This window comes from Vidua macroura, chromosome 1, assembly GCF_024509145.1.
Source record: "Vidua macroura isolate BioBank_ID:100142 chromosome 1, ASM2450914v1, whole genome shotgun sequence".
Lineage (NCBI taxonomy): Eukaryota > Metazoa > Chordata > Aves > Passeriformes > Viduidae > Vidua > Vidua macroura.
Window position 1 is genome coordinate 115,030,934 of NC_071571.1, and position 229,861 is coordinate 115,260,794.

General features: G+C 37.0%; 3 protein-coding genes across 3 annotated transcripts; all 3 read left to right on the top strand.

Moving 5' to 3' along the window:
- The first annotated feature begins 2,344 nt into the window (after window positions 1-2,344).
- LOC128810377 (transcription factor SOX-17-like) lies at window positions 2,345-4,180 on the top strand. The gene is made up of 2 exons (XM_053983195.1): window positions 2,345-2,636; window positions 2,914-4,180. Exons 1-2 carry the CDS (start codon window positions 2,345-2,347, stop codon window positions 3,834-3,836), a joined length of 1,215 nt encoding a protein of 404 aa, XP_053839170.1. The 3' UTR covers window positions 3,837-4,180.
- A 56,654-nt stretch (window positions 4,181-60,834) lies between these two features.
- Window positions 60,835-71,380, top strand: LOC128808517 (oxygen-regulated protein 1-like). The gene is made up of 4 exons (XM_053979753.1): window positions 60,835-61,243; window positions 61,280-61,473; window positions 62,834-63,005; window positions 65,847-71,380. Exons 1-4 carry the CDS (start codon window positions 60,835-60,837, stop codon window positions 71,378-71,380), a joined length of 6,309 nt encoding a protein of 2,102 aa, XP_053835728.1.
- Window positions 71,381-93,255: 21,875 nt separating this feature from the next.
- Window positions 93,256-225,298, top strand: LOC128814067 (lipoxygenase homology domain-containing protein 1-like). Its single transcript, XM_053989636.1, has 44 exons — window positions 93,256-93,321; window positions 94,416-94,593; window positions 96,238-96,369; window positions 101,043-101,245; window positions 104,758-104,847; window positions 106,808-106,940; window positions 107,182-107,333; window positions 109,625-109,779; window positions 112,101-112,159; window positions 116,546-116,709; window positions 125,831-126,056; window positions 135,887-136,041; window positions 136,717-136,795; window positions 139,934-140,015; window positions 142,106-142,161; window positions 142,314-142,346; window positions 148,234-148,403; window positions 154,582-154,801; window positions 156,096-156,250; window positions 158,685-158,898; window positions 160,182-160,372; window positions 161,772-161,982; window positions 167,126-167,277; window positions 169,991-170,069; window positions 171,614-171,745; window positions 172,222-172,403; window positions 172,935-173,021; window positions 176,639-176,771; window positions 179,357-179,496; window positions 183,906-184,158; window positions 189,691-189,932; window positions 192,478-192,604; window positions 194,256-194,404; window positions 207,700-207,907; window positions 209,433-209,492; window positions 209,795-209,973; window positions 210,527-210,749; window positions 213,930-214,084; window positions 214,222-214,297; window positions 216,427-216,505; window positions 216,723-217,008; window positions 218,601-218,679; window positions 221,811-221,886; window positions 225,183-225,298. The coding sequence occupies exons 1-44, from the start codon at window positions 93,256-93,258 to the stop codon at window positions 225,250-225,252; spliced, it is 6,291 nt and encodes a 2,096-aa protein (XP_053845611.1). The 3' UTR covers window positions 225,253-225,298.
- Window positions 225,299-229,861: the final 4,563 nt, after the last annotated feature.

Genomic DNA, 229,861 nt, shown 5'->3' on the forward strand with positions numbered 1-229,861 from the left:
CTACTCCAAGTTAACTAGCTGCCTAATTTTTATCCTAGGGAAATTTAAAGTACGTGTCCAGGGAATACAAGTGATCATCTTTCATAATGTGTGTATGTATGCGTGTTAAAAAACAGGGCAGGGAAGCTATTCAGTGTTGGGATAGGACACAGGAAAATAGTTTTAAACTGAAAGAGGCTCCTTTTAAATATGCTAGAAGGAAGCAGGGTTACAACGAGGGTGGTAAAACACTGGAACAGGTTGCCCAGAGAGGATGTGGATGCCCCGTCCTTGGAAGTGTTCAAGGCCAGGTTGGCTGGGGCTTTGAGCAACCTGGTCTAGTGGAAGGTGTTCCCGCCCATGGGAGGGGGCTGGAATTAGATGATTTTTAAAGTCCCTTCCAACCCAAACTAGTCTATGATTACTTCCTGCAGTTTAAAGGGTTTAAATATAAATATATTCAGCTATCTTCTGTCCAAAAGAAATTATTTCAAACTTGGTCTGACATCATTACCATTACCAATCGATTGTTTCCCAAGTAGGTATTCTGCCCCCGAACCTTTCCCAGCCTGCAGGCACTTAAATTCTCTTTTCCGGGTTCCAGACCTATGTGGAAGATGAAGGACTCTAAGTAACTCGTGTTAGTGTGGCTCTTTGTAAAGAACTAACACAGAATTTTATACTCTCAACTTCAAGCAAAACATGAACACAGACGTACCAGGAAAGAAATTGTACGATGATTTAAATAATTCCTATGTCCATCGCTGGAGAGAAGACTGGGCAGGAATCTGTCGAGGGTTCTCCTGCTCCCGCTCCCCATCCAGGATTTACCGCAGCGGCTGGAGGGAGCCCGACCCGGCCGCCTCACTTATCTGGTGGAGATAGGCTGTCATGGAAAAGGGCACCTTATTGGAGGGGGGGAAAAAAGGGCGTTAAGGACCGGCAAACTTAATTAATGAGGGCAGGATTTATTCAGGTGGTGTGTTTTTTTTTTTTTTTTTTTTTTTTTTTTTTTTTTTTTTTTTGGTGTTTTTTTTTTTTTTTTCCTCTATATCGCCTGTAACTTCGCGCCTTTTCTATTCAGATAAGAAGTGATCTCATGTATCAAGGAATAGATGTGCCTTGTGCCTTTCAGCTTGTCCAGTTATACTGGAGCACAAGAAAAAGCGACAGGAAACATATCCCAGGTCGTGCCAAGGTTTGCAAGTCTCGCGACTGCTCATTTATGGTAAACTTTATCTGCATTCATCCTGTATGAAATATGGCACTGCTAACACATCTTCCGAGGTACGCGTAGAAAAATAGGGTTGTTGGTACTATCGAAAATACAATCGAATATTAGAAAACCGAAATGGGAAGAATTATTAGAGTTTATGAGAACGTCCCATTTATCAAGACTGCTCTCAATACGATGGCAGTAGGATGGTTGTAAAAATAATTAAAACCGCCTAGAATCCATTACCTATTCTTAGGAAAAACAAACAGTAGTTGCCTTTACAACTTTTCTATATATTCCGATAAAACGAGAGTCGGCTTAATTTTGAAGACGTGATTCAATGAAACCAACTTGCCAAGGAGTCAAAGCACAGAGAGAGGACGGGCAAGGGGATCCTGCGAGGCAGCGACAGTGACAGCCAGATGGGAGAAAATCTATCTCTCTTCAGCTATACCTGGCTATAGCTGAAAACGGAGATGCACTGAAGCATTCCCGCGTCGCTCCCTCGGAGCAGTTCGATACTGGGGGAAGGGGCAGAGCAGGAGCACCCGGGGCGGCTCGGACCTTCTCAGGTAGCGCTAGAGGCTAAGAAGCTGCAGTGTGAGGCAGAGATGATGACTTGTCTTATTGTTCCCAAGCTACATCCCAAATATACCTGCAGGAGAAGCCGCTTGTGCCTCTCAGAGTGTTAAAGGGTATCTCGGCACAGCTGTAAACACTCTGTCCCTCTCCCCCGCTTTGGATCTGCTCCGCTCAGGGATGTCCATTAGCGCACGGCCTCGTGGGCCGGTCTGTGCTGCCCTTGCGGAGGGCAGGGCTGAAGCCGGTGGCGCTCACGAGTGCGCTGCCGGTGCCCCGAGCCACCCCCGGCACGGGTCCCGCGGGGGCGGAGCCCGCGATGCGCTCAGGTGCCGGGCCCCGCCGCACCGGGAGGAGCCGCGGGAGCCGCCCCGCGGGGCAGCGCCGCGGGAGCCACGGCCGCCGTCCGGCTGCGCGCCCGCCCCCGCCGCCCCATTGGCCGCGCCGCGGCTCAAATAGGCCGGCCCGGGCGCCGGCTCCGGCAGCAGCGAGCGGGGTCCGAGCGCCGAGCGTGTCCCGTGGGCTGGCCGCAGCTGCCGGCTTTGGCGGCGGTCGGCAGCGCAGCGCGAGATGAGCAGCCCCGATGCGGGCTACGCCAGCAGTGACGACCAGGTGCAGGGGCGGTGCTCGCTGCCCATCATGATGCCGGCCATGTGCCCGTGGGCAGAGTCGCTGAGCCCGCTGGGCGAGGCGAAGGCGAAGGGCGGCGCGGCGGCGTCGGGGCCGTCGGGCGGCCGGAGCAAGGGCGAGGCGCGGATCCGGCGTCCCATGAACGCCTTCATGGTGTGGGCGAAGGACGAGCGCAAGCGGCTGGCGCAGCAAAACCCGGACCTGCACAACGCCGAGCTCAGCAAGATGCTGGGTGAGCACGGGAGGGCGCGGGGTCCCGTGGGGCGGATGCAGAGGGCGAGGAGCCCGGGGGAAGCTCAGGGTCGGGGGCGTGGGCGGCGGGCGGGGGGCTCCGTGTGCTGCCGGGCCGGGGTCCCGGGGTGGCGGTGGCGTCCGAGGGCGCGCGAGGATGGCGCACAGCCGGGCGGGGCCGGGGCTGGGGCTGCGGGCGGTGTGTGTGTCGGTGTCGTCGGGAGCGGGCGTGGGTGCCGGTGGGTGAGCGGGCGGTCTGACGGTGTCGGTGGGTGCAGGTAAATCGTGGAAGGCGCTGTCGCTGGCGGAGAAGCGTCCCTTCGTGGAGGAGGCGGAGCGGCTGCGGGTGCAGCACATGCAGGACCACCCGAACTACAAGTACCGGCCGCGGCGGCGGAAGCAGGTGAAGCGCCTGAAGCGGGTGGAGAGCGGCTTCCTGCAGCACGGCCTGGCGGAGGCGGCGGCGGCAGCGGCGGGGCCCGGGCTGGGCAGCGAGGTGGCCGGCGGCGGTGGCAGGATGTGCGTGGAGGGCCTGGGACTGGCGTACGGCGAGCAGGGCTACGCGGCGGCGGGCGCGGGCCACTACCGGGACTGTCCGCCGCTGGGCGCCGCGTTCGACGGCTACAGCCTGCCGACGCCGGACCCGTCGCCGCTGGACGCGGCGGAGAGCGAGGCGCCCTTCTTCGCAGCGGGGCTGCAGGAGGAGTGCGCGCTGGGGCCCTACGGCTACGGCCCGCACCCGGCGGCCGCCGAGTACCCGGCGGCGTCCGAGAGCCCGTCGGGCGCGTCGCTGCGGCGGCACCTGCCGCCCGGGGAGGCGCTGGGCGCGGGCGGGTCGCTGCAGGGGCTGCTGGGCTGCCCGGCGCCGCTGCACGCGTACTACGGGCAGTGCCAGCCGCCGGGCCCGGGGCGCGGCCCGCCGCTGCCGCCGCCGGGGGCCTTGGGGCAGCCGTCGCCGCCGCCCGAGACGGCGCCGTGCCGGGAGCAGCTGGAGCAGCTGCGGCCGGAGGAGCTGCTGGGCGAGGTGGACCGCACGGAGTTCGAGCAGTACCTGCGCTTCGCCTGCAAGCCCGAGCTGGGGCTGCCCTACGGCGGCCACGACGCGGCCGCGCTGTCGTCGCCCGAGGGCGCGGGTCCCATCTCGTCGGCCGTGTCGGACGCCAGCAGCGCCGTCTACTACTGCGGCTACCCCGACTTGTGAGGGGCTCGCTGGGGCACGGCACGGACACTGGCAGGGAAGCGCCCAGCCCTGCTCCTATTTATGTAATTTATTTGGTTTTCCTTGGGACTGTTTTACAGACTTTTTCTGGGCGGACATAAGCTGCTATCCTGATTGTCCTGCTGGCTACAGGTCTCGTTCGAACTGCTTTTCGGCTGGTGTTAACGGAATGTTTACATCTTTTTTTTTTTTTTTTCTTTCATTCATGCGCGAGATTATCGATTTTTTTGCAGAATCAGCAGTCTTACTTGTTTGTCCAGAACGTGTTTCTAGTTGTGTTTTTAACTATATCTGTGTTTTAGCATTTCCGGAAAATAAATGCATGTGCACCCGTTTCTGTCATTCTTCTTGGTCCCGTGGCTCTTGAGTGAGAGTAATTTTAAGTTAAATCTGTAATGCCCTAAGGCCGTGCTTTCCTAAGGCAGATACGAATTGATTCTTTCACCATGACAATGGCTCTAAAACAGCCTCCAGGTCCTAAGGTGTTTTTTCCCAGGCGTGGCTGTATTCTTATCACATAGCTTAATGGTCAGATCTCTACTGCTGGCCTATGTCTTGGAGTACAGAACATGTGATTCTACATGTGTGCATTTTATTTTATAGTTTTTTTTTTTTCTGAGTGCCAACTGAATTTGCATTAATACCTTGGGGAAAAAACTTCCAGTCTGCAGCAAAGGAAGCTAGGTAAGTTTGAGATACTAATTTTAAAGTGTGCCTGGAAATACATTGGTTTTGGAAAGTTGTAGATGAGCGGGCGACTGCTGTATGTAGTGATTTTTGTTTGAACCAGAGAATTCACAGACAGGATTGAAGCTGCATGTAGAAATGATGTTACTTTCTGCCACCAACCTTCAAATCTGTTCATGCCATTTAGTGCCATGGGGTTCATGACCAGTTTATACCAGTGAGGAGAAAAACCAGTGCAGCTCAAGTGGTCATCTCGGCTACTATCAAGTATCAGCTGATTATTAAAATGTTTTTATTTTAGCATGTTCACCTGTGCTCTGTTGTGACACTTCTGCCACTGCAAGGGTACAACTGCATCATCACTCTTCTGATGTTTGGAAGATGCTGGCTGGGGTCTACTTACAATAATTGTGGTGGAGATTTTCAGATATTTTAATTTGCCAATGACAGTTCAAAAGTGATCAACAATAACAAATATTTTTGGGTAAGTGTACTTTATCCTACTTAGTCTACTATCCTACATATTTTTTAGACTACTAAGTTGTGGGAGGAGAAATCCTGCAAAAATCAATTTGTGCAGTTTATGCTTATAAATTGCACAAATTTTTATAAAAATTATATTACAGTGACCATTTTTAAACCCATTATGGGCACAGAGCTAGCTATATTTTTGAACAAATCTAGTCAAAACGTGGGATCAAATAATGTTTTATTTATTAATTCAGAAAATGTAATTTTATTTTGGTCTCAAGAAATCCCGATTGTGTCCACTGCCTCCAGTCTCAGTTTTTTAACAGCATGTCAATGAAATGCTGAAAAAAATCACTTGACACAGCACTGCCTTCAGTGTCACAGCATCATCTTCCCCCCTCAACTAGACAATGAGACAAGTGTGAAAGCCAGTGTCTGATATTAAGGGGGTTGGATGCAGGGTGGGAAATAAGGCTGCATACATGTCACTGTTTTAAAAGCATAGTCACTTCCATATAATATTTTTTGTCTAGATAGAAATGTTTGACATTTTGGAATTGTAGGCTAGGAGAAGTCTAACAACAGTGAAAACTCCAGTTGAACAATTGAATTGTTCCAGTTGTCTCCTAGATGACCAGCCCTGCTGGTCATCATCATGGTAATCATATTCCTACAGTTATAGGCTGCTAAAACTGTAGCAGGGATTATTTCTCATACTCTTGCAGAAATGTTCTAAAAAAAGCCCCTCAGAATAATAGCAAAGACAAATTAGGTACTTTGAGTAGATGTTTAGCTTTATTGAAATAATATTTTGTTTTATTGCTATTTTTGTATATTTAGTCACTACATACATCCTAAGACACTTTTTTTTTAAATAGTACTGTAGTATAGCCTCAGTAGCTAGCTGAATTTTGTTATTAAAAAAAAAAATCCTCCAGTAAAAGAAAATTAAGGAAGGGAAGTAAGCTTAAGTTAAGAAGTTCCAAAGTAAGGTTAAACAAATTCCAGGATTAAGGTTACCAGTGCAGCTCTAATTAACCTCTAGTGAATACCATTATAATATCAGTATTAATTCTAAATGATACACACATTTTCTATGGCACTTCAGTGCAGTTAATCCCTATCTTAAACAGAAGCCATACATGAAGTTTGAAACCAAAATGCTCCCTAATTACAGCACTTACAACACTTTTTTCTTCCCAACATCTAATTCCCAAGTCAAATTCCCTTTGCCTTGCAGTTGACCATCTAATACTGATTTCTACCTAGAACTTAGTCCATTATCTGCATGAAATGAAGCAGCAAATGAGGAATCCCTCACCAAATAACAGCATCTAATCCACTGTGTGAGCCTGTACTTGAGTCTGCTGCAAGGTGAAGGAACAAGTATTGTCAGTGTGCTTTTGAGATAATAGTGTAGAACGACAAAATGATGCTGGGGCTGTGAAATAATTGGTTTGATTCTCATTCTGGGAATGACATCTGTTACTTTGTCTCTGTATTTTCTGTACCTTCCCTTTTGCTGTAGTCTCCTCTTGCACTCTGCCTGGTTTGCTCCTTTTATTACACACACTAGCCTTTTTCCTTTTCTGTAATAGGCTAACCACTCCCACCTGGTTTGTCTATTCTTTCTATTCCCAAAATACTGAGCTTTTCCCCTTTGTCTGAAATCTACCTGTATCTTCTCCCTTTCCTTGGTGGCTTGCCTTTTTTTTTTTTAACCCCTATTTTTTCTCTTCCTAGTTGCCCACTCTCTTTGTCCTTACCTCTGCTCCTCAGTGTCTCTTGATTGTTTCAGTCCCAACTGTGCCCTTTTTTCTACCTCCCTGCAAACTCCTATGAGGTACCTTCATCTCTATAAGCTCTTTCTTCTGCCTTCCTGCTTCACATTTCATGGTTTAATTCTGCTCATGATTTTTAGAGTTTCTAGGTTCTTAAAATTTCAACTATGGATCTTAGGCAGCTTTCCATGGAGGAAATGTAATCACACCTCTGATACTGATGGACTGCTAAAGATCAAAATTACTGCAAAAAGGTCCCAAAATTGATTTAATATGATTGAAAAAACAGATTTTCTCTTCCCTTATTTTCAGGAATATCTGACCAGCTTTAGCTGGAACTCTTGTACTCTGCTGGATTCAGCTGACTAGGATGAAAAATTTGTGGTCCAAATGTGTTGCTAAAGCTGTAAAAAGCTGACTTCGTGTTCTTTAAATGCAAACTCTTAGATGACTTTAGTTGCAGGCACCTGTATATCACTTTCAAAATCTTCCGAGTATAATTTTCAAATGCATTTGAGCACTAATTTAGGATGGGAAAGTCATTTAACTGATGTATTGGTCCACGCATAAAACAAGTATTTTCAGAAAATCCGACACAGAAATGTTCAAATTTGTCCTGTATTCTAAGGCCACACTGAGCACTTTCTCAATTGTGTGGAACGTGGTTGGCAGCTTCCCTTGTGTGCAGTGGGCACCAGGCTGGTTTGTGCGGCTGCCTGGCTCCTGGGAGTGGCTGGGACTCTGTGCAGCGCCCGTGCGACGCTGATGTGGAAGTGTGGGCGGTGCAGGCTGAAGTGTCCCTGCTCTGAGTCACAGCTGTTCTCCTGGAGCTGCTGCAGGAGGAGTTTATGGGCTGATAAGTGGTGTACATCTTATCACTGGTGGATCTTGGCTATCCCAGTCCTCTCAGGTTATCAGAGCAGTTTCTGGAACTCTTAAAGGAACTGTTTTCTTCTGTCATGATAAATCAAGAGTCATCATATATCCAAGGCCACCAGTCTGGTAAGCTGGAAAGCAGAGTGTGGAGACTTTTAGGTATTTTAAACATATATATATATATATATATAAAGTATTTTTATTCAGTTCCTTAGAGCTGTTCTGGAGACACCACATTGCTTTGACTAGTTTTCCAAATTAATATTGTGAAAGCAATAATGTTCCTTTTGCAGCTATTATTAAATCTATTGATTGGTTTATTAAAATTCTTAGTTTTTCTTAAATGGATATGGACTTAGAAGAGGAATATATTAAGTATTTTAGCAATCACTATATTTATGGCTGCATACGCAATGATTACTCCATTAATAAAAATTGGTATATAGATTTTAAATTTTGTGTTATAGATTTCAGTATAAAATGGAGAAGACTAGGATAGTCAGTGGAGCATAAGAAGTTTAACCATGGCAGCATAGTTTTAATGTCCAATTTACACTTCTTGTCAGGTAAATTAAAAAACATTTTGTCTTATCCCAGTGATTTAAAAATGCATTTAATTAAATGGGCACATGGTCATATGGAGGCAAGGGACTTCTTATGAGGTGTTTTAATGTCCAGGTCGCATGTTGTATTTTGTATAGTTTGAGATTAATTATAGTTCAAAGGTGTCTTTCTTAGATTTAATTCAAGCATGAATATACCTTATGTATCACTACACATTGAAATTGCCACGGCTCTTAAAATATATTGATACAGGTTTTGAATTTTGAGGTAAAGAAACTGAAACACCCAAATGTCATGGTATATGTCATCCGACAGAGATAAAAGTGAAACGCTACTCATGATGTCATGAGTCCTTCAGTAAAAGGAATCTCAAAACAAAGAGCATAATGAGAAAAATATAGAACAACAAATCTAGAAATGCCCTTTGAGATATCAGTATCTGAGACTTGATGCAGTCTCCAGAAATTTAATAAATAAATTGCAAATAAATTGCTGCTTTCAGACTCTTTCAGGACACTTGTTTTAGGAATATTTTTCACCTACAGTGGAGCAGTAACAAGCCAAGTAAAAATGTTTTGAGCTACTGAGGCTCTTTTATTATGGCTCTGTTCTATCCTTTTAAAATAATTCATCTTTATATTATAGCTGTATTGTGATACAAATTAATTCCAGATACCTGACATTGAAAAATGTTGAAGTAAGATTTTAGAAACAAAGTTCTTCAGCAAAACAATTTTTTGCCTTGTTTAAAGAAGAATACCAGCATCTTCTGCATTTTAATAAGCAATAGTTCAGAGAAAGTAAATTTCCATCCCTTTCCTTATCAGAGAGAACTCACTTCATGGAGTATTCCATAGAGTTATCAGGAGAATATAGTTATTGTTCACATTGAGGGTGGCCTCTACACTTATTCACAGAGAATATATTTAGGTACCAGCAAGTCTTGGGTTCTTTCCAAGGCATTGTGGAATTACTTTATGGTGTCTGATTTACTTTAAAGCTTCTTGTTATTGCCACATGGAAACAAAATTTATCCTGCACACATCCTGTTTAAAACAAAATTTTGTCTCCTGTTGAACAAAGATAAAGAATATTAGAATGTTTTTCTGGGTAAAGGTTATGTTCAAATTAACTGGAATGGTGAACCAATATTTGTGAATTCATGGAGCTGAATGGTTTGATACCATACAAATTCTGGTTTCAAATGCACAAATTAGTATTACTGGGGAATAGCTAAGGTAGAGTCTTACGTAGTCTTGATTATTTTTTTTTTTTTAGCTCATGCTTTCATTGTATTAATGAAAGGTATCACTCCTACAAGTTTCTGTGAGCTAGGCTACATGTGTTTCCTTGATTTACACGCAGTCTTTCTGTAAGTCAACCTATGACAATTTTGCCTGTGCAAAATCAACAGTGAAAACTAGTTTCTCTGAGCAAGGGGAAGCAGATTTGCCCTCAGAAGAGTGCAATTTGTATAAATTTCTCATACCTTTGAATTGGTTATGATGACTGAAAGTGTAATGCTGCAAAAACACTCATTAGTACTGATGCAAAAACCTTGAATCACAGTGTCCTGGGTTTGCTTTAAAAAGAATGGATTCAATTCACCACTGATTTGGAGTTAGAGGTTAAACCTATAAAGAACTATTTAATGCATGGAAAACTTGCTAGAATTTGTCAAGATACAAATACTGTTCCTTCTGTTCTCAGACAGAATTACATAAGTTATTTCCCTACAAATACTACTGCAGAGCAGAATACTAGAGAAGGCCAAACCTTAGGCAAAACAAACAAAAAAAAAACAAAACAAAAAAATCAAATGAGAAAAGAGAATATAAATTTTGCTATTCCTGAATAGGTCTGAGTAATATCTCAGGGACTAACCCACTGGTTTGTACCTACTCATATATGGTCTGGAAATCCCCACAGGAGATGAAAAATAACAAGGGCTGTTATTTTGTTGCTGCATATTGAAGTGACCACAAGAGATCATCATCTCCTTTGATCAGTTCTTGGTGTCCTGCAAGGAGTCTTAGACAGGTGTGTTTCATTTGAGTCTGATTTCCAATTACAGCCCTTAAAGCCTGCTTTACTAACTTCCCAGCAAGTGCAGCATCACTTAGACTTTGTATCATTAATGAGAGGCATAGCTACCTTTACCCAGATGGGTTTATTGTACTCAGGGTTCAGTGTATTTATATAAGCTTTGGTAATCACTTGTCTTTTCAGATAAGTCTGTTCTGTAGTCATTTACAGGCTGTTCTAGTTGGGAGAGGCAGAAAACTAGGCTTTGTCTTTCAAAATCTGCAAAAAATCTTATCCAGATGAATTTAGTCTTAGGACAGACAATTTCCCAGAACAGCCTGTCAGTCAGTAAAACAATTTCTTTAGAAATTTGACAGCCTTGACAAGATGTCAAGAAAAGATCTAAATAAAAATTTTCTTCAATGCAATCAAACTCAGGGCACCACTTCTAAAAGAAGAAAACAGTTGATTGGAAAACCTTGTGTGAGGGCTTTACCCTGACTTACAAACCTGAGGTTTTTATTCCACTGTGTTCCAAGGTGACAAAAGAAGCAACACTGATCAAGTTAAGCTACTATTTTTTTGGCTTTAGTCCAGTTTTGCTCTTACAGTAGTGTTCATGGAACCCTCTGCTTAAAGTACCAGAACAGCAACAGGGCAGCACCTCACAACTTTTCTAGACTGAAAATTGCTGCTACTAATTTGGTTCATACTTTTCACATTTTAAACATGTGGAGTAGAATCCACATTATCTTTTCTATTCTATTTACCTATTCTATTTCTTCATAAAAAGCAAAAAAATCAAAGATGCACAATGAAGCCTGAATAGCTGCTTTCCCTTAGGAAGCTTCTTGATGAGAATGTAGTTAGGTTGATGCAAAGAACCAGCCATGCTGCCTCCCTTCAGGGGAAGCCTCACTGGGGAACATGACCACTAGATGGCTGAGAAAATATAAATAACACTTCACAACAATTTGTAGTAGCACAATCTTAATTTCTATAAAAGAAAGTTATGATTTAGATTAGATTTCTTTATGAAAAAGTTGCAATGCGTTGTATGTAGTCTATGTTTAGAAGCAGAGAGGCAATTGCTTGCTTGTATTTATAGATAATTATTTAGTTTTACCAGAATTAAAAAAAAAAATGGCATGGTGGTTACCTGAAACTTTTTAGGGGTAAGGGGTTTTAATGCATGAATACTTCTGCATTTCTAGCAACCTTAATGCTGCCAGTCAGGATGAGGTATCTAGACTGACCTGGAATGCATGAAGTATTTCAGAGTGACTACTTATTGCTATCAAAATATATGATCTGTGAATAATTTAGTCAATAAGAACTGACTGCTGTAGAGAAACCACCTAGAGCAGTAATGCAACAAGACATGTTCCGACTTGTTCTGCTGCCTGACAACCTCGACATAATTGTGCTATTTCCTCTATTTGTCTAACATTCCCTGGCTACAACACACATCCTTGGGCAAGATTTTTCGTTTCACCGTTCCCAAATGGCCTTCATGTAATTTGCTGTGCACACACGAGTGCAGTATTGCAGAAATAACTACGCAAATCCTCAGCGTCAGCAGGATAGTTAGCTGCCCTTCACCATCCACAATCCTTTGTTTGCTGCACTTTAGTTTGTATCAGTGTAATACCACAGCTTTTCACTTTACACTACTAAGAATTTATTTCACATAGGAGAAACATTGGCTGCCAGTATTCTCCTTTAGTTGTGGTTTGCTAATGGCAAGTGTGACTGGAAGTGCACACAAGATTAGAATTTTCCCTGAAGTGAAATACTAGAAATACACGTGATTCCTTCTGCAGTGTAACCTACACTGTTCCGCAGCTCTGCAAGCTGGAAACTAAGCAGTCCCCTCTTCCTCAGGGAAAGATGGGTTTTCTTTGCTGCTGTGTTTCCTGTATTAGTCACTTTTCCATTCAGAATCTCCAGCACACTTTTGTACTTGGTAGTGACAAGTAACTCCCCTTTCATTTTGGTTTGCAGCCGTGACAACAAGGTTACCACTCGTAACAGTGGTGCTGCCATTATTGACACTCCTCTGTGGGCTAGAGTCTGGAGCACTCTGTGGATGACCTGTAACAGTAATATATATATTTCACAAGGTTATTAGGGAACCTTTTTAATATTCCAGATCTTTTTCTCTCAATATGCATGTTTTCTGTATTTTATTGGGGTTAGAGAGCTGAAAGAAAACCCCACAGACTTTTCCTATGATCTCCTATGTCAGGTGAAATTGCATTCCTATAGAGAAAATCTTATCAAATGGTCTTCATAGGCAAATATGTATTGTGGTATATACTAATCTTTTCAGATACCTTTTCAGACTCTCTGTTAGTTTTTATTCATGGTTTAGAGAATCCTTACCTTTGCTAGGGATAAAATAACTGTAAATCTCAAAATAAGGAGCAGAATTTTTAAACATTGTATGTTTACAATGGGTGACATTAAGATTGTCTTTAACTTTGTTAACTTTGTTGAATTTACTTCAGCGCTAAGACCACAGCACATTCCTGAGTTTTGGAAAAGTTTGTAATCATTCTGGTGTTCTATATTCTCATCTGCATCCTGAGAAATACTCTCTCAATGTTTGCAATATATTTTTAATCACTGAGTTTTGGGACTCAAATACCTTCTGGATAATGCTATACTTATCTAAACCTGAGGGCCTGACACAATCTGAGATGCCCTAGGGGTGGGTATTCAAGACAATAACACAACGCTGGCAGACATGACATAGGACATGTTGAAGACCTGCATCCTTGCAGGGGAGCATCCTGACTCGAGTATGCAATTGCTCCTGCAGCATAAGTAGCTTCTTTTGGATCTGAGGCCTCCCTAAGTTAAAACCTGTGAGTGAATCCTGGTGTCTGAGCAGATAAAACTCCATTTCTGAAATTCCCTCTTCAGCTGTCTCAAGTGTTTTGTGAAATTACTCTAGTTTGTAGATTGCCTGGAAATGCTCCAAGTTCCCCTTTGTGCCAAGTGATGAATAACAATAACAGTGTTGTGACGTCCCATATAAACAAACCACATTAACTCGACTCTTCATACTTCCTAAATTAGAACTGCAGTAATATCCAGGAATTACAGATATTTTCCAGTATCTGTAACCTCCACGAGTTCTCATGGCTTACTTTAAAGCAAGAGAAACTAACTGATTTCCAAAGTTTATCTCTGTTATCCTTGATGACAGGAAGGCAAACAGTGTCACTTTTAACTATGACTGTCTCAGCTTGGAAGGCTCATTTGTCAAACAAGTTTTTCTTCCTCTTACAGCAGGAGCAAGGAGACCATCCTCTGAAGCATTGCACTGTATTTATAGCATCTTAAATACAAAGCATTGAGGAAGGAAAACTAATGGAAAATATAACAGTAGTCAAGAAAGGACAAGAAAAATGATCTAACTAGGTAATTAGATTTGTCTATATTTGGCCTTTAAATCACTAGTTCTATACTTCTGGCTGTTAAAATTTTCAAAAATGATAATTTTGCTGTGTCCAATTTTCTAAAAATAATGATGTTGACACTGGTGGAAACTGATTGTGGAAAATCTAAAAATATGAGGTAACTTAGTGAGAATAGTCATGACATTCTGTTTCAGAACCTCGAAGAAGATTCCCTGAAATAAAAAAGGGACATAATATTTTTCTTAAGGAAAGCCTGACATTTGCAAATCCTTTGGTCTAATGCTGATAATCAGAATGATATTAAGCCAAACAATTAACCTTACAAGTAATGAGAGGATAAAGAAATGAAACAAAAACAAACAGATTTTTCAAGAATAAATTTTATCAATTCAGCATGATTTCCTGTGATAGCAGAGTAAGTGCTTGAGGGTTTAAGGGAGAAGTAGTATATGCAACTTGATCATAGTAGAAGTTTTAAGGTTGTTATATGTTACTTCCCCCAAACTGGAAAGACATGTACCAGATTAAATCACAGATAATCACAGTTATCGGAGCCTTTACCTATAAAAGTTCTTTCAGATGGAATCATTATACAGGCCCATTTCTTTACTTTTTTTGTATTTAATAATGAGTCAGGAAATTTTAACAAAATGTCTGGATTTTGCCAGCTTGGGTAGGGCTGAAAACATTATAAATGATAAAATTAGAAGCTAAAATTATCCTGGTAATTTGGAGAAATAGCCTGATATCAGCAAGAAGAACTTCAATTAAGGAAAGCACAAATATAAATAAAATAATAACTGACTTTGTGAATGCTCTTACAACAGAGAAGGGGGAGAATCTTAAGGCAACAGTTGAATGTGAATTAAGCCATTTATTCAGCAGAATACTGTGAGTTATGAACAGTTCAGTTAGAACAGTTTGAGTAGTTGCTGTTTCTTGGTGGAGAATTACTGCACCTCATCTGAGACATAATAACTGACTGCAGTTACATTCCTAGTCCCTTGCAGTGCAAAATAAAATACATTACCTTAATCTCTTTCTTTTTTCATCACATTCCTAATGATCTGAGTCAACAAAGCTGCTGTGAAAAAAAAGCAGAGGTCACCTCGGCAAGCATGAAGAAGAACATGTGTGACACCCAGGAGTTAATTATTTCATTATAAGAGAGCTCAGGTGAGCACTGCATCTATGTTTGCACAGCACACTTGAAGAAAGAGATAACCTAAGGGTGGGGGCAGAGCTTTGAAAACATCATTTGTGAGTAGAGGCTGAAGGCTCGATTTCTGCTTACAAATGATGGTGACCATTAGTTCTCTTTGGTCACGAGGCAAAATTATTTGTCTAAACTTATTTCCCCCCTAACATAAATGAAGTAGCATTAGTGTTTTCAATGCAAATGGAATTGTTCTGCATTGAAGAAATTGCTTTCACAATACAAAAATATGATGTTATCAATTAGTATTTCAGAGATTGTCATGACATGTATTTGGTGTTTTGCTTTATCAACAAAACAGCATGAAGTTCTTCAAATGTGTAAACAGGGTGCTACAGTAGGGCTGCTCTCTTGTTTCTTGAATTGGACCCCAGCAGTGAGGGGATGGTGTGCAACAGACTGTAGGAAAAATAACTGAGCTAGGTACAATGAAATACCATGGGGAATTCCTATCTGGTGGCTCCTCAGGGCATCCCCCTCGCCCAGCTGTACAGTAAAGGACTCCACCAGCTCCCTTTTCACTTGCTTCTCTAAATTAATCCCAGGTACTCAGCTCCCTCAGACTCTTCCCCATTTCACCATCAGTAACCTCACACTTCCCCATCTTAGAGCACCTGCACAGGAGCAGACAGCTCCTCTTGGCACTGGTGGGTAATATACTGTGCTGTTCATGAGATTATATGTAATTTTACAGAAATTAGTTTATCAAATATTTTATATAGTATTTCACAGGGAGCACCACATGCTGCTGAATATCTATAATCAGTTCCTGCAATATATGCTCTGTGTGACTCCATTTTATAATTTGCATGAATATTTTTATATTAATATTTTCATTAACATAAGGAGTCATGCATGCAGGGGCACATTTTATTCTTAGAGGGTGCCTGACCTCACTAATCTCTGTAATGTCTGGTCAGAAAGTTAAAGTCATTCAATGAATGGCTGTTTCTGCAAATTTAAAGTGAAAATTTTTCTAAAGCAAAGATCAGACTTTGAATTTATATTTGATCTCATAGAACAAGTGGGAAATTGTCAGTACAAAATTGGCTTGAATCTTATATTTTTACTCATATAACTTATTGTTTTAAGATTATCATCTGCATCGTGGAAGAGGACAACCAGAAAAGAACCCCACAGTAGATACCGTATAATTAAGTAAAATATAAAAGCCCCCCAACTTAGAAAGAGATTGCAATTAAGACACCAGCCATGATGAAAGTCAGAGATTTGAGTAAAGGAAGAACAATACTCAGTTTGTTCCTATTTAAGAGAAGTTATGATTTTTGGAAGCATATAGGGAGCAAAACTAAGTATCATAGGATAATGTTATGTAAAGTTTAGATAATATTAGATAATATTACATAAAGCTTTGCTTAATGCAGATTTCTTTAGTTGTAAATTTGACTTTATAATACTTGACTGCTTCTTTCATTTACAAAACAAAGCTATATTCAGTTTTCTGCATGCATTACAGTGGAAAGAAATGTATATACATGTGCATAAAAATATAAAAAATTATCACCTTTCATTTTTTCCCCCACTGCAGCTTACCTGGAAAAATGAATGGGTAAGTAATTTTTACAATTTAGTGCCTGTTAAATAAAGTATTTGGTACCTCTGTTTGCTGACAGTCTCCTGTAGAGAGTTCCTTAATAGCAAGGTGCTAGCTGTTGAACAGAGAAGGGCATGTCATTACAATCATAGAAACATTTAGGTTGGAAAAGACACTTTTTATCGAGGCCAACTGCTAACCCAGCACTGCCAAACCCACAGTAAACCATGTCCCTGAGTGCCACATCTGCAGGTCTTTTAAATGCCTCCAGCGTGGTGAACCCACCATGCTCTGGGTAGCCTGTTCCAATGCCTGGCAGTGCCTTCTATTAAGAAATTTTTCTTAATATCCAATTTAAACATCCCCTGGCATAACTTGAGACCATTTTCTCTCATTCTATCACTTGTTACCTGCAAGAAGAGAATGAACCCCACCTCTCTACAATCTCCTTTCAGGTAGCTGTAGAGTGATAAAGACCCACCTGAGCCTCCTTTTCTCCAGACAGAACAACCCCAGCTCCCTCAGGTGCTCCTTATAAGACTCGTGCTCCAGGCTCTCCACCAGCTCTGTTGCCCTTCTCTGGACACATTTAGCACCTCAATGTCTTTGTAGTAGCGCGGGGCCCAAAACTGAACACAGGATTCAAGATGCTGCCACAGCAGTGCTGAGTACAAGATCACTGCTGCAGCAGTTCTTTTTAGAGAAAAATAGTAAGTGAATTTCAGGGAAAAATATCATAGCCCTAGAGCTGTTTTCCACTGCTGATAAGCCTGCTCATTGTTGATGTTTTCAATCCCCATGTATCTGTGAATTTTTCTACAGTCATGCCTTCAGAAGAGAGTCAGAAACAGAGATGACTTATGGTAAGTAATTTTATTTAGTATCTATTAGAGCCAAAGACAATGACCTTGTCTGATACACTCTACACTTGATTCATAATTATTCCTGTAGAGAATGTCCAGGCAGCAATCAGTGGAAAAGAAATGACTGTGTAGTGTTCTGTGACATGAGAGATGGAGCATGGAAAAGCTGGACTTGGACTGTGTAAACTCTTCCCAGTTCCTCATGCTAATTTTATTGCCATGAACATGACTAATCCTAAAGGCACACACACACACCTGATAACCTACATGCACCTCAGACTAGGAAACAGGATCTCACTTAATTGGTGAGAAGATAGAAGAAAATGTTATTGGCTTACCTCAAGATTTACTGGTTGTTTTCACAACTAAAAGCTTTGTAATTGTTGACTTTAACCTTTTACAGGGCCAGGTTATCATGTTATGCTCCTAGTTGCCAAATTTATTTAAGTACATTGCAGTAGGGAGCAAATCTCTAAATCAAACATGGTAGTTGAATCATATTAGAAAAAAATCCGCAACAATATAAAAAAGTATCTAACATAGCCAGTCATGATGAAGTATTTAAGTCTTCAGGCAATGTAAATTAGGAGTATATTTTCTTTAGATTAATCCAAACATTTTAAACTGGATTTAATTAGTTGTTTTCATCATAAATGTATTTGCAGAAAAAGTGATAATATTATGTAAAGTTTTACTTAATGCAGATTTCTTTAGTTGTAGAAACTAAAGAAATGGGTGATGTAGATTTCTGTAGTTTCTTTAGTAAACTTGACTTTATAATACTTGACTGCTTCTTTATTTTACAAAACAAAGCTATATTCTGATTTTTTGGGATTGTTTTATTCTTTCTTTAGAAGCACCATTAAAGTATTTCTGGAAATACATTTTATATATTTTTTCATATTTAATTAATAACAGTTCTTGATTCTTCCTATTAAAAAGATTTACTGAAAGCCAACCTCTGGGGTAAAGATTATTAATAACAAACTTGAAAATAAAGTTCCTATTAATTTTAAAATACTCTAACATGCAATTATGCCATATATATGTGGAAATGATTTTGTTTGTTTTGTGTTTCTCAAAAACTGAACAATTGGGCTCTTGAAAATAAGATATTAAATTGGTACAAATAGGCTAACAGCTGCTAGTCAGTTTTGAAAGCTTTGGTCTGTGTGTAACTGTTCTCTGCAGTACCCTGTCTTTAAAGACCTCTATAATGCTTGTGGCTGTGCAATGCTGAGTTTAACAAATCCAGTGTTGCATTGTTTGAAATACAGTAAATGCAAATGCTTGTCTTATAGTTCACCTTAATTTATTTTCTTTTATCTGTACACCCAACTGTCTGTAATGTTTTTCACTCGCAGAGTGGCCACCTATGGTGGCTGTTTATCCCAATGTGTATGCCCATGGGTAGGCAGCCTCCCTCTGTAATCCAAACAGAAATTTTCATTTAAACAAACCCAAGTCTGCTGATCCTATCTCAGCAGGTGTAAATTAAGAAACTTGTGAAATTGATGATAGCTTAGGGGCTTGCAAACTCCAGAGCTAAAATACTTGGCAAGATTGCATTAGGAACTGCTCTAATTAACAAAGGACATGCTAAACCAAAATAAGGGTAATTGCTGACAAATCATATTTAACTGGTGTAAAAACATGTTTCAAGATAACACAAAATGGCATTCAACAAATTCAATTCAACAAATAGAAAAATTTATAATCACTGTAGAACCTTTTAATTACTAGAACCTTTTAATTAGTAGAACTGTTACTTCTACCTTAAAAAAGAGATGGGGAATTTTGTGCAGAAAATGAGTATAGGGCCACTGGGAGAAGAGAGAATCAAGAAGCCGATTAGTTTGGCATTTATGGGTCAAGTATCATGGTTCTCAAGTTTATAAAATTTGCCTTCCATTTGTCTGACATCCTGTTCTTGTATTCAAAGACCTCCCAAGTTAAAATCAGAAGTGTTGAAAAACTGTTAAGGAGATACACTTCCGAAAGCTACAGCTTTTGTTGATAGATGCATAAGTTATTTCATTTGGTGTTACTTGCAGAAGTCCAAATTAGAAAGAATACTTCTACAAACAAAATGTACTTCTGTGAGAAACTGTTAACAGTTGGGATAGAGTAGAAAAATGCAGAGGGGAAAACAATTTTTTTTTCTCTAATTTTTGATATCTTATCTCTGTGCATGCAGGTTTTGGCAGATTTTGGGGCTGAGGGCTATAACCCATAAAATGCTGAAGTCAGTCTAGCTATGTTTATCTTATGTGTCTGGGAAGACAGAAAAATTGTAAGGAACAGAAAGTCAGGAATTTTCTCAAAATGTACATCCTATCTTGAATTTCTGTGCTTTGTCTGCAGTGTGTATCCTTTTTGGCGAAATAGTTTATATGTGGTAGATAATAAATGGAAACAATGTAATACAGATGAACAGTTATTTTGTGTCATGGCAATTATTTTTACTAAAACAGTTACTTCCATCCCATTTGCAGACATACACATAAACACAGACATTTATATTTTCTTTCTATGTTTTGCAAGCCCCTTCTCCAAATACTAGATTGGTGTCTGCCCTCAATGTGATAACGGTATAAAAGCGTTACTTGTGTTCAAAATGAGAAACTTTTTTTCAGTAAGTTACCTAATCTGGGTTGTATCTTTAGCAGGATGTCTGCATTTGAGTTCAGCGCAGTGGTTAAACAGCTGATTTTCTGTGAAGCTTGGCCTTCAGGAGGAACTTTTCTGAAGACTTGCTAACTGAGGCCTTCAAAGTCAGATTGTGTGCCCAAACAAAAACCCTCAACACCATGGAAGGCTGATGTGAAAGTGAAAGTGCTGTTGGAGCATATTTGAGTGTTCCATACTGGTTTGATGGGTTGAAGCTGGTGTTTGATGCCATGGGTGATGTCGATTTGCAAGTGCTGAGCTGAATAGCTCATGTAGCATTTTAAGTCCAAAGTAGGACTTGCTACTGCTCCACATCTTTTTTTTTTGGGGGAGCAAGAGGATATTTTTACTGCATCATTTGGATGATAGCTACATTGCACATGTGGGGCACAGTGGAAATCCTGTTTGCTGATTACTGCCTAAATGCTCCAGCTCATGGAGTTAAGTGCAATCTTGGCACAGTAGCTCCATGTGATCCAATGTAACCCATTTCTCTCTGCTGCCGTCCTTGATGCAATTCTACAGATTTGTAGAATTTGTAGACTCTAAGATCAATTGTACAGAATTTTCTACAGAATCCTGTTTCTCCAACCTGTCTTTTCTGCACAAGGACAAACTATGCTTTGTCTGCAGAATCACTTGGTCTTACCAGGATGTAAGAACTGTGGAAAAACACATGTGGGCCTCCTGGAGATGGCTGATGTACTACGGAAAGGGAGGAGTCTAAGACCCTCAGTTTGTGGCTGCTTTGGTGACAATGTGGCCCTGCCATGTGTTTACACTGGCTTAGATGGCAAGTACAAAACTAGTAATTTTTAGTGATTGAAAAGTGGTATTGAATAGAACAATAATTTCATTCTGTTACGCTATTAATAATAATAAAATGAGGGGGGGATTGGCATCACATGCTGATGAGGTAAATATGTTTTCTAAAAGCAAGTTGTAAACATAGAAACACAAGTGTGTGTTTGCAGGGCTGAGGGGAAGCCTGAACAAATGTGGATTCTTCATTTCCTGGCATAACTTCATGGGAAAAGATCTGAGGGAAATGGGGGATTTGCTGTCCATCTTTACCCGGGTAGAAGAACTGTTCTGCAAGAAAGTTGCTCAGTGTTTGCCCATTCTGTTACAGAGTTGAGGTGTCTTTTCTTTAGTGTTAATAAACCATGGAAAAGTGGGGAAAAACTCAGATTCCTTGCAATATAATTAAGCACACAATGCCAAAAAAGTTTGGATTTCAGGCTGCTGTTGGGCCACCTGTCTTGGTTTCCTAACCTTCTGGCCTCTGTCTGCCCTTTAGATGACAGATTAGCTGTGAACATCCTCTATAAAAGGAAATAGTGTTCTATAAAATTCACACCAGGGTTTCCAATTTAGTATCAGTCAGGACATCCTAAAATAAAATTTGTTTCAAAAATAGGTTGGAGGGGGGATGTCAGGGTTAAAAGCAAACAATCTACTGATGTCAGTTAATTCTGTGAGAAAACGTGCATGGAAAAGGGGTTTAGAGTCTTGTTCAGGTGCAGTAGTTTTTTTGCTGATGGGGAGTAAAGCAAAGCAAAACAATAATAGCATGTTCCGTGAATCAAGTGTGATAAAGAAGAGTTCCTATAGAGCAAAACAGGAAGTTTAAAAAAGGCCAAACAATTGATCTTTGAGAACAGGAATGATATTTTAATTTTAACCTTTTTTTGTTTTGGCTTTAATTTAGAATTTACAAAGTGATGCAAATCATTGCCAGTAAATAACATTTTAGTGTATTCAATGCACACATGTTCATACATGAAGAGATATGAAAATATTTTAAATACTTAATTTTTTTCTGCAAATGAAATACTGGGAGTTTTAGATACCTGAGGTATGTAAATCAGGATATTTATTTGCTTACACTACTCGTTATCTTCCCAGTATATTTTCTTTCCCTGAGTTGTACTGCAAAACCTTTGTCTAAGCTTTTCCAAGAATTTTATTCTAAGGACTTTTTTTCCCTCCCATTGTTAAGATTTATCGCTTGGAAATATTATTTTCCAGACCTCATCTATAGTTGAGGATGATTTTTTTAGAAGTCTATGCAAAAAAAGCATCTTACATTGTTAGCAGTCTTTGGTCAAAAATTGAACTGTACCTTGACATACAGCTTATCTAGGCATTTGTATCTTGAACACATTTATTTTAAAAATATTATTACCATTTGTCTATTTTAATAAAATAAGACATCTTTATGTAATTCATAATTAGATCTGATACAATCTAATGCTATCTATCTGTGTCCTGTACTGTAAAAACTGTCCTGTAGTGAAAATTATAGTAATATATAATTGAATAATACATGATACAATATAGAATGTAAGTGCATCAATTAAAAAAAAAAAAAATATTACTTCAATATTTGTAATAATCTTAGAGTCTTAGCTATTTCTCTTCAATATTGGGGAAAAATGGTTTAACCAACAGGTAAGTACTGTCATTGCTAATATTTATCTTCTGAATATTTGGCTTCAACTTTCAGCCTTTGGTCTTACTACATCTTTTTTTACTAGCTGTTTGCCATGCAGGCTCTTAAAGAAAATGATCAATTGCTTCAGCTCTTTTGTGTTAAGCTGAAAAGATTGAATCTCTAAATCCTGCACCATCAAACCTCTAAATCATCCCTGTACACATTTTTTGATGTAATTACTCTTGATCAATGTTCTTTCTAACATATTAGCTTGAAAACAGGTTAGGCTTGAAAAAAAAAAAAAAAAAAAAAAAAAAAAAAAAGAAGGATGCAACACTGCCAAACAAGGAGTTGAAGGAACTACTGTGCTCCTGCTTTCTGCTTCGTAGTCTTCATTTTAAACATCTCAGAATCACAGTGGCCCCTCTGGGCACAGAATTCACTAAGACTCCATGTTAATTTGGCGACTCTTTTCAGTGTTTGTCATCACCAGAGCAGAAGTCATTGTCTTTGTTCCTATGCATGACTTTCATTTGCTTATCTTAAAACGAGTTGGAGTTGCTTGTGTCCATGTTACCATGTGATCTTGATTGCTCTGTGTCAGTGAACTCTCTCTACCCTTCTTGTTACTTGCCTTTTTTCAGGCTTCACATCTTCCCTAGTGACTTTTTTTTCCTTCCAGAAGTGTTAAGTTGGAGGTGATGAGAACTGATCCTAGAGACTCTTGTTAAAAAAATGATTTATGCCCTGATACCTTGTGGTTTTGTTAGTCCAGTGCTGAGCATACCCTACTTGTAAGCATGTACCAGTGCTTTTGTGTGGGAGATACACAGCCAGCCTGGCTTTGGCTGCCATCTCAGTAAGTGATGAGAGCATTGGGTGGAGCAAGCATGAAATTGCTTTAATTTGGGGATCTGAACATGCTGCACTGACACAATTTGTTACTATCAGCTGGACTTGTAACATCATCAAAAAAAAAATCTATCAAACCAATTCCCATGATGTAATGTAAACACACATAAATCAGCATGTAATTACTGTTCTTAGCTTTCTTATTCACTTAGTACTGCTGCTGGCACTGTTTTGTTTTATTCAGGATTTTTTAAAGGTTGGCAGGTCTTATGGCATTGAAAATCTCAGTTATATTTGCTGTTAATGATACAGACTGACTTTCCTTATGTCTGAGTATTTTGTGGCATCCTGACCTGAAAATTGTGAAGCATTCCTCTGCCACTTGCTAACACATGGTCCCAACCTGACTGAACAAATAATATCCAAATTTAAAGCTTTATATAGAAAAAAGCTTCCTTAAAATTTAAGCTTCCTTAAATATTTCTGAAAAAAAAATAGAATTTCATCAGCCTTAGGGTATGACTGCATCTGATTTATCATGCATAAAACAGGCTAGTGAGCTATTCATTGTACATTTCTTCTGTGCCCAAATTATCACAGAAAATTTATGGTAACACCATTACATTTTCTTTATTCTTGGTTTACTTAAAAATAAATGTCAATCTTTTTACATTGCGTTTATTTTATGATTCTTTTATGGTTTCTATGATTTTTTATGATTGTAATTTGTTTTATTACATGTAAGTTTATTTACTTTTGGAATGATTTTTCTCTCAGATTGTGGCTTCTTGAGGAACTGCCTCATTTACAAATTATTATGCTTTAAAAATATTTTCTTGCAGCTATTATCACTAAACTATGTTTAACTTTGTGACGCTGATACAGATATGAATCTCTATGTGCTTTTGTGTGCATGGTGTGTACAGATATATGGGGAGGACTCTTTTGTGGTGTCTTTGGCTACATCAATTATGAAGTCTCTGACATGCTTCTTCTGCACCTTTTGTTTGGTCCTTAATTTCTGAAGATAACTTTTGAAGCACTGAAGCCTGTTTATGCCTGGGACTATTAAGGGCATCGTAATGAGCATAATTTTCTATGCAACAACAATTAAAAAAAGGGTAATACTCTTGATATCAAGATCTAGAAATGTTAAATCTCATCTTATTGACTCAGCTTGCATTATTAGTAATGTCTGCTAATCCCATTTAAGATTTCTGAATGGTCCCACAAGGCACTGTAACCCATCTTTTCCTGACTTTGGTTACAATTTCACAACTGTCCTTCCTCTTGATAATGTGTACCTTTTAGAGGAGAGTGGATAACACCAAAGGAGACCTGCAGACTCTCCTTTCACACCCTTGATTGACTCAAGATTTAGGCAATACCTCAGGGAAAAATGCTGCTGGGAGTCTCAAAGCAAGCTACATAATAAAAAAGCTTTGAGCTTTGAAAGATCTGAGTGAACTTTAGTTAAGACCATGTTCCAGTTTTTTTGAATGAGTAGATAACACCTGTAGTTTGATACAGAGCTGCACGCAGCTGAAAGCCTATTCCATGCCTGACTGAGATGCAGGTTGTGCAGGAAGCAGCATCTCCCCCTTCCTCACCCTCGAGCACAGCACCATGGCTCTTCTCCCCAGGAGCGCAGGGAGCGGTCGTCCCTCTGCCTGGATCCGGGAGTGAAAAACATCACCGCTTAGCCTGGCATCCCGTCTGAATCTGCTCGAGGGCGTGGGAATCTGGCAATTGCCCAGCTGCTTTAGGATCACAGAATACATGATCTGATTCAGCCATCCACCTGAGGTAGGCAGAGAACACAAAGAAGGAAATTTTTCTACTTGCTTGATTCAGTTACCAACCCAAAACAGCCCAAAAGGCAGAAAGTTTGTAGTATTTCCACTTCAAGTAATGCAGCTCCTTTGTAAAAGCACAAATGAAGAGACCTTGTAGAAACAGTTTGTAAAATGAGGAATACTGGGAAAGTAGAACAGCTCCTCCTTGGCCACAGATGCTTGACCTCTGTATCCCTTTATTTGGATGGCTGCATTTTCACCTTTGTTTACTTACTGCACTGAGACAAGAGCACGGGAACCCTGATGCTGCGTTTTTGTGTTTGGTTTCGTTGTTCTTTGGTTTTTTTTTTTCTTTTTTTCTTTTTTTTTTTTTTTTTTTTTCTTTTTCGTCTGTCATTGTGTTGTTCTCAGATATCTGTTGCATCTGTTTCCTGTTAAGGAAGCTTAGTGCTGCCTTTTGTCCAGCAGGTGGAAGACTTGCTGCAGTATGTACAGCTCAGCAGCCAGGCTATATATAAACATTTGAAAGAGGATACAGAAGGTTTAAGCCACTGGGGCAAGGAGATGCTATTGAATAGACAGTTTTCAATTTTTTTTTTTTCAATCACTGTATTAGTCAAGGAGATAGAATGGTAAGAAAGGCAATCTCTGCACCAAAATTTGAAAGCCTGAATTCAGTAACTGAATCCAGGAGATGCCACTAGGGTAAATCCCAGGACTATAATTAGTTGTGTAAGGGCTGCTGGGTTTTGTTCTATATTCATTGTGTCATCACAGCTGTAAATGGAACTCTTCTTGAGTTCATGGAATACACTTCCCATAAGCACTTGCAGCTGGCAGGTTTAGAAAGACTTTCTTGAAGCTCAGTGGAACATTATCTTTAACATTTATCATATTTTCTGATCAGGAAAATTACATTTGAAAACATTGGCGATATCTCTGTCTAGGGAATGTAGGGAAGGCCACAGGACTTACTGTGACTTATGTGCAACTGAGCAGACAAGATATTGCTTCTGGACTTGTGAATATTACCCAGCCTGTTGTGTTGTGTTGATCTTCTTAGAGATGCTCTAGAATGTGCCTAGAGATATCTGATACAGACAGAAAGAGATGTTTAAAGTTGCTTTTAAGAAGTAATTACATGCAGGAAGAAATTTATTTGTATAAAGTAGCTAAGGGTTACTTTAAATAATATGTGATATACATTGTCTATATTAAAGTGAAGGGATTTATGAAGAGGTGAAGTAAGATCTTTTGATTTTTTTGGCTATGAAGCTATTAAAAATCGTTATGTGATTGGTATGAACTAAAGGAAAAATTGAAAACTTGTGTTTTATGGATAAGGTAAGGCATTGGTGTTGTGCAGAGAGCTGGAATGAGAACCAAGAATGAACGGATTTAACAGACCTAATAATACACATATACTTTTGAGAACCTGGAATATGCCTGATCCTGTGATCTTGGGTTTCAGATCTCAATGAATTCCAGTATTTCAATGACTTGGTGGCTTAGAATTAATAATTAGACACAACATTGTTTTCATCTGACGGAGTGCAGTTATTTGGGAGATGAGGATGGTCGTGCTGATTTCAAGTGGATGAACAAATGCTACAGAAGAACAGGATTTGAGGTGGCAATGACATGTTGAGTGTTTTGAGAGGCCCTTTTTGAGAAAGGGGGAGACAAAGATGATGTGTTTAGGTTAGACTGATAAGATTGGCTGAAATTGTAGGAATCTGGCAAAGGGTAGGGTGTGAAATTTGGTCATGACTCAAGGAAATAAATATACTTGTTTGTAAAGCCTGACTGTTTTTATCAAAGGTATTCAGTTCTTACTCCTAAGAAAATTCAAATGGAAGATGAATGAGTTACCCTACTGAATGTCATAGCTGCAAGGCAGGGTTTTTTCATATATTTTTTTCTAGTTGTACAAAGGGTGATCTAGCTCTTCAGTGGTTTTGTATATAAAACTATTACCACTTTTATTCTACTGTTGCTCACCAAAAATTTAATAGTTTGGTCATTTAGAATTCAGTGTCCTGGGGTTGCAAAAATCCTACAGCTATGTGTTTAATAGGAAAAGAAGCGTGTTAGGAGTAGACTACTAGAGAGATACTCCTAACACGTATTACAATTCATGATGTAAATGCTGTGATAGATACATAATGTTCTTTCTTCAGGTCAATTATTGCATATTTTAAACTCTGTTTGACTTGAAGAAGAAGCTCTTTGTTAATCTCTGTTTACAATATGATGATACTCTCTATAATCTTGCTGAGCAAGATGCTGTGCCTGGGCAGCCCCTCTGCTACTTGGGTCTCACATCTGTGAGACTGAGCTCACAAGAAGGCTGAATGGCTCACAAGGGATTAGAGTAGTGCCTCTGCTAGTTTTGTTGCTAAGAACGAGAATTTAAGGCCTTAAGAAAGACATTATTGGATGAAACTTTCTGCTTGCTACGTCTTATTGAAGCAATTCAAGTGTGCGTTGCATGATTTATAATGTTTGCATACAGAGAGAAGTGTGCAACCATTGCAGATAATTCAAGTGATAGGTATGCTTTTCTTTTAATAACAAAATATTATGAAACTCTTAGTCATTTTATTTAACTTATCACAGATGAACTTATCTGTGAGGTGAGAAACACTGTTCAGGCAAACCTCAAAGACTTTCTGGTATTTGTTTGTGGAAGTTCCGTGGACTTACCTACAGCCATGAAAGATGATCTGTGTTTTAGAGAAAATGTTTCTGTTCAGTGACAGTGAGCTGGGATCCCATCTCTGCCCTTTCTTAGGTGAATAATCCTAGTCGTGTGCCAGACTCATGGAAATCACTTGGTAAGATTCTAGAGCCAGAACATATTTTTTTCCTTTGCTTGCCTTGGCACAAAGCTTTAAGGATGTGTCATTGATAGTTGTAATACAGATTTTAGCAAAGGAGGAAGAATAAAGCATTCAGATCAGCATTTCTGTCCAGCTATATATTTTCTCTGAAGCAAAGAATATGAAGTAGAAGCACTTATTCTGACAACAGGGATGTCCTCCCTTAAGACACTGGTAATACAGTAGCTGCTTGTTCCCCCAGTAATTAAGTCAGATGCTTTCTCTGTGCCTGTTCTATGCTCCTGCCACTGGTTAGATTGAAGAGTGGCATCAACAGAGGAATTCTGTGTTGTTTTAAGCCCTGTGGCGCCAAGTCAAGTACCCTGATGGAGTTTAGTGTCTTCCAGACTATTTGACCTGTTTTAAAAATTGGTGTGAGAGGATGCAAAAGCCCTAATTTAGGGAGCAGCAGAGTGTTTGACAGCAGATTCATGTGAGTTCGATATTCTGCCTTCTCTCTTAGTTGTTCTTCAAATAGTCCAGTACATTCTGCTGCTTATATCATCAATATATCATTAATAAGGAGAAAAAAGAGGAGCATTTTGGATTCATTGTTTCAATGTGTGTGGCTTATGCTTGTTTTGCTGCTGGACATATGCCTGTAACTGGAAGTTTGTACGGCATCTTATTGATCCCACTACTTAAAAAAGAAGGTGATATGTAGGCTCTTTACAACTTAGTGCACAGAAACACAGCATATCATAGAGGCAATGCTAATATTAGTTTTAAAGCCTTTATAAATCTGAATGTAACTTTTTAGTGCCACAGGCTTTGTTCTAAAGATGTATAAAACATGCCTGGTTTTATACAAATTGAAATCATGAATCGAAGTATTTTTGGTTTGGTTGTAATTCTCTTTTAGAAACAGATCTTCTTCCCTGTTCTAGAAGCTTGTATTGTATGGACCTGTCTTAATTTTTGTCTTCATACTTTCATTGTGGTGTAGTAGAACCTTTGGAGCATAATCAACACATTTATTTTTGGTAGAGTACTTTTACAGGACTGTAGAAACAGTCTGTCCTGTATAGCTGCCTACGCTGGTGAGTGAGCCAGAAAACCTTTTAAATAAACAAACAAACAAAAAAAACCAACTGCACTGTTTAACAGGGTATATGTTAAGATTAACCATAATTGTAATCAAATAGCCTTTCTACTCATGTTCATCTGCCTTCATCTTTCTCACACTTGAAGTACTTGAAGTGACAAAGATGTGTCTGACAGGCAACAGCATCACCGTGCTTGTGTACTTCTGTGTTGGCTTTTCCAGGAATTTTACATAACAACTGAGGCTGTTATGCCATTAATTGATTTTATGTAGCAAGACAGTACTGTAGCTATCTCAGTAGGTCGAACAGATTATCTGTTTAGTTACTTAGGAATGTCAGAGTGTGACACAAGCAGGTGGTTTTCTGAGGCCCTGACCTCTGGAGCTGCACAGTGTCCCCAGGCAGTCCCTGGCCAGGAGTGGGGCAGCTGGAGGCAGCAGGGCAGCCCTGGGGATCAGGCACCTGCCCCGGGATGGAGACCAGCCCTGCTGCAGCCCGGCTGGGGCAGGGTCTGACAGCCCTGGGATCTGATGTGGATGCTGAGACCTGGGCAGAGTGTGAGTCCTGGGTGAAATTGGCCAGGGCCAGGGAGCCCCTCTTAGTGCCATCAAAGCTCCAGCACTGAATGGCTTGGCAGTACTTGATATTTTTTGAGTTTCATGCTGTTGCTGTTTTCAGGAGAGACCCTGTTAAAAAGTCATGGGAAGAACTCAAAACCATCTGTCAGTTTTGAAATGTGGAAAAACACAGAGCAGTTCACTATATTTTTGGTAAAAAGTACAGGTTTCTTCTGGAGGAAAACAGCTGCTGTATGAGACTTGAATCCTGATTGCAAGAGATAATTTGAAAGGTGTTAAAAGTGCCACTGAATTTTTTATCTTCTGCCATTTTATAGTTCACTCCTGCAAACAGGTATGACTTAATACACTATTTACTAGAATGCAGGGTATAAACAGGATGTTTTCTACATCAATTGCTAAGTAGGAAGTGCTTGGGGGCTGAAGTCTAGCAGGGGGATGAGAAAATTTATTTATATACATCAAATTTTTAACAGTTAAACTGGTGCAACTGTGCTTGAAAATCTTCTCTTCAGTTGAAATGAATGAGTACAAATCCAGGGTATTTTTTTCTAATATCAGCTGACTCTAATTTGAGGTAGCAGGCATTAATACTTTAAGAGTACCTTTTACAAGGTGTAAGAAATTCACAGAAAGATAGCTGAAAGAATATAAAAATATTGATTTGGTTTGGTTTATTGAAATAGAAACATTCTCTACAATAATGGAATTTCAGTGGAAGTCTGGCAAAAAAAGTATTTGTGTCATTTGTCCATATATACATTTATTCTTGGCAAAATCTGTTTACAGATTTTGAACTCAGTTCTTCACGCCAGCAGAGTACTTGGGGTTGGAACACACTATGCCCTCTCTAATTAAGGTGAAATTTGCACTGAACAGTTCTTGTTTCTTCTGTGGCTAAGTAGGAGTTGTCTCTTGGCAGAGAATATTGATTTGGTGCATCAGTAGACTGTCAAATAACTCCTCTTTTACCTTAGTACCAGATTTTATATTTCCATTCTATCTTTATTTTGCTTTCATTCCTGTTTTTTCTTCACATTCTGTTGACATTTACCTCTTTACATCAACAGTGAAGATAATGGCAAGGAGTAATTTGTTTTCTGACAGAACAGAATATTTCTTTCTCTTTTTCCTTTCAGTTATTTATGTTCTATTTCTATTATGTTTTTTTTATGACTTTTCATATGGATTACTTTAAGATGTGCTTGCTACATGGTAAGTCTGTATAGGGAGGCTACAAGGGCTATTTCTGGAAGCAAATTATGCCACCACACTGTGCTATTTGGCACAGGTGGCATTACAAAGATTGCTGCTTCTTTGAGATCTTACTAAAAACAGACTTTGACGGGGTGGTGAGTGATAGGACCTTGTTCTAGGTTCTGGACACAGACTTTTCTTTGGTAATACACAAAGAGAGGTACAATTTCCAGACTTCCCTTTCCTTAGGGCATGGATATTACATTGTACATCAGCCTGTGTCAACAGAGGAGCAGGACCTTAAGGGGTTCTGCAGTTTCCTCACTGCAGATGGAGGATCACTCCTGGCAGAGTTTGTCTAGCTTGCAGCTTGAATACTATGTCATTTTTAGGACCCCAGTTCAAAAAATGACAATAAACTGGGGTGTGTTCATGAAGGGCCACTGAGGCAGCTGGGGAGCCTGTTTCATGTGACTTCATCAGGACAGTGTGTTTAGGGAGGAAAGGTCTCAATATTGATTTTCCTACAGCACAGGAGAAACACAAAGCCCTCTGACAGAGCAAAGAGACTTATTTCCCTGGGCAACAAAATGAACCGTGAGATTCTACCCTCAGTGTAGCTGTGGGACTCAAGTATGTGAAACCACACTTTAAATTTAGGGTAGAATCTCAGTGCAGATTGCACTCCTCCCCTCACCCACTGGTGACCTCTCTGCAGGACCATTTCTATTATAGGACTTTCAGACCATTAAGAGATTTTTGCATTTATGATATCTTTATAGCTGTTGTAAAAAATGAGCCCTGAAGCTCTCTTTCACCTCTGGGTGGCACTGCTTAAAAACACTTCTGTTTGCTTTAAAGATCTCTGTAGAAACTATCCATGGCACGTTTCACAACTAGAGTAGCTGGCATCATCATGCATAACAGATAAACTGGGAAGTGAGGCAAGCTTCTGATCACAAACCACAGACATAGAGGGAGCTCAAGGGTTTTGTCACTTTGCATCCATTTTCTATATACCACAAATTTAGATGGCTGTTTTTCTGAACACATATTATTAGTATTCTGATTGTTTTTCTGTATGTTACTTGATAAAGGTTTTAGTACAGTTTTTACATGCACTGTTTATATGAAGTTATGCTCACCTGCTGAGAAATGACCGAGGGGGTAATTTCCAAAACAGGAAATACCATGCTGATCATCTCATCTACCTGTTCCAGACAAATACTGTGATATATGTTCTTACACATATCAAATATTATACCCTTCCACTGTCAGGGAAAGTCAGGAGTTCCATCTCCAAGCTTCTTAGAAGTCATAATTCATCATCTGAAAGAAAAATAATTGTTGCATCCTGGGTTTAGGTTCAGATTAGGGGTTCTGATCTTTGTTAGTTTGCCGGTTCTGTGTACCCTTGTGCATCCCCCGTGTTTTCCCCAGCCCATGGCGGCTAGCTCCAGGCTGCCTACCATTGGAGTTTCCCCCTGACACTCCTGTAACCACTCCCTGCCAACTCCTGAGGATTCCGTGCCTGTCACCCCATTCCCGTGTCCGCCCCTGCCGTGTTCCCGTTGGTCGCTGTGGCACACGTCACCGCCACGGTGTCTGTATTCATTGGGTGGGAGGGCTTTGCCCTCCCCTATCCCTCCCCCTATATCCTTCCACAGCTCCCCAGCCTCACTGCCAGATTCTTCCACGTGAGGTTGGGAGTGGGCTGCGGCTTCTCCATCGCAGCTCTCGTAGCCAATAAAGCATCCAGCTGCCACGCGGATGGATTTGGACGAATTCCTGCCTCTTTGTTTCTTCCCTGGCACCGACGGCAACGCGTGGCCAGCCCACCCCGGGGTGCAGCAGCAGAAGCGCCCAGAAGTAGCGGCAAGCACCAACCCCGACGAGAAGCCGAGGTGCCCAAGCTGGGCGCTTGGGAGCTGACTGGGGCCGAGAAAAGTAACGCGCTGCCGCTAATAATGGTATTAAAAAGAATTTGGGGCTTTCATTTTATTTGTATCTGGCTTGCAAGTTGTCAGGGCACTGCTGGGTTAGTCTCTTCAGAACTGCCCATGTGACTACAATAAGTGGAGATGCAGTTATTCTCAATGAAATCTGAGAATCTCACCTTTTCTGGTATTTTAAGGAAGATGACACAGGCTATGAAAACCACAAGAGAACTGAGACCACTGGTTGTGTTTCCTAAACACAAGCTGTACAAATATTGTCACCTTTTACACCTTGGCTTCCATAATCCCATCTCAATAGCAGGTCCTCTCTTTAAGTGAGAGAAAAGTTTAGGGCAGATGCAGAGCTATGGTGTTCCCTAAATTCTGCAGTCATTTACTTAGGCTGGGGAGAGGCTACTTTGTTCCTGCATTTGAAACACTCACGGATCTGTTGATGAAATGCGGAGGTAGGATGTAGGAGGGGGTCTGAAGAAGATCAGATACTCAGTGGGGGAAGGAGGAATTATTGCTCCGCTTAAAAATAAAATCTTATGAGCTGAATGTTTATTTATTTTAATGGCAGATCACTGTAAATTTTGTAACTCTTAAAAGAATTAATGTAGATTTAACTTACTTTATGCTTCTCTGAATTTTTCCTCTTCTTCTGGTGCTGGAAAGAAAATCTGTGAAGAATATTGAAAAGAGAAGAAAAAATACCTCAGGACTTGGCCAGGGTATATGCTTTGGTATCTTGCTCTTTAAAACCTGTTTCTATTTCAAACAAGAAGTTCATCTACACACTGAAATATGAATATGTTGTGTGGTGTATTTTAGACATTATATCCTGATCCAGCAGTGTGTTCCTCTGTTTTCATGTAACTGCAACAATTTAAATGAAACAGTATTCTAAACTACAGTGCTTTTCTGTAATATTCTCAGCAATACATTAGCATACCTGTTATGTAATTCCAAATGAGTAATATAGCCTTTTGTTACATAATTTCATAATTTGCATAGGTTGTTAGGGCTGAGTGTAGGATTTAGAACTGCTCTTAAGCTCTCCTAAATATGATCTCAGTTCCTGAGACTTCAGCAAGTCATGTATTCTTGAAACAGCAAAGCCCTTTACCTGATATTTAAATTTAGCAAACAAATTTGTACCATCATGGTCAGAAGAATATGCCATTTCTCTCAGTTACTGTACCCTCAAATAATTTGTCTCTCTGGTGCCTCAATCTTTGCCTTTTCCCACATTTAATGCATCTAATACAGTTTTGCATGAAAATCTTATAAAGGTTCATTAACTAAGGTTTGTGCAATGTTTTGCACAATACCCACAAGCTATTATATGACTATTGGAGATGTAGAATAAGATCTTAAATAAACAATGTTTTCAAAAGCTTAAATAAAATTTTTCTCTGTAGTGTTGAACCATATTGCGAAAGAAAACATTTGTTTGGCAAAGTGTACAGTACAGAAGACACAGGTTATAGGATATCATTTGCACAGGACTCAAAGATTACCAACTGAAACTCTGACAATGGAATAATCAGGCTGTTGCTTAAGTATTCAGTATGTGTTTGCTGTTGCCATAGGTGGTATACAAAATTATACTGAGCTAACATCAACATTTATTTTCAGGTAGGGCAATAGCATTTGGAACATACTGTGGCTGGAATATGTGGGAGCAGAAAAAAGCAGTATCCATCACTTAAACACTGTCTATCTGACTTTGGTTTTTCTCTCACCTATTATAACACTTCAAGGATCGTGGTTGCTAGCAACTTGCTTTCCAGAGCACCAGGTAATACCTCTTTCACTTCTTTCCCAATTATTATTCTATAGCATGAAAATATATCAATAATATGAATTTATATTCTGATTACACTGCAGCATATTGTATTTGAGGTTGTTTGGCTTTTTTTTTTTAAGAGATTGTGTCAAAATATTTGTTTATCATTTTGATAAATGTTAATTTTTTTAATGCATACGTTATTCTATCTGATATTTTCTCTGTCAGCCTAGGAAAGATGCATACCAATACTTTTAAATTTGACTGGGAAAGTTAATCACATCACTTCATGTATATTTTTCTTACTCTTAATTCCATATCCACAGGATCAGTGGCCTGGTAACTTTCTTTGACTTCAGTCACAACCTCCTTTTTCTTCAGAAAGAGACTATTTTTATTTAAATGCTTAATCTTAGTTGCCTATATTTGAAAAATTTTGCGTTAGTGATTATGAATACACTTTCAAAATAGATCAGACTAAGAGATGCCAATTAAAAAATTATTGGTTAGCACATGCTGCTAGAGCATGAGAAAGAGCAGTGCATATTATGCTTTGTAACTGTCAACTGCATTTTTACCTATTCTAACTTTGCATTTTTAGTCAATGCAATACTTTGCTTTGTTAAAAACTATTTTTTCAGAGTTGTTAGCAATTTCACCACTTGAACATCTCAAATGAAATTAAAAGAGTTTAATTTGCAGAAACTTTGATTTAAAATTTTTGAAGACTCCTATAAATTATATTGGGATATAGACAAACTAAAACCACAGCCTTACTAGCTTAGGTGGTAAATTTTCTCCCACATTTTATTTAACTCATGAAAAAGTAGTGTCTTGTACTCAGGGATTCCAGCAGTGATCCTGAGCACAGTAATTGTCTATTTTGTCCTTTTTTTTTTTCCCTGTCACATAGTGTTATTGCCTCTTGGCTGAATATGGGATTTACATTACCAAGTAATGGTAGCTATTTGTCAGTGCTGTTATAAATTCAAGTTCATGGATTTTTCTAGCCTGGCAAAATATATTAAGAGTATTCCATCCAAAATCCATGAGAATGACATTGCTGAGTGACCAGATACATCTTAAAAATATTGCTTTCAGCATTGGATAAAAACAGACAATAAAGCCTCTTCTTTCTCTCTAGACCTGTCTGAACGATTTGCAGCAAAGTGATCCATCTTTGTGTGTCCCAAGCTCTTATTTTGGGAGATTGCATCTATGGCTGTGTACCTCCTTTAGGAATAGGACGACAAAACATACAAGATGTGGCTCTGTGTGATTATTGGAGAAAAACTTTGAAAAACCTCCTGAGAGGCCAGATACTTGCTTTAGAAGTTTCTTTATTCAGACATGATGATGTGCTTACTGTGTTAGTTGGGCTTTACTATGAATTTCCAACAATCTGTTTGAAGTGTTCTGTTTTGAAAAGAGAACGAAGTCATATTCCTTCCACTGGAATTTATTACTATTTTTTTTAATTATACAATTCTTGTTTTATCAACCTTTCACAGTTTTCACACAGCACATGCTGATGTAGACCACTCTTGTCTACACAGGAAAACCATACAGCTATGAACAGTATAAACAGTAACATCAACTGCAGCTGTAGAGCAAAGCCTACCTACCAGTGTGAAAGCAGAGTCTCACTGTGCTGGGCATTGTATGAACAACTTGTTGAACATGATTTGTGTCTCAGTACTCACAGGCTAAATATGGAGAGGGAAAGTGTGATGAAGGGATAGAAGCTTACCTGCCATACCCTCTAGATCCTATTTTTTAGTCTAAGTGACATGGTTTAGAAACACTGAACCATGAAGAACTGCAAGTATTAAGGTTGCAAAGCAGACTTTAAAGGTCTAGAAAGATCATCTAGAGGTTAGGTGGAACCTCTTCAGTCAAGTACTTTATTTCTGTTTTGTAGTGCAGGAAGCCAGTTTACTCAAAAGCAATAAGGTATCAATTTATGGCTAACACATACAGTGGTTTCAGAAGATAAAAGATGTGTTTGATTGAAGGATTTACTCTGTGTGAAGAAATAAATGTGTTAATTTTAATAGTATTAAATTGTTGCAAAAAATTCTTGGATACAGGCCTTCAAAGTGACAGGCAGGGAAAATGGTGTCTTTCCTTACACTTGGACTTGCATCTTGATGTAGAGAAATGTATTTTGTTATCCCCATTGCCAAAGAGCAAAGATGAAAAAGCATGTTTGGATGATACTATCACTGATCTCACTTTTGGACTCAGTAAATTAAAATGGAAACCAGTGCATGTATGATCTTATATTGCTTTAGAACAATAGAGACTTGACTTGAGTTTTTTAAAAGTCACACTCAAATTTTGTGTTTAGAAAATATGAGAATATTTGTGCTAAGTAAGAGAAGAAACAGCAAGAAAAGCCATTAATCACTCACAAATAAGCAGCAGTAAACACATTTTACTGGGATTGAGATGGTATGGACCTGCCTTATTGTAGAATTGAATTTGGCAGTATGATTTTATTTTGATGTTGCTCCATCTTTGCTATGCAGAGATAGATTTGGAGTTGACATACATCTCAAAGCTGCGTATATAAACACAGCAAGTTTGCCTTTCTAGACAAACAATTCAGGAGACTCAGAATTCTCCTTTGAGGTTCCTAGATCCCTGTCTTGGGACTGCAGACACAGTAGCTGGGTGGATTTAAGTGTTATTGATATGGTTAAAATGAAAATATATTCTACTTCTTTTGATTGTGCTTAGGGGTGATTGCTAACAGTAAGTGGAATGACATAGCCATATTAATGTTTATAGCGAAATTATCTTAACCTAATGGTAGCAAAATACACACTCTCAGATGTTATTATCTTCTTTCCTATGATAGAAACAATTTTATTTACACATCAAAAAAGGAAGTGGCTTTCTTGTCCAGTTATAACCCTTTAAAATGCCTTAAGGAGCCCCTTCCTTGCTGAAGTGAATGTTCAATGCATTTACTCTTCATGCCATGGCAACACATGCTTTCAGTTTCTTGGAATGTGCTCTGCCTTGGTATCAGTTGTGTCAGCACCACCTGGAAAATAAACAGCATCCTTGGAGACTGTAAACAAAACATGGGCTCACCATAGAGCTTGTGTGATTGCATTTTGTGTTCTGGTATGCGATAGAGATCACCAGGGAATGGCTTGTCAAGTCAGAGTTGTGCAGTATTCAGTGATACAAGTTGCAACCCATGAGATTTGACCCAAATGATAGCACAGAAAAAGTGTTTGCTGCTGTGGAAGAAACAGATTGTTTTAACAAAAGAAATATGACTGAAAGTAGATGATAGAAGAACTGTAAGATCGAGCTCTGTTTTTCTTGTTTTCCTTATGCTTTCCTTATGAAATGCTTCAAATGAATAAATAATTGTAAAATTTCCTTTTCTATCTAACATGCACATGTTGTGTGGACAGTTCAAACAGATAATGCAAAACATGGTGAAACTTGAGATCACATAGAAAAAATACCTGCTGATGGTTTAAAAACAGTTAGTAAAAGAGAATTTATTTCCTAAGGAAGTGTGCACTGCATTTTTATTGTAGACACATTAGAACATAATTTTTAAAACCTTTTTAATCCTCATAATTCCTTTTCTGTGTCTGTCCTGCTCTGCAGTTATGCTGGCCATAATCCTCCATATTTCATGAAAGCCTCTCCATTCAGTGGCATATTTCAGGAATTCTTTTCTGGTCCATTTAATCCCTCCCTGATCTTACAGGTGGGAGAGTGAGTAAGTGGCTTGGTTGGTGGCTGAGGTTAAACCATGACAGTGATACATTCTTCATGGTATTGGAAACTGGTCTGTTCAGATCTTAATTATGACTTAATCTGTGCTGGTTTAGTTGACTAAAAGGAATAGCCGAAAGCAATGAGCAAGACAAGTAAACTACAATAAATTAAAACAGGAATGATACTGAGAACTAATTACTGTTTCTCACAACTAGGCCAATGTAGCTTTCAGGCAATGAATTTGAAAGAAAAATGTGGAGAGGTTGGATTTTTCCCCACAAAACTTGAAATTGTGAAAATCTTTATCATACCTGTCATGGATGCTCAAAAGTATAAATAGATAAATGAAGGAATAAGGAAAATATAATGGAGAATATATTAATCAACAACTTTTGAACACTATGATCTGTAAGCAACCTCTTAGGATGCCTCTCATAATTTGGAATTTGGCAAGTTGGAAGGGCCAGAGAAAGTATTTGTGATAGATGCTATATTTATGAGCTTTCTTCCTAAGATTCTGCTGATCAGAGATTCTTGCTAAGCTGCTTTTTGGTCTGGCTTAGCCCCAAAGGCTTAAGTTCAAAGACTTTTTTTCTTCACAAAGATGAAAACCATCCTGGCACAGGAGGATCGTAGCCAGTAAACTGGGTATTGTTGCTATGAAGGTCCAAATAAGTCATGGTATTTTATCACAGTGACTTAAAGCTAACACTCTTTCCTCCACCCTCAGGTTTTGTTATTGACACATGACCCAACAGGACTGTTTCATTCTACCATATACCCAATGTGTCTGCTACTGAAGGATTTCTGAAGACTACATGTCAGGGTGGAGCTGTCTAAGAGAAACCTTCAAACACAAATTGTTAGGGTGAACTCTCTAGAACGTGACACATTAGCAGCAACGTTCAGAGCAACATTCCTTTGAAGTAACATGTTCCACATCATTTCTGTTCTGTACATGCCTTCTCTGCCCCTTAGCCACAGCAGTCTCTGCTGTGTTTCGTGCCAGCATTGCTCCTTCTGATATACTCCTTTAGTAGATTGTAGGTAATTCAGTGCTAGGCCTTAGCTTTTTAAATGTCACAAAGATGTCATTAATTTCTTCTGTGCCTAAATAAGAACACAGTTATCAGGAATAAAAAATTAATAGGAAACAATTGAACTGAGACGACCAGGGACAATGCAAGAACACAAGAAAATATGTCCCAAAACTCCTGTATCTAGTACTGCAGTTTCCAACTGCATGCCTGTGATACAGATCTTTATCCCAGTGATTTACATTTGCCAAGCAGTAAAAATGTTGTACTTTTTCCAACCAGTTGAATATGCAGGCCCACTCATCTTAAAAATAATTCAGCTTTGAGTTTGTCTTTTTGTTCCTTTGACAGCTCTGTTACAAAGCAGTGCTCTTCTCAATGTGAGGGTGCTTTGGTCCCCTTCTAAGTGAGTATCTACTGTGCATCTTTTGTTAGTCTCTTCCGTCAGCAAAGGTCCTATTGTTATGTAGTGATCTAGGTCCCCAGAGTCAGATGGTATATTCTGAGAAATTCAGGCTATAATTGTGTTTTGTTTGAGTAGGACAGATGGTGTAATATGTTCAACATTATATTTGCACTTAGTTCCAAATATATTTTGACCTTGGTTCTCTTCAGGAAGATGCTGAGGCCTTTATTCTAACAACATACTTCACTGTTAGAATCAGATACCTAAATTTCTTTTAAAACTCAAAATTTACAGGAAGAAAAGATCAAAGCAAGAGCTGAGAACCCAAACCTCATAATATAAAAAGTTTTAAAAGTTTATTGAATTTTCTCATTGTCATCAGACTAATTACAATTATTTTCTAAAGAACAGTTTTTATCAGCATCTCAGAATCACCCAAAGAGAGGATTCTCTACTGCATTGTAAAATTTTAGATAAAAGCATTTTATATTTTTTTCATTAAGATACTGTACTTTTATAGCACACTTCATGTGCTATTTTAGTAAATAGAAAATACTGTCTACCAACTGTGTATTTTTTCTCCTATTTAACTTGTCCAGTTTAAGAAACTTGCTTAATTAGTTTGTTTTGTATAATTAGTCAGATCAGGAATGTATCCATTTCTCATCAGTTTTGTGTTTCTGCATAATATTAACTCCGGTTAGTTATCATTCACATAATCTTGAATTTAAATTTTGAGAATGTTTATGAATTTCCATTTTGGCATTTTTATAAAAATACTTAGGACAGAAGTGGTGTAGAGATTAATTTATTGAAAAAAAGTACCTTTGAAAATTTTCTGCAATTAGAAAACATTCAAACCCTGCTATGGATAAACAGATAAAGGCATGTTTTGTTGGAAACCTGAATGGAGCAACATCTAGAAAAGTTTGAGCAGGAGACAAAGAATGTTGTTGAAAGCTGCTACACTAGACAGCTCATGCTAAGTTTGGTAGTAGTTGAAGGTGTTAAACATTGCACATGATCTGCCTGATTTTACCTTAGGCTTTGATCTTGTTAATCACTTAGGAGTTTTCCTCACTTTAATTTTGACTTTTGATAGGCCAGGCTATAAACATAAATTCACTCACGTACTTTAATCCACTGTCATATCAATTTGTAAGGTATTATAATAGAAGCGGAACCATTCTGATAGTAGGAGCTCTTAGATCAACACTGGGCACAATTCTCTGTGTTTGGATCATTTATAGCTCTACATTTATTATCATGTTGCTCCAGAACACTGAGTAGTATTAGTTGGTAAATAAAATCCCAGGTAACTGAAGCAAGGCAAAAAGGACACTGGTGAACAGGAAGTACTGAAAAGCTCTTGCCCATTATGCAGTTTTCTTCATGTGAAAGATGCACATTCATAAACTTCCCTTTAATTTTCTGGCTGAGAATTCCTTCAGTATTCCCAGCTGATTCTAAATTTCCAGTTAAACTTATTAGACAGTGGCCTGAGTGTTCTGTCTGTAGGTAAGTGATAAACCTAGACATCACTGCTTGGGAAAGTGGCCTCAGCAGCACCACTTTTTGCAAACATGCCAGCTTGCCTTCTGCTGCCTTCCCACAGAATTTTCACTCAGTTTACCCAAAAGACATTTGATGGCCTGGTCACAGATAGCCTTAAATACAGATTAAAGTAGTAACATCTTTCATGTGGAAAAATGAGCTCTCTTAAAAAAAGGCTTGGATTGTGGTGGAAACTTAGCTCAAATATGCTAATAGAACAACTTTGACTTTCTGACTTTTAATCTTCTGAGGACAAATTTCAGTAGAAAGGACAGTTTGTTGTTTCAGTTGAAAATTTATTAGCAATTTGTAGTGTTGAGTGTAAAACAAAAAGCTGATTTAAAACCTGTCATTAAACCAAGAGCCCGTATCACGCACACTTCTGCTTTTGGGAAGAAGAAAACACATGTGGCACAGAAAAATCAAAGTATTCATTACAATATTGGGGAATATATAGACACTGTCCTGACAAGTACAGTTTCATGCCTTTGATATGATGGACAAATATGCACATAAAATTTACATTTTGGCTACTGGAAACTTAAGGAATTTGGATCAGTCTTGACTATCTTATTCAGACAGAGCAAATTCCAGATTTTGTAGTAACCAAGTAGAAACTTAATGGAAATGTTTTTCTGTGTAATTCTTTTGCACCTAAAATGATTGTAAGTTGCATTTTTGTTGAAATTAGAACATTAGATTTACTTTATTACACCCTTCTCTTAATGAATGAGAAATTCAAAGCATATTGCCATCTACACTCTTAGGCAGACATTTTGTTTGAAGTACATTTTATCAACTTATAGGTGAACTTAAGCCCAATCAAAATATATTTTGTGGTTTAGCTTGTGACATTAAACTATTGACCTTTCTACCATGGCAAAATGAAAAGAAATAAGGCTGTGACCATATCATGGTCACATGAAGGGAGGGTGCCCACTAGGACAGATGGCTTACTTGTGTTCAGATAAATGATTTTTGTTGAAGCAGCACAACACATAGCAGCTTAGATGATGCATATTCTCTGCTTTCCAATTAGTCTTTCCAAAACTACCTTCAGGACTTGAAAATTCCTTAACCTTGTTGTGAGAGATGCTCAGACATCAGTCTTTAAAGGCTGGAACTGCAGTTATTTCAGTGAAAAATGAGAATCTAAGTATTGTGAGAGTTGCCTGCAGATTGTTTAATGATGGCTTCAAAATAACAGCAAGGGTAGAGAAAAACAAATTAGCTAATTTATTCAGATTCTGACACAGCTTTTGCGCTGTTTTCAGACTGAGCTCTGTGGTCCTTAAATTCCAACAGCTGCTATACAAATTTATATCCCATGACAAAGCCTATCCTCATCTTTCTTTTGCAGGATTAAAAACTGTGAGTGAGCATGCATTAGATATCAAATGTCCTTAATTCATGATTTTGTGTGTTAAAACCCCCAGGCAATAACACAAAATAAATCCTGCTGCCATTTGCACCTTAGTTTACTTGCTGTGTGATTAGAGATTACAGTAAATTTTAGAGAGGATTATTTGGATTTCTGGAAACAGGGTAGCCAACAGACAAGTTGCTTTCTCTTATATGCCAATGTCTGTTTAAAAGTCTTTGCATTCCAATCCTCTGTTCATTGTTACCCTGTGGAAAGATGACAATAGGTGGCCCAGCAGCAATGGAGAGGAAGAATCTCTCCTTCTCCCTTTCCTGGAGACAGCTCTTGCTTTTTGGCTGTTTCTGTGACCCTGACACCTTGACCCTCACCTGACACATTTGCAACAGAAAATGACACATGGAAATATTGTTTTGCCTCTAGACTGTTGCCTGGATGTGGATGAACAAGTAATGCCTCAATGCAGAAGGTTGTGCTGGTGAAATTACTTAATTTTTTTCTGTTCCCAGGTAGGAGTAATTTCATTACTTTTTTTGCACTGAAATTGTACTCATTGGCTTTCTCAGCTAAAAGGGATAAAAATCCTGGGAACAAAGTTTACTTGGCATTAGTACATATTTAGTATGTGAAAGACACATCTCCAGGTCGACAGATAGAAGGAAAAAATTAAGAAAAAACAATTCCCAGTACAAGAAAGACATGGACCTTCTGGCATGAGTCCAGCAAAGGGTCACTAAGATGATTAAGGGATTGGTGGAGCATCTAATATTTAAAGAGAGGCTGAGAGACCTGGGTTTGTTTAGCCTTGAGTAAAGTCAGGGGGAGGTTGTTAATGTGTATAAATACCTGATGGTCAGGGAGTGAAGAAGATGAAGCCAAACTCTTCTTCAGTGGTATCTAGAAAAAAAAAAAACAGCACAAATTGAAATACAGGAAAATTCACTGAAACATAAGAAAATACTATTTTAATGTGAGGATGATGAAACACTGGCACAGGTTGCTCAGAGACAGGTGTATCATCCTTGAAAATATTCAAAAGCCATTTAGACATGGTTCCAGGCAACCTGCTGTGGCTGACCCTGCTCTGGGCTGTGGGTTGGATTAGGTGACCTCCAGAGGCACTTTCCAACATCAGCTGCTCTATGATTCCAAGTCAAAACCTTACAAACTGTCTTAATGGTCTGTTTATATTGATCTGAATGGACATCAATATCTGCTTGTTTATGTGTCTTAAGAGGCACTTGTAAGAAATAAATGGATTTTTGATGTACAGCCGATTTAGTCTGGATATTAAAGAACTAACTGGTACGTCCTTTCTTGTAAAAGAGAACAATACTCCTTGTTCTGTTTGTGTAAGTCAAAGCATTTGACTGTATGCTCTAGTCTAATTTTGCATCTATTTTAGACTAATTATAGGTTATAACTGCTTTTATGAAGCAAGAATTTGCGCAACATTCATAACATTTGAGAAATTAGTCTGCGCTAGGATCTTGGGAGCTAAAAAAGCTTGAATATTTCCAGAAGATTATAAAATCTGGGTTCGTGTTATGATGTTCTCATGTAGAATCATAAATTTATTTGTTATTGTGCAACATGGGTGCGGCGTGGGTTTTTGCTCTCCCCGGCTGCACGCGGCTCTTGGGAGCCCGGCTGTGGCGTAGCTTCCACGTGCTACCGGGGTTTGCTGCCGCGGGTTCCCGGACACGGCTCCGTGTCTCGGGTGCGTGGGCTGGCCAACCGCTGTTACCGTGCGCTAGGGACCCGGCAAAGAGGAAGGAATTTGTCCATTTACTCCGTGCTTGGCAGGAACGGTTTATTGGTCACGTGGCGCGGTTCGATGGAAAGACGCGACCGCTCCCGGCACTCGCATGGGAGAAAATGGCGTCTGACTGCCGGCGGGATAGGGCTTTATAGAGGGGCGGGGCGAGAGGATCCACGGCCTGCCGCCCAATAGGGGCGGCTGCCGTGGCGATGATGTCAGCAACCGCGACCAACCAGAGAACCCCGCAGGGGCGGGCACCGAGCCGCGGGCTGAGCGGGATCGTGTGGCCAGCACGGGGTTTCCCGGGGCCGGACGGCAGGGTGCTTACAGGAGCGGCACAGGGGTAAGAGCCGGCAGCAGGCAACATGGGGGCAGAAACCGCGGGGGGGGAACAACGCGGGGGAAACGCGGAATTACAGAACTTGACTTATTTTAACATAAATTAAAAACCCTAATCTAAACCCAAACTCCGGGATGCAACAATGGGTTTCTAAAGTCATGCCCTGAAGTTTAACTATCAACTTAATCTGAGCAGATGCAAAAAGAATATTTCTCTTTCTTTCTTGCCTGGCTCGAAACCCAGTATGATCATTCAAGTGAAACAAATAAATAACTGTTTGCATTATAGATAGTTAAAGAATAATACTATCAATCAATTCTGAAAATTAAGCCTGCAGCTCTATGTTTGTGTCGCAGAAGTATTAATTCTCTTGAAGTTAACATTCCTTCACAGGCCAAGTCAGAGTGAAAACCATATGAAAAATGTTGAAGTTTGCAAGTGAGTACACTGGGAAGTGATTTATCTCAGCAGGGAGGGAGCTAATCTCTTTCCAGTTTTTGTCTGGAAATTGATGGGTTTGTTTCATAGATAAGGCTCTGGCATCAAAGACTAACTGAAAAGAGGCACTGCAAAAGGCTTATGGGTGTGGACAGTATTTGTCAGTTCTAGCACAGGAGCAAATTTTGTCATCAGTTATAAATATCTTGATGAAGTTAAGTGATATGAATATTTTTTTATGAATACTTTTTTTCCAAAAGTACCCCTTTTTTAGCTGTTCTCTCAGTCTGATATTAAAATGTGAGCAAATACAGAAGACCCATGACTGAAATTGCAATTTTCAGATTTATAGGTTTTGCGGTTGTCTTTGCCAGAGGTTGGGGTTGAAACAGAAAATTTCCTGAGCATTGTACAACCTAGAGCATTTTGCAATAGGATGTATTCCAGAAATATTGCAAACTTAATGCTTTAAAAAGTCAGTCTCATTCTTAGATGTTAACTGAGAGCTCTTGAAAGCACTAGCTCAAATTCACTGTTCGTATAATTTGTTTTACTCAAATATCTGCTTTTTAGAAAGAAACAGGAGGGTTCTGCAGGAGAAGTCAAATGGGCTTGTTTCCCAGCATTTCTGTTTGTTGAAATTAACTCAACTTTTCCTGCCTAGAATGGACAGAGCTGCTCCCTCCTGTCACTCTCATGAGTGATCTCTCAGGGTTTTTATTTTTCTGTCTCTGTGAGGCACCTTGTTTTGATATAACCCTTTCTTTTGAGTTTATAGGAGTCTCTACTTTAGGACAGTAATAACAGAACAAAAGCCTAGGTAGTACAATTCTACTACTTCTTCATAAACGTCGGGAAAAAGATTTTTTTTCTCTGTATTTGTCCATTGACTTCACATTAGGATTCTGAACTAAGCAGGATGTGGTGGCTAAATTTGATTCTTAGATGGGTACAAATTTGCTATGCAGTGACTTCATGTGACCTTAAACTCAATTTTCTTCAAATAGAAGAAGTTGCCTTTTAAAATTTAAATATATTGGCTAATTACTGACATTGTTGTGAGGAGGAAAAGATTCAAGCAGTGATTTGACACATACTTTATATAAAAGGGACATAACTCTTTATCAGCATAGATATTAATCCTTCTTTCGACAACGCACACTAATAATTTCAAAGAAGTACTTTTAATACTGAATAATGTTTGTTGGCTTTCTTTTGAGCATCTCTGTTACTACACCTATGCTCTCCCAAAGTAATGTTTTACTTTTTCATGCTTTAGTAGTACCGAGTTGCTTGTAGACATTTGTGGAACAGCATGCTTGTAATAGCACAGAAAGATCCACTCGATCTTCTGTTGTTGTAATTTGTTGCAAGTCCCTGGGCTTTTAGGAGAGTAAGGCCAGCTTACATGAGCTGCCATGTGGCAGGCTCCCAGTTATGCAGTTTTTATATTCTTGTTTTAAATGTTAGAAAAACCAGCATTTACTTTTTAAGATGTGATCATAATTCTGATTGTCCTGTTAAATTCTAATCATGACCTTTTCCCATCATGCAAGCATTTTTGGGATTTCAGTTGGGTTTTTTCTTCTCATTTTCTGTGAATCCAGAGTTAAAGTCTCAAAAGAGGAAAAAAAAATATTTGGCACCAACCAAGAAAAAAAGCTCTGATCAGTTCAAAATATTTCATTTAAATGGTTTGATATGTTATTTTGATTGTGATCTTTTCTTATTTCACCATTTTAAACATACGATAAGTTTCTAAAATAAGTGTCTTCAAACCAAAGAACAGAAATTTCATTTGCATTGAACCAAATTTCCTCTGAACAGTTTCAATTTAGACAACTTTCAGTTCAAAACCCTTGGTCTCAGTATAAGTTGCATTTACTTGAATGGGATTACTTGGGCAAAGGACACAGTTTGTGTCCATTTGTGGACAGGTTGTCTGAAATCGACTATACCAGGGCAAATATTGCTCTGACTAAAGACTTCCATTTATAAGAGTTTAGCTCTGAATCCTTTGAAGATAACTAAAGCAAAAAGTATTTTCAGCCTCATTTGTCCCTTATCTACATCTGCTGCTAGCAGGCATTGTGTTTAGAAAAGGAATATTTATGAGGCAGTAATTCTCATGAAACACCTTGATTTTCATCTAGATGAGCTGCACAAGCCAGGAGATGCAGTTCCTGAATTCAGGGATCTGTGTTTCTCCTGGGGAGCTGCAGTGTGTTAGCCACTGCTGAGAGCCAAACACCCACCCAGCTGCTCACCCACTCCTCCTCAGGGGGCAGAGGAAGAAAATAGGATGAGGAAACTGGTGGGTTGAGATAAAGTTAGAGAAACTGCATACCAATTACTGTTCTGAGTAAAACAGCCCTGACTTGGGGAAAATGAATTTAATGTATTGCCAATGAAAATGGATTCAGGTAGTGGGAAACAAAGGCGAGCAATAAAACAAAACAGCATCTTTTCTCTCCCTCTTCCAGGCTCAGCTTCCCTTCTCCCAAATCCTGCCACTCACCCCACAAGCAGTACAGTGAGGTGTAAGGATGGGCACAGTCAGTCCGTAGCAGATCCTCTCAGTCTCTCCTTTCATCTGGTACCTTTCCTCTGCTCTAGTTGGGTCCTTCTACGAGCTACAATCCTATAGAGAAAAAAAACTGCTCTGGTATGATGTCTTGCCAGCCCTCATTCAGATCTCTGCTTCACTGTGGGCTGTTTAAGGGGCTGCAGGGGAGTTTCTGCTCCAGCATCTGTAGCACCTTCTCTCATTCTCTTGCATTGGTGCTTACGCTGTTGTTTCTCACTCCCTTTTTGTTTCCTCCCCTGCCTGTCCAGCATTTTTTTCTTTTCATAAATATGTTGTCACAGATGTGTGAACATGATGGGTTTGTCTGTGTCCTGTGTTAGGTCTGTTGTAGCTGTCAGGAATCAGCTGTGTCCAGCACAGGCCAGCCTCAGCTTCCTCCCATTCCTCCCTTTATCCCCCCTGCTATCAAAACCTTCACATGGACAACCAATGCATGAGCTTGTCTGTCTGCAACCCTGACAATAGTGCTTTTAAAAATAAAACAGGGAATATATCTTTGCTATATGACATAAAAAGTAACATGGTCTAAGACAGCTGCGGAAGTAACAAAACTTTGAACTTGACAGAATAAAAAAGCCCTTGCACTATCTGATAACAGTTTGTCTGTCTTATTCTGAGTGCACATATACAAACAATTTGGTCCTTTTAAAAGGACCAATACCTAGTTATTACTAGGTATTGGTCCTTTTAAAAGGACCAAATTGTTTATATATGTTATTACTATACCTAGTTATTACTAGGTATTAAATATGCTTTTTGAAAGCAGATCAATTATGAGTCATTATTCCTGCCATGATTCTGTTCTCCAACTTTGAGATTTACACTTCTGTTCCCACTTGAATTGATAACAGAAACAAATATGTCTTGAATATTTTGTAGCGGATATAATATGATGGGGAGCATATGTAATATGGAATGAAACTGAATTATTGATGATAGATGAAAGATAAAGCAAAATGTATCAGTACAACAAAGCTGTGATGCATTTAAAATTAAGAAAATGCACAACTACATTAGGGAAGGACAAAAAACAATGGTAAATTTCAAGCGAAATAATGGGAATTAAGGGCCTGATGGTCTGTGCCTGTGTGGAGGGGACTTGGGTATGGCTCTTGTTTAGCACATTTGTTAGCCAAGCTGGTAGAAATGGTTTTCACAAATAAAAATGAGCCTAGTTTGAATTAGCTCCTTTTGTAGCATACAGACATGTTGCTGTTATGTAGTACTCTCTCATCTGGCCTTCTTGCTTCTGGAGCTATTTTAGGTTACATCTTGACAGAGAGCTTTTTTTTTGAGTTGCAAACAAGTTTGTTATTTATTGCAGTATAAACAACACAGTGTATGTTAGGAATTATCTCTCTCAATTTATATTTTTAGTCTGAGAAAATCCTAGGAAGATCTGCAATTTAAGGGATATCAGTGGTAATAAAAAGGAAGAAATATCTAACTGAAAATTTGTTTTTTAGCCCTGTAGTGGGGTCTGACAAAAATTATTTTTCACCTCTATTCTCCTCAGTTTCTGAAAGGAGATAAAAATTAAGGACTAGTATCCAGAAAACACTCTGAGCAAAGCATATTACATTTTCTTTTTCTCTGTAGTTCAAAAAGGCAAAGGAGTAACTCAGTTCAACTTGAGGTTATACATCTTATAAAAATGATGCAATGACTTTAATAGCCTCTGATATCATCATAAGTGCATGGATGATGTGGCGTAACATGTACTGTGTTTTTCAAGCAGCAAGTCTTCTTTCCCAAAGCAAAAATTAAGCCTAAAATAACATTAAACCACTAAGACAGTCTAATTGCTAAGAGACAGTTCGCGTGACCAGATTATAGTATGTCACTTCTTTTTAGATCAGTCTCTTCTAAGTAAACAGACATCCTTCAGCAGCTGAGTATTTCCCTGTGGCAGTCTGCTAAGAAAAACACGAGAAGAGACCTACCCGACATGACTCTTTCCCCTCGCTGTGATTTATTTGAAGTCACAGGGGCTGCTTATCTGCCCAGATAGAGCCGCAGAGCCTGCGCCTGCCTGCTTGCTCCGAGTGGAGGGTCCATTGTTCTGTCACAGCACTGGAGAGATTGCCGAGGGTTGACCTTGGCTGGTGACCTTATCAGAGGTGATTCTGCAAAAATTTACTGGTTTGTTGCAGTAACATTCAAATAATTTTCTGTAAGTAGATTTATTTTCTTGACGTGTTCCAAGTGGTAGCCACGATGATTGTGATTCTAAGCAGAGGTTTCTCCAGAGAGGGTTTTGAGTTTCTGAGGAGTTTTCTATTTTTTCCATTCTCTAAGGGCTTGTGCTGTCTTCTGATTCTCTGAAGACAGCGATGGCTGTGCCTGCAAAAAGCAAGTGTCAGCTGCTGCTCTTCTGAAGAAAAGTATAACTGCATAAATGTGCCTTTAGGATCCTATATAAGCATGGCCAATATTTTACTATAAAATAGTCTTTCTTTGTCACTGTGATAAGTTATCATTACCAAAACGTTTCAAGAATTGATCTGAATATATTTCTCCAATTTGGCATCCCTTTAGACAGTGTTAGATCTATATACGAATACTGTTTTCCTTCAGTATAGTCTGAAAATCTGAGCATTTTTTCTTAATTAGTGTTTGAAATTGTAAAGAAATTAATGGACAATAACATAAATTAAATCATTAAAATTGGTCTTTTTAAAATTGGAAAATTATTTGAAAATAGGTACTGCTTAATATTCAGTAGGGTGAAGATAACAGCATGAGTACATTTCACAATATAGTGCAGCTGTATCCTGAAGGGGAGTGGAGCATCTGAACATACCTCCTTTTCAGCTGCAGTCACATTCACAGAATCAGAGAATGGGTCAGGTTGGAAGGTACCACATTGGGTCATCAGGTCCAGCCTCCCTGCTCCTAGAGCACATGGCACAGGAGTAGACATCCAGATGGTTCTTGAACACCCTGGTGAGGGAGAGCCCACAACCTCTCTGGACAATCTGTTCCAGTTCATGGTCACCTGCACAGAACAGAAGTTCTTTCTTAAATACAGGTGGAATTTCCTGTGCCTCAGTTTCTGCCTGTTGCCTCTTGTTTTATTGGTTGACACCACTGAGAAGAGCCTGACTCAAACTAACAGTTGATGGGAGAAAGAAGGATTGTTTTTTTGCCTTAAGTGAAGGATAATAATAGTAAGAGGAAGGAAGCTTAAAAACATGTCAACTTTCTGCCGCAATGGAGCAGTGGAAACAGGAACCTTATAAACCTGTATTGACAGCCAGGCCTTTCCATCACTCACCTTGCCTTAGTTTTTAATGATAGGTGATGATACATTGTCTTCTAGGTGAACTCATCTGCTTTTTCTTGGCTTTGTGGTATTCTATCACTGAAGAAACACCACAAGGAACAGTCTGGGGCCCACTCTGATGAACAAATCCTTTCAATTAAATGGAAAATGGACAGATCCTTTCCATTAAAAGTTAGATGTACTGGATTTCATCTGTGTCAGGCACTGAGTAGATGATTTGACTAAATTTGCTTAAGAAATAGAAAAAAAGATAGTGGGTCATCTATTCTTTAACTTGGCCAGTGCATGCTTTTCCTTTTTTTTTAAAAAATAAAATTCTTAATATTTTATCTAGTCTAATGTCAGTGTCTCACATGATGAAACTTTTAGTAGTCTTTCTTGTACTTTACTGAAAGAACGTGGAAACAGCAATGATACTTCTTACTCTGTGGTCATGTATTCATCTCAAAGGCTTCCTACTAGCAAATATTTTTATGGCTTTTGGTAATTTAATTATAACTTGATTAAAAATTAAAAACTTCAATACAAAAAATATTTTATTAAATAAAAATGCATAATTTTGCTAGTGAACATTTAATTAAAATGAAGTAGTAAATTTTGTTTATGTATAATTTTTAGGCAATATCACTGTGTGTAGAAAAATTTTATTGAAAACATATGGGACTTGATTTACACAAGGGAAAAACATTGATATATAGAGAATTGGTGGTGATAACAGGCAATATGATTTGATTATTTTTGAAGGAGATGGACATTGCCTTTCTATTTTTTATTGAGTATATATAAAAAAATCTTTATCAACCTAATGTAATTTTTTAGCATTATTTGAGATTAGAAACAAGCATTATGACAAAATTACAATGCAGAAATAGAGGCTGGAAATCTTCATAAAACAACAAGCATGGATCTAATTGGCTCAAAATTATATGTATGTATAAGATCCTTTGGTAAAACACCAGTTCAGCATATGAGGGAGTTTAGAGGAATGTAGTTCCAAACCAAAATAAAATGAAAGAGAAACAACATGTCTGAGGATTTACAAGAAAGACACCAGAAAATGACTGTTTAATCTAAAAGATATAAAAATAATTGAAGATATTTGAGTAGAGCTTCTCTTTGGGTGTAGGCGTCTGTTTGTGCATCTGCACATACCTAGCTGGACATAAACGCACATATGCGAAATACCTACTTAAAATGTTTGTATGTAAGTGAGACTAAGCGCAGAAATGGCAAAACCAGGTCTCTTGGAGAGCTACAGTAACAGAAGTGATGACTGACTTCAACTTTAAAACTCAGCGTGGGAATCCTGGGCTGATACTAGGAACATATATTTGGTTCCATTTTTTACATCTAATGCTGCAAGTATGACAGGCAAAGAAAAGAAAGTGGCATTTGTATTTTCTCAGATCTTCTTGCTTGTGCCTACAGTTAACAAAACTGAGCTAGACTTATATTAGGGATTCAGGCACAGTGATAAAGTGGCTGGAGGTGTTGGGTTGTTTCTTCCAGGCATGCTCAAATTTGAGTTGGGTATTTTGGCTTCTGAATTCTGGGCAGATACAGAGCCTTTAGATGAGGGGTCTATACTTGACGCTATTTTTATGTCTGTGACTGTCAAAGAAATGGGTACCGAAACCAAGGCTTAAATTTAGGTGTGTCTTGCCACAGGGCATTTGTACGTGTGAAGTCTGCTGTGGAATTAGATGGGGTGCACCCATCAGGCTGTTCTTATACACAGCCTAGACAGGAGGAGGAGCACTGAGCTGGTTCACTGACTTGAAGGCTTAGATATATGGACTTAAATCCTTGCTCTAAATCAGGCACTGAACTGGATCTCTGGAGTGGAAAGATTCCTTTAACTACTAGCCAGAGGAATAGAGGGCAGCACAGCTGACTGCCTGGGCTGTGAGAGGAGATGGTCAGATTTCTTCAGGCAAGATTGGCAAAGCAGTGATGAGCTGTGCATTGCACCAAAGATAAGACATTAAGCAGCTTAGAGTAGTCAGAGCTGGAATAGTTGTACACGTGCCCAGCAAAGTTGTACTGTTAGCAATTTGGGAACCTCAGGAGCATGGGCACTGACAGTAGTAGGCAGCAGATGTTTGAAGATGTAACTTTTTACTTTAAAAAATTTTATTTTAGTTTTGTAGGAGGCAGAACTGTAAAATATATAAAGCCATCAAGGAAATAAGACCAGATCCTAGCAAAAGGTTTTATGATCTCTTCCAGAAGGAACCAAAAGGTTCCCTCATAGTCACTCCTTTAGTTTATGCTTCACAATGGCTCCACAAAATAGGGAAGCTGGCAAGGCCATTGCATGGAATTTCAGGCAGACAAACTGAGGCAAATGGCAAGGTAAAGTGATAACAACTTGGTCAAGGAATTAATGTGCTTCCTGCTTAATTCTTTTCTTTGGCCATGCTCTTTGGGAGATGCAAAGAATAATAGTTATAAATCAACAGATTGTTAAGAAATACAAAGAAGGTAAAAAATAATAAAAAAGAGATTGTGGGACAACCCTAGCTGTCTTAATAAGTGAAAATTTCAGTAAAACATTAAGATTTTATGAACAATACAGTAAGAAATCAATCTTTAATGAGTTGACAGCACTGATTACATTTGCAGTTAGTTGTAACATGATTTTTTTACAAATCATGGTGTGTTAAGGATGGTACACGGACAACTGCCTTATTAGTTTGGTGAAAGGGCTGTGGGGGTCATAAAAGCAAATATTCAAGGAAGAAAAGAAATTTTTAAAATGTTGTAAAATACAAAAACTAGGGATATGGAAAAATTTCTAGTCCCTTTTTGTCCTATTTAAAGAATTTTAGAAGCTCTATAGGCATTCACATATCAGTGCAGTGACTTGTGTAAATGTAATGTAAATAAATAAAATGTAGTCTAGGATGATTCTTTTTTCAGATGTTCACACAGAAAAAAATGAGAACATGATTGATCCTTCCCTTCAGTTAGTATATACTACAGAGCAGAAGGTAAGTGTAGATGGTTCTGTACATCTGAGGCAAGAAAATAAGGGAAACTATCTGAGAATTGATATGCATTTAAATCTGAGATAGGCTATACATTCCAGAATTAAATTCTAGCTCACTTAAAGCTGATAGGTTAATTTGTACTCCTGGAAGGCCAGACATTTCCCAGAGGAATCTGTCTACTGAACACACACGGGTATTCAGATTTGAGTTAAATGTAGTGGTGGTCAAAAACTAGAACAACTCAAACAGGAGTTTTTCAGTTCAGCTAACCATTCAGGCAGCATCCTCCTAAAAGCAGAGCTCTGGTTTTATTTTGTTTTTTTTCGTCCCCAGAGGCATACTTTTTTTCCTCATTCTGCATCCTCAGCTGTTGGTTATCAAATCTCTGTTGGAGAATTTAATGAATAAAAGTCTGTGAGGATTAACTTGATAAGAAGTTCATGTATATCAAACAGTAAAATGCTGTTGTAATGTGATGGTTCAAAATCTTATCAGTAGTAACATATTAATAGTGCCACATTTTTTGGAAAGCTTTGCTGGAAAGGATGTAAACAGGCTGGGCACACTGAAGGGAACTTAACCCAGGCCCCTGCTTCTAATGTGATAATTTCCTTTTTAGCTTGATAGCAGTTTCCTAGTTCCATACCTTACTGAGTAGTAACCAGAAACAGAAGAGGTTGCAGGGACTTGGAAATATAAAGCACGTTATCAGCATTTTCTTGGGGCATGAGATCAACAGTAATAGTTTAACTGGTGTAGTAATTGCCCTTTCTAAAGAAGTGACTCACTCTTGAATGATAAAAATACTCAAGTGTTCACTGCTGCTCCATATGGCTCTGACTTAAACAAAGGCTGTCCTTCAAGGGCCGTAGGATTGCCAGGCAGGGAAGTCCTCATTGCGCACACGGCCCTGACCCTGCTCCCACTCAGGATAATGCTGCAGAAAAGGCTGCTTATGTTTCTCAACCTGGGGTGCTGATTATCTGTAATGAAAAAAATAATGTATCAGCAAGCATGTAAATGTAATTGCTAACATACTTTTTCTTTCTTAAGCATCACATTCCTAGGTATGATAATGGTCCTGAGAAACACTGAAGACTTGTAGAAGGAGGTAGAAAGTGTAGGTTGTATTTAGGTACTTGTAACATTTGATCAGTTCAGATACTCAAGCAAAGTCTGTAGAAAAAGAGGAGTAATTGGTCAAAAATCAGGAAGCGTAGTGGTAAAAATATTTTTTACAATTATTTTGATGCTGTATTTTTCTGGTCTCATACAAAGAATTTTGGAGTCAGTTAGAAACTTTTGACTTTGAAAACTTCCACTAGAGCTTTGGTTCAGCCCAGGCTGGGCTGAACTCAGCAGGTCATGTGTTTTCTTAGAGTGCTGGACTTGGGTCTTTTGCCTCATAGAATGCTGTTGCAGGCTAACTGCAGGCACTGGACCTTGAACTGGCTGTGTCTCTTCCACTGCCTTCCTAGAGGACAACCTTTGGGAAAAAATGGGAAAACTCCCGCTGATGCCTGCGGTCATGAGAGTAGATCCTTTGTGCTTATCTGGCACTATGTTCACAAAGAGCCAAACACGAGCTTTCTTCTTTTTGCTTCTTTTCAGTGAGAGACAAGACCTCTCACTGAAACTTAGTGACAATCTCACAGTGATATGGTCATAATTCCAGTTATCGCCCAGTCAATAATACTTAAAAAAATAGGACCAAGAGGGATATGGAGTACAGGTTAAGTGCAATATTTAGTATTAGAACCTAGAACTAAAGATGTTTTGGGGATAAACAGGCTTGTCATTTAAAAGTGAGACTGACAGCAACTCAGAAAAATTGTAAACGTGCTTGCCATTACAATTTTAATCAGTGATGTTTTCTCATGTGGCTTAATTTTGCTTGCTTCTATTTTCTGGACTAATTTTGTATTCCCCAATTTTTCTTTCCAAAAGGTTTATATACAAAGAGCAACAGTTCTCCAGATATTAAGGCTAAATTCTTATTGCAAAATTTTAATAATTCCATGGACGTCAACCAAGCTGCCCACATGAGTGGATGAAAGGTGTTTCTGTGTCAGAAACTGATTGCTTTAGGACAGTGATAATTTTTTTGGTGCCTTGCTGGCTTTAAGCCTGGATAAAGCATAATTCTATTGATGGTATTTTTACTATAAAGTTGATGATTTCTTATATCTTTTCAGACTATATGAAGTGTTTGTAGTACAAGAATGAATGCAGCGGGCCTTTAAGCTACATATGTCTGGACAGAAGCTTTGCAAGCCTTTTGAAGTCTTAGAGAAATAAGAGGCATTTATATTGTCAAATGGTGACACTTAATTGTCATCTTCACCAGGTCCCAGCAGTATGATCTCTTGAGTCCCCAGTCCTAGTGGTACGCGGAAGCCACTGATGGATTAGCTGTTTATTGAAAGTGACTTTGCATGCACTGGAAAGTTAACGAGGGTAGCAACGATGTTTTAAATCCTACACTGCAGGGATATCCAACCCAGTATAAATTCCTGCTATAAGCAGTTTAGTTTTAAGATGGCAGAATAGAATTTGCACTTGTTCATCTTCTGAACAAGCGTAAACAACAGAATACTGACTAGAATACAAGTACATTAGCTAAAATAGATTAAGGACCTAAATTATTATATTAATATATTATGTTAAAAAGCAATGCTTATAGCAAAATATCTGTGCAATGTTATAATTTCATCTTTGTTTGTACCTATGTATCTCATGAAAGTGGAACTGAAGTGGTATTTTGCAACTACTATAAATGTTGAATTCTCTACTAAGGAGACTAGTTAAAAACTCATTACAGCATGCAGTGGTAGTGTTTACTGAGCAGTGTTTTTGTTACTGTTCTACACAGCTAGTTTTGAGAGCTTGGTGTAATCCTGATTAAGCAAAGAAGCTCCAAATCAGATTATATATCTGGTGGCAATTAGATGGAACAGTCCCCACCTGGGAACATAGTATTTCCACTGGAAAAAGAAAAAAAAAGTCCACATTCCGTGGCATAACTAAAATACAGTTAAACATAATTCTCCTATCTCTTCCTGAAAAAGTCATGGCCTTTTTTCCAACATGTAGAAATAAAGAATGCCTCATGTTCGACAAAACTCCTTCAGACTGTCATGTTTTACTAACTATTGATAGAGAAACTGTGGAACTATTTTCACTGAGTTATCTGAATAGAGAAAAATATGGGAGAATCTTTAGCACAAAGAGAATCAGCTTGAGGAAGTGAATAAACAAAAGCAAGAATTAGTGGTAGCTAATAATTAGATAGTTAATAAATAGTCTCAGAAGGTGAGTGGTAGAAGCTCAATTTTTAACATATTAAAAATTTTTATCACTAAAGAATTTAGTTTGGATGATAAGCCTACTCTGACAAGAAGGTAGATTAGATAACTCACATTCCCCACGCACATTTTTATTTTATGTGGTTATGTGACTCTCTTGAGCAGTCTAAGTAAATAGAAAATTATACAAATGAAATATTTAATAAGTAAATAGTGTTTTAATATGAGAGGACTTGATGGATAAGATGTTAGACATTCTGCTCTGAACAGTGGCTGTCTGTTGTCAACCTGGTCTGGTGATTCACATTAGCTGAGATTAAGCAAGTGGATTATGATGTTTTTCCTGGCTGAGCATACTTGGAATAAGACTAAGAATGTTGTTTCATGCGACATAGGCAACCACATGTACAATTTATAAATCTCTGAAAACAAGTTATATTCTCTTTTATTTACATAGGACTGTGGGTGAGTATGATAAAATTATTATGCAATGCTTACCAGCTCTATGGCATTGAAGGTATTCTTATGTATTTAGAACAAAGTGTTCCACTTAGTGTCTATAGAATTTAGATTTGTGCATAAATGTTGTGGTGGTTTTCTTTATAGAACTCAGGGAAATTATTAAATTCTGACATCTGTTTGATTTTATTGGAGAATAAATTTCTCAGCATTTTAGTTGCCAAAGTATTTTAATAGACATCCTATTTCATGTAATATCAGCTATTTCTCAATTTTAGAATAATATCATTTAAGTATGAAAACTGATAGTATGTTTATGATGAAATTAAGGTATTTTGTGGTGGCCTGTAATATGAAAAAATAACTTCCATAATAAATTGATTGTTCATTGTTGAAATATTTTCTGTTTGTAAAAGGTAATTATAAGGTGTCTAAAAGATGCAGAAGCATTTTTGCTATTAAAATTAATGCTAGAATCATTGTATGCCAAATAAAGGCTTATCATCTATTTTGCTATGGAAAATGGATGATATTATTTTTCTTAGTTTTGTACATTCAAATTATTTTGTGTTTACGCTGAAAATTGTCTTTTTTCTTTATTGATATGTATATTCCCTCTTTGTCTTGGATTTCAGTACTTCCACAGTGTCAAGACTAAGTATAATAATTAGCTTTATGTAAAGTCTGTTGCATTTCTCTTTCAAATGCTGATGCTTATGTAACTGAATGTTTTCCACAAGCACAAATATCTAGAACAGCCTCTGAGACTCTAATTCTAAAGTGATTAATGTCAGTCGTCTCATGAGAAAATCCACCTATTTTATCTCTTGTAAGAGTGAATAATCGAATCACACAGATGAAATTCCACTCCATTTTCACAAAGTATAAGAAGTACAGTAGAGAGCAGCTGAGGAGCTGTATCTGCTCGTTTCTCTCTCTGGCCATTGTTGACAAAAGCGTTTTTCCCCCAGAGATCCTGGACTGGGCTCTCAAACTCCACTGTTGGCCAGCTGAAATGAAGTAACATGACATTCAGTTCACTCAAGAACTTCTGTCATTGCTGCTTTCACTTGAGTAGAACATTTGCTCTGCAAAGAGAGTAGGAAAGTTTGTGTTGCAGCTAGCAACAAAAATGCCCTTATAGATTTCCTCTAGGCAGATCCAGCTAAGCAGAATGACACATGCAGCATGAAATGTCTGGTTCAAATTGTGTCCCATGTCTAAACTCACCAATCAACCTCTCAATGTAGAATTATAGAGAAAATTTACTCAGCTAATGAGTAGACCTGCCAAAAAAAGATGAACAACTGTAGCTCTCAGTGGTTTCAGTTGAAATGGAGCTCCTCCCTCCTACAGAAAGTAGGCCATTTCAGTAGCTGGGTTGTATAAGTTGCTGCAGCCAACCTTGAAAATTTCTTTTTACTTATTCCTTAATTAAATGCTTTTTTTCTTTTTCATTTTTTAAGCTTTTGAAATTGATTTCTTTATTTTAAATTGAATTGTGATTATGCAAATCAGTCTTCGAGTACATCATTCTAGTGCAGACCTGTTGGGCTATTTTTTAGTTTTAGCACTTAGAGGAGTATATTTTACAAGTATTGCATAAATTGTGTCTTATAAGGAGACATTTCTTCCTGTGTTCTGATCAGTGTTCAAAATAATTAACTCCTAGTGAAGGCAAAACACCTGAGCTGAAGCAGTGCATTATTGCACTTCAGCTGAAGCATTATTGGAAAAAGCTGTAAGAACACAGTAAGATAAAATCTTATCAAATCTGACTTTATTTGAACCTTCACTGTCTTGAAACATAACATCTTCTTATCAATTTCAGAACTGATATATGCAGTATTAAAATAATCAGAATACTGTTTTCCATAGCTTCATTAAAAAATACATGGTAGTCAGAGATTGTTCCATTACTCAATATGGCAGCTATATTAAGATTACATCATCAAAGAATTTAATTTCTTTTGATGACAAGTGTTCCCTGAGGTTGCTACGTAGCTTTTCAGTAAAAGTCTACTAAAACTGTTTCCTTGAGGCTAATTAGTTGAAAGTTTTTATCCTGTGTTCCAGTGAAAGCAAACCAATCATTAAGATAGTTATTTTAGTCACTTAAAGGGTTGTCATTACAGAATCTATATTTAGATTGGATTAAAATGGAAAGATTGGTGCTCTATTTACAAGCATGAAGGCTATCAATATGGTTGTCAAAAATAATTTGTTGTTTATAAGACCAGTATTTAATGTTTTCATTTCAAGGCTACTTCTTCTGAAGAATACCTGATTTTTTTGTGTCTTTTTGAGGGACTTAAAGGCTTTTCTTTTACTAAAAATGCCTTATTTTGTCAGTAGTTTTTTCTTCTCAGTATAAATACGACTGTTGTACTAGATATGTATTGTGAGACAGAAAACTTGTAACAGAAAAGGAAATAATATGTCAATTTATGATAAAACTTCCCTCTAACATATGTTTTGGGCCTAATTATGGTATAGATTACAGTTCTGTAAATCAGGAGACTTTTCTCTGACTTCCATGGTTTTGCCTTGATATGAAACTAGTATATAAGATCAGACTGAATTGCATTGTCTTTCAGTTTAGCTATTTTGGACTAAAAAAAGCTTGTACCAAAGCACAGATTTCTCCCTCCTAGTAAGGACTTTTCTTAAATATCTTAAATGTGAAATGTCATTAGCTTCATGCTCAAGAAAGGATGGACTGAAAAACCACCTCCTTCTAAGAAAAGGTCTCTTGTACAAAAATGATAAGAGATTTGAAATTACATTGGAGAGTTTTGGGAATACTTGCAAGTAGAGCTATGCTAACTTAATCTGACAGTATTGGAGTCTTTGTGGAATTTAGTGATAACAGCTTGAATCCATTTAAATCCAATGATTTTTGGCACAACACGCTGCTGTTGGTTTCTCATAAATTCTCTTCCTGTACCTTTCAAAATGTAGATCATATTTTTACTAGTCACAGAGAAAGTTTTACATCCATCTTCTCTTTCTTCCAGATTGCTGTCAAAATGAGTGAAACACCTTCAAGCAGTTACTCGGCCAATCATCCAAACTCCTCCGAGAGTGAGCAGAGTTTATCCACGCGCCATTTCAATGTTACTGAACCTGTTGTGGCAAAACGGATTTGTTTCTATAAAAGTGGAGATCCCCAGTTTAATGGAATCAAAATGGTAGTTAATAGCAGGTCTTACAAGACATTTGATGCCTTGCTGGATAGTTTGTCCAAACGGGTCCCATTACCTTTTGGAGTAAGGAATATTAGTACACCAAGAGGGAGACACAACATCACCAGTTTGGAGGATCTGGAAGATGGAAAATCCTATATTTGCTCCCATCAGAGGAAAATGAAGCCCATCAACCTGGAACAGGCCAGCAGAAAGCCACTGCCCTGGCAGATCAGCAGGCCTGTCAGCGCTCGTCGTCGAGCTGTGCAATTAGCAAGGCAGAATGAAGATGGGTTTGGCCATCGAGAAAGCAGAATAACAACTCCCAAAAAGATGCTTGTTTTCAAAAATGGGGATGTAAGACTTAGGCGCACCATAGTTTTGGGAAAAAAAAATACACAAACATTTGAGGCCTTTCTGGATTATATGAGTGAATTAATGCAATATCCAGTTGCAAAGCTCTATACCACTGATGGCAGAAAGGTGAGAAAAAGGATGAGTACTGACATTTGTTTTGTGATTTATTCTAGATTATTTTAAATATAAAAGAAGTTGTATCCATGATTGAAACATGGTCCTGATGTATGATCTGATGTGCTAAATTTCATCTGTTTACTTTCCATGCTTTTTACCCCTTCAGAAGGACTACCAATTTGGAGGAAATATACTGGAATCTTGGGAACAGAGAGAAGTTAGTGAGGGCACATTTCATTTTAAGCAAAAAAAAACCAACACTTTATTTTCTCATACTCAGGCCTCTTTAAAGCATGCTCCCAATTGTATACTTTTATCCATTTACACAAAACCTTTTAGTCTTAATGCTGTTTATCTGGGATTTTTAATGTTTTAGAACATGATAAATAGCATCTAATGTCCACAGGTACTTTTATCATTGCACAAATGCAAAGTGGTTTGCCAATGACTTGGGACTCTGACACCCGATTGCCTATTATAGTTTCAAACCATGGACCAGGTTCTGTACCTCTAAACTCAGATGGTGCAGCGCTAATAATTCAGATTTTAGTCTCGCGTGCTGTTTGTATAATTTTATCTCAGTACTTTTTCTGTCTGCTGTTTAACCACAAAAAAACACTTATGGTTACACTTAGCAGGTATCTAGAAAGACAAATCTGTGCAGAACTCAAAGAGTTCATAAGAAATCTCCTGTTTACCCTTCACTTGTTGAAGTTGTGTATTAGGTTGGGAAACTGTTCGTATTACCTACAAGTTAGTGAAGTACAGTTTGTAAGCATTAATTTGCAATGCATTTTGGAACATACATTCAAAATTGTCAGACAAAGCTCTGAGCATCTTGATCCAGTCAGATCTGCTTTGAGTGGAGCGTTAGAATGTATGACCTCCAGAGGTCTTTTCCAAAGTATAATGCTCTGTGATGGTGTGCTACGTCCTTTGTGGAAGTATGAGTCAACTGCTTGTGCTGTATTCTGAATTTTTCCTCCATGTCTTCATATGTATACCTACCTCCAAATGCATATTCATATTTCATGACTATGAACAGTCACTGTGCAACAATGAAACAAAATTACATGTGTAAACACTAAAATTGTAAGAAAATTTTGATCTGGATCCAAGTTGCTTCTTGAAGTAATTATCCAATATATTAATATAACAAGATATATCCTCACAGAAATAGGAATTGCCTTATAGGAATTGAAAAATTAATTCCCTGCTGTGATACATATTTAATAGATATTTAATAGTCTGCTGCAAATGAATGTAGAGACTAAGGAGTGAAGATATTAAAGCTTGAAAGGGATGAATCTCTTACACTATTTTTTGGTGGTTACTAAGGCAGAGAATTTAATGTTACTTTTTTTTCCAGGTTCCTAATCTTCAGGCCTTGATATTGTGCTCTGGAGCTGTAGTCGCAGCAGGGAGAGAGCCTTTTAAACCAAGCAATTATGAATCTCTTGGGTATTTGCGACCTGCTAAACCCCTTGGAATTAGAAATCGTGTGTACCCAAAAGCCAATGCCAAGTCAGAAAGTGAAAAGAGTAAGTTCTTTGAATTAATTTGTATTTTATTAATTTGTTTATCTCTCTCGGCATAAGACATAAACAGTGACAATCTTACTAGGATCAAGGATATTCAGAAAGGCCAGTTGAAACTGTTTATATCTGGTGTGACTCCTCTATAAGGTTATGAAAGATCAAAGTGCTAATTTTCTTTTTAAAATGCAGGTTTCTGCTAAGTACTCAGCTAGTATGCATATTTTATTTCTGATAGACTTACTTAGAACATGGATGAAAATTTATGAGTATATTTCACTTTAATTCACTTGATTGGCATTGTTATTAATTTTTTAGTGCCAGAATTAATAACAACAGTGGTAAAAGTAAAATCTCAGGCTACTTCAGGCTCTCATTGAATTGCTTGGGCAAAACTTTTGTTCGGTTTTCAGAACTTAACAAGTGGAGATTTGGCTTATCATGACTTACTCTTCTTTTCTTGTCACATGCTCCACATAAATAGGAAAACTAGTATAGCACCCATCCACTCACAGATTGATCAAGTTTTTGAAGCTGCTTTTGCCTAAACAGAGTGTTATTCATTCCTATATCCTCATGGCTGTTATATATTTTTTTTTTAATAAGGTTGGGAAAAGATACACAAATATGTACTTTCTCTTTGATTACTCAAGGAGTTGCTCCCCTGATAAGATCAGGAAGAGTGTGAAGTGGCCAGTGGATGATCAAGAACATGAGGAGTTCTTGCACAGAAGCCAGGCTAGATGAATAGCCTGAGGGAAACGAAATGCTGCAGTACCAGAGCTTTAAGTCCTGTGGGAATTCCTGACATTAGAGCATCCTGTAGGGCTGAGGTACTGTGTACAGGAACCTCCTGAATCCAGATGTACTCTCTACTCTTGCTACAGCTTCATGCTGTACTGGAGAACCCAGGGAACACTCTAATTGTTACTGTACTGTGACTTTCCGCAGTAACCCTGACAGAGTCATGGAGCACTTTAATATATGACATTTGATTTCCATTTGCTTGAGGGAGTTCCATTCACATTCCTTGCACTTTATTATCTCCCAACCAAGCTATTAATTTTAGTTTTTTTCAGCCTTCATGTACTTTGACTGCACAGCTTGAGACCTGTTTGCAGAGCATAACTAATGAGTCAAGAGAGAATGAATAAGAACATTTTGAGAATGAAAGCTCTGCAGAAACAAAAATCCTACCTAGATTCTGCTTTGAGACAGAGACTGAGCCTTGCAATTGTAGAAAAACTGAGTTGTTGAATCTGATTATCTCCTGCTTCTAATTCTTAGTCAACAGCAATCACAGAAGGAGGGAGAAAAAACCCCCCTCTTTTTGTCTTTAACTTGAGAATTAAAAAAAATATCAGGTGTAGGAGATATCATTGATGATATGAAAACATGGAAAATGAAATTTCAGCATCTTTGTTCCAATTCCATTTTCTGAGACAGAGAAGGTGAAATTTTTATTTTGTGAAGCAGAAGTTCTGGTCTGTGTTAGAAGAACTAGTACAAACTTCTGTTTCTTATTTAGTTCATTGTGAAGCATATGCTCGAGAAGCTTGCAAGGCCATTTGCCTGAAGTTATAGACATGTTTCTATAACAGTAATATATTACTGGAAAAGTCTTGACATGAGACCACTTGAAAAAACAAACAAACTTAAATTCAAGAAATGTAGATAAGTTAATATTACATGTGTTAAAATGCTTTTTGCAAGTGAAACCTGTCTATTAAGTGGTGGATTATATATTTATTTAGATATCAGTAGCAATTGTTCATACCTTTGTGTGGGTGTACCTGCACTGTTTCCCTTGCACACGCAGAAGACCTTGGAAGACAGCAAAACTTTATTCTTATCTTATGTTCTTTTAGCTCTCAACTCTTCAGCGACAGCTATGAGGGAGAGATGAGATAAAATTTTTAAAAGACCCAAGTTATTGCAGAGTAATCAAAACATATAGTGGGAATATATATTGTGTATGCTAACACATTTTGTGCCATATTCAAAAATCACTGAAGTCTAGAAGTATTCTCATATGCTTTGCTGAGTTTTTCACCATTGTCTACAGTACAGATACATAAAGGTGTTCCAGAATGTCATGATTTAAGTTCAGATTTTACAAGGAGTTCAAGAACTTCAATGTTTACTTCTTTATAGAAGGTCAGAGGATTGGATATGAACCCTTTCCTCATGCGTCCGTGACATTACAAAGAATAGTTACTCATGTACTGTAGATTGTTAGATTAAGCCTGAGGACATACATATTGACCTTGACTGGCATGTTTTAGTACTAACTGTAAGAACTAAATGGAAGTGATATATTAATGATTACTAAAGCGTGAAAGGGAAGTAAAGCTGGTAGCTTGAAGCCCAAACAAGTGGGCACCTATGAATCCTTTGAAAGGCTCAAGGCAGCCTCAGCTCTCAACTAAGTATAAAATGAGTAAAGTAAAAGATTACACTTTTTAAAATAAAAAAATCTTTTTTAGGCTTTGGAGCTTCAAATAAGACTGTAGTTCTGGCATTAGAAAGAACTTACTGTAAAATAATAATAAGTGGACAAGCTTAATTCTTTATTAAGACTTTCTTATATTTCTTCCTCTGAAAACTTCACAGATGAATAGCAAGATTACCCATTTTTTCTGTACTTTCTAATGCAAAATAAATAAAAAACCAAAATATGTAAAATAACACACTTCATTAACATCTTTAATACTAATTTTTCTCCTTTCTTCTTTTCCTTTGTTGCCTGTCGCTGTCTCATCATCTGGATCCTTATCCGTGATATTTGTCTGCTCTACTTTCTGTCTACTGAATGAATCTGTGTTCTTTCAATGTAATTATTGGTAGTGAGAGCTCAAATGGACTCTAGTTCAAGATCTCAGATATTCTCAGTTTCTTCTGATAAAGGATCCAGCAATGATAACATCTCAAATGATAACAACTCAGAGTCTTCCTATGTTCTTGACAGCCATAATGGGATAGGAGTAAATCGGTCAGTTATTGGTGAAGACTTATCTGTGGCACAGTATCAAGATGACGTTGAGAAATCCGTTCATATTAATCAAGATGGCAGTATCACAGTGGAAATGAAAGTTCGATTCAAAATTAAAGAGGAAGAAACCATTAAGTGGACAACCACCGTAAGTCGTGCTGGACTTTCTGATGACAAAAATATCTCCATTTGCAATTCTTCTGCAATGAATGTGGAAGACTGCTCATCCAATGTAAATACATCAGACTGTATAAATCCAAAAGATGCTCCATTTTTGAAGAGCTGCAATAAAGAAGGGGAAGACTCATTACAGCAATCCAATGAGGAAGTGTCAGAAAAAGAATCAGAATCTGATTTGAAAAATGCTGATTGTAATGTCTCTGAGAAGAACAATTCTGCAGAGTTAGATGTAAGTAATGTACCTGAGGAAAATATTAAGCCTCGCTTTTATAGGCCTCCCACCCCTGGGCCAAGGCGCGTTCGACAAAAGAAAGCGTTAGTTGAAAGTGTCACCTTGGTATCTGAGAAAGAGGTTCAAGAGAAGACAATAGGACAGTTTTCCTATAGTGAGGAAATAGAGAATGGAGAAAAAACATCTGAGTATTGCATGGTAGCTCATTCAAGCAGAAAAAAATCAAGTGTCAGTAATCCAAAGTTTAATGAGATGAGTGACAATGATTTATTAAAGCCGTCTTCAGAAAATATAAAGGAAGAAATGCTTTTTAAAGTAAGCCACAAAAGTAGTGAGATAATAGAAACCACAAATAGGAAGATATTGGAATTGCCTCATGAGGATGAATTGGTACAGAACATATTGGAGAAATCAGCTGTGGGACAAGGTGCATATAGTAGTTTAGTATCAGCCTCCAAAGCTAACATCAGTGGTTTCATGCCATCGTCAAAAACTTACCAGACAGCTAGACCAGGTACAGCAGATCACATCCACAAGTCATGTGATATTAAACAAATAAAAAGGTCAGTGAGCTCTTTCATTACATATTCAGAATTATGTCAGTCAAAAGAAGAAATAAAATGCCAAGCTGCTGATTTAGTAGATGTTTCTCAAGATTCAGTGCATTCAGCCTGTGCTGGACATAGCCAGATGAAAATGATGGCACCTCCACATAGTAAGAGTCCTGCTGAGCAAGTAAATCAAACAACTGGATTCTTTCCTACTGTTACTGAAAGTGAGACTCAAATCAGTGCCACAACTGAATCTGTGATGACAACACCCATTGAGAATAACCAGCCTGCATCGTCCCTCACCAAAAAGAAGAAGAAGAAAAGAAAATCATCCAGCTTTCTAGAGCAAAGTACATATGAAAGTCAAAAGCTTCAAGAAATTTCAGGGATAATTAGAAGTGAGGGACTGCATATCACACAGGATTCCACAACAGAGGCTATGGATAAATATTCTGAAATGCCTCAGAAAAAAGGATCTGAATATTTTGTAAAAAACAATGATGGGTCTGCCAATTCAGACAAAACCATACATCCTGAAGGTGAGTTCAATTGCCAGGAGTCGGTGGAACAAAATGGATCATCATCATCTAATAAAAAAAAAAGAAGTAATAACAAGAAGGTAGCCAAGGTGAAATTGAAGTCAGGCAAAAAAAGCAGTATCATTTCATCTGCAAAGAGTGAAGATGGTCTAATGACAGCTGATTCAAACAATGAATCTGAACACAGTCAGGATACGCTTAATACTGAGAAAGAAGGTACACATCTTATGACCAGTTCTTTCAAACAGACGCCTAACTCATCAAAGCCATTGTCAGAAGTGCCAAAAAATCTTAACTTTGAAAAAGAAAAGAATAATTTGGAACATTTGCTATCAAAGAAAGAGAAAAAGCAAAAGATGAAGAAAAATCTAAGTAAAGGTGTAAATAAGAAAAATATGTTAGAGAGTGCCATTACACTAGAGGCTCTAAACCGGGAGGGTTTTCAAGAGAAGGTTGTTGAGCATTCACGTGAAAACTACGTCCAAACTTGGCTGAAAAATTCATTCTCAAACTCTGTCTTACCTCCTATAAAGAAAAGAGAAGGGACTGTAGAGAATAGCAATGCCTGTTCTTCTCCTAAAGAAAATACTGATGCCTCTATAGAAAAAGAAGCTAGATTTAACACAAATAATGTGAATGTAACTGGAAAAACGCATCTACTTGAAGATAATCTAACAAAAAAACCATTCAAGCCTATTGGTAAAGTAAGAATTTCAGAAGACTCAGCCAAAGATTCAGATGAAAGACAAACTGACTCTTTGATTCATTCTAAGACATCTGTACTAGAAGAAGCCAAGTATTTACTAAAGTCAGAATTTCATCAGGATACTAAGCTGCATTTGTTTCATAAAGCACATGATAAAAAGATGGCAGAAGCTGACATTCAAGTTACCAACCTATGTCAAATAAAAAGATCTGAAGTTGCTGTTCAAGCTGATTGCACAATTGTTAGTGAGAAAATTGGAATTGAAGTTCAGAATAATTGCATGTCTAGCATTTTGCTTAATGAACTTCAATCAGCTTTGCTTGGTCTGCAGAAAGGACATAGTGGATGCATTGGGAAATCTTGCAGGTTTTCAGATCTTTCTCCTGCAGCTTTTGGTTCTTCCTCCAATGCCCTCCTAGCTTGGCTACTTTTACTGAATCTGAGAGAGAGTTTGATTGGGACAATCACAGATGATATGCAAAAAAATGCCTGTAGCTGTTCTGAAATATTTACACAGTTAAAATGTCTGAAACAAACTGCAGCTATAGACCAAGCTGATGAGCTGAAGGCTGTCTTCTCACATCTCCAACAATCAACAGAAAATAACTTATTACACTTTAGGAAGGAACTTGAAAAGCAGGGCTCCATGCATGAGAATGTGCCCACATCTGAAATTCCTAATGATACACATTTGCATGAACATGAAGAATCAGTTGAGCCTTGTATTGCAATGGACAGTGTAAATTCTGAAGAAGCTCTAAAATTAACTGGGGAATCAGAAAGCTGTTTTGATATAGAGAGGGATCTTCGTAAAGAAACAGAGATGTTAGACATGACTGCTCCCAAAACACAATTAGATGGTCAATATGGCAATACTGATTCAAATACCTGTAGCGTTCCATCAGCTGTAGAGACACCAGAAAGAAATGAAGAATTGCCTGGTAACCTATATGAAAAAACTCAAGATACATCATTCATTAATGAAGAGTCAGAATCTTCAGTAGAACCTAACTCCACAATTCATAGTATAACTTCTAATGATAACAATTGTATTTTAGATCAGGATACTTCTGAGTTAGAAGGTGAAAAAGGCATTGTACCTGTTAGTACTGATAAAAGTGATGATGAGGATGTTGATCCAAAATCAGCAGATATTGACAAAACACCAAAACACCAACTTACACTAGATGCTGAAACCTCTGTAGAATATAATAATGAGGATTATTCTGTACAGGGTGACAAAGAAGATGCAGAAATATCTGAGGAAACCTCTGAGAGGTTATCTACAGTCTCTCCATTATCATTTCGTTATGAATCAAAGCAAATTACAGAATGTGACATGACTGAAGGAGAACAGAAATTGCAAGTAGAAGAACTGGAGAATAAAACGTGTTCTGAGACCTCTCAATTAAAAAAATGCTTAAAAAGTCCTGCTACTTCAGACTGGTCAGATTACAGACCAGATACTGAAGAGAGTGATAATAACTTTAGGGCATCCAGTGATTTGACCAATGAAAGTGGGGAGGAAGCACTTGAAAAACATTATAATACTGGCTATGTAAAGAGAACTATTGAAAGACTCTATGGCAAGACAGAAGCTTCATTTAAGCCTGACTTTCACAAAGGATTTCCTTATACGTCAAAAGTATTTCAAGCAGATACTGAAGGATTCCACTCTGCAGTGGGAGAAAAAATAATTTATTTTTCTCAAGAATCTATGTCTTGTTCTGCAGAGAAATTGTCGCACTCCTCAGTACCATCACAAGAATATCCAGTCAAAGTAAACAAAGATGGCAGTATATCAAGAAGAGAAAATACTCCTTTACCAACACCACAATCTACTCTTAACAGAGAAGAGACAAGTTATACTAATGACCATTTAGGGGAATCTCCAAATCAACATTGTCAACCTATCATTCAGGCTAGTGAAGATGAAGGAATATTGATAGATAAAGGCAAATGGCTTCTGAAAGAAAATCATTTGATAAGAAGATCACCACCTGAACGGAGTGGAATGTATGGTAATTTGGATACAACATCAATTGAAAGTGATGAAGTCCCATATTCTCACTTTGGCAACCTGGATCAGTACCCCACCCTTGATGAGATCCCTTCTTCAGAACTTGAAGACATGGTAAAACCCCCTGAAAATTTTTGCAGCTACTTCAATATGCCTCATAATAGTGATTCAGACCCCTTGCAGGACGAATCAAATACAAAAGGCAAACTTAGTCGCAATGGTAAGATCCTTCCTGCACCAAACAAAGACAAGACCAATCCATCAACCATGGTAGGTTCTACTTCCACACAGGCCGACACCAATTTTCCAGCATTTTCATCTGTAGAATTTAGATTGCCTGATAACAAGGTGCATCCATTGGAAAAGCCTTCAAATACTGTACCCATACAGTCTCAGCCAACAAATGTTAGTAATGTTGATAGAAGTGCTCTTCGTGAAGAAGATTCTCTGGATAGACTGCATGCGATATGTGGCCAACATTGTCCAATACTGATGGTAACAGTAACACCAATTAATGAGGAACAGAGAGGATATGCCTACCAAAAGGCATCTGATATTGAGAACCAGCTGGGTTCATATTTGTTGGCCAAAAAGAGCAAACATTTAGAATTGTCAGATCAAGACCTGACAGACAAAAATAATCATGTGACTTTGAAGAATAACTCTATCAATAAGATTGTCAGTAATATCTTTAATAGGTTTTATGCTGATAACACCTTAGATTTTATTAGTAATTTTGGGATTCTTGCATCCTCAACTTGGAAAGACACAGATATTTTATGGGAGTCAAATATTACAGAGGATATGAATGCAAACCCCATGGAAGCCAGAAATTGTCAAAATAGTGTATCCAAACTCATACCCAGTGATCTTATCACAGGCACAAATACTGAGCCACCCAATGGAAAGACATGTCAGACCTTAAGAATAAATTTAATTTATATTGTTGGAGAAAAATGTTCTCCCATGTTGGCAGATCCAGAAGAAACCTGTCATTATGAAACATTTCTGAGGTGTGACACTTCCTTAAATAACATTGAACATAAAGCCTCTGAAAATCTGAAAAACAAAAATGCCTTTCCTACAGAAGAAGACAAAGAAGAAGTAGTTTGCTCTTCTACAATGAAACATGGAAACAGTAAAGATGAGAAAGACTTGTAATAAAGATCTTGGAATTTCCATTACATTATATTAAATATCTTTAGGAAAAAAAAAAATCACATAATAAACTGCTGAACGGTGAGACCAATAAAACTCCCAGTGTGAATAACTAGATAAAAATAAGTCACAGTTGTGTACCAGTGATGAAATACAAATATTAATTAAATTTTTATGGGACCCACCATACGAAGAAAAGTTGTTCTTCTAAGGCAATGATTTCTTGGCTAGGAAACAGTTTTTCCATGAAATATGAACTGTTAAGAGGTAGTTGCATACCAATCATCTAATTTTAGAGAAATGATGGCTGCTTCTTTCAACTGAGAACTGAAATTTGTAATATGTGCCCAAGTTTTAAGATAAGATTTTTATATTCCAGGACATTTGAGAAGGAGATTGAAAACTGCCTTTCAGTAGAAATGCTTTTCCCAGAAGAAAATCAACTGATACATTTAATTTAAAATGAAAAGTAGGAAACACTATTCAAATGCTGTAATACAATAACAAGTAGGAAACAGAAGTAATGATAATTTTATCTAGATGTACATTATAAAATTGCTGTTTGAGGTTTTAAAGGCCAGCTGTAGAACATGTACATGAGTAAATAGATTTTTCCATGTAGGATCATCCAAACACCAAATAAGGAGGCCTCTTTTACTCAGAGGACACTAGAAAAGGAGCATATTTAGGAACTGAGAACAGAGACTGTTTGTCAATGGACTTCCTGACAGCTCTTGCCATATTTCCTTCTGAGACAGCACCACTTACTCTTTAAATTGTTCTACGTACACTGAAAGATTTAGTTGTGTGTTCTAACTTAATCTCTGTCTGTACTTTAGAGATTTGTGGTTTTGTTTTGTTTTGGGTTTTTTTGTTTGTTTGATTTTTTTTTGGTAAATATGTTGTATTTTGAGAATCCAAGGCATATGCAATATGTTCTAGGAACTTTCAATCTGTTGTTAGAGTTATTTTGGATACTTGTTTACAGCATTTTTTAATACTGCATGTATGTAGTAAGCACCTATATATGGTTTACAATTTTCAGTAAATAATGTAACACATGAAATTGGAAAATATTTAAGGTATATTGTGTTTAGGGAGAGTGTTTCAGTTTTTTGGTTAGATTTTAATTCCTAATACTGCACAGTACCCCTCTTAATTGTTAATGAAGTCAGAGATATACCTGAAAAAAAAAGGTGCTGCTTTTCAGGCAGAGAATGGCCATTCTGTACTCTTGAAGACTCTGTCTGGAATAACTAGCATGTACATGCTGTGATAAGCCCTGGGTCATGATCCTTTGGTTATCCAGATTGGGGACCTAATAAAGGGCTGACGCAAATTCCTCTTGGCCCAGAGGCCGAGATTGTGTCTGTGTGGGACAGAAGGCACGTGGAAGGGAAGTAGAAGTTGGATGTGAAGCAAAAAAGGTTTGTAGCACAAGTAGGAAACCTAGAAGTACTCCTCAATTTTTTTAGAAGTCCAGTGGCTGATATATTTCCCCCTAAATAAAAGATATATTTCTGTTGTTTGAAGCGGTGTATACTATGTAATAAAATAATGTTATAACACTAAAGCAAGATGTATTGTCTAATATATTTTACACCAGATAGCTGTGTGTTATTTCCTATGCTGCCCTTGTTTCTGACATTTTTCTGTCCTTCTCCACTTCTTTTGGTGTCCTCCTCCACATGTTTAGAGCTGCTCCAAGTGAAGAGTCTCAATGGTATTTTTTCATCCCTTTACATGTTGATACAGAAATAAAACCTTTGTTTGAAAAATGCAACTCAAAATTGCTAGAATCCATCTGAATGTCACACAGCATTCTGTGCTGTAAATAATGTCTAAATTATAGGTAAATTTACAGTTATATATGTCTCCATCACTCACAGTCTTTCTGCTGGATTCACAGCACTCTGTGCTGCATTCACAACACCTCAGTGTTTCCAGATCAAGGTTCAGGAACCTTTAATCAGATCCTTATTACTGAGTTACTGAGGGTTACTGAGCAAACTAATCACTGGAAACATGAGATGTGAGGTACTCCCTCAGGATACAATTAGCAGAGATCACAGCAAGTGGTAAAATGAATATTAACTGAAAGACTTGGTTTTGATTTCTGTTAACTGAAAGAAAAGGAATAAAATGGTCACCTCAGAGCAGGACAAAAGTTTGACAGTGAGATGTACCATACTGTCATAGGGTTTATATATTCATTAGTGGTACAGGGTAGATCAGAGAATTGTGGAATCATTTAGGTTAGAAAAGATCTCTGAGTCCAACCATTAACCCAGAATTGCAAAGTCCACCATTTCCCCAGGTGCCATGTCCCCAGGTGCCATATCTACATATCTTCTAAATACCTTCAGGGCTGGTGACTCAACTGCTGGACAGCCTCCAATGCTTGACAACCCTTTCAGTGAAGTAATTTTTCCTATCCAATCTGAAATCCAATCTAAACCCTCCCTGGTGCAACTTGAAGCAAGAATAGAGAATATCGGGTGTCTGTATGCACAGATAAAATAAAATTGTTTTCATAGTTAAGATTGGAAAAGGCTGAAGAAAGAACCTCACAATGCTAGAGGAACATACTGATTGACAGAGGCAAAAGCACCATGAGGAGTACTATGAGCTACTTTAATAGAATAGAAAAGCATTCAGCAAGTATTCTGGGATTTATAGAGAGCATGTCATATATCTGGAAGGAATTCAGTTTTTATCTTGCCATAATTTAAAAAGAAACAGCCAACATAGCAAACAGATCACAGTCCCAGGAACTCTCAGTTTATCTATTTTATCTGCTTGCTCAAAGGAAGCAACACAATTAGGTAAGTAATTCCACTTAATTACTAAATCTCATTTTGAATCTTTTTCTCTGTAGTCATTACAGCTTCCACCAGAGAGATAGATGTTCTAGAGCTTGAGTCCTGCTTCTGATGTCTGTCTTGAATGTTTTCTAGTTTCCATTCTCAGCCTGCTCATAGTTAGTTTATATACATGTGTCCCAAAGTCATCACTGTAATTTACTTAGAAAAGTCTTTTCCCTCCTTGGTATCCATCAACAAAATCAGATATTTTCTCAAGTTTTTCTCCTATATAAATTTTTTTTCTATTTCCTCTAATCTGAAATGCATAAGGCATATTTCTCTTAATTATAAGGATGTCAGAGGAAAAGAAGACCATTTAATTGTTCAATGTATCACTATTAAACAAATACCTTGACTTTTATAGTACTAATAATATAAAATGTCATTAATCTAATTGCAATGTTGATGCACTGTAAGAGTTATGGGGAATAGTTAATACAATTTTCTCACCTTGTGTCACAGATTAGCCCCAGTCAGAACTAAGCCCCACTCAACTGCTTGCTTACTTCCCTACCAGAGGGACTGGAGAGAGTAAAAGAGAGAAGATTCATGGGTTGAGATAAAGTTTAATAGGTAATGAAAGAAGGTGCACACACAAGCAAAGCAAAACAAGGTATTCAATCATCAGCTAATTTGAGCTGAATGAATCATTTGGGTTGCAAGGGGCCTTAAGACCCACCTAGTTCCAACACCCCTGCAGTGGTCAGGAATACCTTCCACTTAGACTCCATCCAACCTGCTCTTGAGCACTACCAGAGATGAGACATCCACAGCTTCTCTGGTCAACATATTCCAGTGCCACACCACCCTCACAGTGAAGAATTTTCCCCTAATCTTTAATCTAAAACAGTTCTCTTTCCATTTGAAGCCATTGCCCCTCTTCCTGTACTACATGCTCTTGTAAATAGTCTCTCTCCATCTTTCATGTAGGCTCCTTTCAGTTACTGGAAGGCCATCCTGAAGTTTTCTCTTTTCCAGGATGAATAAACGTAATTCTCTCAGACTTTCCTCCTAGCAGAGGTTCTTCATCCCTCTGATCAGCTTGCTGCCCCCCTCTGGATTTTCTCCAACAGAACAAAGTCCTTCCCGTGCTGGTAAAGCTTCAGTGTGTTCCAAACAAGCTGCTACATCTGTGTAGCTGATCACACCTTTGCAGAGATACAGATCCTTTCTTAAACAGCTCTTTTTCAGTAGAGCTAATTTGCTTTCAGGATCCCTAATGTTTAAAGTGATGAGTGTCAAGGCTGTCATTACATAGCACTGCATGGAGTAGGGCTAATATATTCTAAGTAAAGAGAACCCCATATTTAATACAATATTTCAAAACTGTCATTGAAAGGTGATCTATGTTCATTCAAATTTGACTTGGTCATATAGGACGTTTAGAATAAAAGATATGAATGCAACCTGACATTTCTTGACATGCCAAACATAGCAAACTCAATATTTGCCTGCTGTAATTTTGTGAAACACACATTTCTGTATTCATTGACATGCTATTACTTAGAATTTTCATTACTGAAATGCATTTTATTTAAGAATCTTGAGTTTAAGCAATTCAGTGAGTCTTTTTATCTTTTGATAGCTAGGAAATGGAACGTGTCAGTCCTCACCAGTGATGTGCCATCTGCAGGAACAAGCTCAAAGGTTTATATTACATTGTATGGGGATCGTGGCAGTTCAGGTCCTATTTTTCTTGATGGAGAGAAGGGAAAATTATTTCAGAGAGGCAATGAAGACATCTTTACAGTAAGTAATATATATTCATTGTGTTGCCCTCTTGCTTCCTGCCAGATCGCATGACATTTCAAATTCTATGTGATAAAAGGCACCTTTTTATGTGTTGCGCATATCTGGAAATGAGAAACAAGACTTAAATGTAGAGCTAAATTTAGTATCCTTTCCCACTCACTTATCCAAAGCTTATTTGATTCAACATGTTTATTGTCTGTTGAAGAATAACTACTGTTTTATTTGCATTGTGCCCAAGAAAATTCCAATAAACATACAACAACAGATACTTGTTTAGCTTGCAAATTTGAAACAGGGCTACAATATTAAAAATTAAATGAGGAAGCAAAAAATTAGGATACGGAATAAAATCTTAAACTTGTTAAACACCTGCTGCTTTATTGAAATAGAGGCACATTTTATACCTGCAATAAATCTATCTGAAACTGCTTCTGCTTGCAGTTACACAAACAAATTCTTCCTCAGTCAGTCTTATAATGTGTTGATTTAGGTGAGCCAGACTAGGTCCTTTATCACAATCTGCATTGCTTGAGTGTGTATATAGGATTGTCAGGGGCTGTCTACAGGTGTCTGCTATAGGGCCATATGACAAACAGGTGCTTCCCTCATTAGTATCCAGCGTAGCAACTCCCCTTCTGAGAAAAGGTGTTTGATGCCAGCATTGATGAAGAGCTCACCTTTTCCACAGTCGCCTGTAGATGTTTGGGATGCAGGAAGTGCAGTTCTTATCCCTTTTCTCAGAAGTATCCAGCACCCCTGATACAGAATGTCATTCTCCATCCATGATATCAAAACCAGCCAGAATGAAAGGAGTGGATAAAACAAGTAAGCAGGTCCTGACAGATTAAAAGACCCTCTTCACAACAAATGTTGTTGGCTGTTTCCTGTTGCCATTACTGAAATTAATTTCACCATTTAAAAGTCACAATGACTTTTAAGTGCAAAATATGGAGCACAGTCCCATTGTTTGAGATCTAGGATTCCTCTGTTAGGCAAGGGCCCATAGCATTGAATACAATTAAGGAGAACCTACTCTGAAATGTGTAGAAAGAGAAAAGGCTCTCTGAGTGCACTATATTTGCACATAACTGTGGTCTGTCCTCTCTGCTCTGCCTCTTTATCATTTATAACACTGTGTTCAGGATACAAGTAACTCAGTTCACACCCATCTATACAATGTCAATGAAAACATGCAAATTAATTCTATGGAAAACAACAGGAGAGAAAATCAAGCCTGCATTATAACAAAATAAATTATACAGTGAGGAAGGAAGACTGATGGTGTACTTCCAGTTCCTTGAAGATAAGCTTTCTATTTCTACACTTAAGTTCATAGTAAGGTTGTTTGAATAACCTTCACACAAAGTTATCCCCTCAGTGCCCTGTTATCTGTACTGGACATATTCATCCAGTCTGCCCAAGAGCTAATCTTTCAAATACAGCTTTTTAACTTGATTTAATTGAAAATTTTTGTAAAAAGAAGCATCAAAGCTGATTGTTTCCAAAACATTGTAAGGCATACACTCCTGGAGGGGTAGGGAGAAACTCAGAGGTATATGGGAGCAAAAATAATTTTGGAGTAGGCCACTAGTAGAGATGCTAAACTGAGACAGGTTTTATCATCAAGACACTTTTGTTTTTTAGTTGTACATATGGTGTCTATTCATCTCCCACTGAGGCAAATATTCAGCCAGAAATTACTACAGCAACTTCCTGGATATTTAAATTGGATTGGCAGGCCAATGGGATTTTTGAGGGCTGTCTTTTAGAAGACCCAAATATCTAAGGATTATCTGAAGTAAAATATGTTGGAAAGGCTAGTTTAAATGTCATATTTAATTCCTCGAATTAAAAGTCTCACCTTACAGTTACTAAATGAATTTCTGTCGCATGTCTTTTCTTTTTAATAAATGTTCTGTTTCATTAGTTGTGTTTCTTTTACAGGTCAATATTAGGAACATAGGACATCTCTACAAAATACGTATAGGACATACAAATGCAGGGAACTCCCCTGCCTGGCACTGCAAAGAGGTAAAAGCAGTAAGGAAGAATTTTATCTGTCTGACAACAGTCACTATGACAGTGGATTCAAAATATGAGTAGAGAAAAAAAATCCCTGGGATTATATTAGCCTCATCAAATGCTTTCACCTTCATTTAAGGGATTACTTATGAAGGAATGGTTTTGTGTGGAATTAAAGCAGCTTATGATGTCTGGGTTTCTTTAAAAACGTGTGGCTGGGCAGCAAGGAAGACTGCTTAACTTAGCTGCTATAGTCTGAGTCTTCTACAGTCTTTGTATGCTACAAAGAGCAGTGCCTGGAGTTTGTTTAAACCCACGAAGTCATGGAACCCAGCCTAGCCAAGTCCTCCCCAAATCTGTGGCTGATGCCTATGGATCCCTATGCACAGCACTAGAGTTACATTGAAAATGTTTCTAGTTCTGTGTCTCTGACAAGAAAAAGACAAGAAGAGGTCCCTTTCCCTCCTTATGTAAAAAAAAAATCTTGATACAAGTTAAGCAAATATAAAGCAAAGAGAATGAGCTGGGTGCATTTCAAGGTTTGGTTGGGAAGCATAGTATAGAGGTTTCTGGACTGGAAATTAAAGGATCTGACTTTTATCCTAATATCCAGTGTGATACTATGTGTGCCAATTATATCCTATGCATGCCTGAAACCCTTCCATCTTTGTGGCAGAGCTTCTTATCTTTCAGTTAAGAGACTGCAGTTTATGAAGAGCTTCAGAAGCTGCTGGTAAACTCAATGTTTTAATTATATTTCATGGTATATCTAGATCTATCAAATGCAAAGTGCCCACTGAAGTCAAATATTCATTGATCAGTGCTCAAAATCTGTGGCTATTTGATGCCCTCTCTGGGCCTGTGACTCAGAAGGAAGAGATCTGGGAAGTGTTAATTGAAGTTTAGGCAAGATCCTGTGAGTTCATACCTCTAACCAGTTCATGTCTACACTGAAATATTACCTATCTAAGACTAAAATGTTATCACTCTAAGAGATTTCCTAATAGAATTATAGGGATTATATCTCTTCCAGTTCAAGTGATGACTGCCTGATTATAAAACCAAGCTATTAGTTTTCCAGCTGTACTGAGTTTTGAACATAGATATTTAAAAATGAGAGACTGAGGAAGTCTGACAAAAAATAAAAGGAAAGAGAAAGAATGAAAAGTTATTATTAACCTTCTTTCCACCTAGGATATATTAATTGAAATCAACAGTAAAATTTTTAAAACTGCAACACTTCAATGTGTTTCATTAGTTATTTATTTATAAATTTTAATTGTCTCTTTATGGAATCTCAGTCAATCAGATACAGTTTTTAGGGAGTGGTTCATCAGCCAGGGCCAGGTCATTCCCTCTTTGCAACTCTGGGCAGAAAGTCAAAGAAAAGAAAACAAAAAATGGAAATACATTCAAACCTTACAGATAGAGTGTTTTATGGTTCAGAGACAAAGGAATACAGTCATTGATTTCTAGATTTCACACAAGAGGAACAACCTATAGACACTTAGCATCACTGTTTCTTGGGAAACCTACATTTTTTTCAGGAAGAACTAAAATGAACAGACCGTTTTCTACAACTGCAGAGCTTTTCTGGTAGTTATGCACATTAGTCCTCCATCAGTGTCCCATGGTTTCTGTGTCTGTATCTGTACTGAGATGATATCAGACCTGGGAAAGGTGCTGCTTTGCTAATCTAAATTTCCCTTTCAGGCTTCATCAGCAGATGCCGACAGGCTAAGGTGTTCCAGGTTTTTCAGATGAGATGAATCTTTGTCTTTAATATTCAAGCAGCAAAAGAGATAAAAATGTTTCCAGTAAATGTGAGTTCGCTGAATATTCAAATTAAGGAGATTAGATTCTGCAAAGTACAGGATGAAACTACAAGTAGGAGTGTCTTCCCTTCTCTCTGCTGATCCAAAATCTAGTGTAGATATGGGTATAAATTAGCATAATCAGGGACTATTAGAACATACAGCAGCCTCTGAAGTGCTTACTAAGGAATACTTTGAAGTACAAAATAACCTCTTTTCCTCCTTCAGCTGGTTTGCATATTGTCCTTTTGCTGCTACATGTTTGAACCTGGGCATGGAAGAAAATAATGTAGGGCATTGTATAGGTCTCGGTGTTGGGATTAGTTGGGGCACTTTATGGTTTATTTATGTCTCAAGGAGTGCTGAAGAATCAAAACCTGTCCCTTTAATTCCTGTTCTGATAAAAGTATAAGGAATAGAGATGCAAGCATTGACAAGCTTCCTGGTGAGAAGTTCTCTCTGTGGTAAGCCATGCCACCTAGTGCCAGCCCCCATGGATGTACCAGCTGTAAATACAGCTGTAGCTTGTGGGAGTGCTCCTGAGATGACAAAAAAGTGTATCTTGGCTGCACTTGAGTTACTCTGTCCTGAGCTTTCAAATATGACTGAATGAAAAGTCAGATTTGGGCAGTTGGATCCAGGGAGCAGAAATGCTCCAAACCCATGGTTTTGTGGTTGTCCGCAGAGCTCTACCTTCACAGATTTCAACAGCATCCCACACGTTTTATGTTCTGTTCCATCTGCTCTGAGAAGATCAGCAAGTTAAATTGGAATTCTTGGTGTTATTTAGGTGCAGTTGCTGAACCTTTTCTCAGGGGAGCAGTTCTCTTTCCCTGTGCATCGATGGCTGGCCAAGGACCAGTCTGATGGGGAAATATCTGTGGAGCTTCCTGTTTTACTGCAGGGTCAGCCTATTCTTCCAGGTAAGCACAATACAACATCAGCAAAGTCAGACTGATGGTGATAGAGGTGAGTTCATTGTTTTTCATCAGGCCCTCTATTACTTTTTGGCTGCCACAACACTTTTTCTGCTTTGCTTTCTTGTTGTTACTGTGCATACTCAGGTAAAAAGTTAAAAAGCACTGGAAAAGAAATGAGAGAGTCTTTAATGCTTTGAATTTCACATGTTCTTAAAGTGAATTCCTTGATTGGTAAGATTTTCAGTGCTTATGTTTGGTTTAAAATAAATGCAATAGTGAAGACATGTCAGACATGTAACCACCATGAAGGCAGCATATGAGCCAGATCATAAACTCTGTTTTCAGTAACTGAGGATGATAGCTACAGTGTTGCTATTGTAGCTGATGTTTAAGTCTCTTTCTGGTAAGTGGCTCAGACTTCCAGAAGAGTTTTAATTTTTGGATGTGATTTTTGGGATAAAACTTGCAGAATAAATATTTCAGGAGGCTATAAGTGTTAAAATCTCCATTATTCAGAGAGAGATTGTATTGTAATTCTAAAGGTGAATGATTCCAAAGGATATGAAAATTATTGGGTGTTGCTGTTGTTGCACTGTTTTAGTGTCCTGCTCTACCACACCAGTCCCTGGCGTTGCTAAATATCCCTCTGCTTGATCAGTGGAAAGGGGGTGGAAAGTCTGTGCTTGTTCTTCCCTTCTCTCCAATTGGCATTGTCCTTTTCTGGAAAATTTATAAGAAAATTACAAGGACTTAGCAAGAACATCTGTCCTGGGAGAGATGTGGGTGAGGGAGCAAGAATGCTGTGGCAGATTCCCATCCTGTTGGGGTGTGATGCTAGAGGGTGAAAAGCCATAACACCACTGGTATTACTTGTGCTAGGACTTCATAGAACAAAATCCACCTGGGACATGTCCTGTTCTCTTCCCCACAAAAATCATATCAGCTGCAGAGGACAAAATAGGATGAGAGAAACTTCCATTCTAAATTCTCTAAAAACTATGAAGCCCCCTTTTTAGAGCGTTTAACAATTTATCAGTGCTTTATGGCGTGTCTATGGTCCCTCGTGTTGATCTTGCAAAGTTGAAATTGTAACGAGTATTTCAGTGGTAACAGATATTTGTGGGTGCAGGCTAGAGGAAGAGGATATATACAAATAAAATCAAGGGGCAGAAGTCCAGAAAATGGTCCATGGATGTGGGAAAACATACCTTGGGGCAGTTACTCTTGTAATAAAGAGATGGGTGGCCTGGAGTTATATGTATGCTTCTCTGTGATGACTGAGCTCTGAGATTAAGAACCTGACAAGAAGATCAGAAAAAACAACAGGTTTGTGCCCCAAAAGTATGTTTTACGAGAAAAAGAATAATGGGAGAGATTTCCCCCAGTACTTAGCAGATGTCAATGGCTCATAGGATGCTCTAGAGAGAGAGAGGCCTACCCAAATTAACCACAATGTTTTTTGGTCTTGGGTGGTCATGATCTTCATGACAAGAGAAGCTTCAGAGGTACTCAGCCTGCTCCCTCACAGGTTTGGTCTCTTTGGTCAGGAGACCAATACTGTTTTTATAGGGGGACATACAAACACACTGGTATGAAAGTCAAGTGGCTCCTCACCCCTTTGAATAAATGCTAATTAATGATAATTGACATAATGTATTGAATATGCTCTATTACCCTATTTGCAGTATATTTTATTCCCCAAATGTTCTCTTGTTTAAATATCCTGAGATGCAGACCTCAACAACCTCAGTTGGTTAGCACATGGTGCAGTGCTAATAATGCCAGGGTTCTGGATTCAATCCCTATATGGGCTGTTCACTTAAGAATTTTAGTCAATGATCCCTGTGGGTCCCTTCCAACACAGAATTTTCTGTGATTCTCTGAACATCCTAATTTTTGGGCTCTTTCTGAGTAGCAGCTCTCCTTGTTTCTGAAATGAAGATACAATGAAAGATTTTTATTATTAAGTAATCTTCATGCATGAAAAGCACAAAGGCACACTTACAACCAACCTCTCAATCTGCATTTTGTAGTTAACAATTTCTCTCTCACACAAGGGAGGAAGAAAAGAGCTTCTCTGCATTTCTACCAGCTTCAGTGTAAAAGGGGTCATGCAGAAGGCTTTGGAGAAGGCAGTTTCATCTCTGATTTAGTAATTGAAAGACGGCCCCTGTGTCTTTTTGCCAGTGTTATATTTCTGCATGAGACAGTGTAAAGGGAACACAGCTTTTAACTTCAGAGAAGATAGTTTGATAACAGAACAGTGAAGGGGTCTGGATTCAATGTGAAAGAGAGATGATGAGAGGCACTTTAAAACCAATTTCTGAATAAAAAGAGGCTGAAGCACTCTCTGATTTAACATTCTTTTTTATTCAAAGGAAAAACATGGGAATTAAACTGTTAAGAAGTATTACATAGAGACTTTGTTGCTATAATGCTGGAGGACTGAGCAGAATTCCTTTGACGTTTTACCATCTACCATTCTACTTTTGTCCTTGTCTGCTCATGGTTTATGACACAATCATTAATTATATCCTCAGAATAAATCCGGGATACACAGTGTTGGTAGCTGATGGACCTTTGCTTTTCTTCTTGCAGGAATTGGGAAGTAGGTAGTAATTGAAGGAGGAAATTGTTGCAATAGAGCATTGTTGTGGTCCTATTCATGGAATTGTTGGTCTAGGGAGATTAATTCTCTCCCTCTGCTGTGGTCTGTTCATGGAGCATGTGTTCATGTGGGTGCTGCAAAGAAAAAATTGGACAAGTAAATAGATCAGGTGGTGACACGTGAAATTATATGGGTAAAATGCAGTAGGAATTAACAGTTACTAAATGAAAACTATTGTGAGTATTGAGACAGGCATACACTAGGAAAGATAGTGCCTGATTATGCTGCTAACTAAAGAGTGTCAAAAGATTCTCTGTGTTAAATGTGGCTGGCCTTTGCCACGTATTTCAGAGGAGTTCAAAGGCTCTGATCTCAAAATGAGTTAGCTCTCACACCAGAAGGAAACTAGCACTAGTGTTCTGTGTGGGCATGTTAAAACCTGTGCAGGCTGTTTAGTATTTTTGCTAAATTATTGCCATTATCCAAATTGAATTCCTTAAAGATAGCTTGTTTAGTAACAAGCACAAAAACCCATGTAAACAAATGAGAGATAATCAGGGGAAAAAAAAAAAAAAAGGATGAATGGAAAAATTGTAATACTGATCAGCCACGTAGCATAATTGCAGATATTTTCAGTGCTCTTTAAAGGAAGGTGTTTGGCCATCAGAAGAGTGAGATCTGGAAGCAACTTCCTTCAGAGAATTACAGCCAAGCTTCATAATGTGTTTCAAATAGAAACTGACAATTGAATGATGATAATGTTGATGTTGCTTCGAACCCAGTGGTTCAGAAACTCTTTTCTGCTTGCAAGACAGAGAAGCACATGGAAACCTACCCTTGGAAGAAGAGCTTGTGTGCCAGAAAATGAGGTTTTCTCTTCCCGTTTCATTCTCTCTGTACCTCATCTGGTCCAACAAAATATTGTTAGTGTATGTTGGCATAAATTTTGCCTTTCCCATGTTAATACTGAAGATTATGATTGTATGTTTTATATTACTTGTGAATTTTATGGAGTTCCTACATCTGCATTTTAAGGAACACAATTTTATATTTGTAGATATTTTAATTTAGATCATAAAATAGTCTTTAGTTTCATCATATTTTAATTCAAATTTAGTTTTACTTGAAATAGCCATTCATGTTAAATAAATGATTTATTGAATTTAAGTCTTAGTTGTTCCATCCTAAATTTATATCCTTTAAAGAATTTCCATATGGAATACAGAGAGGTTACTTATCCCTGGAAACATTCAAAATCAGGCTGGACATGGCTCTGGGCAACCTGATGTAACTGAGGATGTCCATGATCATGGCAAGGACTAGATGGTCTTTAAAGGTGTCTTCCAAACCAAACCATCCTATGATTCTGTCCTGTAGCATGAATTGCTAAAATAATAAAACAATGCAGTTTTCTGAGTTTTGAGGTCCTAGAAAACTGAAATTATGGTGCTAGGTTTTAGTCTATTTAGTTAACCAGTGCATTCAAAATGTTAATGGCTCCCATTGCATTTTATAGTTTTGATCTCACCACTCATGGTGACACTAATCTTGGATTTACATTATTTATTTTTCAGTTTTTGATGATTTCAAATGATGCTGCAGGACCAAGATATGCTACTGGGCATTTAGAACTAACTTCTCTTTGCATTCCCCACAAATGAGAGCCTGGGACACAATAATAAATGTAACTACCATAAAAACCATAAAAGCAACTTTATATTTTATTTTATTGAACAGGATTTTTAAAGTTTTATACCCTGTCCTTGACAGAGATGCCTTTGGACTCCACAGGCAGCTAGATGTTATTGTAACTATATAATAGTGCTTGTCATATGAAAAGTTGTCATCTTTTATTGTCAGTGACTGTCTACAAAGTGCATGTGACAACTGGAGACCTGTGGAACGCTGGAACTGAGGCTGATGTCTATATTTCTGTCTATGGAGAAAGAGGTGATACAGGATCAAGACAGCTGCTCAGGTCACAGAAACCCAAGAAATTTTTAAAAGGACAAGTAAGTGAAAGGGCATTTTTTGATATGTTTGTCTGGCTTTTCTCTCTCGGGTGGGTGGTGATTCCAAGAAAGGTGCAGTAAGAAAAGAGATGATTACTACATTCCAATGGCTCCCCAAAATTCCCTAATTAAGTTCCAAATACTTTCTAAAATTATACCAGTGCTTTTGGAAGTGAGAATTTTCACTTATAAAATAGGTAAGCTGTGTGCTTTTGGTTTTCATTCCTCTAAAAATTTGATTTAATAAGCAAAGAGGAAATGAAATTTCATTTTATAGCTGCATTTCTAATGCTGAAATCTGTTGTAAGTTGTAATTGTTTAGCCATTGATGCTTTCAACAGGTTTCTCTTTCCTGACTTATCCCATTCATTTGAATGGCACTACTCCCATTAGCAAAGTGATCGGGCTTGCTTCTACTTCTGTTTCAGGAAACCTGACCTTCCTGTTTTGCTCTCACTTTATCATCAGCTAATATTTCAAATTATGATCTTGACAAAAGTTATATTGACAAAGTTATAAGGGTTATATAAGAAAAAGTTATATGAGGTTTTGGGTCTTCAGAATTTTGTGGCTGAAGAATGCTCTGCATTTCAGATTTTTCTGAAATTTTTTTGGTTGATTACAGACTGACATCTTTGCTGTTGAAGCTGTACACCTTGGATGTTTGTACAAGATTGTTATAGGACACAATGGGCTTGGATCAGGTCAGAAATCTCACCTTTGCTCTACTCTTAACCATTATGTTAAGGACAGTATCTCATAGTAATTTTTTACTAATCCCTGTTAAAAACTATGAAGAGGGGGAATGTTTTCATGTTAAGACATTGATTTTGTCTTGTTTAAAAGTTAAAATGAGCTATTATAATTTTAGATGGATTAGCATTATTAGTTGCACTGTAAAGATGCAATTGAAGATTTTTGTAACACTATCTTGTCATTAAACTTCCAATTAATGGTGAAACTTAAAATGCTTGCAGTCACAAGTCCTATTTGTCAAACTCTTGAGCCTAAATACTAAACACAGCAACTTATTTTGAGCCATCATAAGCTGCTATCTAATTTTCTTGTTATTTTGATTGGCAAAACTAATAAGACTCATATGATGGTAATGCTAAAGGAGGAAGGGATGAAGCCAGGGGGAGACCCAGCAGCTTGCAGGCCCATAAGGAAGCTCTAGAGTACTTAGAGCAGGAACTATCCTCCCTCCAGCCATGAGGGTAGCTGTGACTCTTTAAATCTGCCAGTGGAGCTGCAGATTTTGCAGTTCCAGTAGAAGAGAGAAAATTGTAGGAAGTCTGACATAATTAAATGCATCAATTTTTCTCTCATGAGCAATGTTTTGTCTTTTACTTTATTTCTTCTAAGGAAATGGATGGTTTCTGGACAAAGTTGTAATCAAGGATCCTATAACAGATCTGGATTATACTTTTCTTTGTCACAGGTTGGTTATGTTTGATTTGGGTTAGATTTTTAATAAATTTGTAACTACTCTTAGTTTTTCTACTGAAATATCCTGTAAGGGGAAATATGTGTTTCCTAAGAAGTGAGTTGAGATGGTCTGATTCTTTTTGCAGCTCTAAGAGTTGTATCTGGTCAAACATCTGGTCTTTGAACTAAGGAAAAAGCAATAAAAAGTCCTCTGTGAGAACTTTCCATTCTTACACCTTTTGAGCTATTCAGGATAGGCTTTTGTTACATATTTTCCACATCTAACACCTTGTATCTGGCACCAGTGGGTTCATCCATTCTTCCATGTCATGCAATGCAAGGCTTTTCAGAAGAGTGGCTTGGTGTCGCTCAAGCAAACTGTTCCTGATTTACTGAAGTTAGTATGGAGATTAGCTTGGGGTTCAGTGAGCTCAGGATCAGACTTTAAGATCCTGTGAAATGACAATCACAAATGCAGCTGCCTGACCACATCCCCTTTACTCATTTGCTTTGCAGCCTGTCACTGAGCTGCAACGTAATTTGAAGCAATCCTAACTTCTCTGCCTTTTCCCCTGCAGAGGCTGCTGCTCTGATTCTTCTGTTCTGTAACTCATTTACAGTTTTATCTATGCCTGATTAATTCTCAACACCTTGCGGAAAAATCTTAATCGATAAATATCAGTGCAAATATTAGGAATGGTAAAGTCCAGTCACGTAAGAGCCTAGCTGCAGCTTGCCAGTGGCACCCCAATTCTATTTCCTCCTCTCACTTCTCTGAGTGAATAAATAACTGCCTGAGACAGCCCAGAGTGAGCGATGTGCACACTGAAACTGATTTATGTGTGAGTAAGGGCTTTCTGCCTATCAGATACAGCACCTCATCCTTGCCTGACCTAATTTTGAGTCTGTATTCTAGATGAGATGAACTGCTATGAAGAGATCTATAATGCTGGCTTCATACATAATTTAGGGAGAGTTCAAATCCATTTCAGGCAGAAAAATACAGGATATGTGCTAGTTATTGTTAGAGCTTGATGCTGTGCTTGCTGTCTTGCTCTGAGTGTGTGAATGCCTTTGACTCAAAAGGAGTTAGACTTAACTTGCATAAGTAGCTGTGCACAAAGGCATTGTGAAAGTATAGTTCAGACATGGTGAAAGTGTTGCCACTGTTGGGTTTGCCTCCTCACACAGGGATTTTCAGGACATGGAACTATTTGCATCTTGCTGTAGCCTTCTTGCAGACAGGAAGAGCAAACATCATGACCAGTGCACAATTCATTATTGATCTGGGATGATTATGAGTTCTCTGGCATGTAACAATTCAGTTAGGCCCTTTTACCTCAGTCCAGGAAAGCATTTATTTATGTTTCACCAAGAAAAAGAAAGAAAAATAATTTTTTACCAATGTTAATCTCTTTTTACTAAAGCTGGATTTTTGTATTGCTGTTTGTCAGCCTTGAGACTTTAATGCATAGGACAGCAAGTATTGTATACAAGTGTCATGCATACTTTGGAAGTTGCCAATAAGGGTTATTACTGAAAGAGGTTCTGGTTCTTAGGTGGCTGGATCAGGGACAGGATGATGGCAATATTTCTAGAGAACTGCCTGTGACAGATGCCAGCATGTTTCCAGGAAGTAAGTGAAAATTGGTGGGGAAGAAAACTCTCTCAAAGGTAATGAAGAATCTCTGTAAATTAATTACACTGTTTTTGTCCACACAGGACAAGAGCTGGAACTCAAGAGAGAAAAAACTGTAAGAGTATAACCCTTTGTTTTAATTTAAACCACTGAAATTATGCTTTGAGTGAAATCAGGTCAGTTGAATGCTTTGTATGACAAATTCCTGTGTATCATCTTCTCATAATTCTTCTCTGTTGTTTACAAAACTAGTGGGCTGCAGAAAAATGGAAATTTCGGAAAGGCATTACACTTCAATTTTACAACAGGGTCAGCCATGGATTCATTTGCCTCTACCCAGATAGCAGAGTTGATGCTCTTGGTGACAAGAAAAACAAATACGGTAAAGTATTTCCCATGTGGATGTATGCATAAGAGATACAAGAAAGAAAGACTGTAATATTGAGATTCCTAAAATGGATAGGAGTAGCTAATCATGCTAAACATTTTCCTTACTTAAAATATACATTTGTTAATGACTAAAAGGACTCAGAAAATATATGCTTAATTTACACACACACAAAAATTCTCATATGGTGTCTTGTTGCTGGCTTTCCTTTACCAAATAGAAAAACTTCCTGTAGTCTGCAGTTTGGTGCTCCCACAGAACTCACATGGCAAGGACAGCTAGAGTCTTTTGAAACTAGATCCATCTAAGATAACAAGTTCAAATTTAGGTAGAGTTCATTAATAATAACTATATATATGTGTGTGTGTGTGTACATATATATATATAATATATATGTGTGTGTATGCATAAATTAATTATATTCCATTTTTATAATTGATTTTAATAGCTGTCTACCAGTTCCACCCTTTATAAACTTTCCTCCTACTGCATTACTAACACTTTAATACATATCATATTAGGTACATGTATTTTATTCCCTTGGAAGTGATGGAACTGTTCAGTCTTTCTGACATCTCACCAGGGACTTTACACAGGGACCTTACACAGACCTTTTTTTAAGTGATAGAATCTTTCAGGTCACGCCAAAGAGTGCATCAGGACACCACAGGATTCCTCCAGAGATAGCTGCATCTTACAAAACTGCAACATAATGGATTGGTAGAACAGTTGCTTAAAAAATTACTGTTGTCCCTGGGAACAATAAAAAATGACAAGAATTTACCTTTCATCAGTATTTAGTAGCTATAAGAGTTAATTGTTTGGAAAATTGGCCAGATTTAAAATTTGAGAAGCCATGAGTTAAGCTGCAGGATTTGCTTTACAAATTCTAATATGGATATAGAGAAAATGAAGTCTCTTTTTCTTACCTGAGAGCTTTATGTTCCCTACATCATCTGTTATTTATCATCTAAATTCATTGCTAGAGCCCAGTTCATTATGCTGGAGTTCTCAGCTCCTTTTTATGGATTTTTTTTTAAACATATGTGCTGATAAAAAGAAATTTGTTCCTTATCATTACCTCTCAGGGCTTTTCTCCTCAAGGCAGCAAAATAGACAGTAGTCCCTAGATGCCCTTTCCTGAACAAATGAGAGAATTTATTGATCAGAGAGGTCAAACTGTTGAGTTAAACACTTAATTAATTCTTTTTCCTTGAAAATGATAAACCATTGTTTGTAATTAAATGCAAATATGCAAATATGAATTAATAGACTTTCATATTTCTAGTTTTTTTTTTTCCATTTAACTCTTAGGTCTTTTTGATGTAAATGTCAAAAGGAGAAATATATGTATATTCAGCAGTCATCAAATGCCATCTCTTGCTCTTGCTCTTGTCAGTGGCCGTGTAGCTGGAAAGGTAGGAAATGCTGTTACTGATTCCTGCTTCATAAAGACATGCCATTGTCTGATTAAAAAAAAAAAAAAAAGGTTTAAAAATCTGTCTAATAAATAATTGTACTTCCAAGGAGTGAAGAACTGCAGAACTGAACCCAGGAAATTGCTGATAAATAGGTGAATTTAGAGATAGGGCTTTGTTTTCTCACAGTTTACTTTTTATTTTTTGGTTAATTTCTTTTCTTTAATTCAGAAATACCAGGCCATTCCAAGATATCATTTATATTTTTTTGCCACATGCTGACAAGCTACCTGGAATGCCCTAATATCTCCTCTTTTCTGATAAGGAAAAATTCTCTGGCTTGATTTTAAATGCCCCTTTTTCCTTTGTGTTTTTTCTTTTTTTTTTTCAAGTAACATGCCAGTCATAGGACAGCTGGTATAATCCAGGGTTTGTTTTAATGCATTTTCATTTGTTCCAGCCCAGCTTGAAAGTCTTACCTTTCTTCCTCAGCACTTGCAGTATACATGTAGGTAAATGGAGTTGTAGAATTCAGTTCCTTCTGATCATAGAATCAGAGAATATCCTGAGTTGAAAGGGACCTGCAAGGATCATGGAAATCTGACTTCTGGCCCTTCACAGGACAGCACCAAGAGTCACACCATGTGCCTGAGAGAGTTGTCCAAACACTTCTTGAGCTCTGTCAGGCTTGGTGGTGTGACCACTCACCTGGAGCGCCTGTTCCAGTGCCCAGGCACTCTCTTTGTGAAGAACCTTTTCCTAATATCCAACTGTCATGACCTATCCCAGGAAATGGGAGTAATCCAGGTTCTTGTAAAGGGACTCCTTAGGGCTGATTAGAGTGAAATGGCACTGGATGATCAATGTCTATAAATATATGCCCAGAGTTTAACTGAGGAGTGTAGGTGGGAATGCCCAGGTACCTCCCGTCATTCAGGGGAGCTTTCAGTCCTCTGGTGAAAGGCCTCAGAAATAAGCTTGAGGGTGCTTTGAGAATCTTTGATGTCTTACAGTCTTACACCTGTAAGACATGATACATGTCTCTCAGGCACTGGAGGAACGAAAGGGCAACACAAAATTGCAATTTAGCTTATAATACATACTTAATTGTACTTTGAGGACATGCTTACCCATTTGTTTCACAACTACTTCTAAAATCCATACAATTTTCCCCTCACTTTTATAGATATATTTAATCTGATAGACAGTTCTTTTAGCTTTTTCTTCAGAAGATAGTGCCTTGAAAATGAAAAGTTTTCCTAGAAATATCGATTCTTTGTAGTCTTGAAAATTCTAAGATGATGTAAATCGGAAGTATTATCAATTATTAGAGGAATTCTTAGAATTTTACATTGATTAAAATTCTAGTTTTATTTAAATATGAGAATGATGATGGATTGATACAATATTTAAATATGTATTATTATGTATTGATAAATGTTTTGATAAAATATTAAATTAGATATTTTATACAATGGGATCGCAGAGTCTGCCAAGCTGAACAGGCAAACATGGAGTAAAGCGTGTTGCTTTACTCTTTCATGTAAAACTTCTGATTCTCTGAGTGTTTTCTGTGAAAACAGTATAAATGAATGAGGACATACACAAAGGCAAGAGAAGGTGAACATGGCGCATTTCCTGTCTATGTAAGCTTTATACTTTGCCATCTTTATAGGCTGTGATACACTCTCCAAGTGAGGCACCCAGGTATCCTTCATACTATTGCCAGATCTGTGTCATCTTACAATGAACTGTTTCTGTCAAATTCCACAGAGCCCACAATTTCACAATTGCAAATCTGAGAATGGAAAGATTTTTGTACTAGACTGCTAGTATTGTGGGAATTGGAACAACACAGAAACTCTGTTGTGATACTCTCTCTGTTGTTTGGATTTTGCCATATAGTTCATATAATTAATTATTCCTTCTTTGACTATGTTAGAGCAAAGACAAGGCCTGCTGTGAGCTCCGTGTTCACCTTCAACCAAACAGTCGTGCCATTCTTGAGTCAGCCAGCTACCCAGGTCACACTGTGGCTTTCAATCTCCAAGGCAAAGTAGCTGATGAAACAACGGGATATGCTGGGCTTTCTAAAGAATTTGTTGTGCATGTCAAGGTAAGGCGGGAAGAGAAAAATTAGGAAGATCCTTCTAAAATTTGGTGTTATAAAGCAGATTTTTTCTAACGGAGTTTCAGAGGTTTGCGAGGTAAAAGAGGGATCCTCTTCCACGAGGTGGAGCTCAACTACAGTTTAACAGGTAGGCGGCACTTGCGAAGGTTCCCTTTTACTGCTCCCCCGGGGCGAGCGGCGCCGATACAGCAGCTGGAACATGCAAATAGAGTGGGCAGTAACACAGGAAAAATGAGACCCTAAACTTCCGAGCAGACCTACAAAAAGTAGCACACGAGAGCTGCTGTTGAAAAGAGACAAGTTCCTTAATTTGCCACTTTCCTTGTTCTCTGGATGTTGTGCTCTGCTGACTGAGCAAGAAAAAGCAGGGATGCTGCAGAGCAGGGAAGGATTTCCACTGCTCTGGTTAGTGCCTGTGCACAAAGCAGCAAATATTCAAAGACTGGAGATATACTTGAATTACTCGAGACTGACTCTTTTATCTTTTATGCAAAGACATGCATGAATAAGTGCTTAAAACTAAATGGTAGGAGCAGTATCAGTATCTTGAATTACTTGAGACTGACTCTTTGAGTATACTTGAATTACTTGAGACCAACTCTTTTATCTTTTATGCAAGGACATGCATGAGTAAGTGCTTAAAACTAAATGGCAGGAGCAATATCAGTATCAAAATTTCATCTGGAGAAAAGCTGTGCTGTTCACAGAGGACTTTTTTTTTCTGATCTAAAGGGTGTGTTTCATCATGGTGCCATCATTCTGCTCAACACAAGTCTCTGCCAGGCTCTGTCCCTTAGACCTGATGGGAGCTGCAATGGAGCAGGTCAGCAGCAGCAGCAGGAATCCTACTGGAAGGTGCATAAAATCCGCTCTGGACTCTGCATGTTTGAAAGTGTGAAAAAACCAAGAATGTATCTGAAGATCAAAGATGACCAGTGTGATGGAACAGTAAGCAGTTATTGTTTGTATTTCCCTCTGCAGATAGTTTGAGTGAATTGTCAGTGATAGGAGAGCCTCTTTTTTTTATTTGCTTGGATAAAAATTACATAAAACTTTGCTCAGATTAAAAATATTTCAAATATTTTCCTTCATTTGCCAAAGCAAAAGCAGAAAAATATAGCAAGAGAAGGTGTTGTGTCAATTTGACAGTTGATGGAATCAGTAAAGATCTGATTATATTATTAAACTATTGAGAATGTGGATGTAGTTAAAACTTAGGTACTGCTAGATAGATGATGCAGATAAAACCCATTAAAGAATAACTAAGATGTGAGTGACTGTATACTTCACTGACTTTTAAAGTGTGATTCTGTTAATCTAAGTTAATAAATGTAAAAAATATTTTTGCATAATTTTTATTTGGGAGTTTAAGAAAACTGAATATGAAATTGAGCTGTGTAAGTACTCAGATATAAGGTGCATGAGAGTTTTTTCATTGCCTCCAGTACACTTTCAGAGATTAAAATATTTGATCCATATTTTGAATACAGGTTTTGTGAGTATCTTATTATTCAGCAGTGCTCCCACCAATGGATCAGTATGTCCAGATAAAAAGTGACATTGGGTAAAGGTTTTGAAATTAAACTTGTAAATGCTATGAATTTGAGGAAAAAAATGAGTTACATCTATTTAATACATGTTATATTATACAGCATTAGCAAATCTGGGCTATCCATAAAATTTGTATAGAGATATCCTATGTGTTCTGATATAGATATTTTCACATTCCTTAATCCTCTGGAAACTGTTTAAGTGGGAAACTCCTTTGAATATATCCCAGTCCTTGCCTAAATCCTAATATAAATCAGAATGCTTTCACTCGGTCTTTCACTTACTTACCTTATGTGATTAGTCTTTCTGGTCATAAAGGAATAAACTGGGAATAGGTATGTCTCCGTGTGTGTAGTAATGTATCATGTTGTGAAGAATGTAAAGTTAATCTGAAATATTACTGGAAAGTAGTAATAATTAAGGCTATTAGAAAGTCTTCTAGCTACATTAATTCAGTTGTTGAATTCATGTTTCTGTTATCAATTTCTTAGGGCAAGGGTGATGAATACTGTCATTTTAAAATTGAGAAGAATTTGGAAACTGGATCTGTGAGTCTGGAATCAGCGCAAAATAAAGGGATATTTGTTGGTCTTCTGCCAGATGGCCAAACTAAACCAGTTGTTAACACTGGAGAGAGAAATATCTTTTTCTACCCACAGGTCATCAAATGTATGTGATTTCTCAGTAGCCTATGGTTTTATTTAGTAATTAGTGTTTCTAATGGACAAAATTCAAAGCAGAAGTGTAAAATGTACATTGACACAATTTTCCTTGTGTTTCAGTGCTTTAAAAGTGAAAATTTTATTGAATGCACACTTAATTTCTCCTACATATTCAGTTAACTTCATTCCTTTCTTTTAATAATAATAATAATAATAATAATAATAATAATAATAATAATAATAATAGTAGTAGTACTACAGTAGATTTCAATTCTTTTACTACAAAGCTTTTGAAAATGAGAATTGAAACAGGGGACAAGATAAAGACGGCATTGACTTCCTGGGTGTATTCCCCATTCTGGCACAGATTTTGGAAGCCTGGGAAATGTTGTCTTGCTGCCAACTCTACCACAGTTTTTCCTGATTTTATAGGGATATCAGTAAACTTTCAAGAAGGCCTACTTGGCAGTGTTCAGTTTCTTTTTTAGTGATGTGAAATACATGGTACTCCCCACCCAGAATATTCATTATGTTATTCCTCTGTCCCATAGTCAGATTTGAGAGCTATTGCAGTCAAGATGTTTCCTCAGTAGAGAGCTGACCTAGTCAACTAGCTGGGACTCAGAAATTTGGTCTCAGCGTACTCTGGATCACTGTCATTGGGTAGCCTGCTTGTCTTTTCCCCTTCAGGAGAATGAAGTTTTTAATTTGGTGAAAAACTAGCTACCAAAGATAGCCAGCTGACTTAGATTATAACTGCAGGAAACACTATTCTACAGGAAATGTATTCTTATCTGGCAGACTTGACAACAGACATCAGGAAATGAAACAACTCATGAAAAGGCTAAATGGATATCAGTTTGCAATTGAGAAGTTGCTCAGATTTTTTTCCAAACACAAGCAGAACATACTTATCTTAGCAAAAAGAGAGTCTCAAAACCTACAACCACTCTTACTAATTGTTCCATGTATACTGTGATTGAAGCATTATGAAAGTGACTGTAAGCAGAACCCTACTGTTCTATCCCTGTTTGCTGAAGGGTGATAGCAATATTTTAATCACTATGTCCTTGTAGAAATGAGAAAATTATTTTCCTTTATTAACTTTTGGAAGAGCAGTGTTTTCAATAGAAATTCTCAACAAGGCAGCGCTTACTGGTGTCATTAAATAAAGCTAAATGTTACTTTGTCACAGGCTTCAACCCTTCTGAATCTGTGTTGCTCACTAAAAGGAATGTAAAAAGGACCTAATATATTCTATGCAAGCAATAAATATTGTCGGTCTGACATGTTCATATTAGCAATATCAATTTACTTTTTATTATTCAAATGGCCTCTAGCAATTTTCATTTCAGCATTTCCACTCTTAAGAAAAAAACATTTTGGGGGTGGAGAAGCTTATTTTGTTACGTGTTAACAAGTCATTTTATTCCTACATCAATGTTAAATTTTTGCTTAGATTTTTAAAACATTGAATGGACTTTAATTGGTAAGTCAGTTCTGTTCCCAGTTTTTGTAGCATTCTGCTAACAATAGAGAAAGGATTTTGACGTCTATTGTGTGGAACAACTGTGAGATCTGTTGTTAGCTTCTGAGAAAGAAAAACAAATGGCTTCTAGCTAGTGACAGATTTTACATTTCATTGTTTTAGTTGGCCGGGAAAAGCCTATGGGAACATCTGCAGCACCCAAACAAGAGAAGAAAGACTTCAGAGAATCTCAAATCCAACAAGCAGAAACCCAGGAGCCAATACCTCAAAAGCTTTCAACTCCCCCACCCTCAAGTAAGCGACAGTTTACAAACCAGCTGTGGTACATGTTTTATGCTTGTCCTCTGTGCGTGTTTGCAGAGACTTACCTCAGGAAGGACAATGAATGGCTTTTCTAGATTATTGAATTATGCACACAAGCACATTACATCAAATACATTTCCAGTTGGTCTTTTTCTAAAAGGAGCATTGGAATGTGGTTTATTGATAAGGCAACAATCAGCAGGTTGCATAACTTGCTAAATAACTTCATTTAAAAAAATTAATTAGTAACCTATTGATTTAATATTTCTGTGGAAATTAAGAGGTTGATATGGTGCAGAACCCTATCTAAAGCTCACGGAAAGAATGGAATATTTATGCTCACACTCATGTTTTCTGCTTAGTGGTTCACTGGAGGAGAGAGGAAGGTTTTGATGCATTGCATGCTATATTTATACCCATGATTTTGCAGGTAGGAGTTAGATAAACAATGTTCTGGTCATGCTTCTGGAGTCATGGTCTAGCAGATGTGTTTTTCCAGAATAAAATGCTTTCTCTTTAGCTAAAGAAGTTGCATAAATGGTCTAAGACAAGAATTTTTGGAATATTCAGCATCCTAGTAACCAAACTAAGGAACTAAATAACTAAAAACAGGGACTGATACATCTCTTAAAGAGTGGGGATAATCATCTCTGCTTCCTGTATCTCTTATTTCAATGTACCCAGAGACCCTGACAGTCTGAATCATGTCCTATCACCAGAAAAAGCAGGTGGGGTAAATGGAAACTACAGAGCTGCAAACATCACATGGAGGCACATTCACATGGTGGAAACATATCTGTTGCTATGAAAGAGCTTTAAAGACAAGATTATATTGCAACTTCCAGTATGGGAGACATGCTCACTCAGTTACAGGTGTTCTAAAAGGCATTTATATAGCAAATAATTCAGATGGGTTGCTGATTTGGTTTTGAACTTGATGCTCAGAATGTTTCAAGATGTACGTGAAAAGTTTGATTATGTGAACAAGACATCACATCTAGCATCCTTGATCATAGGGTATAATGGGAGGTATCAAGCAGGATTTTAATTAAATTAAATTCAACCAAAGTATTCTGGTTATAGTGAATCACTATAAATACTTAATTCTTTTTGGAAATATTTTTTCCATTTTTAGCTCAAAATACCCAATTTCTAATCTGTCAGACTTCGTCTTGTATCATTGTGTCGCAAAGCCTTCCTGAAGTGTGGTGGGTTGTCAGCAGATATGCTGTGTCTGAAACCCATGACAACAATACACAAGCCATCAAACCTGTTTTCAAAGAAGCTGGATGTTTTTAGGATTGGATACAAAAGATCCTTTTATAGAAGCAATATCTGCCATGAAATTGGTTACATAGAGTCTATAGCACTTTGTAAGTAGTTCTTCTGGCATTCATAAGTATAGATTCTGCTCATGGAAAATGAATAGAAATATCAAAGTTACTCTGTCTTTCAAATAAAATGATCATTTTTTTAGCAAGACACTTTTCACTCAACATATGTCTTTTGACATGTACAGGTGAGTCTTGAGTTTTAAACTGATATTCATTAAATTCTTACTATCTATTTTTCACTCACAGTTAATATTTGGAAAAGGGTGATGCTTGTACTGAGTATACAGTGCAACAGTGGGCTTAGCAGCCAAACTCAGAGCAGATTAACTCTTAGGCTGACCAGACCCTCCTTTATATGTCTGTGTCTGCTAACTGGTAGATGAATTTTGATTTCTGTTTTCACAATAATAATTTATTTAGGATTCATTAAACTTAAAACCATGCTACAGCATTTGAGACTTCTCCCACTGCAGTGTGAGTTCAGTGTTCCTCAAGAAATTTCTTTCACTGTACAGAGATGATGTCAGGTCCCAGCTTCAACTTAATAGCTCAGATGTCATTATCTTCCGTGACACAAATGCAGTCTGTGACCCTGAGAACACCTCTGAGGTTTGGTATTAACAAAGTGTATCTCTGAGAAATACTCTCTATATCCTCCGCATTCTTTTCCTGTATGTCTGGCATTATTAGTTACTATTAATTTTTTAATATATTTGACTTAGAATGTACAAATAAAATCTGATCTCATTTCCACCTCAGTTAACATTGGAAATGATGATACACAAAGGTGTAATAAAAAATACATCCACTTTATTGCCCAAATTTCTGCTCCAGAGATTAGTTTTTCTGATGGTTCATTTTAAAAGTATATGGTTTTCTCAGACAAGATAATTTTCCTTTTGTGTTACATTTAGGATAAGTAAGTAAATAAAAAAAAAATATTTCTGTGAAGTTGTGGAAAGAGTTGTGACTTCAACATTCTCATGCAGGCCTAATAGAATTAATTTTTGTCACAATAGATTTACAGCATGGTGTCATGAAGTGTGTAAAATCCCATGAGTAATGCAGGGCAACCATCAAATCTTCTTTTCAGACTGGAATATTTTTAGCCTGTAGCAAATCAATGCTACTGATTTCCATTTGTAAGAAAAGCCAGTAATTTATGAGGCAAAAAGCATTCCAAGCCTGTGAATTGTTTGTGCATTATAATTGTTCCAAGAGGTGGTAGTTTGAGGTTGCAGTAACTGTTTTGGGTAGCAACTTCCCAAGTCTGGAGTTCTTGTCCTAAGCACATGAAGCAGCATGGGATTCTTTATGTTTCTTGAATACCTTTGCATTTTATAAACATTTTAATCTCTTTGCTGTAAGAAAGTCGTGGTTTTGGATAGCTGGAAGGAACTCTAGCTTTCAGAGTTACAGGTAAGAAATTAGATAACTACAGTTACAGAAAATTGTATAGTCAAGTTCTCAAAAATGTTTACCAAAGCAATTACTTTGCTATAGTTCTTTCAGTCACTGAAAGACAAGTGTAATTAAGTTATTATTCTGGTGAACTCTAGATGTTTGCCTCTTGCTTTATTATTGGAGTGTTGATTTTTCTTTTTCATGTCAGAATAACTTGCTCTCAGTCATGATGAAGAACACAATTAAACCAGCCAGTAATGCTTATTCTAAATCACTATAACCAATCCAAAGTCATATTACTACTCTTAGAGGCACTGTTGTAAAAGTCATGATACTACAGTTCTGAATTTCTTAAAAAATGATTAACCAAATATTATAATCTTTGTCAGTGCTAAATTTCCTGTTATTCCAGAAGTCAGTCCTTATTTATTGTAGAACTTTGTCTGGGTCCTAAGTCCTTTGCAATTCCTTGTGTTAATATTTCACATCAGTTAAGTTATTAATGCTAGTGGATCATAATTCAGTTTTGGGGCTTTAGTTATCATGTTGATTTAAATATAGGACAACCTGATGATCCAACTGACTGATTAATTCCTTTTGAGTACAACTTTTAATAAAAAAGGGCTGCTGGTGGTGAGTGATAGCTTTTTCATCAATTGTTTTTCTGTCTGGTTTCGGCTTGACTTTGTTTGGTTGGGTGTTTGGTTTTATTCCTTTGATGTAAGGGTGGTGTAATAAGTGAAGGGAAAACCTCCATCCAGAGAAACCAAGTACAGTATTTTAATCAAGCAAATAAAGAAGGAAAGGACTGTAATACCACTACATATCTTAGGCAGTGCAGCAGATACATCCACAGTGATGCATTGGGAATTCTTCAACAAATTAATATTGGTGGCATATTAAAAATTCTTTTTGCAGTCACATGGAAAGTGCTTATGTGACAATTTGGAGGACACAGTATACTGGCAATGTGCATGTTCATCTTTTCAAATTTGGGACGTTAACTGCCTCTTGTGTCAGAACAGATTATAAATTCCTGGCAGCAAGGATTCCCTCTTTTGGAGAGGGCTCCATGGTCACTGGAAAGTAGTGTTCCAGACATCTGATGTTTGTAAATTCCACTTTGATTAAATTACTCAAAACTAAATTCCTTTCCCCTAAGAGAGTCTGATTTTTCCATATCTCCTGTGCAGAGGTGTCATTTGCTGTCTCTGCATGTACGTTTGTTTCTCTTAAGGGTAGATGGAAGATCACTGGGTGTTGCTCTAAAGTGAAGCCTATATTTTACAAAATTGTATTTGTTTAGCCATTAGAGCTGTGAAATTTATTCATAAAGTGCTACTGTGCTGCTGTTGTCTCATTCATGCAGAGCATGCCTTAATCCAAATGATGGCACTGCATAAGTATGGTTAAGCAAGGCTATTTTGAGGTATTTTTAAATTTTTTTACAGTATTTAGTTGCTATTTAACTTGAAGAAAATTAATTTCTTGGTTTTTTTTTTAATTTGAAATGAAAATTGTCTGTATTCCTAGACACGTGACTCTGCTAACGACATCCCAACACAAGGCATTAGAGGAGAAATACTACTTGTTTCTAAATGTCAGACTAAGAAACCAGAAATATCAATTTAATGGTCACAGTTCTGCACCATAGCAGCCTTACTCTGCTCCAGAATATGTACAAAGAATATGATGATGGCATGTGTGAGAGATAACTTGTTCTTTTCCAGCTGATTCTTGTAGCTCAACTAATCAGTGCATTTTGGCCTAGACAAGAAACATAAATCAATCTTTTCAGACTATCTCACTTGCCATGAAAAAATACAATCCCCCTGCTGTTATGGCCTTCTTATATGCTGAAGTTACAACAGCAACTGGCAGTTTCGTGTCAATTTTCATCTCCCACTAACGTTCTGTATTTCACAGAGGAAATGAGAAATCCTCAAGGTGGTGAGCGTCCCCTTCCTTCGGATGATGAATGGAAAGTGTCAATACTGACAGGAAATGCAGGAACTGAAGCAAATGTTTCTCTTTGGATATATGGAGACAGAGGATTAACTGGACCAATAACTCTTGGCAAGGACAACAGGAAGCAGCTGTTTTTTCCCATGCAGGAAGATGAATTTCAGGTAGCTAATGAAGGCTAAGAACATTATTTTAATAGGTACCTTTCCAAGGATTATCCTGTCGTGTGAAAAGAAAAGAATGTTTTTCTCCTATACTTACTGCATAAAATAAATCTGTATCTAATCTCCATGAATTCTGTGTTAAATCAGCTTGTTACATACAGTAAGCAACAGAAGAAATAATCTTTCTTTTAAACCCCCTCCTTTATATAGAAGATCAAATGGGACAGCTGCAGAAGTAAATTTATTTCTTTAAGGCAATTGATTTGAAACTAGCTTTAAAAACTATTTTGAAACAAACCATGCCTGATATAAGACTAGCATATTGTTTAGGGATCTTTAGTAATTAAATTTTCAGTCATACAATTTTCATAGCATAATATAAAATGTATGCTGTGGAACTCATTCAATTAAAGAAGAAAACCCATTTTAGAGCTGCCATATTATAAGTGATTGAAATGCCAGAAATATATACCTGTGGAATAAATAAAAGTCCAATGAAGTCTATGTGTGTGTGTGTATATATATATATATATATATATATATATATATATATATATGAAGTATATGTTGTGAAAACACAGGGTTTCTGCTTTTATTTAAGGACAACCCCACCTCTATTTTAATATGGAAATTACGTCTTGGTAGGCTGAGAGAAAATTACCAAAGGAACTAAAATTTCTGTTTTGCTTAAATCTCTGTCTGAGATGCATATAACATTGCTGTCTTCAGTTGCTAAAGCAGACGTTACATATTTCATGATTTTTTTTGTGGACTCATCAACTCTTCCAATACAATCTTCATACAACCCAAGATTGCTACTGTCAATGATATTAATAATAATAATTCTCTCTATGAATAGGGCATAGGTAGGGAGACAACCTACCATAATGTTCATTTTCTAAGCATATAAGCTATAGATTATGATCCACAGTGAATCCTGTTCTCCTAATTAGTAAATAATTTATAAGCAATGTTGGATAATGGCATGTTTGCAAAGTTAATCCATATGTTCAGAAGAGATGGACCAATTTTTCTTCTTGAAAATGGATGTGGCCCATTATGGCTGTGTGCTGCACATATTGATCTTGAGAGAGAGCAGGATCTCTCTCAGCACCTGGGGCTACTCCTCGAGTTTGTTACATCACATTGACACTACAGCTTTCAGGCATGAAACAGCAAATGTCATTGAAGTGCTTTTCACTCTTTAGTCTGCAGTGGATAAATCCACAAAGAAAAAGCCTATGAGTAAGAGCTCTTTCTTTTCTTTTTCCCCTTAAACTTTATCCTGTACTTGTTTAACAGAACATGTCTTGAAATGAGTATAGGAATGTAAGACATAAAAAAGTTACATCTTCTTCTTACCACTTCTGTCTTTGAACTTTTATGTTTTCACTGATATAGTCTAGAACAGACAATACCAAATTTTATTTTAAAATAATCAACTTAATCATAGCTCTGGCCAGGAGTTCTAGGAAGAAGGCGACTTCTGAAAAGTTAAAATAATTCAGCAATTAGGAATTAAAGTTCTTTAACCTTTCATTTATCAGCAATATGTGCAACTATGAAATGTTTGAGTAGATCTAACCTAAGAATTGAAAACCATTCAATATGTGGCCTTCTCTTTCTTACCTTACCTTACCTTACCTTACCTTACCTTACCTTACCTTACCTTACCTTACCTTACCTTACCTTACCTTACCTTACCTTACCTTACCTTACCTTACCTTACCTTACCTTACCTTACCTTACCTTACCTTACCTTACCTTACCTTACCCCACCTTACCTTACCCCATGTGAGTTTTCATTGCCGGCTTAATCCTTCCTAAGACAGTACAAGAGAAAAATCAAGACTACCAGAGTGTTGCTTCTGGAAGACCTATAGTTGTTTTAGGAAGAAAACACTCTTGCATTCTGACTTAGTCTACTACATTTTGTTTTGTGTTGTGCTGATACATGAAATTATGTCCAACCTTTTTTCTCAATTAACTAAAAATCTGAAGAGGGATTTATTAGAATAAACAGATGGCACGATAGCCTTATATATGCAGTGAGCACCAGCTCTGTGAATGAGAAAACCCTATCCCATATTACTTGAAAAGTAGGTTAGTTTGTGAAACAGGGGGAAAGACAATACCTGTTTTTTTGCATTCAAACTGAATATATGCCCATACTTTACTGCTGCTTTAATCTCAAGGTCTCAAGGTCTCTGCAATAAGACTACTTTTGGAGGGGAATATTATGCAACATAAGCAAGGACATGACTTGGCAGAGCAAAGCAAAGCTATTTTCTTAAGCCAGTGGGAAAGAAGGAAACTGTATTGTAACATCAGTGTTGCAAGCCTGATCCTCACATTTGTTTGGTTAATGGAATTCAGGTTGATGTAACAATACAAATTACACATGTGAAACCCACAGATTTTGTCTCAAACAACCATTAGGAAATTTCAATGTGCATTTCAATCTTCAGGAAATCCAAAGTAGAAGTTTTTTTGCTTTTAGAAATCTTTGACTAAAGCATGACAATGCTGTGACTATAACATAAAATTTTCTTACATAAAAGCACAAAGAACCAAAAGCTAATACAAGAAATGAGGTAATTCTGCCTCTGAAATGAGAAGAGTGCTTTTTGTTAATGAAGGTAAAGAATGAGTGGATAATATACTAGTTTCTAAGAGAATGAAGATATTTTTTGTCCAATGTAAATAGCTTTTTGGATGTAAATGGTGGAAAGGAATAGGCTGTTACCAATCTTTTATGAATAGAATTATTATTGGAGAAATAGCATAATAACACACTCTTCCTTTCCTAAAGGTACATTACAAATTATCTAAAATTATTTATGCTTGCTTTAAATAGTGGTTAAACTTCAAATGATAAGTGAGGGTTCATTTAAAGTTTTGAAGATAGGGTTGCATAGAATAGTTTTTATAAGTAAGAGCACATATAATGCTTGAAAGGACAAATGATGCAAATCACAGTCAGAAAGCAAATATAGCATCAATGACTTCTGAAGTTTTGCAGATGTTCTGCCAGCCTTTGGGAGCTATTCTTTGAGGTCTCCAAGATTTTATATCCTTCATGTTGACATATTAGGGTTTACGGTCATCTGTGCAGAATTATGAAAGATTTGTGACTTGTAGTCAGAGGATATAATTTTGTTTATAGGATGTAATTTTGTATTGTTCATTTCTCTCATGAACAGCGCTCACCAACTTTTTTTGCTCTTGACACTTTGAAGAGTTCAAATACCTGCCAAATCATTCTCCTGGCAAGCATTGTGACTCCCCTAGGTTGTAATCTGGTCAAACTGGGACTCAGACCGTAATCTGCTTAGTCAAAACAGAAGCAATATGTTTTCTGAATCCTATAACCTCAAATCTGCCAATCAAATATTATGCGTTGTTCCTGAACATTCAGATACTACAGTGGTTCAGATAAATCTAGAATCAATTGCAAAGATAAAGATGTAATTCTATGTAGTTATATACTGTACTGTTCTGACTTTATTCAGGTTAAAATAAACAGCATTGGGAATATCTACAAGATAAGAATTGAACTTGATGGATTACCAAATGAACAACCCGAGTGGAACTTACGGAGGGTGAGATTTTTCGGTGATTTTGTTCCCGTTTTATTGAATTTATGTGAAATAAAGGCCCATCTTTTCATAAAGACATAGGTTTATGAATCAATAAATGCTGATTGGGATAAGTTCTTACTGAATTGTGTTCTTAGATTGCTGTGGAGATGACAAAAACACTGATACAGTTCATCTCCTAAGGGATAGAAATATGAAGGGTTATTTTGCAATTATTCCTAATTCCTGCAGACAACAATTTTAGTGTATTGATGTGCTTGACCAAGTTTTGCTTCTGAAAATTTGCCATACTCTTTGGTGTTTCTGTACTCTTCAGTGTGTGTTAGGGAGATTCTAGCTTTAAAAAATTGATGGAGCAGCAGTCATTCCATGACAACAGCTTGCAAGGAATGAACAAAGTTTGCTGAAAGGTAAACAAAGCAAGTTATAACAGGTACCACCATTTCTCATAATTATGAATATTTTCAGGGAAAAAAAAAAAAAAGCTGCTGTGTTTTTTCAATTTGGTGAATAAATTCTGCTTCTTTGTTTTGTTTTAATTCTATTTTTCTCCTGATATTTAGGGATGCTCGCCAGACTAAATTTGTTCTAAATGCTTCCTAAGGCTGACACTCATGTAAAATGTATTTCAGAACTGGGATAAGAATTTTTAGTCTGTTTCTTGTGTTGAATTTGTAAAGGAAACAAGTTTATTCTTTTCCATTTGAATAATATTAAAAAGCTTGATTTATACAATCAGAATTAGGCAATAATAGCAGATTTTTACATTAACCCAAAGGTCTTAACTGAGACTGCAGTAAAACTGAAGGTAAGCATAAATATTCCACTTTCCAGCCTGGTGGTTACTAAATATTTCTTTAACATTTTGCTCCACATTTTATAGGGTAAGCCAGGGATTTCAAAAACTTCATTTCAGATCAAGAAATAAACCATGTTGAAAGCTGTATTTTCCTGAAAAAGCAGTTAATATATGCAATTGTTATGAGTCAGCGGGGGGGGGGGGGGGTGTGCTGCCAATAAATATTAGAGATTAGAAATTAGTGCTGTCAAAGTATTTAATGTTAGAATAAATACATGCTTTGGTGGTGAAAGCAGTGTTCATTTTACTTTAAATAATATTTTATTGGAAAAGTGAGATGAAGTCATCTATTGACCTGATTCCCTAAGTGTTAGAATTTGGATGTGAGTACATGTTTTCATAATTTTGTTTGCAAGGCTTATGCATATTATATACACACTCAGAAATGCAACTACAGAAAGATAATTTTTGATTTCCTTCTGCTAGCCAAGACCTCTGGAAAACCCCTGTAGTAAGTATTAGAATTCAAGACCAACAAAACTGCTTTCATAAAAAATAATAAAGAGTGCTGTAATTATAGGAAACAAGTAAGGCAGCTATCTTACTGTACAGCAGCAAATAACTCTAGAAATTGGAATTCTAACCATCTTAAGAATATATAGATGGTGATGGTACCCAGGTTGTTTTTTGTTTTGCTGTACAAGAGCCAAAGATATTACAATTTGATTTAATATTCCAATATATCCTCTACTTGTCAAAGTTCAGAAGGATGTAGATGATGAATTTCATCCTGTTTTCGTTCTAAAATAAAAAATCTGTGTCCATCTTTCCACATCTTCCAAAATCTCAGTGTCATGTAACAGCAGCTACCAGAAGGTTTTTAGTCTTCAGCCCTCCAGACAGTGTTACATAGAGGTGGTTTACTCGCCGAAACCAGATTTGGTGACATTTCAAATGGCAAACCCATAAATTTCAGCTACAGATTTGTTTGTTGCATAGCAGTGACCAAAATAAAAATATTTTCAGGCTGTAATTTTGTATGCCATATATACTGATGGTATTACTTTTTTCTGAGATAGAAACAAAAATATGTACAAAAATATGTTTTGCTGTTGAGAAGCAAAGCACCAGAACCGAGTTTATCTGGAATCACTTCTCTTTCAGGTGATACTGCAACATCTAAAGAGCAAGAAAACACTGAATTTTCCAGCAAACACATGGTTGTCAAAGAATCGTGATGATAGAGAACTTCTGCGTGAACTTCCAGTAGTGGAAGCTGGAAAACCTATCTATCCAAGTATGTTATTTATATATTGGCTACCTGGTTTTCAGTGTTAGTGCCAACTGAATTGTGGTCTTAGCAATCTTAAAAGCAAATAGTTTGACTGATTTCTGGAGAGTATCTTCCAGAAAACTAATTGCAGATCAGACTGTCATTGTTATCAGAATGTCATTGTTATCATTAAGCTATAATAGTGACTAAAATTAGTTGTGATTATATATAACTTGAATTTTCTTCTTTTGGTTATTTCTGGAAGTTGTTTTATACCATGTTTATGTCCACACCGGTGACTTGGAGCAAGCTGATACGGACTGTGCAGTTTATTTGTGTATCTATGGAAAAAGAGGAGATTCTGGTCTAAGACTTCTGCATAAAACTGGTACACCAGTGCCATTTCAGAGAGGAATGGTAAGTCTGAAAAACAATTTGCTTAGCCTTGTGAATATAGTTAAGTAATTGTATACAGGTTATACAGGTTCCTAATAATAGTAATAAAGCAAACCACATAAGTTTAGCTAAATAACTTTTAAGAACTAAGTAAAATATTTTTCTATTGACTGAGGATTTAATAGGATGAGTGAAAACATAGGGAAAAGGGAAAGAACAATTGTTTGAGGGCCTCATCCTCAGATGGTGAGAAGAGCTGCCTATGAATTTAAAACATATAGTTTCAAAGTTTGATGAGTTACAGATGACTCCAAAAGAGTGTACAGAAATTGTTCTCTGTGATTTCAGATCTTAATAGGTCCATTTGTTATGTATTTCTTTTAATGTCTAATAGATAGTAAAGTATTGTGATTAATACAGGACAGACTTAAAGTAATTTTTCTTTCAATTTATTACCTCCTAGCTCTTCCAAAAGTAAAATATATGACATCCTGATTATCTGCAGTATGGTTAAATTTCAGGAACTACTGAATTTAAGGTTAACTCTGCTACTAGCCTTCTTGTGACCTCCTATTGAGCCTGTTCCTTCCTTTGTGGTCTATTGAGGATTAACCCTTGCATGTATAACCAGTGGTATCAAGCTGTTAGTGGAACACTTAATTACAAAATGAAAAGCAGTACCTAAAGTGCTAAAACTAGCCATAACCCACTGGGAAGCTTTAAATGTATCTATACTATTTAAAAATATATATTTTATGCTGTTGCTAATGTATGAGAGATAAAGCTCTATTCAAATTAAAATGCAGAATTTAAGTGGAACTTTCTGGGGACCATTATTCTAGCCAGATTGATAGTCAATTGAGCGTATTATTTACACAGGGGCTAAGGGGAATGCTTCAAAGTGCACTTTGTTATGGAAATGGGTGAGTAAGACAGTGGATTGTTTGGAGCCGCAGCAGGGACTGGGATATATCATTTTTGGCAGAGATAGTGGAATGCTGACTTGAACAACTTGATTTCATCCCTGCCACAGATATTCTGCATTATATTGGGCAAATTGCTTAAAATAAAACTTTCCTGAGCGACCAAATTTTTCATGTTTATGTACTGCTGCATAAACAGCTTAACTTCTCTGAACAACCATAGCTGTAACTGGTTTCAAATAGAATTCTGCTTTGCACACCTAGTAAGCTCTTTGAAATGCTAAATATTTCAGTGAATTAACCCCTCTGTTTCTCAGTTGAGCACCCACACCGTTTTGCATCTTTGACAGCTTTTGGCAGCAAACTCTGTGCTTTAACTATGTAGGTAAATTATAAATATTATGCAGATGGCCTTTCAAAAAAGAGATTAAGCAGTCGCAGAAAACCAGGGTGCTATGGGAGAAGTACAAAGGTGAAGTCACTGGGGAAATCAGTTCTATTTCACTGAGCTCTTCGGGTGGTTGCAGTAAATAATGCATAGAGACTTAAAGATAATGAAGATAAAAAGAGGTACTGAAAAAGCTGTCGTCCTTCTGAGCACACTTTGAGGCAGGAATCTTTCAGAGAGACTAGCCTGTGATCATATATTATCTATACACAAGGGATAAGTAATCTTGCACAGGCAGTCTCAATTCTGCCATTTGCTGAGGACTGAGAACTTTACAGATGTGAATTTTGCAGTGTATTTTTTCCTTAATTTTCTTTATACTGAGAAGAATGATCTGGACCATTGCATTTAGAGACAGAAAGCTGTATGCTTTTTATTGGGACAGAAATTTATCAACCTGAACCTGATCAGCTGCATGCTTCTGTGAAAACAATCTTTTCCAACTATAAGCACAGGCCTAAATGAATAACAAGGTGAAAATGCCATGTCAGATTTCAGTTTCTTTCAGTAGAATAAAATGTAAGTAGAGGAGGTGAAACCAAAAAGAGAAAATTATGAGAAGGTCTGATTTAAAGTAATATCAACAAAGGAAATAACAGCTTTAAGTCTTTCTTATCTAGAGAAGAGTACTGTAAATGACAAGGCATTGAAACAATCCTAAAGGGTTGTGTGCAGCATTTTTGATGATGGCTGTAAAAGCCCAATTTTTTGGGGATTATTTCTGCATCTTCATTTTGGCTGTGCCTTCTTATTTACTGTGACACTTCATCAAAAGACATTTAACTCTTCAGAACCAAACTCATTGAATGCAGCCCAGCTGTCATTAAAACCAAATGAAATTTTTGTACATTGTGGGAATTGATCAGGCCTTTAACACACTTCAGTTTTTGGACTGTCTTACTGGTGGCAAATTGCAGAGAGCTGTCTCCTCTGTCTCCCAGGTCAGTGTTTTTGAAGTGGAAGCTGTATCCCTTGGAGAGCTGCAGAAGGTGCTGTTGCGCTGTGAGGCCACTGCCACGTCCCAGCATTGGTACTGTGATAAAGTCATTGTCAGAGAAGCCCAGAGCAACTCAGAATATGTTTTCAATTGTGAAAGGTAGTTTTTACAACAATATTCTTAAATATTCTTCAATATGTATTGCTAAAAGTATTGTGTTAATTGATGTACTAAATGTTTTTCTGGCAAAGACATTTTTTTATTATTTCACAGTTTCATAAAATCCACAAAATGTGTTATTCCAGAACATATTGCTTGCATTAATGTTCTGTATGATCTGTAGAAAAGGTTAAACACTTATATTGAGTCTGTGTTACTAAAATTAAGAGTACAGCCTTATCTTAGAGGATCAGTGCTGTAAGCGTGATTTACCTTTCAGGAAGGAAAGATAAAGCACCCGAAACATTCTAAATTAAGTGTATTTCTAAATGGGAAAGAAACAAGGTTTTCCATCCAAGACTAGCACTCACTCTTTTTACAACATGGCCAGAGAGACAAATATGATGCCTGGAACTATTTTGTGGATGTTCCATTTAGTTATTAAAAGTCAATTGATAAATACTTCATTTTGCATTTTTAGAAAACTATGGTATTCCCACTTTTGGAGTTTCTACTTTACAGTCTCTCTCATAAGAATGTGCATGACTCAAGTGAAATAAAGAAAGTGAAGAGAAACAATATGACTATGTGACAAGGCACCAGAATAAATAACATTTAATTAATAATATTTAATAAATGCACGTTGCCTAGCTATTTTGTCTGGATTTTAATGAATACGTTACATAACCTTGAATAGCTTCTTCCAATTCTTGGTGTCACATCCTCAAAAACAGGAAAAAAGATATTTTCTCACCTTGATTAACTCTCTAAATATGAGATTTTTCTTCAACTGGTAAGATGCTTATAAACAGTAGTATAAGACTGAGGATTTCTCTGAGCAGATTTTGATGCCAACCAGCTGTTGTTGCTAGCTATAGTTGCTACCTTTCCAAAAAAAATATAGGTGAAATTTTCTTTTTGTCATAGCTATCTCTAGTGAGAAATATGGCTTAGGAATGATAAATGGCAGGGCACTTTGCTGTGTTAATTCTGTGATAATTAACACCAGATGTTTATTATTCTGTGCTAGAGAGTGATAAAAAGAAACAAGTGTTTCTTTTTTAATGTCTAACTTCTCAACAAGAAAACCCTTCCACTGAAAAGGGATTAAAATAAGTCAGTGGTGGGGATCAGGTGTAGCTTCCATGTTTGCCAAAATGGACTTGTTCTCTATTCAAGGAGGGAGAAGGGTTTTGCTCTTCAGAAATCTAATTCAGTAATCTTCAGCTTCACATTTATTGTATTTTACTGAGCTATTTTCTGATCCAGGACATGAAAAAAGTTCTGTCTTTTTTCTCATTTAACCAAAGGAACATAAGCATTTTATCTGTCTTAAAAACCTGATATTAGTTTCTGAACATCTAACATCTCCTACTCGATTTCAATTATACAGTATTTACTAGTTACTGATACCTTTTAGCATCTGGGATTTCAGAAGATACCTGTGCCATCAGTTTTTAGCAGAAGTAATAGAAATAAGTAGTTTCATAAGAGAAAATTTATTTCTTAGGGAGTTGCTCTTATATGAATTGGCCAAGTAATGTTTTCAAGACAAAAGAATTGGAAGCTTCATAAGTTGCTCTGGACCTTCTTGCCCAGCTTGTATTGGAATCCCAATAGGCTTCACAGGAGACTGAATGATTTAGGTCATTCCTGGAGAGTCCATGGAAGTGACGGAGGAAATAAAAAACTATAGCCCAGGAGATTGCTGCATTTCTTCTCTGGTAAAAAAGAGCTGATTTTTACCAAGCAAGAGGAAACAAAAGCTGTTGGTAATCCATGAATGAAAGGTTTTCAAAATTATACATAGCCTAGGGTAACATGACTAGGAAACCTAAAGAATGTTTTCTTGGTTTGTCCTTTTTTTGAGACTCATTTACTTGTCCTCAATCTATAGGAGGAATAAGAAAGTGTTTTGTTCCATCTTTGTTTTAAACACTGAACTGTAGTTTTAAGAAATATTGCAATAGATACATACAAATTATACTTACCTCTCAATCCACAGTACTGAAAAAAATGTTCTGTGCTATATTCTTCTGTTTAGCTATAGAAACAAGTAAAGTAGTGCCATATGAGTCTCTTAATCTGATACAAGTGTATTTTACACTTACATAGCTCTTACTTTTGCACAAAAAGAAGTTTCTTTGTTGGGTCAAATAATTTCTACTGTAATATGAATCAAATACTAAAATTTTAGAAGTAGAGACCCAATGCTGTTAGATGTATTCAGTATGAAAGTCAGATGTGGACCATTCAGTTATATAGTAATGTAAATAAAAATTGATTCTTACCTGATTTTTTATTTTCTTTCTTATTCTTAGGTGGCTTCCATTTATGTCTCAAGGCATAATCCATTCAGAAATTGAACTGTACCCTCAAGGTAATATTTATTGTAACTTTATAGAAGTAAGAACAATAATTAACAATACTTTTCCTCTGAAGAAATCTGGGCAGATTTTACACAATAAATATCAGAGTTAACTGATTTTGCAGCTTGCTTTGCTATATTTCTGAGAGAACATGATTTATATAATTAATATAGGTGATAATGAGAAAGTAGTGAGGGAATGAATGAGAAAGAGTTTTCTTGTATTGGCTAGAAAAACTGAATGTCGTTTTGATCTATTCTTTCAAACCTTTTCTGTAATATTAAAGGAAAGATCCTTTATTAATGGATTTTTTTTTTTTTGCAGAGTTAAAAACATATCAGCAGCTGAAAGTGCAAGAAGCAAATGGTAAATACTGTTCTTGTTTTCTGATTTTAATGAAGACTGTTTCTGTTTCAGAACTAATTGCTCTACACATTTGTTGCCACTTGTATTTATTTTAAAACATTAATTATAGCACACTATTTGAACATTTCAGTACACTCTGAACTTCACATTTTAATTTAATAAATAACTTTGTTTATGCTTTCTTTTTATTCTGTTTTTTTTTTCCATGTTATTTTTCTTTCTGCTTATTTGAAACATTCCTATTCTTCTAGTACTTACCAGTGATCTATCTTAATTTCAGGTTTTTATAGTTAACAATTTAAAACATTATTCTTTCTCCTGGCCTATATATAGTTTTGTTCTGAACAATAGTTTTTCATTGACTGTTTTACTTGTGATTTCATATTTGTTCAGATTGACTTCTCTGTCCTGGCAACCAGAGCAGATTAAATTTAATTTCTTAATAACACATTAGAATTTCTCAGCTATGAGAAGTGCTTCATGCTGTAGGAGGGCTGGATTGTGAGGCTCCAGATTGTGAGAAAGTTTGAAAATGTTTATTCACAATTTGTTGTATTGATCAAAGTATCAATGAAGACCCAAATACCATGTCCTAAACCTTGTTCCTGTGGCAAGTGGGTAACAATAAAATTTTTGCCCAGTTATTTTAGAAAATATATTAAAATCCTGCCCTGTTATAGCCTTTCTTTTGAGTCACAAGTATCTTTGTCCTTCTTGCTTTCTGTGCTTTTTCCAGCAGGCAGTAATTAGTTCTTTGTTCACTACTCTTTGTGCTTTATCTTTTGCACATACCTCACTTTTGTATGCCCTGCCCTGAGAGATCTTCCCTTCCATAATTCAAATTCTGCACCTACAGATGGGTCTCTGGGCTGTGTCATTTAAGCTGTGCAAAAGCCTCAATCAGAGTAAGGCAGCCAAAAGTGTATGCAACAAATAGCCTCTTGTTTGGGACACTTGGTAAGACATGGATCAGTGGGAAAGAGACTTGAAATTGTGTATCCTACACCTAGAGGCACTGCTTCAATTCCTGGTTTAGTGGTTGATCTGAGAGTTTGTTCACTTATCTTTTTTTCCCATGAGCTTTTAAATACATTGCATTTTCTTTCTGTGTCACTTTTTAAAAAAACCCAGAATTATTTTTCTAGGAAGTAGAGCTTTCTAGTGTATTGTAATGTTTCCAATAATATAGGAAATTGAAAAAAAAACCAAAACAAAACACATCTAGACAGTCACCAGTGGCAAGTTACCACTTTCTGATGTCCCCAGAACCCCAGGGGGTTGCACCTTTCCTCTATGTATGCTAAAAGAAAGTCATGTCATAACACCTTTATCTGTATTCTTTTCCCCTTAAAATGTGTTCCTCTTCAGTTATTAAGGAACTATTGGTACTCTACCTCACCAGAACAACCCAGCTTTTTATGCCAACAAGAATTATGTTTTTGTAATACTTACAGTTTCCCTTTTCTATTTAGAAGCATGTAATGAATGCACTGCAATCAGGATTTCTGTCATCAGAGAGATTAGAAATTTAAGGACTCTTTTCCTATACCCACATGGTCTTTCAAACCATGTCCTTTCTATTTTCAGAAAAAAGGAAAAAGCCTCAAAGTCAGTACAGAGGAGTTCAAAATAAAACTCTTGTTAATGATGTTTTTGGGGAAGTTGGATTCCCTCCTTTACCTTCAGAGGGGTAGTTGTGTGCAAAATAATTTATAGATACTAAGCTTACAATTGGGAGGTAGGACCTGAAGTAGCTAGAAAAGACATCCTCAACAGTAACAACTGCATCATTTCAGAGCCGAACTGCTTAACAGAAGACAGACTTTGAGAGGGTAGTTCAATAGAAAGGGCCATCAAAACCACTTGAAGCAAAATTAATCAATGAACGTATCAAAAAGAAAATGCATTTTACCTGCTTTAAAATGCCTATTTGTTTCTGAATGATTGAAATTCTAGGAGGAGTAGTGGGTCATGTTTTACCCCTTGTCTGCACCATTCTTTGTAAGCCCTTGTAAATAGAATTGTCTTTTTTTTCCAGTCAAAGGTTCAAAGGAACTTTGTCTTCAAGAAATTAACATTATATTGTTTGAAAATGGAAAAGGCTGAATTTTTTGTAAACAAGCTTTTTTTCTATGTGGCAAGGAGCCCTTGCCTTATGCTTTTTATTTCCACCATCAGTGTCTAGAGGCTTTTCACTCTTCTAATTGATGTTTATCCTTTTGTTTTCTGGTGCTATGGTTTTATCAAGAAAGTGAGCCTATAGAAAAAGCTGTGAAGATGCAGATTTTCAAAGGCACAAAAGAGTTTTTTACAAGCTAGAGTTTGATAATTTTTAGTGAAAATCTTCCTTTATGGAATTGTAGAATTGTTTGGGTTGGAAAAAATCTTCAAAGATACCTAATACAGCCCCTGACATTGATAGGGACATCTTCCACTAGACTTGATTTTTCAAAGCCCCATCCAACCTGGCTTCAAATACTTCTAGAAATGGGACATCCACAACTTCTTTGGGCAACCTGTTCCAGTGTCTTATAATCCTTACAGTAAAAAAAAAAATAAATATATATATATATATATATATTCTTCGTGTCTTATGTGAATCTACCCTCTTTCACTTTAAAACAATTCCCCCTTGACATATCACTATGTGTCCTTGTAAAATGTCTTTGATTTTCTTTTAAGCCCCTTAATATATTGGAAGGCTGCCAATAAGGTCTACCTGCCTGGAACCTTTTCTTGTCCAAGCTGAACAACAACCTTTTGTCACAGGAGAGGAACTCCAGCCCCCAATCATTTTCATGGCCCTTCTCTGTGCCTGTTTCAACAAGTCTACATCCTTCTTTTGTTGGGGAACCCACAGCTGGATGCAGTAATCCAGGTGGGGTCTCATCAGAGCAGAGTACAGGAGACAATTCCTTCCCTCAGTCTGTGGGCCGGGTTTGATTGAACAGAACAAATGAGCTGTTGCTGTTTCTGAATTCCCAGCTGTATATTTATGTGTATTTTAAATTCTATCACCTTCCCAAACCAGACATCAGCCAGACCTCTAAAGACTTGGAAAACAGGAAATCAAACTTCCTGCTCCAGTTCAATTTTTGTGGGGCAAATTACTGAGTGATAATGAGGCTGGCCTAAGATGAATACTTCTGTCAGACAACAGATTTAAATCATGCAGGCATTACAGACAGCTTTCTACTAAGGAAACTGCAGTGTAAGCTATGGCATTTATTTATAAGATGACTGTGGGCTGGTATTTCATTTGTTGTTTTCCTTGAACAGAATGAATTTAAGTCGCTATGTGGAACTTGTTTCATACAGACAAAAGCTGCAATCAATGAGGGGTGGAGAAGCGTGCAATCCCATCTTTTTAGATTTAGAAATGCATTTTACAATTATGAATTGTTCTTTTTTAAAATAAGAATTATATTAAGCTGCTTTTGAATATTTAAATAACATGTACATTGTATGGGAGCAGAAATGACATTTTAGTGTCAGGGAGCTTTATATAAAATGATTTTCAAATTAGTCCTAATCTAATTCAGAATTTTCTACAAAACCTTATTTTTTTTCATGCTGATTTAAATATCATGGCCCCATCAGGCAAATGGAACTCTGTTGATGTATCACATCAACCTGAAATGAGAGGAAATTGTATTTAATCAGGATGCTTTGACATTTTTCCTGTTGCATTTCTTGGTTATACTGTTGTCATAATCCAAATTCTGGATGGTGTTCTGCTTCTGTGTTGACCTTCAGGGTTATCACTAGAAATCTCACTTAGTTCTGTTCATATTTCTGGCTTTAGTACCGTGTAAACCTCCTCAATCCTTGATCCATAATTTGCTTAAGATGAGTTTGAATGATGTAGTATTTGGCCAATCCTCTGTTGCCTCTCCCGACATCATTACCTTTCAGGTGCAGTGTAGTCACAGTCCTTGGGCCAAACTATGCTTTCATTTACATCTTTCAATTAAACTGCTTCATATAAGTAACATTTTTAAAAGCTTTTTTTTTTTTTTTTAACTTTACAGAAGGAGAGTGGAAGATAACTGTAGTCACTGGGGATTTTGAAACAGCTGGCACAACAGCAACAGTATTCCTTTATGCTTATGGAAAAAACAAAGCTTCTGGTCCTATCATTTTGGGATCTGGGAAACAGCAGCTGTTTAATCCCAACAGTGAAGATACATTTAAGGTACAGTATGGCTGTTCTATAGAGACCAGAGAATTCAAAACATATGCAAAGTAGTTTTTCTCAAACTAGATAATAGAGGTAACAAAAATGACAAAGAAACATGTAAGGATGATTAAGTATTCCTGAGGGCATGGCTGACTTTTACAACTCTGAGTTTTGAATCAGGAGCTGTGTTCACAACTGCATGGGGCAGACTTGTCTCTCAGAATCTGCTTCATACTTGCATCTTCTTGATGTGCTAGTTTACATTAGATATTCATTTGAAGAAGTAAAAAGACTTTCTTTGCATTTATGTATTAAGATATTCTTGGTTATGGTTTGTGTTGCATATCCATCTTTTGAAGGGTCTACTGTAAATTCTTCCACAAACTTCCTCAGACTTCCACTGAAGCCCACTCTTGTGTAACTTTTTTTTTTGGAGAAAGTAAGAAGGAAAGAGGAGGGCAGGTGGCTAGAAACGAGAGGTAAATCACATATATTAACTCCTGTGATTTAAATTAGGGTTGTCCTGTTCCTCCAAGCAAATGGAGACATTTCTCTCTGCTGACAAAAAAAGTCTCTGAGATGTGCTTCAGAAATGTGACATTTCGCAGGACTTCTATAAGATCCTGTTATTCCTGCCATTTTCTCTACTTCATGCAGTTCCTCGGTCAGGACTGTACCTGTTGCAGTAGTTAAATCTGTGATATGTCACTTAGGTTTAAATAATTTATGCATAATAAGCAGATGATGGGGAATCAGTGACAGATTGGACAGAAAGTGTCTTTTGATACCAAAATCAGCCAGATAGAAACTTTCTAGCACAGTTTTTTCAAAAGGAAGTGTTAACTGATGCAGGGTGCTGGAAGACATCAGCATAATATAATGGAAACAAATAAAACACAGGCATGCCTCACAGAAGCAATCAAAATACCATATAGTTTCAAAATCCCTGTCTTTTAGTCACACATACAACCATAAGAAATCACAGAGAAATGGCCCACAAAGAGATAATGAGACCAAACTGTATTGGATTGTCTTAATAAAAAATCAAGAATAGTAGTCTGATGGAAAGCACTGTTAACTGTGTAGTAACTTGGATACCTAAAAGTATACAATGAACATTCAGTAAAGTTAAAAATAATGAAACAAGAAAGTTAATAAAACTTGAGTAAATCAGCTGGTGCTCATTTATAGCCTCCTGAGATTTCATTCTAGAACTTAATTTTAGTGTTGCTTCTATTGCTTTATAAAGCAAGTGTAACTTCATTAACTGTGGCTATCTCTGATTAAAGTTTGCGTAAATGAAATTAAATGTTAAAGGCTCTTGCCCTTAGAGATTTCCATGTGATGGCAGTACATGAAATTCATTGAAGGTAATTTACAATTGTGTGATGGGGACAGTTCTTGTTTCTGTCTGGAGTCCTGGGTTCTAGGTTTCCTCAAGACAGTCATATGTACTCTGTACAACATTTGCTCTTGTGGCTTAGCAATTTTTCCTACCAGATGGGTATATCAAGGATAAACAATATAGGAGCAGGAATAAAACAGAATTTAAATCTGATGGATTTCCTTTCCTGCTCTGAATTGTCCCTGTGTGTTCAAATAAAATACTTCTGGGCTGTAGTTTTCTGCTTCTGTTACTATTCAGGCATAGTTCTTAGGGCACAATTTTTCTGTTGAGAGCCATTCCTTCTCCAGTAGAGGAATATCAATCTACCATAAGTTACAGCTTTCATCACAACTCTGATCTGTTTCCTGCATCTTCCTCTGGTGTCATCACAGTCCCTGAGTATTTCTCAGTATTTCAAAAATACTGATTCTGGCAGAATTCTGGGCTGCTCAAGACACTGGAGCTTTAATTATATTGTAAATTATATTATCTGGAGCTCTGTATTCTGCATCATCATTCTTTGAAACATGCTGAATTATCTCCTATGACTATACACACTGTTTGATAAAGAAATTATTTTTAAAATATTCTTTTAATGTTTGGTCATGCTAAATATTCCCTTCTGTGTCAAAGAGAACTAAGCATAAGACTATATGCCTATTATCTTCTATAAAAACCAGCTGCAATATCTCAGTTTTTATTACTTCCATACATAACAATTCCATATCTTTGGGTACAAGTTCTGCTGTTCTAGTAATAATGAAGTCAGTAAAAACACTGACTGGTTCAGTAGATCTGCTTTCAAAATACTGCTTGCCTTAGTGAAAGTGACAGGACCTAGCATTTCCCTAACAAGACTTTTTCCATTATTTGTTTTGTGAATTTGCTTCATTATGAGCTCTTCAATTTCTTTAGGTGGTGTTGGTCTTAAGAACCTCAATACATTGTCAATTAAAAAAAAAAAACAAAACACTATATTAAACTATTAGAAGTGCTATAATTTTTCCTAAGAAATCTTCAGAATCTTCAGTTTAACCTTAGATTATATTTTGGGGTTTGTGACTGTCTTTGTAAGGAAGGTAGCTGTTCCATGTTTGCAAGTACAGAACATGAAGTATGCGTGATATTTTAGGAGCATTGGAAACTGAAATCCATCCCTGGTGTGATTTTTTTCTGCATGAGCTAATTTTTCTAACTTTTAAAGCTGGTGCCACATCAATTTACACGGTTTAGGGTTTGTTCATCCACATAAACAATCCTTTAAACACTCTATGGTCTAGGGCAAATACCAGAAAGTAATAGAGGGAGATGAAAAGCAGGACTCCTATAATACTTGAAGAGATACTTAATACCATAAAACTTAATAAATAGTGCTCCTATGATGAGACTGTTAAAGTGTTAAATGCAGCCATTTTCCTTCCACTTCCACTTTGTTTGTTAAGAGTTGTGTTCATCAGGCACACCTTCATGCTGTACTGCATCTCAAGAATGTGCTACACTTAGAACTTGATCTGTTTTTCATTTTGGTTTCCTCCTGTTTAGATAAAATTATCAGTCATTTTAAATAACCTATACATGAATAATTAAAACTCCTTTCTTTAGAATCAGCCCTACAGACTCTAAGAATCTGTTGTGTTTCACTGTGAGTCCTTCATTCCTGTACTCTGGATCCATAGTCATTCTTTCATCAGTCAAAACTGAGATCTCCAAAGTAAAATGAGAAGCAGTGAGAAGAAAACTAAATGTTGCAAAAATAGTTTGAAACAAATCCATTTTCATGCTTTTGCTCATGATGTTCAAATAAAAGATGCTGAAATGAGCTCAGTTAGAATCCTTCCAGAGTGGGAAGATTGCAAAAGTGAACATAAGCACTAATGTAGCTATCCACACTCTTAACCACGGGACTGACAATGCCTAAAAGCTGGACATTGCTTGTGTCCTGCTATTTTCCAGCCGTCCCTTCTTTCCATAATGACCATTTAGGTCCAGAAACAGCTGAATAAAATTTAGAGAAGCCCAGGGTTTATTCAGATCTGCTTAAGGCAGCATAAAACAGTCATACCCATGGCTGTTATTCCACTTGAAACTGTCACTGTCTGTGAAATGCATATGATAACAAGATGAACCTCATCCCTTACTGAGAGAAAAGGGAGAAATATGTAAAATTATCTTCATCAGCTACAGGCTGTACATTAAGCAAAATTTAGCTTGTTCCAAGAAACAACACAGGATTGTAAAGAGCTCACAAAAAATCTGGAGAAAAATACAACTCAGCTCATCTTTAAGAAATGGGAGTGGGGAATGTGGTGGTACTAGTTAAGTAATTAGGCAGTATGTACTGCAGTATCAAGTGTGTGTATATATATATATATATATCTCAATATTTGTACTTGCTGTTGGCATAATTTGATTAACCCCACAGTAAAAATAAAGTTCTTCCAGAGCACTGGAAAAGAAAGTGTTTTAACAGTCACTGTGCAATGAGCAGTATTTATTTACCCAATCTATTTTTGTGACCAAAGCAGTATGAAGTAGGAAAAAATAATGCTGATCTTTGTGTGGCCTTTAATCCTATTCCTTACATGTATATACCCACCCTTTTTCATGACACTCTTACATTTCTGTGTGAGCACCTGTGACATATTCTAATTCCTGAGTTAGTGTGTAACTGTGCCAAGTTCTTTGGGCACAAACAACAAATTGGCTGAATTCAGACATCTGGAAAAAGCAATCAGCATGGGTGGACCTTTGTACTGTACTGGTATAATAGTTATTGTATTTTTGGCAACAGTTATTAGCTGCATGTTCACAATTAAAAAATATCATCTACTTCCAAAGATTTCTCTATTATATGCCAATGCTGTAGAAGTTAAACTAATGCAATCAATCATTTTTTTCTTCTTTTGGGAATCCAACTGCTGTACATGACTTCTCTGAAATTCTGTTAATGAAGTGGCCTTACATGAAATTAATAACTGTCTGCCAAGCACATTCTCTGGTGGGTGTGTTAGGCATTAGGATTTTGGTGCAGCTGCCTCTGAAGTGTTGATTTATCCAAATGATCTTTGTGCTAGCCTGAGTTTATCTCAAAGAGATTGCAGGATGCTCTCTGCGCAACAAGAAAGCTGTGATATTATTTTGCTTATTCTAGTAAATAAAAGAGAAATGGAGTAATTACATGTATTTTTTTCATACTTTTATTGAAGTATCTTTCCACTGAATCTTTTCTTGTTCAGACATGGAACTTCACTTTTCACTTTGTTAAGCATCTTAAGTACATGAAAATAGATCATACTGACTCCATTCAAAATACCACAGGTATGCTAGGGACCAAAAAATGTATTTGTATAGCTCATTTAGAAATGGAATTAAAATTTAGTCCTTGCATCCTCTTTAGGTAGAACTTCTTGCTGATAAACCTGGATTTCAGTTGTGCTTAGAGGAAAATTGTTAAATATGAGCTTTGTTAAGCTTCATTTTCAAAATGTAAGGCCAAGTTGTCTAACACATGATTTAATAAAAATGTTCCCATTACCTATGGTAAGAAGATTATTTAGTCCTATAAATAGTAGCAATGAGCAAAGCATAGAGGCGTATTGTTTAACAGGTCCAGTTTAACTGCTTGCAAACATTTAGAATATGACTAAATCAAAGATGCTGTGTATGAAAACATGGCCCTTTTGAAAGTGGTGGACAGTTTTTTCAATAATTTGTACTGGCACTTGTGCCATGAAATATTATGTGTTGATATTATTGCCTGTAACAATGAAGAAAAATGCTACAAAGGCAATAGAATTACCACTATCATTGTAGACACAATGATATTTTTAAGTTCATTAAGTGCTGGCAGTCTGTCACATAAGCAACGTCTCTATGAGGCCCATCCCCTTTAGAACTTTTTACAGGACTTAACACAAACTGGTTAATGAAGCAGAAGGAGTTCCACAATCAACCAACAAGTTAACTGTAGATAATGATTTGGGTGTTTTGCAAAAGCTTTATCTGGGAAGAGGTTGGCATTTGTAGAAGATTTCTCTAACAGGTCATCTCTAAGAACATCACCATACCTGATGTTTGTGGTGTCTAGATCCCTTTACCTTAATCTGTGTTTCCATGCCCTTGTTTGTCACCTCTTCAGTTTAGGTTTTATGTGGCTGATGTAAACCACATCATAACAGAATTTTAATTTCCCTCCATGTCCAAACTCTATTACATCATTCAATTCATAATTTTTGGTATTTAAATTGAATTTTAGAGAAGTAGCAACTAACACAAAATGAACAAAACATTTTAGAAAAAATACAGAATTTTGGAGTTGTGCCTTTTTCTGAGGATCTCAAAATTTATGAAGAGAGATTTGCAATGTCCCTGTAAAAGACATGTAAATGTTGTCCTTGTATAGTTGAGAAAGCAGAGCAAAATGGGTTTGTGAACTTTGTAGTTTCTCAGGAAGCGTAAAGCAAATCCAGGAATAGAATCTAGCTGCCTGATTTTCAGAGCGATGCTGTAGTCCTGGAACTCATCCTTTCCTCTTTGGACATTTATTGCAGGCCTATCAGAATGGCTGTTTCCATATAAAAAGGAATGTTACTTTTGCAGCTTTAGTGCTGGAACATCATAGAACAGCTAGACTGCAGTTTTTGTAAGCACGTTGTTTACAAGGGTGACAAAGTCAACTTTGTTCTACAACTTTTTACAGAGCGTTCTGGCTGTGAAAGTAGATTTCTAAATGCCAGGCTGTGTTCAAGTCATGCAGAAGTTCAAGGCAATTTATTCAATACAGGGAAGGAAGAAGCAACCTCAAGAAACTGTTTATGTTGTCAAAAGAATATCGTTAGCTCTACTGTGTTATGAGAATATTTTCCTCTGCATTTCACTGCAAGAACAAATTTTGACATACATTTAACAGGATTACAATTGACAAAAAATAACATGTTAGCAAGTCAATACCACTGAGAAACCAATATGATATCTGATCTGACATCAAGATGAATTGTTCCAAGCCCCAAATATGCAACTGGTACTGAAAATAAATTTCTAATTGTATAATATGTCTTTCAGAACATCATATACAATTGATTTTCCCTCTGCCATTGCCTAATTTCCACCTAAGAATAAACATGACTTTTCTCCCCCAAGGTCACTAATAAACAATTATTCAGAAAAATAATATTATGCAAAAATTATAAGAATATTACTAAGCCTGTTGTCACATGGGCAATGTTCTGTGTTTTGCATTATTTTTGAGACTTTTCAGACTCAGAAATATGCCATTACCTCTAAGTCCAGCATAGTTTATCATACAAAACCCTCTTATTTTGTAAGTCAGGTAGACAAGGATACTTGATAATGTTTCTCCCTTTAGCTGAAAGCAAGCAAATATATTTGACTTGAAACTGAACAAATTCCCCTTAGCACGTGGTCATAACTTTCTTAATTTGTTTATATAGTAACTGCTTTTAGAATGTGAATGTTAGGGATAGGAAGTATAGAAAGACACAAGGACATATATATTTAGAGATGCTGAACAGGACTTCAACAAATCTAATTGAACTAGTTGCAACTAGATACATCTCCTGGAGAAACCTAAAGGTCTGGGCAGAGCTTTCTGTTCTCTACCTTGAAACTTCATTTGATTAGGTTTGATGGATTGCTCTCTTGCTTATCCAGTAGCAGGAAGTCCCTGCATGCTGATATGGTGATGAATGGGCCTCATCATTTCCCTCTCCTTTTTCAAATTGCTTTTTGTTTTCTTCTTTTCTTTTCCTTTCCCCACATCTCTTTTGGTCAGCTCTCCTACATGTGGTTATTGTTGTGATATTTTCTCCAGTTGTATCAGTGGTCTGCCAAAGATCATCTACTGTGCAGCTGGCAGGTTGAGGGAGGTGATTCTGTCCCTCTATTCTGCTCTTGTGGGACTCCACCTGGAGTGCTGCATCCAGCTCTAGGGCCTCCAGCACAAGAAGGAAATGCATCTGCTGGAGCACAGCAGGAGGAGAAGGACCAGAAGGACATGTTCATGGTCTTTGCATGGGAATTCACCTGAAAGCATATCTCCCATCTTAGACGTCCTTCTGGAACAACAACAACAAAAAAATCACTTTAGAATAATATGATAAATCAATATAATTTAAAAAGTTTTAGCTTTGCTTTTGAGCCAACTCATAGGATACATACTATAACTCATATATATATATATGGAAGTTTTGCTTTATCAGTATTTCAGTTTGCTTCACAGCCAAATGACTAATCAGTCTGAATCAGCTGCTTCAGAAATGGAAAGGGGCTCTTTAATAGAGTTTCCTGGTCCTGACCAAGAATCATGGTAATGATTTTTGTATACAACAATCTGTGATGGCTGTAGTGCTTCTCTTAAAACAGGGATTAAGCCAGAATTTAATCATGGACATAAGATCACAAGGTATCAGTGCTTTATTTACAAAATTGCCCTTTAAGACTTCTGCACCACAAATAGCAGCCAGTGTCTATACCTCAGGAGAGCACCACCTACTCTACTCAGTTTGCAATAAAAGTTGAGAGTTCTAATATATTTTATATTTATTTTTGAGGTAACCTTAGCAGTCCCTTGCCCACTGCAGAGGTCTCTGTTTTGCAGCTGGGTGACATTTATTAGGGCAACTTAGCCCATGTCCTGGCTACATTTGTGGCTAGCTTCAGAGTGTTTCTTTTATCTGTTGTTGTAATTCTGCTGTGAGTATTAAGAGCATATCTTTGAGGTACATGGTTTTATTGCATTAATGCTATAATTGTATCTTCAGTTGGCACATCTTACTTTAACATACTGTTTTAATATAGCAAAACCTACTACAATGGTCATAAGTATGACTCTATTCAGACTTTTTACTACTAGCATACATGTCATGCCCTCAGCCTGTGAGACTGAGTTTTGCCAGGCTTGCATCAGGGATGTTTGTTTCCTTTTTGTTTTGATGTGAAATAGTACAAAATTGCTATATAGTAAAGGAAATAACTCTTTTTTGTTCTTTTTTTACTTGGTGATTTTTTTCCCAATTATCATGACCTTTCAAACACAACACTGTTAAAAAAAAAAAGTTAAAAAAAAAAGGTTGAAAGTGGTTAGCCCTGCTTTTGTGCTTCAATTCCTGCCATCAGAATTGCCCAAAATACTTCTGTGACCCAAAACATAGTGGCTCTTATTTCAAGGCTGCAGTATTCAATGTGACATAGCCATGTTTTACTGTTTAAATTTGCTGCAGTGTAGCATCAGCACTTAGAGAAACAGTTAACTCTGGAACCAGAGCACATAAAAACAGGAGTCAATGAGAAAAGTAGCAGATAGATAAGTGGTAGGAATTGTTAATAGGGCTCTGCTGATGGTAATTGTATGGACTTGTATGATTTGGTGCAGTAATGACTGAAGTTAGCTCTGCTTGTTAAAGGATTTGTCTAGAAATAGAGATTTACATTATAACACTAGAAAATTGATTCCTTGAAGAGGTCTAGAAACAGACTGGATTCTCTGAGCCCTTTACTCACTTTAAATAATGGGGTACTGAAGTCAATAAAATTACACTTGCAGACTACTCCATATGTTTTTACTCTTTGTCTCTGGGATTCATTGTATATTAAGGCTTAGTTTTCTAACAAAACTCATTACTCTTGGCTATGTTAGCTGCACATTTAGCTTGCATGCCCAGTATAAGGATGTCTAAAGACAACAGTGTAATTTGTTATTAAAATCTGGATTTTTTTTTTTTTTTTTAACAGATTAATCTCGGAGATCTTGGGCAGCTATATAAAATCCGCATTGGCCATGACAGCTCTGGAAATGATCCCAGCTGGTACCTGGAGCAAGTCAGACTTGAAAGAGTAGTCCCTGTTTCTGCTGAAGAGATTTGTTTCCCCATAGAGAGCTGGCTTTCCGAAGACAAGGATGAAGGTGATACGTGGAGAGAAGTGGCAATAAGAAACCCTGCAGAGGAGCTTTTGCCATGTACGTGCTCAGTATTTTAGATCATGTGTTCGTTAACCATTTCCTCCAAATATATGACAGTTTTTCATGTTTCCTTCAGGGCAACAAAAGCCCTCCTGCCCAAAAGACAGTGTAACCATGAAGCAATCCCTTCCAGATACTTTCTAGCTCCAGGAGAGGGAAGTGATCCTTTAACCCCACTCCTTTCCATCCCAAAATCAGAATAATAGCTGTGGCCAGGGCATCTTATCCTATAAAATGTTTGATTTCTCAAAGTGCTCATACATCACTGGTAAATGCTGCTCTTTAGAGAAAGACATCAGGTAGGAAATCAAGGTAGGTAATGTCATGTGATATCCAGTTCCTTTTAGCAAGTTTGAGATCATCCTTTCTTGTTCTGCATAAAACATACTTTACAAGAAATCCATGATCTGAATCATCACATGTATTTTTCAAATCAGGCCTGAATCACAGCCATTCACATAGAAATTATTAGCTGCAGGGTGACACTTTGGAATACCATAGTTTATGACAACTTTGATGCACTTTGTTCTCTTCAGCCCATCATAAAAAGTTATTATTTAAAAAGTCCTGGGCCTTTACAGAAGAATAGGGATTCAGTATAATCACTACATGTGTTTGTTTGTTTTTTTTTTTTAATAGGTTCTCTTTACATTTATAGAATGACAACAATGCAGCTGATGGCCAATAATGTCTGACAGTGATAGGTCTTACATAGAGAGGCGCCACCATTTACTAAACTGGATTCAAGCTGATGCAGTGAATATTGCAAGGTGTCTGATTCAACATAAAAAAAAATCATCATGCATTTAATGACAATCAAATAAATTGAGAAGAAAATATCACAGAAGTGAAAACCCTTAAGTCAAAATAACATAATTCTCTGAAAAAAATATTAGGACTCTGATATGTGAATGTTTTATTGCAGAGGACAGAAGATGTTGAAAAACATGTATGAGCCAGCCCATATTTTTTTTAGAATATTTATTAACTTCAATAAGAGATTTCAAAAAATGGGACTGATCAGGATGAACCAAGTTTTATAATCACTGACATGTACCACAGTCATGCCACTCACAGTGACATATATATAATTTACTGGTGCAATAGAAAAATGGTGCAGAAGCCAATCAATTTGTACAAACAATCAATTCAATGTCAATAATTCAAATCTGCATTATGCAGTCTGAAAAACCCATTCATAGAAAAGTACTAATATTCTGGTCTATATATATTTATATATGAAAAATCAAGTCAGTTCTATCAAATGCTGGAAATATCTTTAAAACATTTACATAGTGTTTAATCATTGTATTGCTTCATATTTCCCTGTATTTGCCAGAACATTATTAAAATATATGTTTCAAGTATGAAAGAAAAGATACATTTCCAAAAGAACTTGGAAATGTCTCAAAAATTTAAGTTTTACTAATTAGTTATTGATTTTAGGAACATTTAAATTGAACATCAATACAAACTCAGCAAGGAGTCCAAAGGATTTCCTATTTATTTTCTCAAGAACAAGAAAATGAAACACTATCCATTTTCATTTCCCATTTAAAAGCTAATTGCTTGCAAGTACTGAGCAAGCCACATCAAGTCACTTTCTCCAGCAGAAGAAACTACATGCTGGTAATTACTTAATGAGGATTTGATATGATTTAGGACTTTATATTCTGCACTTTCAATTTAATCTGTGATCTTCTAGTGATAACAGATTTGCTTAAGTATAAAAGTCATGTGCTCGAAACTTTAAACAAAGCAAACAAATGTAAGCTAAGCACAGAAGGCATAGGTCTTGTAATTGCTGTTCTTAAACACCTCATTGCTCAGCTTCCCTCACAGAAGAAATGGTAATTTTTACTTATTCTTTTTCTCCCTTTCCCCAGCTGAAATTTTCAATGCAACCAATATGGACCCAAAGACATGGAACAACTTTTTGACTCCTTGGCTTTATTTTTTTCTTACCATCTTGTCTTAAGATCTGAATCTGTTAGCTTTTCTTTACCTTCCTCTCTGAACTTTCCTCTTTTCCATTCAGATTTCTCACCTTGGTAGCCCTTCTTAGTTTTTCACATAATTCCTCAGCCACTTCAAAAAACTGACACTAATCTGGTCTCCAAGTACTGATTTCAGTTCTTTGTCAATCCATCACAACACCTCAATTTCCTTTCTTAACTCAGGTTTCTTGTCCCTCCAATGTAGGTCTGGCTTTGTCTTCCCTTTTCTTATTTTTTCCACATTGCCAAAGCTTCTGGGTCCATGGCTTCTTTTTCTCTTCCTATTACACCTTCTCTTTTGCTTTTCCAGCCCTGGGATCTAGAAAACACCTGCTCTGTCTTTGAAGTTGTCCGTGAACTCAGCATACTGTTGTACTGTGTGATTCCTGGAGGTTTCCTCCAACCTGCTTTTTTTTTGTTGTTGTTGTTTTTTTTTTTTTTTTTTTCCCTGTGGTTCTTCTATGCAGTCTGTGCCTTTTTTTCCTTTCTAGCAGTTCCAGATACATTTAGTTTACCAAATTTTACAAGTATTGGGTTTTTACTTGTTGCTCTTTAGATATGGTTTCAACCCCTTGTTACACTGTGATGCACAAAATAAAAGTTATTCAACTATTTTCTAAGTGATAGGTATTGGAAATTAGTAATCATGCCCTGAGTTGGGTAAGTCTTAAAGTAAATCACTCAATGACAATAAGATAGAAGACTTTGAATGCTTTTGACTTAGCTTTATAGCACAGGAATATTAGGGGGATCAGACCAGATGTGCAGCTCAGTGTAGCTCAGTGAGGTGGCCACAGCTGCATGACCCCAGGTCCAACCAGCAGCAGGGCTCAGCACATTCCCAGTCAGCACTCAGAGAGAGCACAGCTATGTACCACACATCAAGGCCAGCTGCACAGATCACCCAGACACACAGAGCAGCTCCAAAACACAGCCCCAGCAGCCTCATCCTGCTGCCCCCTCTGGCTGAGCAGGACACATGTCCAGCAGTGGGACTGCGTATGTGTATAGGTGTGTACAAGGTAGATCCAACAGCTGGGCTCACACACTCTGCCTAATCCCCAGCTGCCTCTGGATCCCAGCCTCTCCTGTTGCTGGCAACAGGACATATGAGCCCCTGAGGCTGCAGGCCTGCTCCAGCTTCTGGTACAGGCCATTTCCCTCATGCCCAGCCCAGTAGGTCTCACCCCCAAAGATACCCACGCCTCAGGGTATCTCTGGCAGCTGAGCAGGACTCACCTGGTCCCTCCAGCACTTGGCTGCTTGTGTGGTCTTGCACTCAGAGAAATGGGCCCCTGACCCCTGGTCCCAGTTTTATTCCCTTCAGTCTCTCAAGTTGCTGCCATGCAGGACTCCAAGTCCAGTTGCTGGTACTCAGACTCCCTACCCACACATGCACACAGAGAACAGATGTGATCTATTTTCTAACACCACTTCCTCCCCAGGTCACCTAGATCCATCTATTTCCTTGCCTTTAGTTCCTCTCCTAAACATCTTATAAGTCCTCTGCAATCACAAAATCTTCTTCTCTTCTGCTCTATATTGCATTTGACACCCTTGAGGCATCAAACCTTTTAAGATACTCCAAGATTGGATAGATACTCCAAGTTGTCTCATCATGGTGGGTTTTATGCCCAGACTGACACTCCTGGGACAGCCCTGCAGGGGCTGGCAGAGTTCTCCCTTTCCCTAAGTCTCTATGGGTTCCCACTTGTCCCTGAGCCCCTGTGATGGGCCTGGGAGAAGCCAGAGCAGGGTGTTACCTGGACTGTCCCCTGCCTGTATTCCTTTGTACGTGTGCAGACCTTTATCACAGATCCTAACATGGCTTGTCTTCAGATATGTCTGAACTTTTGTTCTACAGGGGTACCTGATGCAAGAGGTATTGAATTTTCTTACTGTTATGTTTATATGAATATAAATGTCAAATGAGGATATAAATGGGTAAATGTGTCCTGTTCTTGTTCACATATTCAAAGGTATAAATGTACTGGTTCTCCAAGCAGAAAAGAATACTAAATCTTTGGAGCTGGAATTTTTCCTGCCTCAGTCTCAGTATTTATCTTTTATCTCATTTCAGTACAGGGTGCAGGCAAATACAGAAAGGTTAGAAGGTGGCAACTGACTGAAATAGTGCAAAAGATGACCAAAGCAAATAGTAATAACACAAGTGTTACCTCTACAAAATTTGTCTCCCTGTTTTATCACTCAGGAGGCACCAACTACATAAGTAAATAGCCAAGCTTCTTTATAGTAAAATTCATTAGCAAGTGTGTTTTTTCAAAGCTGATAATTTTCTTGCATGTCATGAAGAATATATATATTTCTAGACTATTGCTCCAAATATTACTAGTGGAGATTAGAGAGCAGTTAGTGGAGATTAGAGTGAGAGCTATAATTCTAACTGAAATGTCCTAACCTGATTTTGTTTTTGTGTTTGTGTCTTCTAAATTAATATATGCACCACTTCTGAAGATAGTCCCTCTTAACCAGTATCAGCCATTAAGAATTTGTTCTCTTTTAGCTTTAAAGATGCACTAACCTGTATCTTTACCCTTCTGTCATGGCAAAATGCCAAACACCCTTTATGAAAGCCAGGTAGTAAACACTGAGTGACAAAACCAGAGATTCAACCTTGCTGTTTGACAGATTGAGCCAAATTACCATTTCATCCAAGCGGGCATGTCATATGGAAAAAAGGCAAAACCTGGAGCAATACTGTGCAATACTGTTCTGGGATCTTGGTACGCCAACATAAAAAGAAGACTGAATAGAAACAGTTGGACAATTTTAATGTTGTGTGTCATTTAACATCTCTCCAGGTTTTGTGCTCTTTGGCCAGTTTGTCTGTTTACACTGGCAGCCTGGTGGGAGTGAATTTGCTCAGTGAAGCACTCAGTGCTAAAATGCCACTTAGTTAAGTGTCCGATGTGCTCTTTATAGGAGTCTAGAGGGAAGTTACTTCAGGCTTGTTCTAGTCTGTTCCCACAGACTGGCTGCCAGTTTGTGTCAAGACTGTTATAATTGTGCTCCTGGAATATATTATCTGGTGTAGCTTCATCCAAAAAGGACCTAGTTCTTTGCTCTAAAACCACTCCATGCTGCACACCAGAAAGAAGGAAGTAGAGCCAACCAGGGGATTCAGCAGTGTTGTAAGCAAACCAGTGTCATTAGGCACAGACAGCTGTGGATCTTAAATTCATTTGCTCTTAGCCAGAATTCTCAACTAATGACTGTACTTTCAGTGGAATTACTTTGAAAAGATTTGACAATGGGACAGCAGTTTGTACCAAAAGAAAGAGACCAATATTTCTGCCATGAAAACTTTCATTTTCAGATTCTCAACATTCTGTAAATGTAAATTCTTCTTTAATTCTTCTTTAATTCTATTAGGTTTGCTTTCTTCTCCCAAAACATATCAACATATTAACTTAGTCTTTAGTGCGAAGCAACTGGAGGTATTTGTTTACTGTTTATATTTTCCAAAGGCAAGTGTCAAAAGTCATTGAGTTCTGTACATTACTTCAAAAGGAATTGATAATTATATACTGTGCCTGCAAACTGGGACCAAACAATCTCTTGCCATTGGTGAAGGCTCAGGTATATATTAATTTTCTGTATTAGAAACCCTGATTCTGGTGCCCAGAATGGGAAATCTGGAAAAAAGGGTTCTCCAACTCAACGTTCTATTGCCCTTAGGTTACCTCTTCTTCATAACCAGGAAAACTTTCTTTCTCTTTTGCCCAAGGTAGTTCACTTCTTATGTTATCAATAGATGCCAGAAGCTGGAGTTGGGATTTAAAAAACTCCTGAAGCCTCATGATATTATCTCAAGAGATAGCGTTTTTATAGGCTGAGCAACTAGAAATTTGGTACTAGTACACTTGACTGCTCATATGACTCTATAGTATATTTTATATATTTGGTTCTGTGATTTTTTAGCACAGTTATTATACTGCTTTAAAGTCTTTCTTTTAGAAACTGCTCACCTCTGTCTGAAAACATTTTCGTTCCCTTTTTCATCTGTTTCACCCATGAATCCATGTTACAGATTTTTGTTTGGTTTCTAGAGCTTATCTAAGGTTACCCTGTGAGCAATTTGAAGATTTCAATCACTTATTTTCTGAAAGGTTTCTTTTTTACTGAGTGCTAGCTGAGATTTTTTCTCCTGCTATTCTGTATTAATTAATCCTCTTATATCCTTTATCAAAGTTACTGTGTTTTCCAAGACATTTCTTCTATTACTTTGATGTGCTTAACATTGGACAGATGCCTAGATATGAGTCTCATAGGTCCCTCTTAATGCTGAAATCCTGTTTCCTGTCTTCTGTTGAATGGCTGGTTTTATGAAATAATTTTCAACTTTTTTGCCCTTTTTTTTTTTTTTTTTTTTTTTTTTTTTTTTTTTTTTTTGCCTATGGGTTTACCTCCCTCTGAAAGTTTTGTCACCCCAGTTTACAGCTAGTATAGTTTCACTGAATCAGCATATAGTAAAATGAAATTACTACTACAGAATAGGGGATCAGGCCATAATACATTTCTAATTTTCAGAGTTTTGGGATGGCATTTTCTTCCTGCAGTGAAGGAGGTCTCCATTACAGATGGGCCTGCAGCAGGGGCCTTAGAATAGGTTGGTTACTCAAAAGAAATGAAAGCACAGTTTCAGAGGCTGAACACATTATCTAGGATTATTTCACTTTACTCTCTACACAACAAACTGTGTTTTGTGAACAATATACAGACAACTGCAAATGGAAAATATTCACATATGGTGAGTCGTTTTGTCTCAGCAGTACATTCAATGGGTAGGTTTGTTCTCCAGATTTGCTTGTATTGTCCCATCAAACAATTGGTGTACCTTGTTTTATCTGTTACAGAGTGGCACCATCACTCTTTTTCTTTGCTTTAAGCAATCTTTAGCTCAGGAGCCATTAGCACTAGCACCTTTTGTAGCTGTTCTGCAATCTAGAGGAACTGCTTGATAAAACTTGAACAGCTTGAATCCTCTCAGGCTGGTCTGTGCCTAGGTTTCCATTCGCACAGAAAAGGCTTAATGTCCGCAATCTATTCAGTGAATGTTTATTTGAATGTGCAGGCGTTTCACCATAGTGGCCATGTTCACCATGTTCTAATTAGGCATGTGTGTATTAGAGAATATTTTCCTTGCTTCATTTTTTGTGGGATTCCTATGAAATGCATTGTAACATATACTCAAGTTAAGGGGTATAAACATTCCTTTTATTATCCTAATATAATAGCCTGTATTGTAGTAGCCTATATTTGTAGAAAAATTTAGAGCACAAACTGGTCTATTTTGTTAAGAAGGTTCTGGTATAAATAATGCAGATTGTGTAGCTTAAATAAATGTCAGACTTAACATTTTACAGATGGTGAGGGATGTATAGACACAAGAAACTATGGAAAATATTTTCCAGTTTTTTGCATTTCAAGATGTGCATGCTGTCTACTTCAGACTGATTTATTTAGGCTGGTAGCAAAGGAAAGCTCTGTTTAATGATTAGATCATTATTGTCTCTCTGGTTACCACAGAGATGCACAGTGCTAGAAAATGTAGTAAAATTTATTTATCTGTTAATATCTTTGTGTTGTGTTATTCTCTTCTCCTTCCATGAAAGAACTTGTTGGTATTTTGTTTTTATAAACATTTATTGTTAAATGGTTTCTTAAAAAAAAACCTTGAAGATGCTTTAAAATTGTGCTTATAGTTACTTAATTATTTTATTTTTGAGGATAGAAATTACTTGCAGTTGTAAGTAATACTAGTCTTTCTATATAAACAGTCATAACATAAACACTCTATAACCTTCCATTTCCTCCCACAGATATTTTGCATTTTCAAAACTAAGAAAGTAAGTAAGAGTGTAAAAGCGTGGAGGAGACTTCAAGTCAATATATCCCTTTTTTTACTACCTGAAGCATCTTGCTTCATGGGTAGTGCAGTCCTGTTATTAAAATTTCTGGTCACAGATTATGATAATTTTTAGCTTTTTTTTTTGAAATGTAACCTCTCTTCTTTCTCACTCCTAAAGATTTTTCCCCGTCATGATCAGCATGGCTCTTTGCTTTGCTGCACATTTTCTGTCATAGTTTGCTACCATCCCTTATCCTCTGCCCTTTGGCCAGCTATGATTATATTAGCAGTTATGATATAAAATGTAATTTGGATATATCGCTCAATTATGCTAATTATCAGGTCAATTTATCTTTGCGACTTGCTATTCATATCTACAATTTGTTTTATCATGATTTTTTAATGTTAAAAACCTTGAAACTAGTTTTTATAAGGCTTTTCAAATTTTTGAAGATATGTGTGAATTATTGAGCTCATTTATACTTCACAAGCAGTGTTGGTACATTAATGCATGGATGTGAGAGCTGCAATAAGTGCTTGGAATTACAGAAAATAATAAAATTGGTCAAGGAACACCACTTCTATTTAGAGTCCCAGTTGTAATAGTAATAAAGACTTGGAGACACAATGTTTTTGGATAATTTTACACAGATTGAAAGAATTACCTGAATTTGATTAAGCATAGAGTCTATCCATAACATTTATCCTGTCTTTTAACACATGCTATTTTTCTCCCTCAAGTATTTGCAGTATTATTTTACTACTTGTTTCACTTCTCTTCTGGGAATCGGGAGTAGCTCTTTTTCGGTGATGGTGGACAACATGATGTTTGAGTTTTATATGCTGACTTGGGAGCCAGTGAATAAAAAATGTATGGAAATGTCAGATTCTAGTAGCTATCTGGTGGTGTAAAGGTAACAGTACTTTAACTAGTTTTTGTAGAATATTGTCCAGTTTCAAGCATTTTGTTATATTCTGTTTTCATCTTCATTCCTTCTTAAAAGGAACTAATTGTGTTTGTTAGGACTTGTATTACCTTTCTTTGCTACCAAGAACTGTTAAAATTACACATCAATGAAACAGTAATCTTCTCTGTGATCTACTGCATAGTAGTAGAAATGGCCAGCTGTTATTAGAATAGAAACACTGCATGGAAAATTGCCATTAAAATGTAAACAGGAATTTTTTTTTAAAGTAACAGAGAAAAAAAATGAAATTAAATATAATAGTATATGATCACTGCAAAGAATTTTTTAAAAATGAATTTGCACATCTGGATAGTTATAAAAATAATATTAGTGTGGCATAGAACATCTTAATACAGTAATTCTAAATTATATTGCAGAATTCTTTGAAGATGTATATATTTTTTGTGTGTAAGACTTTGGTCTAGACTACAAGGAGAGACATGAAAAAGTTGTAAATGTATTTAAACTGAGAGCTGCTTTTGGAAGTCCTATCATTCACTAGTGACAGACGGAGAAACCTTCAAAAGCAAGGTTCATTTTTTATAGGTGTGGGAGCTCACCTTTGTATATGGGGTGAAAATCTAAAACCCCTTGGATTCCTATTCCTCTTTTAAGATGAAACGAAGGTTAACAACCCAGACAATTGTTTTGCATAAATCTGGAGGTTGAAAATGCTTTGGTACCAGTGAAAAGTAGCTTTTATTTCAGATGATGACTCGATATAGTTAGGTGGTCTCCCAATAAATTGCAAAGAAAGACTTTGTGAACTAGCAATGCATAGAAATGCTCAGCATTATGGGGTTCTCTTAAGCTTATCATATTTTTGTGAAGAGAGTTAAAACATTTGAACCTAGAAGTTACAAATTCATGGATAGCTGTTGATACTTGCAAACTTGAAAATCAGTAGAATTTTCTGGAAAATTTTTGATGAGGAAACTTTAGAATCTTGTGCAAGCTGCAAGGATAATTTCAAGTTTTTTCTTCTTGTAGTGTTGGTGTATGAGGTCCATGTATACACAGGTGCTAAACTTGGTGCTGAAACAGATTCCAATGTTTATATCAACCTCATTGGGACAAGAGGAGATGCTGGCAAAAGGAAGCTCCATAGATCTAAGAATAATAATGTTAAGTTTCGACATGGACAGGTGAAGTAAAAACAATGCTGCTTCTGATAAATAAGAATAAATTATGGCTAGAAAACGCTTTCGTCAAGAAATGTAAATATCTTTTTATTTACAAGGTTTATTCAAGCATTGACTACTTTCCTTATTCAAAATTCATTACATAATTGCACCATATGGATAATTTTTATCTACTTGATCAAGCATTTACTGAGAGCTTTAGATATTAGAATTTGGGTATTTGGGTATTTTGGTTATTTGTATTGCACATATAGATAAAATTATAACAATATCATTTTTGTTGTCCTGAACAGATCACTGTAGATTTGAGAAACAGGTTCTAAATCTGTATTCCTTAGAAACAGGTTCTAAATCTGTATTCCTAAGTATGTTTTCCAAACTTGATGAGGTACACAGGGCTAGAAAATATAATGTAGACAAAACCAAGTAATTGAAACTGATCATTGTGTCATGCCAAAGGTATCAGTGCTGTCTCTGTGGAGTAATTTTCAGGTGTTATTTACCTTAGAAAGTTTTAAAGGATCCTCCCTGTTTGGCCAGGATGAATATAAAACAACTATATTCATTTTGAAAACAAACAAACAAACAAAAGATTACAAAAAAGCTTTTCTATACTGTTAGAGTCAAAGCAGTAGCTATGTTTAAGACTCTTATCATTTTCCTTGTATGGTTCCACAGATGGATATTTTCTACATAAAGGCTGTCTCACTGGGAAACTTGGAGAAAGTTCTGATTAGCCATGATGGAGCTGGTCCAGGTAGGATTTAATTTCCTAGAGACCAGTCTGTTTTCAAGTGCTTTTTAAACCAAATGCACTTGTTTATGTTGCATGCTTCATAGAAAATGTGACAGAAGGTCTTGCAGTGATAAAAAGTCTTCCTGCAGGTTGATCACTGTGATGGGATGATGAAAAACTGCGGTAATGGACAGAAAAAAGGGCATGAGTTTAATGTCATATACTGTTATTCTACTCTCTGTTTTCATGGTTATTTATAAGAAAGCACTGTTTATTTGCATGTAAAAAACTCTCAAAAGTGTGGTAAGACTATCTTACACTGGTAAGACAATCTTTCACTAGACAGACAGTGAAAATTGTCCAGGAAGGAATGAAAGATATTCAGCAGCTGATTTGCTACCTGAAAAAATTTGGGTATCTATAACACAATATCCTTGCTGCTTTGGGCAATTGTAGAAGATTTGATTATACATTTGATCTGTGAAACTCAATGTGGAGCTGTTCCAGTGAGTGACATTGCATTCAGCTTGTAGGTTTTTGAGTAAAGAAGAAATAATTTGGTAATAAGATGAATTTTGGGTACAGGCTCTCAAAGAAGTGTACATCTCCCTGGAATGATGTGAATGAAGAGAAAGCTAGCATTTAGAAGCACTAAAGATGTAAATGTGCTTGCAGATTAATATCTAGGAAGAAGCTAAATGAAGAGGAGGATTTTTAGGCAGTTCAGGGCTCCACTGATAACAGATTGGAAAAGCCCTTTTACCCTGCTGTGTTCTGAAATGGCCCCAGGCAACACCCATCTTGCTGTCTGTACTGCCCAAGGCTCTGAGCAGGCTTGTGACTATTACAGAAACAGCCATGACAGTGCAGCGTTGGAATGGTTTGTAATCTTGTTTCCTGTAGTTCCACAGAGTTTGTTGCCTTCAGCAACATGGATGATGCTACACTTGAAAGTTTCACATTGTAGTAACCCAAGAAATAACACAAAAGGCACTATGGTGGACCCTACCTCCCCTCTATTCCCCACAGCACCATGCCATGCTCTCTTCCCTGATATCACCTTTAACAGGCAGCACAGATTAGCAGGATCAGCATTACAAATCTGTAACCCAATTCAGCTGTCTCAAGATGTTTTTTGACATTGGAGTTCAAATGTGTGGGTTTGAAGGACTGTCTAAACAGGACAATGGATTGAATTCTATCTGTAACAAAATGTATGCCTCGGTAATTCAGAAGGGTTTTCATTGTACTCAGCACAGACCGATCTCACAGACATCTTTTGAACTGTATCCAAGACTAGCCCCACAGAAACCTAGCCTGAAGTGGTTGAGGGGTTGAGAGCTGGAAAAAGATGGTGGCTCAGAGAGAGAGAGAGAGACTCAACTTTTTGGGGGTTGAGAAGGAGGAAGGAGAATTCCTTCAGAGGTGGGCTATCCCTTTTTCTCATCACTTGCCTGAGTGACAGGGCAGGAAGGTCTTAATTCTTGACTTGGAGTCTATCTTGAAAGGATCCTAGAACATATGTCTTCTTTGGGGGTCCCATGCTGCAGGGCACAGATCTATTCCCACAGCTACTGTGAATGAGGAAAGTAAAGAACTTTTGTCCTAGAGAGCAGGGTTTGCTCCATGCACTACCTGGGGATGCCCTTTCTATGTGACAGAAACTGCTGCCTTCTAGGGACTTCCAGACTCAGATGCAGCCAGGAGGCAAAGCATAAGGATAAATAGGATGATTGTTTCTGACCAAAACATCCTGCATGCAGTTTTGCTGCAGCGTGCTGATGGGTAATGGTGTGAATCAGGTAAAACCTTGTTAGCAATATGATAAGTTGTGAGTGGTGCAGGTACAGCGAGATCAGGATATTTGAGAAGGGCATTGTAGGACAACCAGACCAGCCACTAGGATGGTCATTGGAAGTGATCTAAAAGATCAGCATGGATGTGCCAGCAGTTACTGCAGTTAGAGAAAAGATGAATTCAGTCATCCAGCAGAAATGAGACTGCACAGCCCCATGCCTGCTGATCTCATAGTAGCAAGGGTGAGTGTGTGTTCCCTGTTGACATGCACACAAACACATTTCTAAAACAAATGTGTGCACAGAGCTGGCCATGTAGACCAACACAGTCAGGAACTCAGCACATACACAAACAGTACAAGTGGCCTTCCCCTGTTACCCTCTCCAGTTGAGCAGAACAACAGTCCATCGATGTCAAATATAAAAAATATGTACAGGATGGATGTGTAATGTGGATATTCTCAGTTCAGTCAGAGAGAAAAAGAGAAAGATTTCTGCCAGGTTAAGCCTGGGAAAAGGTCTGAGAAGAATGTAATCTATTATCTTGCTTTCCGTTCATATTATTTATAGGTATGTTCTACCACACTGACCTAAGTCCAGTGTACCAATCAGGTGAAATGTTTTTACTCTAAGACCAATGGAATTAATGTTCATGATATTCTCTATAAAAGAGAGACGTACTTTTGAATAAACACTCATTTGCCTTCTGAAATCGTACGAGTCATTTTGCCCACCCCTCACTCAACAGCATCAGTATAAGCCCTCCAGTAGCTGGCCTTAGGCAGTCAATCTTTCTGGTTGTTGGCTCTGGATGCTTGGATCCTCAGTTTTGCCAGTTACTGGCAGCAAGACAAAAAAATACCCTCCAAAGCTGCAGCCCCACTCCATTTTCACATGAGAGTATATGTTTTAAAGATTTGTTAATTAATATTTTTATATATGCAATAAGAAGTTCAGTCACAGAGGACAAAAATTTCCATCTTTCACACAAATCTTGATTATGGGCATAAACAGATTTGTCCCAACATCCTTGTGCCTGATTACAGGGAATAATCAAAAGATGTAGGCTGGGATGTGAATGGTGTTGACAGTTCAGAGATATATGCATGTATTTGTCTCCAAGGGAAAAAACCCACCCCTCTTAAAATTAAAACAGGCAAAGGCAGAAAAGAATTGCCTCTCTTAGGAGAGACGAAAAATAATAAAACTTTCATTCTGTTAATACATCTTATTGATTTAGATGAGATATGTCTAAATATGATCTGTGTTTCTGCTAGAAAAAGATAATCTGGGCTTTTTTTCTTAAAATTTATTTTAAAAATAGTATGTTTTCACATGATAAACTTTTGTCATTTCGACACAGGCAGTGGTTGGTTCCTGGATAAGATTGTCATCAAACATAAAGAAGGAGAGGAAGCTCACGAGGTTGTATTTCCTTGTAATAGGTATGTCATTCATGGAGAAAAAGAATTTGTTACCTGCCAGCAACGTAATGAAAAAATTTTAGAGCAGATATGTGCACACAAACTAGATGTTTAAGCAATGCCCCGGAGTTTTTCAACATACAAGTGATGCAAAATTTTGCAGCTGAAGACAGGGAAAAAGTTCCTACATTGGTATGGAAGGGAGTAATAGCCTAATGCAGAGAAGTCCCAAACCAAACGTTGCAAAAGAGGAAAGGTGCATGATTTTTTTTTTTTTTTAATCTAAATTATATAGAAACCCTTTGAAATTAAATAAACTTTCAGTTCTCAATCTTTTAAGAAGTATTGTGTGTAAAGGTCTGAAAAGACATAGTTGTCATCATGGAAATGTGGTGGGAGGACTTGTATAGCTGCAGTGCTGCCCTGACTATAAACTCTTCAGCAGGGAGAGGCAAGGAAGGAGAGGAAGTGAGGCAGCCCTGTATGTTAGGGAGTATTTTGATTTTCTAGAGCTTGATGATGGTGGTAATAGTTGGGCATTTATGGGTAAGAATCAGGGGAAGGCCAGCAAGGCCAGTGCCATGGTAGAATGGTCTAGGTCTGTTACAGACCAGCCAACCAGGAGGAAGAGGCAGACAAAATTTAATGTGAGCAGCTGGAAGAAATCTCACAATCGCCAGCTGTTGTCTTGTGAGGGGTTACAAATACAGTGCAGCAGAGGAGAAGGAGTTTAGGAGGTTCCTGGAGCCCATGGAAAAGAACCTCCTGACACAATTGATGAGGTAGCCAAGTACGGAAAATACCCACTGGATGAAAGAAAGACTGAGCCACTTAATGCCTTCTTCCCCTCAGTCTTCAGCAGTATTACCAGTTCTCCTCGTAGCCAGCCCCCTGAGCTAGAAGAAAGGAGCGGGAAGCAGAATGAACCCCACAATCCAAGCAGAAAGAGTCAGTGGCCTGCTGCAGCACTCAGACAAGTTTATTGGGCTGGAAGTAATCCACACAAGGCCACTGAGGGAGATGCATTGGGTCACAACAGCCCCATGCAGTGCTATAGACTTGGGAATGAATGGCTGGAAAGCTGTCTGGTGGAAAAGGATCTGGGAGCGCTGGTCAACAGCTGGCTGAACACGAGCCAGTGTGTGCCCAGGTGAGCAAGAAGGCCAATGGCAACCTGGCTTGGATCAGCAATAGTGTACACCAAGGCTGTGATTGTCCCCTGCACTCAGCACTGGTGAGGCTGCATCTCGAATCCCGTGTCCAGTTTTTGTCAAAAATTGCTTTCTACTTTTAGAAACTGCTAGTGATCTTTTGTTTCTTAGGATGGAATGAGGAGATAGGTCTCAAAAGTTAATCAACCTATTTATTGCAAAAATGGAGTTTAGACTTCATGCATAAGAGATTTATTCATAGAGTTTTGTTCCATACAAGAAATGAAATGTGTTATGGATCCTTGGGTTTAAAAAAATACAACATCAACACAGAGTCAATAGAATAGAAGCTGATAGTGAGCATGTATTTATTTATTTTTAAATAAGTGAGGTTGTTGAAGATTGGCAAATATGTGAACAAGGGGGTTCAACAGAAAAGAGTATGATTGTATGTTTGCAGTGAAATGATATTGCAGAAAAGCTCCTTAAATTCATCAGTATAAAAGAAAAATAAAGTAAGAACAGAAGTTAAGTTTGTTGCTGCAGATCTGCAAAAGTTTTAGAAACTTCCAGACCTACAGGTTTTATATATAATTCTAAGTACAATAACTATAACTAACCACTGCAAGTTTTATAACTCCCTCACATGTACAGCTGAGTCTCTGAACCAACAAATAATTAGTATTTCATACAATGTACTCCATATAGTACTACTTACTTCATACAGCTACCATGAAAATTCTTCTTTGCCTGGAGCAAATTGAATCAAATTCTTCTTATATGAATAAGGCCAACTGTGCTGAAGGTATAAAAGGAAATTTGATCTTGGAAGTAGTTTCAAGGTGTAACTTGATAAAAAGTGTATAAAAATACTATTGGAGACTAAAGGTAATGGTCAGATGATATATACTATACTAATAGTTTTTATTAATCTTATTATTTTTGTTTTTGCAATGAAAGATGGTTAGATGAATACCAAGATGATGGGAAAACAGAGAGGGAGCTAACTGCCAATGGTAAGTATTTTGTTAAAGAAAATTTGTTATAGCACTACAGTATATACTTAATGCCTAGTTATTACCAAAGAACCCTTCCAGATAAGACCATAACTTAAGAAAAAAGTGATAATAAAGCTAGCTCACAATTATTTTTCCTGATCATATTTTAGAGCATGGCAGTTCAGTGAAGACATTTCTTAAAGGTAAGAGTTGTTTTTCAACCACTGTTTTTTATACCATAGTTTTTGCTGTTTGAATTTAAATCACTATTGTGAGAAATATGTGAGCAAATGACCTCATTTGTTTGTGTGCTTTCTTGTATATCAGCTGTGAGAGAACAAGACAAATTGGCTGGCAGTAGTCTACAGGAAGGACTAGACCTTTATAAGCAATTGAGAAAAAACAGAAACCATTTCTGATTTTCTTCCTATTTCTACTATTCTGTTCTGAAATCAACCAGGAATTCCTCTGAGAAGAGATTCAAGTGTTCTTTTGTTTACCCCAATGTCACTGTCATTTAATACTTTGGGACAGGTCCCCTAGCAAATATCAGCAAGTTGAGAAATGTGTTGTGAAGTGTCAGTGGAAACATTTTCAGGTCAAAATTCCAAAGTAGCCAGAAATAATACAAGCTTAAACTCCAAATCCTCCAGTGAAGCTAAGTGTAGTATGTACATTCAGTTGGCTAAATCTGATTGAATTAATAAAAAGACATTATTAATAAACTCCCCACCCAGCTGTTTTTTTATCTATTAAGACAGTCTCATCCCTGTAATGCACTAGTTAGCATCTCCATGTTTCTTCCTATCCAGAAAAGAGGAACAGACTGACACACATATTTTTTATGAACATTTAACATTTAAACATAGTCAGTTTAAATGACTATTCTGTGCAACTCTGGGAATTTTATGGGAACAACTAAACTAAAAAAAAGTAGTGTTTCCATTTGTCTCTTAAAACAATGACTTGCTTTCTGTAGGATGAGTCCTAGTCTCTCAGTCTAGTTCCAGTTTCAGTGAAAATTGAATCATTTGCATTCAATCAAACAGTTTAGTCAAGAACTTTATTATTCCACAAAAACATGACTTTGACAAGAGGAGAGTGATGAACTCGGGTAAGTTAAGACTTTCTCACAGAGAAAGTTGATTTTCACTTGTGACTTGGAATTGGATTCTGCATTCTGCTAAGTGCACAGTTCTGAGAAACAACCATAATATCTGTTTCACCTTATGTTCAGAAAATAGACTATATTTTACTACCAATTCAAAATTTTTTCCAGCACAGTTTCATTCTTCGTTATGTTATAGTAAGCAGGCACAGATGCACAGGCTGCTCATTGCCTGTGAGCATCAAGAGTGATCAGACTCAATATATTGACTATGAGGAGAAAGGAGTGGCTTATTCTTAACCAGCTTTTGAAATGTCACACTGCCAAGATGTGCAGGAGGACCCAGAGATCGTTGAGATCAGAGCTTCTGAAAAAAGAGGTTATAAAAGAAAATAACATTTTTAGGAAGTTATCTGTCAGTTAGCTATATGACAGCTTAGCTTGAGCCGCTCTTCAGCCTTCTTTGTTTAACCACAGTTTAATTTGTGTTGTCATATCAGTGATCTCATAGACCTTGCATGGTTGAGCTTTGTAGGAGGGAACCATCACAAGAGGTTTGGAAAGATATCCTGTAGTCAGTTCTGTGTCATTCTATCAGGACTCAGTGCCAATGTCAGAGCTGATAAGAGAACATTCCAGAGATGCAGAGTCCTGGGAGAAAAAATAATTCCCTTAGATTCTCCTAGCACCTGTAGCAGTGAAGATTCTACATGGTAGAATAGTGAAAAGCAGTCCCCTTCAGAGTGGGGGTGAAAACTTTCCATGTAACATATATTTACTGAATAAGAGGCAAGTGGAAGTTCTGATGTTAGGGAGACAATGTTTTAGGCACTCATGTGGTCATATTCTGTATGAGCTGCACTCTGCAAATGGACTTCAGGGAAAGTCATAAATAAGCTGATTGGCATAATTCAGTGTTTGCTGATTTTCAGGGTAAGATCAATGTGTTTAGGTCAAGTTTAAAGCACCAGATACAGAACAAATTACTTTATAAGTCACTCTGAAGGTGACTCAGAAATCTCATTCACTTTGGATGAGGCTAGTAACCTGTTCAACCACCTGGCCAAAGAGGGAACTTTGAAAATCATCATTGCTAGGTAGGTTACTTGAGGGTTCTTTGTCCTTTTTCAGTCAGGCTGGCATTATGCCAGCTCAAATGAAGCATAAATCCCAGATCCCTGTGACTGCTGCTGCTGGCTATGGATTCTGCCAAAATGCAGTCTGCCCATATCAAGTTTTGTCAGTAACCTTTGTACATTTATACATTACAGAGAGGCTCTGGCAAATCAGGCATAGGAATAGATTTATTTCTATGCCTCTGAATCTTCCTAGTATATTTGATGCAAGATAAATAGAGAAAGTGTATTGCCCTGGTGGAGAAGGCAGATAGATGCTCTCAGCTCTTAAGCTGATTTGAGGGATTTGAAGTTGATTTGAATGGGACTTTCTGTTACTCTCTAAAAGTTTCCTACATGTTAGGGATATTTTACTACTTTTCCCTTCTGTCTTCTCTATTTATTTTCCTTTTCTGCCTCAAAATAGATGAGGTATCATAATAGCACATAGGAAAGAATTTTCTCTCAAAGCAAGGAGACAAGGCACAGTATGTTCCAATGAAATCCTCACTGCAGTCAGCTAAAAGGAGCTGGCTTCCTGTAATGTGACGCCTGTAGGGTGTCCTGAGGTTTTGTGGGTGGTAAAGAAAGTGTGGTTCAATAGTAGAGTTTGGTTAATAGATATTTCTCAGTTGGCTCTTCTTCTGTTGTGCAAGGTTTTTGGTATTAAGGCATATAGAAAATTTGTATCAAAAGAGAAAATATTCAGTAAATTCTGCTGTGACTAATTTTGTTTTGGAATTATTCCCTACCTTGCAAGTACTTGATAATGGACTAAGAATAATCACAGGATTCCCAAATTTAAAGGGAATGGACCTGCTTCTAAAAAGAAACAACAGCATGTTTCCATTGCCAGATGGAGGCGGAAATCCCTAAGAAAAAGAGTTAAGCAGACTGACTGCTCTGCCTCAAGGCAACACAAATTTCTACAATCTTTAGGAAATAAGCAACCAACTCCTACATCTTGCAAAGTGTGAATGTCATTCTAGGTCTTAAGACTGAAAAACACCAGAGTGAAAAAAGCCCTGAAATAGTGTATTGTAAAAACAGTCTTGGAAATCCTTAAAAGATACATAAATGGCTCATATTTTAAAAAACCCAGAAAATAAACCTTCCTTTTTCAGCTTTCTGAATTATATGATGAAATGTTGACTTCAGGTTTTGCCATGCTCAGATTGCTATGTACAGAAATAATTGTGGGTTTGATTTTCATGGTTTTCCTGAAGGAACTTTCAGGTTCCAGACCAGTGGTTAAAGGAATTTCTGGCAGGAAATTGTTACACCGATCCCATTTAATTTCTGAAAGTCAAGAAATGATCCCTAATTCTAACATATCTCTGGATAAATCTCTGTAATGTGAATCAGATTCTTGTTTATATCATTATAGTAAAGAGAGAATTCTGAGACCTTTTTTCCCCCAGAATTCTGTTTTTTCCCCTACTATTCATTTTAGTGCTTCCTACATTGATGTCTCAAAGTAAATGGCTCTAGCTTTACATGTAAGCTGTAGAACTACAATAACACATGAACACAATAATCACTCCGAAAGGAAGTTAACACAGGTCAGTGATATCTGGGGAAAAGTCTTTTTTAATGTGGCCACACAGATGAAACACAGAAAAATGACCCATTGAAGCCCAGCTATCTCACTTCCACAACTTCACTCCTGGAGAGGTATAGAAATCACTGAGCACAGTAAATACTTGGCATCAGCCTTCTGTCTCATGTAGCCATCCTCACCAAGTAGATGTCTAAGTGAATAGAATATTAGACAAATGATTTTTTGATTCATCTGGCATGAGCAGGTTAAATGAATTTGTTGAACTGAGAGAAAATGCAGTCAGTCTGTGTTAGTTCATTTAATAAACTGTAGAAGCATTAAAGATAAGTGTAGGAGAATAAAGAGTCACAATAAGAATAAAGAGGCCTTAAATCTGTAACCATTGATTTAGTCCCTGGTAAACTCCTAACTGGTGTCTTAGCCTTCCTACTGAAATAATAATTAAAAACACATAATGGATATTAATTGAAATAAATCACCTTGCCTGAAATACCTTCTCTGAACATGCTGCCTCTTTGAGGAGGGAAACAGCCAGTTATGCATCTGTGATTTCTCTTAACTTAGGGCTTGCTCTCTCCTGGAGCAGAGGGATAGTACAAAGAGAGAAAAAAAAAAAAAAAAAAAAAAAAAAAAGCTCTACTTGAGAAACACAGAACTGCAAAATTATCTTAATTTCCTCTCTGCTGTGTTCATGGGACAACCTTCAAAATGGAGTGTGGTTGGACAGCATAAGAGATTCAGGGTTATGTTGGGAGTCTTTGTAAAAATGTGAAGCTCCTCATAAACCCTTGGAGTGCTCAGGAACAGCAAAAGCTCAAACAATGCTTGACTTCACCAAGTGTGACACCCTGAAGAGTACCACATGCCAACCTGGCACAAGGAGATAAAATTCAAAGCTGGCACATATATCAAACAGCAAAAGTTCCTCATTAGGCAAAGTGTGGATCTTCCACACACTACATCTGACTCATTGCTGGAAATGACCTTAAAAAAAGAGTTCAGATGGAGGGATCCTTTCAGCTAGTGTGTTACTCAGAAGACTGGCTGTGAGATGAGTATTTGCCTGCTGTTTTCTAGCTGAGCCCAGAAGAGTCAGGGAACAGTGAGATGTAAGGCAGAAACAGGTTCTATAACAAGAAAAAAAAAAACAAAAAAACCAACAAAACAGGATTAGCTAAAAAAAAAAAAAGAAAAAAGAGGAAAAATATAAATCAAGGAAACCAGGTTTTCATCTAGTCTCCATTTTTAAGCAGGCAGAGGAAAACAAAAGGTAGGAAAAAGGCACACAGTTCTGTAAGAAAAAGTCACATCTGATTTATATCTGAATTAAATTATTCTAAAATTCATTTTATCAGCATATTGTATTGTGGGATTACACATAATCACAAAATAGTTCTCTTTATATCAGCCCCATTAGCAAACTACTGTATTATCACAGTATTGGCCAGTCTAAACAAAAGCTTTTCATTTGCTTTCATTGTTAAGTTCCTCTTGCCATGCAGGATCAAGTGTCTTTTCAACAAATAATTCCTTTGAATTCAGAGGATGATTTACCTTCAAGCACTTAAGTAGCTTCCTAAGCTATCCTATCCTTCTAAGACACTGTGTTTTTCCCACACCTGGAGCAGCTTCCCAGTTGCATACTGGACTTCTAACACTGTTACGAGTACAGGTGACTTACGAAAAAAACAACCTCTAAAAGGCCCAAGCCATGAGGTGAGGTCAGTGCAAATATCTCTTTAAAATTTCCTGAATGTTGTATTCGACCTCTAATGAATGATCTGAGTAGACTGGACATGACAAATTAAGTTAGAAAAATCTGAGGAAAAAAAAAGTTGAAATTTCATTGTTTAGCTAGTTATGTATTAGCCAGCAGACCTTACAAATTTATCACATAGAAGTCATTCAAAAGATTAATATTTTTTTCATGTTACAGAAGAACATTCTAAGAACTGAAATTTATTAAAATAATTACTGTAATTAAAGTAACTATTTTGATACAAAGAATGCAAAAAACGCCCCTAGGCAAAGTGTCTTTTTTCTGCTTCCTAGGTATTAATTTCTGTTGTCATACCCACTTCAAAAATTGTCTCATGTTTATCAAGCCTGAGCTATACTTATCTTCAAGATATTTTAAAAATTAATTATTAATTATTAATTATTTATTTATAGCAAATAGGATGTAAACTCATGGTAGTCTATAACTCTTTTTTGTGATAGTAACAAAGGCATCCGTTGTTCTCTACTATTGATCCTAAAAATGTTTCATTGGTAGATTGATGCTAAAAATGTTTTTCCTGTTTTAGCACAATGGTGGAGAGTGCATGTTAAAACAGATGGAGATTCCCCAGAGCCACAGGAGTGTAAAAGGACCCTTGTGATTTATGGCTCAAAGGGCAAAAGTGATGAGCTTCTGCTTTCTCCACAAACCCCAGGATATGTGTGCTTTCTCCCCAGAGCAACTGATGAATTCATTGTAAGTCAGAAATATACAGTACCGCAAAGAATTTATCATGACATTGCCCTCTAGGACATATATATAAATATGTATGTATGTGTGTGTGTGTATACATAACTAGCATTATATATATATACTGTTGATTTGTCTGCTAAAAAAATATAATTATTTACAAAGATGGAATGACATAAGTATAGATCTTGGGTCATCTCCTACTGCTAGTCCTGTTCTACTACAGCCAGCTCCATGGGCTCTTTTGTGAAATTTATTGCATTCACCAGCTCATCTTGCATTTTTTCTAATTCCCTAAAGATTCCTGAGTTGAAGTTCACACAAAAGGCAATATACAATTATTTGTGAATGCAGAAGATGAAGGATTGGGCAGCACTCCCAGGGGACATAAGTGGGTTTTTCTTTCCTTCATTTCCATCTTTGTAAAGTAGTATCCACTCTCCACAGGATTGTTCTGTCTCTCAGGTCAGCAGGCAGAGGATTTTTCTGGATAATCACAAATCACTGGAGAATGCATTCATGCATATCAAAGTGTGGTGAACTCTGAAGCAATAGCTTACATATGGCCAGTATTAAAATCAACCCTAACACCGAACTGACCGCCCGTACACCTGACACACATGCTGATGATTTGAGAGGATTCATTTGAGGCATCCTTTAAATCTTCAAATTCTGTCCTGGCTTTCTTGGCTAAATCATTGCAAATTCTCTTGATTGTCATGAAATACAGCTTCTAGCCAACAAGATGGGAGAAACAGCTTGCAATTTGAGGTAGTTTTATACATCTCAGAAAGACTTTTCAATGGCTACAATAAACATTCTGAAAACAATGGCAAAGCTACATTTAGAAAATTATGTCAAAGCCTCATTGTAATGACCTGATCCAGGCTGAATTTTTAGTTTAAATAACAAGCTAAGGCAATTTAGGAACTTTATGGGGAGTAAATGAAAAGATAAATGGCATTTCTTAAGGACAAAGAAGCAGCTGCTTATCAGAAAACACACAGGAAACACACTGAGCAACGAAACAAGCTTCCTATCCTATGCTATGAACATAAACTGAAGAGGTCAGTAGAGGCAGAATCTATCTGTGGAGCAGGAGCACCAGCTGACTGAATTTTGGCAAGCATCATTGCATAAAGCAGTGATGCTGCTACATCCAGCGTGTTGGTAATTTCCCAAGTGGCACGTATTCCTTGTTAAGGCTGCCTAATTTCAATTATTGGGTATTACACTAGGAGAAATTAGTATTTCTGTGTGTCAGTTGTGGTTGTCTCTTTTAGTCTACTATCCTTGGTACACAGTACCTTATGGGTTGTAGCCTTCCACCCCAGCAGCTTTCTGAATTTTGGATAGACGTTGGGTTAGTGCCTGTATTTTCCCCACAGCTATTTGTGTCCTTGTTTTTATTGCTTTGTATGAAGAAGTTAGTACAATTTGAGCATTATTTACTGTGCATGACATTTTATCTCTTTGCCGCATTGCTTACAGTGCAGCTTACAGAACAGCAGTTCTGGTATAAAGGGACATTTAGGGATTCACAGGTATCTCCATAAACACCCTCATACCGCTTTAGGTGCTTGAGCCAGTGAACCCAGTTTTGTTTTGCTTTCCCTTTCTTTGTTCTTACTAAGACTATGCAGAAGAATGCAGAAACTTCACTTTTGTTTTCTCACTGTAGCAGCAGGCTGGAGGCATGAACGTGATATCACAAGGAGGACAAGCTGTGAATTCAGCTTTCCAAAAAGCACGAATAAGTGAACTTTTAACCTTCCCCCAAGATCCTGGTCCTAGACAAACATCCTTAATAATATAGTGCAGTAAAAAGAACAACAGGTTATGTGCTATAAGCAGCTCTCATCGTTTTGAAAAGTAAGCTTAATTTTTGATCTCAGAGATACATTTATTGCACATTGAGGACAGAAAGGCATGTAAATTCCTGATTTTCCAGGTGTTCTCACACAAGTATTTGCACAGATGTGTATCATATTCAGAATGATTTTTCCATCCAAAATATGCCCAATCAACTCCTATGAAAGAACAGGTGTAGTTTAATTGCACATAGCAAGCATAAAGAATAAATTAAAAGAGAGAAAATGGAAGCATTCTCTTAGGTACAGTTGGGGTTTGGTAGTCTCAAAAATGTGTTGTATGGTAGTTGAGCTGCTTAAAAAAGAATTAATTTAATTAGAACACCTAATTTAACACTGATTTTAAAAATAAATTGAAAAATAGGTGATTGCATCAATGTTATGAAATGTGACAGGAGTTGTAGCACTGAAGGCAGCATGGCAAGAAACCAGTGAAGTGGTGGAATTTTTTTCCTTGGTAATCTGTTGATGATTGGAATCAATCATTGACCTCACATGGAATGAATCGATTTGTTAAATATATAGGTCTTTCTCACAGTCATCTTTGTTTCTTGGCTTCTAGCAGAGTGAGTTTGTCAGAGTATGTCTTTGGAAGGTCCTCCTGTATTGTGCACATCCTGTTCTCCAGAGAATCTTAAAATACATGGGACAGAGTGTGAGATTAGGATGCCCAAAACTGTTGTCCAAAACACTAGCACAGGTAGTACACAATGAGCAATAGTGCTCTTCAAGTAGGACTGTTGGTAAATACATGATAAATTCTGAATGTATTTTGTGTTAAGGATCAAAAAGGTGACAAAGTTTCAAATCACATAATACAATAATCCAGTTCCACAGTATGAGATGATGCTGCAAACAACAAGCAGAAGAATTTCTGGAGTATGTGACAGATGGCTGTCCAGTTGAATTTTAGTAGGTTTGATGAAACCCTATTAAGTAGAATAATTTATGGGGTGGGTGGGTGTGATTTTTTTTTTGTTTGTTTTAACAGAGAAAAGAATGAAAAGGAATTATATTTAAATATGCACCCAAACAGTAAAATTTACAAGGCTTTCATTACCCTAGGCACAACATCTTTGAGAAGCCCTGTGTGAGTTAAAGAGGAAAAAATTTAAAATGTTATGAAATTCTCTAATAATCTTTATCAGTTACCTGTCTCTGAAGCCCAGTAGCTCCTCCTAATTTTAAGAGCCATGCTCTTAAATATTCAGGCATGTAATGGAAAACATATTATGTTTTTAGTATGTGACAAATTGTGCCAACTCAGCTAAGATTTCAAGTTCTGAATATTAGACAAAACTATTCTGAAGAAATAAATGTGAAAAAAATAATTAGGAAATTGTAATAATGAATGAGGTAAAGTATCCTCTTGCAAATATTCTTGCAAAAACAAATTTAAAACAAGGACATTCACTGGATATATGCTTTGTGATGGATTATATGTCTGTATCTGCTTTGAAGGTCATGTTGCATCTGTTAATAGACATTGGTGGAGGGAACAGACAATTTTGCATCTAAGACAGAATATCATATACCAAAGGAAAACTGCTTGTACTAAACTGGTCAGAAAAGGATTACAAGAATGATGTAATGGCAGCACTGGGTACAATGATGGATCTGAACAAAAAGGCTAATACTGGCCATAACTGTAAGTGAAAAAACAAATCCATGAAAAAAGGGGAACTATCTGCTACACTCATTTGAAAATAGCTGGTGTTTAATTCCACGGATCATAAACAGTATGATTAGTACTTGCTAGTTCAGTGGCAATCAGGGAATTAATTGAAACTGTGATTCTAGAAACAAAATGGACAATTGTGGCTTCTAAATTGTCTGTCCTGTATTTTGCTATAAATCTCCTCTGTGCATTTCCTACAAGGATTATAGCACATGTATTTATGACAACTTAAAATCCTAGTGAATTGCAAATTAGGGTAGCAGAAGACAAAGTAAAATGTGAATTACAGCTTGCCCTGTCACATAAAAATAACCAAGTTCTGTACTTTTGCAACTCCCAAAGAGAGAGCTTTATGGAATAAGTTGTTCATAGCATTTAGACTAGCTGTGTGATACAGTCATGAGATCCATGCATGAGAAAAAAATGTGCAGGAAATAATTTTAAAAGTCAGTAGTCTGGTTCTGAAAGAGAAGAAGCAATGACTTTGTTGTCTGTGAAAGAACTGTAGTTTAGCTGGGTGAAGAACCTGTGTACTCTCCTCTCAATGAACCCAAATAATTCCTGTTAAGTTTAATTAGGTGGAATGCATATTTTGCAAGGAATTAATCCACTTAGTCCACCACAGCTAATGATACATAGCTAATGATATCCTTTGCAACATACACAGCATGAATGAAAAATCTTGATGCGAAACTCTGCCCACTCATTTCCCTTTTCATGCTGCAGGAGTGGAGACCAAGTCAGGGACAGCTTTGATGTCTGTGAGCACGATGGCACAGAGACAGGCAGGGCAGGCTAGGCTTAGAGAGAGGACAAGTCTGGTGCCCTCTTTTCTGGTGTATAACTACTGCTGTGTGGCCTTTTTGAGTACTGTGGAGTTATGGTTCAGGAGCTGAGAGGTTCCGAGCAGCCCAGGGCTGTTATATAGGCAATGGAAAGGAACTCTTCTCGGCTCCTTGAACAATTCCCTGAGTCATGAAATTGTGTAGGAGTGGCATGGCAACCACTTATAATACTTACCTCAAGAAATTCAGACTAGAAGGGATCTTTTAATCCATCAAGTGCAATTCCTTCCTACCAAAGGCCTCTTTTCATAAGTTCTGCATCATAAATCCATCATAAAATTCCTGTAAAACGGTTTGGGCAGGTAGCTTTATTTTCAATTAATTATTCCTCTTCATACTCTGATATTTTACTATTTCTTATGTGCATAACAGTTACTAAAAATAATGTCCAACTCTTCCAAAATGACAAAAGCACATTTTTTTTTTAATACCCCTCTAATTAAAATAAGGGAGCTGATACTTCCCTACATGCTTGTGTTCACTGTGCAAATGCACATGAACTAGCTTTAAGCAAGTGAGGTCAGCAGTGAAGGGCTGTCACGTTCAGAGCTCTGCTGAGAAGCAAAATAAATTGATCTGTTAGGTCTGTGCTCTGTCTTAGGAGCCAATCTGCTGGTGGTGCTGTCAGAGCCAGAGCATGATTGTGTAAGGCTAATTTCAGTTTATTATTGTGATGTTATAGGGTGCACAAAGGATTTATTCCCTGGAAAGTCACCAAATCTTATGTTGTGACTGATGTGGGGGGGGGAAAAGCAGCAATAAGGGAGAAGAACAAAGCCACTGGCAACATTTTTTTGTATTAAGTATTTTGATACTTAATTAAAAAAAATTGTTGCCTTTAAAAATTACTAGTTCTCAGCTGTTTCACTCAAAATCATTTCTGATCCTGTCTTTCTTGTAGCTGTCCAGTGCATGGCTGCCACACTACTACCTGTTGTTCAGAAGACATATGCAGTGGTTAATGTCATGCAAATCATTATCCACAATCAGCAACGAGTTATTGAATTTCCACATCTAGTATGGGAACAGGGCTGTGTTGTCCTACACAGTTATTTCTGTAACATATTTATTTTTATTCAGAAATATACCTTTCCTTTAATGAAGAATTGGTTGTAAAGTAGTTTTATGTTCTAGACAAAACCATTTAGCAAATGAGAATTTAGTAAAACTTCTTCACCAGTAGGATTGCCAAGCACTGGGACAGGCTAACAAGGGCAGTGGTTGAGTAACCATCCTGGAGGTATTTACAAATATGTTGATGTGGCACTCAGGGACATGTTTTACTGGTGGAATTGGCACTGCTGTGTTAATGGTTGGACTTGATGATCTTAAGGGTCTTTTCCAACCTAAACAATTCTGTGATTCCAGGCTCATAGTAATCATCTTTAAATTAATACCTCACTTGGCTGCTGATATTAGAATCTTTAATCGTAAGTTAATGCTCTCTTTATCTAGTAGGGTCACAACTTCCTGTGTTACCTTCTGTCTAAATAGCCTAAATGCACAGATCTTACTAATTCTCTGACTCATTCCAAAGTTATCATGCTTGCAGTATGTATGCTTACAGAGTATCATGCTTGCAAATACTAATAAAGGAGATAATCTCACCCATAAATAAAAATAAAAAGGAAATAAAAAGGATTGATTCTATCATCACACTTTTACCAGCCTCAAACTCAACTTTTCCATTATTTACTGTTAAGTTTAGAAATTCTACACTGGGATTGGGGAAAATCTTTCTAAGGGAACCAGCCTTGACAGTACCCTCTTCCTCATGCTATTTGGTGCAGGTTGAGACTGGAGATCTGGGAGATGTATACAAGATTCGAGTCAGCTGTGATGATGTGCCAGGCTTTAAGGGCTGGCATCTGAAGTCTTTTCACTTACAAGAGTTGCATACAAAACAAGAACTGAACTTCGAGTGTAACTGCTGGCTCACTCTTAAGAGAGGGGATAAGGAGCTGATAAAAGAATTCCCCACAGTCACTCAGGACCAGAAAACTTTACCAGGTAAAAACACCAAGAAGACATAAACACTGTAAATTAACTGCTTGAAAATAAATCACTGCCACAAATATAATATAGTGCTTTGTCTGGATTTGATACTTTCAGTGGCTCTGTTGCACCTGTCTTCACATATGCACACAAGAATGTTGAAAACTATTCTAATTTTCCAGTTAAATTGCATATTGGTTTTTACAGTTGCTAAGTCTTCTGCATGACTTTAAGTGAGAAAAACTAAACAATACAATTGGACTTTTTAGGGAAACCAACATGTTCAAAGCCATGGAAATTATTTGTTCTAGAGTTACTATTGAATTACTTAGCTTACAATAGCTTTACTTGCTAATATAAGTATCAAAAGTAAGCCTTATTGCACAGAAAGGTTGGGGTTTTTTTCCTAAGGACTACTTTTTTTTGTCATGCTGTGAGGTCTCAGAGATGCCCTTGGAATGTGAAGACTTACAGAAGTCCTGCATTGTTCAGAAAAGTTAGCAGTTACACATGAGATAAAAGTAATTAGAGACATGACTGCTTTGCTAAACTGAAGTTCCAGAAGTTTGGATCCCTGAATACTCAAACCTATTCATGACCTTAAAATAAAGTATAGTGTTACATTAGTTAAATGTTAACTCTGCAGAACTGTACATTAAAAATGACATTTGAAAATTTTTGGTTATTCTTTTTGTATGAGCCTGAATATATATGCAATTAAATGATCTTCCTCAGAAGAAAATCTGATCTGACTGTAAGAATTCATTCATACAGGATCAATATAAAGGCAAAGACTTTAGAGTTTCCTTCTTTAAGTTAATAAGTGCATTTTGTAATTTTTTGTACTTGTATGTCATGTCATGCATCCAGATGCTATAGTGCAATTTTTTCTTATTTAAATTTGCATAACCTTATTCTTTGACCTGTGTTAATTATCTATTTCAAAGATAATTCAGTTTTTTATTAGTGTTTAGTTTACTTCCTGAACTAACTCAAATGAGTTCTTACTTTCCAGATCTTGCACAATAAAACAGAATCAGGCAGAATTTGCCTACATTCATAAGTCTAAATTTTCCAATTTCATTCAAATTTCTAAGTGAATGGAAAGTCTTCATTGAGCTTAGCATGAAGAGATCAGATTCATAGAGAGTAATTGATTTTTTCGTTCACTGTGTAGCAGATTTTTTTGTAGCTGAAGAAATTTTAAAAAATCTATAGTCTTACTAAATATTCTGTGTTGCTGTTTTATTTTAGGTATAGCTTGTACTTAATCAGCTTTAATTAAACTTTTTATTTTCTTTTTGTACAGTCTATAAGTATGTTGTTTCTGTACATATTGGTGACCGCTGGGGAGCAGGGACTTTTGCAAATGTTTATATCACTCTCTATGGCAAAAGAGGGGACACAGGTGTGAGGAAACTTCATACATCTCTAATGAAAGGAAGACAATTTCAGCGAAATAAGGTAACGGCACCATACTGCAGTCTTACATGTGCAGTTAGCACTGCATTAAGTGTCACTTAATGCCTGCTTAGAATACATCTGGCTAGATATGCAAGAATTTGGAAACATTCAGAGAATTTATCTTCCAGGTATTCACAATAGACCAATGCCAGTGTTATTTATTTCCTGTACAAGAACATACCCACATGTCAATAAAGACTCTACATAAGCAATAGAAAGCAGATTAGTGGGGAGAACCTCTGTGATCATGCTTCTGACTTCTTCTGTTCCAAATTTAGGACAGAACAGGGAGTAAAAAATTAAACAATCAGTGAAAAATTAGTTAGAGAAATTTCCAAGAGACTTTTGCAGTCTATGATGTTTCTGAAACCACAATCCCACTTTGAAACAGCAACTCAATATCAGCAAGTTTAGACAAGAAAAAAAATTCCACTTAGAAAGTGAATGCAAATAAACCCAGTGTTTCTAAATAACCACTATAAATAAAATTCTTCTCTTGTGAATTAGACTTTTGTTGTAGTGTGTTTTGTTTAAAATTCATGTCTACCCCGTTTTCCTCTTTAATCCTCTCCTCTCCCAAGCTGCCAATCTTCCCAAGGTCTTCCCTAACCCCCTCCATTCCAAGTTGTCAGTCCTCCCTTTCCCCACCCCTTTCTCCAGAATGTTCCTTGTCAATCCTCCCTATCCCTACCCCTCCTTCCAGAGTGTTCCCTGTCTATTTTGTTATACTCGACACCCTATTTGTTACTTTGTGTTATTCCACTCCCCTATTTCCCCTGATAGGTTTAGTCCCACCTTAGACCACTCCCCAGCTTTACCCTCATTGGTTAATGTTCCTGCACCCCTCCTCCTGAGTTACTGTATAAAAACTTCTGTTCACCACCCCCGCCCCCAGCTTGGTCTTTGGTCTTTGTCGTTGGTCTTTGGTTTCACTTAATAAACCCATCCAGCCTTCACCCCAAGACCCGTGTCTTCGTTATCTGTCCCTGCGCTGAACCTGCCGATAGCTGGGATTGCAGAACTTGCAGGGGGACGGTCGCGCCCCTGCATTCGCCGCCCAGCACGCCCCACGACGGCGCGCTGCGAGAGACTTTCACTCACTGAACAAGGATGTTTGAAAGTGTCCATTGTCAAGGAGAGGCTTAGATTTCTCTGAAATAATTATATTAGATAACTGCCACAGCACTTGTTAGGGTAAAATTGGAATCAGTAATGAACTGAGACAATTTCTAAATTTAATTTCTGTGTATTTCTCAGAACTATGCCTATATAAGGAAGACAGCAGTATATTGTAATTATTTTAATTTATGTTCATACATGGATTTATTTCCTAAAATATCTTAATTAATGAAGTTAATGATTTCTGCTCACAATCTGCTGTTCGGTTCTGACTATTAGTAAAAAATAAGATCTTTCTTTTATATGAAAGTACTTTCACTGTTAGTAGCAGAAAATTTGTTTCTCCAATATTTTATTTAAAAAGTAATAGGGACAATACATAGGACTTTGAAAACTACTGTATTCTTTTAGAGGTGAGTTTGCTAATATCTCGGTTTTTTAATTGTTTTGACATCCAGTTTAATTAGTGCCTACTACTGAATTCTTTTATTTGAATTATGGTGTTAATTATATTCCTAGACTTTGCTGTTCAAAATCCAGGTGTTCATAACTTTCTAACCTTCAGCAGTTACTGTGAGTTCCATCTGGCCCCTGGTTGGGCCCTATACAGAATATCTGGCTTTCTTATAGAAATTTAGTGGGGCAAACAATTTTTTTACATTTCACATTTTTACTTATCTTGTTTTTCTGGTCCCTTTTTTCATCTACTACCACTTGTGCTTACTTCTCGCTTGTCTATCTCTGCCTTCTCCATTCTGCTTCCCTTCCCATCTCTCATCTTTTACTCTTCACTTTCATTTTAACTTTCTCAATTTGCTCCACAATTATTTTCATTTTGTAGGGAAAGTAAAAAGTCAGGTTTTCTGACTACTGGAGAAGAATTATAAAGCTATCTTGGAGAAAAAACACTCTTTAGATTTCTAACTTTTGCTTAGAACTTAATATCTATATCTAGACTTGTATAATAAGCTTTAGAAACTAGATATCTGAAAAATAGAAATTTCATTAGAACCAAAATCTTATCATAACTGACTGTCAGAAAGTAGATTTTAATGTAATATGAAATGATTGATGCGGTGATACGTATTGACCAAAGATCAAATGAAATTACAATGCATCGTTAATGATGAATATAGGATTAAATGTTAGTTCTAATCAGTGTGTGCTTTCTTAGATTCAGCAGCAAGATGCTATGTTAGACTTCACAAAGAATCAGATTTTAAAAATTTTGAATTTTCAGATGAATTCAGGCCTACATTTTCCCTGAAGTTTCAAGTCAAAATTCTGTTTTATTAAGTATTTTCCTGTTTTGCAGGTGGATTCTTTTTTGGTGGAAGCTGTGTCTCTGAGTCATTTGCAAAAAGTGGTCATAGGACATGATGGAGAAGGCTATGGAGCGGGGATGTACCTCAAGATGGTAACAGTCAAGGAATCACAAGATTCAGACAAAGAATGGGTCTTTCCACTGTGGAACTGGCTTGATACTCATCTGGGTTTATGTGAGACTGTTTGTGAGATTGTAACAGTTGGTAAGTGCTGCAGAACTGACCTGCCCATTTTTATATACATATATTTGACTACAGCTCATTTAGATGTCTATAGTATCCTACTTTTATTGAAAATGTGAATTTTCAGTTTGATCCTCGTGTTACAGCAGAGCCACATCTGGTAAGGTTAAAGTTAGTATAATTCTGTATTGTCAATGTGTTGCATATGGAACACCTGCCTTCCAAATTAAACACAGCATAATTCAATGAGAGATAAATAGCCAAGCTTAGGATGTGCACCTCATGGGGATAAATAGCTTACATTTTATGCACTATTTTCCAGCCTAGAATCTCATTTGAAATCTAAAGAAAAATTACTTCAGTGAAATGAGCCTAGTCTTTACCTGTGAGAGTATTCCACAGCACAAAGCAGCAGTTCTGGTATGCTCATTTCTGCTCATTTCACACCTACTACTATGCCATGATTTGCACAAATCTAAACCTGGAGGTACTTGGCGAAAGAACTTACAGCAGGACCTTTAGTCATTCAGAAGTAGTAAAAGATTTCTTCCTTCAATCCTGTGAAAAGAATTAACTGCAAAGGAAATGAACTACAGAACTTTGTCCAGGGGAAGTAAGATATAAGATGTCCTTGATCCAATTGTGTGTTCTTTCTGAGTTGTAGAAAGTACATTTTCCTGAGCTGTTCCTCTTCATGAAATCATTTTCGCTTTGCCTAGACTGGTTAAAACAGAACTAAAATGAAGAATAACAACAATTAATGAAGAAAAAGAGAGGGAGATAGTGATATTGATCTTCTGAGCATCTGGCAAATAACTTTGTGTGTTTATTATAGGTTACTTGTCAGTCTCACACTATTACAACACCTATTATTTTGCTAGGTAACATCTGGTGACAAGAAAAGTTCATTAGAATTGTTCTTTTTGCATTAGGTGCCCACATGCTACATATGGCTACGTGCTCTTAAATGATAATTTACTTTAGTAACACTGATTGCTTTTTAACGAACAATTACTTAGACTTGTAAAAGGTGACTGAATATTATCTTAGCAATTACTTCCAAACATGACAAGGAAAATACATTGGCTTCAAAAAATACCATTGAAACGAAATATTAAGCTGCTAAATTTTTCACAAAAAATATAATAAAGATATTGATGTGTTATTCTTAGTAAGCAGTTGCTATAGATACAACATAACCTGCAAAAAGAGCTTTGTTTGTGTACTGTAAAGGCTGTGGTCCTGCTAGATGATGCCATTCTCTCATGCTGTCATCTTTCCTTTCTCTTTGATAATTTTTAAAGGTAGAAGGTCAACTCTTAGTCCTAAACTGCCTGAAATCAACATGAAGTCATCAGGTTTCTGGATAATGGATATCACGGGATCTGACTTGAGTGCTGAAGAGGATCCAATATGCCTTTCTTTTATCGTCTATGGCAACCTGAGTCACAAAAAGTTGCCACTTCAAGTCACAGGAAAAGCAATTCAGATCAAAGTACTTCAACCTTTCTCTGTTGCAAGAAAACCCTACGAATCATGTAGCCAATAATCCATTTAATTCTGAGATAAATTGATTCTTTAAACTAAACTACCAAATTGATTTTTAAGTCCTCTGTGTAGTTTGGCACAGATCATCATTTTTGTTTGTAGGTAGCAACACATGAACAATGGTTTTTGAATGAGCAAATTCTCCCAGTGTCTCATAGTAAGAATGTTTAAGTGAGCAAATTGGTCCCTTGGTGCACATCACAGTGTATAGCACGCGGCAGGTACTGATTTACAGGCTTTGTTGATCTCAGAAAAATCAGCAATTTGTAAGCATACAATATGCCATGGGATACTGTAGAGCTTTTGGGGCTGATGATAGAGAAGGAAGAATCATAAATGAGATTAAATGCACAGAAGGTTAATTTTTTCTCTTTTCTCTCTCATATAATTTATTCATCCCTGCCATCAGTTTCTCTGAACTGGTTTTTCTAGTATGGTTTCTCTTTTTCCCCCTGTTATTTATTGTCTCTTCCTTTTTCCTCTTAATGAATTGAATTTTATGATTGAGCTAAAGAAATAATCTGTTGTATTTTGATGCTCCTCTTTTCTTTAGTGAAAGAGAAACTAAGCAGACTAGACTAACCACAAACATGATCCAAAATGAGGAGTACTCAGAGGGCTTTTCTGAGTTATTTCCAAGAACCTCTGGTAAATATGAAAAAAAAAAAATAGTATGAAGATGGAAGTGCCCTGTCAGAGGAAAGGCTGAAGTCAGGTCATGTGGACTTCTACTATCTGAGCATATCTAAAATGAAAGAGCAGGGAAAAGAACCCGAGAAGTATTGAATAGGAAAACACAACATCACTTTTCTCCCCTTTTTTTTGCTTACAGTAAAAAAAAAAAAATATTTTAAACCACTAAGTATAATATCTAAGGCCTCCTCTGCTTTCACCTACTCAAGCAATGGTATGTCCTAGAGATGGTGTATTATCTCCAGTAGAAGTAGATTGGTTTTTTCCTCAAGTATGAATGCAAGATTTTAATGTACAACTTCTATGATCTAGAGTGAGGATGAAGGATCTCTTGGATGTTTCCTCAAAACTGTCCAAAGTTTTAAAAATTGGTTAAATCTTATGTGCCTGAAAATTATCTACTGAATCTCTATAATATATATATATGAACATTGTGCCTTGTTCTGTGTACAAATTTAAGCAGTGACTGCCATTGCTTGTTCCTTAATATCAAACCTCAAGCATTCCATCTCCTCATTCATGTTTTTAAATCTGCCCCAATTTTTTAACTACTGAAGTTTGTTCAACTATTGCATACAGCTGCCAACTATGTTTGTTCTGGCACAATTTTTTTTGAAATGAGATCCATTCATCTTGTCTTTCTCCTCACATAGGATGAACTGGCAGATATTGGCTCAATATACAAAGTTCAGGTAACTGGCCCACACAGTGAGCTAAAACAGCCGTGGCACTTAGATTCACTGCATATGAAGCACACAGGCACAAAGGAAGAGATGTATTTAGCTTTTGACTGCTGGTTCAACCCTAAAGAAGACAAATGTGTGGAGCTGCCAGCTCTCTATGCAGATCAGGAGCCCTTGCCTGGTAAGCTATGTCCTTTTTTGTTAGTGGGGTCAGGATCTGTCTCTGGAATACCAGTACATCTCTTTTGGGCCAAAAATACTGTGTGAAGATTTCCATAAGCATTTGGTATTAAGGAATGTGATGGTTTTGCACATGTATTTACCACAAAAGAGAAATCATTGGTATGAGGATTATGAGAGATGCTCTAACTGATGATACCAAACATAGTATTTGGCTTCTTCCACATTAGATGATGTTCCAGTTTTAACTCTTGATTCTTTATTATCTCTTCAAATTAATGCTATGTCAGCTGAAGATGAGTACAAAATATCATCTACTGTGTGATACTATTTGTCTCTTCCTATTCACAAAGAAATGTATGTGATCTAGAAACAAAGTAATGAAGAAAAGTATTGTAGACCCTCTACACAACAAAGGTAGAATTTTTAAAATGCCACAGTTAGCCAGCAAAGAAATATTCAAGAATTTCAATAACACTAGTGTTTTATTGATGTCAATGAAAAATTCCTAGCACAGCAAGTGATATACTACAAAAATACACATCAAGTTGCATGTTTCTCTGCTGTTAGTAACACATGTGAATGATATGATGCCAGAGAGATAATTAAGTGATTTCTGCCAACCACCCCTAACCACTTCCCCTGGAACAACCAATTGTATACTGATAACTTGATCACTACTACTTAAGGACAAGCTTCCCATTTATTCAGCTCATTAGAATAAAGAGGATTGATGGAGAGATTAAAGATCATATATTGAGGCTTTTAGTGCCAGTTAAGAGGTTTATTGCTAGAGGCTATAGAACAAAGAGTGTTCTGCTTAAATGGAAACTAATAGAAAAAGAGGGAAGCAGCCCAGAAAAAGAAATAAAATAGACCACAAGGACTTTTGCGGACCATTCTCTAAAGAGAGTTTCCTAAATATTTCATCTAACTTAAAGCTGAAACTTGAAAGAAACAGCAAAGACCCTTTAAATTTCTGGTTTTGAGTGGGTTTGCATAATTTAAAAAATTGTCACCTTGTATTAATGTACTGAAAAATCTTACCATTTTAGACTTTTGATCCATCAGATTCAAAAAACATTGGGTGTTGGATGCTGGATTATGAATATAGTAATTCTATATCTTATTAAAAGGTGCTATTTCCCTAAATTATTTAAGAAAAAATGAGAAGGACTGTAAACATGAACAATTATTTTCTGAATTCAAACTTGATAATTTTTTTACTTCATATAAAAAGTCCAAAAATTTTAAGAAGTTAAAATTCTAGACTATTCCTCTCAAAGCCTCTATAGTGCTAAGAGCCAAATGGAGATATTGTCTAAAAGCATTATTCTGATATGTAAAATAATTAATTATTGAGGTATATTAGAAATGTAGGGTGTTTTTCTTGGAAAATTTCTGGGAAAAGACATGTATATGGTCTCTCTCAAAAATTAATCTTTAGATGGGAGTATCTACCAACCTAGAAAGTTTCTCACAAACCATTTTGTGAAGTCCAGTGATTTACAACTGGAAGTGTTAATATCACTTTTATTCTTTGTGGTCCAAATACTACTTCAGTCTAAAATGTCTTTTTTGTTATATTTTGGTTTTATTCATAGACACACACACATAAGAAATTAATAAAAATAATAATAAAAATTAATATGTATTTACTCTCCTATCTTTAATTTATGGGCTTTTTTTTCCTTTTTAAATTAACATTAGGTGATTGCTTTCGGTTTTGCAATATGTGACTTACATCTGAAAGAGAATTTTTATAAATAGGATTGGGAAGAGACGAAGAATGACAAGCTTGAACAGAATACCTTATCTTAATAGATTTTTGTTGTTGGGGTATGCTGTTCATACAGAACACAATCAGAATGCTCCCAAACTCAGCTTAAAAACTTTTACCCCATTTCTCAACATCCCCTTTCTGTTATGACTCCTTTCATAGGGGCTACTTTGTATAATTTTATTTCACTTAAATAGTGGAAAATTAATAGTAAATATTTGCTATGACTGCATTGAGCTTTAAATTATGCATCAATAGATTCAGCAGATTCAGCTGAAAGTACCGATTCAGCAGAAACACTACATACATTTCTAAGCTAAGCTTGTGGGTCTGTATATTAATGATTCAAATATTAATAGACAAAAGCAGTAAAAATGTGAGCACTGTGCTTTCTCATCTACCTCCACAGAAGTGGCCAGCCACATGAACCAAAATATTTTGATCTTACTCATAAAAGTAGCCTTCTGACTTCAACAAATCTGCTCACATGGCCCAGTTACAAAGATGAGGCAACACTCTGAATGAACAACACAGAAACTTCGTATCCTAACTCCCCTAAAAGCAAAATGCCATTGACTAAATGCTAACTAAAGTGTCACCTGGACAGCTCACATATTTTCAACCATCTGGAACTCCAGAAAGATCAAGTCTGTGTAGCTGTGCTGACCTTAATGCAGCTATGTTGTCTTTTACCTGGTAGCACATATTTAACTCCCTTGAAGAAAGGAATGAGATATGTTTGGGCCCCAGGCTGGGAAAACTCTTGGTTTACTTCTTATCATCAAATATGAGTGATACCATAAATTATAAGAATTTTCCCAGTCCTTAGTTTAAATTATTAAAAAAAAAATAGTCCCAGGTGGAGTCCGTGAAGCAAATATTGCTACAGTGAAATAAAGTTACATTTAAGCAAGCAGATTTTCTCAGACATCATCCTCATGAAGTAAAAAGTAAAGACAAATAAATAGATTTCAGAAGTTTATTGAAACAAGCAGACTTTTATTAGCAGACTTATGCAGCTCTTATTATTTAATGAATCCATTTTAATATTAATGTTGCAGTCTATACCAACCCACTCTTTTAAACCGTTAATCCTGTTATGGGACCTTTTTATTTTAGAAATAGAAAGAAATGGCTATATAAGATGTCACAATATTTGAATTCAAACCTTTTGATTATAACACTCAACATGAATAGCACCAACTTGTGAAAAGAGCTGTAAGAAAAGCTTAAAATAAATATCCTCAGAACACTTTTTTTTTCTCCCTGTTTTCCTATCACCTACACATAAAACTAAATGACAGCTTTAGCTTCTGTGTTCATTGAATCATTCTTAAACCTACTAGAACTTTCTCATAATTATAATATTTTTAAAGAATGTACAGTTTGCTTAAATAGACCTTTTTTATTTTGGAAAAAAATTGATCGAAGAAGAAAAATATACTGAGAATAGCAGAAGTTTCCAGGATGTATACTCAGATATTCATGTATCCTATGATGTACATTAGACTGAAATATATGTTTCAGACTTGAATAATGTGCATTTCCGTGCTCTCTAGCTTGTTGTGTCAGCTGTGAAACTGAAAGTGCTTTGTTTCTTCTTGATTTCATGTCTGTCTAAAGCACCACTCCCCTCCTTTGCACACCAGAGTTGCCTGGGAAAGCAGATATTGTAGAGCCAGCCAAGTTCCAGGGAGGGACAGGAGGCAGAGAGGCTGGAAGACTTTCTCCAGCATGTAAATGTTACGTAGTCTAGATGTTTTCTGTGTTTTACTGCTACAGTGATGAAGGCTGTGGGAGAAAGGGCTCATAATTTTTGGTAGTCAAACATAGCTCAGGACTTGTAAAATGCTGGATTTTAAGGCTGCTCAGTTCTTAAAAAAAAAGTCTTCATGTTTGTGATAGAAAAAGTTCAAGAGATAATAGAAATGTTTTCAGATACATTCTTGGTACATGTGCACTGCTCATCACCTGCATCCCAAACAAGACTCTGCATTTTACAGTGGAGAAAAATGTTGTTCTTATAAAAATATTAGACAGTCGTGTTTTACAAACATGTGTAGCTACAAGAGCATAGCTTTTATTCTTAGCCTGAAGAAACGATGCCTGTGGTTGGAAGCAGAGGAACATTTAGACTATCTAAATTTAGACTCCTGAGTTCTTGTGTTTTTCTCTAGAATGTGTGGGAACCCATTAGAGGTGTTTTCTATAGCACCTGCCTTCCCCTGCTGGCTACATAAGGATCTCAGTCCTAATATAGCCACCAAAGTTAGATTGCTAAATCAACAGTACCAGCTCATAACACAAATGAGCCCAAATGAACACACTATGCAAATGATAGTTACTATTATAAACTGAATTAGAGCACACAACATCAGAAGGAAAATAAAATCTATGCCCCCAAAAACCCTTCTTATTTTGTCCTGGGGTCCTTGTTGTTAAAATGATGCAAATAACAGTGAATATTGAGATTGTGACCTGCTTCTGTTTAAGTGTTTCCTTGTTCCTTGTTTTCCATTCCAATGAAATAGGTCATTTAAAAAGTGAGCATAGGAGATTTCCATGAAGTTTCTTTGACATGAATTCAGTCTGGTCTCATCTGCATCACTTCCCTATGTATTGTCACAAAAAGAGGCAAAGAAGCAGAAGCTTTGTATAGGGGACGTGGGTGTCTATTCTAATCTCTATCCTATGACCACAGCTGAGAAACTCAGGAATCCTTTCCCTTAAACTCAAAATTCAGTTATCTGACCTGGATTTGTGGGCTATTATATCATTAATGGCAGGTTCTGTGGAGAATGATACAAAATGTCAGGAGGATTTTCTATTTATGTGCTAAAGCTGATGTTGAAAGAATTTTTAATTCATTATCTTTATTTTGTATTAACATATTTTAACTTAAGATCATTGTGATAGTATTATGGTCTAACTAGTGATAAATAAAAACAGTGGGAGGGAAAATCAAAGAAATATTAGTAAATAATAGAAAGAAAAAATTAGACTTTCAGAAGAGGATACATGTATGGCTTTTTTCCAAAGAAGGATTTTCCTACCTTATATGGAAGGGGACAGTACACAAGAGATCCTGTGCCCCAAACAGCAACCAGTAGCACTTATTTTCTGGGAGTGGTGTCAGACCCGAGCAAATCTATATTCTCTAGATTGTAATCCTGTTATGCAGCAAGAATGTGTTTTGGTTATGTGTATGTCACCAGAACTGAAGAGGCCTTGTTTGGTGGTACAGTATGGGATTAGGGTGAAATCTGCAATTCTAAGAATTGGTATATAATGTAGGTGTCAGGCAAGATGACAAGTGTTTTCTCCTGCTGACTTTTTGGGTTTATTTTGTCTATTTTTTCTGAAGTTGTGGAGTATGAAATCCATTTGCACACGGGAGACTTGAAGAAGGCAGATGCCACTGGAGAAGTTTATCTTCGTATACAAGGAGAAAAAAGTGACTCGGGGAAGCGATGGCTTAACTCAAAAAACAGCCTGATCACTTTTGCTAGAGGGCAGGTAAAATAATGAGGAAAAATGTAACTGAATCTGTGTGTCTTTTTGTTAGAACTTATATTTTCAGAAAACCTTTTATGGATAGAGTATAAAAAATATTAATGTTTTATATTCCATATTATGATTGTCTCCATAGCTAGCATATTGTTTTTAAGCATCATTACTGTTGTGCTACAGTAAAACAGTTAAGGTGATAAATTAATTCTGAATTGGACTAAATGACCTCTAAGAGTTCTGTTTTAACATTGAGGACTTTAAAGGCTGGGGAAGCACCACTGCTTTATTAAAATATGCCTGTTTGTTAGAAGTGATAATATTTCTGTAGGATAACTCGCATTTGCAGCCACTCCATCTAAAGTAATCTATGAACTTACCTTGTTAACTTTCCAGAACACTTGTCGGTGTTTCAAGAAGACTCTTATTTTTTCATGTTTCAAATTTTTCCATACACTTCTTGCTTTTTGGTAAACATATTGTTGCTTTTTGAGATTAAATGGCTTTTCCTAGAAGAGTAATTCCTTGAGTAGTTATTGGCAAAAGAACAAACTAAAACAGACTTCAGATCAAAAGGAAACATCTCTTTCAAATCAGAACATATCTAGCTGATACTTTATTAGAACCTAGTGTTTAGAATTACATCTTGGAATTTTTTTTTTGTTTTAAGGAAATCCTGAAATGAAGTACCTGGAAATCTTATTCTAGGGAGTGTGGGAGAGAGTATTTCACTCTTGCCAGCCAGCTTAGTGTGGTTTCTCCTCTGGTGCAGAAAGCTAGAGAAATGTACTTGATATATGCTTCATTTATTCTTTACACACACCTGTGTTTATTTTATGTGCTTTTCTTACTATCTTTAAATATTCTAGAAGCTACAAGGTTTTTGTGTGAAAAGAAACCCGGATCTTAGTCATTATGTCCTCTGTATTTTCTTTCTCCATTCTGGAAGAGAATATGCATACCCAATGTCGTGCTAATCAAGAGCTGATCAAACTGGTAGCTCAGCGTTCACAAGTTAAATCTGAAAATAATGACAGGATAGTAGAGCTCATCTTCTTTGAAGGAGTAATGTAGGAAATTGTATAGATTAGTCTTTCTGATGATAGTAGATAATAGTCCTGTGTAGTATGTCTTAAGGATAGTGTCAGAGATATCTGAACAACAAGACTGCCTGCTACAGTGGGTAAGGTATCAGTACAGACTGGAAGAGGGACAGATTCCTCTTTCTTTCAAAAACCCAAACCTTTTAAAAAACTTCTTTATTTTATAAGAATGTGTTACATTTTTTGCCAAGAATAAAACTTGTAGAGAAAAACCTGAACAATAGCACTTGACTTCTGTGAATACTCATTCCTGTGGAAGTACTACTCATCTGCAAATTCACAAGGATTTTTTCTGTATAATCCAGATTCTGTGTCAGTTTTTGAACAGGCTTGTTCAGACTTGCTAAATCCTTCCTCTGAAATTCTAAAGGGCTTTTCTATATCCTGGGCTATAAGACCCTAATCTTCTTCTTATAGGAAAGATTTCGAGTAGCAACTCTTTGGATATTCACTCTGTTGCAGTTCTCTTTACTCCAATTTACCCTCAAATGACAAATGCTCTGGTTTTAGTTATTGGTCTTTTTTTCTAGATTATTCTTTTGATCAATATTATTCTCACTGACATTGAAATTCTGGAACTGTGCCACTATGGGAACAATGCAAGGGTTTTATTATTTTTTTTCAAACCCACAAACTAGTCCCCAACTGTTATATTCAAACTTGCGTTTTCAACCCAAGACAACTGCTTCTGTGTTCAACACAATAAATCATGAAGTCACATGAAATGAAAGTCTTATCTGTAGAGATTTAATTTTGCAGCTGGTTTCTCAAAAGATTAGATGAACCCATTCATAAATTGTATACTTCCAAACCTCATTTCTTCAGGCTCAGTTAAAAAAAGCCAATGAATATGCATTTTAAGCAACATGTGCTCCCAGTGTCAGTGCACATACTTATGTGAGCTTTCCCAGAGATTATGAAGATGACTGTTCAAAGGAGAAGATGAGCATATATAGGCAGAAAAGTGAATAAACTATAAAGATTTATGGTATGGAAAAAAGGAAAGACTCCGTGAAGTCTATTGATCATTCAAGTCTGTTGTATGTAGAAAATTTGGCCTATTGTAGAGATGATTTCAAGGAGACATCCTTATCCCAAAAGCACAGTGGTTGAAATCTTTGCAGATACCATTTACTTAATTCCCATTTACATGCCTAATTCCCACTAAATTAATTGTGAATTTTAGTGAAAATTAAATTGCTCCAGATTTTCAGAATTATTAGACATCTAGTATTTATCAGTTTCATTGCAAGTTAGGTTCTGGACCAAAGTAACTTTCAACACACTAAGATTTGTTTATTTCAGTCCATGAAGGTATGAGAAAGGAGAATTTTATTGCTAGTGTGTGTATCTGATTTTTCCAAAAATACTTCCTACTAAATACAGAGGCATTCTGAAATTCATAACTCATAATATCAACTGGATAAGAAAAGATGAGCTATAGTACATAATATTTAATTATGAAGTCAAACACAATTAAATGGTATAGATGAGATAAATTTGCTTTTATCAAGGTGCAAAACAATGATCAGACACACTAGGCTAAACTGATAAATACTCAAAACCAGACCCCTATTAAGTTTAACTAAAATATAATTTTGATTATTTTCATATTACAGGTGGATATTTTCAAAATCAAATCTGTATACCTTGGCAAGTTGAATCAAGTTTGTGTTGGATTTAAAAGTCTAAGAAAAGGTTGGTAATTTTTTTGGTTAATGTAAGGTAATAATGATGTAGATTATTAGATTTAGGTGATCCTAGTACTTTGGAAATGTCTGAAATTTAACACAAAAGTGTTTTAAAAAAATTTAGAAAACATGAAATTGATTTCCATTTTCTGGTGTTCATTATTTCTTTTGGATTATACATGTCAAGTATCCAGATCCAGCTTGGTTTTACTAAAATGTGCAAGGGATTCCAAGGAAATGTTGTGACGATGTAAAATTGTAAAATTATATATGAAATTGTTCTCCATTGAAGTTTCTATCTTTTTATAAGCACAGTCAACAAAGCTTTTGTTTTTCATAAAGCAGTATGCCATCATGCTTTTGAAACTTGTACATTTTGTCTTGCTGTACATTTTTAGATGATGGATATATCAAAAAAAGGAATTTATTTCAGGGCTATATGCTTCTATGTAAAGATAAGAACATAAAATTGGTTCATTAGATTGAGAAGTGGTACACAGAAGAGAGGCTGTTCTGGCCTCACAGGTTCTTTCCTTCTAATCCATGCAAAATATTTTTTAAGGGATCCTGCATATGTGAGGTTGACTGGCAGATTAAAAAGGCTTTATTGCTGCAGCATGTTTTCTCATCCTACTGCTGACTCCAAATCAGCTATTATAGCTAAAAAAAATTGTCTATTTCTTGAAAACAAATACCAACAACAAAGAGTATTATGAATTGGTATTTTATTCAATCCTTTGGCTACAATTTTTGCCCATTGTTTTTTAAAGACAACAGAATAGAGATTCTACAGGTATTTTACTCCTGCAGGGTAATGTTGATAATAGAAATGATTGTTCCAGAGTATGATAACCTGAGTCTCTTGTTCCTTCTTCTTTTCTAAAGAACCCCAAGATTACAAAATGGCTCTGTAGGTTAAACTCAGACTCAGAAAAACAGGATGGGAGACTATTTCCTAGATGGTTACATTAAAATGAACAATCAAACTTTCATTCACTTCAGCAAGACTGGGAGTGTAACCAAGTTTACCAAGACTCGGAGATGTGACTCCACAAATGCTTTGTTTCCAAACAAACATAGTTTCAAATCAAAATAAAACTATCTGGTTTGTTCCTTACTATATAGAATGGTATCTCCCCAGAAAGAAAGCTGTGGGTTGAGTGGATTTTCTGATGGCTAATGTCATAGAAATCCTGATCCTTTTTGCATTAGGACATTGATAATATAATTTCCTATTGGGGTTTCTTGTGTCTAGAGATTGCATACAGAAGCCTTTCCATACTTTGAGGTGTAATAGATCATTACAGCAAATCTATCCCTTCATTTAATTTCACAAGATCTGTAAAAACATCGACTATTTTGGAGTGTAGTGGAACAGATAGAAACACATACACATAGCCAATATATTTTCATAAGTTTTATTTCCTTAAGAAGTCTGTCAAAAGAAACCTTTTATTGATTTGATGAAGATAGAAACTTATGACTGCATACACAGAATATTTTGTTGCTTAAAAGGTATAAATTAATAATGTCCTATTTATTTTCAATCAGATGGGTGGTTTTTGGAAAAAATTCTTATAAAAGAAGTCTTCTACCCTTTTTCTACACATGTGTTTTTTCACGATGGATGGATCAATAAACGCTCCAAGGAAGATTTTGTAGAAGTCGCAATTCCGCTCAAAGGTAGTGCAAGCAGAAGTGTCCTTCATTTCCATGAGTCACTCCTGCATGGCAGAGCAGTTCACAACTTGTTACTTCACACAGTAAGAACAACTTAGCATTGATACCCCAATGGTGAGGGGCACAGGCCTGGACCAAGGTGAATCATGCCTTCTGTAAACAAAGGGGAAAAAATTATGCCTGGGATGGAGAAATTTGAAATGGCAGTATTGAAAGATTCTCCTCTGGCAGGACTTCTCCTGTCCTTGGAGCAATACAAAGAGAAGAGGCATGGCCTCTGTGTGAGTGTGACATGGATTCATGAGGCCACTGGCCTGGTTTTCTACCCCTCCATGGGACTAACATGAATAATGAGGGGTTTGTGGCTTTGTTGTCTCAATTTCCTGTGCTACATCCAGCACTACTAGGCAATATAATCTTTTGGTTTATACTGCCTTATAAAAGATATTGCTCTAAATATAGGTTTGCTTTTACTGCAGAAACATCTGTGTCATCTCTTCCCACGGAAAATTTAGATACAAAAAGTAGAGGACGATGGCAAACATGGGTGCACTGCACACAAGTACCAGAAGATGTTCCTAACATTCAAGTTGTTGCATTTGGAAGAAAAGGGAAATCCCCTACACAGAAAGTTCAAAATCTAAGTGATACTCCCTTTTTGGTTGGTTTCTTTTCTACTTCATACAAGTCTTACCAAATAGTTTCAGTAAAAATAAGAATTGTAGCCAATATGTATGACATTATGTGTACTGGTTGCTTGTCACAGTTAATGTTTATACCTCTATGTCTTAAATAAACACTGCTTGGAGAGCTTCTCACTTGTGGGTCAAAACATATCACATAGGAAAACTCTCTTGAGGAAATGCCAAATTTGATGTGAAAAACCCATTAACTTTGAATTAAGTGAGAGGAAAATAACTGGCCTTGAAAATACAGAATTCAGTTATATATTTCCTTCCTTTTGTTGTGTTGGCCTGTGCTCTGCAACCATTCCCCTCAGTAAAAAATAGACATAATTTATGATACAAATGTGAGTCCAAATTAACTTGCACTCTTAATAAGTGTGCAACATCCTAACACTAACCTCATTGACTAATATTATTACCTGCTGTATTTATCTTTTTTTGGGGTTTAAAATATGCCATGCAAACTGTTGTGTATGACATATAGTTAATTTTTTTCTTTTTAACAGTTGACCATTGGTGATATTGGAAATATAACAAAAGTCTCCTTTGTGTTACATGGTCCATCCTTGAGAAGAGGAATTAAACTTCGCAAGGTATTCCAAATATAACACATATGAACTTGCAATAATTTGCAACATAACAGTAAATAACTTCTGTTGAGACACAGATGGTCTCAGTTACCTGGTATCTACAGATGATTGCTTACAGCTTGCAGATGTCTTTGTGGGCAGCTTGACCTTGTTTGCACTTGCTGAAGTGCATATTGCTACAGCTCTTCACTGGTGTGCAGAACCAGTGCACATATCATCCTTACATGGAAGACAGTGTTTCCTGCTGATGTTAGGAAATGTTACTTCCTGCATGGAAATCCTGACAGTCTCCACACTCAGACCAACCAACCTGTGGAAGCCAATTAAGATAATATTCAGTGTCTATTCTTTGCAGTATGGCCATCAGTGGGCCTCAAACCTCTGATTGTAGTTTAATACGTCTTTAAGAATTCTCATAAAAAAGAGTGGAGAAAGGAGTTAATGCTGTCAATCTTAAAATAGAATTAGAATTTAAAAGTATTCTTAATACTTAAACTTGAAGGTTAGTTCAAGGAAAAATTGTGTCAATGAGCTCTGGCTGTAGGCAAGGGCAAAAAACCCCACTGTGGACATAGCACTGAATTAATCTGAAGTAGAAGAATGCTTTCCTGAACTGTTCCACAGAGTCCCTTAACCCTGCTATGGATTTGAAAGATCAAGGTGATTCCTTAAATGCATAAAGACTCCAGAAACCATTCTGATGGGAAATGCTAGAGACAGCTGCGTTCCAGACTAAAATGTCAATGGGCTTGTGGCACTCAAAGGAATGTTGAGTCTGAATTTATGAGATCCTCTGGGGATAGAGGAGGAGTTTATCTTACATTTTCTCCCCAAATGTGTTCTGTGTCAGCTAATTTTGTACTCTCCGTTTAGGCTATAAAAATGGAAAGAATAGGTAAGCAAAGCTAATTTCTCATTTTAAATATGCGTCCCCAGGCCATTTGATAAAGCATTCAAAAATATTTTGACACTATGTTTAATATATCCATTATGTAATATAAGACTTCAGTCTCCAGACCTGGTGGCACAAAACACGGCAGAATATTCATAAATGTAATAGTTTGCTTTCTGCTTTCTTTTCCAAAACAACCCTATGCTAAGTGATTTTTGTCTGTACTTTAAAATGCTTCACAATTCATTTAATAATTGGTTTATTAGTAGTTATAAATTGTTGCAATCTACAAGAAGTCAATAGGTTGCTATAGATCTAAGTAGTTTCTTGTATGCATGTGCAACCCACAGCACAAGCCACGAGAGCATCTATTGCTTTTGCCATTAATATGCTTATAATATCAAATACCAATTTATTGTATATTTATAAATTAGTTATTCATGGAAGCATAATCTAAAATGTAACAAGTTGGTCTCACTGTAGTAGGATTCTTATAGTGCAGTAAAAAATAGAGATGTTGTATAGAATCAGAAAAATGACAGGCAGCAGTCAGGATGTGTAAGCTTTCTGTGAACCAGTGGTCAAACCCAGCCTCAGCTAAATAAAATTACCTTCTTTGATTTCTTTTTAAGTGAAAGAAGTAATATTCAAAGTTCCAGAAGTTTCTCAGAAACACAGATGAAACTGCAAAAAGGAGATAAAATCCCTACGTTCATTTTGTTACTCTCTGTCTTCTCTATTTTGATGTTTACAGGGGTCTTCCAACTACCAGAGTATTTCCTGTTGTCTCCTACAGTTTTCTGCAAAATTCTGTAGTGCATTAAATAACCCTAGCTAAAAATTATGTATTTTCTGTAACTTCTGAAGAGTTATTTACTATAGAATGAGTACTATTTCTTGCTCAAAACCAGTTTCTGGTCTTTCCTAAAATAGAATACAAACCCATTTTTTATGTTTGTTTAGAATATAGAAACACTGTATGATTTGAAGATTAAGTTCACACTTAGATGTAATCTTAGAACTAGCAAGAATTTGTCAGGTAAGTTTTATTTTAAGGCCAAAGTCTACATAAATCTGCACACCTAATTTTTATGAGTCCAGTTTCTGCAGGCTGTCAGCCTGCACATGCAGATAAACCTCAGTGCAATTTTAAGACAGATAGGAGTTTGTGATATGTATTGATATTTAGGGTTGATAGAAGTTAGGGGAAAATATTTTTGTATAAGAAGAAGTTATACATTTAATATTAAAAAAAATTGTCATTGCAAGTGCAAAAAAACCCTATTTTTTGTAAACAATGGGCTGCAATTTTAGTGGAATTTAATACTACGTAAATAAATCTACCTTTTATCCAAGTAATTAATAGTTTAAGTCTGGAAATGGTTATGGTGTATTGTTTACTTTCATCTGGAAGCCCTGTGACTAATCTTGTAAATCACTGGACAGAATAAATAAGCAGTAATGGAAAATGTTAGGTTATTGCATTTCTGAGAATTCAAGACAACACAGTCTGACAAAATTTTGGAGAGTGAAACTGTCAAATTCCCAATAATTGAGTTTATCTCATTTAATTATATAAATATTTATGCATCTCAAAGCTTGCAGTTTGAGATTTGAATCACACAGATTTTTGCTTGAGGAAACCTGTACTCAGTATTTCTAAACACTTGTATATTTATTCTGTATGATGAGCACAAAGTTTTGCTATTGCAGCTGCTCTCAGTACTGGAAAGAAGTGACCACAATAATTTTGGGAATCCCTGCCTAAGAATTCCAGTTACTTACTGTCCTGATGAAATTAAGTTTTTGTTTCTTTTTGTTTCCTTTTGTTTTAAATGTCTTGGATATGCTATTTCTAGACAAAGAGATCCTGAAGACTGAAGAAACTGTTTCTGCAAAGTTGCAGACATGAAGTTAATGAAGTTCAATATTGCATGTAATATTTATGAAGTTCAATATTGCATGTAATAGTTACCACAAATGTTTCAGCATATACTTGATAGATTTTTACTCTGTATTTTATAACCTGACCTAGGATAGAATATATGATCTGAATTGACCTCCTGTGAATCTGATTTCCACCTTGACCCTCTCAGAGGGGATATGTGAGCTCCTAAGGCTGTGCTTCCTCAGCTGGTTTGGATGTTCTAAGTCCACACATTTGGAACCTAATTTCTTCACTCTCCAATAAATATTTAAAGCCAAGTAGAATGAAGCTGGACCTAAGCTTGCCCATTCTATTGAAATTCATTCTTCAAATAGCTTATTTCCACAGGCAGCCCTGAAAGCCACTGGACACCTAATTTCTGCCAACTTTGAAAATCCTACCTGAGATATAGTGAGATTCATTTAAAAAAAAAAAAAAGTAGCAAAGCAAATGTTGTTGCAAAATGGGCATATGCTATTAAGATTGATGTAACTGTATTCATTCATTTGACATTCTGAAATTGCAAACACATACAGGTCAATTTAAGCTGTATCTCTCATTGGTTCTTTATAAATGGGTCCTATGCTTGTGGTGATACGCAATGAAGAATACACCTATAAACATCAGGCTGCAGAATTAGCAGCCTGAAGAAGCTGCTCTAACTGTTATTCAGAATCAGATAGCTGTTATAAAGTGTGTGCAGGAGTTAGTAAAAGGAAGAAATGTCAGTTTCTATTGGGATGGAAATAGGAAATTAAATAATTCAAATAAATTAATTTCTTTCTCTGATTCTGCCTGCAGCTTCAGCTAAAAGACCTGGACACTAAACAGGAGTTGAGCTTTCACACTGAAGCTTCATATCTGTTTGGAGAAGATGGATCTGAGACCGTGACAGAGCTTGCTGCGGTTAGGCCAGACCAGCCACCACTCAGGGGTATGCTATTGAAATGAAAAATAAATACATGAGCAAATGCATGCATACACACAGAATTGTAAATTGTCTAATAGGATGAACACAAAGCACAAGACTGCAAAGCATTTTATATGTATTAAAAAACCACTCAAAATTACTTTTAACTATCCATTCAATAATCTGTGGGATCACAGAATCACAGAATCATTAGGGTGAAACAGATCTTCAAGATCATCAAAGCTCCAATCCATGCCCTAACACCTCAACTAAGCCATGGCACTGGGTGCCACATCCAGTCTTTTTTTAAACACATCTAGGGATGGTGACTCCACCACCTTCCCAGGCGGACAATTCCAGTACTTTATCACTCTTTCAGTGAAAAACCTTTTTCCTAACATCCAATCTATATTTCCCTTGGCACAGCTTAAGACTGTGTCTTCTGGTTCTGTCAGTTGCTGCCTGGAGAAAGACCCCAACCCCCTCTCTACAACCACCTTTCAGGGAGTTGTAGAGAGTGATAAGGTCTCCCCTGAGTCACCTTTTCTCCAGGCTAAACAACCCCAGCTCCCTCAGCCATTCTTCATAGGGTTTGTGTCCCAAGCCCCTCACCAGCCTCGTTGCCCTCCTCTGGACGCGCTCAAGTGTCTCAATGTCCTTCCTAAACTGAGGGACCAGAACTGGACACAGCACTCAAGGTGTGGCCTCACCAGTGCCGAGTACAGGGGAAGAGTGACCTTGCTTGTCCTGCTGGCCACACTATTCCTGATGCAGGCCAGGATGCCATTGGCCTTCTTGGCCACCAGGGCACGCTGCTGGCTCATGTTCAGCCGGCTGTCAGTCAGTACCCCCAGGTCCCTTTCTACCTGGGCACTGTCCAGCCACACCATCCCCAGCCTGTAGCACTGCAGGGGGTTGTTGTGGCCAAATTGCAGGACTCGGCACCTGGACTTACAAATGTCCTCTTATTGGACTCTTTCCATCCATTCAACCATTCCAGATTTCTCAGCAGAGCCCTCCTACCTTCCAACTGATCGACACACGCTCCCAGCTTAGTGTCATCTGCAAATTTACTAATGAAAGACTCAATCCCCTCGTCCATGTCATCAATAAAAATATTGACCAGAACTGGCCCCAGCACAGAGCCCTGAGGGACACCACTGGGACTGGACGCAGCACTGTTCACCACCACTCTCTGGGCCTGGCCATCCAGCCAGTTCTGAACCCAGCAAAGAGTGCTCCTGTCCAATCTGCGGGCTGCCAGCTTTTCCAGGAATGTGCTGTGGGAGACAATGTCAAAGGCCTTGCTGAAGTCCAAATAGGCAACATCAACAGCCTTTCCTGCATCCACCAGGTGGGTCACCTGGTCATAAAAAGAGACCAAGTTGGTCAAACATGACCTAACCCTACTAAACCTATGCTGGCTTGGTCTGATACCCTGGCCATCCTGTAAGTGCTGTGTACAGGTATCTAGTTAAAGCATTTTCTTCTGTTTTAAAACAACTGACATGTATTGTTTTCACTAGACTAAGTACCAATTCGAAAGTCTGAAAAATGCACAGAGCCCAGTTAGTGTATTTGAATGGCAGTTTTCAGAAAATGGCTGATTTACACTTAATGAGGGACTAATTCATAGATTAAAAAAAGGCCGGTACAAAGTCATAATGGCATGAATTACAAAGAGAAAGTGCAGGGTTTTTTGAGGTTTTCTTCAAGCCCCATTTCTGTCTCCGAAGCCGTATTTCATTTCATCTTTGTATTTAAAATATGATAACATCTTCCTTTGTTCAGATTACATTTTATGAAATATGTAGAAAAGAATTCTCATTCATTACACTATGAACAGAAGTCTTAGTTAAAATATTTAAAACTTTTTGCATGTTGTATCTAACCGGAGGCTAGACTGCAAATGGAAATATATCTTAAGAGTCTGTTATAGCATTTAATTCTTCACAGAACCCATTAAAAATCCTCTGTCATACTGCCTCAAGGAATATGTACTGTATAACTCATCAGACAAAAGTCATGGCAAGTCATCCTTTGTTGTGAAGAATAATAACAATGCATATTTGTATAAATAGCTGAGCTATATCTGCTGAACATATTAAATCATGTTGGCCATAATTCTCAAAGTATGAGATTGAAACACAGTTCAGTCGATCAGAACAAAAAGTGGTTTTCATCATCTATGTCTGTGTTTTTTTCTTGGTAAAAATGTTAGAGTTAATAAATCCTAACTCAATTTAAGACCTATAATTCCTACAAGAACTCCTGTTTTTTTTTTTTTTTTTACAAAGCATGATAAAATCAGTCTGAGTCTTTCAGGTGATTCCAGAATCCAGAAGTAGGATATTTTCTCCTTCTGTAATGCAAGCATGGATTCTTGCATTGATTCATAAAAGACATTTCATCCATAATGCTGTAGTGTGTGCTGTGAGATAGCTAGCAATCTATATGAAACTCAGAAAATTTATGTCAATTCCTATAACTTAATTCCTTGGTCTTGAAATTAATCTTGAACCTAAAATATATTGGTTTATAATGTTTGATAATTACATTGTTAATAATCTCATTTGGTAATGCCTTGTGTTACTGATTTTTCATGGCAGAAGTCCTTTACTTCATCAGTGTCCATACAGGAACACTGCCTGCATCAGGAACAGATGCAGATGTATTTATCACAGTATTCGGAGAGTGGGGAGATTCCTGCAAAAGAAGACTAGGGCACTCACATTTTGAAAGAGGGCAGGTTAGTACTGAGTCATTTTCCTTACCTGTTTTTTTAATTTATTTAATTTTATTATTTTCTAATACCATATTTCTTTCCAATTGTGAGGTACCAGCATGGATATTACACTCTGGTAACCTGTGGAAATAATGTGTTGCTTGCTAAGTATAGGCATTTTACCTGAATTGCGATTCCAGTTTAAGAATAGTTTGAGTACAAATAAATTTAAAATCCACAAACTCTTACATTTACAAAAGTAAATGTTCTTAGAATCTGGAACTGAATCCAATTATATATGAAATTCTATGGCTTAATTTTCACCTATTTGTGAAGGTAGTATAGAAATATCAGGGCTATTTTCTGTGAAAATAGATTCCTTTAATTTTTTTTTAATCCTCCCAGATAGAGCTGAAAGATTTTAAATGTATTAGCTGCTATATGTTAATAAATCTGCTAAATTGCAAACAGGTAAACCTGGTTGTAAACATAATTGTCTGCTCAAGATAAATCCTATGAGAGATTTTCTGGTTAACCTTTGCTTATTACCATATTAATGATTATATCTACACAGCATGTTCTCCCATACCCTGAACTGAGAGCACTAGATCAATTCATCCTGTACAATGAAGCAGAATCCTTTGCATGTTTTCAAACTGTTTCTTATGCTCTCTCATGCCTGAGATGCCATAACTTTCCTAGGCAACCTGTTCCACTGCTTTCCTAGCCTTGCACTTAACTCTTCCTTCACTAGATTTATTATGCCTTCTTGAGCTTAGAAACTTAGAAACCAGCCACATCATTTTGTTCCAGAGTCATACTCTAGTAATTGATACTTCTTCTTCCATGAATTTGTACAAATTCTTCTATAGACCTGATAAGAATCCACAGTGTCTTGTGTCAATTTAATTGCACTTGATCTGCTACCTGAGTAAAACTAAAATTTCACATACTACTTAAATCTCATTTCACATCTTCCTTTGGAAGACATGGTGAACGTTTTATTCCATGTCACCTTCTCTTTGCTTCTCCCTCGCTTTATAGACCTCTACCCTCTGTATACTTGTATTGCTGCATTGTTCTTTGCAAAGAAGAATGTATCTTTAATCTTCCTACTTAGTCTTTTCTATATGTTGTTCTGACTCTTCAATACTACTTCCTATTTTTTCAGATGCCATTTTCTTTCAGAATCCTGCTGTCTTAGTCCAAACTGTGCTATAACAATATAGGAAGAACTTTATGATGTTGATTGTCTGGATAATATTATTAAAAATACAGGTTAATCTTTGGCATTTCTGAGGGCAATTGTTTATGGACAACTAGAAGGGTTAATCAAAAATGTAAAGGCACATGGTCAGTAACATAATCTGGAAAAGAAGTCTAAAAAGAAATAATTCACACGGCATTTCATACTGGATGTTAATACAGAGTCAGTGATACAGCTCTTAGTCATAAAGAATTCACAGGCACTATGCTGAGCTGCAGAGTGCTGAGTGTCTTCCCAAGCAGATCCTTTGTTTTCAGGGAGCAGTTTTTGTGCTGCAGACAATGAAAGTGTTCTTCAGTTTAGGTATTTTGTGTGTTCAGGTTCTTCATTGTTGGATAGGTTCCTGGGAAAGAGTTGAGCAGTGGGATGGCAAAATGCTCTGACCATACTGAGCTATTTAAGGTAACAAATATTAAAACTGGTGGCAGAGACTGCAGAAGAACCTCATATGCAGTGAATGGGTAATAAAATGGCAGATTAAATTCTTTGTAGCTAAATGAAAAGCAGTGTCTGTGAGGAGGAATAACCCCCTAAATTTGCATGCAAAATGATGGGCACTGAAATATGAAAGTAGTAGGATATCATCTCAGTAGAAGGAAAGCAAAAGGAAAACAGAACAAAAAATTATTAGAAATTATTTAAAAAAGCAAAAACAAACCCAAAAAATCCAGCCACTTCAAGGCAGAAAACAAAGTCATGCTTCCAAAGATATTCACTAGTACAGATGCATAATAGATGTTGTGTTTTGTTGATTCACTTAAAAAGTGCAAGAAGAATGTCAAGTGGTATGAAATATCTTCCACACAAAGAGCAGTGAAGCAAACATATATGGCTTAGTCTGGAAAAGAGATGATGATAAGAGGAAAGGTGAGGGAGATAAAAGATATAAAATGACATAGAGAAAATAAACATTTCTATTTCTTTGTGAAATAAAAGAGCTCAGGAGCATTCAATGTTGTGTGCAGGTGGCAGATTCAAAACAAAAGGAGTTGGCTTTTTGCTAATGTGTAATTAATGCATTTTACTTTCTGGCACAAGATGTTGCAGATGGTAAAGACATATTGGTGCAAAAAGCCATTGCACATTGTCATGGAAGACAACTTTCCACCAAGACTGTTAAATGCAAAGACGTAATCTCTGGCTCAAGCAATCTCTGAACCACAAATTGAAAAAGGCTGAGAGACTTTATAATTCAAGAAGCATCTCTATATATTTGCCCTGTTTTTCAACTCTTCCACAGAAATCTGTTAGTGGTAGCTGTTGGCAACACTATACTAGATGGACTAGATGGATTTGCAATTTAAAATACTACTACCAGTCTTACATTCCTTTTACATAGAAGTACATCAATAAAAAAGTTGGAATGGGGTTTTAATGAGAGGTTCTAACACTAGAAGGTGAAAGAAAGGAATGTAAAGGGCAAACTGTCTTGAGAGACAAGATTATGTCAGCAATATCCCTGAAAAATGTGGAATGTACAGGCAAAGAAAACAAAGTTAAGGAAACTTGAGATACAAAAAAAAAAAAATCTCTCTTGACTGGTAAAGAACACGAATATAAGGAAAAGCTAGGAAGACAGAAAATTTCAACCAAGTGTAACAAAACAGATTAAAATGGGTTTGCAAAACAGTTTAAATAAAATCCTTTTGGCTTTCATTAATTGTACTTCCAGTAGTTTGTTTAATGAGTTCCAAATGTCTTTATACTGAAGGGAAAAAAAAGAAATGTAATGTCATCAACCAAAAGTACATTCTTACTAATGCTGAGGGAGTAGGCAATTTAATGTATTATTATGAGAATTCATTGATAACAATGGGTGATTATGACCACTGTTGTCTAATGAATGTTAATTATTATCACAAAGAATGAAACTAATGATAGGTCCCTTTCTCAATTAGAGTTAGCTGTGAAGGAACATGAGTGTTAGCAATACAGGATATTTCCTCTAAGTCAAAGGTCATGTAGACTGACAGGAAAATTATATTTGGCTTGGAACTACAAAGAATAAAATTAAAAAGCAATGAGTACTCCCAAAAAGTTATTTGCAAGATGTTCCTCCCAGCTAGATCTTATTTTGGGCTACATATACTTACATGCAGGGGTATCACTTGCCATGGTAACTGTTTGAGGATATTGTGGATATAACAAGGTATGAATGCTGGAAGTCCTAAGGCAGTGATAGGAATAATAACTTGGATGTTTTCTTTTTCTGATCACATTGTGGAGAATAGTCTGACACAGACAGGAGAATGGACGAGGTGACATAATTCGTTCTAAAAATCATCTCTTCCTTCATTGCTTTCTGGTCCTCATCCTTTTTCCTGCCTGGTGGCAAATTGGTTGGCAACAAATAAAAATTATAGCGTCTGTTTCCACTATCCATCTGGGGTTTTTTTAATGTCACCCACACACATGGCCATGTATCTACCCACCCACTTACATTATCTTGCACAGAACACATTCATTCTCTCACTCACATAATTTATTCATCCCAACATGCACTAGTGCAGCTGCCATTTAGCTTTTGTTTACTGGTAGCCGTAGCAATATTTAAACAGATGTCTATTTACATCCGAGGAGCACATCAATTCTTGCCTGTATGCGTGTACAGCCTTAGTTATAGTTTCTAATGTCAGTATCTTCCTTTGTTTACATAGTCATCCACAGTATTTCTGTTCAGAGTTGAATAATACAACATTTCCTATTTGAATAATAGGGCGTCTTAGAATGTAAAATACTTGAAAATGTTTTAAAATAAAATGCCTTTTCTAAACAGAAATTTAAGTTACCAGGTCTGTCCTGGTAACTTGAAGAACTCCCTTTGTTTCCTTTATGAGGGATTAGTTGAACTTCAATTTTCATGAGCTTTCTCTAGGTTTTTTGATCAGAAGTTTGTTTCTACCCGAAACAAGGGGATGTTTTTTGTAATAAAACCTGCACTGCAGTGATCATGATGAAGAGAAAATGTATATATTCAAGGATCCACATAGTTTCTGAACGGGTTCTCCAAATATGAATGTCAGCCTATAACATCTTTGCTTATTCTCAGAGAAAGATACTTCAGCATTGAAAGGAATTTGTCTTTCTAAATGCAAACTTCTCAAAGACAGAAGAAAAGATATATGGTCTAATCAGTTTGCTATTATTTTTGCCTCTATCTTCTCAGGTTTGTAACTCTGAAATTAGAGCAGTAGACCTTGGACAGTTAAGCAAAGTGCTTGTTGAGCATCATAATGTGGGTTATGGAGCTGGATGGTACCTTGACCAAGTTGTCATCCATGAATCAGGCAAGACTGAAGAACAATATGTATTTCTTTGCCAGCAATGGTTAGACAGTGGAGTTGGTGATGCACAGATGGAACGAACATTGAAACTTCTTGGAAAAGTCAGGAATGGAGTATTGACAGGAAAGATTTATGGTAAGGTCCAAGATCCTCAAAACTCCTTCCAGCTTTGGTTTTAAATGTAATCAATTTTTTTTTTTTTGTTATTTTTAAGGCTAAAACCAAACTACAGAAACAGTATAGCTTGAATGTGAATTGCCTCTCTCACACCAATTGTCTCTCCAAACACTTTCCTGAGATGGTAAATACAATTAAAATGCTCAGGGAAGAAAAACTAGAGCATAAGGGAGATATTAAGTGACAAAGGCAATGAAGGTACTATGATTTTATTTGAGGTTAGAAAAAAGCTGAAGCAGAAAGAAGTAGGTTGTTCCATATGGCATTCAGTGCGGAGCAGAAGGCTCCTGCAACAGTGATGGAATCACAAGAGATACAAAAACTCTTTTAGCAGAATGTGATTTTCCCTTATGTTCATATATTTGCAGAAAGCATTTGCTTTTATTTGCAGTTTTCTTTTTTACTTATATCAATGGCACAAGTTCTTGCCAACAGTTAGTTGACCTGAAGTCAATATTCTATTCAAACTGTTTAATTAACAAAAAACCAAAATTCAGAAACAACTTAGACACTGAAAACGTGCTTTGCCAGGATACTGTATTTTTTAGCTCTCTCATGTGTCTTTCTTGAAGAGGTGTAAAATGCTGGTTTGGGTCCATTTATGAAAACTGAATCAGAACTGATAGACCAAGCTATGTAAAGTTTTAACTACTCTGAAGGTGTGAGTTTGCATTCTGTATCAGCCATTTTAATCTCTATTAACTTCCATGATCCTGCATATTTCCTTTTATGTTCAGAGAATTTTATACTATACATAGTTGCAGATAAAACTAATAGATTACATCCTCATATTTAGTTATCTATAGTTAGTCCACTTGTGAATATCTCATATCATCTAAGAAAACAGAAATAATGTTACTGATATTACAGAATAACAGAAAATCGTGGAAATATAAGCAAAGTATGAGCAGCTAGAGTAGTGACAATTTCAGAACAAGAAATAGCTGTATTTCACCACTGCATGTATTCTAGGTCTCTATTAAGTAATCCATAGGTGTCCTACATAGTCCATAGAGCAAGGCAGATGTCTCCTGGGGGTAATTCAGAGAAGAAGCCCAAGATTGGTCAAAATCTGTCACATCTTTCTTCACTGATAATATGAAAGGCAAGAGAAATCTTGCATCCTTGTTTACGCACCTTGATTAATGTCTGAATATAGCTGTGTAAAAACAATTTTCTTCCTTGGTTTCCCACACACAGACATAGTCCTCAAAATCTGAGTACAAATTTGATAATAATTTCATGTCTATGGTTATTAATACTCAGTGCTGTATCTACTGAAAATAATTTTTGGTCTGTGTGCATAATAAATCCAGAAATAATATGACAAGTAAGCAGAGAGTCTAGGAAGAATGGATAAATAAAAGACAAATCAGCAAAGAGCAATATACCTTAGGGGTCAGATGGATACCACGGAACTTACTAAATTTCAAGCTAAATCAAATTTTGTAAAATAAGTAAAACAAACGGTAATGGCTCTTCAACCCTTTACTCATTAAAAGAACCTTCAAAGGTGAGTAACTATTTATGAACAATAAAATGCAGACTGAAGATCATATAGGTATAATCCCTAAACAAATGGAATACCTTGTCTCTCTTCTCATTAAGGAACCATAATGTTGGCCAGGGAAGCAAAAAGCAGCTACTAATGGGATGAGCTTACTGGAAATCAGAAAATCTGAAACACAAATGGAACTTTTAGTTCCATTTACTCAAGCAGTGATAATCAGGGTAGTTGTTAGTCCAGTGGCAGGTCTAATAGCAAGGATTTAAAACAATTTTATGAAGACTTAACATCAGCAAACATAATGCCTCCACCTAAAGAATAGAAAGCATAATGTAGGTGACTATGTACCTAGTAATTGTTCACAGGAAAATCATTGTAACACACTTTTGAAGAAATTAATAGTTGAGACAATAGGGGCAAATAGATAATTAGAAGGAATGCACCATGACTTTACTAAAGATAGACTGTAACACAAGAAGATACGACAGAAATATTTTGCAGTAAGACAAATGGAATGACATTGAATCTGTCTAAATTTTGTCTAAATCTGAATTTTATTTTCTTTATTGCAAATTATTAGGTAATTACAAGAAAGTGAAAAGTAGTAGTAAAAGGAAGAATTGTAAAGAGCTGAAGAAGAGACAATGAGTATGTTAATGAGATCTTTTGTTGCTACAAAGCTGGGAGTGCTATCAGGAGATGCAAAGGTTGAGAAATGAAGGACAGGAACTGAACAGAATTCTGTGGCAAGCAGCTTGTATACAATTAGGTGTAAACTCAACTAGCTATTTGAGCTCTCAATTCTGATACGTGGTCCTAATTTCAATTGTTTTGGGTTTTTTTAAGAATTAGGAACTAAATAGTAGCTAAGGGTCCAGAAACTGTACTGCCGTGATTTGTAACGATTTCTGCTACACAAATTCATCAGCAAAAGGACCCTAAAAATACCTGGGTTTGTTATAAGATCACAGGATAATTTTGAAGCAGTAATGTGACATGGCTATGGGGTTATTGTGACCCCACAGTGTATGTAGGCATTATCAGTGAAAATCAAAGTGGATTACTGGCTTTGCAGAGAAATTGTGATATTTCACCAGCAATGCTGTATGTAATTGTGGCCACCTCTGTCCAGAAGGACTGGATCAAATTGGATTAGTTGTAAAGATATGATGACTGAGAAAATGGCAACTCTTTGTTGTGAAAGAGTATTGGAAAAAAGTGACAGATTCAGAATAGCTAATGAAATGCTCAAAATGGACGCAGTAGTGATCTATCAAATTAGTGGTGGCTCACACATCAAGGAGAGAAGAGAGTTATTTAAGCTAGCAAAGTTGTCATAAAAATAAATGGGTTTCAGCAGTCCACTAATGCCTTTCGAAGAGAATGAAAAGATTTCTGAGAAAGAAACAAAGAAATATTAGATTTTTAGCATTGCACTCTGTGTTGGGTTGACCCTGGCTAGATCCAGGTGCCCATCAAGGCTGTTCATCCTTCCCCTCCTCAGCTGGACAGAAGAGGAAAAAAAGACAACAAAAGGCTCATGAGTCAAGATAAGGACACGGACAGATCACTCAGCAGTTACTGCTGTGGACCAAACAAACTTGACTAGGGGAAATTAGCTTAATTAGAGTAGGATAATGAGAATTAAACCCAAATCTATAAACACCTTTCCTCCTTCTTCCTGGGCTAAAGTTTATTCCCAGTTTTCTCTACCTCCTCCCATCCAGTTGTGTAGCAGGACAGGAAATGAAGCAGGAGTAAACCTGCTCCAGCACAGGCTCTCTCCATGAGGCCATAAGGTCCTGCTGGGATTCTGCTTCAGTGCAGGCTCTCATGAGGTCACATCCTCTTTGGACATCCACCCGCTCCATCATGGGATCCCTCATGGGCTGTAGATGAATCTCTGCTCCACTGTGGACCTCCATGGGCCATAGAGACACAGCTGCCTCATTATGGTCTTCACCATGGGCTGCAGGGGAATCTCTGCTCACCCTCCTTCCGCACTGACCTGAGGAACTGCAGAATTATTTCTCTTGCATTTTCTCACTCTTCTCCAGTTACAACTGTGCAAGTCTTTCCACCTCACTTTCTTAAATACCTTATCCCAGAGGTGCTCTCACCATCACTGGTGGTTCAGCCTTGGCCAGGGGTGGGTCTGTCTTGGAGCAAGCAGGCATTGGCTCTGCTGCACAGGGGGGACCTTCTAATGGCTTCTCACAGAAGCCATCACTGAAGCTCCCCTGTTACCAAAACATGGTCACGCAAACCCAATACACTGTTTTATACTTAACTAAGGAGAAGGAAGGAAGCTGCTTTTAAATTGAATTTTAACAAATTTATCAGAAATTATACAATTTAATTTATGTGTTATAGCAGCATATGGCGCTGTACTATCCAACAGTCCTTCCATTCCTGGGCAGCTATATACTGATAGTTTAAGGCCAAGTATTTCAGTAATAAAGAGGTAAAATATCCTAAATTATATCACATGGGATGTGATAAATTTTCATTTGACTTCCATTTTTTCACAGATATCATTGGTTTCATTTACATTTAATGTTCATAGGCATGAAAATAGATTTAGGATTATTCATGAAGTTGTAACGCTGAAGTTATTTTAGATGATTTTACAGATGGTGAGTATTAAATTTTTATGTCAACAAGTGCTGGATTTATGGTACAGATCCTCACCTGATCTAAAGCAATAAACCTTTATTCGCATTAGTTATAGTAGGAGACAAGGACTTTCCTGTTGTGGTTAAGAAGCTGAGATGACTGAGCATTCTGAAGCTGAGGTAGGAAGCTGGAGTTTATGGACATAAACTCCAGGAGTCTCTGATTCCATTACTCAAAGTAAAACAACCTGTTTTACAAAATAGCTATTTGATATTATCATACTTTGTCTCACTTTGCATAAACAGAGCTAAGTCATGTTATTAAAAAAATTCTGCTCAATTCTGCAGTAGCCCAGGTGACCAAAAATTCTGATTTTCACAATTTTTTAAAATTGAAACCATGACTTTGATAACCCTGAATTTTCCATATATTCTATTAACATGAATTCAAATATTAAAGTTAGCTAAATCAGTGAGATTTTTTGGATGGAGTTTCTGATCTTCAAAACTGTCTTGTTTATTGAAGTTTTAACCAAATATCTGTTCCATATAAAGTTGCAGAAGTTACTTAGGAGCCCACCTGACATTCTGAGACTTCAGGGATCTGTCAATTCATCTCTAGTGCTTAAGTGACTAAATGCTTCAAAAAGACCTAGTGAAAATTCTCCTGGAGTGTTTCCTGAGTCCCTAAAGTAGACAAATCTATGTGATGGTATATAGGACTATTTTTAATCTCTCAGCAAACATTACTTCTTCACAGAAGAAATGGATAAAGTTTTGTACTTTGCTGTCATGATAATTGTGGTGAGGTATGATAAAAATATTCCTTTTCAAGCGCTGAACCATATGATCTCACCACCATATTCTTATAGTATGTATAGAGCATATTTTAACATGTTCATTTAAGTAAATTCCCAAAAAGTTAAAACGCAAATATTCCCCGACCAAAAGCAAACCTGATAACCAGTAGTATCTTGTAAAAAATATGCTGCTTTTGAATGGTGACTAGTGCAAAAAAATATTTAAAATCACCAGGAGATACTTATAAGGGCCAGGGGAAGAAATCAGCAGATTGTCATGGCTCGTCACAAGTCTCTAATGGTGAACTGGCAATCTCATCTGCATGTTGCTCTTGGACTGGCACATCTCTAAAGTATCAGCTACCACTATGAAAGCACTGATGTCCAAATTTGCTTTTCACTAAATTGATAATAGTGAGTGAATCTGTTATGTGCCGGTATTTGAGCTCTGCACAAAGGTGGGAATGGGTTGCTAGTCCCTCACTACCTCAGCCTACTACAAATTGATGTATTATTTTGGATATTCAGCAAAACCCATTAATTTTTTTATGCTGTTTTATTTCAACAGGGACTTGGGATATCCACGTCACAACTAGTGATATTTCTTCTAGTTCCATGAACCCTAAAATGTCTCTAACAGTATGTGGTGAAAAAGGAACTTGTACTTCAGTCATATTCCCCAAAGGATCCCTTAAAAAAGAGCAGATTTATGAGACTTCTATTGAACTAAGTAAGAAATTTAATACTATATTCAAAGTTCGCCTAGAAATTGAAGAAGCTGGAGAAGGAGAGACTTGGCATTGCCGTGAGGTAAAAATTAAAACCTAAAGCAATTATTTATTGCGTCTCTATTATATATATTTTTTTTTTGCTTTCCATATTCTATTGTTATTTCTTACAGTTTTCAGTCCTGTCTGAGATTGCTAAATTTTTAATTTACAGAAGCTGTAACAGTTGTAGAGTACTAACTTCAGAGACTGTTCAAAACACTAGGATAGCTATGGATAACAAAAATCTTATGAACTTGGATCGATTTCTGGAGAGCCATATATACAGATGTGCCATCATCTGTAGCATATCAAGTGATGTCTTTTCAGAACTGTACTCACTGGCATACATTACAGTATTTACATAACTTCAGCTTGGCTGTTACATGTTGTAGAGTCAGTGATCCATGGCGAATAATTAAGGCAGACACTAGAAATGCATTTTGATGAAACTATCTGCCTTTTAAGTTGGCATGTGAAAAAAAGAGTTGAATAGCAAAAGTGACAATCTTTCTTCTGATATCCAGCTAAAACCTGACATCACACTGAAATTGCTGTGGCATTTCACTATATGAAAAAATATCTTCATCTTCTTATGCTGGAAAAATAAAAACAATTCTAAAGGAAAGATTAATCTTCTTTAAAATTGCAGACATGCTTTTGTCCATTAATGTTTCTATTTTATTCTTATTAAAAACTGGAAAAAATAATTTTCCTTTCCAATACATGATATTACTGAGCTGAACTCCCTGACATTTAAATGGTAGGCAGGTTGTTAATTTCATCTTCATAGCCAGATGAAATAGTAATGCAACAAATCTATCAAAATTAAGACTGCTTCTGGAGTATTGTAGAAGACAGTAAATCACAGGAAAAATTTCAGAATAGAAACTGGCAGTTGAAAACAGTGACATCTATTAGTCTGCTTTACTTCATTAGCTCAGAACAATCACTCAAAGCTCAGTTTAAGAGAAATCAGCATCATTTATATAAATAAAGGAAAAGATGCACACTTACCTTAGGTAGGAAGAGGTAGAGAAACAAATTATAGATTTCCCTGCTTTGGGATACATGTCAATTATGTGGGTTTTAGGAAGACATTTCCTCTTATTCCATAGTTTTTATAGCAGGACTGGCTGAATCCTTGTGTAAAATAACTAGGTTGGTATAGGAGGTTGTGGATAATATCTATCTAATAATATAGGATATATGTGGATAATAATATATTATTAAAGACAACGTAGCAGTGTATTTACACTGCTGGTTAGAATCACCATGGTCATTTCTATGCTATTTTGTTTTGATTTTACAAGATTGCACCTCCAGAAAGTCTGAGATTTCTGCATTCTATCAAAAATAAATGCAGGTGTAGTTGGTTGAATGCCATATTTAGATTCAGACATCATTGTTATCGCCATAACTCAAAATAATAATCGTGATTTTTTGAGGAAATTGAAATAATTAGAAAATAACGCCTAGAACAAAATTAATTAAGGTATGCCTTATTTCTGCAGCATGCTAATATCTTCATTCTTGCTTCTTTCACTTCTTGAAGAAATAAAACACAGTAAATGAAATCTGAGTTTCAATAACATGTTCAGGAATGTAGATATTATTATGAAAGGAAAATTGTGCTAGCATTATACTTCACAGTGCATTTAAAAAACTCTTTTCAGTGTGTCTGTCATAATGAAAAATACTGAGTCTTTTGAAGACAAAATAATGCTACCATCTCCCAGTGACAATTCCTAACCAAAGCTGGATTTGCTTACTAGCTTAAAGGTTTGGACATTTTAGTGAGTTAGGTCATGAAGAATTTAAATGAGTGAATTATACGTGCCCTTTTTAAAGCATAATTACTACCTACAAAGTATTTTCAAATATGTTGTCAGTTCTAGGTTTAAATACTTTAGAAAATGGGAATTTATCTCAGTGTAGCTGGTAGTACCATAGTGTAAGATATCTCATTATTAAAACATGTTTTCTTATAGAAAGAAGAAGCTTTTTAGCTCAGGATCACCATTTTCTTAGTTTATACACAGAATTTCATAGAAATTGAAATTGGTACCAAACTCTATATATTCAAGTGATACATATGTATCGATATATATATATACATGTCAGAAAGCATTCTTAATTTCTATATTTCAGTTTTTCCCAGAAACATTCCTTTTTCTTTCTCCTGTTACTTAGAATAAGAAAACATTCTGTGCTGAAAAATATTGTGGCATATTGACATTTCTCACAAGCTGAAATGTGCCCATATCAACACTTCTTTTTCTTCCATATGCTGGATGAATGGGTTACAGAAAGGAAACTTTTTGAACAATTTCAAATATTTTTTTTTCCTTCACTGCAGTCTCTGCAGCAATAATGTTGACAACATTTTAATTACCTTTAATTGGGAAAGATATGTATTCCTTCTCATTTAAAAGGCTGTTTTCAAAAGCATTTTAGAAAAAAATATTTCGTCTTATTTTAAAATTTTGAAATTATATATCATAGCTGTTTAATAGTTTGTCTTTTGCTATAGTTTGCATTAGAGCATAACAGATGCTGAAGTTATTTCTTTTTATTTCTTTGCTAAGGTAAAGCTTCAACACAGAGAAACTAAAAATGTTCTAGAATTCCCATTTTGTCATAACTTTGCCGATGAAGAAGGAGGAAGAGTGTCTGAACTTCCGGTTCTCACACCTGGGTCTCCTTTTCCAGCAGGTTTGTCACAAATTGGAAACACTGGGAGAGATTTGGTCAGTGATGATGTCCAATTTTCAGAGCAGTACCTGCAAAGGATTTTGCAGATATTTTCTGTTAATTTCTGCCTGATGATGCATGGCTAGGTCCAGTCCAGTCCAATGTTTAAAACCAGTATCTTAGATCCTAAAACTGAGCATTGTGCACTCAAGTCTGATTGGTATCAGTTTGTGACACATAAAAGAGCAAGCATATGGCACTGAAGCTTTTAAAAGGGCTTTGAACAGTACTCAGAGTTTAGCTTTTACTCAGTGATATGATTGGGTTCCCTCACAGACTGAGCAATGGAAACACAGAGGAGAAACTCTTGCACAGACTGAGCAAGGGAAATACAGAGGAGTAACTCTTGTCCTGTAATTTCAAGCAACAAGGAGATCCATGACCCCCCCGGCCCAAACAGATCTCTTGCTGTTTGTCTAGAATTGCAGACATTCTTTTTCTGTGACCCAGCAGTTGCATGTCATCCAACTCCATCAGAGTTGGGACTTGGTCCCCTCAAGACTAGATATGTTTAGTTTGTTCTGTTTTTTACGCGGTTCTATAACCAAAGTCTGAGAAGAATGGAAGAACTCTTATCCTAAATGAATATTCTACCATGATAATATCCGAGGCTACTCCAGGAGTTAAAGGTTTAGATCAAGCACAGAAGTAATCTGTATATTCTTGCCTCTTTTGCTGGGCTTTCAAAGTTAGTATCAAACAAAGCACTTAGGCAGAAGCTTTTTGAATGTGAATTTGAAAAAGTATTGATGGGAAATTCACTGGTAGAGTTCTTTGCTTTTAAATACTTCTTAGATTTATTTCTTTCTGGAAGAACACAAATATTTAAATATTTTAAAATGCTGCTCCTTTTTCTGAGGACCATTTAACATGAGGACAGGTACTTTTTCTTTACCTCTCCCCACATTTTTTTTTGCTTTTCAATTGAATGTTTTGGAGATGTGCTCTCTTTCTTATTTTAGGGGCCATATCACCATTGTGTTATGCATTTCTCTGGGAGTACAAAGAGGAATTTTACATAAGCAGCCTTTCAAGGAGTGCTCAGCTGAAGGGTTGTGTGTTCACACTGAGTGTTCTTTCACATGTAATCACCTCTCCTGAGGCCAGTAACTCCAACTGGTGCAGTGCAGAGTGAACAGCCACTGACTGGACCATGATCCACAGGAAATACAAAAGTTGCTTTCCTCCTGACAGAGTCTAGCTTTGTTTGACCTCCATGAGGCTCTAAACACAGATGTACTTGTTGAGTGATTTAGTATCATTCATAGCCTAGAAACTTTGTCATTTGAGTGTCATGTATTTAAATGCATGCAAGAGGTGATAAGAGTATTATTTACATGTTTTTATACCAACTTGTTATGTGTTTTTTTTTTTTCTTCTGCCTGTGTTTCAGGCCCACTCAAATTATTTAGCTTATTATTCTTTATAATAGTTGCTCTTAAATTCTAATTACAATGCATCTATGTGCTTTTCCAAGCATTACACTATATTTTGGTCCTCTGATCACTCCAGATAGGATGAAAATTGAAAATATAATACAAGTAATTTATTAAATAACATATGTTTTAATTGATTTAGGTTTGGTAAACCTTTGCTCTCTTTTTCCCCACAGTGAAAATCTATGTTCTCTACATCACCACTGGAGCTATCCCTGGGTCAGGAACAGATGCAGATGTGTATGTCATGCTGCAAGGCTCCTTGGGAGATACTGGCAGAAGAAAATTAATTAGAAAAGGAGATGAAAATTTCACAAAAGGAAAGGTATACTTATAAGTTTTGCAAGGTATTTTTCACTTTTAGAACCAGTCCTATTACTGTGGATTTGGTGGGAATAAGGAAGTCTACAAAATCCAGTTCACAACACCCTGTGATTAAGTGTGTGTCTATCAGTATCTCAGTCTTACGTGGGAAATACCAATCCTTATGCAGCTGATGCTAGCAACAGTTACAGCTAATAAAGTGACTATATCAAGTGCTTTTATATTCAATTTTACATTCAAATTTTAATACCTCTTTTCTGCCCATGCCATTCTTCAGACTATGCCACCTTTCCCTGATTTCTACTGTCTGCCCCTCAGTCAGACTCTTGGTCTCTCTCCAGACTGTCAGAACTACCCTCCATAGTTTTCTTTGGTGTACGAGGAGGGTCTTTCATTCACTGTGCAGGAGTGAGTCTTGTAGCTCATAGACATAGACCAGTCAAAGTCCAATACTGCTGCCAGAGGTGCATTTCCTTGATGCATTGTCAGTATAAGCAGAAATTGGAGGGAATTTAGGTACTGAATGTTCCCATTGGAAGCTCTGGGCAGAGGGAGTGAAATTTTCAACTGAAAAGATCACGAGGTATTTTGAACATGGAAGAAACAAATTGCTTATATTTACTCTGGCTCTTTTTTGAAAACAAATTTGAGAATTGAAACATTTTTTAACAGATTCTAAAACAAACATCTGTTACAGAAAACTTGTGTTGGAATAGTTGAAGTTTAGAAAAAAATCCACCAGTGTCTTGCAACTAGTAAGTTATTTTCTTCTGTTGGTGTTGGCTGCCAAGAAAATGAGAGCTTCTCCAAGGATGCAAGCTTCCAAATCAGCCTAGACTGATAGCCAAAGCAGAGACATGGTATGTGTAACTAGGCTACCCCTAGCCTTGTCAATTCAGTGGCAATTGAAAGTGGGTATTATATTTCTGGATTTCAGCTACTTGAAATACTTATTCATAAGAAAAGTTGGAGAGTTTAAATCTTTATTTTTAAGGGATTGAATACTGTGGATAAGGCTACTCAGTTCTGGTAAAGTCACATTTGTCTTCCCTGAAGACAAATGCTGAAGTTCAGGTTATGGTTTACTGATAAGCTGATTTAACTGAATTTTAGAGTTGCAGTCCTTTTGTCCTCATGAAGTAAAGTTAGTTTAATATAAGTTTTACTAGATTCCTCCTTAAATCATAGACCCGCAAATGAGTAATCTGATTTTTAGACTGGTAGTTTTTAATGAAGAGGGACCAGGGATGCACATCTAGAAATGTTGACTAAGAAAGCAGAAGCTAACCACAAAGATTTATAACCTGAAGGGTACTTTTATAGTATTAGCATATACTTCAGTTTAGCTCAGAATTTTTCTCTCTTACAGAGTAAGATGCAGATCTGGCATATAGCCATCTCTTCACTATTTATTTGACATTTTATAGGAGCAGTGTGTGAATATAACACAGTATCCTTATATTTCTAAATGTAGATATCAGCACAGGAGAATTTTAAGGCTCTAAAAAGAAATGCTTGTAGATAAGTAATAGAGAAAGACATAAAAGTCTTGATTCACTCATTGTTCAGTGAAAATAAAGGTATTTGGTTAATTGAAAAGTATAAAATTACTCTGCAAGAAAGGCTCCTGCCTATGCAGCAGTATTTTTTCATTATATGTTTTGGAAATTTCCCAGTGTTTTCTTCCCTTTAAAAGTAATCTCCAAAAGGACTCTCAAGTGTGGAATGTCTCTTTCTACACCAGCCCAATCACATATTGTGCCAAGCACCCCTGCAGTCAGAGATTCTGCACTTGGTGGTTTAGGGGATTTGGAGTATAACAGGCAGAATTTGCATTCAGAATCTTAACAGTTGTTCTGACATTTTAAAATGTGCTTTTCCTTGCAATAATTTTTCCCCTGACTATACTGTAACAGCTAGTGAACTGGAACAATGTTTCTGTTCAAAATCACATCAAAATATGGTGTTAGTCTCACAGAATGTCAGGGCTTTTACAAGCAACAGTTTAGCTATGCAGAAATACATGGAAATATTTAAATATTCAGCAAAGTTTGCAGTGGATTGGAGATATTCTTCTCTCATTTAACACGTTTTTATTTTCATGAGCTAAGTTACATGATAGGAAAAGAGTGAATTAGCATCTTATATCTGAAAAGTTGCTTCGTGCCTTTCCAAAGTCCTTACACCCGTTAGCCCATAGAGAACTTGTAGGTAAAGTAATGTGCATGATATTATTAATTCACCAGTAAGGCCCTGTAGCTTACCCCTGAGAGGGCAGTGCTGTCACTGTTGAGAGCTGAGCTTCTGGTGATCTACTCATACAAATAGTGTGAGGACTTGTCCTGCTAGAACCATAGCCTTTCAAATTGCTATGACATTGATGTCTTGTTTGATGTCCTCCTAAAAGCTGTGAGGACAGGTAATGCAATCTCAGCACACATCTTCATGCAATGCAGATTTCATAAAATCCTAATAGTATTTATTCATGCTTCGTGAGTCAGTTTAAGCCTGATAGATGTTACCTGCTTATGAGCATTTTCTTGAACCAAGTATACTCAGTGCAGACATTCTCTGAAAACCAGGGCCCAGCTGTGTAAAATCCTTACAATATCTCCATGTTGCTTCTGACACACAATGTTTCTTCAGCAAATATAATTCTTGATGCTTCTTTATATGGCCTTTGATAGACTTGCTGTATGCTCTGTCATATGGCTGTGAGTTATCAAAAAACTTTTGCTTTGAGAATGTGGGGTTTTTTTCAGATCAGTTCCATCAAAAACAGTAAAGTACACTGAATATGTTATGACTGATATTTAAGTATTTTAATCTAGGCTTTATGAAACTGGCCAGTATTTTAAGTACTCCACTTTATAGAAGCACTAAATTCTCTGACAATTTTTGCTTCATTCTATTAGTATTTGAAAAGATATATTCTTTATCCTGCCCTATATTTAGACATCAGCTGCTCAGGTTGGTGCCATGGTAACTGCAGCACATACAAAAATTTTCAGTGAGAGGTGACTGTTGGTGCTCAGTTTCAGTACTCACTTACAGATTTAGCACTGACAATTAAAGAAAAAAAAACTTTGGCAAAAAGTCCACGTGTGCCAGGATACACTACAAAGAATCAGAATGTGGGGCAGTGTCCTGAGGTCACAAGTAGGAAGCCAGTGATATCCACATCCCACCACACTGATAGTGCTGCTATTTTGTGACTGCAGATAAACTTTCTCTTATGGAAAGCATGCCTGACATAATGATTAAATAGGTGCCAAATGTCATTGATCCAAATGTATTAATCACAGCGGCAGGCTGTTGGCCAAGTTACTGTTATACAGAAATGAACACTACATCAATCTGGTCATCTTAGAATCATAGAATTGTTGAGGCTGGAAGAGACCTTTAAGATCAAGTTCAGCCATTGACACAGCACTGCTAAGTCCACCACTGAACAATGTCCCTGACTACATGTTTCCCTGGGCAGCCTGTTCCAATTCTTGACAATAATTTCATTGAAGAAATTTTTCCAAATATCCAATCTAAACCTCCCCAGGTGCAACTCGAAGTAATTTCCTCTTATGCTGTGGCTTGTAACCTGGGAGAAGAGACCAACCCCAACCTGGTTGCAGCCAACCTTCCCCCCAGCCTCCTTCCTTTCAGGCAGTTATAGAAAGCAATCAGGTTTCCCTGAGCCTCCTTTTTTCAGGCTAAACAGCCCGAGTTCTATCAGCTGCTCCTTATAGGATTTCTGCTCCAGACCCTTCACCAGCTTCATTCCCATTCTCTGGGGGGACTTGCTCCAGCACCTCAATGTCTTTCTTTAGAGAGGGGCCCAAATCTGAGCACCGAATTCAAGGTGTGTCCTCATCAGTGCTGAGTGCAGGGGGACAATCACTGCCCTGGTCCTGCTGGCTACCCTATTTCTGATACATGCCAGGATGCCTTTGGCTACCTTGGCCACCTGGGCACATGCTGGCTCATGTTCAGCAGCTTTCAACCAGAGCCTTCAGGTCCTTTTCCATCAGCCAGTTTTCCAGCCACTCTTGCCCATGGGGTTTTGAGACCTAAGTGCAAGACCTGGCACTCAGGCCTCAAGCAGTTGGCCTTGGTCCTTTGATCCAGCCTGTCCAGATCCCTTTGCAGAGCCTTTCTGCCTTCCAGCAGATCAACATTCTCACCCAACTTGATGGTATCCGCAAACTGACTGAGGGTGCCCTTGATCCCCTCCTCCAAATCATCAAAAAAGCTATTAAACAGGACTGGCCCCAGTGCTGAGCCCTGGGGAACACCAGTAGCCACCATCTGCATTTAACTCCATTCACCACCACTCTCTGGGCCTGGCCATCCAGTCAGATTTTACCCAGAGAAGAGTGCGCCCATTGAAGCCATGAGTAGCCATTTTCTCCAGGACAGTGCTGTGGGAAATTGTATCAAAGGCTTTCTTAAAGTCCAGCTCAACAAATTTCACAGCCTTTCCTTCATTCACTAAAGAGGTTGCTCTGTCATAGAAGAAGATCAGGTTGGTCAAGCAGGACCTGCCTTTCATAAAGCCATGATGGTTGAGCCTGATCCCCTGACTGTCCTGTGTGTGATGTGTGATGGTACTCGAGGTGATCTGTGCCATGACCTTCCCTGGCACGTAGGTCAGGCCTGCAGTTCCCTGGATCCTCCTTCTGACCCTTCTTGTAGAGAGGTGTTACATTTGCTAATTTCCTGTCAATCGGGACCTATCCAGTTAGCTGGGACTGCTTGTAAATGATAGAAAGAGGTTTGGTGAGCACTTCTGCCAGCTCCCTAGGTACCCTTAGGTGAATCCCATCCAGTCCCATATGTATGTCTCTGTGCTGTAGCAGGTTGCTGGTCCTTTCCCCTTGGATTATAGGGGCTTCATTCTGCTCCCTGTCTCTGTTTCACATCTCGGGGCTGGAAGATCAACTGGTCTTGCTATTAGAGACTGAGGCAAAGATGGCAGTAAGTACCTCAACCTTTCCCTCAGCCTTTCCCGGCTTTCTTTGTGGCACTCCTGGTTGCTTGCACTCCCTCAGGGCTTCTTCTGTACACGGGGGGAGCTTGGCCACCATTGGTTCTGGCCCTGTGTGCTGTCACCTGCTGTGGCATGAGCTGCAGGTTCAGGGGGGCTCGTTCTGCTACCCCTGAGGTTCCTTTGGGAAGTTCCCCCGTGTACCACACTGCAGTGTTCAGCTGCTGATTGTGCCAGCACCAGAGTGGCTCACCTTGGCCACCATGTTTAAATCCATTGAGCAGAAGGATTAATCAGATGGGAACTAGGAAAATATGGAATACGATCATAGGGAAGGAAAAGCTGGTGAAGGTTGTCAGTGAGGAGAAATGCAGAAAGAAGGAACATAACTAAAGCTTTATAAAATCCTAGGAGACATGTTGCATCCCGGAGTTTGGGTTTAGATTAGGGTTTTTAATTTATGTTAAAATAAGTCAAGTTCTGTAATCCCGCGTTTCCCCCGTGTTGTTCCCGCCCGCGGTTTCTGCCCCCATGTTGCCTGTTGCCGGACCTTACCCCTCTGCCGCTCCTGTAACCACCCTGCCGTCCGGCCCCAGGAAACCCCGTGCTAGCCACACGATCCCGCTCGTTGCTCGGTGCCCGCCCCTGCGGGGTTCTCTGGTTGGTCGCTGTTGCGGGTGTCACCGCCACGGCAGCCGCCCCTATTGGGCGGCAGGCCGTGGATCCTCTCGCCCCGCCCCTCCATAAAGCCCTATCCCGCCGGCAGCCAGGCGCCATTTTCTCCCATGCGAGTGCCGGGAGCGGTCGCGTCTTTCCATCGAACCGCGCCACGTGACCAATAAACCGTTCCTGCCAAGCACGGAGTAAATGGACAAATTCCTTCCTCTTTGCCGGGTCCCTAGCGCACGGTAACAGCGGTTGGCCAGCCCACGCGCCCGAGACACGGAGCCGTGTCCGGGAACCCGCGGCAGCAAACCCCGGCAGCACGTGGAAGCTACGCCACAGCCGGGCTCCCAAGAGCCACGTGCAGCCGGGGAGAGCAAAAACCCACGCCGCAGAGACATTGGCAAATACCTGAGTTGTGCAGTTCTCATTGATACCTTCAGGATGACATTTCCCAGTCAGTGGTTACAGTCAGTGAGAGATTTATAAGGGACAGAGTGAGAACATCCCATTGCAATCACCCAGCTTGTCTATACAACACTGGCCAATGTTTAGAGCTGTGTGAATAATTAATTTCGGTTTCCTGACATATTCTTGAAGGGCAAGAAAACATGTAAAACTTTGCTGCAAAAAATTAAAAATTTTGCTGGGCAAAATTAATTAACACTAAAATTAACTGCAAGAGGAGAGTACTTCATTCTGTCTACACAGATCTTAAAAATAAATCATGTAAGTGACATTTCTAAAGCTGAAATGCATCTCCCTTAGTTTTACTTGCCTGTATTGTACACATTTGTTCTAACATGATGGCTTAATCATCTGTTGCAGAAAGGGATGGTTACCTTCTCTCTTCATTTGGACATTTATCTTAAAATGAAATTAGTTAACCTCAGAGAGTATGTGCTGCTTTCTTTGAAGAAAATTTTCTTATTATATAGTATATTTTCTTATTATATAGTATATTATTATTATTTTAGATAGGCCAAGTTAGGTAAGTGAATTTTATGCCCTGTTCATTTCAGGGTTTTGATAAACAAGGTAATTTTAAAATAAAATGCAGCTAAATTTATTAGCTTTATTTATAAAAAAAATCTTAAAATAGTTATGGTTAATACAAGTGTGCATTTTCAGGAAATAAAATATTCAATCATTTTCCTCAATGCAGCAAGAACTAAATTAAATTCAGTTCAAGTTAAATAGTTTAGAAAATATATCTAACTCCAAATGAATGGCTACCAGTGATGAAGTTTAAATCTAGCTGGAAAGTTGTTTCAAAGCTTAAGGAAACTTGTTTTTTCTTTTAAATGTTAGAAATTCACACTGTTCTCTGTCTAAATTTGTCAAACATTAACTTCTTGGAATTGAATTTTTTCACACTTTTGACTGCTAGTTTGGATAGCTCTCTTACACCAAATTTCTACTGCTTTTAACAGTATTTATGACAATAAGAAAATCAGTATGCCTTTGACAAGTTAAATAGATTATTCTGCTTGATTCACTGAAAGGAAGGCTTTCCAGTGATTTATTAACTCTCACAAATCTTTTCAGAGCACTCTTCAATTTAGCACCCTGCTTCTTCAAGTGTCATAACTGGAGATTGTATTTGCATAATCTCTGAAATCTTGTTTTCTTCCAGATAAATCATGGAAATACTAAAGAGCATAAGCTTATTAACTGGCTTCACTGCAATGAGATATGCTTGAAAATATTATCTTTTTACAGCTGCACTTGGAGATATACAAGTTAGACATTTTATTATCCCATTATTATATTTGATTATAGTGTCATAATCAAAATATCATACAATGATATGCATTTCTGAAGTTGAACAAAATTATATTCATCCTATTTTCTTTGCCTGTTAAACCAGATCTCAAACTTGGACTGTTATTAAATCAATCCAACAATCAGGCTGCATCAGATGGGATTGAATATGTCCAAAGTGATGGCTGTCTTATGTTTGTTTGTGTTTTGTTGCTCTTTTTGTTTGATTTTTAAATCTCTTTTGTTTGATATAATTTATGATTACAGCTTTGGATGTGGCTGATGATACTGATCTATGTAGCAGTCCTTTTGCATTTTATTAAATATATTTTAAAGTCTGATTGAAATGTCTTTACCTAGTTAGCAGAATGTTCATAGCTACTGATCATTATAAGATGCCTCTATTCTTTCTTACTCCTGTTGCTCTTTTGTGCATAGAAATCTTGTTTCAAAAAGATTTCTTTCCAGTTATACTAAGATTACTAACATAAGATCAGTGCAGGGCAAATATATTTGGGGTTTTTTACTACCCCTATTCTTTCACTGATTCTTCACCAATCTTGTTGAAGACTGATAAACTATGATAAATGTAGGTTATCAGAAACCTCTAATGATTCATTCATTATAATCCACATTACTTTTTTCATGCAAAGATAAAAGTTTTGAATTAATTTAGACCTGAGAATTTAACATAATACAAAAGCATGCTTGCAGAAATGTGAATCTAGAAGGAAATTTGGGGTTGGCTTTTTCAGATGCATGAAAAGCCCTGTTTTTAAAGAAGCATACAGAACACTACAAGGCAGTGAGGGCACAGTCAGAGGCACTGTCCATCCTTCCACTGAGCTGAGCCAAGACAGTACTGCTACCAGTGCTTGTCATCACTGCTGCTTACCACCCCATATTTCCACCTCTAAAGTCAGCTGGCACAGGGACATACATTTGCTCTGTCCAAATGTTTGTTTAGTTTAAGCAGTTCATATCATTAGTGATTTGGGCTTTTTCACTTGGTCTATCTTGATAAAATTTTGCTGGAGCTGATTTTGTGGTTATGCTGGCCCAACTAAAAATGTGATAACTTCCATCTAAGAGGAGGTAGTGATGTGACAAGCATTTGGGACAGGGTGGAGAGGTTCTGTTCAGCACAACTGGAAGAGCCCACAGGACCACAGTCTGAAGGGGCAAAAGTAATTTTTCTCTTTTTTCTCCTTTTACAGGATTGTTTACACTCTGTTTCTGATTGGGCTCAGTGTTACAGGGGGCCTTTATTTTGCCTTCTTGTGTTAAAACTCCTTTGTTTTCAGTTTCTCCAGATTAACAAGTGAGATCAAAATAATCAATAGGTTCACTAAGCTTAATAGAAAAGGTCCTTTATCTAGGCACTCTGACTCCTTTTCCAATAAAAGCCTATTAAAATGATACTAACATTAGCAGTATGGGAAATCACTTGTGCATACAGGTTGATGAAATGAAGCATATGGTGTGTCTTGACTTGCCATTTTCAGTTCTTCTGGGAATATCATCATTAACCAACCATCAAGTCTCAATACCAAGCCTGTAAAATGATTGGCATTTATAAAGGTAAATATTGCACAGTGACTGTTCAAATGCTTCTTCTGTTACAAGAGCTATTGCAGCTGCTGCAGACAGTGATATGTTGCCAGCACTGTCACAGAAGAGAACTGAATAAAGTCATAATAAACTGGGTCATAGATCCAAAGAAAAGGCTCAAAATGTGGGTCCCTGGAAAAGAAAGAAACATTTGAAGAAAATCTGAAAAGGAGTTAAGAGAAAACCCACAGATTTTAAATACTCTGAAAAGATTGCTGGAATTATTCTTATAAAGGAATTTTTTAGTCCTTATTTTCTTAGCCAAGATGTATGAAAAGTACCAATTCTGGTTTTACTAGGGCAGCTCTTCTGGGTCATAGAGGATGTATGGCTCTACCTTTGTCAATCTTAGCTGCTCAGACTGGGAGAATATCTTTCTTTCTCCAGGCAGTGTTAATTAAGAAAATTTAGTGGGCTGTACATACATACAAATTCCTTTAATGCTATTCTGAGGAAATTCAATATAAGCTCTGCTGAATTAGACAATACATATTATTATCAATATTTAAGGTGACTTTTCAGTTCAAACCTAATTTGCTAGTAGTAACTAAAAAACAATTAACATTTTTTTTCCCTAGGGGAAGATTATAAAGATAAATTTCATATTCTATAGGTTTGTTTATCTTCTGTGTGTTTTCTTCCTATCTCTTCTCTTTTTGCAGAAGAATTAACCCTCCAGTAATTTAGAAGGTCCCCATTTGTAAGTCAAATAAAAGATAGAGTATCATGTGACATACAAGACCTGTCAACAACTTGAATATTTAGAAATTTTTATGCCTAATCCATGGTCTCAGATGAATGTACAAAAATATTAGCTAAATTATTAATAATAATTGAATTTCATAGAATTAGAATGAAATATATGTCATAATCTCTCTGTTTGCTTGAGAGGAGAAAAGTGAATTAAATTTAGGAAATAAATTATCTCTAGCCAATTGTTTTTAGTTCTAACAATTATAGTTGCTGCTCTTTCTCTGTTCTTTTTTGGTCTCTTGACTAAAATAAAGCTCATTACACTGTGTAGATTTTCAAATATACACATAAAGATAAAATGTAATCTTGTCTGCAAGGTGAGTTTACCCCAGATGACACAATTTCTAGTCTATTTAATAGTTCCTTAACTTTCAGTTTATTAGATGTTTCAACAGTCTGCTGATTTGACCATGGATTTCTGAGATTTTACATTCTCTAAAGTGAGCTTGTTAAAATGGCACATTGACAAGTGATAAAGTACTGCGTCTAACACAAACCAAACATCAAAGTTTTCACAAATTGTTATTCCATCAAAATATACTTATTTTCACAGGAAAAAGGAATTGGGAAACCTTTTGTGTCTTAACTATACTTGCTTTTATCTGTGGCTGGATCCTCCAGGTCATAGATAACCCATAGCACATGCTGTCCCTGATTTATTAAGTCACTAAGTTAATAAGTACTAAAAGTTTGTTAAGCATCAAACTTGGTGCAAATCAGACCCAGCTGTTCTTCTGGGGACAGCACAAGTCTAGAAGCCAGCAGAATATTGTCTGTAATTTTCCTATATTCCTAACTCTCCTTTCCAAGAATGGATCACTGACAACAGATTTTTTTGGAGATGCTGATGATCATGCCACTAAATTAATCATTCTCAGGAAAACTATTTTCTCTTAAAAAGAAATTATTCTGACAAGGGCTTTCTCATGTGTTTCCCATAAAACAATTGTACTTGTTTCAGCTGGGGTAGAATTAATTCTCTTCCCAGTGGCTGGTATGGGGCTGTGTTTTGGATTTGTGCTGAACACAGGGCTGATAATACAGAGATGTTTTTGTTATCACTGAGCAGGGTTTACACAGAGCCAAGGCCTTTCCTGCTTTTTGTGCTGCCATGCTGGTGAGGGGGCTGGGGGTGCACGGGAGGGTGGGAGGAGACACAGCTGGGACAGGCGACCCCAACTGACCAAAGGTATATTCCAGACCATGTGGCATCATGTTCAGTATAGAAAGTGGGGGAAGAAGGAGGAAGGGGGACATTTGGAATGATGACATTTGTCTTCCCAAGTAACCACTGCAAGTTCTGGGGCCCTGCTCTCCTGGAGATGGCTGAACACCTGCCTGCCCATGGGAAGCACTGAATTCAGTCCTTGTTTTGCTCTGGTTGTGTGCATGGCTGTTGCTTTCTCTATTAAACTTTATCTCAACCCACGAATTTTCTAGCTTTTACCATTCTCATTCTCTCCTTGATCTTGCTGGTGAGGGGGTGAGCAAGCAGTTCTGTGGGGCTTGGATATTGCCTGGGGTTAAACCTCAACAGTCATGCATTACTATAAGCATAATCATTTGCAAGAACTAGCAGCAAGAAATTTTAGGATAAATTTTTGCATTTTGTGAACTTAAAATATTTATTTTACTGACAGACACAGGGATCTGCATGTTTCTTACTTCAGTCCATGTTTTTCAGTCATCTCCTAACTGCATGTATTTTTAATATATTTCATTTAATAAATGTAACAAATTCATTTTATTCAGGCATGATGATATAAATTTACCAATCCAATTAAAGCTGGAATAAAGGAGTGATCAAATTAATATCACAATTAATGTAAATTAAGAGTTCAAATTAATGGTATTCAATCATCAAATTAGTCCAGTAGGTAATAAAATAAAATGGTTGTGTTGACACTAAATCTTAATTTTTTGATTTAGCTAAGGAAAACATGAAGAGGAGCCTCTTTTCCTGCAGTTCTGCACTCCATCTAGAATTTCAGCCATTCCAATGTATTTGCTCTGCTGTTAAATTCACTAAGCCGCTGATAACCTTGACTCCCTGTGAGGAAGTACAGCTATTCAAGTGCCTCTTTCAGATTTTTTCCTTAATGTCATTGTCTCATTCTCCCATTTCACATGATAGCTTAAGAGTGATAATGCACATGTGTTGATTAGATGGTACATTGTAGCAGTTTTTGACTAACATGACCTTTCTGTCCAGAAGTTATAGAGTAATTAGTTGATTATTATTATTTTTAGCACACTGTTAAAGGTGTGGTTCACAAACACACACACTTTCAAATTCCCATACAGATATTAACGAAAAACAAGAAAAAAAAGTTGAAAAACAAATTAAAAATTTTTCTGTTTCTGGGGATTCTTTTTAAAGTAGTCATATATTATCTGCAATTTTAAGCTCAGTATTTGAGCTTATGCTGTGTCTTATTAAGTTGCAAGCTGGTTAGGCTCATCTTTGTGACAACTGATGAAATCTTTCATCAGTTCTTCAGCTGGAAGACCTGTCCAGGAAATAATGGAGGTGGAGAAAGAGAACTGCTATTCTCTGTTTCATCTCTGCATAAGCCTTTAAGGGTTGCTCTGGCAGATCAACTTCAGTGTGAATTGCGTTGGGAAGACTGCAAGACTTTTCTGGACTCAATCATTATTGCTACCTATTCCCTTCAAAACCATCTTTGCCTCTTTCAATCATGCTAGAAATTCCATAACAAATAACACTAGATTTCAACAGTTATCAACCCCAGTAGAAATTAGATGATAATTCATAAACCAATAAAGCAAAAAATGTGGAAAGTCTCTGTGCCAAGAATTTAATGTCTGTTTTTCTGCTGAGGAAACAGGAAATAAGTGTAACACTCACAAAAAGCCAAAATCACATATTGTGAAATTGTTGAATGTCTGATATATCACAATTTTCTTTAGGAATCTTACTTCAGTGTTCTAAACATTGTAAAATTATTGTGGGTTTTTTAACTGATAGAGAATAGCAGAACTTATTTTAACATAGTTTTATTTAATATTTTTCCTTCCATTCAATTATTTATATTGAAACTAATCCTACAAGTTAATCCAAATCTGGAACCAAGTCTGTCATTCTTTCTTTAAAGATTCCTTCTGTGATGCTTGTTTCTACCTTTCTCATTCCCTGCATTTCATTTCTGAAATGGCCCTTGGGGTCTATTTTGTTGAGAGTAAGATATGTTTAAAATATATTCCCTGTAGATCCCTGTAGATCAATTTTGGGAAGGAAAATTTCTCATTAAATGAGCATAAGCAACTGATAGATCTGTGTGGGCAAAGAGGGGATTTAACTGTAAATTGCAGATCCACAAAGGGAAGAAATACTTCTTAATGCAGGCATATAGCATGGTTAAACTTGTCATCTCTGGTTCTGTTGATATTTATTGAGTTAATAAAAAATCCTGATTTTCATCTCACTTTCATATTTCAAAATACACTAATAATTTAGTTAGATTATTCTGTTTCCATATGACTTCTGATTCTGAATTTTTCAGGTGGATATTTTTCAAGTGGAAGCAGTAGATATTGGTATTCTGCACAGGATGGTTGTTGAAAAAGGGAGAGGCTCTAACTGGCTTCTGGAGAAGATTACTGTAAAAGAGTCAGCATCTTCAGGGACAGAAACACTGTTTATGGCTCAAACATGGCTTAAAGACAGACGTGATGGAAAAAGATCTGCCTCAGTAACTCTGGATGCCACAGGTCAACACTGTCTTCAAACTATCATCTGCTAAGAAATTCATTCCAAACTGGAAAATGCAGCTATATTATTTGCTTCTACAAATAAGTTGTGATTTAAAATATTCCAGTAGAACATTGCCATTATACAGGGAATTAGTGTGTCTGAACACTTTGTGTTTTAGTATCACTTAATAACCACAATTTGCCAGAGGATAATTTCTGCTTTGTTACTCCAGATTTTCAGTGGTGTAAATGCCAAGTAATGTGTCCTATTCCTTTTTTACAAATTCCTACCTCTCCAAGTCTCACTTCTACACCTGCAAACTATTTTTTTAAAGCTTCTAATACCAATTACTTGCTAGGCAGAGTGAAAACGAGGTAAAAAGTGGGGAAAACTCTGTTTAAGCAGTGGAGAAAATGTCTCCATTGTATTCAAGATGACTAATTTACATATTTATGCTACACTGTTTGGACAGCTTTTTCCAGAAACTGGAGATACTTTTGACTGACACCATGTGAGTAACCAGGCCACAGAGGAGCAGTTTTGATCCCACTGCCTGTGGCTCTTTGTCAAGACAGGAAGGGAATGTACACCCTTGTGTCATGGCTTCAATCCAAGCATGGATTTCAACACAATCTGGCGTGCAAGCTGGGAGGAACCACAACACACTTCAACCAGATCAGTAGGCACCAAAGCCCAGAATGTACATCTATTTATTCTCCTGCCTCTCAGAGAAGTTAATTGACATTACAGATGAGTCCTTGGATTACAAAACATGTTCTAGATTTATTCTTCCTGGGCATTTGCTGGCACCAGCAATAGCCTCTTGAGACTGAAGAAGGTTCTAGTTCAATCGATTTCCTCTGCTATATGATCTCTAACTTTTGATCATTTGAAACCAGAAAAAAAAGGAGGAAACTGTTAATTTGCAAAACAAATAATTTCAGCTTTGGTTTAGTTTGTATGTTGGGACATCTCTGAGAAAAAAAAAAAAGGCAATATTTAGTTCTGTTTCTACTAAACTTGATTTGGACAAATGTTCCTGTGAGTTTCTTTATACAATAATTGGCAAATCAAGTCTTGGTTATGAACTCAAAAAAAGTCTTATTTTCAGTTCAGGTCACTACCTAATGTTTACAGGCAGCTTTGATCTATACCAAATCCTGATGAAATCAGTGGGGACTCATATCTATGGGAGGAACATCAGCCTCTAGAATGGGCATTAAAGACATCCAATTAGCACTCATTCATCCAGAGCATAAATTGTACAAACGAAAGAGAAATGCTTTAAAATGCAAAATACTTGAATCTTCATGTTACTACCATTTTCCTAGTAAAGAGCCAGCCCTAGAGACTATTTATTTAATAGGATGATATTTAGATGATGCTTAAATAGAAAATCACACTGTACATTTCCTAGTTAAATCTTTAATCTAAATGATATAATACTCAGTCAATTGCCTCACTAGACATGAATACAGACCTTTATTATCATATAGACACTGTTTTACAAAAATAGTAATTTTATCTTTGTTTTTAAAGTAGAAGTTCAGGAGAGGAGGAGTACATCTGACTGGCCTTTAGGAAGAGAGCAAATGAATTCAGGTATAACTTCTGTCATTACATTGACTGTTTTATTAATCAGTTCTGAAATAATAATGTGAGAATATTCTCATCACAATATGTCATTATACTTACTAGTACTGACAATAGTTTCCCCTTTGTAATAGTAAAAAATGGCAACAAACTTAGGGAGCTGCTCAAAACCCAGGTGACATTCTTATAAAATTATGTTCCCCATGTAGAACAAGGCATGTTTAGAAATTTTATGTCAGATAGCTTTTCTATGAAAATAGAAACATCCTTAATATTTTTTCCTTTTTATTTTCCGTATTTTATTTGTTCAGAAGGCAGATGGAGGATTTATTTCACAAAGCATCAAGAAGAAACAAAATCAGAATTTGAAAAGTTGTCAGAAAATATATCCAAGATGGTTATGGTTTTTTATGGAAGCAACGGCAAGTCAAATCCAGTTTCCATGGAAAACAAAGTGGAACATCAGACTGAGAACCAAATAACATATGATGTAAAATAATACATAGATTTGCCTATATTTAAAATTTCTTTGAGTTTCCTTTTAAAGAGAAATAATCATATAGTGATGTAAATATTGTTTTTATTTTTTGTATTGTTGTTTAAATATTCAAGAAAATCAAAGCTGAATTTTTCAATTGCATACCATATTTTATTTTTAATTTCTGGCTTTCTCAAGTTCATGATGTTCAAGCATATTCTTTTTTCCCCAACAAATAGTCATAGTTAATAATGCATATCACTTTAAATGACATTAACATTACTTATTCACATTAGAAATCATTGGCATATGTAATTTGAATTTGATAGAACAATTACAACGAGTGGCCCTAGAGGATAAAACTAAAATGTCCTTAAGTGCCCACAGTCAACCTGGTTCTGCTGCTTTTGAAGTGAATGGGACTTTTAGCACCAAGACTGATGCAAATGGGTGCAGAACTGTGCTGACTTCTTTAGAGCCAACTTCCTCTCTTCCTGTAAACTACCTATGCATTTATCTGCATACCTCTGTTTGGATGCTAACTAATTGCTTTGCTGATTCCTAGATACATTTGCGGTCTGATTTGGGAATGCTTTATAAAGTGAGGCTTGGTCTCAAGAGTTTGGAAAACAACATATCCCAGTTGTCTCTTCGTCACTTTAAAATACAGAACACATCAACCCTGGATACCTTTAGTCTCACCATAAATAAAACACTTCCTCTTTCTCCTAATGGAGACAGATGGATTGAATTCCCTATACAGTGGCCATTAAAAGAAGCACTTTCTGGTAGGTATAAATCTACTTCAAAGCAGTAGAGTGGTTCAGGAGGTTAACATGTCCTAGTATTACAGTAGAAACCTTTATCAAAACAGAAATTTTTATTGTCTTTATTTAATGATTCATAGAGAGTGGATAAGAAGTTAAAAGGTATGAAAGAAAATATTACCCACTCAGCTTAATTTCTGTACCATAAAGTGGGAAATGCAATATTCACTTGATTGCACAGAAGCGTTATTATATGCTACAAAGAACAGTTTATAAGAAATATCCTTTTCTTGCACTATTGTAATATTTCTACACTCTTTTGTTTAGTTCTCAGCTGCTCATATTGCTGACATTAACAACATGATTTTTTTATAGTTCTTTTACTATTAAGTGATTTTGTTGTTTGTTTGTACAAATATTCTCAGTAAATAACAACTCAAAACTACATATAAGCTTCAGCTTTATTACCTTTATATACTCCAAATATTTATGCCTCCTAAAATTAGCTCAACAATTCTTATATTTGTCATCTTGGTTAAGTAAAATAAAAGAAATCCTTTTACCTAAAATCCACCCTATTCCCTAATGTGATGCTTACTGAATGCTGCTATATGATGGAACAAATACTAACTTAATTAACAGACCAAATAATGATACTTAATATTCAAATAACTTCTGCCTGGGTTTTATGCAGAAAATAAATTAATTATTTGGGTAAAAAATAAGTCAGCTCATATAAAGTGAGCTGAAGTAGACATAAAATGAACTACCCCACACACTTTGAATTGGAATTTATGGCTCAGTTTCAGTGAGGTCTCTGAATGCATCCAAAAGTAAGTATGTGAATAATCTCAGTAGAAGTAACAGAGGTTGAAGTTTGGGATGATTTTGTATATTTTGGCTGCAATTGAAAATCTAAAATTTTTATCTAGGCTTTAGATTTTATATTGCGTAGAGGTGTTATTTTTACTTGATCGCTTACACAGTATGGATGCAGAACAGGGCTCAATGGCTTTCATCTCCTACACACAAGATTGAAACAAAGAGGACCTTCAGATTAGCATAAAGCACATGAGTGCACCCCTTGCAAAGGACTGATCATTGTCACATGCAGAAGTATTCAGGATACATGTACAAGCACACAGAAGTGAGGAGAGAAAGATGCAGCATGGGTGATAAAGGAGGGGTGAGACTGGAGTCCTTATGACCTTGGCTCTGTCTCTCACTAACCTTTGTTGAAAGAATAATTTCCCCTTTTTTTTTTTTTTTTTTTTTTTTTTTTCCTGGTAATATTTTTGTTCTTTGCAACTATTCTGAAATCAAGAGACAAAAAACATAACAAAAAGGAATAGGTGTTATATTATCTCTAAGTTTGAAATAGCTAATTTCTGTGGGTTTTATTTCTTTCCACCCTTGCTTTAGATATTTTCAAGGAGGGACTTGTAACCAGTGAATAAAAAAAACTAGGACAATGATTCCCCCAAATTTTTCCCCCATTTTTGTCTGAGAGAGCTTTAAGCAGCTCCACAGCAGGTGGTACATGTGGAGTTCAAAGTGATCTTTACAGACAAATTTACTTACAATTTATTGTGAAAACCAGATATGCTTTTTGACAGCTTTCTAAACCTAATTTATTTTCTCCCTTTTATCAGCTAAAAGCAAAACCAGTATTGTATTAATTGGAATGGAAAGCAGCTAATCACACTCACTATAACCAGAAGCCATGTGATGTTAAATTTCAGATACAGTTCTGTCCTTCATAGAGTGCCTTAGTATTTTATCTCACTTATATTTTCCTTTTCAAAAAAAAATATGCTTGGGATTGTGATGAAGCATTTGCTAATGGCTAATTGAAGCCATCAAAATGCAGTTGATAGAGTACAGACCCTCGAGATCTGGCAGCGCATACTTGTGCCTTTGGGTGCATTAATGAGCAGAGGCCTCCAGCTGAGTATATACATAAGTAGTTTCCCTTTACTGTACCTTCCTTTGAGATGCTTACACCACAGGAATTCCCAGGGATGACATGGTGCAATCTGTCTCCTGTCAAACATAGGCCTGTTCAGAAGGTCAATTTTGCACTGCTGTAGGTTTTAAGACAAAACAATTAAATATTGAAAAGGTGAAAAAAAACCTATTATGCTTCTTTCAAGCTGATTATTCCCATAAATTTAACAGAGAGACGTAACTCATATTGATATTATGAAATAATTAGAATTTTATAAAATTAATGGAGTTGTAATATTCATATATGTTACCCTTGTTTTATGTAATTTCTTTTCGGAGATCCCTTTAATCTTTCCCCTTTCCAATTCATTCAGTACACTAGAGAGATAAAAGCTTGGTTGCTACACTGGTGATCTGGTCACACTACCCAAACAAATACCACTGTTTAAGCATTTTAGCCCTCCTACCCTTGCCTACATTAATGTCCCTCAGTCGCCCCCCTCTGTACAATGGACTCTCCCGGTGCTATCCTCTGTATGATCTGATCCAAAGTTCATGAATGCAGCCTCTCCACTTGACTCCAGTGCAACGGGGCCACGATGAGTCACAGATCTAACTTGCCTTGGCTGGACTCACCTGGAACCTCCAGCCAAGATGGGCAGAGGATGCCCCGGTCAGATCATGCCTGAGCTACATCGTATGTGCATCTTTCCCTAGTTCTCTCTTTGGCCCCTTCTCCTGCACAGACATTGGGCCTATGTTGTAGCCTTATTCTCATTCCTTCTCTGTCCCTTTCTCCTTCTGCCCCCAACTCAATCACGAGGATGGATCCCAGGTCTTTTTCACTGTTTGTTGTGTCTGGGACTCTGGACAGCTCTGCCTCATGCAGATGTTGCAGAACCTGGTCAGAGAGGGCACTGCCTGAGCTGGGGTTATGCTCAGCTTCTACATTGTCCACTTTTGTGGGGCGGGTCCACTCTTGCTGCTTTTTGACAAGTGATCGAAGAATTAAACCTTCCAAATGCAATCCTTTCATTTTTGTTTTGGGCTGGTCCAGCCTCACTTCTCAAATTTCAGATCTGGGAGATGGTGGCAAAACAATTATGAAGAAAAATTGCAAAAAAATTCAGTTTTGCTATTATTTTCAAGTGCTTGAATTTTAATTACATCTGTCTGTAGAATGCCATGTTGTCAAATAGCTGTGCAAGGTTGTGGCAAAGTCTTAACAAAATCTCTTTTTGCTTGATATTGCAGTGGTTACATATCATCTAACAGTATTTTCAAGAAACATTTTAAATGAGAGAAATTTATTGCATATGACTGCATGCATATATGGTACTCATGGTGACACAGGAGACAGATCCCTTCTCCAGGCATTGCAGAATATACAGCAGGGAGAAAAAAACGAGGTACTCTGTCTTTAAGTACTTTAAAAATTACTCTTTAATCCATTCTTATACTTCCTACATATTATTTTCAAATTCTCCCGTGAAAAGAAGTTAAGAAACATGGTTTTATATTACAGTACTGAATAATTTTATTTTAGCCACTTCTAGTTATCGTGGATGCTGTTGACTTGGGAGAACTGGAAAAAATTGTTCTTTTGATCAGCAGTAAAACAGGTAAAATACTTTTTACTTTCTAAAGTCAGTCATGTAAATCACACAGCTAGCCTCCTGTTAAAGGCAACAAAGTCACTGCCAGAGTTAAATCCTAGTTAAATCTGTCTGGCTATTTTTTCTAAAGGGTAGTGTTTTATAAAGCAAAATCCTACATTTTGATAAATTAAAATTCTGGGGTTTAAAGGTTATAACATTATTGCCTCAAGAAAGTAAATGAAGATGAATATAATTATATTCTGCACTTAATACATGCTCTACTAATAAGTTATCTAGGAGAATAATTATTACTCAAGCAAGAAATTGGTATTGTTTAATTTTCCTTCTGTGATTCAATTATTTTCACTGTTTTCCCCCCCAGTTCAGTTTTCTGTCTGTGACATTAAGAGGGATATTTTACCTCTGTTTGGCAGTCAGTAAATTTTGTCACTGAACTTCCTTAAAATTGTCTTGACCTCAACATCTCTGTGCTTTATCTGCAGGATGGCTATCATGCTACTAATTCAAAGAATTAATTAAAAAGTTTTTTAAAATCCATTAATGAAATTTGCTATATAATTGCAAATCATTACTATGCATTACACTTGACCGTTTTCAGACAGTTTTCTAGGGAAGCAAAGGTTCTATGTTTGCACTTTATCCGTCTTCTTTTTCTTTTGTTTGCTCATCCGGAGGCTCCTAATAAAAACCTTTTAGGCACAGCACCCGATTTCAGCCAAGTATGTGAGATGACCTTCGGGCAATGAGCATGCATGAACTCCTTGGCTGGTCACACATCCCGTGCCCAGCACAGGCTGCCTTGGTCACCCGCAGGGGGACAAGGTGGAGCTGCAGTTACTCTGGAGGGGAAGGGAAGGAGAAGGACAGCCCTGCCATGCTGCTGCGGGAAGCAAGGCGTGCAGCTCACTGCTTTTGTTTCCCACAGCTTCAGTTGTGAAAGTTAACTACAGCTATCTGTCTGAGTGACAGTCACTGAATGTGGCAATTGTGTGTAGCCAAAGGGCACCATGGAGAACGAGACAGCCGAGACTTTTCCATTCAGGTTTGAAAACACAATTCACAAAGGAGGGACATTGGGCTCATTGCCTCTATGTGTGTTATGAAGAGAGGATTGGGATGGTGTATAACAGATATTTCTTCCAATGGAGTTACTTAGATGATAAAACACTTCAGATGAGTAAGGGTATCCATATTGTAACTAGACTTGTTTGAACTGAGACTAGTTTGGACCAAGACTTTGAACCAAAAGTCCCAAACCCCATAAAATATCTTTAAAGTCAGATCTACCCTGCAGAACTGATCCGTTCAGGCAATGTTCTCTAGTTCATTTACACTTTCATTCCTTATCAGAGCAAATTTTTAAGATCAAATGATTCACGGTCCCTTCCTGAATCTTTTGACTCTCCCAATGCACTTATCTTGGCAGGTCATGAGTTGTAACACAATGTCTTGTATTCCTCCACAGAAGCCTGATGATATCCTATTGATATAATTAAAGGGAGCTGGATAGTAGTAGAAGAGATGCAGTTTGTTGAACAGAGCTAAAGTTACAAATAATAGAAGGGAAAATGAATAGTCTTCATGACTAACGAGTGCCAAGACACTCAGGCCATGCAGCTAAAGCCCCCAGTAGAAAATTCAAAAAGGAGTGAAAGTCAGAGAGCAACCTTTCCCAAACAGCAGAGGGATGCAGTGAGCTGCCAAACTCCCCTCCTACCTGCCACCTAATGAGATTCTCTTTGTGCTGCATGTGGAATAGAGCTCTAGTCCTCTTGTCAACCCGTCACTGAGGAGGAAGCAACAGACATGTATTTCTGCTCTTCCTTCTCAAATCTGCCTGTCCGAGTCATGCAGAATCTTTTCTGTATGCCCAGTGAGGACAACACTCTTTTGCTTCACTAAGACAAAGGAAATGCTTACTCCTAAATTTCTACGTTGAGGTTTACAAATAGGAACAAAATAAAGAATCTTGTAGTTGTTCCAGCACATTCAACTCAGTTGTTGGCATTCCTAAATTAATGAAAAAATGAAGTTTTCATGTAGTAAGAATGCCATCATTACACCAACAATACTACCTAAGTTTTTGTCATGCAATGGAACATTTTCACTATGTTCTCTTTCCTTCTTTGCAGACTGCAAATTGGACATCAAAAAACTGCATGTGCAAGAAGCGGCAAAGGAGCATCCTATCTATGTATTTGAAGTGAATGAGTAAGTATATTGTGTAAAGCTAGTAATGTTTTTTTAACAGCATAGTAGTTGAAAACACTGAGCAGACACTGAATAAAAGTGACTGCCATAGAGTCATTCTCTCAATAGATATTTTAAAAATATGCCCACCTTTAGCTGTTACACATAAATTAATAGGATTTTTTTTCATTTAACATATTATTTACTTACCAAAAATAAATGTGGTTCTGTTTTTCAGAGAATTTTCTGTGAATGCAAATAAGCCCAAAATACAGAGAGAAATTCCAAGATCTTTTGTTATTAGAGGAGAGAAACAAAACAATGACATAGATAACAACTTGAATAAAGAAGGAAGTAAAGTAAAAAATTTAACAGAGTATACTGTTAAAGTGTATACAGGTGACAAAAGGGGAGCAGGAACTGATGCCAATGTGCATATTATTTTATTTGGGAATGAGGACAAATCTGAGGTATTTCAACTCTCTCAGTCACTGGAGCATCAAAACCCCTTTGAAAGAGGAAAGGTGAGTACACAGACTTTATAGGTTGTGTTCATTTCTGTACTGGAAAAGCAAACATTAAATCTATGCAAGTTCTTTAGAAAACTTGAGGCATTTATTCTGTTTTTCACATCACTACATGAGGCATAGTCTCATCTCGCCCTGTGTTTCTTTCCACCAGATTCACCAAGGAACATTTTACTTCTATTGTATCTAGCTGCCTCTGCTGCTCTTCTGCCTATTAGTCCCAAATATATCTTCCTACTGCCTCCACTTATGTGCCCAGTTATGTATTTCCTCATTCTGAAATGCACAGCATGAGTTGCCTGTGCATGTGTGTGCACTACCCTGTGCTGTTGCACACACCTTGAATGTTGTGCATGAGAACACATCAGTCTCTTACCTCCCATCATTTTACTTTGCCATGGAAACTGGTGCTGCAAGCATCCCTGGATGTATAAGCCTAAAACCAGGTGAAATGGAACCATACACATAAGCCTGGCTCTGACATCCATCATGCTTTAGGCTGTTTTTCAGAAACCCTTTTTTCAGATACAGATATTTGAATAAGAATGCAGATTCTCCGCACGACGTCCTAGTGCCTTGGCTGGATGTTTTCCTAATTTAATAAACATATTATTCTGGCAAAGAAATTGCTCTGTCTGGTCACCACCTGTGCAATAGAGTACAATGATGGTTACCCTTAAGTAAAAAATAAAGATTTATTCTCTGTAACTCTCTCTTGTGGAGATATTGAAAGGTAATGACTAAATAATTAGAACTCCAGTGAAAATATATCCCTTAAGAGATCTACCTCATTATCTCCAGTAATATTAATCATCTTTTTACCTGGAATTAATCTAAGTTTCCTCAGCCAGGTTATCTGTGAGCTAAAGATATTTACCCATGAATTGTCTTCCATACTGAGGAGTATAATAAATCTAGCTACCTACAGGCAGGAGAAAGTAAAAAAGTGCCTCCTGCCTCCTACAGGCACAAGGAGCAAGTAAAAAAGTGTCTTGAGTAGTACTTCCTTTTGCCTGGTACTACACAGGAGGTGTCATTACCCTTCAAAAAAGAACAGTAGATACATAGAAATCCTGTTAGCAATCCATCTAAGTCAATGGGTAGCCAGTGATGTCAAAGGCCTTAGGAAAAAATAATTTCTTTTTAAAAATCTGCAATATGAAACAATGTAATATTTCAAATTAAAGTATATCATATTTAAGAGGAATAATGGTTAATGTAGTAAAAGCCTTTAATTTTTATGTTCCTGAATTTTTATTTACGTATCATATACTAAAAAGATTTTAGAAGACTATACCAGTTGAGGATTCATGAGACTGAAAATGTTTTCACACTAGATGAAAGTCAAGAAAGAGGTAGGGATTGTCATACTATAAGTTGAAAAGTGAATCTTTTGTGTTGAAACTGAAACCTAATAGGAGAGGATGTGTGCCACACATCATCAGTTGGGAAAATAAGGCACATTAGTGGTTCTCTTATTCTGAACTTCTACTACTACACTTGAATTGGTCTCAGAACTGACCTAGACAAATATGTAAGCTTCCAAACATTAGTATCATATTTTTAATAGCTATATTTTAATATTAAAGGTTGATACCTTCAAGATTAAGACAAAAAATGTAGGCAGCCTACGTTCAATTGAAATTGGCCACGATGGAAAAGGATTTGGTAAGTATTCTGTTTTCAGTAGCCTCACAAACATCTCCTTAAGGATCTGCCTGACATTTGGAAAAGTGCTTGAAGTCACACTACTGCTACAGTTAGCTAATACAAATCTGTGTACAAATAAGGTCAGCTTTACTGCCCTTGTTTTCACCCCCTCTATCACATTTCCCTTGACTGTACCACGATTCTTTTTCTAACAGATCTAGTTAAAATAAACCTCAGATAGTTTTATCCTTCAAACATTGCTCAGCCAAACACCTTATTAGATGTTTTAAATAAGATAGGATTGAATTTTCAAACTACAGGCTGAACTTTCCATCATTTGAGCAAGTTTGGGGACTCTGATCAAAGCATGCTGTAGCTCCCTCTCACACCCACAGATCTCCTCTTGTGAAAGGCTGAGAACACCGGTGTGCACCAGGTCCTGCCCTGATGTTAAGTTAGGAGGTGGCTATAGAACATAACCACACATGATGATGGAAAATATTTCTGTGAACAGTAACCTCTAGACTCTGAATTTTACATAAAAATAAAATGGGAGACTAGGGCGTATAATCTTTTTAGCGTACATTTAATAGTGCTAAAAACCCTTAGGGATATGCAGCTATCAAGATATATACAGACATATAGAGATATACAAACACATAAACTGAATTTTCAGGGTATGTATAACTTGAATCCAAAAGGTCTGATTGCATTAAGATACTCTAGTCAGGTGAAGTTTGCTTAACCCATCTCAAAGAAATAGGTTTAGGTTTAATAAAATCTGATTAATCTAAGTTCATGAGGCATAATAAAGTGCCAAAGGGTTTATCATTTCTAGGATGAACCAAGAAAAAATGTGCAAATAGCAATTCCTATTTGGAGAAAGCTGAACAGCTTTTTTATTTTCCTAACCACTCAGTCATGTTGTATATTTCACGGTGTGGAAAACAGAAATATCACCAAACCTGTTGAAATATCTATAATAACCAAGATTGTCCTGCTGAATTTCATCTTATTTGTGATAACTGCTATGTATGCACACAATTCATCTTAGATCTGATCTGGGAAACGAACTCCACAATTGCAGGCTTTTAGTACTGAGAGTTGCACAGAAGTCTGCAAGTGAAATAATAGATTGAACTTTTATTTCCTGAGTCCTGATCTATCAACAATATTATTATTTTTCCTCTCTGTGTCCTGATCAACGTCACATAGCTGCTAATAGTGCCTTCCTAGCACAGCTGGTGTGTGTTGATTCATCTTAGACATTGTCGCCGCAGGCCCCCAGCCGGGTAATAATTAGCATTGACTGCATGATTGCAGAAGGCTGATCAATTGCTTTATTATATCATCCTATACTATATTATACTATACTTATTAAGAAACTCAATAACCCTTACAGCCAGTCTGATACAGCTTTGACCTGATTGGTCAATCAATCCAAACACCATCCAGTGTCCAATTAAGAAATCACCCTTTGGTAAACAAATCTCCATGACACATTCCACATGTGCACAACAGCAGGTGCAACAAGTGGAGATAAGAATTGTTTCTCATTCTTTTCTCTGATCTTCTCACAGCCTTCCCTGGGAAAATGCCTGGGAAAGTCTGTGCCTGCTCTCTGTGGCCAGAGAGCTGCTGCCACAAGACATGACAACCTTCCTCTAAATATATCTCTGAAATTACCTCTAAGTGTCTTTTGTCACATCAGCTGTTATCCCCACAAGCTTCCTCAAATGTTAAAGTACCTCTTTGAGATGTTCCATCTGTTTGCTAATATATCCTAGCTACCTCTAGATTTCTCCATACGTGGAGATTTCAGTGAGGTCTGTTGGAGTTTTGTCAATAAAGGATGAATTTTGTCAATAAAGGATGAATAAAAGCTTTTAATCTTTTCAAGAGAACAAACTTGCCTTTCTATTCTTTTGTAAAGTGTCATGTAAATTTGAGAGACTGTAACATTTTATTGCTGATGATCTTGACTCTGATTTAGAGGTTTTGTGAAAGGTCATCTATTCCAAGTAGAGTCTGATATATTAAACCATTCACAAGATTTCATTAAAAGAGTTTCAAAAGTTCTTCACAATATCAATAAATGGATCTTGCAAATTGAAGGTGGAATACCTAGACACCTTCATGGCCTACTTAACCCAGCTATTTTCTTGAAAATGCCATTGAATAAAAAGAAATATTGCTGTACCTTTACATTTTATCCAAACTGACACAATTTGCAAATATTTTTATATTACATGTTTAGCATGTACAATTACAATTTAGCATTTACGAATAAAAATATTTTATTGGTTTTAGCCTATTTAGTACTTCATGCAAATATTTGAAAACCAAAATAATTAGATAAGATCTAGTTCTTTATCTCTAGGACACGTAAAGAGTACTAAAATGTTGTCAACTACTAGCAGTATGATCCTAATTAGTTTTTAAATGTTTTCATTAAGTATTTGCATTGGCAAACACAACTATAGATATCAGCAGAGACATTGTATATATAAAATAAAGTTTTGGTTTTAAAATATTAGTATTTTGATATTCTATATCACAACAATGAAGGTATCTCTTCACACAGCAAAACAGGAGATTAAAGTAGAATATTTAGTATTCTTAAAGCTGAAACAAATATGAGTGCTGGCCTAAATGAAAATGCTATTCTGAATCATGACTGCTGGAAAAATAGGGATATGAGAAGCATTCAGTTTCACCACTTGGTTCACATCCATATCAATATATTAATTAGAAAAGAGTAGTAGAATGCCCACTAGGGGTGCATTTTGAGTGCATTTCCAAGTACCTGAAAGGGCAAAATGGGTTGGGTTTTCAGGAATGTATTAAATATTACCATGCACTCTGTTTAATTTGTCTTACTGCACGTTCTATCCAATCTGGAAAAATAAGTCGTAACAAAAATCTTCCATTACATTTTCTGTCAAAAACATCAAAGACCTGCCCTGTAAAACTAAGAGAAGTTTGTAGTAATTTGAATCATCTGTGTTTCAGTTTTATTATTGATGTTGAATATACTTGGAAGTACTGAACAGCATGGGGTTTGAGAAATGAAATTAGAAACCTTTCTTATGCTGTATTTGTGTTTTGCTTATATTAAATTTATTAAATTTGATTTTTTTTTTCTACAGCAAGTGGCTGGTTTCTAGAAAAAGTGGAAATCACAGATACAGCTAGGAATTTAATGCATTGCTTCAACTGTAACAGGTCAGTAGATCAGTCCATCATTACCCTGTACATGCTGTTTTCTTTTTCACAAGTCTCTCAGTTGCTTCTCTCTGGTTTTCTAAGACAGTAATGATTTTTTTTCCAATGTTGTGTTCCTATCAGTCCATCCCCAATGTCGTTTGACCCCTTTGGTCAGCTTGAAACTAACTTGTCAGAATTGTTAGAGGAAGATGCTTGATTTTTCCATGCAATTAAAACTGGATGATTGTAGGAGAGAGAGACGTAATTTAATGCCTTTGCCAAGAGAAAGTATTCGTACATATTTTGAACTCAAGAGGTAGAAGGTGTCTGGTGAGCCACTATACAAGCATTATCACATAAATAACTCTGGCAAACATATCAGGGATAAGCAAACAGACATGGAAGGGAGGACAGTGGAATACGGCAGCATCGATTCAAAACTCGAGGAAGAAGTAGTGTATTTTATTGAGCAAAGGCAACATTAAAACATTAGAATCCTTCTGTTTCAATGTTTGCTTAGTATGGGCCCAAGATACATTCAGCAAATAGGATAAAGATTAAAAAGACTTTATATAATATAATGCAAAAGTGTAATGATATGAACTTAGAAATATATTTAGGTAATGGGTTGCTTGGGTAAAGGGCTACTGATGTGCAAAAAGAAGGTGCACATCAGTCTGCATCAAACAATACAGTTTCAAAAATTGGAAATGAAAATGAAGGGTATACTTGGAGTGATTGTTCAATACAATATGTCATTCACAGCTTGAAGAATTTCAGAATAAATAACTGGTGCAAACATATTCATGTCATTCCAAGTGGAAATTAGCTTTATAATGCATCTGGAGAACACAGAAGTGTGAAAATTTACAAGTTCCCTGTATCTAGAAAGGGGAATGTTACCTGGTATTCTGAAAACAGAAATGGTAGCCAAGAATATTTAATTTTATCCTTTCCCTAAATATTTCTGTAGACTTGACAATCAGTGGAAGCCAAATCCCAGCCCCTGTACCAAAAAAGGTAACTTTTTAAGTTCTTGGATACTCAGTTGGTCTCTACAGTCTAAATCACAAGAGTGAGGGTGTTACTGACCTCAACAAAATGAAACTTCTTCCAACAACAATAAACTTCCCTTGCTTTAACTTCCTCCAAAGGCATGCTCAGATGCTCTCTAATCTTCTAGATACCTAAATCTAAGTTAGTGGGCATTAAGCAATGTTCTTAAACCACAATATCACTCAGATGTGCAACACAATCCATGACAGGATTTTCAGGATTTGATGCCACTTCACCTCTTTTGCTTGTAAGAGTTCTCAGACCACACCAGTCAGAGGAAGATTCTTGCAGAAAATAGACTGCAGCACACATTTTTTTTTTCCAGATATTTGTGGGTTTTTTTTTTTTTCAATTTTATTTAGAATCTTATAGTAAAAGTGCAAAGGTATACAAGAGCCTGGCACAAGAACTTGAATCACATCATTGATGTGGGTGAGTGACTAGCACAGATTGATTCTACAAGTTGCTGATAAGAACATTCAACTGGGGCCTTATTGGGCTGTGTGCCTACCTTGAAGTATATCAGCCTACTCAAACTGGAAGTTATTTAGTAGGAGAGATTAGGAGGTTAACCCCAGGGTACTCAGTGACCCAGAGGCTCCTCAGATAGAGGAAACCCTAAGTTCATGGTCCTCTTCCAGCTGAGACATGGAGCTCCTCATGGAGCTCCTCTTCTCATGGCCTATGGAGTGAATGGGGAATGGGCTCATTCTCTCCCACAAGAAAGACTCCTCCTGTCAGAGTCCAGGACATCCCTCTAGCTGCCCTGGTTGTCTCGAGACCCTGGCAGGGGTCTCGGAGACCCTGGTATGAAATCAAAAACATTCGTGGCTTCGATTTTAGCCTGTGGAAAAAAATGTCAATTTTGTATGAGGAATTACAAGCCACAAGGGTTTTAGTAGTGTGATATTTGAATTAACACAGAGTGGAAAAATAGAATTTTGGGATTTTTAGAATGGGGTTCAAGGGGGTACAAGATAGAGGAATTTGGGCGTGTCCTAGCCTTCTTCTCCTTTGTCTCGTCCTCCATGTCTTGGTGTGATGGTGGCATTTTTTCTATTGGTTTAAGGTAGAGATTCACAGTCTAACATAGCTGATAGGCATTGGTAAATAAATTATAAATATAATACACGTAGTTTTGAGTATATAAGGTGGGAGCCGCCTGAGGCTCAAGGGCAGAATGCCATGATGGACTTGCTAGGCAGAGCTCGGCAGGTCAGAGAAAGAATGTATAGATAAGCAGAAATAAACAACCTTGAAAGTGCAATCAGACACATTCCAGGCTCCTTCTTTGGCTGCAGTGGGCTAGGGAAGCAAAGACTCTTTACGATCTCGGGGTCACCTCAACTTCAGAACCGCGAGAAATTGACATCTTCCAATACAAATAATGTCTCTAAAAGACATTAATTACAGAGAAACCTGAACCCTTTGCTAACCCATTTAAATGCCTGTTATCTAGCTTACACATCACACCTTTCCTGGGCTATGTGACTTCCACATACAGTTGTAGCTGTCAAAATCAGTTATGCTTCAGCCTGGACCTGTTTATCTTCAGCTATATCTCCCAGCTGCTGAATGGTGCAGCTTCAGATGTGAGTTACTTCGATGCTGTACTTACTGTCTGGGAATCCCTCCCACACATGGAGATATCAAATCAGGTAGAGTGTCATAAACCTTCCAAAGCATAGAAGATTTTTAGCTCTCTTTGGAAATTAATACCACTGTATCCATGGTTCCAGTTAAAATCAGTCTACCCAAACTTTGGACTCAGGCCTGTTTCTCATATAATCAACAGTAAAAGCTCCATAGGCTCTTACAGAGCTAGGATTGGACCCATCATGCAACTCAGTATTTTGTGAACCAACAAAGAGATATAGGAAAGAGAGTTCCTGGAATGAATTACAAGGACAATAACTTGCTATCACAGAACATGTTTCCCTACTCTAAATTATCCTGATTTTATTGTCATTCTTTAGAGCAATTTACTAGTTACCTATAGGACCAAAAAATAAAATTAATGTATATTTCATAAATATATTAATAAAGTTAATTACACTTTAAAATTACACATATGTGAATACTAAAACAAAAATTTGAAAAGTCACTGTTTTCTTCAGGTTGTTTTTTTCTTCTCTACAAACCAATATAAAAACTCTCCTAGAAAATCAAAGGTGCAGAACCAGGCTCTCACAAATTGTCTGTTTCTTAAGTTTTATACATGCTGTGTCTATGACAGGTTTTTATGTTTTTCCCCTAAGGTGGCTTTCTGAAGATGAAAATGATGGCCTCACCATAGTGCAGCTTTATCCACAGCTGCTTGATTTCTGATTCTTTCCGAGTGTGATGCTTCTCCAAATCCATGCTGATTTGATTTACTTTTCTTTTATAATTCTGAAGGCATTGTAATTATTGTGAAGAAAAGTCAAAACAATGTATTAAAAACATCACAGTAAATTAAATATGTCTAATGTGAACACAGAATCCTGATTATATTATAGATGCTCAAAAACTTTGCATGACAGAAATTTGGATATCAGAAACTTAAATCTGTAACATGGCTCTGTGGACTTGAACTTGAGCAATCATAATTGTAGTATGTAGTTACATATGTAGTAACATACTCAAATATTTGTGTTTCAGTAATGATTTGTGGGTAAGCTAAATTTAGCTTGTTTCAAATCTGTCAGTATGAATTTATTTGATGATTTTTTTCATTTTCATCATTTATTAAAATTTAGATATTTTCAAAATAATTTTCCAAACAAACTGCAAAACCCTTCAGCCTTACTATACATTGCTTCTCTTAAGACCATAATAGAGAATAATAAAGATCTCGTTATTCAGAAGTTTACCCTGTGTCGGTAAGCCTCTCACTTACATTTGATTGTAAAATCTTGTAGCTGAGCCAGAACCTCAGCTGAGAACCTTTAGATCCAAAGGGTCTCTTAAGAGAGGCTGTTATCAGTAACACTGCAATAGCTTAGGCAGGCTTAGGCAGCTCCCTGCTCAGCTTGATGATTTTTGCAGTGCCTCTCCCTAGCTATCAAACCAGCTTTCCAGTGCTACATGTGTGAATGCCTTCATGTCAAAGAAAAGCAACAAAAAAGGCCCAATTATTTTTCGCAAATGCACACTAAAAAAAATGTATTTAGCTATAAATGCATAAATTAATGTTTGATTTGGTAGGCTTTGATTGACTTAGGAAGGATTTAGGATACAGACAAGCCTGAAATGTAATCAGGACTTGCACACCACCTGAAGTTTCATGTGTGTGACCAAAATACAAATATTTTATATAAGCTATGTAAGGCATCCCTCTCTTAAAAAGACTTCACCTTTTTTACCTCCAAAATCTAAAATCTTTCTGAAGATCTGAATTTTAGACTTGTTTCACCCTCAGGATATTACCATGTTCTGTAGCAGCAATGGGCTTTCTATAATTATAAGAAATAAATTAGTTTGTAATCTGTGTTGATAAAACATTGTCTGGCTGTCTTTTTTAATATGTTTAATGTTTATTTACTCACACTATTCTGTGAAATTAGGGCAGTTGGCTGACATCTGCATGGGTGATAAGATCTCAGTTGTTACCTTGGCACAAGAAGAAATAATAAATGCCTATATTGGGCCTTGGTAGGTAACATAACTTTTAAATATAATTTTTATCTACCTATGTCATCAAAAGGACAACTATTGTAAGGTGTGGATGTGGTCAGTGTGAGCAATGGAACACCAAATTCTTCCTTTTTTTTTTCTGCTGACACTCCTACCACACTTACTGGAATGGATTTGAAATTGTATCCCCAGAGTCCACAGTTCACTTACTTGGTATCGGTATTCATTACACTGAAATCACTTCATTGTGATCTATTATGTGATTTGTTTCATTATTATGTGTTTCATTAATAGTTTGTAATACTAGCTCCCTTTGATGCCATTTCTGATTTATCAAGTGTAAATAATGCCTTCCTAATCTGTTTTTCTTTACTAAGAGTGGATACTCTTCTTCTGCAGCTGCCTTCCATACTTGAAAATTATCTTCTCTACCTGTCCAAATCAGGTTTTGGATTTGCTTCCCTGGATCCAGAGCTGTGTACACAACTCTCTAACCCTTTCAATAATGGGACCAGCACTGAAGAGGGCTTTATTTCAAGGGCATCATGGGTGCTTGCAGCACACGATACCAGGGGATTACACTTTGATAAGAAAATGTGAAATATAACCATATAACCCTCCCCGCTCAGGTCTTGCTTAGAAGACATGCCAGTTAGCATATTTAGCTTGTGACTGGCGCCAAATCCCAAACATGCCTCTTCCACATGATGTGTGCTGTGTTTGGCAAAGAAGTCATTTAATCTCTGTCCCTTGCTAGTGGGATAAGTTTTGGAAAAATTGCTGGCCAAAGACAGGGACATTTCAAAGGTGCCTCCTCGTGTGCACTCTGCTGTTCCTACACAGCAAGGGTGCTGCCCTGCTTTTTTTTCCTCCCAACACCTTGCCCTGCCTATGGAGAACCTGGGCAGATATTGACACTACTGATGCTTCCATGGGGAACAGAGATGTACCATGGAAAACAGACTGCCTGGGTCAACAAGTAATCCAGGAATTTGACACACAGAGGAGTCTTGGAAGGAGCAGTGAGGTAACTCAATCAGTTGGAGCAGGCAAGGCTGTAGTGGAGAGAAGGGTTTGACTTCTACTGCCTCTCTCTGTTGCAACCTGACTAAAGGTCTGTGAAAGAAGGCAGGCTAGAAGTTTTTGCTGCTATTATTATTAAACATTTGATTATACACTGCAGACAAAGCCTGGAGTTAAATATTAGCCTAAAGCTAAAATATTTACCCTGTAAACCATATCATAGACTTTTAAAAAAAACTGAGTTTGAAAATGTCCATTAGAGTCCAGTTAACTCTGTCTTTTTTCCTCATCTGCCTCTCCTGGTGTGCTGTTATATGTCTATTATTAGGTTGATCTACATGATACATTTCTGCCCTCTTAAGCCCTTAAGTGTCTCTGTTTCTTTTGTTGCTGATGTTAAGGGTTTGAAAAAAATATAATAATGTTCTGACTGGCTCATTGGACCATTTAATATTCTCCCAGCAACTCCAAGTACTGTTTTTCTGAAACTCATCCATACATAAGAAAGGATTCCTTCCTTTTAAGTACATATGACGTGTTGTATTGCATCTAGCCATCCTGTAGTTTGTCAATTGTGGAAATGGCATGAGAATAAGAAAAAAGGAAGTACCAAGTGCTCCTTTGAGTTCCTTTAGACATCTTGGATGAATGTCCTCTAGTCCTTCATTGTTAGTATTTATAAATGTCTTTGCAAATATAAACAACCTCTGCTCACGTATCAGTCTGAAATGGTCCTTTGCACTTCTCCATGAAGAAAGACAGTTGACTGGAAAAGTTCATAAAATCCTCTATACTTAGCAGTGCAAAGAAGTGTCATAACTTCCTGTGCTCTGGCTAAACCCTTTTCTTTTGCTTGACCGAAATTAATTATAAACAGTGAATCAAGAAGGAGAAAGAAAACAGGACTTTTAATTTTCTTTTCAAATTTTTGAAAATTCTTAATTACATCTTACAGTGTCAGAAGGCATGTTAATATTTCCTTAGGCATTCCAGAAATGCTTTTCCCATTTATCATAAAATGTGATGTCCATGGTAGTTGGTTCTCTGCATGCACAATAGCAGCAAAAGAGTTGTCAGCATTGTACAAGGTTGCAAGCTTGCTTCCTTACTGTCTTCCTATATCTCTGTCTTCTCCTATCATTCCTTATATATTTATGTCTATCTTTGATTATATATTTAAATGCAAGCTATAAAGCAACTTGAAAGGTGACTGACATCCATTTCTAAATAATAAATGTAAACTTAAGAAATCCTGAGTTAAATCTTAAAAAAATCCAAGAAATAATTTCTTCCTTCATAGGTAATTTAAAAATCCCTATACTATCTTCAAAGCATGGCTATTCTCTGCCTGCTTAAACCTGGAATCTACCTATCTATCTATCTGGAGTGTACAGTTGAGTCTATTTATATGTTTCTAATATTTAGACATCTGGAAATATAACAAAACATACAGCCACAATTCACCATGAAATTTAAGTATGTGCCTAAAATGTGTTTGCCTAAAGAATAAGGATATAAAAACCATTCCCACTGCTCTGATTTATAGTCCTCCTTAAGTGTACACCTAAGAACCCCACAACATTGGGTCTCTGAGATCTCATGTGGTGTGTGTGTGTGTGTGTTGTCATTTTCACATGAACCTTGGCATGCTACAGAAAAGAGCCCAAGGTGTACCAAATACACATATCAATATCAGGGTGTTATAAAGCAAAGTAATTTCAGAAGCTAGGGAACTATTTGTAATTGCAAAAGAGGACTAACATATGGAGATGCTGGATTCATCCCTCTTTTGTAACTTTAAAAGTACAGAGTTTGAAAAACATTTTTGTATGAATCTACATGTAGACCTATAAATAAAATAATCTAAAGAAAGAAACCAATTGCTGTTTATACTTTTAAAATAGATAGTATTTTAATATTCATTTTCTAAACAGTGCATCAATTTATGAATGTATTTCTGATTTGTGCTTATGTTAATTTGCTGAAATATTGTCCTAATTGAAAGGAAATGTATCCTCCCTTTGCAATGAAGCATCTCAGGTATCAGATCATACAGTGGCATGTACCTGTTAGAATGAAGCTGGCTGGGCAAAAAGGCAATTAAGTGTTTTTGTACATAAATGTTAAACACACATTCTAGATTACAACTTCCACTGACACCTGTGTGCATAGTTTAAACATGAATCTATTGAAAATACCTAAAACCTATGAACATCTTGTAGAATGGCTCCTACTTGATGCTCCTAAAGAAATTCATTTCATGTGCATCTGTGCCTGAGGGAACTGTTTTAACACGGAA

What these genes read in the sequence shown, in the direction of transcription:
- LOC128808517 (XM_053979753.1), top strand. Translation starts at nt 60,835, where the DNA reads ATGAGTGAAACACCTTCAAGCAGTTACTCGGCCAATCATCCAAACTCC. An exon ending in CAGCAGGCCTGTCAGCGCTC is followed by an intron (nt 61,244 to 61,279) that starts GTCGTCGAGCTG and finishes GGCAGAATGAAG; the next exon opens with ATGGGTTTGGCCATCGAGAA. An exon ending in CAAGTCAGAAAGTGAAAAGA is followed by an intron (nt 63,006 to 65,846) that starts GTAAGTTCTTTG and finishes AATTATTGGTAG; the next exon opens with TGAGAGCTCAAATGGACTCT.
- LOC128814067 (XM_053989636.1), top strand. Translation starts at nt 93,256, where the DNA reads ATGTTTGAAAGTGTGAAAAAACCAAGAATGTATCTGAAGATCAAAGAT. An exon ending in ATGACCAGTGTGATGGAACA is followed by an intron (nt 93,322 to 94,415) that starts GTAAGCAGTTAT and finishes TCAATTTCTTAG; the next exon opens with GGCAAGGGTGATGAATACTG. An exon ending in CCATGATGGAGCTGGTCCAG is followed by an intron (nt 136,796 to 139,933) that starts GTAGGATTTAAT and finishes ATTTCGACACAG; the next exon opens with GCAGTGGTTGGTTCCTGGAT.
- LOC128810377 (XM_053983195.1), top strand. Translation starts at nt 2,345, where the DNA reads ATGAGCAGCCCCGATGCGGGCTACGCCAGCAGTGACGACCAGGTGCAG. An exon ending in CGAGCTCAGCAAGATGCTGG is followed by an intron (nt 2,637 to 2,913) that starts GTGAGCACGGGA and finishes CGGTGGGTGCAG; the next exon opens with GTAAATCGTGGAAGGCGCTG.